The sequence below is a fragment of the Pezoporus occidentalis genome, unplaced genomic scaffold (genome assembly GCF_034315485.1).
Source record: "Pezoporus occidentalis ecotype Australia unplaced genomic scaffold, CSIRO_AGI_Poc_V1 ctg99, whole genome shotgun sequence".
Classification (NCBI taxonomy): Eukaryota; Metazoa; Chordata; class Aves; order Psittaciformes; family Psittacidae; genus Pezoporus; species Pezoporus occidentalis.
In genome coordinates this window covers 3,895,665-4,141,863 of record NW_026916358.1, presented here as the reverse complement: position 1 = coordinate 4,141,863, position 246,199 = coordinate 3,895,665, and the positions used below count along the sequence as shown (strand labels likewise).

Below are 246,199 nucleotides of genomic sequence, written 5' to 3'. Positions count from 1 at the left end.
TGAGAAATCAATCAGTACATTTTGTTGGGGTTTTTGGGGGGGTTGGGGTGGTTTTTTTTCTTGCGTATTGTTTATGTCTACTAGCTGACCTACCAGGGGTGAAATGACATCTGTGCAAAGATTTACTTATTTTTCCTTCCTTTGAGATCTGAATAATGCCACTGAACAGGCATTACCTTGAACTGATCAGTTTACTGTGAACAGAGATCTTCAGAGTCATAGCTATCTTTCAAACTCGAGCTTAAAATAAATCCTTTGGCAGAATTCAGAAAGTACAAAAGATTATACCTGGTTGTGTCCCGAGATCTTGAGCAGCATCTAAACCAAAACAGGGCTGCAACCACCTTCTCCTTGAATATAATGCTTTGACATTATAGAAAACTCTGTGTCCTTCACAAGCTGCTCACTTTAACATAAATGCACATAAGGAAGAGGAAGGCTCCTCTCCTATGTGCCTATGGCAAGTGAACTCTTTAGTGCATGAAAACCCAGTTCAGCAAAGCATGTCAGCATGTGTGTGACTGCTTCATTTCAGCAAAGCATTTAAGAATCTGCTTAACTTTAAATATGTACTTAGCTGAATTGTTTTGCTGAGTGGGGATTGATGACTGAATTAAAGCATTAAACATTAATGACAGAGCTGGGAAACGCAAAACAGTATGTAAATTGGGATGTGTTGGGACTAGAATGAACTGATTCAAACAATGCAATCATTGCATGATTAAGATGTCTTGAAAGATATGAAGCCATTAGAAAGTCTTAGGGTCTGGTGACTTGAGACAGGGGGACAATCACTGACAATGGCTCCAGTACTTACACGTTCTCAAATTGCCTGGTTTTGGAGTATCTGGTGGGTAGACTGGTGGACTCTTCTGTACAGTAACTGAAACATGTAAGACTCAGTACAACATTAATCCTAGATGTTGCCCAGGGCAGTGTTGGTTATTGATCTGCTTTTGACCAGGATGAAGAATGAGGGTACCATGACAGCATTTCCAGGTGTCTTCATGTTCTTTGTCTGCTTTTGGTCCTGCCTTGAGTGCTACCAGGTTCTGTCTGAGGAGCTCTGTCCCTCTTATCCTGAGGGTCTACAAGTGCAAACACTTCTCACAGGGCTCTGCCAGTAGACCTCTGTGCTCCCAGTATATGCAAGGCCCCTAGAAGGATGACTGTGGAGCTGAGGACTGCGTTTTCTACCATGTGCTGATGACACCAGCTCTTGATATTTCTCCCTCTTTAGACCTGCTCAGGGCAGCCAAACAATTTATATGGTGACTCATGAAGTTGGAGATAGAGATAAAAGCCTATCTGTCCAGAAGTGGCTGAGGTAATGCTTTCAGGAGAAAGCAACTGCTTCATTTCTGCTTGGCAGAAGATGCTGTGTTTGCTCCTCAAAGTTTAAATAGCATTTTATTGTGCTTCTCCCATTCATTCCTTTTGTGCTTTTTGTTTTGTTTTCTGCATCATGGATACATACTGGAGTTAGCTTTCTATTTAATAGGGCAATCTATTATTAACAGCTGTGTTATAAACTCTGAAATGGTGACGATGGTTTGTGTGTTACAGAATTTGAATAGAAACAAAATATTTTTTTCTTTACAATAAAAGCAGTGGTGAGTCATACAGATAAAGCTCAATCTATCTCGGAGGCTATTGGATCAAACAGGAGCTCTGCCATTAGCTCCTGTGCCTGATTTGCAAACACATGCAGACAGCCCTTGACTGTATTTGTGCATCAGGAATGTTTACTCAGTGAATCAATTAGTTTTGGAGGAATGGCATTAAGGGTAGCTTTGAAATATGTTCAAGGGCAGCTACACGAGTTTTGAAAAGACAGAAAACATCTCCCTCCTCCACCAGAATAAATAGAGACTTTACTGTGAAAAGAGATTTTTGTATTTTAGTTGAAAACGACAGGTAAAAGTGTTTCCCTTAGTTAGATTAAGCAGTAATTTTCCTGAAAGTATTTGTTGAAAGCCTCAGCATAATATGTTTGACATAAATGACGATGGAGTTAACAGTTAATCTCTGAGAGTGACTTTTATTATAACAAATAAAAATCCTGCCTCAATAGTTCTTTGAAGGCAAAGCATGGATTATATGACTGATGTAGTTTTACCTTCCTGCCTTTTGAATGTCTTAGACCAAAGTGGCATATCAAAGAAACATTGTGTGCCTGTGGTGTCAGAGGTGATATGGTTAAAACTGTATAAAGCTGTATAACTGCTATCAAATTTAATATTTGCAAGCCCTGTATTCCTATTATTCTGTTACAACTCTCGTTTTATCCTTCAGACTAGAATATATAGCAGGATATAACATGGTTTATGCCTTGCTTATAGTTACATAATTGATATTTTTATTTAATGCTTGTGTCTGAGACTGCCAATAAATTCAAAAGAAAAAACACCCTAACAGACTTTAGCGTTGCCAAATAACCACTGTAGGAACAAAGAAGCCTGAATGTCCCAGGATAAATCCAAGTTGCCCAGATCCACCAGAACCCCACTCTGAGGAGGGAGGTGGACTAGACAACCTCCAGATATCTCTGGCAACCTAGTTTATACCATGATTGCTGCACGGTCTCTTTAATTGCCTCTGAAGCATTTGTGACTTGTCTATGTTTGGCTTTTGTTCAAATAAGCAGAATGTTCATTTACATTGCTAGCAGTAGCATTGCTGTAGCTGCAGCAGTGTAAAGATATAGCCATGACAAACTTATAAGGAGAAATAGTATATTTTTCTTAGGCCAGTTGATGAAGCTAGAGTAGATATAGGTATTGTGTTGGATCTGAAGCAAGGAGCACACATGAATCTGAATAAAGGTTGGGAACAATTGCTCTGATAGAATAAGTGTGTTTTTCTTTTTCTCAATTTAGCAAATTAGATTATACTGATATGGTTTATTAGGATGAGAAGATGTCGTCTATATTAACTTATATTCTCTGTTTCCACTGGAATAAATTACAAAATCAACCTCTGTGAAACAAAATCTCTCTTTGAGCAGCTTGTGCGTTTATACTCTGACCCCAAAGCTTTGCATTGGCATGAAAGTGCTTGGGCGGGGGAGGCTGGAGTATGAGCAGCCTTGATGGGTTTCTGGACCAGTCAGCATCCTTGATTTATGGTCCTAGTTTGTGATCTTGATTTTGAACCACACTCCATCATTCCTGACACTTATAAACACATTCCTTACTACTAAGCTTTCCTCAGATGGCTTACATTAAACATTCCCACCACTGAGAACATTTTATTTCACCTGTGTGCTATTTGTAACATGGGTCTGACTCTCTGGTTGGTACTGTTGGAGTTTAGCATGAGTAACGACCAGAGTTGGGTGAATAGGTACTCTAAATATTCATTTGCATTCAAAAGGTAACTTCTATTTAACTGTGGTTGTAATCCTTTCATATTTATTTTCTATGAATATGTGATCATGCAAGCTTTACTAACATAATACTTGCCTGTGAGAATTCCCATGTGACTTACTCATGGGAAACAAATGTTTAATTCAAATGTCAGGTCACCAAAAGGCAGTTAAGGATTTTCTATTGACTTTGTTTTGATTACTTCTTCAAATTAAATGTTATGATCCTTGGGGATAAAGCAAAACAAAACTGGGCAATACTGTAGTCAGTGGGACAATTAACTTTCACATTCTATTTGTCAGTTTATAAAACTTCACCAGTATGGATCAAAATATGTATGAGGCATAAATTAATATTACTTGTTTTATTGCAGAAGACACATCCCCAGTTGAAAAATTCAATCTGGATTACAAAATTAATAAATAAGATGATCTGCAGACCTACAATTATTCACTGAAGTAATTAATTTACAGTTTTATAACAAGTACATTTCAGACATGAACTGCAGATCTACAGGTGATTTGAGGTAAAATTTGCCAAAGAAAATCCTCTGGTAAGATCAGTACATGTGAGTTAGGGATGCAGGATGTGGTTGCTTAGTTACTAAGCAGGAGTCCACCTGGAGAGCACAGTGCCTCTGCACTTCAGAGTGTGGAGATGGGTTTTGCTCTTTACTTTTGAATGACATTACCGATGAATTGTTAAAATCTGAAACGTGGAACCAGGCAGCTTTAATGAACAGTCACTCTGCTCTTGTAGCCTCATTGCAGCTGCAGCCAGTGGAAGTGTGATAATCCTTCCACCACAGGAGATAGAACCATGGGCAAAATAATAGACAAAACTTCATTTAAAAAGGTGTTTTAGAGAATGTACCTCATCTTTTTCTTGCAAAGGGACTCCTACTGCCCCCAGACAGACAGTTCACGGTGTTTTGTTGTTTAGTATATTCAATGTATCCTTGGATTATTTTTTTAATAAATTTGTTAACTTTTTAAAATGAAAAATTATGAAGTTATTATCCTGTAGTAGTTGAAGTTAATTTTCCTTTGCAGCTCAGCCTTAACAGAAATGGTATTTAAAAAGTTTCTGCAATTTGACAGAATTGGTTTATAAAAGAAAATATACTTTCTACTGCTGCTTTTGAGTTCAGACCAGGCTTAGTAACTTCCAGAAGATGTGAAAAATGGAAAAAAGCTTGGATGTGAGGATGCGATGAGGATGATAAAATCTTTCTGGAAATGTGAGATGGCTCTTCAAAATATCTCAGTCCACTGTATTCCTCACGCAGATGACAGAAGGTCAGCCTTGAAGCATGTTTCAGACCTGCAGTAATGCTTACTGTTTCCCCAAAAGGTAGCTTTTTTCATCTGAGAAAATAACACGTTTGCTGAAATAAAAATATGGAGTTAAATATTCAAGAACAAAAGCATATCACTGATGATTTATTTTGTGTTTTGCCATAATAAGTTTTTATACAACTATACTCATGGTCAAATATTTGCTCTTGTTACTTGCTGTAATTTACGTTTTTCCAGAAGAAATAAATGTTGTAAACTTCAATCCATACAAAATAACTTAGTTTATGGATTTAAAACTTTTAAAATTTTGAAACTTTAAGAACTGATTATAAAAATGTTTTTAGAGTACAGTGCAAGACAAGTCATGCCTCTTCATCATCCTTATCTTTGTCAATTTTAACAAGCTTAAAATTGCAACTGTATCCTAACCTGCTGTACAAAAAAAAAAAAAAAAAAATTCTTTTTCCAAATATGCTGTATAAAAAAGAAAACTGAGTGAACATTTAAAGATTTTTTTTCACTTTTAAGGTATAGAGGTACCCAGGCTTAGGATCTTGCACTTGGCATGGTTAAACTTCATGAGGTTGGCATCAGCCCACCTCACAAGCGTGTCGTGGTCCCTCTGGATGGCATCAGTTCCCTCCAGCGTATCAACCGAACCACACAGCTTGGTGTCATCGGCAAACTTGCTGAGGGCACACTCAATCCCACTGTCCATGTCACCGACAAAGATTTTAAACAGTGCCTACACCTGAAGAACACCTCTCATCACTGGTTTCCACTTGGACATTGAGCTGTTGAATGCAACTCTTTGAGTGTGACCATCCAACGAATTCCTTATCCTCCCAGTGGTCCATCTATCAAATCTGTGCATCTCCAGTTTATAGACAAGGATGTCATGCAGGACAGTTTCAAATGCTTTGTACAAGTCCAGGTAGATGGTGTCAACTGGTCTTCCCTTATGCTGTAGCCCCATCACAGAAAGCCACCAAATTTGTCAGACACTATTTGCCCTCAGTGAAGTCATATTGGGTGTCACCAATCACCTCCTATTTTCCATGTGTCTTAGCATAGTTTCCAGGAGGACCTGCTCCACAATCTTGCCAGGCACCCAGTGAGACTGACTGGCCTGTAGTTCCCAGGCCTTTTTTTTTCCCTGTTTTTAAAAATGGGTCTTATTTTTCCCCTTTTCCAGTCAGTGGGAACTTCACTGGACTGCCACAAGTTCTGAAATAGGATGTATAGTGGCTTAGCTATTTCATCTGCCAGTTCCCCCATAGATAAATCTCATCAGGTCATAAATAATCTTCAGATCATCTTATGGCACAATTTTTAATGCTTCTGCAGCTGTCATCTTGTCTTTTTCTAATTTTTTTATTTCTTAGCTACAAAACAGATTTCAAACATTTTGTAGAAGTTATCCTGGAATTATTTTATCACTCACACCATTTATATGCATCGGTGTGTTTAAGGATTCAAGTAGTTAAGAAAGCTCTGCGTAAACTGCAGTAAGTGTTGTATTGATCTACGCACAAAAATACACAAATAGATCACAAATATGATCCATTTCTGAACAAATTCTAGAAATTACAGAACAGCTTCTTTTTAGAATTCGTATCTTAATGGCAGTTTGCCATCACAATTATGGCCACAGTCTATGTAGAAATGTAGCTTGACCAAGCAAGAATACATAAATGATACACAAAGCCAACATTACTGTGGGATTACTTACCTATGTGTTGTGGTTTAAGCCCTGTTGGCAAGTCAGCCACGCAGTCTCTCTCTCACACCCCCCACACCCCCTCTTCTTGCCCTCCCCCTGCTCCTGGAGGGATGGGGAGGAGAAACAAAAGAATGCAACTCCCATGGGTTGAGATAAGAACAGTCCAGTGACTAAGGTATAACACAAATCACTACTGCTACCACCAATAATAATAATGATAAGAGAAATAACAAGGGAAGAGAACACGATATCACCCTCCGAAAACAAGCCCGACATCCTGGGCATGACAAGCTGTGGTATGGAATACTTCTTTGGTCAGTTTGGGTCAGGTGTCCTGTCTCTGCTTCCTCCCAGCTTCCCCTCCTCCCTGGCAGAGCATGAAGCTCACAAAGTACTTGGTCACAGTAAACATTTGAGCAGTAACTACAAACATCGGTGTTATCAGCCCTGTTCCCAGGCCGAAAGTCAAAAACACAGCACTGCACCAGCTACTAAGAAGGAGAAAAAATGACTGCTACTGCTGAACCCAGGACTCTATGCAACACCGATTTCATACCTAAAATGCAGATGCTGTTTTCCATACAGTTAACATTTACCCATGTAAAATGCATGGGAAGGACCTCCAGCCATAATCTGACTCTGCTGGAACGAGATGTGGTGGGATGTATCAGCATCCCCTTGTTTTCTTCCCCCCTCCTTCTCTTACGGAGACTTCCTTCAGCTGCCCTCCATCATGAACAGTTCCTAGCACACAAGCAGTGTAATACAACAAAACCATATCAAGATAAAGCCTACTTTCCCACAGAGGCTGAAGTCTGTCTGGGCCTCAAGAACCAAGAAGCTCCAGTAAGAGATCTCCTGAGCATCAGTGAGCTACCCTGCTCAGTCGAGACATTGAAACATCACATTAAAACACACCAGAAGCCATTGGCAAAGTTTTGTAGTGTTATTCCTTGTACCTCATCTCCTTAGCTCAGTTAAAAGTGTACAGGCAACGGCTGGAATTATGTCATATTTTAACAGGCAAAAGCAAAGCCACATCTGCAGCTCTTACTTCAGGTGAGCAATTTAGCACAGCTTCAAAACTACGTAAAAAGACAAATTGTTTTTTTTAAAGCTGTGATTAATTATTATTGTAATGCTAACTTTCTTTGGGCTGAATTCTACTTTGAAAATGAGATTTAATCAAGATTTACTGTGCTGAATGTTGCTCTGCACAGGTTTGATTGATCAATTCAGTTTTCTTCCTGCTCATGTAAAAATGAATGCAGTAAGACATGACTTTTAAATTAAAGAGTGGATTATCACCTTCAGGGAGAAATCAAAGGAATTAGGAAGAACTTCAAATAAGTGATGCATGAACATGTTAATGACAGAGGGGTTAGTATTCACTCTCTGCTAGTTTGAAAGAAAGAAAGATCATTTGACAAAGCTTTTCAGTCTTCTGAAGCCAAATTTGTTAACCATTAGTGCATGCTAAAAATCCTTAGCCCTTTGATAAAAGGTTGAGAAATACGATGTACATGGTTAAATTTAAAGTAATTTTTCATTATTAGTAGCATTATTAAAGGTGATATTTTGCCCTGCCTGCCTTTGTTGGGTAGGTAGCCACTAGCCACTCATGTTCTGCCAGTTAATCCTGTTCTTTTGTGTTTTAATTACAAAACACCTAATAACGTGGGTGACTGCTTCTAATAAATTAAAAATATCTGGATAAATAGAGAGGTGGAATTGTGTATTAGGTGCAATATCCAGGTTTGGTTAGAAACAGGAAAGTCTGCTTGAGCTCTTAAAGTAGAAAAACTTTTCCGCAGCTTAACACAGATGTAAAAGACATGCTCTAAACTTTAGCAGAGATGCCTGAACCAAACAAAACCTGGGAGGTTTTGTTCAGGGGCAGAAATAACTAGCACACAGAACATCAGATGTTGACTGTTCAGCCCTCATAAATACTGTTGCTGATTCTACATGTGACAGTGAAAAGCATTTTCAGGCTTGTGAGATTTTCACATTTTCAGCTCAGTGTGGTTTAACCACAAGCTTTGTACTCTGAGAAAAACAACCTATTTGTGCATTTCCCCAAAAGCAACGGCTCATATGCCTCTGAAGCAGAGGATAAAGTGCCTATGCTGTGGCCAGTCTCAGTGCTTGCCCCATTAGTGGTGGTGGTGGTCATCCTGCAAAGACAATGCAGCTCTTAGTCACAGCTGCTTATACTAAGTTCTGATAGTCTGAAACAACTGGGACTTGCCCTGGTGTTTTTAATCAGGCGCTTATAGTTGTCCTTTTGCTCTTACACAGAACCCAGTAACCCTTAGAGACTGGGTTTAGCCAGGGGGTCTGGGTGAGGTCTCAGCAAAACTTGGTTTGTTTGGTGTATGAGCCACATGAAAACTGAGCTCTTTGGAAAGCCTCATCATCATTATCTAAGTGTGGCTTTATCATTCTGCATCAGGTAACCTTTCTGGGGACACAATCACGGGTGAAAGTACTGAGCTGAGGAGAAAAAGGGATCAGGAGAAAATACACTACAGTAACCCTTTATTAATGAATGAATGCATACTCATGCATACTTCAGCTATCTGCTTTGATATCCAAGCACAATGGAGCTATAGACTACGCTCAGAATTTGACCTTCACTATCTTACTGCCAGGGCATTTATTCCTCAACTGGTTTCTTTAGTCTTAGGTTGTTTTCCTAATCTGTGCTAAGTAGTGAAGAAGTCTGGTAACCCCTGCTGTGCTGGAGGAGACTGGGTCTATCCAGTGCTGGTGGCTTAAGACTGGAAAACTTGAGTCCTATATTTCCTGACAATCCTTCTTCATCAACAGAAGTTAAGCTTTACTAAAGAGCTTTGGTGATGGGATAATGTTTACTTCTGTCTGTCAAGACCTCTCTTCAATGGAAGTACAGGAGTGATTTGAATAAAATATAGTCCCTCTTAGCCATGAAATATGCTGTGAAGCACAGATTGTCTTTTGAGACCGTGGAGGAAAAATACAGAATAAAAACACAAAATCAAGGAGCATGAAGTATTTTTTCCTTTGATCAAATAGTATGCTGAGCTCTATTCCTTTGCTACATATTGAAAGCCCATGCACCTGTAGAACATGATACTGCAGCTTTGAGTAGGGGAAATTAATTCAGTAAACATGAGGCCCTGATGACTACAAACAACTCTCAGAATTTCCCCTTTAATACTAGGGATAACATGAAGATGTATTTTGGGAAACTCTATAGGTCTGAGACAGATGTCCAGGGTTTTAGAAAGAGAAAAGACCACTTCCCTTTTAGGAAGGGTAGTTACAGCCCTTCCCATAGGAAAGGATGCACTCAGAGCTGATTAAGCTACTATGTGCTTGAAGGGCAAAGGCAAGATTTCTTCTCCAATACTGCATTGCCAATCCCAGTTGTTAGGAATACCAGTTCTCCTTCAGCCAGGGGAAAAAGAGACAGGGAGAAGGACCAAAGCTTTGCAAAATTATCAATCAGTCAGGCTTCACTATTGCTTCCAGTGGGGCTGGTGGCATGCAAGGCTGGCCAGAATCTGTACCGATAGCTCCAGTACCCCAAGAAACAGGGGAAAAGGTGGCCCTAAAAACCAGTCACACAAAGAAAACAAATCAGTTGGAGCCACACAATGCCTGCTGCTATGGAGTGAAAGACAACTTCAGCAGGCTTCTTGTGCCTGGAGGCCATTCTTGAGGAAAAAAATGCATTCACACATAATATTGGATGTTTTCAAGCTGGATTTGTCACTACACCCATGAAGAGGCACTACTTGTCTAACATGTCCCTCCACTTCCCTGCAGATAAGAAATATAACGGACAATCAAAACTCACGCAGCATACAGAAAAATGCATTAGTTAAACTGTGCTTTCTGAAGGAATCAAATGAACATGTGGTTACCACTCAAGGATGTAATCACAGGGGTACAATGATGTTACTACAATATAGCCATCTTCAAAGAGAGCTTTTTTGGCTGGTATTTCAACCTCAGTCTCAACATGTTATTTCTTTGCAAAAGGGATGACAACTAGTAGCAGCACTGCAGGATGCTGAGTGATCTCCTGTGACCATCAGATGACATTATTTTTTCTAACAGCTATCATAAATTTATATTTACTATTAAAATACATGACAGAAACGCTATTACATTTTTTTGTTCTGCTCTGAAAGAAATGCATTTCTATAATTCATTATCAAATCTGGCTAAAAGACTCTGGAATGGAGCTTTTTTTTTTTTTGCTGTAAATTGGAAGAGAAAAAAGAAAAGGTACCTCTTTGTCAAGGGGATTTAAAGTTGCCACAATCAAAAATTAAAACTTCCACGTAAACTGAAATGACCAAGAACATTTTTTAAATCCCACTGTCTTTGGTTTGACCAGCAGGTCTCCATCCATGCCTGTCTTTTGCCTTCTTTTCCTGATTTTTTACAGGTGGGGATAAAGAGCTCTTGCGCTCTATGGAAAGCATCTTTAAAGATCTGCCAGCTCTTTTCTGCTCCCTTGTCCCTGTGGGCAGTTTCCCAGGGGGTCCTACTGACTAACTCCTTGGAAGAGCTGGAATTGCTCTTTCCTAGAATTTAGGGTCCTGACGGAGAGGCAACATCTCCCTCCCTCCTTCCTCACCTGTCCCTTCTGAATAGCCTGTAGCCATCATAGCCACACTCCAGTCATGGAATTCATCCCACCAAGTTTCAGTAACAGCAACTATGGTGGCTTCCAACTCCTGTTTGTTGCCCATGCTGTGCATATTGGTGTAGAGGCACCTTCTAGTTGGAACACCCCTTAATTCCTTTGAAGCATTTAACTGGTGTTCCCTTGTTGGCTCCTACTACCTCAGAAGCCTTTGGCTGCTCTCTGTAAGATGTTAAGTGTGTGCAGTGTAGCCAGCATGTCTCAAGGCAACAGGCTGAGGGCCCCCTCTAGCACCCCATCCCTCTAACCTTGGTGCATCATCCCACAGCTTGTCATGGGCAAGGCTGATATTACCCCATTCTCCCTTCAAGTCTAGTTTAAAGCTCTATCAATAATCCCTGTTAGCTTGTACGCAAAGACCCTCTTCCCCCGTAATTAAGGGGGGAAAAATGTAAGGCCTAAATTTGGTCACTCTTGAGCATCAGGATGAATTTCACCTTCAGCCATTGAATGCAATTGAAATGGAAGCTCCAAAATAATTGAGTTTGGGGCTGAAAAAGGATTTTATGGGCAGAATTTCTGAATAATTTTGATGTGGTACAGCCATCTTAGTTAATACTGCTTTTAGCAATGAAACTGCTATGCTTTGGGTAGAACTCAGAACTTCTCTGATTTCTTAGAAAACAGAATTGTGCTGATTTGTATTTTTTCCTTATGCAGGCTGCATTTGTTTGCACACAAGACATGAGTAATGAAGGAGTCTACAAAATTCAGTTGGCAAAATTCTATCAGAGTTTGCAAGAAACAAAACAAACACAAAAACCAGCCCATCAAGTAAAAATGGCTGATCGATGCAAAAGGCAACACAGATGGAGGTAATGGGGTTTCAAAAGAGGAATTAGAGAAGATGTGCCACAATTCAGCTTTGCCAAGAACTGCAGTGGGAAATCCTCATTATGGGAGATACCTCTATGCTGTAGTCACCCATGGGAGCTTTGCTAAGGCAACCACAAGGAAAGCATGATCTAGTGGTGACTGCAAGACCCAGCAATCAGCATTCCTGAGCCCTGCCAGGCAGTGCTGCTGACTCATGCAGCAGCCTTGAGTTAGTCACTCATTGCCAGGTGCTTTGACCTGACCTTGTCAAGGTGCCGCAAACAAGGAAGCAAAACAGACTTAGCTTTGGCAACTCCGGCAAACAAGTTTTATCATGTTTCAGCTTCCCCCATGCCACCAGACAAGCAGCATGGCCAAGGAAGAAGCTCTGAGCCATGACAGGGGGGCTGAGGGCTTTTGCCTTGGCGTGATAGAGGCACTAAGGAGTTGTTTGTAGCAGAGGTGGAGAAGGGAGGCTCGGCTGTTGCAAAAGAAACATGAAGAATGGTTCAGCTCAGCCGAAGGACTTGTCTCCCTTTAAACAGAGGCTCACTTTAGGTCTTCCACCAAGTGGGAAGGTCACTGGTCCCAACAGTGGGCTGATGAATCTGGGAGGGCTGCAAATCTGGGGATTGGCCTGGTTTATTTCACCAGTTTCTCACCAGAGGAGGGCATATCGCATTGCTAGCCTGGGAAGGGCTGTCCGTGGTGTGACAGTCTGTCTCAAGAAAATTGTTGTGTCATCCTTTCTCTGCTATGGGATCAGATGTGAGGAGACTGATCTGTGTTTGAAAAAGATCATCAGCAGTTTCTGAGATACTTTCACTTGGGGCTCGGTTTTTCGTGAGGTTTTTCGTGCACTACTCTCTGTAGTGCAAAAAGAGTTGAGACCTGAGCGGTGCTTGGTCAGACCTGCAAACCCAGGGGAGATGGAGCTGTATTTGCTCTGTCAGAGCTTCAGGTCTCCTCACTTCCCAGTGCTGGCTCTGGACCAAACTTTCCTGTTTCATGACAGGAGATAACTTTGTCATTAATCACATTGCTGCATCCACTACTTATACGTAGAAAATTCAACCTGTATTCCAGAATATTGAAAATCCCTACCACATACCCATGGAGGGTTTTGGCTGCAGCTGCCCGGATCCCATTACTGGTAAGGATCCTTACCTGTCAGCTCGAGGGGAGTTTTTCAAGGAAGCGTAAATGAGAGGCTACAGTGCAGAGCTGTAATCTGGAGTTTGGAGTCAGCTCACATATACAAGAACCATATGCGAGTGCCACTAAAGTCAGTCAAGGAGCTCCTGCTGCAATAGGCAGGTTAGACAAACACAGGCGACAGAATGCGCCCTGAGCCCTTTTCCATGGGTTCTCGCAGGCTCTGTGAGGGCTGTGAAATGCTGGAGGGTTTGTGAAGGGTTTCAGCTCTGCTCTTCTGGGCTGAGGTGGATAAACTGTTGTAAGCCATATGGTCCCTATTTTCTGTTGCTATAACCCTTCAGTGACGCCCAAAACACTTCAAGGAGTAATTCATAAAACTACATTTAAAACACGTTAGCTGCACTAATGGGGTTGTAGGAAGAGGTGGCTAGAAATCTTCATAGATGTGGGCTAAGCCCAGCTGCATACCAAAGGCAACACAGAAAGCTGTCCTGAACTGTTTGTACTAACCCACAAGTCAGGTTTTATTTTAGGAGGTAGGTCTCTACCAGACTGCAGAGCCTCCTCAGCACTCCAGCAGTCGCCCAAGGAGGTGGTGGACATCCCCTTACGTGAGGTTTCACCCTAACACCATGAAGCACTGTGTAAGGAGCAAGCTGCATTCAGACAGGGAGAGATCTCAACGCAGTAAGTGCCTCTCTTGTTTCTGCTCTGTGACTCTGTTGGACCAGGCTAGTGAAACACGTTTGCCAATTTGAATCCCTGGATAGCACCGTAAAGCCTTATGTCCTTTGTGACGCTTCCAGCTACAGCATTGCTTTCCTAAACATATTAAGTGTTAGGATTTTTGTACTCTCTTGGCACAAACAGATAAAAGTAACACTTATGCTGGAGCTGGCCCATTTGAGCTAGTGAAAAGTTGAAAACTCACAGTTGTCTTTGAATAGATACATTTCAAAGTATTGCCCAAACGCTTTGGAACAATATTCAAACTCCTTTTTTCCTCTTTTTTTTTTTGTGAAATATTTTATTTGATGTTTGCAAAATATTTGATATCTGCAAGCTATTGGATTCGACTCTCAGCTCATGTTGAGTGCTAAGCAACGTGCTTTATGGCTGCAGGACTAAAGCTTCCCTCCTGACAATGAGTGGCTTGCACACCACTCTGCTTCTTTTTTTGGGTTTTCTTCAGGTAATTCATGCTGAATTCATGAAGCATTTGCAGGATGGCTTCTAATCACCAGTAATTAAACCATTATGTTGTCTCAGAAGCTGCAGTAAATGAAATTATGCAGGTTTTATTTGCTGTGCACCTAAATGTTTTATTTACTCTTTGAAAAGAGCTATAAATTCCTCTTTCTGAAACTATTAATGGGCATATTTTCTGTCACAGTTGGAGTTGCATATGTATTATGTGACAAGCTGTCTTCTTAAATTCCTTTGAGCAGATCTTCATTTAGTACCACACGTGCAAATTATTCTGGAGCCAGTAGGAGCAGCGAGTGTGAACCTGAGAGCTGCGTTTTGTCTGTTGAATCAAATGGCCCAGCCCATCAGATGACCAAAAGGGGATGAGGAGAAAGATGCGAGCCATAGATTGAGGTACCATTAATGCACTGGTACGCTGGAAGGATATAGAGGGACATGCCTTTCTGGGCACATAACCACTTCCCAGTGATGAGGAAAGATGGGGAAAGTGGGGACATTTGAGAAGCTGGGAAAGAGATGTAGCAACTGAAGTTAGTGGGAGAGCATGACTGTACCCACTGTCAGAGTTTCAGTGCACCAAAGCCAGGGTGCCTCACCCCATAATGACACAGCTAAATGGAAAGATTTTGTTTCTTTTGTGTCTCCACCCAGTTAGATAAAGGTACAGCTAAGGAAAGCCAAGTCACACCTGTCTGCCTACTGGCACCTTTTACTCTCTCATTACGTGTGTTACCTTCACAGACAGATTTATCTCACAACAGAGATAAAGGGGGTTCTTTCTGTTTGTTTTCTGTTTTCCTTTTAATTTTAGAGGAAGTGTCTCACACCTGGAAGGTGCAGATTACAGCTGATTTTACTTTCTCTACGATTAACTCTGGTGGCAGAATGGGAACTGCTGTATCTGTTATGCTGATCCACTAAAGAATAAAATATATATCCTTCCAGTAAATAAAAAGTTGGGGCTGCAGAGATTATAGCCCTTTGACAATAGTCAACTAAAATCCACGAAATAAAACTAGGGATATCTTAAGCCATCTCATGGAAAGAAAAAAAATTATGATTTTCACATACATTTTTACCTTTTTTAATATAATGATTTGAGTCACCTCAAAATACTTGCTAACGCAATGGAAATGCTTCACTCTAGTATAGCTGGTTCTAGACCAGCGTCTTTCATCAATACCTTCTCAAAGGAAACCCTTGTTATTTCTATCAGACAACCCAAATCAGGATAACAGAACTCAACCTACGATGCATTAGGGATGCAGACATGGCTTGGCTGAGAAAGCACAAGTTTCAGTTAATCATGGAATTATCTGTCCTGAAGCAAAAATCCTTCTTGAATAGAATATTTTTTTTCAGCTTGAAGCCTCTAGCAGAATGAAAAACTCCTCATGTTGAAACTTTTACAGGTGCTTCATGCAACACTGAGTAAATTACTCTGGAGTGAGTTTGGCTGGCGAGAAGTGACAGTACTTTTATTTATTACACAAGCACCTCAGTCAGTCTGTCTGCTCAGGTTTCTGGAAACCTCTGTGGTCTGATTCACTATTTCCTTACTGTTTGTTCTGGGACTGGGAGTAACTATGCAAACACGATGTTGATGCAATGTTCTAGGGAGTATCTAGGCTAATCCCTACATTCAACTTCTGAACATGTTTGTCGAGAGCAAGGGGTTGGATTCCTTACTGTCTCCTATCCTGTAGTGTTGGTAAGCCTGTGGAGCTATAGCCACACACAGAGAGAGTTTTACACTTATTTTCCAACTGTAAATCACCATGCACAAGCCAGTGAAAGACATAATTTCTAGCATACAGTGGACACATTCTGACAGTTGGCATAAGGACATAGCTAGCACAAGAAATGTATTATCACATTTAAAACATTTTTACAAGTTGTCAGTTTCTGAGAAATCATCTTTGTCTTCAAAATCGTCTAAGGTAGTCAAGCTAACGCCTTGGTTTTGGTATTGATGGCTAAGCACTTCCAGGGAAGAAGAATCACAATTTGCTTCCCTCCAGATTTGCTTTAATAAGTCCACAGATTTAACTGTTCTACCAGGACTCTTCAGAGTTTAGCTGGAGGGCCAGTATAGGCCAGGGACATACTTTTAGAGATCTGAGCCACTTTTTAATATGCATTTCAGACAGTATCCATCTCAACTAACACTGAGCATCTTCAGCGTAGACATCTACACCTGAGCTGGTCCTGTATGTCCCGCTCCAGTAACTGTGAGAAACATCTGACCTGGTTTAGATATTTACCTTATGAGGAAAGAAAGGTATGAAAGCCAGCCTGCTTCCCTCCATCAGCTGTGAAGGGATCTGTGCAGTGCGCTCAGATGCGGCAGTCTACAGCCAGCTGGGCCACAGGACATCCCACCCTTGCAGCTGAGCAAGAAGCAGGATTTGATCCAAGAAGTAGCTTATTTACAGTAGCAGAAAGTGTGAAGAAAGAAAACCCAGACCTGCTTTCCAGTTCCTGGTTCTGCAGGGAGTGTTGTGTTGGTTTTGGAGGCATTTATGAGGGAGGAAGATTTAACTTTACCTTTAAGGACTACAAAGCTTTTAAGAGCATGGTGGATAGTGGTTACAAGCCTTTTCAGGAAAGATCAACCTCTGTTCCTCTGCAGACACTACCACTTTTAGTTGCAAAGCAGCGGTATGGAGATCAGAAAGGCTTTCTGTTTAATCTCCCATTCAGAACTATAAAGATACAAACAATTCTCAAGAAGAACAGTTAGAGGATTGCATTTCCTGGCACTGGCTATGTAAAATTGAATTGTAGGTGGATGTGATGTTTTGATATTGGGAACTTTACATGGCCTGCAGATAGGCAGGACAGAAGTCTGTGGTACTTGGGGTGCATCCAAGGGTGCTGAGGGAGACAGCTATGGCTTTCTGCCATCTTCGAAAGGTTATGGTCATTGGGGAAGGTCTCAAATGACTGGAAAACTCGGTCACATCTGAAGGGTGAGGAAGGATCCAAGGAACTGCAGACTGGTTGGCCTAACCTGGAAAGATTGTGAGCATATCTCTGCAAGCTGTGACCAGACAGGCAGGTAACTGGGAACAACCAGCATGGGCTTAGCAAGGACAAATCAAGCCTGAACACCCTACCTGCCTTCTGCGCTGGCTCTGTGAACAAGGGGAGAGCAATGCTCATTAACAAAGATGTTAAACAGTACTGGTCCCAGTGCTTACCTCTGAGGGAGGCCACCAGCAACCAGCTGACAGTGGGACTTTGTACCGCTGACCATGAGCTTTTAAGCACAGCGATCCAGCCAGCTTTCCACCCACTATACAGTCTACTCATCCGTTCCAGCAGTTTGGCTCCAAGAATGCAATGAGAGGTTACAGTAAAGGCCAAGGTCAAGTCAAGACTCAACCAGCACAGGCTGCGACAAAGGAAACCCTGATCAGATAAAAGGAAAACCCAGCCTCGCAGTGGGTTGGGTGCCTGGTGAGACTCTGGAACACCTTGTCCTTGGAGATGCCCACAACACAGCGACCCAAGCAAGGCCCTGAGCAACCTGATCTGCGAGAGCCCTGTCCCAGTGAAGGGATGGATAAGATGGATGGGAGGTACCCAGATGGGTTCCTTCCAAACTGAATTATTCTATGATCTGTTCTGTGGTGTATGTGTTAATACGTAGGTGTGCAGGAGGCTTTGAGCACCATCTCTGGCCTTGTGTGGGAGGCTGTTTTGTACCTTAACTCAAAACAGTCATGTCTAGCTTTCTCTGAGAGCAGAAACAACCTTCTGAGAGCTGATGTTTTTGTTCCCACATCTGGATCACCAAAGTTACCACTGTGTGCAGGCCAAATTACTACCTATTTCAGAACAGGAATATGGGGCTGTATTGCCCTCTTACCAAGTTGAGTGTGGAAGCTGTTTGAGCAATGGGAGGGAGCCTGTGCTACCCAACAGAGCAGGGGCTCCAGGGCAGAGCTGTCAGTCTACTGTTTATCACCTCCAATACACACCTCCATTTTGTGTGCAAGTTTGTCATTTGCTCCCCTTGCCCCTGATCTAACATTGAAGATATCAGAAGTCTGTAACAATATTTCAAGATGGCCTTGCCAAGCCAAGGCAACTAAAAAGAATTAACAGCAAGGATGGATCCCTAGGGAACAGCTCTGAGTACATACCTTCCCTGTCCTCTGGATGGGAAACGGAATAATCTTTAAGGGCTCAGCCAACAGTAAACACTTTCATTACATCATCAGTATTTAATCTAAGAAATTTATGTTAATATTGCATCCATTATCATGATAGAGGCAATGCCTGTGAATGGATAGGAAGGCTCCAAAATATGGGGCTGCATCACTCTTGGTACAGTCAGTAAGGATCTAGACCATATAGTTAGCATAGTCTGGAAAGCAATTTGGATGACCAAATGCTGGGGTCTGCCTCAGAAGAAGGAAGGTAGCTTGCTAGGGTCCACTAAGTGGGCTCAGTCTTCCTTGGCTGCCATGGGAATTTAGGCTGTATCTCACATCCAGGCACTATAATTTAGGCAATCTAAATCCCACCCATGGTGACCAAAAAGAGAAGAAATAAATACATTTATGAGACAAATATGAAAATGATCACTTTGTGTTAAACATTGTGATTTTCATCCAATAAGTATAGAAAGGCAAACGCTTTGAGGATATTTAAGGTTCAGTTGCTATGTCTGAACATGCAATCACGCACTCCCAGTATATTATATTATATGATATACACTCTCACAAAACATATCCTTTGTTTATAGTCACATGGATTTACAAACACCCCCTGGAAGAACAAGAATACACTCATTGTATACAATATACTTTTGCTTCTGTAAACTATAAATGTGGAACTATAAATAATAGTTTGGGATATTTTGCATATGGTTTCCTGCATTTTGTGATACAATCTCTACAAGGAGTAAATGAAAATATTGGTAGTATATAACAATGATCTCTTTTTGCCCAGTCTCCTCTGCTCTTCTACAGTATTATTATATCCTCCTCTGTTGCCATAGAAATGATTGATATGTCCAATCCCAGCATTCTTGCCATACCCTTGCCTCTACATATTATGTATCTTGATCTTTAAACCAGATTCTCACTTGGCTTCTTGATCTTTTGGGTTACGTTCTAAAATAAAATAAAATAAAATAAAATGAATCTTTGGCTTTCAGAAAGCTGAAATTAATCCAAAAGACAAAGTTGCATACACTAATATTGTGAACCTCTGTGATTTTACTGTAGCCCTGTGACATTTGGTATTTTATTAACCCCTGACTCTGGCAAGTGATGACTTTGAAGAATCTTAGCATCTTCTCATGCAAAGCAAGCGTATGCATTGTTTGAAGCTTCCCAGCTATGGAACTTGAAAACACAAAAGCAAAGTTAAAGAGCTGCCTTTTGGGGGGTGTGCTGATTTCAGGGGGAATGAATTATGATTTTTGCAGATTTGGGTTTCCCTCTTGAGAAAGCAGGAAAGAAAAACAACTCCTCAAGCTACTCTCTGACAGAACACAATGAGTAGCGGTCAGATTAACCAGTTTAATTTTGCTTCACATGTTTCAATACTTAGCAATGCAGGCTGGCTACTTCCAGACAGGGATGTCCATTCCACAGCAGTTTATCACCCTAAGAAATAGCCTGGGGTTGCTTGGGCTTCCTTTCTGCTGACTTCCCCTTTCCCCCCAGCAGTGCCTGGAGGGATATGGCACCAGATGAACCTTTCCTTCCCCTGCCTCTGGACAACAAGACTTTTTTTTAACTATTATTATTATTCTCATTCCTTTGCCCAGAGCTGCATGAGGGCCTCTACGGCGTCCCACATACATCCCCTATACAGGAGAGAGGGCTTTCTGTTCATCCAAGGCAATTGCAACACGTGCTTTCAGCTTGGAGGAAAAGAAACCAGTGCAGAGGAAACCAACACAAGCCAGATCAGGAAACCAACAGAAGCTGAGTCTTGGGAAAGGGCATAGCTTTGCACCCCCTGCTACCTCCCATCGAGACACTGCATTTTGTCCATGCCCCACAGGATCCTTTAGGTGCAGGGTGACCCAGCCAGCAACAAAAAGAGCTTTCAGCGCAACTTAGGCAAGGCATGGATGGACCATAAAGCTGCCACTAAACCTCTTTCTCGGTCTCCTTCCTTTTCTGGGGGACTCTGTAGCCTGATGCTGCTTGTGATACCGATTTCTAGCCAATGCCACTAGGTGGCTCAAGATTGAACATGCTGTAGGCAGCAGCTTTCAGGGGGATGTGCGTGTGTGTGTGGGAGGAATTTGGGAATCATCCTTGGGCGGTGAGCACCACCCTCATCGCTTCTGTAATTTTCAGATCTTGGTTGTAGATGGGAGATGTAGAGGAGGGAAAGGGGCATCCCAGCAAACCCGCTGAAATGGGAACGAGCTCGTTCTTATTTCTCGTGTGAAATGAAACACCGTCAGTTTTCTTTTGATTTATTCCCTGAGAATCGGGACAAATGATAGCCTGGAGCCTAGTAGTCCTCCCTGGAATACCAGTCATGCTTGCCCCCCCCCCCCCCCAAAGAAAAATGTGTGTTATTCTTCTAAGCTTTATGAAAGGCGATCGTTACTATCATCAAGGGCTTACTTTGACCTGAGTTTGCCTTGAGAACACACCATGCATGGGAAGTCTGAGTCCAATGTACTGGAGGAGAGGAGGGCTTTCACATGCTCAGCACATGACAAGGGTGGTCTCCACAAGGATCACTTTTATGACTGCCCCTTTCTAACCTCTTCCACAGGAGTGCTCTGAAGGAATTGATTACTCCCCACTTCTCATTTCTCTCCACACCAAAGCTCTGTGTTTTCTGCCCATTTCTATTCACTCTTACTCCAGGGTGCTCCTTGAGTTGCCTATCTCTCCATGCATGGGGCTTTGTGTGTTTTCCTGTAGCAGGAGTTCAGCGGGCATCTCCTTCCCTCCTCTCCCACAGAGTGGAATTCCACATCCCGGGAGGACTCTGTGTCGTTCCCCCCCCCTTCCTCATTGATAATTTGTCCAGGCATCAAACCTGAGGGTTTCTTTGCACACCCCCTGTGATGGTGGTGGTGGCATCTCCCACTGTTCTGTCCTACCTGCCATCCCGAGCTTCTCCACCTGCCCCGGGGGAGGTGTGAGAGGATGCTGTGGGGAACGGCTGGGAGGTGCAGGGAAGCCGGGATGCAGAGCTCAGCCTTCCCTGGAAAATCTCTCCCTGCTCCCTGGGGAGGCCAGGGCTGAGCTTGTCAGGGTGTCAACACCTCAAAGGCAAGGAGGAGGAGGGGGAATGAGGAGATAGAGGCGTTGTTGAGCAAGAAGGTGCAAGTGGGTGCCATCAGCCAGTTGTTTGAACTATAAACAATTGCAGAGATGCTGGAAGCTGTAGCTATGCTAAGCAGTCGCCCCATCCCCCTCCTGTGGTGTTTTCATTCCCCTTTCCCTCTCTCCCCCACAGTCAACAAGGTTTTGGCCAGAGATACCTTCCCTGACATTTCAGATTTGATTAGAAAGCAGCATATATCCTATGACAGGCAGGCAGGCGAGCACAGAAACGCCATCAAGTCAAGCATGTGGTCTCACAAGCCCTGACAGCAAGTCAAATATCTCCCCTCAACCCGCCTAAATTCCTCATTTAGAGCCTGAGACAGCAAAGGTGAGCAACACCAAAGAGCTTTGCGGTGGAGCGTGGGGAAGATTTCATTTGGGTTCTGCACGGCAACTACTGGAGCTCCCGCTAACCATTGACAAATTAGGTGCTTGTTTCAAAGTGTAAAAATATACTTCTGCTGAACTTTGCTTTTATTGAGAGAAAAGGGATGGAAAATGAATTCATAAGCCTCACCTAAAGACTCTTCCTCAAAGTTGGCTCAGCCTCAGCTCCTCTCCCCACAAACACTACCTACCTACCTCCCCCCAGAGGGCTCCTCCTGTCTTCCTCGTTTTTAGGGTGGAGGCTAATAAGCCTCCCCAGCCCTGGTAAGTCAGGATTAATTAACCCGCAGATCCCTGCAGGCTTCCAACACCTGCTAGCTGAGAGAATCCAGCCAGGCTCTCACGGTGCACACAGTGAGCTTTAGCACCTGGAATAAGAGAAAGTTGCAAGCCCTGGCTTTGCCTGGGTGCTTTACAATGGAGAGGGCAAAAAGAAAGGGAAAAAGAAGAAGACGAAGAAGAAGGGAAAAAAAAAGAAGATAATATTTTGTGGGGTCTTTGCTCTTTCTTTCTTTTTTTCCTTTTATTTTTAGGCCAGCAAGCTCTTTTGCATGGGAGGGGCATATGTTAGCAAGCAGCTCTGTTTCATGCCATTACCACCTTTCTGAGGCTGGGGGAGGCACTCTTAGCTGAGTTCGGCTGCTCTGCTAATGGGCACCCCTCTCTCCTGGCTGGTGGCTGCCATCTGTGGCAACCGCTGCAGAGCGGGTAGTCAGTCACTGCGGTATCCAGCTATCTGATGCAACGGCTCTTCAGGGACTGATTTAGGACCACTACAGTAAGGACAGTTGAAGCTAATTGGATTCCTCCCCGCCCCACAACCTGTGTTTCCAGATGTGACAGGGCAGCATTGCTTTATTAACCCAGCTGCATTCACCCATGCTCCCTGTTACAGAGGAAAGGATCTTTTTTTCCCCTCTTAGTGTTGAATCACAGCTTAGTGGGGGTTGTTTCCTGCCGGTTCCTGAACAAGAGCCAAGCGGCCTTGCTTGCCTGCTGGAATTTTACAGTACGCACTGAGCAGGGGTGCCACCCTGCTGAATGCTGGCATTTTTTATTGCAGTGAACACTTCTTGTTACCTCCGCTAGTAACTGACTCATGTCAGTGCACTGGGCAAACCAGGAACAGAAGAAAAAAATTCCCAGCAGCGTTCTTCAGTGACTCATTCAGGTGGATAAAGCTGTCACAAATGCCCCCTCATAGCTAACAGGGCACTGGCAAAAAGCTTATGTGCAGAAGAATTAACACGGTGTTTTGCTGAGGTTCTTCAGCAAGAGCCTTGGGTACTCCATGTGTGAGTTGCCACCACTCAGCCCTTCCCTGCCCAGGCCCTTGGCTCTGCCTTGGTGCCAGCTTTGGTGCTCCCCACATACTCCTGCAGCCATTTCATCGCTATGACTGGGTGGAAGCATAGAGCTGTTTTCTGCTAGTGCTTTGGCCCAACACTTACCAGGCCATGAGGGAGGAGATAGGTCCATCTGGTTGGAAGGTGCTAGATCAGCATCGAGAAGCAGCAGCCTGGGCTCATGTGCCAGTGCCAACCAGCCACACGTTCTCTTTCACAGCACCATTTTGAGAGAAATAAGAAATAGAGGCCCAAAGGGAGATGAAATCACCTGCTAAAGGTCATAGTACAACAAACCTAACCTCTCTCACAAGTTTTGCTAGTGCATTGTACCAAAACACCAAAAAATTACTTGTATGCTATATTTGTTTAGGTAATCCTATGCTTTAGATAATGGACAGCTTGGCCCTTCTGCACTGTGATCCACTCATAGGGCAAAGGAGTGTGTTTCAGCGAGTGGAGATTGTTTTCTGTCATGGCCATTGATCCTTTGTTTTCTGCATTTTTTCCCTGAGGATCCTTGACAGAATAAGTGCTCTGTCTTTATCTGTCCTAAAGGTCTTCAAGAGAGGCTGAAGGCTTGCTAGTTAGTACTGTGCGTAGTACTACTTCAAAGCCAGAATGGAGAACACCCTTCAAAACATGGTAAATTTTTGTTCCTAACAGTCCTGGGAAGATGCCTTCCAACACAAGTGGCTCTGTCAAGACCCTGTGCTTGAAAGGACAGTCCATCCACCTGCAAAGAGGCATGGCAATAGCCTTGAGAAATAATAGTTCTGGGGCAAGAAGGACTACATGCAAGCCATCTTTACAAATGTCAGAGGTTTCATTCCCTTGGATACTCTATACCTGTGGACACATCTGCTTGCGTCTGGCCACCACTTTCTCCTCTCTTCACACCTAACCTCTCTTCTTTTTTTCTTTCACACCATCTGCCAGCAAGAGGGCAAATCTCCTTTTGTATGAAGGCTGGTACCAGAACAGTGGTTGTCCCTACAAACTCCCTACCTGCCCTCCCCACATACAGTTTCCCTACGAAGCATCCTCCCTAACACACTGTGCTTGGCTTGCCTAAAGGCTGCCACCCTTTAACTAGAAGACAGGCTTCTGGCATTCTTGGGAAGCAAAACTACAGTCATGCTGGCAGCTGCTCTCTGCCCCTGTCTATTGAACTAGCTCAAGATGAAACCAGCAGCCTCTACGCTGCATTAGGAAAAGGCTTGCCAGTGGTCGAGGGAGATGATTACTCGCATCTGTTCAGCACTGGTAAATGTATCAGGGGTGCTGGGTCTACTTCTGGGCTCCCCAGTACAACACAGACAGGAACTTTCTGCAGCAAGTAAGTGAAGGACCATGAAAATGACAAAGGGACTGGAGTATCTGACACATAAGGAAAGGCTGAAAGCTGGGATTGTTCAGCCCAGAGAAGGCTTCAGGGGGAACTGATCCAGGTGTATGAATACCCAATGGGACAGCTACAGAAGATGAAGTCTCTAACTGGTGGCCAGTAAAAGGTCAAGAGGCAATTGGCATGAATGGAAATACAAGAATATAATTTCAACATAAACCACCCCCATACTTCTCGACTAAAAGGATGACCACCCAGACAGGATGTGGAGTCTCCATCCTTGGAGATACTCAAAATCCAATGGTATTGTGACCCTGAGCAACCTGCACTAGCTGGCCCTGCTCTGAGCAGGGGTTAGACTAGACAATTACCAGCCTCAACCATTCTGTGATTCTGCTTGCTGACCCTCATGTCCTGCAGTCAAGTCCCACTACCCTTACTTGTATTTTCCCTCAACCACCTTGGTGGAGTAATATTTGACACTCCTGGGTGAAGGGACAAATTAGCTCTTCTGCAGCAGATACTCAGAGACACCTGACCAGCTGACATATGCATACCTAATAGAGCAGTAGATGAGGAAAAAAGTCTTTCTATATGGTGTTAAGTCCAGACAAGCATGTGGGATTCATCCCATCTAAACCTAGACATTTGCAGTGTAATCATTTATGCCTGAGTTACATATCTAGGCTCCCTTTTGAGTCAATACAGAGAAATAGCCATTTCTAGAAAGTGATTCATGTGACCTGTTTTACATGAGATGAATCATGCCCAAAACCTGCTTTCTTTCTCTGCTGACTATTATGATGAGAAAGAGATGTGAAGAGGTCAGGTTTGGACTTCAACACTGCAGACATCTTATGGCATTTAGAATGATTCCCACCCTGATACTTGCGCAGAAGTCTATCTGTTATTGACTGGAGTAAATTTTTACACACCATAAAATGCAGTCAAAATTGATGTATGTCTCTTCACCTACAAATAGGACTAAACAGACAACCAAAAAGGACAGGCAAACCCCAGTGCGCTGCAGATTAAAAATTCATATAAGGAATCTAGGGGCAGGCTGGAATCCTGCTTTATTCTTCCAAGAATGAGTATTTTAGGGGTACAGCTCAAGGGGATTTTGAGTAATGGGACCTCATCTACTACATTATGCCAAAGTCAAGGTCCCCAAAGACAATCCTAGGGATTCCTTGTGTGGCTGGGCTCCTCAGCCTTGAGTCCAGGGGAGCCTAGAGAACTGGTTACTTGATCAGTCCATGTTATCATATCTGGGGAGAATAGAGGAGAAATGTGGACATGATGGCTCAGTAAAGAGATACCTTAGAGCCTCCTTTGCAATTGTTAGTCCAGATTCCTTTGCATACATCCATCAAGAGACTCTTACTGGGGCAGAAGATCTTCACCTTGTCATGCTACTGATTGAACTTTCTTACTCATAAACTACACTTGGTCTGCAATGACAAGCAGCAAAGAGGTAACGTACATCCTTGGCATGACAGGCCCTATGTTGGAGCATCAAATGCTTGAAGGGCACTGCAAGATGACACAACCTGTTTTGTTTTTTGAAATATGATGAGGCAATGTAGCATAAAACTGTTGTCCCTTTCTGCATTGGCTGGCATGCTTCTAGACAGCATCTGGACAGTATCTGTACAGAAGACTAGTCAAACTTGGCAGAGGTGGTTTGGCTATGCAGAATGATGCCTGCACATGCTATAGGAAGCCAGACTGCATAAACACACTATGGTGGTATGGGTGCTGGGGTGCAGTGTGGTCCTGGGTGCCTTAGATAATCAGCTTAGAAGCTCAATCTTAATGTTGTTGCAAGGGTTCTGTGAAAAGGCAATATAGCTCCAGGTTTCATCAGGCAGATAATTTTTGGGCAAGATGCTTAGCCCAGGGATTTTTCAAGGCAAGCCACAACTTTTAGAGATCTGCATACTTTTCTGGGATGTTAGAATTGTAGAAAAATAAAGGATTGAGAAAGAGTATATAAAGTCAACTAAGAAGAATGACATGCAAAATGTGAATGAAAATAGTTCATCTCTGCTGTGTGATGCAGGGATAAGGTTGATACACCTTACCAGTTTAAAATTTCACCATCAAAAAAATCATAAAGTGTTCCTATCCTATGTTCCTTTCATAGTGAAAGTGACTAACTTACAAAATGCTTGGAATACCTGACACTAATGTAACTGGCCCTTATTTAAAACTCAGTAATTTCACCCACTTGATATTGCATTTCCAATGGTATGAAAATATATTTAGATGTTATCTCACAGCAGAGCTGGGTGCACAACACCAAGACAGGGCCTTTTTTTCTCCTGCTCCACAAGCGTCCACCTTGTTGGAAATACATGATCTCCACCACTCCTTGCACCGGTACGATTCCATGGAGGTCAAGAACATTTCGGCTGCAGAGCTTTTTACCCCCCAACCTTTTCAAGATTAAAATGAGAGGAGAATCAATTTTGGTGAGCTCACATTCATCCTCAATGAGCAGAATTTCAGCTCCTGACACAGTGTAAAGTTAGTCTTTCTCTCCTGGAGGAAATCAAGGACTTGATCAGAAAGGGAACTGCAAGCAGTGTTTGAGTACATCTGTCAATGTCCTGGGGAACTCTGCAAAGTGCTTTTGCAAAGTACTTAGGATCTGATCTGGGGGAACGCCCTTATTCAGAAGCACACATTTGCATGCCATTAACATCCCACCACTTTCAGTACTTAAGCTGTCTTCTGAACTGGGACTTCCTCCTGTGGTGTATGCCTTCATCTCATCACTTGTCCCTATGTGTTTACACCTAGCTCAAGTAACGGCTCCAGTCTGGGCTTGTGAGAGGAGGGAACAATAATGATCAAAGCAGCAGCATAAGTTTTCAAGTGCTGTTGGGAAATCATGTGCTGTTTTTCTATTCTTTGTCTAAATTTTCCTGATTTTTCTATTTCAGAGCTAATTGAGCTAGGGGCAAATTGCCTATTCACCACAGCCTAAAAACACATTGTTTCTGATGATGATTGCTTATAGTAAGTACACCAGTCTTAAATGGGTGGAGTTGGTCAACAGAGCATCCCTGCAGTTTCACAAGAAGGGCTATGCTAATTCACAGCAGTTAAATATCTGTCCCCTTGACTTCACTTTGCTAGTCAAATGGGTAAATAGCTTCCAAAATACACAGGACTGCACAGCTGAAAATCTTAAAAGTTAGCATGGCATGAAAGAGCATTGACCAGCTGTATGGGATTCATCGCACCAGCCTCAGATGTCTTGTGCATCCAAACTCACCATGCCTTCTTCAAAGACAGTGCTAAGATACCATTTCTCTGAGTTACTTTATCTGTCTGTTTCAGGATGAGATGAACTGTACCTTGGAGCTGCTTACTTCTTTCAGTCAACTGTTAAAGGAAGCTTAGGTGATCATCTTAGACATAGCCATGCAAAATGGAAAGGTGAATCCCATGTGTTTTGCCTGGAGATGCTAGCCCTCTGTAGAACCTCTTTATTCAGAGTTTCTTTTATGTCCAGAAGACCCCTAAAAGCCTTCACATTCCAGAAGATAAAATAATCCTGTTCATTAGGAAGTTCTTCACTAACAGTTACACTGAGGACCTTTATCAAACTGCTGTGTCACAGAAGCCCTGAGATTTGGTTTACTTAAAATCAGATCTTCAAGCCAAACTGTAGCTAAAATACTTTGCCTCGCATCAAAACCCAGCAATGCCCCGTAACATTCAACCTTTTACTATGTTTTAATGACAATGTTTTGTTTAAAAAAGCCCAAAACAACAAAACCAACAGTACCTGGAGGATTATGTTGTGTCAGTCACTGGCCCAAGGATGACTAATACTTTTCATTTCAACCATCTATTATGACCAGTGGGTGTCTTTTGTTAAATTATATACTTCATGGTGATGCCTAAAGGCTTTGTCTCTTCCCACGGACCTTTCCCTGGCACTTCTATTGACATGTCAGCAGCAGTTCCATGAAATCTTGGCTTTGCTGTTGGAGCTAACTTAAGAGGTTGCCAATGCGATTTCACCATTTCAGTCTCCCAAATGCCCCTCTTTGCTGTCATGGCCTTCTCGGTGATGCCGCTGCCAGAAATCAGAACCGATTCACTTCTTCTGAGACAGTGTTATTCTTGCTGTTCAGCCCTGCAAAGTCTGTTTCTGGAAACAGGAGCTGTCCACAGAGAGGGCAGTGCTCTGCGGTGTGAAGACAGGTACGAGGTGCTGGGGAAGGGAGGAGAGGGAACATTTTAAATTAGCTTCACTAATAAAGCCAGAGTTTCCTGAAATTATGGCTTCTGCAGACCTCATGCTGTATAAAATGAAAGGGAAACTCAAACCAATTAAGCCTGTGTATTAATTGTGGAAATCCTTACATTTCCTTCAACAGCTCTGGGTTTTTATTTTTTCATTTGAAAGGACAGTTAATTTTCACCTCTGCGTTTTTTCTCCCTTGTTTTGCATTTTGGTGATAATTCACTCCTCGTTTTTAGAATGTCTTTTGAAACATAACTCCCTACTCAGTGTAAAATATAACACAAAATGAAAATCCCTTCAATATTCAAATAAAAGTCACTCGGAAACTGAAGAAGAAAGCTTTCAAAGGGCAGACTTCAGTAGCCTTAATGTTTGTTTAAAATATATGCTTTACACTTTAATTTTGATTTCTATAATTTACCTCGCTTAAGCCACAGTCCTCAGAGATTTATGAATTCTCAGGGAGTTTGCACAATGCATGAAGTTCAACGCGAGGATAAATGTGCAGGATTGAAGGCGGCTGTAGTCAAACCAGGGCACTGTGAGAATTTATGCTCTCACAGCCTTCTTGCAGAAGCCCACTGTTGGAAGAAGTGCATTGGCTTCATTCTGACAATGTGGTAACTTCTGTACCAGCTGTGGCCATGGTTACAGGTCGGTTATTACCGGACCTGTTGGCTTTTGGGGATCAGCTTGCTCTGGATCAGATATAAGCACACAATAATCTTCTTTCTGTTCAGATAGCCCAAGTATACAGAAATATTTCTGCGCCAGCTTTATGCTTTTATACCAGGTTTAAGCTGGCTACAGTACCCGCTCCATCAGATGTTCTGGGGTAAAATGACTCCTTCAGAAGTTTTTGAACCCATGTGAATTGACAGAGTAACTCTATACAGGTTCAGTGCTTTGCATCGTGGTGTTGTGGTATATCTGACTCAGTAAGTGGCACATCAAGACTATGTTCAGGGCCACGTCAAAACCGGGCTGAAGTTCTTGAGACGTAATCCCCACCAATCCCCTCAGGAGCCTGTTAGGCTTGCAGACTCAACTTGAACTGTGTTTATACACAGTGGTTGCCTATGAAACAGCAACCCAGCCACCTCCATGCTCACTTCTTCGCTTGTTTCTGCTCTTTCCCCACACTGTGAGCACAACTGAGCTGGATAAAACAAAATCCGAAAGCAAGGGTTATTTCCAATGACGTGTTTGATCACATGGCTGTACAAGTAAATGCACTGGCACAACAAGGGCAGTGCCACAACAGGAACAAAAGAGCAGGAGGAAAAGCACAGGATACGTGCCCATGTGCTTGGTGGAGAAGGCTTGGGAAATCCTGCACTGCCTCTAGAGAAATGCCAACAGAGCCCCAGCCACCATCACGCTGGTAGAGCAGCTTTTCTTACGCAAGGGCACAAATGTGAAATGAGCGGGTTGTCTCCCTGCCTTGTTCATCGTCCTGAAGCACGGATCTCAAAACTCTGGGTGAGCATCCCCAGGTGCCCCTGGGTGAGATAAGGCACATCAAGATGAACATGAGGAGGGCTAACACGCCCAGAGGAGTTCTGGTGCAGACAGGGAGGAAAAAAGTTTGCTCACAGCAGCTACAGATATGGCTCAGGGCCCTGTATAAGAGGTGAAATAAGTGTCACAGTTGGGTCACGAGAAGATAAATACAAGCCAGCTTAGCTACAAGCAGAGATAGCTTGTGACAGCCAGCCACACTTGGTAATTGCATGCTTTTGTGTGATAGATAGCAGGACCAGAAACAGCTAACTTACTAAAACTTAGGGCATGGGCAGTGTCCAAAAATATACCCAGGATTACAAGGATACCCTTGTAATCACCAATTACCCCAAGCATGCACCAGTATTTTTATGTGGGGTTTATGCACTTTTTTTATGCCAGCTTTAAGCCTGTCTGCAGGACTGACAATTCCCAGTGTGATGTGAAGTGTGAGGTCCTGCGCTGCGCTGTGAATTCAGTCTGGGTAGATCTATTAGGGGTGTGGAGTCACAGAAAGACTGTGGCAGCATGAAATCACCCCTCCTTGTCCTGTTCTGTTCCAGGGACGGGAGCAGCTTCCTTGCGGAGGCTGTGGCTCTGCAGATGTAAATTCTGTGCGGGCGTGTTCAGAACCAGATTCAAAATGCCCCAGCTAGGTGATGCAAACTGCTGAACTTCGCTGGTTTGGATTTGTTCACAGATTTTCCTGGGAGCACATTGTCCTGGCAAACCTCATACCATTTCAGCTATCAGCTCCTCACATCCGTAGGCTTTTGATGGACCAGGTACCATGTGTCTTCACCACACTCAGTGTAAAAGCATAAGGAAGATATAAACACCCTATCACATTATTTTCATAAGAACACTGTCATATGCTCACTTCAGATCTGAATCGAGTTAGAACTGCTGGGTGTTCCACTACTGCACAGGTGTGATAGAATGCGACTAACATTAACTTGTCTCCCTAGGCCATACTGCAATGCCACTTGAGGTAACTCACCCCAATGAGTAATGACTTTTAGGACATAATTTTGTGGTACCTACATCTCTGTGCAACAATTTGAGGAATTCCTGCTTTCACATTACTGCCCACCACTCCTTCAAAGCAGGATGTTAATAAGAGGTAAAGCAAAGCCTGCAAAAAATGGAGAAAACAGGTGTTTTCTTTTTTGCTAGGTTAAGCCCAGGTACCTGACCATATCACAGGTGAGCTGTACTGGCACAGCTGAAAGAACAGCACAGATGTGGAGCCTGGCAGGGGATGGGGAAAGGTGGGTACCTCAGAATTGCTGACAGTGCTGACAGTGCTGTGCCTTCCTGCCCAGCACTGAGCAGCCGTGGGAAGTGCAGTGCCTCGCTTTGCCACTCTTCCCGTGCTAGCAGGAGTGCTATATTTAGGCAGCCCCTGTGTTCCAGGAGTCCTGTCAATCCAGTCCCTGAAATGCTAACAGAGGAAGCCAGGGGGTGGACAGGAAGCTGGTGGATGGCCCCAAAGCATACAGCTGGTGGAAAGCTGCTCCTTTTGGGCCCTGTGCAGCTCGGTGTCACCTATAGTGTAATCTACATGTGCTTCCCTCTCCTTGGGTCCAGCTACGGGCCTGAGCCTTGCCTGCATGCCAGTATGAGGGTATCAGTCTGGGAGGCAGGGAAGTACTGTGGGGGTGAGGGAAGCAGCAGGATGTCAGCAGCAGCAGTGAGGGCACAACTGGGCAACCTAGCTGCAGGGACATGTCCCACGTCCGTATGACATTCAGATGTAGCATGTAAGAACCTGGGTGTGCCAGCAGTGCTCACACAGAGCAGCCCACACATGGAGGTGTGAGATAGTGGTGGTGGAAGCAGCAGAGGAGCATAAGATGGAGGAAGGCTGATTGTGTGGCACCCTTCTGTATGTGCTCTGGTCCCTGTGTGCCTTGTAATCACAAGCACGGGGAGAACTCACCCAGCATGAGGAGAACAAGCAGTCTTTAAAGCCTCCTAACCTCCCTCTGGTCTCGGGAGCCCACTCACAGCAGGAGAGCTGCATTGTGCAAAGCCTCATCCATCCCTGGTTGCTAATCTGTCCTCTGCTATTCCTCACCCTAGCCTGAGACTTCCTCATGGACTTCCCTAGCCAATGTGAGAACCATTTCCCTAGACAGTACAATGGGGCACATGTCTAACACTTCACAGTATCAAGGAGGTCAAAGTCACTCCCATTTTCCACACAGGGAAAAGGAGTGGAGGCAGGAAATGAGATGCCCCAAGGCTACGGGATGAATCAGTAGCAGAAGCAAAATGAAAACTCAGAACTTCCTGTCTCTTTACTCATCTCCTTGAACACTGTTGATGATTAAGCTCTTAAAAAGTTAATGCAGTTGATGACCTCTACATCTCTGGTCAGTGATTAGGGCCCCAGTGTATTAAATGTGGAAAAGAATAAGCACAGTTTCAAAGAACTGGGAGGAAAAAAACACAGAGAACAAGGAATTTCTTTTGTGGCTACAACATAAACGTTGGGTTCCCATTATTCCCACAGTGCCTCTTCCAGTAAGGAAGGAAGTTGCTCTAGTTCTACCCCTGTGGGTCCACTGAGATTTGAAATTGGCTTAAGCCACAGCTACCACCAACAGGCAATGCTATGGTTACACTTCCTCCCCTGCACATAGTTTCTGCCCCCCCCTTCCCTCTCACCAACACAACCACTCCAGCAGGCATACGAGGAACCAGCCCAGGGAACTGATCAATTGAAACATCAAAAAGTCTTTTCCTTTCTCCTGGGCTATCACTGCACAGCTGTACGAAAGCCTATGCTGACACAAGGGATGAGGTGCCAGATGAGAGGAACAAAAGGCTGAAGAAAGGGAGCTTCAGCCTCCCTCCTTCAGGGATACTGAACCTGCTCAGGGAAGTTCCTCTCCTCTGTTCCATCGGCTGCTGCAAGCCCAGGGAGCAGGAACGGGTGCGACTGTGTCCAAGGGTGACAGAAAGCAGCACAATGACCCTGCAGCTTTCTCTTGCTTTGTTCCCAAACAGATGGAGCTGACTCAGATTTTTTGATGCTTCTACTTAGTTTGTCATTAGAAGACCGAGTCATTTACTGCTCTGTCTGTGGGGTGACTATCCACAGGGCTGAAATTGCCTATCCTTGCATTTCATCTGCATTATGATTTTCAATGGATGTCTCACTCTGTCCCCTTCAGGGGTGCTGGTTTCACTCCATGAGGAAGCCTAAACAGACCGCTCATCTTCTTTCCCGTGGTTTTAGGTTTGGGCTTTTAACCTTTAGATTTTCCAAACTTGGGTAAGTATGCTGTGCTGGTGAAGAGCATGATGAACATGTGAACAGAGTGGTTTTGGCCGCAGCCAGAGAGACTTCTTCCTGGAGAAAGCAACCCTTTCATCCCTCTGCTTGTGTAGGAAGGAAAAGGAAGGTGAGGTAGTGCGGTGTTTCACCTCAGGAACTAGCAGGAAGCTAGTGTGGCATTTACTGCTTTATGAAAACTGGTTTTTTTTTTTTTCCCTTAAAGTTAGGGGATGCACCAATTTTCAAGGATTCACAATCTTGTTAGCACTTTTGCTTCTTTAGTGGTCTTCTAGATTCTTTCAGTATCTGATATGATACTAAAACAAACCAAAGAATAAAACTCACTGTAGTAAAATATAAGCTCAAAGATGAGCTGGGACACTGTGGTGGAGCCACATCAGAGCTATAATGGTGAAAATGTGTATTTGGGCTTAGACCCTCAGCTCTAAAAAAACTCGAGACTGTATTTACAGGGGCACAAGAAAGGTGTTACATGCTGAGTATGGACAACTTGAGTCCAGAGCCTGGGCTTGAAAATTCTTGTTTCATCCTGAATGACACCGCAACAGTCTCTGAGGTAGTATGAAAAGGGATTGTGGCATTATAACAGACAAGTTCCATAGGAATGTCATTTTTATACCCAACAACAGTGAAAAAAGGGAGTACCAGGAGAGGACTGGAAACCAGGACATCACCATGATGCTGCATGGGGAACCCATCATGAAAATGATATGGAAAATTCTTCCCTTGTATTAAAAAAGAAGGCATCAGAACTAGAAAGGGTCCAATGAAGGGCAAGTATGGAATGGCTTCCATTCATGGTATCACTAAAAAGACCAGAACTTGCTAGCTGGCAAAAAACTAGGGGGAACACAACAGAAGTCTATTTTAAAAAAAAAAATGGAAAAAATGAGTAGGAAATGACTGTTGTCCCATCCGACACAAGAGCCAGTCATGGATCCTTTCAATCTAGCAAATGATGGTTCAAAGCCAATGAACAAAGGTGGTCTCCACAAGCAGCTAGTTCATCTTTGGAACTCCCTGCCAGAGGACACTTTAAGAGCCAGAATCATGTATGAATCTGCAAAGTAAATGGGCAGTCTAATGGAAGGCAAAAATCATCAAAGACTATGAAACACGGTGACACCAAACACTGCCGAAGAACTCCCTGGGCTGCAGAGAACTGGGAGGATGTCCTAGGGAAGTATCACTGGATGGTTAACATATCCCTCAGCATCCACCACAGGCTACTTCTGGAGACGGTAGGACGCTGGGCTAGACAGGCAATGGGGCTGACCTAGCAAGGCTGCTCTCATGCATAAGAAGACAGAGTTAAATCAGCCATGTATTGCAAACCAGGCCGATGGTAACAAACCTTTGTGGAAATCCACTTTTCAACACTTACTGCATCTCTAGACCTGATCCTACTACTGTGTGTGTGCACTCAGATGGACCCAGCACTGAGTCCATTGCAAATCAGTTGCCGCCTTATGTTTATGGGTTGCTGTACAGAGGAAAACAGTTGCCTGGTCTGGCCCTGGGTTTCCTTTCTTTGTAGCTGCAGTTTAAGTGAAAATGAAGTACACCATGTTATGGTAATTTATCCTTACATTTTCTGCTCAACAGGGTTGCTTTGTTTTGAAAGTATGTTTCTGTGATACTTATAGCTATGTATATGTAAGTTTGTGGTTAAAGTAGAAGAGACAGGAAAACCTTGGTTCCCACAGGAAACGTAACTCGACCTCTTGCAAGCAGGTAACACTTTTGCCATATCGGTGTGATAAAGAACTTCAATGAGAGACAAATCCTGCCAAGGTTTACACCTGCTTGCAACTGCCTGATGTGACTAGCTTCAGAGTGGTTAATGAGACTTTTCCATGATTCAGATGCTGCTGGAAGATGCTTTTGGGTGGGAATGGGGCCTAAGACAATTCTGGCTGCCAGTAAATGGTGTGTTAAAATCACAGCACCATCTTAGCAGTGCTGGACCTGGTTCTGGAGCCTAGGGTTTGCCTCTGTGTCTGCGAGGTCTCTTGATGGGGCAGGAACTTTCCTCCTGTAGGCCTAGAGTCTTGGGGTGGGGGCCACAAAATGAGAGATACAGCTTTGTGTGTGGGGAGGAAGAGGTGGGAATGGAAAATACCCCCACGCCCCACCCCAAGGGCAATGCCTGTCGCGACAGCCTAACATTGACCCTGCTGTCCCCCTCCAAAACCGCCGGGGGCCGGTTGGCACACGGGCCCCTTCCTTGCCCAGGCCTCGGGGCAGCGACAGGCTTGGGGGGGCCACAGCAGCCGGCCCGGCTGAGCCCGTCCCTCCCCGTCCTGCCGCCTCGGCCACGGCCCTGCCGCGGACACGCGTGGGCTCCGCCACACACCCCCATCCGCCCCACCGGGGCTATTGTTGGACTGCGGACAGCGGCGGGGGCAGGCGCACCGCTGCCACGGCCGCTCCCCTCCCCGTCCTTCTCTCTTTCTCTCCCCGCGAGTTTACCCAGCAGTGCTCTGGTGCGGGCGCGTTTCCGCCGGTTTTTCCTGTTGAAGGGAAGGGGGAGCTGTTTTCTTTCTCTCCCTCCCTCCCCGCTCGCAGTATATTTTGTATCCCTTTTCTCCTCCTCCTCCTCTTCCTCCTCCCTCTTCTCCTCCTCCTCCCCAGCTATCTTTGTCTGGCTCGCAGCACCCCACTCCATCCGCGCGCCCGTGCCCCGCCGCCGGGACGCGCAGCCGCTGCCCGTCGGTGCCCGACACCGTTTCATGCGAGGGCAGCGCCGCGGGAAGGGCTCGGAGGCGGCGGGGGCTCCGCCGCGACGTTGGGCGTGAGCTCTCCCCAACCCCCCTTCATGCAAGAGCGGGGCCGCGGCTGCCGGCTCCCGGCGTGAGCGCCGCCGCCCCGGCCGGGCCGAGCCGAGCCGAGCCGTGCCATGCCCGGGCAAAGGGTGCACCGTGAAGCTACCAGAGGCTGCCGGCCCCGGCGCCGCTCCTGCCGCCGCCGCCGCGACATGGTGTGAGCCCGCTGCCGCCGGGCACGCACCGACCGACACACCGAGCGAGCGACCGGCCCGGGCACCGCGGCCCGCCTCGGAGGGACCCAGCCCCGCAGTGCACCGCGGGGAGACAGACGGACCGCAGCACCCCCTCTCCTTCCTTCCTTCCTTCTCCCTCCCTCCTTCCCTTCCTTCACCTCCCTCTCCCCCCTCCTCCTCCCACCATCCATCTATCTATCCATCATCCCCCCCGCCAACCCCTCCCAATGCTGAAGAGTTTCAACCCGGCGGGGCTGGAGTAAAGAAGGGAAGGGCGGAAGGGAGGAGAGGAGCTCCGTGCAATTCACAGCTGCTCCGGGGAGGGGTGAGCGGAGGCCTCGCTATTATTTAACAGAGAAGAAAAAAATAACAAGGAAAAAAAAATACATATATAAAGGAAGAGACGGGAAAATGGCGAACGATTCTCCTGCAAAAAGTCTGGTGGATATCGACCTTTCCTCCCTGCGGGTGAGTGCAGGGGTGGGGATTCCCCCGAGGCCGGCGCTCCCCTGGCCGGAGCTGCCGGGCCGGCGGTGGTGGTGGGAGCGGCCGGGTCCGGGGCTGGGTGCGGGTCCGGTGTCGGGGCGCGGGGGGCCGGCGGCTGTGGCGGCGTGCGGGGAGCCCCGCGGGGGGAGCGCGGCCCTGGGCTGCTTTTCCTTTGTTTGCATGTATTGGCATGTGCGTGGAAAAACAGGGCGCAACAGCTGCACGCCGCCAGCAGCCATCGCCTGACAAAGTGTAACCCCGCTTCTCTTCTCCCCCCCTCACCCCCACCCCTCTCTGCCCCTTCTGCTCCCCAGGACCCCGCTGGGATATTTGAGCTGGTGGAAGTGGTTGGCAATGGCACGTACGGGCAAGTCTACAAGGTTTGTGGCAGCGTTTCTTCTCCTTTTATTATTGCCGTTTGTCGAGAGGGTACCCGGTGGCTGTGCCGGGATGACCGCTCGCGGAAGGCGAGCCGCCCGCTGTCGTTGGGGGTGATAAAAATGTTGTCATTGTTACTGCCCGTGACAAGTTTGGCAGCCTCTCGGCTTCGGCGTTTACAGCGGGGCAGGAATTACTCTCCCGAGCACACATCCTGAAATGGTGAAATAGTCCTTTATTGTCCTTATTCCCCCTGCCTTCTCCCCAAAGAAATAACCGAACGGGGTGGACACTGTCCGAGTGTGTTGTGGCTGTACAAATAGGTCCATGGGCTTATTAAAATTGCTGCTGTAAGTCCTCATGGAAGTTGCTGCTGCTGCGGTGACTTTAGACAAAGGCATTGGCCTTCGTTAAGATTGTCACCTGGTTTCCTTGTTGGAAAACCTTCAGAGTGCTGAAGGTGTGAAGTCGGGAGTGAGTGGTGCCACATCCAGCCCTGCATGGTTTTGGAGGGTCAGGGTGACAATGATAAGCAGTCGAAGCAGGGAAGCTTATTTTGTGAAAATCAGAATTCCCAGAATAACCTGTTTGACAAGTGTATGACTTTAAAAAAAAGAAGGGTGCCCATATGGGTGTGAAAAGAGCCTGCTTTTTTTTTTCTTCCCCTCCAGTGTGCAGTCAGTGGAACAAACAAATCTTGAGATTCTGTGACTTTGCAGTGAGTGCTGCCTACCAGGATGACTAATTATTCACACAGTCCTAATACTTGGCAAAAGGCTGAAGGCTCCGGCCTTAAGCTGTGCAGAAATGAAAGGCACATTTGCAGGGGGAAGGAGAGGTAACTGGAGGTGACCGATAGTGCCTATCTGCTTTGGTTTTATTTCATTTTCTATTATATTTATTTATTATTTTGCTTGTAAACAAAGCAGAATAATTGGTGAGTTTCCCTGATGGGGAGATACTGCTGGTTGCAGCTCCAGTAACTAAATAAAGCACTTTCGTGCCTCTTCGGCAAACAAAACACATGTCAGTTTGTTTTGAGGGCGTGAACCTCAGCCTCAGTACTGATGGAGAGGTAGTCTGCCTGCGGTGCACGAGTTGCATGTGAAGAGTGGAGGTGGAATAACCAGGCTGCTGCTGTTGGCAGAAGGCTGGGGAAAAGGATGTGGCTCAGAGGGCCAGAGAGGAAGGGGGAGATGAGTGAGAAGCTGCACTTCATAGAATCATAGAATGGTTTGGGTTGGAAGGGACCTTAAAGCTCATCTAGTTCTACCCCCCACCGCCACAGGCAGGGACACCTTCCACTAGACCAGGTTGCTCAAAACTGACCATTTTCCCCCCCCCTAGCATTTAATTTCTGACAAATGAAATGGCACCGTTTGTGTATTTTCTGTAGTCCTTCTGCTCCCAGAGCTTGCATCACCTGAGCCCTTCTTACATAAAGAAAAAAAAAAGTAGGGCGTGAATGTGTGACTTGAAGCTCTCCTGTTAATTATTGCAATTTGGTGCATTGTTTCTTGGCTTACTTGTTAATACTTTGACTTAATGAGCGAAGTCCTGGGTGGTTTAACAGCCTTGACAATAGGGATCTTAAATTTCATTTTCCTAGGTATGCTAGAGCCCTCCTGGAATAGTCAGCATTATAAATGAAACTCAGCATATGCATTTAGTGACTTGGAAGAGTGAATGACACCTAAGGTCTGAGGGGCATCTGTGTCGCTCTGATAACAGGGGAAGCAGGAGGCTGTTTCTGTCAGGGCATTAGTTTAAATGTGTGTCTGATGTGAGGTTTCCCCTGCCCTTCCTCATGGTTACCTCTTGCCTGGTGACTGAGGGCATGGTGCTTTGGGTGCCAGGGATAAAAGAAGTAGGTGAATACTGCTTTGCTATGGAGCCTGTTGGACAGTAATGGATTGTCAGCTGTGTAAATTTGGATTGGCACTGCTGCTTCTCTGTGTACAGAGGCTTGACATGTGGACACCTAACAGGGTTGTATGTAAACAAAAAACACCAAAACAACAAACTTCTTTGTTGTGATTAAACCTGGGCTTTATTCTTAAAATAATGCAGTTATATAAAAAAAAACCCATAGATCAGTGCAGTAGGATTTAGCTTTTCTCAGCCACTCTTTTGTTAGGAAAAATGCTCCAGGGACAGGTAGAGACGAAACTGTGTGTGTATGTGGTGAGGGCTTTCGGAGGAACTGCATAACCGAGGGAAAAACGTGGTTACGCTGTGTTTGCTTGTTGCCTTCCGCTTTCCTCCTACCCAGCAACCTCTCCTCGGAATCCCTCTTCCCAGATGGTCTTATTTCCCTTTCCAGCAGGCTGTCATCCCAAGGGACAGACGGGGGGTGGGGGAGAAGGGATAGGTAGGTTGTCTGTGGAGGTGTGTGTGCCCCCAGATGTGCGGGGCAGTGTTACTTTGATGTACTTCCACGCTGGTGTATCGGCATCGGCGATGATGTCACCCGGGAGCGGGATTGGCTGGCTACCTGCCACTGCGGGAGGACGGAGGGAGCGGGAGAGGGCATGACGTTATCTCTTTGTCTAGCTCATACACCCTGGCGATGATACCGAAGGTCGTGTGCCGTGCTGGGGAGTCTGCTTTCCAGCCCGGGTGGGAAGGGCACTGCACCGACCTGTTGAAAGGCAGAGAATAGTCCTGTTCTCCTCTTTGCCTCAGCTGGGCTTGCTGGAAATAGCTCAGCTCTGCCAAGCTAAAGATATTTCTATACATAGTTCTACCATAGCTATTTATTTAGCTATATATAGGTGTATTGATGTATATTGGAACATGAAATACAAGGACAGCCCTTGTTTGTTTGGCATCTAAATGCAAGTGGAGTTACACCCTGTCATGGAGTAGTGTGGATCCTCGTGGGATTTTATGCCATTAAATGGGTTGGCTTATGTGGAGTGTACTGTAGGCCTGGGACCTTGGTGGTGAGGTTTTAAAAATACTAAGTTTTCAGCTGCTGTGTTGAAGTCTATAGAGTTTGTTATTTTCATCTTCATAACCTGGCTTACGCTTCTGCTGTGTGAAGGAACCTTGTGTTTCAAGAGGAGCTTGTTATGCAGCACTGAATGGGGCAAGCCCGAGTTCCCCAGGCCTGGGTACCCAAAAGACTTGGGTTGTTCTGGGGAAGTCTTTGTGCAGGGGAAGGGGCTGCGGCAGGAGTGTTTTATTCATTTTAGGGCAAAGCAGAGCTCATCCAAAATCCTGGGGAATGAAAAGCCAGCCTGGAAGTTGTTTGCCCTTCTGTAGTCAGCTCAAAATCTGAGAATAATGGCACAGAAGAAAGAAGGAAGCTTCTGCAAATTGCATCACTTGTAAGTTAGAAAGCAAAGGTTTAAACGTTGCAGAGCAGAGTTCCTTCTGAAAACACCGGCTGCACAGCCCCCTGAGTCCTTGAACACTTTTAAGGAGCCCCACGCCTCTGCTGGAGTTTGGAGAGGAGAAATTGCCCTGCAACAGGTTGGTATCAGCTGATGGGAGCGAGAGGCATGTGCGGGCTTGTCCCTGCCTGCCTGCCTGCAGCAGGCAGAGCTGGCATTGGAGCTCACCTGCCTGGGGCTGGAGCCCCTGAGCCCTCTTTTAACCAGCAGAATAGTGATGTGCCACCTTTAAGCAGTGAGGTGCAAGCAGGGGATGATGCCAGCGCACACAGAATTCAGAAAAACCATAATAGTCTGTAGCTGCTTTTGTGTGCATGCTGCAGTCCTGTGGGGTGGCTGTGCCTCCAGTCCCTGTCCCTCCTGAGCTCTGTGCTGCTTCACCTGAGCTCCTCGGTGTAGTTGGAACTTGCAGCCAGCTTACCGAATGATCAGTTGCCTTCAGGACTTTATATCTGATCTTTTTCAAATCGTGCAGAAGCATTTTTAGCATTGCTGTGGTCAGATTTTAGTATTTCACATCCAGCAGTAAGCTTCATTTGAAATTTGGCTCTCACAAAATGAAAACACTCCTGAAATTTCCCTTGAGATAAGATTCAAACTAGGTATTTGCTTCCCTTCTATTTTTTTCTAAATGCAGAAATGACCTGTGAGCTAAAGGGATTGGTTAATATTTTGCACATATTAAAATCTCTATCATCTGATTGTTCGTGGAGGCACAAGTATTCTGTTACTGAGACTGAACTGTGTGAAGCTGCTGAGTCAATTTATTTCGGGGTGTGCATATGTGTTTTTAAAGACAGTTAACACATTGAAATAGCTGTTGTGAGTGTGCTGTTACATCTTGCAGATAGACATCCTAATTCTCTTGTGGCAGCGATGACTGGGGGGATGGCTGGTTTTGTGTGAGTTCTGAGGCATCACAGGAGTGCACCAGGGAGAGGAGAATTAGGGATGATATTCCTAATTGCCCTCAGCACAGGCTGGTGTGGCTTTAGAACAGCCTTGTAATAGTTAACTCATAGTGAAGGCTTCTTTTGTTGATTTATGTTGCAGCCTTCCAAAACTGCATGTAAATGATGTGTATTGTCTAACTGCTGGCTCGTAAAAGGAAATGATGTAAGATGTGATCGTTTAAATGCTGATTTGAAAAGAAATTAAAACTTGGATAAATGTTTTCCCACGCTAAGGATACTCTATTTTTGTCTTAATGGACTTTCTATCTTAGAAGGTGACTGTGTTGGGGGGTAGGGAAAGAGGACAGTGCTTGGTATTCTCTACTAACTCAGTTGGATTTATTTTTTAGCCCTCCCCTCCTTTTCCTTCTTTCACTGCTAAAGGGACATCATTGTGGATTCAGATGATTTTGTTAACACGAATACAGTTCCAGTCTTATCTCTATAAAGACAAACTGTGCTGAGGATCAGTGAGGTCACTGGCTTTCAGGAACTGGTTCAGACCAGCTCTCTTAAGTATGAACTGCCCTTCTTGCTTTCCTCCTCGGACTTTTTGTGGGTTGTATTGCAATGGGAGAGTTTGCTGTTGGAGAAACCAGGAAGGACCAGGCAGCGGCTGGAGAATGCTGGCATTTCTCTGGGTCCTGCAGCTAGGTGTTTGTGCCCCTGTTCTCCCCCAAATTGGCTGAACTTTTGAGCAGTTCTCCATCACCCAAATCCTTCTTAATTAAATATACAAAAGCTAGGCAGGTGGCCAGTGGGGATTACTGATATTTATTTTTATTGAAAAAGAAAAAAAGAAAGCAACCTGCTAGTTGTGGGTAGCTGCGTGTCCCTCTTGTTCTTCCTCCCCCGGTCCATCTGTCTGTTTGTCAAAACATCTTTTCTTTTGTATCTTGTCTTAAATCAGATTGCAGACTCCTGGGCAGGGACTTCTTATTCCTGGAGTAATCGTAAGAGGCACTCTGGGACCTGGCTTTGTGCAGTGATTTGGGGTGGTGGATATGACAGAACACAGCCTTATGCTGACTCCTAGGAAATTTTCTCAGCTTTCTGTAGGGAGATTTTTTCTGTTGAAGAGGATAAAATTTCAGTTGAAATAGTCCTGTACTCTCTCCTTGCTTTTTATGTGTGTGTGTGCTCACTCCCTGTTGGCAATGGTAGGGGTCATTTCCCCAGGTCTGCAAAGGTGGATGGTTTTAGCCATAAGGCTCTCTGCACCTCGCTCTGGGCATGGAGAGGTGAGCTTTGTTCGTGAAGGCCGAGGGTTAGGGGTTGTTTTTAGTTTAGGTGTACTGAAGAAAGAAGGGGAGGAAGAACAGAATGTACAGCTTCTGTGCCTTGCTTTAGTTTTGCTCTCTCCTGGTAATGGAAATTTTGGTGATGTGTCAACTTCTAGGTACCAGAGCATCAGCGGTAGCGTGCAGAAGTGCTTTTTCTGGCCTCTGTGATGATGGCAGGTCTGCGCCTCCCACCCTAGGGGGTTGTATAGAGGAATGTCCCCAAAGTGAATCCAGCATTACAAGAGGTGTTCACCCTTTGCATTTTCCTGCCTTCAGCATATACATTTTTTAGTATAAGTTTTTGAACTAGAATGCCAGCTGACTTTTCTCCTGTGGCCTAGCATGTGTTTTTGTATACACATTATGTTCTAGTCATCCTCTTTTCAGGTGGTGCTTTCTGTTGCAGGAGTGATTTCAGCTGAGTAGGTTTATGTACCGCCCTTCTTGAGATCTGTTTTCCTTGGAGGAAAGTGGTATTTTTGTTTTTCCCATTTTAAATTTCTGACTGCACACTGGCTCCACCAGAAGTGTTTCTCTCTGCCTTTCGATGACGTTCATATTTAAGCTCAATAGCATTGACTTGCACAATGTGAGCTTGACTGTAGTCAAAAGTTACAGTCAGATCCTTATCTGTGGCGTTATTTTAGGTCCCAGTCCAAAGAAAGTGGTGGAAAGAATTTGGCTTGCTTGAACGAGAGGTGGATTTGGGAGGGGATCTCATAGCTTTGCACAAGAGTTTTGTTATCAAATACCTTATGCTTGTAGCATTATGGGTCCGTGATTGTTTCTCAGGCCAGCACAGGCTCAAGGAAAGATACTGTTGGCTCTAAAGTCAGGCTGCTATGGGAAGGGAGAGGAAAAAACCCACAACTGTGCATGCTTCTTGGGAACTTTGAGGTAGCTTTGAATGTAGAGGGCTTGGAGATCTTGACGTTACATCTCTGTTACTTCCAAAGTGTGTTTTCCGCCTTGGATGCGGTGTGAAACACTTGCACAGAGCTACAAAATACAACACTGATTACAAACTGCAGAGTGCTGCCAAATGGTCAATACACTGTTGGGAAGTTCATGATGCCTCTATGCAGCCCTCATTCCTAGTCCCTTCTCCTGTCCTGAGCAAGGCTTGCTGTGTCTCCTCCTGGGTGGCCAAGGGCTCAGCAGTCCTAACTTCTGCGGTATTGATTTCAGTGTTAGAGAAAGAGCAGGGCAGCTTTCTGAAGGAGAAACGAGTACAGACAGGAGACACGATAGTCCTGCAGGCAAAGCAGTCCTTTGCTCTCCTGGGCTTTGCTGTCCTGCAGCAGAGTGAAATCTGCTGCTCCGAATGTAATGAATAACTACAATTTGACCTCAGTGGTGTTGGTTTTAATTTGCTGCTGAAGAAGGATGAAATCACAGAGACTGGGGACTGCAGATGCTCACCCTTGCAGGGCACTTGCACTTCTGAAGCACATGGGGAACAAACAGATGTATGGATAGAGTAGGCTTTTGTCCACTTCATTTGGAAATTGGTGCAGCTAACTCCTGTCTCGAGTACCCTGTAGCAGGCATGAAGGGTGTTGACACCTTCCTGGGGTTCTCCTATGTCCTCCTCTTGCTTGATCTTGCATCATATTCATAAGTGAAGGAGCAACTCTGGGAAAAGGTGGAGTTAGGAAGAGATAGTAGGACAGCTCAGAGAGGATCAGCCTACTGAAGGTAAATTTACAGAGGAAAGAAGAGGGAGCAGAAGGAGAAGCTGGCTTAAATAGTAAGAGTGACTTGATGGACTATTCATAGTTGAGGGAAATAAAAAGTGTGGAGTCAGGGGAGTGCTTAATACAAGAAAAAGTGAGGGACAGCTTAACTGTCAGTAATAACCACATTAGCATATATAATTCCATGTTAAAACCCATATATGTTATGAAAGAGATTAGCTTTTACCCGTGGCAGGTCACTAACCACCAGGCTTTGGGCTTATGCAGACCAGGGGAATGTTTATTGACGCAGGTTTTTGTGCTGATTTCAGCATGGCCCAGGCTGAGGATACCTCCCTCAGCCCACCTAGCGGTGTTGTGACCATGTGCCGGAATAATTGATGTCTTCTGGGGGAGATTGTTCAACACTCCTGGCAAAATCTGTCTTTCCCACCAAAGCTGCACCTCTCTGGACTGCTCTGCTGCTGTAGCTGTCATTACTGCTGTACAAACAGGACACTGCAAGTGCCAGCAGGTCTTGATCAGCCTGTCTAGTAATAAAACAGCTAATGTGGTAAAACTCCTAACATGGATGCAGTTATACTGGTATTGTAGTGCTTATCTGGTATGTCTCCGTCACCTCCCTTTGGAGCTGTCCCATGGCGTGTTGATAATCCCTGCTCTGTGTGCAGGGATCACAGTGAGTCATGGTACCTGCGGCTGAAGGAGCTGCATGGGCTGTAGGCACACGCTTCCTGGAGCAAGGCAGCCCTGCCCCTGGAGAAGGTGTGCTGTGGGCTGGGGTCAGCAACATGGCTACTGGGGCTGTTGGTGGTGCATTGTGGCTGTTTGTCAGCTTCTTCCTCTGCCCATCTGTGCCTCCAGTGCCCCAATATCTCCCTGGCTCCAGGCTGCTGGGGTGGCACACTAACCAGGCTCTTTCCACCACCCTGGCCAGGGAAGTCCTAAAAAATCCAGGTTGGACGGGGCTTTGAGCAGCCTGGTCTAGCAGAAGGTGTCCCTGCTCATGGTTGATGATCTTTAATGTCCCTTCCAACCCAAACCATTCTACAGTCCCTTTGGGAATCTTGCGTTTGCAGCTTTGGAGTCATGGGTGCTGCCCTGCTCTCCACCTGCCTCTGAAAGCTTTCCTTCTTCTAGTGCCACTCTCCACATGTAAATGCTGGTTTTCGTGTTCACACATAACACCCGTCTGCTTGGTCTTTGGCTCTGACTCTGTAATGTACTATCCCCAAATGTGGCTTTGGATTTCAGTATGCTTCTGGAGTCCCCTTCACTTCACTGGACATTTTAGGGCTCTCAAATTTGGGCTGGTTTAAGTTTGAATGTTTGAGTTACCATCTTTTTATGTTGTACCAGGCCATGGTATGGACTTGTTGGCTCTGGTTCCTGCTCCTGGCAGCTTCATCAGGGGACAGAGTTGAAATGGGAGGACTTTACTCAGGCAGGTAAAGGAACGGCAGCAGCTTAAAATACTCAGTTGCACCAAATCTGAGTTTTACTGACTTCCAGAGGACTACCAAGGCAATAGTTCACTCCTGCTGGTTTACCTCAAAACTGATGTGCTTTGTTTGGGATTTTTTTGCAACAGTTAAAAGTTACTTTAAGTCTTAAAACCACAACAGTTAATTTCAGTTAAGCTCTGGTAGGTTTCAATGGTTTCTTCCCAGGATTTTGTGAAAGTAGCTGTAGGGGATGACAGTGAGCAAGAGTTCATGATTCTAATTTAAACAGTAAGCTCAAACCAAAATAAACTTGTCTCAAAACTTGCCCCCTGCACTTCAAGCTATCTAATGGTATTGGGTTGTTTTGTTTTCAAACCCAGGAAATAAAAGCTTCATGTCAATGGTCCTTAATGTGTTACAGCAAAGTATACTATGGTGTATTTGGATTTATGTGTCTTAAAGTCCAGGACCTCCCAGCATTATTGCAGTTGATCATTTTTCTTCATTTTTGTGCTTCACAAGGAAGATTCAGTAGAATAGCTAAAAGGAAGCACAGCTGTACCCATTTTGCAAGGCTGTTGTCAAGAGGGAATACTTGTGCACCAGTTCCCTCAAGAATTATTATGACTATTGCAGTAGCACTTGTTAGTGGACTACAGCTTAGGGGCCATCAGCATTTCGATTTTCTTTATGCACCCCTTACCTGCGAGGGTTTATAACTTGGGTACAAGTATTCTTTGCATTTTGTAGTGAGAGCTGCAGATAGAACATGTGGTCAGTAGTTTACAGCTTGTTTCTGTGCACTGGACTTGGTCGGTACTTTTGAAAGGTGCTTAAATAGGGTCTGCTATAGGCCTATTGCCCCTCTGCTGTCTAAATCTGAGCTGGATGGAGAGAAAGAGGACAGGGGAATGGCCTCTGGAGATAGCTGCCCTGAGGATGAGCTCAGTTGCTCTTTACCAGAGTCTTAATTCTAATGGAACCTTGTGATGAACGTCTCAGTTGTATATCTTCCAGATGTCTAAGGCTGGCAGGTTGACATCCCCCTTCTTCCCCCCATACCATGCATGTAGTAGTTTCTACTGTCTGTTATCTTTGTGAAATATATAGTAGGAGTGAAGGTGCCTCTATACATGAATATGCAAAAGTGCGTAGCCTCTAAAACCCCTCTTGCCCATCACTGGGAAGAGAAGCATCCCTTTACCCAGAAGACTCATAAATAAGTGACTGGCTTTTGCATGCATTTACGAAAAGGTGAATGTTCTTTCCCTCAGTATCTCTGCACATTTATATGAAGGCTGGGAACTTAAATATAGATGGGTTTATTTCTGCAGAACTTCTGAGGGATCCAGTTGAGAAGAGCTATCAGTGTGAGAAGTCAGTGCCTTGTGTCTCCTCTCTTGTGCTCACTGCAAGATGTGCTGAGGTCTTCCCTGTTAAAATAAACTATACGTCTACAGAAAATTCATTTATTCTGGGTTACTGTTTTTCAGGAGAGAATTACTTTTTAATAGAAAAAGTGATGATCTTGATAGGGGTCGTAATGAAGCATCTAACGTTCAAGCTGTTTTTTTCAAAGGTGTGCTTCTCTACAAGGTATCTTTTCCCAGCAAACCTGTGTGGGGTTTTGTTATTTATTTTTCCCCAGCCATGTCATCGTATTGCTTCTCTGTAGCTGTGAGCTCAGATAATAAATCCAGTCAGGTTGGGATCTTGGTTTTAAATTTCAACCTGTTGTAAATACAACCCTAATTTTTCTCTAATTAACACTTGGGGCTTTTTTAAGGCAATATAATGTGTGTTCCTTCAGGCGCTAGAGTGGACATTCCTGAAGTACTTGAAGTTTCATATTCCGCGCCAGTTGTTAAACCGAACTATCAGTTGCATGGTAATCTCCCGTGTAAACACAGAAAGGAGTGGAGCTCTTTTGTGCTTCTCTGATGCTCCAGTTATCCACTTTGCTTTACACCCTCCTTGGGTGAGGATGTGTGAGGGAAGTACAGTGGGGAACTGATGTAATTTATTCCCAGCCAACCAGGAAATATATGACAGAGGTACAATCCAAATCTCTGGATGCAAAGTACTGTGCTTTGACGAGAAGAGATCCCTTTGTTGCCTTAGTGATAGGTGGGATCAGTTTTCACGCTTACCCATGCCAAAGAGAGGGAACACTTTGCACGTTGACCCTCTGGTCTTGTAAGAGCTGCTCAGAGGAAGGGACTGAATGTTCTTGGGCAGCTGAGCGAGCCTCCTGGTGCCCCTGCTTGTTTTACTTGTGTTTGTGGTGGAATTGTTATGTGCCATGTTGCAGTTGGTGAGGCTTCTGTTTATAAATGGGTTTTGCAGAAAGGCCTGAACTGTTGCTCACATTGAACTGTATTGGTGTCTTTAACAGAGGTGAGGCGGGTATTAGGATATTTTACTATGACCAAACAGCAGCGTTAATACCTTTAAAATTGGTATATTGATGTTGCGAGCAGATACCACGTTACAGCGGTAGCTTCAGGGGCCTTCTGCTGTGTACAAGAGCTCTTGGTTGGTTTAGAAAGCAAATAAATAAAATACAAAAAGCCACCCTAACACAATGGAGCACGTTAAACCGAAAATGCAGAGTGATGCTATATCCTTAGCTTATCCTGCAATCCGCTGTTATTTCAGCAGATTAGGTTAATGATGCACTGTTGCAGGAGAAGGAACAAAAGGCGCAGCGTTGAGAGCTGTGGGGAAGTCTCGCATGTGAAGGGCCCCCCTGATTTCATGGCATGTGTTCTGTACACCGGCACCATACCTCACACATGATGCTCTTGCCCCGGGGCAAGTTTAGAGGAGACCCTGCGCCGCAGGGATTGGGGCTTTGTCAGGGTGGCGCACCTCCAGGCTCCCTTAAATTGTCACCTTTGCCTGTGTTTCTGGTGTGGTCTTGCGGGGGAAGAAAGAATGTCAGGCTATTAATAGTGACGGCACAGGCTTTCTCCTCTTCATCTGTTAAAAATCACTGGAATGCTTTGAATAACAAATTACCAAAAATCCATTTTTTTTTTTGGTTTCTCAATCTGAACGATGGGAGGTGTGCTTTGCTCCTTACTTTCCCCCATGTGAAGCGCAACGAAATCCTCTGATCTGACTTGTCCTCGGGCGCTATGGAAAATGCTTTACACGGCTCCCTCTGTGTATTTTAGGTTCTCGCCAAGAGTTAAATTCTGGAGTGATGACAAGTGAATATGGAGAAAATGTTTCAAGTCATGTGAAAGAAATGTTACTTGCTAAGTAACTTGAGTGTTAAAAGAAGGGATGGGAAAAGCTTTTCCTAGGCTTTATGGAAGTCTTATATGGCAAGGAATGAAAATCTTTAATATTGACCTAATTTTATTTGTATTTAAGATCAAAGAGCTCTTGTGAATGAGTTGCTTGTCTTATATGTCACTGGCTTTATGGTTTTCTGAATGACTTGAGGCAGTAAATCAGTCCTGAGCAATGCTACCTTTCCTTATGTTTCCTCTGTGGTAATGGAAGCCCTCTCTGGTTTCCTCTTCAGGAATAAAAATATATTTGCTACTGAGCAGACTTCTTTCTGGTTCAGTTGCTGAGTTTGGAGGTGCCTCCGCATGGGTCAAGTGTTGTGGCAGTGCTTGCATTGGGTTTTGGGAGAGGAAGAGACATGGGCAATGAAACCACTGTCATTGACACTGCCACTTCGGTCGTAGATCAAGTCCCTGCTGTGATTGTGATTTGACTTTGGAGCATCCCCTTCTGCTGCTGCTCTGCCCCTCTTAGGTTTTTAATAACAAAGCATGTAGTCAGTGTGTGCTGTTGTGAGGCAGTATGTTTTGTATACATATGGTGTGTTTGCACTGGGCTGTGTGGGAAAAGGGGAAGGTTTTCTTTTGTACTCCCCACCAGTAGGATTTCCTATTGCGGAAAGGAGAGGGGAAGGTGAAGCAGACATCTGAAACACCCTGGGTGGTATCTTGTTACTTTATTCCAGCAGGGAGAGGAATCCCACTTGCTGGCATGGTACAGAGCTGTGCTAAAGGTGCTGGGTCTTGGAGATATCTCATTCTTAGTGGAGAATATACTGACCCAGTAGCACATAATGTGGGTTTTAATCTTTCTCTGTAACTCAGGAGAAGATGGGAAAAGGGAATGTGGACAGCATTTCAGATCTGCAGAGATGGCAACAACTTAGTTTGTAGATCCTTGGGAGTTTGGAAACAAAGCTAGTAGGCTTGGGTATTAAAGTGTCACGTTACTGTTAATACCCATTCGCCCTGCAGGGTCAATACGCTTCAGAGAAGAGATGAAATCTCTGTGGGTGCCGTTGTCTGAACCATTGACAGATGTGAAATAGCACGTGTACATGAAAACCCACTGAAGAGGTGTGGGTGGTACAGTGCTGCTGAGGTGGGGATTTGGCCTGCTGAGCTTTGACTGCTAGTGGGTCTGTGTCAGTGGTGGTGGGTGGTGCTGACATGGCTGAGACTCATCTCTGCTTGGAGCCGGTGTTCCTTGTGAGAGTGAGAGGTGCCCAATAAATGGGGTTTCTCATAAAGCCACTTGTGTTGCTGAGCTTTACCATACCTGGCTTTTTGTCAAGGTTAGCTGGAAAGTTGGGAGTGCATTTTTCTTCCAACAACTCTTGGTTTAAAGTGCCATTAATTGTATGTCAGTTACCATATGTGTTACGATAATAACCAAGAGTGGAAAGGACTAGATTTATTTCAGTAAACATTTCACCTAGTAAAAATTTAATAGCTTGTCCGCCTTCAAAGGCCATTCGTTTTTTATCCTTTGCAGACTGCGCACCCAGCAGCAGTACAGAGTGTTTCCCGGAGAGCTGTGTTTATAACCTGACCTTGAGATGCTGCTCTTCCCAAGGGACGGGGCTGTTCAAGGATGCTCAGTCCTGAGTTTCTTTGCAAGGCGCAGATTGGGTTTGCCTTTGCTGTGCTGAATTCTGTGGATTTCTTTTAATAGTGACTACGGACAGCTTTGAAAGGTGATAAAACCAGCATGCTGAAATGACTAGGGACTTGCGTCTGAATCACAGCCGTCAGCAAAACCACCTAGTTTCAGGAACTGCTCTGCGTGACGGCAGAAAGTCTTGTGGGCACCCGAGCCAAAGTTCTCTTCAACAAATGTGTGGTTTCGTGATTTGAATGTTTTGAGGGGAAAGTTTTTGAATGTCTCTGCTGTCTTAGGGCAGCAGTAATAATATCCTTTATGGATCATGCAGACTACCTGTGTATTTATAATTCAAGAGGCATCAATGTTGCTTGAGAGAAAAAGAAGTGTGTTGGAATAAGAGCATGGTAGAGGTATTCTTTCTTCCGCAGTGTTCATGTGTATATTGGTTTAGTTCAGATTGCTTTTCTAAAGCTATAAGTACTTCGGCTGTCCAGGGTCAGGCCCTATCTGCTGAAGTCAGTGGAACTATACTGGGTATCAGCCTCATTGCAGCTTGGGGTTAGAGCTGTGTGGGCAGAGGCTTGCACGTTTTGGTTTGAAACAATGTTCCCTCATCAGGCTTGAGAGAAAAAGGTATTTTTTCTAGAAACTGTTTTGGAACATGAGGCATTTTTGAAAAGTGCCTCATGACTGAAACGTCTTTGACTTATTCTTTGATCTTTTCCCATAGAATAAATTTTCTATTTTTGCCCTTTTTTTAGCAGTGGCAGGTTTCTTCCCCTTTCTGTGGTTTGTTTTGTCCTTCTTGCTCTCTTCCCTCATACTCATCTGATGTGGGTGAATTTCTCCCGCTGCTCTCCCTTCCTCTAAACTCGACACTCATCATCCTTTGCATTTCTTCCTCTAGGCTTGTCTGTGGCTTTTTTTTTTTTTTTTTTTTTTGGTACAAAAGTAAGTAGCAAATAGAAAGGATATGGTTAAATCCACATGACCTCTGGTATTGGCTGTCGTTCTGCCAAGATGAGTGAGGTTTGTTTGTATTTTCATTAATGTGTTTCTCCACATGCATTCTGTACGTTCTTTAGATCTTTTTTTTTTTTTTTTTCTGTGGTCTCTTTTTACCCTGGCCTGCCAAAGAAATGAGGCTCCATCCGTTTCAGCCTCTCCTCAGCACTTTTTCAACCTCAGGGCTGACTTAGCTGTATTTTGGTTTGGGGTACGGGTCTCATCTAAAATCCTCCCAAGTTTCATGAAAAATAAATGACTAGGTTGATGGGAGCAAGAGAGCCTGTTCTCTCTTCTCCTACCTGCTGCTTCCCTGTGGAGAAAGCCTATTAGCCTCCCTTTTTATTTGGCACTGGGAAGATGCGTGCCTGAGATGAAGGCTTCAGGTTTATCTCTGCTCGCAGCACTGGCTGTTTGCTGAGGGGTCACAGTTGTTACCTGTTGGCTGAGCAAAAACAGAGAAGGAAAAGGTCTCGGGTCTGTCTTCTGCTCCGCTGGGTTAATTTATTGTTTCCCCTCCCATTATCTTTCGGACAAAACTGTGGTGCCATCTCCTGAAGTTAGGGGGGTCCCTGCCGATGGAGGTGGCAGTCGGAGGCACTCTGGGGGGATGCTCTCTCCCAAGAGCTCCTCTCTCTGCCGGGATTGAAGGTGTGAGGTTTGTATATGCTAACTAAAGTGCATTGAAAGTCTTTGTCTAGACAAGGCATGCTGCCCTTGACACATGCTAAGTCTGTGAAGTTAAAGCCTCAGGTACTTAGTGTGTATGCTAACCTCGGGTGGTAAATCCAGGGCTAGACAAGCCCCCTGAGGAGGTGGTGGACAAGGTGGGGATTTCTTTGCATTAGCCTTTGCTTCAATCTCAGCCGGTGCCTGAATGCAGGACTGCTAATAAACAGTTGTAAACCCTGGATGCTTTTGCTCTTGTCAGCTCCTGTCTGAATAGGTTTTTTTTCATGGCAAATACTTGTTTGCTCATGTTTCTCTTTTAAGGAAAGCAGTTAAACTAGGCAATAACCACCAGTAATTCAGTGCTCTGTTAAGCATGTAATAAACCAAGCCCCAGATCCCTTGCTCTCAAGCCATTAGAGACTGCTGCCCTTTGTTTCTCCCTGTGGGGGGAGGAGGGAATAAATGGGCCACAGCAGACTTGTTTGATACGGGAAGGACAAAAGGGTGGCTAGAGAGGGGAGCAGTGTGATGCATTACGATCCTTCCCCAAAAACACTGGATAAAAACCCGGTCTTTGCTCTGTGCCTGTGATGGCAAATTTGTTTAAGGAAGGGGTTGCAGCTCCTCATAGCTGGGGATGGATGAAGCACCGGGTCTCAGCTCACCCCCCTGGGCAAAGCTTTTTGATGCCAGTGTGGGTGCAGAGTGGAAACAAAGCGAAGGTTTTAACCGGTGTGTGGATGTGTTTAGGACAAGGGTCTCACAGAGTTCTGGGAAACAAAATTAAGTGCCTTCTTACCTCTGAATTGCCCTTTTAAGCCTCAAACCCAACCTCTGCAAATCAATTTGCTCTTTTACAAGGACAGTGGTTTCATGCCATTTCTCCACATGATTTTGGAAATTGCATTTCCAGAGAGGAGCTTTCTTACACATACGCAGAACAAATTTTGGCAGAATGCTTCACTTCCTTCTAGCTTCAGACTTAGGAAAATGAACTGCTTCATGACTTTTCAAAGTGTGGGTTTAAGCAAAAGCTCTCAAGGCATTTTAGTGCTGCTTCTGATGCAGCTGTTACTTTAAGGAATCTCTTTTTAAACTGGAGGTGGCTGGTAAATATATTCAAGATGGGAAAATGCAGCATTGGTCTGGATAAACTGTAGTTTAGCTGATACTCTGAGGCTGGTGGCAGATAAAAAGGACATTCTGTCAGAAAGATAAAAGGAGAAGGACTAGTTTAAATTTAGATACATCTAATTTTTAACAACCTTTGCTGAAATTTTCTGCTTCTGCAACTTATTTTAACAGCGTTGCCATCCAGGAGAGAACCATCGCTCCCTGCCACCCCACTTCAACTGCTTTGTTGTAACGCTTCTGGCTATTCAAAATTTGATGTGACTTTTAGTGCAATTCACCGCATTTAGTATACATGAATTCTGTTTCCTGGTCTTTTAGGTATAAGGAGGTGCCCAGTGGCTGTGTAAATGCTGAATGGCAGTGTGTAAGACTGTGTGCATGAGGCAACTGGTAGGGAGGGGACAGGGGAGTTGAGGGAGGAGAGCAGGTCATCCCCAAGGGTCTGAGTTCATCTTGTTGGCTTGCAGCTTCCATGTGGACTGCCACCGCATCCCATCTCCAGTTCTGCGGGTTATCCAATGTGATCATCCCCCTGAGACTGTGTGGGCATCACGGCCTTCAGAAATGGTTCATTTAATTCATCAGGATGCTAATAACATTTGATGGGGGAAGCTTTAAATGTGGAGTGGCTGCTCTTGAAACCTGGAGCTTAGTCACTGTTTTCCTTGCTGGTTGTGCTTCTCCTTCCTGAATGTGGCTGCCTGTGCTGGAGTGATGCTCTGCCCTTGGGAGCTGCCTGCCCCTCTGCTTTGATTCAGGCTGTACTGCCCAGGAACCGCTTTCTGAAGAAGTGGAGTGTGTGGGAGAGCTGTGGGACATGCCAGGCTTATTATACCCACAGTTTCTCAGGCTTCCATGTTCACCAGGTGAAGTAAAATTGATTCTCTATTCAGATTTTTCTCCCCTTGTGAATGAATTGAGGCATGTGTAAGGGTGTCTGTGGCCTTGTGCCATATTGTGAGCAGTGGGGGATGAAGAAGCTGATGTACATCTCCTCTCCAGCGTTATGCGTGCTGGTTGCTGCTGTATCCTTATTCAGTCTTTCAGGTGCTGGGTAATAATGCAGTGGTCCCTCTGGTAGCAGCAGGCAACAAATTCTAAAGATTAAAACTCTCCCACTCAGCTGCAATTTTGAATGTACTCACATAGCCTCTTTTTTTTTCCCCCAGGAAAACCATGATCACATCTATTGCTCAAGCTGTTTTTTAAGGTTCACTCCTCCCCTCCCACCCCTTGATCTGCAAGGAGGTGACAGTTGTGGGAGGATTGAGCCAAGTCTGTTTTTTAGGTATTAGGAGGTACTTAGAGGAGTTTCTGTTGAGCCCACCATCTGGCCAGAGACTTGTTTGCTGAGGAGCTGCACTGGTTCCAGGGGAAAACTGTTCCGATACAGTGTGTATGGTACTAGCAGGCTGAAAAGGCAGTAAGGAGAAGGTATGGGCTGCTGTATGGTTACTTGAGGACAGTTTCTTAAAGATTTAACTGAGTAATAAATAGCAGGTAGGCCAGAAAAGTGGGCATATCTATTTCTTGAAGGGATTGGTCCTGACCTCTCTAGTGCACTGGGTGGGCAAAAAGCTCTAGTCATTGCTTCTATATGGCAAATTCAATAACAGTGTAGATGCCTGAGTACTTAGGAATCGCTTACTTCCCTCCATTGATCTAGGCCCATCCCATGCAGGAATTACTGAAACCAGATTATGTTCTTGGTAAGAGTTTAAATGGCAGCGGATTTCCAGCTTGACCCCTTGAAGTGTTTGGATTGCTAGAACAAACTCAGGAGAAAGACGCTCTTGCCCTCAGACACAGATCCTGTTTGTCCTGCTCTGCTGAATTTAACCTGCTGCCTTTCATGCTCCCCGTGCTGGAACGGATTGGAGATTAGAGCCAGGGGGACACTACACACACGTTCCACTCTGGGGTGGGGGGGGTGGGGTGGTCATGTTTAGGCACCAGAAGGATGAAAGGGTGCACTTTGAAAAGATAGTCCTTCATCCTACTGATAAGTGGCACTGAACAGGCACAGGGACAGGAGGTTAATGCCCCTTTTACCCAGGTCTGTTTAAAGAAAGGCAGTGGTTTAGCTGAAATACACATCCACAGTTCATTTGTTTTTAAACTGAAATTACTGAGTAAAGAAATGCATCATGGGAACAGATTAAGCCATATGTTAGGAAAGGAGCACATTTCTCTCAAGCTGAGTTGACAGCAGCACGCTTAAGGGTTTTCTGTATTAAATATTTGATAAATCTCTACTAGACTTGAATTCTGTGTGGTTTTAATTACTTTTGATTTCTAAGCCTGTGGGATTCTGACATTTTTCTTCATTGTTACCCTGTTTCATCGTGGAATCAGCACTTGGGTATAATTGGCCATAGCCACGTCCTGGTGATGGGCAGAGCCATCCCTGCAGAGCTGTCCATAAAGCTACATTTCCGGCTCTTGGATATCCAAAAAGCTCTGGTCCTGAAATTTGTTGCTTTGGAAATACTTGATTAACTTCACTGGTTTATTGTGAAGTTGGGCTTATTGCTACTTGCTATACGTTATTAAAAATCTGTTATTAAAAGTGCAGGCATGTATGTTTGCTGCTAAGGAACCCTTCCTTTCTGTGCTATTGGCAGCAATTTGCTATAGTGTTGTTAGCAGCCAGTGCTTCCAGGGATGGTGGAGTGGGGAGGAAGGAGTGGTAGGGAGGCATTCACTTCTCCTGTTTTCTTTGAGATTTTTATTTTATTTTATATAAAAATATTTAGTTTTTTGTTTGCTTTGTTTTTTGTTGTTTTTTTTTTTAGGCTGGAGAGGGGCTGTTTCTCCCTGTTTATTTTAAAGCAGAGTTCTGGATCTTCCTATCCCATTGAGTTGTATTTGGAGGATATTTGCCTGTCTGTGGGCCGTAAGCATGTTGGTGCCACTGGCAGCTTTGCCTGTTTGCTTTCTTCCCCCCACTCTGAGCTGAGCAAAGGTTGGACCTTTCACCTGCTCCCCTCTTTGCATTGCCAGTATTTGGATAAACTTGTCTTGCTAGGGAGCCACAGGCACAGGCATTTCTGCAGGGCAGATGCACCCACGTTATCTCCTGGTGTGATTTACGCTAGGTAGTATGGTGGTGTTCTCAAAACACTGAATGCACATGGAGGTCAAGGGGAAAAGAAATCCAACCAAAACTTGGCATAAGCAGTTGCTTGTAGCTGTTTCAGACAGTGTATTCTTGCTGCTGCTTTATCACTCACGTGTTTTGGGCTGGCAGACTCTGGACTGCAGAGGGTAAGGACATAATAAATAGAGCCACTCTAGAGAGAACTTGGTTTGCTTAGTCACAGTACGGGTATCTTTCTTAGCAAGAGCATCAATTTTAAAGGGAAAAGCACTGGTCCCATGTGAGTGATGTTTTGTTGTGAGGAGTCAACACATTCCTGTGCAATGCAGAGCTGTTAAAAATACTTTCACCCGGCTAGGGGTACAGGTTGGGGGTTGACAGTCTCCCCGTTTCTCCTTGTTTTGACCAGGTCTGCAGCTGTTTGTGTCTTGAGAAGCCCTTTCTGGAGATGTTTCTTGTGATCCCCCCCATGCTATCTTCTTGGTCTCTCACTTTCCATCCTTCAGAATATTACAGATTTGGGAAATTAATCTTTCTTTGGTATGTTTTCAAGAAGGTTGTAGGTATTAAGGAAATGCTGGAGACAGCTAAAACAAAACACCTTCCCAGACAAAAAATATAATACAAGCCATCTTAAGAACTTGGTCTTTTCCATCCTTCTGCAAGCAACCCTCCTATTCCCTCAGCCTCAAGGCCTCCGTGGAGTCACTCCCCTCCGGATTTGCCAAGTGCTCAGTTGCATGTTAATCACCAGTAATAAAAAGCGTGCTTAAGATCAGACGAGTGTCTAAAGATACTTGTCCAGGCTACGTGTCTCCTCTGTCTCTGCAGCTCTTTCCAGCAGTGTGTGGATGGAGTGATTCATCCCCCTCAGCTGCAGAGCTCACTTGCGGCAACTGGCTTATCCATTTCCCTCTTACCTCCTGACAGGTATCAGTGGAATCCATGTTTCTCAGGAAAAAACTGGCAGGTTGTGTATGATTAGGTAGAGGATGTGTTTGCTGTGTGCTGGTGAAACTTCAGCTGAAGGGCTCTGGCTCATTCCACTCCTTACTCTGAGACCACGTGTTCTAACAGGACTCTGCTGCTGTGGACACCCATGGTAAAGATGCTACTAGCATGGGTATGGTCACAGGGGCATGGTCAAATAACTGATTAGGGTGGATCTGCATCGGGGCTTATGTTAGCCCTGGGTGACCCTCTGGCTGACTGCAGATTTGAAAGCTTAAGCTCAGGTGGGAGAGCCTGGTGGTGCCGTCTTTTCCTCCATCACCTGTCTCTGCCAGTGCGTGTCAGCACCTTGGCATTGCCCAATGCCGGTTTAACTCCTTGTCAATTCATCTGTTATACAAGTCATCTGCTGACAAAACAAAGATCTGGGTCACTGCTCTTAAAATAGATGCAGCATTGGGCAAATTGTTCAAGCAAGTTCTCCTTTCCTCTGAGAAGGCAATGTCAACCCAACCTCATAGGTATACCCCTAACAAGCACAGCATCCTTCTGCAGAGGCCCCATCAATTTAGCAACACTTGCTTAATGCCCTTCTAAAATTCAGTGTCCAGCTGTTTGCACATTGTCTGACTTGTACTTGGAGTAAGTTGGGTTTTTTCTTTATATTAACACAGATATATGCATCAATATGAACTGCTTTTTTTGAGATGGTCTTTGCAAATCTTTGTGCTTTGGTGCCTGCAAGTGTGGTGTAGTTAACTTTAATGCAGGAAAGCAGTGATAAATGATACCTGTACAAGCTGATTGCTGCCCTTGCTTAGAGGCTGAGTTTACTGGTGCCAGTTTCATCTTGATAATAGTCACCCAGTAACTGCTTTGAACACCTTGTGCCAAGCCCATGTGCAGGTGTGCAACTAGTCAAGGTTAATTTACTCATGAAATCCAGTTTTAAGGTCACAGCTGGGTCTCTGCAGACTCTGATACTGAGTTTATAGGAGTTCCTGCACAATGTGCCTTTCTGCCAAAGTCCTGCAAGCTTCCTGGACCTGGGCTGCAAAACGTGCTGCCTGGTTGGTTTATTCTGCTCGTCTAGGGGATTTCTACTCTGAAGAGGGCTGCTGTCACTGGGAGTGGGGCTGGAAAACACACCGATTGAAAAAGGGGAACTGGAAAGTAGGATGTTGTTTCTTTTTGCTCATCAGAGTCTACCTCTGTCTGTGTGTACTGACTTCGCTGTGGGCATGGAAAGCACAGTAGCCAGTGATTTGATAAATTGGGAAGTCTGGGTGGCATTTCCAGTTGTGAGGCAAATGGAGTGAAGTATGGTTTGGTGTCCCATGAATGGGTTCCCTGCTTGACCCTATCCCAGCCTGGACTGGGAGTAGCAGAAAAGTCCATCTAATGGTAGGGGAGGTGTCGGTTTTCCACTAATTACGGAGTCATAGAGTCATTGTGGTTGGAAAAGACCTTTGAGTTCAACTGTTAACGTAGCACTGCCAAATCATGACATAGAAAACATGGTATGTTTTTTGGGTTCAGTGATTTGGCAGCATAAGCCCTCATAATTCTTTCCCTGCCCTTTTCCTATTGTTACATTTGTAATATCTGCTTTGTGTTTGGGTTATACCCCAAGGAGACTAGAAAAGATTGTGAACAGGGTCTTGCTGTCATGTGAAATCGTCAGCACAAATTATGCACCCCCTCAAGGCTCTGGGGGAGCAGATGCCGTAAAGATGGATCTAAGAAAACCAGACTACTGACCAGAGAGCCATGTATGCAGGCAGTGAAAGTACTGGTGAGAGTTGTGTGCACAGAATTGTAACTGGAGTTTAAGATGTACCTTCTGGCAACAGGAAAACACTCTCTGTGAGGAGTCTGTAGCCATGAAAACAGGAACATGACCACCTGTGTCACAAAATATAGGGAATGCTGGTGGTGTTTCTGTAATGTATTAGTAATAGCACTTGCCTAGCTAGGACCTGGGATTCAAGCTCTTTCTCTGGGATGTCATGCCTTACTTCCTACCCCCAAAGGCTAATCCAGCTGCTGTGCTGTAAGAAAGTCTTGGTAGAATTGATCCATCTCTCTTATTGAAATTGTTACACTTTGCAAGAATAAATGATTGGTTTGGGAAGGAGATGATACGATTCAGGTGGCTCTGTGTCATGTGTCTTCACATACAGTGTTTTGAGTCCCAGATCTGCATGTCTAAAAGTACTGGAATACTGTGTGGGTGAAAAAACAGCATGCCCCTTCCCCATGATATATTTGCAGGAAAAAAAGAGTGCGTCAGCACTGCTGAGGGTGAGAGGGGAGGCCAGGCTGAACTGAGGAGTTGCTGTTGATAGGTACCAGTTTTACCACCAAGGAACAGAGGAAGTTGAATACCTCTGTAGATACTGCCCTCAATGGGAACAGAAAGCTCCCTCCTTTATCAGGCCTGTATGTCCCCAGTGGTTTGCGACTCCAAGCCATCTCTTGCCTATCAGCTAAGAACAAACCATTTCCTTTCACAGACTAGACAAAAAAACAAGGAACAGTGTGGTAACTATTAATAATGTTTCTCTACTTTCCTGCGATAAAGTGTTGGCTTTGTTTCTTTTTCCCTTGATGATGAAAAAGCAGAAGTGCCAGGCAGTGATTTTAAACTGCCTGCTCCAAAGAACACTGCTATTTTGGAAATTAACTCCTTCCCCTTGCCATGCTGCCATTGGGGTTAATCCTGACCTGGAGCGTAGCATTTGCTTTTTCATTTTGGATTCTTCCCACTCCCAAATCACAAATCTAATCAACTTAAACAGAAATTAAAGATGCTAACTGGGAGAAGGCTTTGTAACTGCTTTCCTAAGGAGGCTGATGCTTGTCCTGGTGTAGCTTTTTGTCAGTGATGCATTGGGAGCACAAAACTGCTAGTTGTTGTCTGGCTGAGATCATTGTCAGGAAGATGGATTGAATGAGGATCAAAAATTGTTTCAGGTGATTGTCACCCTTTTTATTTCAGCTCTTTTTCAAGGTTTGCTTTACTGAGCCCAGCTCTAAACCAATATGACCTTCAGCTGCTGCTGAACCTTTATTTGGGAGCCAAGCTCTGGGCTTGAATCTTTGGTTCAGAAAGGTTGAGGACTGGGACAGAGAAAGATCTAATGGCATGTGAGTGTATTTATGAGATCAGGCCCAAAGTAATTCACTTGACAATACTGAAGTACCTCAGTGCACAAAGTAGCATTTTTCAGGGCGATGCTGTACACTTCAGTTCCTTGCTGTATCTTTAGAAAATAGTTCTCTCTCTCTCTGTTCAGTATTCCTTTTAAAAAATTAAATTGGCCTTAGAATGGTTTCTTTTTAGGTCTGTGGTGAAGTAGGCTACGAAAAAATTAAAAAGGAAATAGAAGCTTGCTGGAATGCTCTTGTTGCTTATACTCTGCTTTTAGCTTCTCTTTGCTGGCAACATTGAGCTCAACCTTAAACAGGGCTTGACGGTGAAATCACATGAAGTGCTAATTTTGACTCAAAAGGTAAGATGCCGAAAGGAAGATGACTAGAAGGGTGGATGTAATGCAAAGAGGTTGAATTAGTATATTGAGTTAAAGCCATGTGTGGAATATTCTTACTCAAGCGTTTCATGCAACTTCTGACCAAGAGCTCCCACTGCTGTGTTGTTTCTTGGTCACCTCTGTGTCGCTAACCATGAATTTTTCAGTGTATGAGAGAACTGTGTGTGTACTGCACATCAGAATAGTATAAATCATGCATGTTAACATACTAAAGAGATAACGCTAACTGTTCTAGTTGGCTGCTAGTGTCTTGAAAACCAGCACTTCTGGATCAATGCCCTCCCCTCAATGTATGGAGCTGTGACAGCTGTCCCTTGGACATATGTTTATGTAATTTTTAGTTCTTATATCAGTTAGTAGCTTTATGCAAGTCTTGATTGGGTTGATAAAAGGCAGAAGAGAATCCTGTCTCATACAGCTTATGGTGAAAGTGGCACTCTTAAGTTCCTCCTGCATGAACAGCAGTCCCGTGATGCATCAGGGAGACCTGATTATACAACAGGACTAATCAGCTCTGGATGCTGCCATGAATTATGGGTTGGCTTAAGTGCTGTGATACACATTTCTGCCTTAAATTGACTGCAGAAGCAAAACAGAAAACCAGAACAGAAAGCCCAAATGTCGACAAGGCTTATCTTCTTTACATCTCTATCAGGGTTGAAGAAGTGGTTTCCTAATGTAATTATAACCTGTCTCTTCGATGCAGGCTAGCAAGAATAAACCAGGTTATATTGAAACTTTACTGCATAGTGTTACACAACTGTGCTTATTTAAGTGGCTGTTTTCATGATATGCACTGAGCCTGATGTGAACCATGGATAAAGAGTGTTGACCCACTGAAACATAGCTGAATAGAGGAACAGTGTTTGTAGAAGTCACAGTGAAATTTGGAAATTTTCCAGTGTGTTTGCACTTAGGGCAGAAAGAAAGGGAAAAATAATGAATGTTGGGAGGAAAAATATCCTATCTGCCTGGTGTTATTTGTAGTTTATCTTGGTTGCATCTATGGCTGAGAGAGGACTAGGTGCTTCCAGGTGATTCATCTGACCTATCTTGAGACCCTGACTAGCTGAAACTAGCAGAAAGGTGCCCTGAATTAGGACAGATGTGTTCCCTCCCTGTATCTCCATAATTTCCCAAACTCAGATTGCTTGTGAGGATGAGGAGGGTGGCTTTGGTTTACCCCTAGTAATTCCCGAACCAAGTGCACAGCTATTAGGTGGGTTTGGAGGGGAACTGTGCTTGGGAGGTGATAGTTCAGACCAAATGGCTTTTGGAAGTATGGTACAGTGCTGGCTCTCGAGTACTCAGATGTTTCTTAGATATGCAAATCTGCTCCCTCTTATTTGGCTGGGAGAGCTGGGTGTCTGCATCTCCTCATGATGAGATTGTTTGTTTGTTTATCTGTATGGGGTTTTCAACATTATAAATTCCCAGTACAATTACAATAATAGATGGCATGGTTATTTCACAAACAGTGTGCCCTCTGCCGCGATCAGCTGCTCCACTCGGGAGCCTACGTGCCGTCCACAGCTTCCTGCCCTCTTGCCATCTTTGTATTCCAGTTGTTCCAGCTTTCCCCTCCTTGGAAACAGCAGAAGTTTTCACACATATAAAAAATGATAATAAAGGGACGCGCAGAACGTGATCTAGTGAGGAGGAAATTATTAACGCATTCGTAAGAAGCAGCGCTCTGTTGCCTGGTGTCTGGGAGCACTGGGTGACACAGCCCCATGACGTGCGAGGTGTGTCTGTGGAGGAGAGCTGGCACTTACCTTGCAAATAATTACAGCCTAAGCAAGCTTAGAGAAGGGGCGGAGTGCAGGGAATAATTCAGTTTGAGGATTTATTGTACAAAGATGTTGGCTTTACTTGCTCTCTTTTCTTCCAGGGTTTTACCCTTGCAGGCTTCAAGTCACAAAGTAAGGGGACACTGCCACCCTTACACTATTCTTGGGATGGGACTCTCTTTAACCCCCAGAATTTAAACGTGGCTGTTTCTCAGGCATTCCCTTGAGCAGAAGCATCAGCTGGGAGAGCTGGGCTCTCCACCGCTGCCATGCTGGTACTCACTAGGGCTCTGGGTCAGCTGGAAACTGTTAGCTTTGGAGTTGGAAGCCTCAGAAACACACAGAACCTGGATTAAAAATGTCAGGGTGGAGCCCTGAAGGGAGGTCCTTCAAGTCACACCTGCACTGTGAAGACAATCATGTAGGTCTCTTTCCTCAGAGTACAACTTGGCCCGAATGAATGGTTGTAATATTGCTGATCACAAACACCCCACAGCTTCTTGTTTCCCTTGAACAGGCCCACAGGGCTACGCTTACAGATGCTTGCAGCTTTGTCTTGAGAAGTTCCAGTTCTATGCTACTGCTCTTGAAGAAACACTGCAAAAAGCTATAGGAAAACCTGTGCCCTTTCTCTTCCCTCCTCCTCCCAGCCCCTGCTTCTGTGGGAAAACAGGTGTACTGGCCAGTGCAATACCAAATTCACTTTTGGTTATTGTTGTTGTTTCTTGATGGGAGGTCAAATCAAGATGCAAAAGCCCCACATCAGAAAACTGATAACTCATTTACCCAGAGGCTGTAGTAAAGGTGTGCAAATTTCTTGATAGGTTTTCCCCTGAGATTACATTTTGGCTGTGCAGCCCTTTTATTTGTTTGAACCAGGGATGCTCTTTCTTTATGTTTGCTCTTTCTTACCTTTGCAAGCCGAACATCCCTCAGGTGTGCAGCTGAGCCAGCCTTGGGTGGGTGGGACAGAAGGCAAGAGGAGGACAAGTGTATGCAGGAAAAGACATATTCTAGATTCCTGCTGTGGAGATGAGTAATCGCTGGAGGATAAAGCAAAACAGGAGAGTTACAGACACAGTTTTAGCTCGTATCCCTTTTCACCTCCCAAGAGCTGCATGCCTTTTTGTTATTAAGGTCTAAAGAGCTGAGCCACAAGGTTGCAGAAGAAGTTGTGGGCTGTTTTTTGATGGTGTTGGAAAAAACTTTGCAAACTACCCTACAATTTTTCTTTTTGGAAAGGTGATGTGTAGCCAAATGGCAAATACGGGATTGTCTGTGAAAAGTGATTGTATAATCATTGTACAGGAGGTGAGGGTACTTGTGTACTGTCTGGGTATGATGATATCAAAAAATCATAATGTGGTCTTGTAGGTCTAAGTTTGAGTACGTAGTGCTTTGGGAACACAAGGCAGAACTGGAGACTGCCGGCAGTCACCCAGCCTGGCAATGTTAAAGGTTTTGTGTATGAGGCCATGAACAATGCCTCTAAATGTGATGCTATTGATTTTCTTCCCTGCAGTGTTTCATAAATACTGTGCAGTTTAACTCAGCTTTTAACCTTGCATGCAGGTTGAAGTATGAGGCTTCTCCCCTTTCATCAGGTTGCTCACTCAGTGGAAAAAAAGCCAACAAAAATCAAAACCCAACTGCTCTACAGCCCAAATCCCATCGGTACATGAAAACATGCTCATTCTGCTGTCAAAAGGGGTAGAAACCCTCCAGGGTGGTCAGTGTGAGGTCTTCCACCATACCATGCTGCCTGGACCCTCAGGCTGCAATCTTAGATGGCTTCGTTTCTCACCAGAATCAGTATAGCATCTGTTTGGACCCAGAAGGGCTTTGTAGTACAGCCTAGCTCTGTTAGTTGAGTTCTAGACTGCATGAGGTACTCGACGCTCGCCTTGAAAGGTGGCTGTAGAATGCTCTGAATAGAAATCTTACAACTAACTAAGACTTGTTTTCCACCACAAGGTTACTATTTCACTGAATATTGCATTGCATATTCATTAAAGAAACATAAAGTCCAGTGTGGGAGGTACATACATTCTCCATACTTTTGTAATGTTCTGATTTTTCTGGGCGTGCAGGTGTCTCATTTACATTCCTAGAAACACAGCCTTCATGTTTTCTTTAAAGTCAGGGTTTCTGATCTGTTGTACTTAGTTAGCTTAAGGCAGCCTTGGCACCACTCAGGAACACCTTTGAGAGGGGATTGTTTCACAACACAGGAGCTGATGTCATGGCAGTACGAGCAAAAGGAAAACCATCAGAAGTGTCACCGTGTGAGCTGGGTTTCTCCTGTGCTGTGTCATTGTGAGTGTGGTTTTTTTGTATGTTGAGTTTCTGTCCCTGCGTGTCTTGACTTGTATCCACGTGTTATACTGTGCCTCTTGCACAGCCGACCTCTTGCACAGGTTATTGTGCAGTTTCTGCTCCCAGTTGCACAGATCTGGATTTGGTTGGTGCTACACTCCCCTATCTGACATTAATTGCTGTTTCATACGGACCAGCAAATACTGAGGAGCATCCTGGCTGCTTCTTACCTGTGCCTTGCCTTCTTAGCCATCTGGCTAAGGTATTGTGTGTAATTAGAAGTATCCCAGAATGGTACACCTCAAAGTGTAATTGGTGTCTGTGTAGGGAGCGGTTGGGACATGTGAGACCTGTGCTGTCTGCAGATTGATCCACATAAAACAGAACTACAAAAGAAATCCTCAATGTGCAAGTTTCTGTCTTTGTATTTTACACCTCTGCATGCTTGTACTTCTGCTTAAGATCAAGTTATCAGCACAGGTGTCTAATTGGAAGCATTGCTGAAAGATTCTAATATTGAATGTGACTTTCTAATGCTCTAATACTGAAGTTGAGCTCCTCCAAGAACCAAATTCTTTCATTTTGTGATGGAAAGATTTTAAACAAGTGCAAGCGCTGGGTATGTTTGTGTCTTTTTTTATATTTTTAGGAAACATTAAAAAAAAATAAAGTAGTTCTATGTAAGTTAAGTGAAAATTAGTTCTATGTAAGTCAGTTGTAGCAGTTAGGATGCTGGTAGGTTGCTCTGTGCTTCCAGACAGCGTAGCCATGGTCCAGCCATTGCACTTGAATTCTTTGCATTCTGGCAGCACTTGCAGTTTAGCTGTTGGGATCCTTTGGTGTGCAGAAATCCATGTGGTGGGAAGGCATGAACGTGGGTTCTCTGCTTAAAAATCATTCGATTGAGCCTTCCCTCTTCCGCCCCATCCTGCTGTGGAGAAGTACAAACGTGCACTTGTAGTGGCTGTTTGTTTGCCTTGCAGAGGTTTGACTGCAAAACCCACTCTGAAATTATGTTCCTTGAAAGCCTTCTGGAGAATGGTGTGCTCAAGCCAGAAAGGTCTTGTTTTAAAGCCCTGCTTCCATGGAAGAAATTGAAGGATATTAAAAAATACAGCTTAAATGCCTCAGATATTTATTTTGCCCTTTCATTACACAAGCTTGCCCTCCCTCCTTTGGCTGGGAGGTCAGGGCATGTTTGTGTGTGTGTGTGGCTGTGCTTTAGGGGCGAAGCCTGCTGCACAGGCACTTGTGGGCCTCCTCTGGCCCCTTTATTGTTTTAACGATTAATCTTTCACCATTTATAATGGTGAAATAATATGTATTAATGTAATGTACAATATAATTAATGTACAATAATAAATACACCCTCCTCTCTTCCCTTCCTTTTTCCCCTCCAGATTCTCAGGAATCTCTGCTTGATTACTTATCTCCAAGCTTGCACAAATAAGTTCTCCAGTGGTGTCTGGCCAAATGAAACCTTGGAGGGATGTGTTTGACCTTGGTTTGTGCAGTCACACTGTACCTTACCCGCTTGTCCTGAAGACAGAAAAGAATGTTGACATTTGCAATGTGAAAATAAATATTTGAAGATAGGTTTTAGTCTGTCAGCATAAACAAAATCCTTCTCTTGTTTGCATTTTCAGGGTGTGTATTGTAGCCTTTGCAATGCTAGCCTGTATCATCGAAATCCTTTCATAGGACACATTTTAAGTTTCAACCAGAAAACAAACCAGAAGTGAAACTCCTCTGCTCCTATAATTGCTTATATTTCTTTCTTGCTCCTAAATTCCACATATATTTTTTTTTTCTTTTATGTTTTTGCACATCCCCACAATGAGTGGGATGTTTGCTGTCCCACTGGGTAGCTCAAACCCATCCTCCAGCCCTTGCTTTCTTGGGAAGCTTTAGTTTGAAGTAAAATTTGAGAACTCCAGTAGACTGCTAAGGGGGAACTGGAAGGCTTCCTTCATGTTAGACTTCCCACCTTCCTTCTTAGCTGTGGAAATAAATGGAAGACTTGTTTTGGTGACCTGGTGTGTTTGCCTGAATGCCTGCCTTTTCACTGATGGATGGAGGGACAGGCTTGTAGCTCTGTGTTAACAGTGGGCCATGGGAACACTAGCTCCCCGAGCAGGACTTGTAACAGCAGGAAAGGAGTAGAAGCCAAAATATCTACTTTTTATTCCGTGTGTGTGCATCTCCTCCAGGAAGCTTCAACATGGGAAAAATCTGAGATTCAAGGGTACTGAGTTGATAGCTTTGTTCTTGCATGTTTCTAGGTACTGTTCAGCTTTCCCTCTCCTTTCTTTCTCTGCCTTGTTGAAAGAGTGTAAGCCCTTGTCTTAGACCATTCACCAACCATTATAACTACCAAAGAAAGTAAGAAATGACATGGTGAATTTGGACTGGTCTGGATTTGTTTGCCTGAGGTTGAACAGGGAATCATGTGGTGGGCTCTCGGGGAGAAACCTCTTGCAAAGAAAATGGTTCCTCAAGAGGTGGTGCTAATTTCTCTGAGTGCAGTTTGCTCCAGACGAGGATGTCTGTGCCAGTGAGGTGCAATGTCTCCCAGGCACCCAGGAGAGGCGTGCCAGTGGGAATGGGCTTTTATGGATAGAGATGTCAGAGTGGCTCACACAGCTCTCCAACTAATAGTGCAAAGCTTCTTCTGGAGTTTAGCTTTAAAGACTGGAGAGGACCAGAAACATTTGGCATTGGGTGAAAATGTTGAGATTATTGTTCTGCTTGCTGTGCTTTTATTTTATTTCTAAAGCCAAGGTGAGATTGGTACTGATCCATAGTATGTTTTTGGTTGTTTTCTATGTCCTTCTGATGCTACTGTACCTGCCAGTACTGTTGCAGACCATCAGGATTCTGTTTGCTCCAGAGAAGACTATAAAGGAGCAATTGTTGGTATTGATTTGTGCACTGAGAGTTCTCTGTCAGTGTGTGTTGCATGCAACGACCAGATCTGGTTTTGATCTGATTAGCTTGATTATAGCTTGAGGTGGAAGAGCTGAAAGCTGTCTGGAAGCCTCTTTGCCGTTCTTTGTTTTCCTTGATTGCTTCAAAATACTGTTGCTTTTTCTTGGAGTTTATTGGGCACCCTTTCCCTGCCCCCTTTAGAAAGAGACGTGTTTGGTGCAGTGTTGGTAGAAAATCTAAGGCTGACAGGCAGTAATAAATTTAAACAACTTTCCTTGAAACCTCTTTGTCATTGTTGGCCTTCCTGGCAGGCTGATTGTATTCTGCAGAGCAGAGGCCTGGAGTCAGATTTCATGTTTTGGTTAATTTGCAGGTCATTTAGAGCTAAGGGTATTGCAAGGAGAAGACAGCAAAACTGTGTGAAAAACAGGGGCTTCAATCGCTTGAGGTTTGTTTTTTTGCTTATCTGGAGGATTCCTGCCTTTCCTGCCTTTTCAGTTCATGCCCTAAAAATCCCTGAACTCTCAATGGAGATGTAAACGTGAAGTCAACAGATTGGATTCCTTGGTAGTGTTTGTTTGAAAGAAGGTTTTAACTTTTGAAGGTTTTAACTTTTAAAGGTTTAAGAGGTGAAAGTGTAACCAGTCCTCTCCAATGGTACTTCTACCTCCTCACTGGTGGCCTGTGCCCCGTGGTGTCCTACCTAGAGGTGGTCACCTGATGGGACTAAGACCCTGGCTGTGGTCCTTAAGATGAAGAACACTCCATGTAGGGCTCCATATGCACTATAGCTTTGCTCTAGTCTCTGTTCTAGCTCTGTTCTGCCAGTAGTAAATAATTAGGGTGATTCTTCATGGTGTGGGAGGCCAAAGAAGACACCAGCTACTTCCTGTTCAGATTACAGATCACCTAACTCCTGATGCATATGCACTTTGAAATGTTAGCACCTCAAACTCACACCCTGTCCTTTTTGCTTATTCTGCTCACTATAAAGGTGGAAGCAAGGCATAAAAAGTAAGCGCCAAGTAAAGTTAAGAGTTGTGATTCAGGGAGGTTCTCTGTTCCTTCCAGTGCAGTATTAACCTTGTAATGGTCTTTTGGATAAACAGTTGCTGGGAACGGTTCAGGAGTCTGATCACTTTAGCCAAATCCATGGTTGGAAAGAATGACAGACAAGAGGACAGAGCTGGGGTTTGCTAAACTGCTTTGGTTTCCTGGAGAACGATGCCTGGTTAATCCATCACTGCTGTGGGGTGCCTGGGTGTCCCCCAGGACGGGATACAGAGAGTTTTCATGGATCGCCAGGCAGCAGGGCTAGAGCAGAATGGGTCTGAAGCAGGAAAGCCTCTCCTCTGAAACAGTGACATCAGGGTGGCAGTGCATGGTCAGGGCTGCATCAATATCTCACTGATGTAGAACATGCTCCCTTTGAGAAGAGGCAAGGGAAGGCTTATGTGACAGCATTAGAGGCAGCAGTTAGGAAGGAAAGACTGACAAGTTTGCCTTTAGTCAGCCAGAGCCGGGAAAAGCCATCATTAACTATTAGAGAAGCAACTGGTTCTGAGCTGCATCCATGGCATGTAGACCTTTTCTCAGGTACTGGCAGCTCAGCCTGCTGGCACTGGGGGATTGCGTCTCACTGATGGGGTGCAATCCATTTTCCTGTTGCTCTCGGGTTTTTCTGTATTGGGGTAAGGGGCAGAACCTGGGGTAAGTAGAAAACCGGTTGTTGGCCTGTGAGATCTTGCTGGTGCCATGTGTGCTTGTGGCTTTTGTCTGCATGGGTTTTGGGGCTCTGGTATGACCTAGGGAAGACAAATTGAATCAGCCTGTGTGCTCCTTAAAGCGCTTCCGTGTGTGGTTGTAATTTGTGTTTCCAAAAGAGTAAGTGTTGATCCATTTCAGCCTGCTAATTGTTTTTCCTTTTAGTATGGTGACAGCCCAAGTTTTTCAGAACTAGTCCACTGAGAGGAAAAAAAAACGGAAGCGTTTAGGCAAATGAAGGCTTCAGCAGCTTAGTGCTTGTCTACATGGGGAAGTTAGTGCGCAGTAAGCTAGGGTGTGAATTTACAGCACGCTAGCTGCTCTGCACTAACTCCCCCTGTGGATGCTGAGTGTGCACTAAGCGCGCCTGTTGCGCAGGTTAATTTAGTCCACTGAGAGAAAGTGTGCTGAAAATTCACACTGTCGCTTCCTCCACCCTGACTTTCCCATGTAGACAAGCCCTTAGTAAGTGTAGGCTAAGATGTCCTTGTTCAGAGGTGTGGTTTGAATTCTTTTTCCTTTCCCCCCTTATTTCTTTCTTTCTTTCTTCCTCTCCTCCCTTTTTCTTTCTTCTCTTTTCTCTCATCAGTGCAGATTAAATGTTACTGGGGCTTTGTCATCCTGGTGAAGGCTCTCTGTACGTATAAATTTGGGGGAAGGAGGGAATGACTTCAGAGGGAGGCCTGAAGGGGTATCACATGCAAGTGTAAGCTGTTTCTGGACCAGATGCTGAAAGGGGCATGTCCTCCAAAGCATAAGGTAGGTTTGACTCAGCCAAAACAGCGTAACCAAAAGCTAGAAAGCATCATGATTTGGAGGAATGTACTTCCCCTTGCTTAGAAGATGAGTAGCTATTTATGCATGAAACTGTAGGTTTTGTAGATTTATTGTTAAACATGTTTAATCTTCAGCAGTTAGAGATCCCATAAAAAAATTCTTAAACAAGTAGAGGCAGTAATTCTCTTACTGATTCCTGAGATACCGGGGTAGATTAGTGTTGTGGAAACAAATAAATTTTTTATAGGTTGTACTCACTGATGGCTATTTCCCTCATCACATCTCACTGCCTATTATCTCAGTTCATTTCCTCTTGGGAGGCAGGAAACATGAGAAGGAAAATTGTATGATCTGGTACAAAATACAAAGCCCTCAGTCGTTTTGGTTTTCAGGTACAGGGTAGCATATGAAATTGTGGCTGTGTCTTACTGATCTTTTTCAGTCTAGGTTTAGGAGAAATAGGTGGTTCTGATTTTGGTGACCTAATCGATGGAATGAAAATTGGCATTTCTTCCTCTTAGTTGGGAGGGCGAGAAGGCATGGTTACACACGTGTGTGAAAACAAGCCACTCCTTTTCAACTCATCTCACTGTGCTAAAATAAGCCCGGTGAAATGGGTCAGGTACAGTGTTATGCCGTACTGGTTCTTGGGATGTGTATCCTGGTTCATGGTGGAGTTTCCCAGAAAACTCTTCCAGCTTGTTTGCCCCAGCCCTGATGAGGAGGGAAGGTACAGGCTCTTCCCTTTTCAATCTCTCCAGTACATGAACACTCACGTACAATTCATGCACGTTGTCGTACTGGGTACAACCCCTTTCATCCAGTGTTCCCAAATGTGAAGGAGAATGAGCAATTGGGAGTTGAAAGAGAAAGCCAGGGCTGTCTTGGTTAGGAGATGTTGTTTTAAGGATGTGCGCAAACACTCAATGAGCTATAGAAAACAGGCTAGGTTTGGGGCTGGATTGTGTGTTGCAGATTCTCCCCACAGGTACCATAGATGCTGTCTTATGATTGTAATAGCCTACAGGCACCGCTACAGGGGATGAAGGATGTGTGTTGCTGATCTTCCCCATCCCTCTTGGTGCAGTGCTTAAAATCAAAGCAATTATATCAACCTCTTTACAATGGATCCTGTGTTGTTATTGATGTAGTTTGTCTTTAAAGCACAGAAATTTCAGTGGTGGTTTCTGCTTGGTGCCCTGGCTGATGCAGCCCAGAGTTTCTGAAGCTTGCTTTGGCCTCCTGTAGCAGAGATCATGAGCTGTAAATGTGAGTATGCCACCACTTTGGGGTGTTTTGACTAAATTCTCCCTGGCACTGATTCTTGTCTGCTACAGTATATCAGCTGGTGGTTTGTCAGCCTGTAAACATGTATTTCTTTATTTTATAGTGAGTTTATAAAACACCGGAAAAAATTCCTGTTGGGTTCAGGAAGAATAAACCAGTCCTCAACAAATCTCTGCAAAGGAGCAGGAGTTGTGGCTTATATTGTAATTGTAGCATATTGTTGATGGATTTTATTTAAGCAATAAAAAAAACCCAACCCCCAAACCAACAAAAAAAAAAAACCATTGCAAGCTGGTAGGTCCTTCAATTTCCCTTCCAAATTGAACTGATCTATGCCCTTTTCTCTTGCCTGATGTAACCTTGCTTAAATTGCTTTGAGCAATTTTTTCTTTTTTTAAATCTGTCTGGTCATTTCCTTTCTTTTCTGGCATCTGCGGTGGGAATATGTCTCTGTTTAGCCCCTCCTCCCCTCCTTTCCATTTTTGGGAGACCCTTCTCCTATAAGTGTTCCCAGTGCTGGCTTCCCTGGGCCGCCGCTCATGGCCGTGCCAAACAGTGAACAAAGCTGAACTTCAGCAGTCTCTTGGCTTTCCAGTCGCCTGCCAGCTTCCGAATAGTGGCTGGGGAGACTGACGAGGCACTGTTCACCTCCCTCCTGCCTTGCTGCTCTTTGGCAAGGCAAGGCCGCCCACTGGGACTGTGCCCTCCTGGGCTTATAAAGACATTACTTGCCTTCTTTTAGCCTGGGTTTGGATTTGAGTGACTCCCTTTATAGCTGGTGGGGCACAGCGGTGGGATTGTGCTGTGGCTGAAAGCTCAGGCTCTGCTGAGGTTGGGGTGCTTGCACTGGGGTCCTCTCACTGGGGTCCTCCTTGTTTTTTATGGGTGGGAAGAGTTACTCAGAGCATCACCTCTTCCCTTTGAGCATCAAACACCTGAACCCAAGTAAGCAGGACAAGAGAAGGAAAATGGAGCCCTCCGCATATAGCTTGGAGGTGCAGGAGATGTGGAGCAGCAGGAGGCGTGGCAAAGCCTCACTGTGTGGGGGACGGGAAGCTCTGCATGGAGGGAGGACTCGAAGGTGACAGAGATAAGGCTTGGATCCTAGTAACCCGACTAATAAAGGACTTATTCCAGACTTAATAAGCTCCTTGGACAGATGGATTCTGTTGGACAGATGGATTTAATCTGGGAAAATGATTACATGGCTTTTGTACTCATTAGTATTTCTGGTCTTGATATTTATGCATTAATATTCTTGCAGTACGTTGATGAAAATAGGGTTGTGTAAACCTGAACTGCTTTCTGCTTGCAGCAGTGGGGCAAGATGCTTTTGTGCTCCCTTCCCTACCCAGTACATGGTGAATCTGTGCGCTTCTCAGTACAGACTCTGTGTATTTCTGGGATTCTTGCATGACTGAGGTGCACACTCTTATTTTGATGTAGCTGTAAAACCCTGTGTCCCCTGAAGGTGCAGCTGTAAGTGATTTTTTCCAAGCAGGAATATTCTGTCCGGATCTCGTGTGCAGCCACCTTTGTGAAGGGGACTTAGCAGATCCTCAAGGTAGTGAGGGAGATCAAAGTTGGAACTGTTGGGTTGTCCTTATATTCCCAGTAACATCATAGGCAGCAGGGTGGACCAGAGGGTAGCTAAATTGCTTCACAGGGTTCATGTAATAGAGGAAGGCATTTGCACCAAAGTGGGTGTGTAATAGGAGAATAATTAATGTTAGGACAGAGGGTGCTAATAAGCATCAATCTCTCCCTAAGTTTCATTGAAAGTAAGAAGCTATAGAAGCACAGAGTGAGAAAGAACATGCCAGACTTTTGGGACTTCTTGTTTTCATTGCCCTGAGTGAGAGGTACTTAATTTTAAGTACTCAATTTTCCCATTATGCATGGGTGTCATTTGCAGCTCTGGACTGGCTGGGGATGTTTGAAATAGCTGGGGCATGATGAAATTTTAAGTGAAGGCAGAAACCAAAACTTACAGTGGAAACATTCTTCATATATTTCATTTCTTACCTCCAGAGCCAGTGGAAAAGGGCTGGGGGCAGAGGGAAAGGGAGGAAGAATGATTTTCATGGATTGTTCAGTGAGTGCGTGAGTGGGTGTTTTAATGGGAAAAAAACAAACAAAAAAGTTTATTTCACAAGGTTTATAAACCCACTCTGCTATAAACCCCAGTGGTGTTTGCCAAATATTTATTTTCTTCCTCCTCAGCACTTCATTTTCCTTTAAGTGCTTTACCAATGCTACCTCTTGCAGAGGATTAGCTCTCAGGGGTTGTGATCCCAGTTTTGCAGGCTTTGCAGGAACAGCCATTCTTTGCGGGAGGCAGTGGTGTGACCTGCTGTGGAAGTCTGGGCTGAGTTGCTGGCAGTGTGGGCATGATGTGGGGCTGGGTGATGCCCACCCTGCCACCTCCCTGATGCAGGGTTACCCTATGGGATGGGCAGCGTCCTGCTTCTGTGACTGCCAAGGAAGGATCCCTTTCGAAATACCTCTTTTCTTGTGAAGGTGTCTAGACTTTTGGTTTACATAGGGAGCGTGTTAAGGCTAAAGTATTAGTGTTTAAAATGTTTTGGTGCTTTTTCAGATGTAGCGTGTCCCTTCTCTTTTTCCCACGAGTAGGCAGGAATAGGTGAGCACAGGGTCTAGGTTGTGCTGGTGCTAGCGTGGCTTCCCGTGCCTCTCCTTGCCGTACTGCAGCAGGGTAGTATTAAAATAACACAGACTTTTGTGTGGAAGGTGTGCGTATTCAATGTTCTGATTTATTTTTTTGGGTGTCTCTCATGACTTGTTCAGTACTTATATGTCTAGACTTTCTTGATGCTGGAAAAAAACCCAGAGTAAAAGACTCCAGAAATTGCATGCTCTTGTTTCAGGGACCTCAGGGCTGTTGTGGTGAGATGCTCAAGACCTGGTTGCTTTGAAAGGGGAATGGGGTTGTCAGGCAAAGAGCAATTAAAGAATTCTTCAGGGAGCAGATGATCCCAGTTGTGCAATTAAAAATAGTGGGCCTGCTGCTGTCAGTGATGTTGGGTTTGCCATTAGAAGCAGAGCTGAGAAGGGCAGCAGGCTGCTGCCCTTTCCAAAGCCCAGCTGCGGGATGCAGAGGCCTGGCTGCTCAGTAGTTCTTTCCTCTGGTACCCTCTTTCCACCCTGCTTTCCAAGCATATCCTCAGGAAAGCTCCTGCTCAGGGGCACGAAGGCTGGTCCAAGTTGCTTGGCACATGCTGGGATGCTTGTTTCTGAGCAGCCTGCTTCAAAGCACCAGGCATCCCAGTGCATAGAAAACCTGTTCTCTTCATGTTTGACTGGGTGCTTCGTGGGTTTCTCTAAAATAAGGAAAAAAGAGCTAACACAAGTGTTTAGTTACAAACAAACGACTAAAACAAGGGCTGTGAAGCAGAATCATTTATACTGGCTGGCAATGGGTCTCAGAAATTGATTTTCCCCAAGTTGTGGAGTTTACTTTTCTTTTTTGCCTTTTTTGTTCACTGCTGTGGGACTGTCCACCATGCAAATGGTTTTCCAGTGTAGTGTACTGCATTTAATTACTTGGAAGTGTTGGATGGGGCTTTGAGCAACCTGGCCTAGTGCAAGGTGTCCCTGCCTGTGGCAGGGGGTTGGAACTAGATGAGCTTTAAGGTTCCTTCCAACCCAAACCATTCTGTGATTATAAATTACATTAATAAAGCAGCTCCTTAATAAATCCCTTTTTTTAGGGAACTCAGCTTCTCTCTTTTATCTTTCTAATGATGGTTTCACTCTGCTTTCTGTCTGGTGCCATGAATCATGTGGGTGTTAATAGCTCTCTGTCAAGGTCTGCTTGCTTACAGAATTCAGAAGGGGAACAAATGATTAGATGCCTCATAGATGGAGAACTGCTGTAGCTGTATTACAGGCTGAAAAACAAACAAAAAACCCTCTTAAACCTGCTAGCATGAAGTTATTTTTCTGTGAGGAAATATGATTGAAAAGACAATGGGAAAGCAAGTCAGCATAACCATGACCCTCCAGTTCTTTGTCTTGTCCGCATATATAAAGGAATGCAGATGGCACTGGCCTTTTTGGCCAATCTTTTCTTTGTTTGCCTGTCTTTGACGTTCTTTAAGGATATTTGCATCCTTTGCCTGCAGCAAACCAGAATTTGCTTTTTTTCTGGTGAGATTTGAATGATACAACGGAATTTCTGCGATAGTTTTATTTAAATTCAAAACACCTCCTGATTAATTGCGTGAAGAGGGATCATGTGGCCCGTATGCTCTGTTTTGGTAGGAAAACTCATGTGCTTCCCATATTCAATATGAAACAAGCAGTTGCTGGTGTGCTGAGCTGCTGGTGGTTGATTGTGATGGCTGGTCCAGGGTTGCAGGATAAAGACGTTTGGACCCCTGACTAAATTCCTGTGCTCAAGTCATTGGCAAAGCAACTAACTGAGCTAGCATTTGTGATTGCCTTTTTAATTCACTTAAATGCACAAGCTAACTGAGGTATGAGGGGACAGCCAGGCACCTCCATGAGTGCTTTCAGGTAGGCTGTGAGCAGGCACCTGGGACAAAGCAGACCTTCAGCTACCACAGAACAACCAGCCAGAGCTCATCTGTTTTGGCTCCATTAATAACTGTGTTTGGGTCACGTTGACAGAAATGCGATGTTATCCTCCATCCCCCAAAAATACACAAACCACAAGTTACTACGTTGAGTATCTTTGCACAGGAGTAATAAATTGGTAGATGCACAGCTATTCTTGCAGCAGCTTCTTTCTGACATCCCTGCTTTGTGTACTTAAAACATGCACGAGCGGAGTGTGATGGTACTTTATCACAATGCCAGTTTGTAGGGATTAAAGAATAGTCTCAGAGGGCCTAGAAATTGCATCTGAATATCGGGTAGCTCCAGCACAAAGAAAAAGGTTTCTGCCATAGGTTTAGGGGAAGGGATGGTAAAGGTTTTTCATTTTTCAGCAATTGTAAATCTGTCTGGTTTTGGCACTCCTTAAAAAGTACTGTTTTTTTCACAATGTAGCTGTCATATGCTTCAGTTTTCTTCTGGGTCTTTTAGAAAGAATAATTTTCAGGCTAATCTTGCTCTCTGAAGGATAGGTATGCATTTACTATCCAACTCTGCTCTGGGTTCTACTGGCCAAATCCTAAATAATTCCCAGATTGAATGAGATCAGAATCCCAGCCCTGGGATTCAGCAGTGGGTTACAGGTCATGTGTAAACGTGCCATATATTGGATGGAGCTGGAAGCTGCTCTTTTTGAGATGCTTGTGCTTTGCTTAATGTCGGTAAGCTCTTTGCCCCCTCCCCGACCCCTGCTCGCTGTTTTGGAGATTGTACATTATTGCTCTCTTTGGAGATTATTTATAGCAGTTTAAGCTGTTCTGATTGCCACAAGTTAAGGCTGTCAGTAAAGTGTATTATTTGGGGTGCCTTTGTAGCTTAAAAATAAATAAAAATAAATATTTTTATCCCAGCCTGTATTCTTGGGAACTGCATGCACACATTAACCAGTCTTTGGAAACACCTTCTTGTGGCAGGCACTACTCAGTAAATACTATAATCTCCGTTAAAAAGTGGCAATTTTCGTCTCTTATTCCTTCTCCCTTATATTTCTCCTCCCAATGTTTGTTCAGCTTGATTGCTTGGAAGCATGCCTTTACACTCGTGTATGTAGAAGGCTGCTATATATAAAGTTATCTTTAATTTTGGATGGATGTGCTAGGGCATTGATGCTGTGGAAAACACTGATGTGGTGTCAAGTTCAGGTTCACAAATAATTTCATTGACTAGGGGCCTAAAGGGGCAAATTATTCCAATATATTCATTAAATTTTTGTAATCCTGGATTTGAAAAGTTTCCTGTTTGGATTAGGTTTGTCACAAATGGGAAAAACCTGCATCTAGTTTATTTTACTTATCGAAGAACTAGAAGCGGTTGGGTTTGGATTAATTAGAGCTAACAGTTTTACCCGTAGCTCTCGGACTTCGTCTCGAAGAGCAGATTCGTCACTGTGATTGAAGGTGACATAAAACTGAGTCATATACTCAGCCCCATCCAAAACTGGCATATAATACATTTTAATTACTTTTAAATTTGGAATAAAAGTCCATCTCATGAAGATCTTTATTTTTATGCTAAGAGCGTGTTTTCTGGTTTCATGGCAAGACTGCATTTTGGCTGATTGCTGTGTGGCATTTTAGGATGCTTTTTAATGAGGAATTTTTTCTATGAAGCTTTGCTCTATACTTTTACAAAAACCAAATAGAATCTTGTATTTGCAGTCTAATCTAAGAAATAATAAACTGAGAGATAATTTGCCTTGTCTTTTTTCATGCGGCGTTCTTATGCCCTACCTCAGTTTTGAACAAGGTTGCCTTTGGGTACGTGATGAAGTTGATGACGGGTTGATGAAGTATGACGGCAAAGCCAGGCTTAATTTTAGTGTATTTTATACTCGGAAATTCCGCTAAGTTCTTTTTTACAGTCTGACTTAAATGCATCTGTTAGTTGCTTAACCCGTGTTTGAAGTGGAAGGAGAAACTTCTGCGCGGGGCAGAACGCGTAATCATGGCAAGTGAATAACAGCTTGTGATTATGGAATTGAAACTACTGGTGAGAATTTTTATAGTGGCATGTAGTTTATATAACTAGCCGAATTAAAATTTAACCATATGTGAATGTCTTTCCTCTTACGGAATATGTTTACTTAAAAAAAAACCCAAGAAAATAAAACCCAGAGGAATCCAGCAGTTACACAGAGGCATTGCATTTGATCTCCTACCAGTCTTTTGCTAATAGTATTTTAAAATACGTATTTAGTCTTAATGCATACATAATTCTTTCCTATTTCTACTTGTTTGATTTGGACTCTGAGAACAGACCAGCAGCTGATGTCCATGTTTATCAGTACCCTCTTCCACACCACTGCCTCCTCGGGGGAGAGCTTTTGCTTTCAGAGCAGTGTTTCAAAATTGCTTCTCTAAGCTCTGCTCCCAGGCTGGCTGGTCCTGAGGGAAGCAGAGGACCATTTTAATTTACCTGCTGCTTCTTCCATAAGGAAGAAGATACCCAAAAAAATGGAGAGTAGGGGAAAAGAAACCGTCTGCTTTTCCCATTGAGCTGTACAGCTCCACTTAGCCAACTTGATATTAAATCCCGATAAAGAGAAAACAGGAGCTTTCTCCTTCGCTTATAGCTTAATGTCAGCATTACCTCTCCTCGGCTGCACTTAGTGCTGGATCCTACTTCTTGAGATGTCAGTGAACTGCCACTCTTGATGTAAAAGCCTGTTTCCAAGAACTTAAGCTTTTTCTACACAAAAATCTAAGTATATTTGGACTAGCCTAAGAGCTTCCATGTGGGATCAGACTACAGGTCTGTAATGTGTGAGCTGCTGTCTCTAATACTTGCCAGTGATGGAGGAAAGGATTAAAAATACCTACACAGAGAAGGAGAGAGAACTCTCATAGGCTGTGTGAACCTTTGGCAGCTGATGGTGGGGGTGCGGGGTGGGTGCTTTCTTTGTTTTCTGACCAAGGTTGCACCCAGTTCATCCATGCTTAATAGCCTTTATGGTATAAACCATGTTTCCACCTTTGGCTTCAGTGGCATCCTGTGGGAAGGATTCCGGCTGTGTAAAAAAGTACTGGTTGAACTCGCTGCTGTATAAACAGTGGTAGAAGTGTGGTGGCATGGCTCGTCGGGGTGGATTTCTCCGCCTAGGGAGGAGCACCCAAGAGCCGTCTGCAGCTGGCACAGCCTCATCCTTCTGCTGTTCATCTCCCCTCATTGTGAGATAGCGGAATTACACCTACACCTCGGCAGCTTGATGACCTGTGGGTTGCATTGCAGGCGCACACAGCCCGCTTCCATCTGCCAGGCGTTATTAATGATATGTGTGTGTCTGTCTATTAGAGTATCAGGCTTGTGTAAACAGTCCTTTTTCCTTTGGAAACACGGCTGCTCAAAAGCATGCTATCGCCAAATTGTTTTTTTTTATTTTAATCTACAAGTGGGAAAAATATCTTTTTCTGATTTATTAGGCTGTCAGGAGGGCTCCATAAGTAAGGCCCGGAGCCTGCAGTCTCCTGCAATCTCAGCTGGGACTCCCTTCCAAAACTGCTACAAATCCCATTTTTGCTGAAACACTTAGATGTGTTCTGCAGTTAGATGAAGAGCACTTCAGATGAAAATTTGTCTGTTAACAGTGAATTTGAGACTTAAATAAAGAAGTTATTTCAGCTTTGAAAATGTTCCTTTTAGCTGTGAAAGAGATCTTGTTCCTGAATTTCTGCAGTTCCTTTCACACTTCTCAACAACGTACAGGAGGAGTTTTATGAAGACTCAAAGCAAGTTTTAGGCATTGCTTGCCACATGGTGTTTGTTGGCTGTAGTTTCTCAGCTGTAGGGTTTATCTGCTGTAATTTTCTAATTTGGCTTTCCAGCCTGTGTTCTAAATTTATGGATTTACTCATAGATACACATGAAAATGTTCATGTATGGAGTTTGGTCCTTTAAACTGTTCCTAACCTTTGCGTTACACATAGAAAGAGGAAAGAACAAAGCAAAACCTGCATAAATAAACATTTCATGGTATATTCTTATGTTCACAAACTCAGATGTTCATCACATCAGTAGGGAGCAGGACTTTTCCAGTCATGGTGTCCCTTGAGAAATAGCTCAGCAGATTTGAGTAGCCTAGGAAGACAGGAACAAAAGGATGTGACTCATGAAGTATATGTCTTCCAGAGAGACCAATGAAAATGTGAAGAAAGACTGAAATTTTGTGTACATTGTTTTTGGCATCTGTTTGGACCTGCAAAACCATCCCATTTTTATGACGAAAAATGCTTTGGGGTATCTGCTTCTGTCTCCTAAATATTTTCAGCAGCCTCAGAAACCAGCATTTTGCTGAGAAAAGTTTGGATTATGAATTCTTTGTTAGCAAAGAGTGAGAATTATTATGTTTTACTGTAATAAATATTTTCAGGATGTAATAATCTGAAATGAAGTATGGGATGCATTGAAGGTTTCCCAAAATATGGAATACATTTTTCGTATTTTTCAGAGAGTATGTAATATTTTTTTTTCCAGGATGGAGATTATTAAAGAAAGGCTTTTTTTTTTTCCACACCAGCAGTTGGTGACATAGTTTGCCGAGCATGCAGTATATAAACAGATGAAAGCTATTTTTGATGTGTCATTGTCTCAGCAAGATGGGAATTGGCAGCACCGATGAAATGACAAGTACTTGGCGATGTCAGCTTCACCACATGGCTGTCAGTCTAGCGATTAAAAAGAACTGGCAGGCAAGGATTGCTGTGGTTGAAGCAGAGGAGCTGATTTCTTTTATGTTGGAGCCTGATTCTGCACATTTTGACTCATTTTGTAGTTCTGAAATCAGGTGACTTGGCTCAAGTGAGGCAGGGGTTGATTGAGCATCTTGCAAGCTTTTGCTCCTCAGGACCAGGTTGGCTCCTGTACAGACCCTCCTGTTGTGCTGCAGGGCTTGCTAGCACACATGGATGCACGGACACACAGATAGACATGCATGATCTCCATCATGCATTTTGAGCCAGAAGGGTTCAGGCCTTGTAATGATCCTTGGGCAAAAGTCCTCCATGCACCTCTTGACTCTGAACTCTGGGCTGAGGTTGTACTTGCCTTTAGAACATTGCTTCTGGTTAGCATTGGGCTGAGGAGAATAAGTTGTTTTTCACTGCAGTGGGTATCTAAAATAACTAACTGTCCTCTTCCAGGTACCATGCAGGAGAGATTTCACCCCTTAAGTTAACAAGTTAGCTGAACGCTTGGAAAAATGAAGATTTTGATCTTCATATGGATGGATACAGGGGGTCAGACAGCATGCCTAAATTGAGGAATTTTCTCCCCAGGCGGTTGAGGGTGCATGTGCCCCAGCCATGTCACTTTGTGTGGCATGGTGAAGGGGTAACATTGTTGTATGAAAGGTTGTTTTTTTGTGTTTTTTTTTTTTTTTTTTACTTTAGTGTCACAGTTTAAAGGCTAATTGGAAGGATACTTGTCGGCTGTGCAGAAATGCTTAAAGGGCTCCTTGTGGATAGCCCAGCAAAGGGCCTTTGTTCAGTGTGCAGGCTCACGTGATGGCAGCGAAGGGATAAATAATGACAAGACATGTGCAAAGCAAAGGCTTTACTTATCTTTATAGCCCCCACCCTCCCCATCTCCATCCTCAACCCTGCTGCAGGCCCTTGGCTGATTTTTGTTGTTGAGCATGATCCAATTCTCTCTTGTGCAGTTAAATAGAGAAGGGGGAAATCTCCATCCGAGTTAAGACGAAGTTGCCAATGACTTAGTGCTGCAGAAAGGGCAGTTCTCCAGACGTCTTTAGGGTTTTAATGAGCATAGCTGATGGTTTGGCTGGGGCTTTTCTTTCCTTTTATTTTGGGCAGATTGCTGATACCCATCCAGGAAACCCAGATGCAATAATCATTCGTGGCCGTACTGTTGTCATTGTCCTCTGTCTCCCCAGGTCCAGCTGTGCTCACTGGGGCTGTAGGTATTGGTTGATGGGACCTGGCTTTTCTGTCCTGACAAGATGCTACACACCAGTCCTGCTGATAGCCCTGCTTGCTGCTGATGCGGACCTACCCGTGCCAGCAGATACCTGGGTGATTGATGCTGGTGCCTGTGTTTCAGAGGAGCGTGCTTTACCAACGCTCCACGTGAGCCATCTGTCTTTAATGACCTCTCCAGCGGGGTTGGGGTTTTTGTGTGGTTTTTCCCTTCTCGTCAGACAGGAAAATTTTCTGTATTGTGCCTGTTGGTTTCACATTACAAATCCTCTCAGCTGGTTTCTCCTTTTATTGGCCTTTTTTCTGACCACCTTGTGCCGGCTGTAAGGAATGGAGTGAAGCCGCTCTCCCGGGCTAAGGCTCAACTGCTGCCTCTGCAGTTTTAGGCTTTCCTGCTTCTCCTTCTGTTTTTCAAGCTCACTTTTAAGTCCCAGGTGCCAAATGCATGACACAAGGTGGATGGACCTATTCAAACCTGAGCTCACTCTAGCATTTTAAACTTAGCAGAACTGTTTTTAAGGGATGTAAAGCCACATGGCCATTTCAGAAGTGCAGCAGGTATTAATTCTCCGAGCCCCATCATTAATCTTTACAGAAGGAGCTGGACAACTGCACATTTTTGACCTTTGTTCCCTGTGTCTGAAGAAAGGAAGAGGATGTAAAATACAACTTAACTGTTGTTTAGTGCAGGCCTCTTTGCTTTGTGGAGACATCAGGAAAGAAATGGGGGGTGACAGAGTTACCTGTTACTCTTTTGAAGGTTGGAATAATACTTACACAAAGGGAATGTGAATTCTTGGCATTGCTAGTCTCAGGCTGGTGATTGGCAGAGCTTAGGGCAGTTTCAAACAGCTACAGGAACACATGCTTTAGGTTATGCATGGGGTTTTTTTAATCCTTTTTCTGGGAGATTAGGACATGTCTTTGCTTTGTTTTAAGGAAAAAATGAGCAGGCATCTGTGATTAGTCTTTCCTGTCTTGCGTACTTAAGCAGCTATTATGTAAAGCTCCTGTTACTGTCCTTTTTACTCAAATGTGAGATTCAGCCTCTCCTACCCCTGGCCTATGAGTTTTCCAGGCATTTGAAAGGTAGCACTGTTTCAGGTACGAGTTGAACTTAACTGCTGTGCTCCCTCGTGGAGTATTGTTATTTTGCTCAGTGCATCCATCTCCTTCTCCAGGTGATTGGGCTTCAGGGAGATGCTGAGCTCACACAGCTCTTGGGGATCCTCACAACCCATGGGTTTTGAAGAAAATGGGCCACTTCCACAGCTTTATATACTGCAGTTTAGCCAGAACTGCTCGCAACTTAGCCTTTCAAAGCTTTTAGTTCTTATGGGAAGGTTTTTTGTGTTTTGGGGAAGAAAGCAGGCAGCCACCCCTCAATGTTTTATGAGTGCCATCAGAATATCCTCTATGTAATCATTAGCACCTGCCAGTTGTTACAAATACTGCACATTATTATCTCTTGCCAGATAATAAACCTTACCTCGGTTTGGAGGGGTGTGGAGGAGACAGACAGAAGGAAGGGGTTTTCTGTGTGTGCATGTGGCTTGGACAAGAAATCTTTGAGTCTCTCACACAGGTTTCTAAATGAATTCCTGGGAGGTGTAGGTCCCACAGCTTGAACTTTCACACGTGAGAAACGTGACTATTCACGTGCCCTCATTTTTTGGGATGGGTTAAAGAAACTTGCATTTTGCAGTGTGCACTGTATCCGTCTTCCAAAAATCACTGGCTGCTTCTTGTTCCTTGTTTAGTTTATTTTATTTAAGTTCTTATTTTATAAGTCCCATTGCTACTACTCAGTCTTCCTCAGTGCTGATGCTAATGAAACGCCATTGCTATTATACCATTTGTACTGTTGTTCACAAAGACAGTGAGGTGTTGGGGGGTGCTCGAGGTGAGGGCAGCAGCTTGCTGTCTCGGCTTCCCACTGTGCTCTTGCTCGGGCACATGGCTTGTCCTTCTGGACTTTATCCCTCCTGCCGGCGCAGAGGCCCCTTTGTTGTAGGTCCTTAAGAAGGTGGCAGAGGTTTTGGGATGCCCTTGAGGGAAGCAGAAGCCTGGAGGGGTAGGTAGCCCAAAGCAGACACACAGGGTTTGCTCCTGAGTGCCTGCCTGGTAGTCACAGGGCCCTGGAGCCCCATGGTGCTCTGGCATTGCCCCCAGCAAGGTTACTGATGGTGCTTGTGGAATCAACAGGTCTCCCATTGTACTCCGAAGTCACAGCTCCTTCTTGAAAATACCAGACTTCCTCTCCTGACTTGAGCAAATGTCAGGCCTTGTTCCTAATCAGTTTTTTCTTCTTTTTTTCTCCTCCTGCTCTTCCTGTGAGAAGTCCCTGTGCTAGCCTTAAGAAGTAGATCAGCGCTTGAATTCTCATTCCTGTAAACATGGTACTCCCATGCACTGGCTTAGAAATCCCATTGAAGCTCCTTATGCTGTTATTTGGTTTTGAAATATTTCAGATAGGCTCTCATTGTCTGTGGCAGCATGTTTATTTACTTTCTTACTTATCCAGGGTGCCCTTTGGCCGGCTGAAGGGCTTCAGTCTTTTTTGGCCGCACTTTGGTAGGTCTTTCAAGTGTGGGTAGCAAGCATGCTTAAGCACGGTTTAAAATTCTTACGGCTGAGCAAAATTACAGCGTGCTCCTGCCAGCATGGTGGTGGGAGCCAACTGGTGTCGGGGCTGTCTGAATAAACATGCTTCGAGATGAGGGAGAGCTGTGGCAGAGACAGGGACGCTTGGCCCGACTGACCTGTGTTACAACATGGGTTGGCCGCAGCCACTTGTGAACCTCTCTTCAGCCTGCTGGGCTCCTGCACCACTGAAGGCTGCCAAGGGATGCCCTGCCTCCCTCTGGGGAGAAGGAGGCTTTGGAGATGAGGCATGAGCTGATGGAGAAGAGGCAGGAGGAGGGAGAAGAGGGGCTTCAGCATTGCAGGGTGGAGTGATTCACAGTGCTGGGTGCAAGCCGGGGCAGGAATAATCTGTATTCATCTGTGTCATCCCGCGCTTTCAGCAGGCACTTTCCGTAAGTGTTTTTTGTAATAGCAGGTTAACCTTCCTGAGGGAAAAAAAATCGCCTCGTGGTTTAAGAGTAAAAGTCTGGCTATTGCAAAAGAAAATATGTTTGTAGCACAAATGGGTAGTTATCTCCCAGAGTGTGGTCTTATCTGTGCTCTAGTCTCAAAAGGATCGATGATACCATCTCAGTGGCATTTCCTCAGGAAAGTTGGTAGCTCAGATCCCTGACGCCACCCTGGCCCTGCTGGTAAAGAAAGCCCCGGGCCTCCACTGGGAAGGGGGAAAAGGAAGCGCAAAACAGGCATGTTTTTGGAGGGAGGCAAAACAGGATTCGTTGCCCCCTTTGCTTCCACGTCTCTCTGGAGTGCCCCATGGAACCCGTCAGGCATAGTAGGATATAAGGGAGGTTTGAGCGCATGTCCCCCTGGCGCCTTTGCCTGGGCAGCACGAGATGTCGTGTCCATGCGTATGCAGCGTGCTAATCTAATGCATGTGATCCCATCTCCTTTCGGTGTCTGGCCTAAGTTACTTAACAACCAGCAGATTAACCTTAGGAAGATTTCCTTAGGCTTGAGGGGGAAGCCTGTTCTTTTCTCCCTGAACAGGGGCTCAAGCCTTACGTAAGAGACCAAAGGTGTTGGTTGACCTCAGTCCTTGGATATGGGATGCCTGGCACTGTCTTGTGTCGCTGGTTTTTTTTTAAAGTGTGAATCATTTGAAGGGGTTTTGGGCTGTTTTCCTTTTCTTCCCAGGCAAGATCAGTCACAGCTGCAAACTGTATTAAGGGAAGTAAGTGTCACATCTTCCCATGCCCCCAGATCAATAATTTATATGTACATGTTTAGGTATATTGTGGAATAATAGAATGGTTTGGGTTGGAAGAGACTTTAAATCTCATCTAATTCCAGCCCCCTGCCATGGACAGGAACACCTTCACTAGACCAGGTTGCTCAAAGCCCTGTCCAGCCTGGCCTTGAACACTGCCAGGGATGGTATGTATATATATACACACGCATACATACATATATACGTGTATGTATATATGTACACATATATGCAAGTATAGATACATAATCCATTCACATAATTCATTCATATAGAAGAGTCTCAAAGAGTTTACCCAGTCCTGTGTCCCAAGACTGGATCACTTTCGTCTGTTATGCTGTTCCTGATGGGTACTTTGTGTAGCCTGTAGTATCATGGAGCAGCATTCTTAGACAACCTTTTTCTGTGTTCCACTAGTTCTCATTGGTGATGGTTTTCCTATTGCCAAACTTGTATCTCTCCTGGTCGGTCCCTGATTTCTGGAGTTACCTGTTGTCAGCAAGGAGGACCCTGTAGCCTGCAGAAGCAGGCCCCCCAGTTTCCAGCTGATAAGTGAAAATCAGTAGCAGTTTGTGTCTTATCCTCAGAAGAGGCACTGTTTTTGGTAGAAAATGCCACCCTCTTTTCAGAAAGCCCTGCCCTCTTGCTTGCTGACAGCAGGCGATCAGCCTCCCAGCGCAGCAGCACCAGTTTTGCCTCTGAGCAATGCTCCTGGCAGCAGCAGCTCACCCAAACCATATCCCCAAATCAGACACACAGGCATCTGCTCACGTCTCTGCTGAGTGAGGTGTTAACCGTGGCGCATTGGTGGTGGGGTGAAATCCAGGTATAAGCTGTGGCTTGCAGCAGTATGGTCTGCCCAAGGTACCTGGGCTTATTCTGACAGCCAGGGACTCACAAAGTATTGGTGCACATACGTGGGCTTCCTGACGCCGCTGCTTCCACAGCCTGCTTTCTACTTGAATTCTCACATGCTTTCTTACTGTTGGCTTTTGCCCATTTTTTGCCTGTTCCCTCTTGCTCATGTAGCTGCTTCCCTGCTTTGCCTCCTTTACCTCCAAACAAGGATGGGAACGAACTTCATGCAGCTTAGCTGAAGCTGCAAACAAAACAGCTTTCTCCTGAACATCTGCTTTATTTATTTTTTTTTTTTTTTCTTTTTGTTGGGCAGGCAGTAAACCTCTTTGAAAGAGCATTTTCACCACTTCTGCTTTCCTCTCTGGGGATCGATATCTCTTTTTCCAAATCTGCTTTGGTTAAGTACTGAAAGTGATCAAATCACCCATGACTTTTTGCAAGTGATCCTGTACATTTAGAGCTGTAACTCCTGGCAAACTGGACCTTTTGGTTTCCTTATGCATTAAAAAGAGGTGACTTGCTCTTCCTATAAACAGAAACTAACCTTTCTATTTCCCCGGCTTTAGCTGAAAGGATGAAGTCAAGCTAGGAAAAATAGTCCTGCATTCATCTGGCTGGTGCAGGAGAGCCTGCTTTCATAGAGGCATGTTTTGAAAAGGCTTAAGTTACTCTTATGTTGTCCTCAGAAAACAGAATTTGTTTTCATAGCTGAGGACAGAATAAATGGTTTTCTTTAAATGACAGTATTTTTAGTAAGAATGTGGGGAGTAGAGTAGTAATAAAATTGTCTGCAGCTGAGATAACATTTTATTTTATTGTCTGTTTTTTTTACTGGTTGAGAGGTAGCATAAGGCATTGTCATTGCATGAGCACAGCAAAGAAGCGAAGTGCATGTTGCGTGTTCTCTAAGAAAGGGACAAGAGCTGGAGGAGCTCCACTTCGCTGATGAGCTTGTGGTCTTTATTAGCAGCCTGTGTGTGCTCACTCATCTTGGTGACATGGTTTTCTTCTTCCTCACCATGTTACAAGATCATCCATCCATCCATCCATCCATCCATCCATCCATCCAGACTTATCTCTTCCCACTGCAGACTTACCTCTTCCTACTTTCTTTGCAGAATTAGCTCTCTGGTTCCTTGGTCCTCCTAACTGAGTTCACCTTGAATTCCAGTCCGTCCGTCCATCCATCCATCCATCCATCTTTGAAGTCTGCAGATGTAGTAACAAAAGTAATGGGATCAGGAGTCTGCCTCAGCCTTTCCAAATTACTTCTCAGTTCTTTGACACCTTAATGAATAATCCCTAAGATATGGCTGGGAAAAGGTAGCTGTTTTTCTCCTTCTGATAGGGTTCATCACAGCTCCAGTCACACAGCACAGTGGTATTGTGGAGCTGTGCTGAAAGTGATGTTCTTGGCAGCAGTGAGTTTTTCTTGTTGAACTCTGGCATGGAAGTGGCTTTCAGCAATCAGTTCTTATGATCCTACTTCCTTAATTTATAAATATTAAATTAGATGAATTAAATGTCTTCTGATTTTAGTCTTTAAGCTAATGAAAGTGAAGTAAATCATGGCTATGGATAAACTGCTATGTAAACTTGCTGCTGTAAAATACCCTGCCAGATACAACTCTATAACAAAGTAAATCCTATAAGCCCAAAGCTTAATTATTGATTTGATTTAGGCATATGTACAAATGCTAAGAAAATACTATAAATTCAGGGTCTAGTGTAAGTTGTAATTCAAGTTGTAAAACAGTTTCCATTATAAGCCTCGGATCGGAGACCCTCTAACTGATTTGTTTCTTTTCTTTCCTGTTTTGGCTGAAAGTTTGCATCTGGCTTGTTCTCCCTAGAGATTGCTTTGGATGTTTGTGCTCTAGTTTTGTATTGGCCTTGGAAATCCAAAGGGTGATGGGAGGAATTAGTTCCCTTCATCTGATTAAATTCTAACCTTTCTTTTAAAGTGAACTATAGCAGATGTTTTAAACTAGAGAAGTTGGCATTAGGGAGATTTCAGTGGCTCTTGAGATACGGAAATGTTCTGAATTCGTAGAGCAGTCCTTCAGTGGAAGAGTGCCCTGAGAAACTGCCTCCAACAGGTCTTTCCAATATTTTCTTAAAACCAAGAGTGTAAATAGTATCACAGACCCTATAGGTTAGAACTATGGTAATTCACATTTACAGGGAGACATTTCATAGTTGATAAACACAGCCAAATTTGGGCACAGAAAACCTCCTTTAAACAAACTTCAAGGTAAATGCAGGTTGAGTTGTTTCAATTTTGATCAAGAAATTTCTGTGCAAGAAGTGAATTTTTGGGGGAGCTTGTTATACTTTGGGTGTGTGTATTTTGTGGGTTTTAATGTTCTTTTTAATTGCATGTCCTCTCTTTGAATACCATGGCTGCATTTTGACCACTTTAGAGAACTTTTTAGAAATCCTCAGCAGCACCCCAGGGTTTTCCCTTCCATCTTACAAGGATCTGGGATCTTGGAGGGCCTGAGCGTTGGACACAGCACAGCCAGGCAAAAGAGCTCAATTTGCTGCACAGTTGGCTTGGGCCAGGCCTTTTCCAGACTGGCGTTTCTGCCATAACTGGGACAGGATTAAACTCTTGGAGTATTTGCTCTCTGGGATAGCTTGGGTACATATGTTTTCCTGAATGAGGACATTGGCTTGTGAGCCATTTGGGTTAAGCACTTTGCTGATGTGGGTGGTTGAACAGTATCTAACACAATGCTGCTTTGGTCATGATTTGAGGCTAGTGAGTGGTACTGCAGTATAAATAAGAAATAAATTGTCACTGAGCCGCACTCCCACGCTGAGCCTGGATAAATCCATTCAGTCCCAAGAGGCTGTTGTTCCAACTTTAATTAGCATTTGGCATGAGCTTTCCCCAGTACTCAGACCATGTCAGTGGCTGGTGGAGAGGCTGCAGACTTATCTCTTCCCACTTTCTTTGCAGAATTAGCTCTCCAGTTCCTTGGTCCTCCTAATTGAAGACTTCCCCTTGAGTTCCATTGTGCTTGGTCCTTATGTGCTACCCCTGCAACGCATCAGTGTGTGTCTGCCTGAGCTCTGGGGATGCCACGAGCTCCTTTAATCTGCCTGGATAATGGCTCCTTAGGGAAGGGCTTCGTCTTCCTGTGCTTCATGCTAGGTTGGGTCCTCAGGACATGGCTGGTGAGGAAGTTGTGTGGGCTGCAGGCTTCTTTCTTCCCCGCTGCCTGGATAACACTGTCACTGTCTGGTTTTGGCTGTGTCCCCTTGGGAGTTGCTGGTATCATGTGTGATGCAGAAAAACTGCCTGGCAAACCCATCCTCGTTCATTTATTCCCGCGGACAGCTTGTACCTTGGAAATAACCTGCAGAACATCTGCGTGCAGGGGTGTATTTACTCATGGTTGAGACACCAGCTATGAAGTTTCTCCCATCTGTGTCTCTGCCTAGACAGCTTAATTTAATTGTTTTAAATAGCTTTATTTTGCCATGAATTTCCCCCTCGCTCTGCTTTAACTGTTGGTGTTTGGATGCACTAACATCAAACAGATGACTGGGGGGGGGCGCTATAAAATAGGTATTTATAAATACTGCACGCGCAACTTGAGCATTCCCCACAACATCTTGCTGTGAGCTTGGCCTTCAAATGCAGGAAAACCTACTAGCTTAAGAGAAATGGGATAAAGCTGGTTGTTGGTATCAAACCCAGTTTCGGAAAGAGATGAGAGGAGGAGCATGGGGAGAAATCACACTTCACATTTGCCTGTGATGAGAGGTCAGGTATGCATTTGCGGTGGATGGTGCTTTGGTGACCTTTGTCGTTGTCTTAAATGACTAATCAAATAGATAGTTAAATGCCTTCCAGTCTAACTTGTTAGTCCTCCTATTCCAACAAAGAGAAGAATAACACAATTTTAGCCCACTGTGCTGCTCCCTACTGTGCTATAGTGTTGGCCTCGCAGAGGGCTTTATTTGAAACTTGGCATAAGGAGAAGATAATTGGACTGTTGCTCTTTTTTTTTTTTTTTTTTTACTGTTCTGTTAAATTCATAATGCACTTCTCTCTAACTGATGCTCATTATATGTAATCTTGTAAACTGCCCTGCTAAAGCTGCTAGCAGCATGATTATCTCCAACTGGACCTTAGTAATATTCTAATGAATTAGAGGCACACAAAAGCACCAGGCAGAGGGTGAATTTAGGGCTAATTAATGATGAACTGAATGTCTGCCTCCCCTAGAGGAGGTGGGTGACAAGTCCTCAGTGTTGGATGTGTGGTGCAGCTTTAAATAGCTGTAACTCCTACATCTGAGCGAGGAAGGAGGATGAGGATGCGTTCCTACTGAGGGGTCATGGGAGTTGTCAGCTACACCAAGGTGCTTGGTGCTCCTCCATCACAATAACTAATAAATCGTGACCTAGGGGGTTGAGGATCTTTTGCTTTTGAGGAGTTCCTTGGGGGTGCCACCTTGCCATGCAAAAACTGCCATTTAAGGAGTGGGGGTTGGGGGTGGGATTAAGCCAGCAGTGAAAACTGGGTGGGTTGTGGGACGCAGGAGAGGGTCCCTGTGGGTGGAGGGTGCTGCACGGCCCTGGGCTGCTCCTCCTTTCTGGAGCCTTCTTCCTTGGATTTGCAGAATTTTAACATAATTTGGCATAGAGTGAGCCATCAGTTGAGAAGTGTGGGAGGAGTTGGCCTGCATTAAAGGCAGTCTTTTCTCACCACCCCTGAAACACAGAGCCTTTGGAGGATCCAGTGACTTTAATTTCGGAAACAAGAGCACCTTAGATTTGAAAGTACACCAGCAGCTCTGAGACGGGCAAGGTGCAGAAGTGACAGCACTGAAGCGGTGGAGTTTTGTCCTGAAGGACAAAATGTCTTACAGGGAGGGAATTCAGAAATTTATTACATTTTGCTTTGCTTTGCTTTAAGGCTTATAGATAAAGATCTGCAATTCCTCTACATCAGCAGATCTTGGGTTTACAGCCTCTCAAAGATATCCAAATGATGCTGTTAATGTTTGTTCAACAGATCTTTCTGTAATAGAATAGCTACTTCTTCAAGACACTGCCTTAACCTGCTCAATCCCTTTTGCTGTACTGAAGTGCAGTGAAAGAATTAAGAATAATCCTTCCCATAACCCCTTTCTTCCTTTCCAAATTTAACATGGAAAGCTTCTAATACTCAGAAGCTGAAAGTTACAATGCATATACTGCGTGGCATACACAACCTTTTCAGGAATAGCCTTTTTGAATATGCACTCCTCTTTTTCCCATCCTGCCTGCACTGTTTGCATCATGCCTGTTTGGGCAGGCTGGGAAGCTGTGCCTGCTGTTAAGCTGCTCACGTATGCTTTGTTCCAGCCATGCTGAGGCACTTCCTCAAAGTCAGAGGGGTTCATCCCACTTCCAGGGGCCACAATCCCAGGTACCTTCAAAACTTGGGACAAGGGGTAGTGGTTTTAAACTAAAAGAGGAGAGATTCAGGCTGGATGTGAGGAAGAAATATTTTACAATGAGAGTGGTAAAACACTGGCAAAGGTTGCCCAGAGAGGTGGTGGATGCACCATCCCTGGAGACATTGAAGGCCAGGTTGGATGTGGTTCTGGGCAACCTGATCTAGTTGAAGATGCCCCTGCTCATTGCATGGGGGGTTAGATGAGGTGACCTTTGAAGGTCCCTTCCAACCCAGACTGTTCTGTGACTGTGACATAGATCTCTCATAGGTCTCTTGCTGTGTTCTGCCTGCCCTGGGGTGTCCCCCAAGGCATGAATCACCCATATTGAGACTGTACAAATGGAGCCTCAGGATGCCGGCAGTCCGGGCTCAGCTGCTTGCTGGAGGAAGGGGAAGTCTGACTCTGTTTCCTCAGTTTTCCCTCAGCACCCATGAGCTTGTTGCTTTGCTTTTATGGTGTCGGCTGCTCTCCTCCGGATCTGGCGAAGCACTGAATGTGCCAGGCGCTTCTGCTGGAAGTGTCGGCTTGCTGTTTCCTGGTCTCAGATGGCTGCTCGGTACAGAGGAACTGCATATACTTGTGTAAGGCACCAGTCCTGGTGATATTTAGCTCTTCTTTAATATGTGATCTATCTGTATCAGCTTTTAGTGAGGAACATCAAACCACTTTTAAAAATAAACATTAATGGGTTATGCCTGACAACACAGCTATAAAGTTAGTTAGTATTTCTATGGATTTAAAAAAAACCAAACCAAACAAAACCCAGGGGAAATAGAGTTACACATTCAAAATTGCACAGGAGGTCTGTGGCTTGAGTGGAAATGTGTTATCTCCTTCCAGACATCTCTTCCTGACATGTGTTTTCCCATCTCACACCATCTCGTGGTAACAAATGCTTCAGATTTGTGTGTGTTCATGAGTCTCCTTCAGTGTGCCTCAAGTTGCTCAAGATAATAATCTCCTCGTGAACTTAATTTTGAAGCTTCAGTAGTTTTCATGGCAAAGCTGGAAAACTAGAGCTGGGTAAATTGGGGGCTCAGCGTCTGGAGTTTATCCTGGGAACTGGCTCTTTCTTGAATCCTGGCATGTTTCCATCTCCGCACTGTTTTCCAGCCCCTAACCCATTGTCAGTATGAGAACCTTCCTCATATTTCCGTGTCCTCCTGTAAACAGACGGTTAGAGCTATGTACTGGGTTTAACAGGAAGAAAAGATGGTTAGGACGTTTTTATCTTTCAGAACAAAGACAAAGATGCAAGTGCATGCTCTTTATCTCCTGAGTGCTAAGGCTGTTTCCTCTGAGGAAGTGGGATGTGGGAAAAGAAAATCATTGCTTACTTTCTGTAGCAGTAGACTTTGCAGGATGTGGCTTGAAAAGGGTAGAAAGAAACATTTGCAATGTGAGAAGATTTGGGGAAGTGTTCGTAAGGTTAGAAATACAAGTGCTGTTTGGGTCAGGCTGTCACTGCATGCATGAATTGAAGGGAAAAGGGTAGCAATGCTAACATCTAAACGCATATAGAAGTTTCTTCACAAATAATTTGTATTGAGTTCCTCAGGCACAGCTGCTCGTTTCAGAAATGCTCTGGCTGAGAGTTTATGGCCTGCTAGAGAGTTTTACGGAAACATTTAAGAGGTACTTGTTTTGTAAGTTTTAGAATTTATGTTATTCTACCTTTTCATTTCAGGGGTCTTAACTGTCTTGGTTTTGTGGATTTGGGAAGCACCTTGCATGTTTTGGCTGTTGCAGCAGACAGACAATACAGGATGTTGGTGTTTTTTTCTTCTTTTTCCTGTCTTTGCACATCAGGCCATTTTTTTTTTTCACCCATGTGAAATTGAGGTACCTGTATTTGAATATTGACTTTTTAGCCACCACTGAAGTGGTGGGAAGGACAAGTAGAGTCCAGGCCTGGAAGTGCCTGCCTCTAGCTGTGGTGAAAAAAAACATCGTTAACTCTCATTAACAGCATCATTAAATGGATAAGCCTTTTTTAAATCTACCTTGGAGGAACCAAAGTCTCTTAATCTTGTATTGGCAATAAATCACTGACACTGTTCAGGGATTTTATTTTTTTTTTTTTTCCTTTAGGAATGAAATTTGGCGCTCTGAAGGGAAACTCCTGTGTGAAGAGCATATGGGCAGGTTGTGGTGGTGGTAGCTGGGATTACTAAATGCTGGAATTCCCTCATCTTTATAATCTCTTGTGTGCACACTTGTTTCCTGGGCTTGTCTGCTCTAATGGCTTGCCATCACGAGTTATCTTCCTAGTAATGGGTAGGCAGGGATCCTTTGTGAGGCTAATGGTGCTGGAAGCAGCCCCTTTCTCTTCCTTCCCCTTACTTTTTCTCTTCTTTCCATCTGTCTGGAGTGAGTGCCACCTCTTTATGTCATGGTATATCCATGAGACAGGTTTCTCTGCCTGAGTTTGGATGTGTAAAGCAAGTGGAGATATTAGGAAAGAAGCTCTGTTGTTGTTCTGTCCCTGTCCTGTCTCCCTTGCCCCCAGCTGATTTTTGATTGCTTGTCTCTTTTGCCTGGGCATTGCCATTTGTGTCATATGTGATCCAATATCAAGTAATCTTGATTGAAGAAAGAAAGGCTTTGCTTGTCATTCATGAGGTGATTCTACCTGGGGGAAATTAAATCCTAACAATACTTGAATTTATTAGGTATTCTCCCTTTGAGATCCTGTTCTTTGAGATGAATGGAATCATCATCCCTGGGAGTGCTGAAGATCTGATGAGGAGGAAGAGATGAAAGATAAGGCTGTACTTGCACCTACATGCCATATCTTCAGCTCCCTTGCCATTGAGCCATCCAGTAAAAATACTCTTTCTTATTTGTTTGGTGTTGTTAACTCCTGTCTCCCAGGGCTCTGCTAAAGCTGTAGCATGGCATGGTTCCCCAGGGTGGCTGTGCCAAGCTGGACATGCAGCCCCTCGCTGGGGCTCTCTGCCTGCTCTTGGGTCTCTTCCATAGGGCAGCCTGGAGAAATGTAGCCCCAAGGCCCTCCTTTTTAAACGGGTTTCCTTGAAGAAATCAGACTTGATTTAAGCATATCATGTATCTTCTACTTTGTTTGCTTGGAACATAGTGGCACAGACTCGCCTATGCTTTGAATGATTTCTATCTCTAGGCAGAGCTAAAGCTTGTGTTAGTAAGTGTGTACTTATCATTGAGTGTGTGACACATTCATGGGAGTCGTAAAGGTAAAACAAATGAACTTCTGCCTGCAATGAACATGAAAACAAAGACTGAAAGGCTGGGGTGAGCTACTTTGAATTCACACTAGTAGGATTTCCTGATAATTTCCAATTGCTTTTAGCGAGACTAAGGTTGACTCTTGAGGTTTTCAATGAAGTAGTCAACTTGACTGTTTCTTGCTTTTTCTCGCTTGCCACTTCTTGTTGAATTTCACCCACTGATTTCAATGCTAACTGTAAATGCAAGTAGCAAACAGTATAATTAAGTAGATTAAATCTCTCTTAGCTACAGGCTTATTCACATAATGGAGAAAGTTGGTTTTCTTTTTTTTTCCTTTTGCTCTGGAACAGTGTCTCCTGAAATTCTTAAAGCAATGAACAGACTAAATGGAAGCTGTGCATTACCCATTCTTCAATGTGTACAGAGGATGGCTTGTAAGCAGTAGTTAAAAAAATAAAAAGCAGAGTAATCAAAATCAATTAAAATAAAATCAGGTACTTGCTAATTTTGCTAAAGTGGAGTGCTGCCAGTAACCTGCATTTGCTTGTTTGCTCTGCCCCAACCACTGAGTTACCTATTGAGGAACCTTTGCTCTGTGCTTCCTGCAGAAACATGGATGTTTCAGCTCCTCAGGTTTAATTTTCCAGATCTTGGATGATTTAAACTCTGATCCTCTTAGCTCTGCTTCTTTCTTGGTTGCACATAGGGTTTGTGGCAAAAGTCAGAAAAGGAAGCCCTTGTAGCTTTCCACTGGTGGCAGGTATGAACTCCTTCCCTTCTTTCTCCTGTACTGGTCATCTTTCACACTTCCAGCTTTGAATTCTTGTGTGCATTTGAACTCAAGCCCAGTGTAACATCAAGTTAAGCTTTTGGGGTTTTCTTGATGTTTCAGATGAAATTCATTGGAGGCTTTGAGCCTGGTTTTGTTTATTTTCTTGCCTGGCATCTCCTGGCATCATGTGCTGTAGCTAGACAAGAAGAGAAGCTCAAGAGGCCTGTGTTTTTCACTTGGTTTTGACTAAAGCATTTGCCCAGGCCCTGGTAGAATAAGACCTTTGGGACAGACCTGTGTTTCTATAAGGATCTGATTGCCCTCCATCAGCTTGTCTGTATCTGCAGTTGTACCTTTGGGAGGATCAGAAAGTCCTCAGCTTACCCATGGAAAGAGCCAAGCATAGAGACCTACCTCCCTGCCATAGGCAGAGGTGAGTGCCAATGGAAAATGTTTTTTGGGGTATATGCGTGTGTATCTGTGTGATTTTCACCTTTGGTGATAGTGGAGCAACATTTCAGCACACTGTTGCCAATGTTAGGGCTGCACTTTGGTGGCTGCCCTTGACTGTCCTTCCTTTGATGTCCTGTAGTTTCTAAATGTGGGTAACTCCCCTGGGTGATGAGGAACCCTTGATTACTGGGCTGGTGGCTGGGATGGGATTCTGACTTCTGTTAGGGTTTTGTCACCCAGGGTAGGTGATACGTGTGGTGGAGTGGTTATTAGTGATCAGATTTAGAGCGTGGTGCCATAGCCAGCCCTTAGTTCAGTCATGTATTTGATGGGGCTGCCTCACACTTGGCATAAATACGAATCTGTGCTTGTGCGTGTCTTCAAACATGGCCCATAATTGACAGCACGTTGCACTAAATCTTGTCTTACATGTGCTTCTCCTGGTGATCCATTTGTTCAGTGAAATTGCATCAAGTGTTAAGCATTACTCTTGCTCGTGTTTTGAAAGACAAGCCCTTGGACTTGTTATGAATTCTACTTTGACAGTGGTTGCAATAGCTGTGCATTGTATAATTGAGCAATCAATTCCAGCGTACTATCTTGATGTTTTCAGTGCAGACACATGATTATAAGAAATTGTACTGCTCTTTCAGTAATTAGACAAGTGGTTGTAAATTTAAAAGGCAAACTTTAAAAGTGTTGGGACTTTCAGAAATCCAGTTTTATTACAATTTAAAAAATAATTACTTTGTTTTAGCTCTCCTTAGAGTGCTGTAATTTGGGACAGGCACAGCTGGTGTATGCAGACCCCTCCCCAGCATCTTGGAAATCCAGTCCTGCTGGTGATACAGCATTCAGACTGGTGGAAAGGATTTTGTTTTCTTTCCCTGATGTGGAGAGAAAGATGTAGTAGGGCAGCATCACAGCTGATTTAATTTTGTTTTCAGTGCATGACGCTTAATTGGAAGATTGCTTAATTCTGGGAACTGTTGTTCTGCACCACCATACCGCATCATGTATTTAGGTCATGGCTGTAGCGTTTGGTCAGAGTACCTGATTGTGTTTAACGTGACTGTTTTCCAGATTCAAACGGTGATTTGTGTAAGTGGTAGGTAGCTTCTGAGGCAGCGTTGCTCAAACTTTCCTCTGTAGATAGGTTTGCATACATCCTAGGAAAGTGTGACTGAGAAAATACCTTAGAACAGGTATAAGGCGTCTACTTCTTTAAAAATTTATTTACAGCTCCCCTCTCCACTCCTCTTAGTAAGGTTGGAAGTAGTGGAAAGGGATGGTAAGGGATTAAATTTGGGTACAGCTTTAGCATTATGTATATCTGTGTTTGCAGACTACAAATTTTGAAGTTTAAATTCTGTGTGGGATTAAGTGGTGTTTTCATTTGTGAATCCTTGGCCAGAAACTGTTCCCTCTCACTGGGGTTTCTGGGTAGTTCCCCACCTGGGTCTGTCTCTGAGCCACAGCGACTGAGGCAACCAGTTATTTTGCAGACTCACACGGCAGGAGGCGGTGTGCTGGCTCCAGCTGTGCTGCCATCCAGATGTGGCTGGGTGCATCCCTCACAGTCAGCAGTGTCTGTTCTTGGATACACCAGAGTATGGGCAGATACGTGGGATCTTTCACAACTGCCTCTTTGGAAACCACCCAGCCGAGGATAGAAACTTTGGGTGTGTAGGACACTCCTGAGCTGGGGCCGAATGACTGCTTTTTTGGTTTGCCAGGCGCTGGGACTTCAGTCCAAAATGTTTACAAGGCTCTCATTTCCATATCTGTATTTAGGGCAGATGAGCTGATAGGCCAGGAGATGGTCAGCCTGCTGTAGTCATTGGCAGGGCTGGCCTATTGCCTGCTTCCTTTATGTTGTGCATCTGCCCTCAGTGAGACAGGACCCTGCCCAGGCTCGTGCCGTATCCCTGCTGTCTCTTTCCTCCATGTCTGCATGGCTGCCATAATGCTTGCAGGGCCAAAGGGATGCCTTGCTGCTTGTACTGGGGGATTGTTTGGGGTTGAAGCACTTTACCACCCCCTTATTTCTTCCCCTTTGCTGCCTGGGAAGCTGTGCAGTATTGGGGAGGTTTCATGGGTGGTGATGCTGTGATTAGCTGCCTGGCTGTAAGTGATTACAAAAACCTATTAGTGGTCCTCCAAAGCTGAATTTTGGTCCTTGCTCGTTTTCTGCAGTCCTGGAGCATACTAAGTTGTCTTATTTGTTCCAGTTTGCTGAATGATTTACAACCAAAAGCTTGGCCTTTCCAACTAACAATTTTTATATTGTGTCTAATGACAGTTGTGCTCCAGAGTCGTGACTTGCGGTCTGCAGGACTAACTGGTGTTGGATCATAAGCAGGATAATAATACTTTCGTGTAGTGTCATGAGAAAATAGTGTGGGGTTTTGTTTTGTTTTCCCCAAGTGCAGTTGTTAGTAGAAAGCCTAAAAAAAAAGTCTACAGTGTATACCCTACCTACAGTTACAGAAGGTGTGTACTGGGGACTAAGGTCATAGAATCAAGCGAATTGTTAAGGCTGGAAAAGACCTTTAAGATCACTGTGTCCAACCATTCACCTAGCACTGCCACCACTAAACCATGTCCCTAAGTGCCACATCTACAGGTCTTTTAAATACCTCCAGAAGCAGTTTTTCCACCACTTCCCTGGGCAGCCTGTTTCAATCCAGCCTGTTCACCCTCTCTATGAAGAAATCTTTCCTAATATCCAACCTAAACCTCCCATGGTGCACCCCAAGGCCTTTACCTCTTGTTCTATGGCTTGTTACCTGGGGGAAGAGACCAACCCCCACCTCACTACAACCTCCTTTCAGGTAGCTGTAGAGAGCGATAAGGTCCCCCCTGAGCCTTCTCTTCTCCAGACTGAACAACCCCAGTTCCCCCAGCCATTCCTCACAGGGCTTGTGCCCTAGGCCCTTCACCAGCTTTGTTGCCTTTCTTTGGACCTGCTCCAGCAGCTTAATGCCCCTCCTTCCAAAGGTCATAAACTCTCTTCTTTTTCCCTGGGTTCCAGCCCAAGCTCTCTGTTCAGCCAGGCCAGTCTTCCCCACCGGCTCATCTTTCTGCACATGGGGACAGTGACAGCCTGCTCCTGTGCCTTCGAGATTTCCTTCTTGAATGTCCATCTGGCCTGGACTCCTCTGCCCTTCAGGACTGCTTCCCAAAGGACTCTGTCAACCAGGATCCTCAGCAGGCCAAAAGCTGCCCTCTGGAAGCCCAAAGCAGCAGTTCTGCTGACCCTCTTGTCTCCAAGAATTAAGAACTCTTATCATTTTGTGATCTCCATGCCTCCAGTCTTCACATCACCCACAAGTGCTTCTCAGTTCACAAACAGCGGGTCCAGTGGGTGCCTCCCCTAGTTGGCTCCCACACCAGCTGCTTCAGGGAGTTATCTCACACACACTCCAGGAGCCTCCTGGACTGTTTCACCTCTGCTGTGTTGTATTTCCAGAAGTCCCACCATGAGAACAAGGGCTAGTGGTTGTGAGACTTCTCCTAACTGCTCATGGAATATTTCATCTGCCTCTTCATCCTGGTTGGGTGGTCTGTAACAGACTCCCACCATGATGTCTGTCTTGTTGGCCTTCCCTCTGATTCTTACGTACAAGCACTCAACCCTGTCATCACCATCATTAAGCTCTAGACACTCAAAACAGTCCCTACCATACATGGCTACCTCACTGTCTCTCCCTCCTTGCCTGTCCCTTCTGAAGAGTTCATAGCCATCCATTGCAGCACTCCAGCTGTACAAGTTATCCCACCATGTTTCTGTGATGGCATCTACACCCTAGTTTTCCACAGCTGCGCAATGACTTCCAGCTCCTCCTGTTTGTTGTCCATGCTGTGTGCATTGGTGTAGATGTACTTCATTTGGTGCGAGAAAACTGTAATTCCCATGTGACTGTTCTCGGGTGCTTCCGTGGTTTCTGATGCATCAATAACCCTTGTGTCTTTGCTGTCACATTGCTCTCCATCCCCTACCTCCATGGAGACAGCAGTCCAAAGGACCTTGTTAGTGCATTGTCCCTCAAACATTGGTGTGGTGCCCCCAGGCTTATCTCTAGTGAGCCTGTTTTTATCCCTTTCCTCCTTCAAATCCAGTTTAAAGCTCTTTCTGTGAGCCCTGCAAACTCTTGTTTAGCGATCATGTCCCCCCTTTGAGGTGGGTGTACCCGATCCTTTAACATTAGGCCTGTTGTTGTGTAAATTGACCCATGATCAAAACCTCAAAATTCTGCCTGTGACACCAGGCCTGTAGCCAGGTATTGATCTGATGGCTCTTCCTGTAGAAAGATACCTGACAGATCCTTTGCACCAAAATAACTTTTGCTTAATCTACATTATATCTGTACACTGAGCACACAGCAGGGCAGGTGGGGACTGGCAGCAATGGCAGCAGCACCATGGGTCTGCTTTACAGGTCCTCCAAAGGAATTTCTTTCCTTTTTTTTGTTTGCCACAGCTAGGTCTGTGAAGGCCCATGGTGTGTTATTTAAGACGGGTGAACGTGTTTTGACTGGCTTGTACGAGGTACTTGGTGTGTTCTTGAGCGCTCGGTAAAAAGTAATAATCAGAGAACGCACAGGCTCCATTTCCTTAATGAATGCCGTCCTTCTCCATGGATTAACCTGCGAGTCGAGTACGTTGCATAATGGCTTTTCCGTCGTGTGGCCCTTTCATATAATAAACACATTGGCTACAGGGTTTGGGAGCACAGCTTAAATACTACCCAGGTAGCAACTGAGAGGAAACTGTTCAGCTTGGACCTTTTTCTGCTAAGTAAAAAAACAAAGGGCCCAGCAACCTCTGAGGTTGGGGTTTTGTTGCTGGCGACTCTGGTACAGAAAGGGTTGTTAGTATGGGCTTGGATTTCTGAGTCAGGCTCCTGTGCTGACGAAGCAGAAATGGTTTGAGGTCTGAAAATAATGCCTGAGCATTTGAAAATAGTTTTGTGTGGACACAAAGCTGTTTACGGATCACTCGCTGGCCACGTGCCAGTTTCTCAAGGACAAGGTGGGTTTTTCTTTCTTTGGAATCACAGATGTACTTGGCAGGGTATCAGAAGATAAAAATGCTGGAAAGAGTCTCCTGGTGCAAGCTCTCGTTTAATTGAAATACACACAACTCCAGGCTAAATGTGTGTTTTGCATCTTGCAAACAAGTTGGTAAAGTATTTCTTAATTTGCTCTTACAGACAGGTCACAGTATAAAACATGGTCCCCATTCTTTGTAAGAGTGCCTCCTCTTGTAGCACCCTCTCAGCATATCTGGTGCCCCAGAAGTTGCGTTTTAATTTCAGCAGTTGCTGCCTTGTAAATTATAGCTCCCTAGTCCATAATGGCGAGATGATGTGACTAGCTGGAAGTGGCGCTGCTCATGTTTGTAAGGAAAGAGGCTGTCAGTCAGTGTCTGCCCTCAGCAGGAAAAGCAGAAAGGCATAAACCACACTGTTCCAGCCCTTCTTTGTTGCGTGTTGTAGCACTGGAGGAGTACTGACAGTTGGACTGGAATTTATATATTTTTATATATACACACACATATATAAAATGTATGTTTAACGCTTCCTTAACTTCTCTTTACTCCCGATGTTCTGTAATTTTTTAAAGGTTGTGGATGTGAAATCTTCGATTTTAACCATGTTGAAATAAAACTCATTGCGCAGCCTGCCTTCCCTGCTCAGCTTGGCTGTATTGTTCTGGTGGAATGGTGTACAAATGAAAATAGCTCTCCTTCCCTTTGCCCCTCATTAATGTGAAGCAGTCCAATGATAGCTTCAGGTCCTTCCCACACAGTAGGTTTGTTAGTGTCTCATGGTGCAGCTAGACAAAAGGCGAGACTGGGTCAACTAAATGCAGTTGTGTGTGTGTTGGGCTCTTCCTTGTCCAGTGGGTTGAATCAACAACAGCAAACCCCAAAAGATATTAAAAAGGGAAATAAAAGCAGTGGAACCAATTTTTCTCCCATTTCCCTTCCCCTCCCACCAGGTCTTTTACATTTACAATAAGGTTAGTTCCCCTGTTGGTTTAGTGTACTTGAAGTTAAAGAAGTTGTTGATTTCTATTTAATACCCCTCCTGGTGCCCTCTGGGAGGCTGGTGGACATTTTGGGATGGTACCTATTGTAGCCATTCCTTGAAGCAGTGTAGCTGAATGCATGCTGTCTGTACCTGCTGGATGCCACCTGGTGATGGGTACTGTTCCCTTGCTGCCTTGGGGTGGATATTGCCTGTGTTTCAGAGCCGTGCTTTTTGGCAGTAGATTGAATGCAACAAGACTGGTAGGGTGTGTGTGGGCTTGGTTTTCCTTCTCTTGTGGTATATAACTTCTTGACAGTGTCTTCCAGAAGAGTGCAAGCTGCTTACAACAGCATTTGTGCATGGAGAGGCAGGGACTAACTATGGTTTTGATTTTCTTTTCCCCAAAGAGAAGTATGTCTTGTGGTGCTTCTATATGCCCAATGCTTAAATACTTAAATTTGCCAGGGAAAACTCCCCTTCTCTTTCAGAAAACACTGAGGTGGTTTCTCAGCAGCTTCTTGGTGGTGGCCTGAGTGAAATGGGTCCAGGCTTGCCTGGGTTTGCAAAGGGCCTTGGCCACAAGCTGTAAATTGCTCCTTTCGGTCAGAGAGCTCAGATTTGCACATCCAGGGATGATGAGTTAAATGTCTGTACGAATTCATTTAAAAAGCAAACAAAAGAGAAGCAGCACTGAGCTTCTTTTATCCAGGTTTATTTCAATGTCACTCTGGTGAAGTGATCATGAGACTCTGCCCTTTATCTGCTGTCTCTCCCAGCTAAGGAGGCACCTGTGTTGTTTCAAAGCCCTTATCATCCATGGCAGGTCAGTTTGGACCATACTTGGTCTGAGGTAGAAGCATCTGAAGTGGCACTATGTGGTTGTGGTGGTAGCTTGGTGGCCCTTGCAGCCTGATAAATACCAGGACTTGCTATGGCTGTGCCACCAAACCAGACCTGCCTCTCCTTCAGTTGGTGGCTGAGATCCGACAGAGGGTATTTGGTGATGAAAGTGGCTTCTGAGGTGTACAGTAATAAGTCATCTGTATCTGTAGTCATTTTGTATCCGCAAGTATATGTTTAATCATTTTGGTCTAAATTCTTCTCTTCATGTTCTCCATCTGGCTTGTTTTTATTTATAGTTGCCAGAAAGAAATGGTTCTGCATAAGAGACCACTGCAGGAGGTCCAGAGAGACAAATCAGTGTCAGGAGGGGTGGATTTAGTGACTGGTAAAGCCATTATGGTAGGGTGAAGAACTGATGTGAAAGAGAGCTGGACACAGCAGATTTTAGCTGACGTGTACAGAGGAAGCCAAATGTAGTCTGAGCCAACTGTGTCCATGTGGGAGGTGTGCCTCTACTCTGCTTTTATTCTTTTATTTTTGTTTTAGTTTGGGTTTTTTTGGTGTCTTTCCATAGTGTCCCAACTAAATTTTGTATGTATGTTTGAAAGCAGAAAAAAAGCAATAATAAGGTTAGAGGCCCTTCTCCGCTTGGAGAGGGCTCAGGGTCGGGACTCTTTTATAAGGGAAAATGAGTGACTATGTGTTTAGTAAAAAGCACTAAATGTGGGCATAGCCTGGTGGTGGCTGAAAGGATGGGTCTTGAAGAGGGTGTTTTCCAGGCTGGGGACTCAAGCTGGTTAGCTTGAGTGTCCTTGTAGAAGCAGCACTGAATCTGGGGCAGGAAGCTCTTGGTGGCTGCTTGCAGAGCAACAAAGCTTGATGCAGCAGCCAGGTGATGGCTAGGGTGTCTGATGGAGGGGCAGAGCTGTGTGCCATTGCAGTTCTCTTCCTGTCCTCTCCTGTTAGGCAAAAACATCTGTTAATTGGTGGGGTGAGGTGGACTGCTGGTCAGGGTGCTGGGAGTTGGCGGCAGATATGCCTCCTCACTCTTGTTCTGCCATTGACCTGTTGTGATCCTGGGAAACTTACATTGTGGCTTTCTGCCATGGTTTTCCCCACCATCCTTTTCTTTTTTTCTTTTTTTTTTTCTCTTCCTTTCCTTTTTCCTATTTAGGCAATGAGCTCTTTGAGAGAAGGAAATGCCTCTGATAATGTATATCCAGCATCTTTCGGAGTGGGAAGGCTACCACAAAACTAGCAATTGAAGTAAAAAAATCAGTGCATGGAACTCTTTGTCCTTACTAGCGGGTAACATCTTTTCACTCTGTCCCTGGAAGTACAGGAGTGATAATAACTGCGTCTTTCATACTTCACAGAATGCAGTACTATGCATGAATAAATTGTCATTATTATTTCTTCAGTAGACAGCTAGTGAGCTTGTGGATATCTAAAGCAGGATAAGAGAGTATGTTGTTTTCTGTTCTGCTTTCCAGGCATTTGATGTCAAGAGTTAGACAGAGGGAAAACACGGAATCCTGTCCTTTGTCTTAAACAGTGGGAGTCTTCAATAGCTTCTGGTTGGTTTGGGTTTAGAAATCACCTAACAGGAAGAAAGAACATTAATGTTGACCTTTTTTTCTTCTCGTGTTTCTGTGGTGATTTGCTAGGCTTTTGTTTTGAGGTTTTTTTGCTGATTTTTATTCTAGAAGGAGCTTCCATGCCAGATGAACATTATCCCTCTTTTTACAAATTTATCTCCATCGCTGGAGCCTATGGTTTAGCTTACAGAATGCTGTATCAGTGGGAGCAGCATTATTTTGGCTACAAATGCAACTAGGTGAAAATGTCTAAAATACAAATTTTATATTTTGTTATTTGTTTTTAACTGGGGAGGTTGCTCTCACTTCGTGCCGTTCCTTCTTTTTGCCTGTCAAAAAGGCATGTTCTGTTTCCTCCACAAGCACTACTCCTTGTTTTTCATAGGGTAGACCTACTCTTTCTGGGGAGTTGGAAGAAATGTCTTGTAGATTCCAAGTGTTCACAGTGCAGAGTTGGTTGGTCTGCAGCTTTCTGTGTTGGCGAGTGACGAAAAGAGCTGATGGTAAACATGCATTGGAATAATAAGGTATCATTTATTGCACTGGTGTGTGCAGCTTAATAGCAGAGTGTTGCTCCATGGCCTATTGCCTTAGGCTGGTAAGAGTTCAGAGTCAACTAAATAAGATGGAAACTGAGAAGTTAATTTTGGCATAGGGCATTGTGCAGCACTACTAAGTGGTGTTACCATGGTGAGTTTTCACACCATAGTATGTTTAAATGTAGCCTGCTGCTTCTTTGTATGTTGTAGAAACTGAAATGTGACTTTGTAGATTATTTTTTCAACTTAGTTGCTCTTCCTTCCACAACTGTCAGCATAGGATTTTAGGAGGTTGGAGTATTTTTCCAAAGACTTAATTGTGTACAGTGCACAGGGTAATCCAAGCTTGCAAGTCCATGAGTCATACAGGCTGCCTTCCCTCCTTAATGTGTGATGTTGCCCCATGTTCTGCTTCCATGGCATTTAGCTGGAGAGCAAGCTTCCAGGAACAGTCCCCCAGAAGGCACGTTAATACACAGGCCGGAAACTGTGCCGGTAGGAGAACTACATTACTGTGGAATACGTATCTTGGGTAATCAGGGGGGTAGGAGGTAAATGAGCTGATAGGATTTCTTTTGCACTTAATTTGCATAGTTCTTTGATAACATTAAGGCATCTTAAGGGGAAAAAAACCACTGTGAAAAACAGCACATAACACTGCTTGCTTTTGAACCTTTCCAAAGCAAAAATTTTACAGTAATAACGTGTGCAGAGAAAGAAAGAGGCAAGAAGTAGGTGTATTAACTGAATTGGAGAGTGTGGGTAGGTTTGAAATCTATAATGTTCTGCAGATCTTGGCAGTCTACCAAGGATTCCCCTTGTCCCTCTGCTTTTCAACATGCTTAAAGCCCACTGAGATGAGAAATAAACAGCGTATTGCTATCAGACATGACTGGGAATATGCTTAAGTAGTGCATTCAGTTTAAGATCCAGTGAAATGCTGCAGTGTTGCTGTGTTGATGAGAATAGCTGTATTTTAAACCGCTCCATATGTACGTAAACTTTCTGTCATCCTCATGAGAAGAAACAGGACAAGGTTTGGGGTCAGCGGGCTCAAATATGTTGACATGCTCACCTCAACAGGCTATTTAAAAATAGAATGTTGCAATAGCAGTCTTAAATATTCTTATGTTGCTTCCTTAGGAGATTATCAAGTGCTTTAATATGAATAGATTAACGAAAAGAGGGAAAGAAAAGCAGGGAGGATGCAAAAGAAACTACAAGTAGTTTGGAAATCTTGATTGATAGAATCTTAACGTGGTCTAAATGAAGGGAATGTGTTGGTGGCCTCTTTTTCATGGTGGTGTGAGCCAGGCTTAGGTGACAGTAGCAATAGTTTGTTGTGGCTCCTACCCTGAGACTTGGTAAAGGGCAGACTCTCGCTCTCTGGATGACATAACCTTTACTACTTGTTGCTGTTACTATGCAGCACAACCTCTGCAGCCTCCTCAGGCCATTTGCTCTGGAAGCAGTCATCTTATGCTTAACAAGATGCATCTAGGTTGCTCTCAACTTCATTGAATATTTCATATCCACATTTAACTTTCTGGCCAGGGGACACTTACCCTGTGATCCCCAGCCTCTGGTATTTGGTATCTAGCAGTATTTTAAGAAGCTGCTGTTTTCAGTTAGCATGGGTCGTGGTTTGCAGTCTGGTGGTGACATTGTTCAGATATGCCAGAAACACAGCTTCAAGAATCTCTGCTGTGCCCTGGGGATAAGTGAGCCCGGGACACCCCAAGGGGCCACAACTCCAGACAGTGCTAAAGCAAAGGCTTCATTCTGCAAGAAAAATGCTGTCCTGCTGCAGCGTTAGCCAGTGGTGTTGCTGAGATGGTGTTTGGATGAGGCCTTAATGGTTACCACATTTATGAAGTGTCCTGGGAGTTAGACTTCAATAAATTTTTATCCCAGGAGGCTGAATTTGGAGGGTTTCTCCTATCTACAACTCCTGTAGTTCCTTTGTCGCATTCAACCACTTTGTGATTTTGTTATTGTTCTTAATGCAGGCAGATTTTTCCAAGGCAAAAGCTGGCTATGAAAATCTGAAGATCAGTTTCCGAAATGGGAATGCTTAGCCATTTCATGTTGCAAGCAAAATTATAGCAGCATGCTAATAGTTTGACAAGTCTGTTCTTGAGCTGTTAAGCAGATAAACAAACAAAGTCTCTGCTCATGCTTATATGTTGTGCTTGTGATGTTTGCTTTCTCCTTCCCTCTAAAAACATTTTTAATGAAAAGAATGTGGTTTCAAAATGTCCTCTTACTTCTCTCATATAAATGAATGTCATGCAACCCCCCACATATGTGTTGTAGATGCTTAGAGTATGAATGCTCCATACATTATGAAAAGGGTATTTGGAGTAATTTTAAAGAATATTCTGAAATGACTGGGGTTTAAATTTGGCCTGGGATACTGAGCAGCCCACACTTCCCACAGTCTGCAGTTCCCTTTCTTTCCAGTCCCTTAGGAGGCTTATGGAGAACCTTTTCCCATCCCTGCTGCAGAAACAGCAAAGTGAAACATGAGCAATCGCTGCGCTGTGCTGTAGCTGTCATGGCCCAGGTTTTCGTAGGGTCTAGTGGAGGCACCAGCAGGATCTTGTAAAGCTGCAGGGGAAGGATGGCTGGGCTGGTGCATGTTAGTCATCCTGAGTGGGCCAGTCTCACAGGGAGGAACATAGTCTTGAGAATAGCTGTGAAGCTGAGCCCTGGAAAGCTTGAGGCTTCTCTCTGGAAATAACAAGCCCACCAGTAGTTTGTAGATTTAAAAAGACAAATAGAGCAAACTTTCCATAAGATATGTGGCATCCTGTGGATGTCTTGCTGCTTCGTTCTCTGTGTCCCTTTCTCTGATAGGCGTATGTTCTATCACTGTTTTGGCGCCCCCGCTTTGCTGCAGAATTAATGGTGAACCATATTTCACTGTTTTTTTTTAAATGTTTCTTCTTCCTCAGTGTTCTTCCTCATCAGTGTTGTGAGTTTTTATCCTCTGAGAGGTCCTTGTTCTTCTCTTATCTTTAGCATATTCCTCTTGTACCTCAGACTGTGCTTCCCCATCTCCTTGGGCCTTTTAGTTCCTTCCACGGGGCTGTGGAAAATAGGAGCAGTGCTGAGAGAAGGCGTTCTTCCACCTCAGTGTAAAACATTTCCCTCTCTTCCCTTGGTGGGATGTTAAATCCTGAGGAGAAGACCACAGGCTTTTGTCATTAGGCAGAGATCCAGGGTGGGAAATTGGAGTTGCATCTCTCCTGGGCTTGCTGAAAGGCTTTGGTTCAAGAAGTAGTAAGGTCAAGGTGAGGTCAGTCTTGGCTACTGCACATGTTACGACCCTAACTTTGTTTTAGAATCGAAACCAGCTTGAGATCAAGCTGTAAAAAGAAATGCATGCAATAAAGGGAGTTTACAGAGCCGGCAGAAGCCTGAGTACAGTGATTTATTTATAGAAAGCATGTGGATTGGTTAATAAGGGGAGAGAGAAGCGCAATGAGAGTTGTGAAAGAAAGCGGAGGCTGTGAATTCTGCAGTATTCCATCCTTTCTACTGCACCAGCAGTATGCCTGGCCATTGGCTTTGTGGAGAGGTCAGGATTTCTCCAAAGAGGCTGGTGGTTTGGGGTGCTTCAGTTCTGGGGTGCCAGTCTTGAAAGAATCTGTAAAGAGATAAAGCATTCAGTCCAAGAAAAAAATATACTGTTGCTGTCCATCAGCTATACTGGATGCTGTTTCCGCCTAGGAAACTTAAAAATTGGTCAGAGGAAAGGTAAAGGAACTGTGACTTTAATGCAGTGTTTTGTTGTGGTTTTTTATCATAAGTTGTGATAAAAGTGAAGAAGTGTAGTGGGCACACCTCTTCCTGTCAAGCATGACTGATTCAGGCAGGAGCCTTTGAGGACGATGGTGTTGCGAGACCAGGCTGTTTGTCTGGAAGTCTCAGGGCAGCCTGCTGGGTGTTACGTGGAGAGCTGGGTAACACCAATCCTAGGGCCGTTTCTGAGTGCGCGTTTGGAATAAAAATACAGCACAGCTAATTGGTACGGCCCCACCTTGTGTAAAAATATACAGGAGAAAGAAGGGGTTTTGTCAGAGTCAGCTGAGGCCAGTTAGAGCCCAACCATGGCTGGAGCTGGAGGGGCCCGTGGTGCTGCTTGCCTCCCAGCCGTGCAGTCCGCCTCCTGCCAGCTCTGGCTCTGCTCTGACTGCAGAGCAAACCAGTTTAATTTCCTGATCTGCAGTCCCCTGCCCCACCCTGCAGTTTGCTTTTTCTGTGTTAACTTTCTACCATTTCAGTGATCTCAATCAGCTTATCATATGATCTGATGAGTGCCAGAAGGAGCTCAGTGCTCCCAGGAGAAATATGTGACAGGAGGCTGGAGGGAGGCAGGGGAAGGAAGGGTTGGAGCTCCCTGCTGCAGGAGCTGGGATCTATTAATTCAGCTCCAGCTGTACTGAGAAACCATACCCTTATGGTGGCGTAGCTGAAGGGAGACAACGTCTTGTTCTTGTCTAGCTATTGTGAGACAGGCGAAGAGAGCTGTTGCAGGTCTGATGCATCACTTGAAGAAAACTCACTTTCTTTCATTGGTGAAGACCAAAACAAAGAGAAATGTCCTTTTTGCAACCCCCTAAGCATGCTTGAATTTACCTAGTAATATGTCACCCAGGTACTAGGTGCTGGTGCATGGAAATAAAGCATGCAATATGGCGAGTTTAACTATTCTAGCATGTTAATAAACTATCATTACCGAGTATGAGCTTTGCTAAAGTAAACAGAAGGGAAGCTGTGAATGTAATCTGTCTGCACTTAATCTTGGTAATCATCCTTTTAATGTGGAGACAAAGAAATGGGTTCTAAGATTTGTATAAGAACATTTAAAAAAAAACTTTTTTTAATCCTTCCAGAGTGTTGTTTTTCATATGAAATATCAGGAGGGTCCAGTGCAGCTGGGGAAAAAACAGTGTCTGGACCTGTTGTCTGAATGTTTTGCTCTGTGCATGCTGAAGGGATGGGTGAGATGCTGGCACTGACTTTTCTCTCTCTTATTCAGGGTCGACATGTCAAGACAGGTCAGCTGGCAGCCATCAAAGTCATGGACGTTACAGAGGTGAGCAGAATAACAATTACTTTATTAACAATATGGGTAAAATTTAATAATAAGAGATGGTATATGGCTTACCTCGTATTTATTTTGAAGGGCATAGTCCTTGCACATGGATGTTTGCTTTCTGTTTGCCGGACCTAACCTCTCCAGCCTATCTGCCCTTTATGAGATGTCTGTTCAGGGCCCTCTGGTCTTCTTCACAGATTGCTTTGGCTGCTCCCAGGACATACGAGCAGACATAGCACTCCCTTTACAGACACTTCTCAGAAGAGGGGAAAAAAGTCAGATTCCCCGCTTCCTACCTTTTTCTCTTTAATGTAGCGTCTTGCTTGTACCAAAAAAGGTGAGGAGGCTGCTTGACTTAGGGGACGGTAGTTTCACTGCTACATTTGCAGCCTACAAAGGGTATATATTTATTCATAGGAGTGGGTCCAATGAAGTTCCAAGAAGTCTGAAAGCAGAAACATCTGCAGGAATGATGAGCAGATTGCTGGCAGAATTCAGCAGTGTAAAGTAGTAGTTGTAACTGACCTGGGGGATTTACTGTGGAGCTTTAGATGGGAAAGACGGGAAATTAACCCAGCCAAAGAAATAAAAAATATATGCCTATACTTGAATCCTTAGATGTCTTGCAGTTTATGCTGTTCAAAAAGCAATCAGTTTAAATTATGTCTTCAAAACAGATCAGGAAAAGCATGGGTTTTCCCCTGTTGATTCCATTCGTGTTTTCTGGAGTTACATCCACAAATTAACAACAGCTTCAGATTTAAAATCAAATGGGATCCTCCTGTGTGATATCTGCAACGCTTGACTGATACCACACTTCTGAAGAGAGGTTGTGCCTCTTCAAACCAAGCGTCTTATTTTTCTGAACTCTTCAATCTTTTATAGGTATTAGGGGAAAAATTATGTTAATGCATGTGCATTGTCCAGGGCAGGAGGGCTTTGGAAAGCTCATTATATTAAGCAAAACTGCTACAAGGGTTTTGATGCAAAATGTGTGTTATAGTTCGGTGTGTGCATAGGTGCCAGCAAGTAAAAATGGCTGCAGAAGGACACAAGCTCCTAGGTGAGTGCCTGGGGAGTACTGGCTAAACAGGTAAGGAAACAAGAAGGCAGGGTTAGGTCAACTGGTAGGACTTAAGTCGTATCTCTGAATCTGCTTGTGATCGATGGGCAGTGTGACTGCCCCTCTCTAACTTAAGCTATTGTGTCTGCCAAGAGCTAGACATTCTTGCTTTGTAAGATGACCTGATAAAAATCAGTTTTCAGCTGGAGATTTTCATGGCTGTCTTCATGAGGAGGCAGTGTTCTTTTGCTGCAGTTAACAAGCAGGCAAACCAGAGAAGAATGAAGGTGTGTTGACACACAGTGAATGTTCACTGCACAGCAAATGTTTCCATTTGTGCAGTGGTTTTACACAGGGCAGCTTGCTGGACGGTGCACAGCGAAGGCTTCTTCCATAAGATTGGCTGTACTGTACACTCCCTCTGTTTTTAATAGCTTATCTTAATCACAAACAGTTGTAATGGAGAGGTTGCACAGCCAAAGGAAAACAATTGAAAAATGCTGTCTGTAGTATGGCTGAGCTCATGTTGTGGGAGATGGCTTATGTTTTGAAACTCTTAATTTTTGGCTGTTTTTGAAAAGCCAGTTGTATATTGGCATTGTCTGACTTTCATCTCAGAAGCTCATGCTTTTTCAGGGGCTAAAGGGCAATCAGAGGGAGGAGTTTGGAGATGTTAGCCGCATGCAGCTTGAAAGTGTTGTCGTTCCTACCAGTGGAGCTCATGTGTTTTTGCTTCTAAGCAGTGAGCCTGCGGAGGCTAAAAATGTGGTGTAAATTCTCCCAAGTCATGTAAAGTCAGCTCCAGTTTTTAACACCAGGCACGGATGATACTGTTCCTAACACCAAGCATGAGTGATACCATTGCATGTACTATTTTCTCAGTGGCAGATGTGGCCATAGGATATTCCTGTCCACTCTTTCTTGCTGGTTCCTTGTTTAAAATACCCTCGCTCTTCTTTTTCCACTGGTTATTTATAACCTGCATTGGTTTGCTGATCTAGCACATGACATTGCAAACAGTTGTGCTGTCGCTATGAAGAAGGTGGTGTGAGACTGGAAAAGAGCTGTTGCCAGGCATGGTAGAGAAGGGGCAGTAGCTCAGATTGACATTGCTGACAGAGATGTCCATGTCATGAAGTTTCATCATCAGTTCCTCAAGGGATGGTGTCATGAAGACCTCCTTTTGCTGCCAGACTGCGCATCTCCATCCTGGAGATGGAGGCTTATGGATGGTAGAGAGAGCATGTGGGACAGAAAGGGCAGTGACTGCCACTGTCAGCACTGCCCTGAAAGAAATGCTTAAGGGACCACAGCCTCAGATATACTTTCTCCACCTGCTTCAGGAGCTACAATTAGGTGAACTGCTCTTGTAGGCCAGTGATAACACTGTATCTGTGTCCATGGGGAAAGATGCTTCAGTGGAAACTTCTATAAAACTGAAATTGTGATTTTTTTTTTTTGTTTGTTTGTTTGTTTTGGTTTTTTTTTGTTTTCTGTTGAGCATCTATGGAACCTCTAGGTGATTTTTGCCTCTGTGCATGTGTCACTGGCAGTGTTAATGCCTTTCTGCTTAAATACAGGCAGTTCCATGGAAGGTTATCAGATTGTTTTGTCTAACCTGCATTGAGAACAGATCCAAGATTTTCTTCTGGGATACCTCTGATCTAGTACTTGCTTTGCCAAACACTTGACAAATTAGCAAGCTTAATGTGTTGGCACGCTTTGTGGGCACACCCCAAATTTTCAGCTTTCAAAGCCCCAGTTCTGCAATTCACACATTGCTCAGGATCAGCGAGGTTACATCAGTTCTGGGCTGTACAGCTTTGATCACCCGCATGGGAGGGATGTCAAAATCAGAGTGATGGCTTTCCTGAAAAAGTTTTGGTTGGCATGAAGAAAACAAGGTGGTATAACCTCCGACTAGAGACATTGGAAGAAACATCACAGCTCTGTAACTTACATGGTGCTGTGGAAATGCTGTTCATCCTTCCCAGCTTTTCTTGTGGTTTTCTCTTCAGATTTTAATTTTGAAAAGAATGGTGGTAAGGATGAGAAAAGAAGAGGTGGGCTGAAGATATCAGCTTGATCTTTGAATATATTATGACTAGTTAGTACTGCTGCCTGAAACGTTAGGGGGGTGTTGATGTGCATAAAACTTTCCTGTCTCTTCCACTTTCCTCCTCTCTAAACAAATTAAGAAAAGGCTTAGAAGATTGTGTGGATCTTTATAGATCTTTACATCTGCAGCACTAAAGCAGAGGCACTAAAGGATCTGTAAGATCTAAAGATCTGTAAGTCTTCCTACAGAATGGTGCATATGTAGGTCCTATTTTCACTTTCTGAGGGTGAAGCTGGAGAGCATGTGGGGTGAAAAAAAATTTCACTGGAGCGTAGAACAAATAAAACCCCCACGAGTCCTCATCGATTTGAAAGCTATTCTGCTGTTGGAATGAGCCCAATGACCGTAAAAGGGGAACAATATGAACTATCAGTGTATACATGCTTCAGAAATTATTCTCTGAGATGTGCATATATGTAGGGCAAAGCTCAGGCTGCATGCATGTTATGGAGGGAGGCATCATTTGAGAGATTGCTGTCGTCTGTCTTTAATCCTTTTACTGTCTCTGTTCCTTTTGGGGCATTCTTTTGGAGAAGGCGGTGTTCAGTCTGTGTTGACCCCTTCCACTCGCTTGCCCATGAGGTCCTTGCGGTCTACTGGTGTGCAGCCCTGTAGCACACCAGCTGGGCCGTGACCGATGTTATCAGATGCAACGCAAGTACACTGCGAGATTTGGCAGTCACTGTTTAGTTAGAAGAATCCATTTTCTTGTGAAATAAATAACATTTAAAACCTTAGCAAAGCTTACTTGGCAAATCTGACTGCATCTAAGCTGTTAACTTGCATTACACCCTAAACAGGCGGCTCGACTCTGCTTAACTCTTTTGGAGGCTTTCTGTGCAGGTGCACAGTTGGTTTCCAGTGTCACTCCTGTGTTTCCCTTCCAGCGATGCTTTTTTCTTTGAAAGGTTTAGTAACTGATTTTGGGGGAAAAACACAACCTCTTCTTTTCTGTTCGTTATAACCCCTGACGCTGCTGCTTCTTCCTCCTACCTCTTCCCACACACACGCTTGGCATCCCTTGGGAAAGTTTTCCACATGCCTTTTTTAATAGCAGCATTTCTCAGCTCTTGTGCCCAGTGTTTCATGACTTGTCCAGTCTAGTCTGTGTAAAATTATGCTAAGTAAACAACTGGATACCGTATCCTGCTGATTTATGAAAGACAGACAAGCTTTTAGTGCTTGCCTGTCTTGCCCTTTCTGTATGTGCTCTGCACAAAAATTAACAACCCCGAACCAAAACCTCCAGGCCTGCAGAGAAACGTGGCACATCTCCCATACCTAGACAGGAAAGGTTACCCGAATTATTCATTGCTGTCTTCCCGACTCTGCTGACTGCTTTTTTTTTCTGTTGCAGTAGGCAAGTCACTTTGATTCTTATGAGTCTGTATCTTATGGCCTGCGTGGTGTTATAAACTGCGATCATGTGGATGATCTATCCATAGTCTGTAACATATCCAATACCAATCTGCAGAAAGACTGCAGATAAATAAAAATGTGTGTGTTCCCACACATGCAGGCAGACAAAATGAGGGGAAAACAAAAATGATAACTACCAAAAGTTTACCATAACATTTGTTTATATGTATATGCATATGTATATTTATATTTATTTACCATGAGAACCTGGAGACAGTCTTGTATATTTTGATCTTAATGAAAACATTAAGAAGTTGATGCTTCATGTGAAAAGACTGGGAAATGCAGATCCTCACAGCACTGTATAACAGAACTGGGTTAAGCCAGTCCAGAGAAACTGAATATGGGCTGGCCCTCTATTGTGGAGACATGAATGTACTGCTTTACCTGGCTTAGTGCAGCTACCTGATAAAGTACTTATACAGCAGCCCATGCCTGTGCTTATTGCAAAGCTAGCCAAAACAAACCTGAAGCCAGTAGAATACCAAAAGCCCTTGCCATATCCTTTCCTCTTGATATGAATTGGGGAGAATGGATCAGGGTACTAAAAATCCAGATTGTTCCCATGGGGAGTACTGGCACCCTGCTTGCTTGTTGCAGTTCAGAGGAAAACAGAGCTGGGCAGAGTGGTCCCTTAAGCTGTAACATCTGGTTTGGGAGGTCAAAAAGAGCTACAGGAGTCTAGCAGCCAGCGGGGCAGCCTTTTTTGAGTTGCAGAGCATTTGTATAATTGACTGTTTCCCCTCTTAATTTGAGCTCCCACTAGTACTTCTGCTGCATGCCCTTGCCCAGGAACTTGGCACGGTTCTTCCCATGCATTATCATGACCCTGATGGAGGGAGGCTCAGCCCTGTGGTGCTGGCTGATGTCCTTTTGGAACCAGGCTCTCCTGCATTCACATCAGGTCCACGCTGCCTGGGTTGGGCAGAACGGGTCCAGTCCATCTTCATGGTGAGGGCTCTGCACAGCGGGGGGAGCTCATGGCATCAGACATGTCACAACATCCATGTCCTTGGGTGGCAGGGCAGTGCTTAGCCTTACTGCTCATAGTCCTGACAGAGCAGAGTGACATTTAACTCTGGGGAGCCTTTTGTCCTTACAGTCATACTTTATCTCACAGCAAGGCAAATACATCTAACACCCAGCTTGAGTCTGATCTACGGTTTTTGGATGTGATACAGTAAACTTTCCTGGAGCAGTGCTAGCACCAGTTTGGGTAAAGAGCAGACTTCCACTCTCTTCATCCGAGTCCTGGGGTGGTTAGCAAGACTACCAGTGGAAGAGCTTATTTGGGAAGGGGAGGATGTCAGGTTTAATGCAGCTGCAAGAGGGAGGTTGACTAGGGAGCTCTGCATGCAGTTTGAGTCAGGGCAGAACACTGTGGTTATTACCAAGCACAGCAGCTTGGGATATGATACACAACATGGATTGACTGGAGAGAGCTGGTGCCGAGCACCAAGGCTCTGCATTACTGAGTCCCAGTGAAGAGCAACTTCACACTGATGCTGTGGTTGGTGGGAAAAAAATGGCTATGGGAAAAGAAAAATACCTGCTTGTTTCTATATTTGCTTTTTTTTATCATACAGTTTCTTCTCAGTGCAAGATTTTTACCCAAGTGGAAGACTGACTGCATTGCATGCACTGCCTATTGTCAGTTGTCCTTGCAGGTATACTGCTCTATACATTTTAACATGCCTGTTTTGGAACCTGAGTGTTTCAAGGCTAGGAGAAACAAATGTTTTCCTTTTGCCTTTAAGATCCGTGAGTGCATCATTGCTACCACACCAGCATCTATTACCTGTCAACAGCAGAAGAGCTTTGGCTGTGGCAGCTTCATGGTGCTTTTTTAGCACAACTCCTGTTGTATGGCTTTTTAGCTGAGGCCAGGAGATGGCTTCATACTCAAGCTTGATCATGGATCATTGTGTTATGAAAGTGCAAAGAAAGCTGTGTTGCCTCTGCCTTCTCCTCATCTGTGTGGTTATGCCAGGTCTGACGTGCAAGGTTTTTGTCCTGTCTAGCAGAAAAAATGCTTTGCCAATGCTCTGCAAGTTATAATGTAGTTTAGATTACTCAAACTGAATTTATGGCCACATAAAGGGAACTTTACTGTAGTTTGGAGTGCAGAAGTATCTCCTTGTTTTAAGGAGACAGCCTTAAAATTTTGCCTACCTGGCTGTCAGAGAACCAGATAGCAATGCTGTAGCACAACAGATGATGCTCAGGTTATACTGCGCAGCTCTGGCACTGGAATCTGTTACTGCTCATCACTTTGTGAGAGCACATGTTTAGTACTGGAACATAATGGAAACTAGGAGGCTGTGTAGGCTGCAGCTGACTTCCATTAGTGAGAGGGCAGGATTGTGTATTAAGAAGATTTCCCTGCAAGCCTTGAGCTCTTTGGACAAGTCTGGACTTTTTCTGTAAAAACTTCTTTGCTTTGGTCTGATGGTGCAACTGCATTGACACACTCAAAGGAAAGGATAAGTCATCTAGGTGAGCTACTGACGTCTGTTACTATCCATATAATGAGTAGGACAAGTGCTTGAATTCCAGCTTTTGGGCACTGTTTATCAGTCCAAGTGGGCAATATTCATACATTTAACTGTAATCCTATGCCTGTTTTCTTTTAGTCATAAGCTTAGTACCTGCAGTGAGCATTGACAATGAAGTCACTAATGACAATGTGATTTCGTATGTATATGAATGACTGCTAGCATATGTCTTTGTTAGGGAATTCTGGACCCTAATACTGTCAGTGGTGAAGGCTCAGTGTGGGTAGTGTGAGGATGCTTTCACAATTGTGATATTTAATCTACAGGTCATACCTACACTGATACGAATTTGAGCAATAGTAGCCTGCGCAAGTTCTAGTGATGGAGCATATCTTCTGAGCTGAGGGGAGCGTTCATGCAGGTGGCCTCAAGACAGGCAATTTACTGTTGCTTTCCCGACCACTGAGCTCTGTTTGTCTGAGCTGTCTGAGGAGATTCCAGTTCTGATGGGAAGCAGAAATGTTTTGTGTGCAGATAATAGCAAGAAGTACAGGGCCTCGTTTTGTATCATTTCTGTCAGACAAACAGCACAGCTTAATTTACCCCTGGTGAATCAGACATGTTGTCTACTCAAGGGAAACAAGGCAACCCTCTCAATACGGCGCTAGAGCATGTGTGCTCTTGCCAGTTTGGGTAGAGTAAAACCAATGAGGATTATGACAGAGGATTGTGCTTTGATTTTAGCAAGTATCTAGGCCGAACTTTTGTCTGCGGTGTGTTCCTCCTGCCTGTGAATAGGCAAGCAAGAGATCCCTGGCCCAGCATGAACTGCTGTCTTGCAGAAGTGCACTTTAAAATGTGGCTTGGGCATTAAGATCAAAGACAGGAGAATTGGTTTTCTGTTTATGTTAAAAGGGATATATCTGCTTGAAATATAATCTTTCTTGATTGTGTTTAACTATAGTTTCATAAACTGCACCTGCCTGTGGGCTCCTCCTGTTTTTGCTGCAACATTCCACGTTTTTATCTTGACTTCCTAAGGAAATGAGGCGTCTTGGCAATAGTGATGTGTGTCCTGCCTTCTTTTTCACCAAATATCTTTTGGATCTGCTGGCCAGCTTCAGCCAAGTTTAATGAGGAGGGGAGGAAAAATTCCAAAGATACAAAGTCCCAACAAGTTATGTGAAAGCTGGCAGACTGTGTGGAGAAGGGAGAGGCTGAAATTTATAGTGTCTGCTTTGGGAATGGTAGGCAGACCTTAGCCACTGTCCATTATCAGTCAGCTGGCCACTGTTCTGCAGTAAATCAGGAGGCGGAAGTAGATGTTTGAGGTTGTTTTTTTTTAAAGAAGATGTTCTGATGCTTGACTTTCAAGTGAGTGATGCAGCACTAGGAATGTGTGCAGGGTAGCACATGCAAACTACTTCTGAGCATCTTAAAGTCTCCCTTTGGGTCTTTCTTCAGCTTACCGGCCCACAAATTGTACTGTGTATTTGAGATTATCCTGTGTGAGCTCTGTCTTTCTCTTTCTTAACATGTGTATGTGTAGATATAAATGTAAAATAGCAGTGTTACTCTCCAACATTTAATGAGACAAAAAAATGTTTGGTCTAAGTCTCTTGACAGTGCTCCTTTTGCAGGATGCAGTTTGAGTGATTATGTAGGGAGTTGGCTACAGCACAGTCTTAAAGCTTAGCTCCTAAATCTAGAGATAAAGGCAGCAAGGGCTAATGCTGAAGGACCTGGGAATTCGTTGTACTCTAAGCTGACTTGTAACCATGATAAACGCTCCCCTTGTGCCTAACAGGAAAGTATTCTTCTTCCCCTGTGCTCTATCTCTTGAATATGCAATGGGAAGCACACTGCTGAGCCAAGTGTTAAAAGAGCCTTGAAGATGCTGTGCAAAGCAGTTCAATTGATCAGTGCAGAAGATGCTGTTTTTCTGCTGACCCTAGAAGCATTGCAAGTCTTTTGGACAAGGGGCCTGTGAACATTCCTCTAGGTAGGTTTAATCCAAAAGAGATTAAAGCCACTGACTCTGCTTTGTGTATCCCCGCTGGCAGAGAACATTTTCTATTGATAAATAAAAGTGCAAAGATGTTGTTATTAAATTGCAAAGGTTTGTGCTTCATAAAAAGTACAAGTTTTAGTTTTGCTCTCCTGTCCTTGCTGTCTCTTCTTAGTAAGACCTGCTTCAAGCATGATTAGACCAATGGGGGTCTAGCCAAGGAGGCGTCTTTTTGTTCTGATGATTCCCTGCTGACTTTTTTTGTGTCAGGCTTTTATTTCTCAAGCGTTTGGATCTGGAAGGTGTGCCTTTGAGAAGCGAGTGAGTTTAGCAGCAGAAACAGCTGCTGTTCCTGCGTGGAGAGAAAGCACATTGGTGGTGTGTTTTGCCTCACATCCACCTGGTAAAACAGTAGTTTCTTTACCCAGCACATCACTGGTGCAAAAGACGTGATGAGAGTTCAGCAGCTTGCTCTCTTTTGCACCTACATCTGCAGCATGGGGGTATTTACAAGTGTTCCTCTCTGTTTAGTGGAGGAGTCTGTTCCAGAAATGAACTTCCAGGGTTTTTTTTTGTGTGTCATTTGGTGTATGAGGTGTTTCTGCAGTGTTTCACTAGGGCAAGGATATTTTCCAGTGTAGCTCCTCCTTCATGAACTGAACTGGATGTTAGTGTTTCATTCTAGAGCTGGTAAGAACTAAGTGGAAATCCTAGTGTAAATGCAGCAGCCCACAGACCTTCAGATAACTGTTACTGGCCTGGCAAAACACCTTAGTTCTGTATCCAAGATCAAGAAAGGAGAGTGTCTGTAATTCCTGAAAACCATGTTATTAATGTGGAATATTCTACCGAATGGAAATGTAATTGAGTAAAGAGACCAGAGGCAGCAGGGAGATGCAGCATCCCTGTGGCTGGCTGCTGGGCTCCCCCCAGCACTAACCTGTCCTCACAGCCACGGCTGCGGGTGGCCAGGCAGCTGTGAGTCACTGCTGTGGAAATACTGATGCAAAGGCAGCACCATTAGGGAGGATTTTATTTGTCTCTTGCGTATTTTACCTCAGCAGCCTTTTCTGTAGCATTTATTCGTGTTTCCTCTCCTTGAGCCTGTAAGGCAAACCCATTATTTATAAATTAGATAGTTTTTCACTCTGAATTTTTATTTCCTTCTCTCACTATATCCCTTCCCAACAGTTTGTTTAAATGTAAAGCCTTGAGTCAATTACAAAATGATAGAGGTACACTGATTTATAGATCAGAGGGGCTGCATCATCAGACAAAGTCTCCACTCAGATTTGAGGCCCTGAGGGTGATGTCGGTTCCTATTTCAGAATTGCTGCTGCTCCTCAATTCTCATTAAAAGAGTTTGGGGAAATATACCTAACCTTGTCTTCATTTGCAACACAAATTGTTAGAGTTTGCAGCGTTCTTGCAAAAATGGATAGACCAGCTTGAAGATGCAAACTCATTCTCTTTCCTGGGCTTACAAATGGAAACAAACAAACACCCATGTAAATTCAGGAAAGGATTTCTTCCCCTGGCATGAAAGAAAGGAGGATCAATTGCATTTTCCATTTGTAAATGTTCAGACAGCATCCTGTTGTGATAGCAGTGCTTTCTCATTACGTAGGTGTCTATGGGTTTTCCCCATTTTCTACTTACTTCTTCAAGATGTGATTTTACAATACAGCAAAGCCAATTTGATGTCTGGCTGCTACTTCAGGGGCAACCCTGCCTCTCTTCCTCCCCTTTCCCAGCTCCCCTAGGACCACTGTCTATCTGCTTCCATCATTCAGAGAGATCCACTGGCAATAAAGTGTGTATGTGTGTATATTTATTTATATATATATATATAGTGTACGTATATACACACTTTTATTAATATATCTATAAATATATATATTATTACAGATTAGATTTCTGTTGTTTTCACCCCAGTAAAAGCTAGTCAGGGGCTGGGCAAGAGGGGCCAGGCTGGGCAGGGAGTGGGAGAGGCAATGTCTTGGGAGCTGGCTCACAGCAGCATGAGCATCTCCTTAGAGTTACAGCTGTGATGCTGCCTGGGGAACACTAGCCCCAAAGCTATCTCTTTGCAGCGTCAGTCTGAGAGGGAAGCCAGCTGTGATGCATTTCTGACAGCCTGGGTGCTCAGGGAGTGTTTGTAGTGCTCCACACCTGTGGATTTAGGAATAAAGTATGGAGTGTAAAAGTCTTCTGCAGGGATTCCCCCACCTTCTGATTCTTTCCACTGTGCAACAGACTATTTTTAGTCCACTTGCTTGCCTCAGAAATTACTTCGCTTTGGACCATTTCCATAACATTTGTTGTGATTCTGAATTCCAGCCTTCAGGATAATGTCAGAGCAAAGAATTGCTGGGTGGCAAGCTCAGTTCTAGTGGTGTGTACAAAAAAACCTATGCTGAGGAAGCCTGATCTGGTGACCCGTGGGAGACTGGCTTAGGTGAACCACTTTTTGGACCTTGCTTTATATTTGCAGGCAAAGAACCGTGTTAATTATGAGTTTAATAGTGCTTTGGCTAGTGAATGGCTAAAGAAAACGAGCTTTGAGTGGGCTAATCCAGGTAGCCAAAGTAGATCTACCTCTGAAAGACATCTGTTTGCTTAAAGTGAAGTCTGGAATCAAAAGTCCAGCCTGCCCTTGCTGTATATGCTTGTGTGGTAGCATTGCTAATTCACTGGATACCACTCTTTCTTCCTCCAGATACTAGATAGGTATGATTTTAAATCCACAGTTTCTTTGGCAATAAAGTGATCCTAATATAAATAAGGTGTTAGAGCAGACTTCATTGCGGGAAACAGTGTTCATTTTAACGTTGTTGCATATGAGGGATCTAATGATTTGCCATTCTGAGATACAAAAATATATAGCTGGTTCTGTAATAGGTGAATTTCATACAGCTGTTGACAAAGCTGAAGAATGCAAACAAGCGGGTTTGGGCAGTGTGTTGTAGTTTCATAGGGAAGACCTGCTGACACGGTAGCATCCCTGTCTCAGTGCTGGATCCGGAGAGGGATGTAGACTGGCTGGCAGTTAATAGGAATTTTTCTTAGGAAAAAAAAAAAAAAAGAAAAGTTGTTTCTTCTACTGATCTCTGCAGCTCAGTAATGCATGGAATGAATATAGTTGTGAAACCTCAAGTGTTCAGGAGCTGTATATTCAGTGAAGAACAGAAATTACATCTATTGCAGAGGCACAATACAGATTAAAAGTTGGATCATTTGGGATAGGAATAAAAAAAAGAAAAAAACCGACATTTAGTATCATGCCTACGTTCTTGTGAATTTTCCACATAGAATCATAGAATGGTTTGGGTTGGAAAGGGCCTTAATATCATCTAATTCCAACCCCGCTGCCATGGGTCTTAATTAAGAATCATGATGGATTGATGCTGGTTTTGGATTAGGGTCTAATCCATTATTGTTCACAAAATATCCATATTCATCAGCCTTTGGAGAACAAATAGCTACTTAGAATGTGGATAAATGGTCACAAACACTCTGCTTAGCATGGCTCTGGGCTTTTATGTGCTCCTTGAGACATGGCCATCTTGACCTGGTGTGGCTGGTGATTTCTTGTGCAAGTGTTTGTCTACGTTTTATCTCCTGGTTGCGCTCAAAGTGAGTACTTGTGTGACTGCTGCACCTTTGGCCATCACTAGAGGGCTTCGAAGAGAGAAACCTGCTTGCCTTCCACATGAAGTCAAGAGCCAGAAGATTGTTCTGGAACCTGATACACAGCAGCAACATAGCAGAGACCTTTGAGTTAAGATAGTAGGAGCTTATTGGTGTTCAGTGTTTTTTCAGCATCTTCCACTCAGAGAACTTGTTTCATCATTATTTTTTTCTTCTTTAGCCTTCTCTTTTAAACCTCTTTACAAGAGCTATGGTAAAAGAGGAGCTCCAGGTGTGAGGCAAGAAGGGCTCGTGGACCACTAGCAGCAGATAATGGGTTTTGGGGTGTTCAGTGCTTCTCTGAAGGAAAGAGGTGGGAAATGCAATTTGTTGGTGTACATGAGCGTGTGCCTGATTTCCAGGCCAAAACTGGGTTGTGGCTGTGTGCACTATGGCTCCTGGGGAAAAATGTCTGCTCATGAACCAAAGGCGCGAGGGAATAAGGGCTCTATTGTACGAAAGACAACCTTAGCTGGATGTCTTGCTTTGAAAAGATTTCCCAGTGAGTTAGAGAGCTGCCTTCAGCCAAGCCCGCTTTCAGTGGAGAAGTTTTATAGGTCATGAAAAGCAGCAATGTCCGTTTCTTCCACCGTGCCTTGCCTTTATATGCAGCAGTGCACATGCACTGCTGTCATCCCTTGCCCTTTGGATCAGCAGCTCGGCGTTAGCCCAAGGAGAATTGTGAGCGCCTCCAGTTTCTCTCCATGGTGTGGGAACGCTGGAGCGCATAATGGCTGCGATTCAAAGACAAATGCTAACTCTTTGCTACTGATCACTTTGGCAGAAACCCCCAGAATCTCAGAGACTACAGGTGGAGCTGCTTTGGGGTGACTTCTAAGAAAGAAAAAGCACCCGCAACCTTAGAACTTGCCTTTTTTTTTTAATTATTCTGTTTGCTATCTGTATAATAGCCTCCCTGTTCTTCTTTTTCCTATTCTGCATCCACCGCCCCTCGCTTTTTAATTCATGCCAGCCAGAGTACAGCCAAAGGCTTTTCCTAGCAGAGCGTCATTTGTTAATAAAGCAGCAAAGACAAGCTTAGCCAATTTAACCAGCAATTTCTGAGGCTTTCCTTTTTGACTGGGCTTTGGGATTTCTCCATGTGCTTGTTGGAGGGGTGAGGCTGCAGGAAACCGCAGGAGAGGAGCCTCCAGCCGTGATGGGCTTTGTTCAGATGCCTGTAGTCTGGCAGAAGCTGACCTCCGCAACACATGGTCTTTCACTTAGCTGCCTCTCTCCAGCTATTGGAGAAGTCCGATTTGCTGTGTGTGGGATTTCTGCTGCTTCCATGCTGCTTAGTAATGTTTCCAAACCAACCAGCGGGTCCTTGCCTTGGTGGTGGAGCTGTAGCTGGCAGGGTTTCTGCAGCCTGTCCCTTTGTGTATGGCTTCATTGTCACACAGCTCTGCTCTAAGCAAATCCTTAAACCGCATCCCCCTGAATTTTGGAGTTCTCCAAACAATCCAGGTTTCTTCCTTCAGATATAAATGCCTCCCCTTCCCTTCAGCCCCCATGCTTTGGCAGGGCTAATTGCTCTTTGTTTAGTTTCAAATCAGTGTGATTAAGAGAAGATTTTTTTCAGCCTGTCACTTCATCATGTTATGGGACTAACATAGTAAAAACTTGTAGTATCTGTTTGGATGAATACCCCAAGCACAGAATTACAGGCCTTTTCCTGCTCATGAATCATCTTCCTTTGAGACCTTGTAGTGATAGCATTACTTTTGTTTTAAGGGAGAAGTCCCTGAGAAGGCAACCATTTATTTATCTGGACAAGAGAGGCCATCTGGTCTTTTTTAAAACATGTAACTGTAGAATTTATCCTTGAAGACACTGCTCCGGGTGTTCAAGGTGGGCACAGCTCCCATGCAGATGTTGGCTGGTGGGTGTTTTGAGGTGGGCTGGGGCCATGTTTGGGACAGGAGATGGGGTGGTAACTGGTGGCTGGGAAACCAAAATGATGCCTGTTGTGAGGGAGATGAGATTATTCCTATATAGGAGGATTTCAGTGGAACGCTTTATGACTGTGTTTATTTTACAGTCAAATTGCCGAGTGTTGGTTTTTAACAGCTGCTTGCAGTACAGGAGTAGGCTGTGCCTGTCTGAGAAAAGAGCCCCTGAAGCAGTTCCAGAAAGCTCACAACACACATACATGTCCTCTTTCTGCCACGTTTCGCTTTGACCACATGCAATGCCCAGCGAGTGGAATAAGCAAAACGTGACCCCCTCACCACAAACGTGAAGGAGTGGCATTGCCCTTCGCGGCCCTGGAGAGGTTGGACAGGGCTTTGAGCATCCTGGTCTAGCAGAAGGTGTCCCTTCCCATGGTGGGGGTGTTGGAACGAGGTGATCTTTAAGGTTCCTTCCAGTCCAAACGGTTCTGTGATTTATTATTTCTACCCTGTAGCCCCGTGGGATCCCTCTGCTGGTCATGGTGCAGCTGGGGAAGGCAAGGCAAAGCCTGGCAGGTTAGGGTTGGCTAGGGCCCCTGCTTTGCAGCATGGAGGCATCAGGACAAAGAGCAGCTGAGACCGACCAGGAGCTGGTGTTGGGGTTGGGAATTGGATTTACGGCCCTAAAATCCTGCCAGTGCTCTCAGGGTTTCAGTTTAAAGAGTGAGAGACTTGTACTGGGATCTGAGCTGTTATTCTTTAACTGGAGAGTGAGATGCCATGACACTGTGATTTTTGAGGTGAAATGCTGTTTAATAAATGCAAGCCTGTTCACAGCCCAGCAGTGAAAGCAAACACATACTGTACTATTAGGACCATTTAGATTTTTTTCCAGTCCTATTTTCTTGGCTGTTAATCATGGTGTCTTTGTCACCTGCCCTGCTAGGGTGCATGTAGCTGGGGTGTAATATTTTCTGTAAGTATTTGTTGCTTTTCTTTATCCTGATGGGGGCAGAAGGCCTTTTCTTCTCAGGCAGGTAAATAATTAGCTGGCTATCAGCAGCTTCCTTGCTCAGAGAGGGGAAGAATGGAGAGAGGGGACTGTGACGCCCCTATCTGATAGATGGACACGAGCATCTTGTGGCTCTGTTCATTGTTAATTCACTCCTTCAGCACTGCTCAGCTGTGAGGTTTCCAGGCGTGCTTGGCAGCGCCGGCAACAAAAACATCTGGTCCAAGAATATAGTTCCCTTCTGCTGGCAGCTGCATGAAAATGATTTTGTACATAGTGGCATAATGCCAAGTGCACTTACTTGTACACTAAAGTGCACAGCCTTTATAAAGCTTTGGCAGTGCAGGACTATTTTAAATGCTGTGCATAAGTCAGCATTAATCTACCAAAGAAAATCAAAATCTCAGCAACTGATTTGATGAAGAACTTGCTTATCACAGGTGCCCAGATGTGGCCGTACCCTTGTACCTGTGTAACAGCTGTTCCTGTCTGAAAGCAAAGGAAAAGCCTTTTTGGTTGCAGCCCTGGTTGTCATCTGTCCTCCGGAAGGGTTTGGCACAAACACAAAGGGAAATTTGCCCCTCGCAGACATCCCTGAATTCCTCTCGTCAGCAGCTGTGTTTGTCTGTTACTGATAGAGGCTGTCTGTCTCCCCTCTTGTTTTAAGAAAGACCTAGTGTGTGCTGAAGAAAATGTTAGCTGTGAATCAAATAGTTTGTGTGTCTGCTGGTAAATTGTAATTGGAGTGATTGGACCTGATAATTACAGTCATCATCATCATCTTGTCAGTCAGTTGTAAATCACTCCATAATGGATTTCCCTTTTAAAAAAGAGCTGTATTTCTGAGTGCCAGTGTATTTTATTTTAGAGGTAAAATACAGTATCTGTATTCCATTTCTGCTTTGAAAATCCTTAGAGTTACAAGTGTGGAACTCATGTGAACAAGTAAGTTTAAGAGAGGTCTGTGCTCCAGCAAAGCTCCTCTCAGTCCATATATTTCAAGTTATTTCTTTTCTGTTTATTCCCACAGAGTAGCTGAGGTTGGTGGCACTTATTCACCCTCAAAGCTGCTGTTGGGTTGTAGGTTTCAGGAGTGCTGCAGAAGAGCACGGAGGAGCCTGGGTCTGATCTGGCATCCGTCATGGGCCTAGGTTTGCCCTTTGCAGAAGGAGCTCATTCCTCCCCAGGAAGAAGCAGGTGGTTGGAGGGCTTGAACAGGGTTATGTCAGTGGGGGTGCGTAGGGCTGACTGTCTCACATCTGCCAACCTGATGTTAATCCTCTCCTCTGTTGCTGCTGGGAGGAGCAGTTCTCACCAAGCCAGAGAGAGAAGGAGGAGAAGGTGAAGATGGTGGCAAAGGGGGAAGGAGCAAGCCTCCTCTTGCTTGCTTTTGAGACAGTGTTTACTTGTGATGCCAGTGAAGAAAAATGAAGGTATTTTGGGGGGTATTTTTACAGTTGAAAATGGAATATTATGAGCCTGGAGGGTTGGTCAGATCTCTTCTGCTCACCCCAGCCATCCACAGTCTGCGCAGACAGTATATATTCAGCCTGCTTCCCGAAGACATGACAGTGGGCTGGTATTGCAGCTTTATTTGCAATCCCTTCCACCCCTCATCTGGTGAGAGAAAAGGGCCTTTGAACCTCTTGGGTCCTCCCTGTTCATGCCCAGTGTTTTGCATTTGCAGTACTTTCTCTGCGTAAGGCGGGGGGAAGGTTGCAGCTTACCGGCAGAGGTTGAGCAATGACTAATATTGGACCAGAGAAGCTAAAGTGTTTAACCTTTAGGCAAAGATTATCTGAAATTAAAACTTGTAAGGACTTGTGCACTCGCACTGTGTCATTCAGTCGTGTTTGTAAGACACATGTACAGATCGGACGATTCCTTTTATTCCTGGGTAATTTACATATTTTGGCTGCTGCACAAAAGAAACCTTGTGTTGAATAAGTCAGATCATGATCTCACACTAGTCCTTGCTTACAAGGAGGTTTTTTTGGAGGCTGTAACACAGCCCCAAATTTGAAGTTTTCCTTTTGTGGGTGTTAAACAGAGCGTAGGTTATGGGCAGCATGTACAAGGAGTGTTAAACATGGGTATTAGCTCATAAGCCAGCATATTACCTTCCATGTTTGGGGGTGTGATGGCTGTTTGTTAGATGTCGTTTCATCTGGCAGGTGTACCTCAGACAGGCGCACACCACAAAGAAAGTGTTAAGTCTGTTTCTTCTTAGTAATGGGCTGTGTGAAATATGTCACCTTATAGAAGTGGATTGGTGGGCTGCAAAAGAAAATGAAGTGATTTTGTTTTCAGGGCTTTCTTGGTACTCATTTTCTGACAAAATGCAGGGCTTTGTTAGTGTTGCAGACGGAGTTTTAAATATTTGGAAAGAAAAACTGCAGCAATCACAGCATCTTAATGAGGAGGGTTTGCTTAATTAAAGCCTGGAAGATTTAGGGAATGTGGACAGCTGAGGGAGTAGCAATGTATTACAAAGTTGTTCTTCCACCTACCAGTGGATTTGGGTTCAGAAGCCAAAGTCCGTAGTAAAACTTGTAGTCTTCCACTGGTTGCTCGCTGGCCTTAACTGTTGATGCTCCCGGTGCCCAAAGCCCGAATTCATTCTGCTTAGTCACATGTCGGTAGTGCTGAGGCCTGGAGTGTAGCTGCCCTGGGCACCCACAATTTCTGTTGGGGGAAATGTTCACAAAGGGCTGGAGCATCTCTCACTGAGAGAGTTGGGATTGTTCAGCCTGGAGAAGGGAAGGCTCTGGGGCGACCTTAAAACAATCTTCCAGTACCTAAAAGGGGCCTGTAAGAAATCTGAGAGGGGCTTTTTGCAAGGGCTTGTAGTGACAGGACAAGGGGGAATGGCTTTGAACTGACAGAGGGAGATTTAGATTAAATGTTAGGAAGAAATTCTTCACTGTGCACTCTGAGGGGGGTGAGGCACTGGCACAGGTCGCCCAGAGAAGCTGTGGCTGCCCCATCCCTGGCAGTGTTCAAGGCCAGGCTGGATGGGGCTTTGAGCAATCTGCTCTGGTGGAAAGTGTCCCTGCCCATGGCAGGGGGGGTTGGAACTGGATGAGCCTTAAGGTCCCTTCCAACCCAAACCATTCTGTGATTCTGTGAAAGATGTCCATAAGGGAACAGGCCTGAGGTGGGTCTTTTCCCATAGAAAGGTAAAGGTCACTGGTGGGCCTGTGCCTGCCGGAAGTGTGAGGTACTTGCTTTGTGGCTGCCAGCTGCTGAGTGCTGGTAACTGTGGTGGTGCTCATTTGTGTTCCGCCATATTTTTGTTTTTAATTTGATTTTTAATATATGATTAGTTTTGGAGCACCACTGCCAGTCTGCTCGCTCTGGTTCACAAATCTGTGTGTTTGCTTTTGGCCCAAATAATATTACAAATGAAGACGTGCCAAGCTCTCCGTCACTGTCAGGTGAAGAAATGGCAGCATGTTATGGAGCTTCTGATTTTCGTTCGTCAGCTACTTCTCCAGCCCCATCTCTTTTTAATAAAGGATCCTATATGAAACAGCCCTGAGGAAATGCCAAAGTGGGGTTATCTTTCCTTCCTTTCCTTTGTTCTGTTCCTGTTTGGGTGTTTGTGGTTACAGCATTTGGGTTCGTGATCATGAAGTATTGGGGTATTTGACTTGATTTTTAGCGTTTGGGTTTCATTCAATGCACAAAATGTAAGAGGGATTCTTCATTTACAGTCTTGTTGGTCACTGTGGCTGTGAGGCTGTCTACTGAATCTGCCCTTTAAGGGAATCAGTGTTTTTGTGTGATCGTAGGTTTTAATGATGTGCATAGTAGAACATTCATGTTATGCCCGAACTGCTGTTTTTTAATGTATTTTACCTTCCTGGCTTAAATTTCTGCTAACATACCTTTTGTGTGGCATTTGGTAGATAGGAAATCCACTTTTAGTCATTCCAGCCTTTTGTTTTCTCTCCTGTCTCAGATGCTTGCTTTCTGCCTCACCCTGCTCAAAGACAAAGCTTAGTTTCAAACTAGAACTGTAGTTTCTTGTTGAATCTCTCCAGCTGCATCAAACCTGCAGGACTCAGGATCCTTTTCCGTCTCCCAGGTGCAAACTGCGTCCCAGCAGTGTCTGGACTACGCATGCGGGGAGGGACCCGTTTTGAGGAGATCTGCCCTCCAGGTGGGAATGGCAGAGCTTCATGCTGCCTGGGGAGAGCAGGGGCCAAGCAATGGGCAAACACCTCCCCTGGCTCTGTTGCCCCCAGAGGTGCTGTTTTCCTTGGCATCAAATGCACAGTGAGATTGGAAGTAGAAAAGATGTGCAACTTGCTGCATTTGTGCTTAGAGCCTGCTTTCTCCCCAGCATCTACATCTCCTCTTGTTTGAGCATGGAGCTTTCCGTAAAGGAAATTGTTTTAATTTCTTTTTGTTCACACACAGGCTTATTTTTCATTTCTGCTAGCAAGGGCTTGTTCTGATCACAAAAAAAAAGGCCCTGACACTGGATATAGAATTATGTATAACAACAGGCAGTTTTAGTATGAATAATAGTAATGGAAGCAGGGTACTAAACTTTTCCTCTTTTATGAGAGCTCTGAAGATGTCAGTACAAGGCTAGCTTGTTGCATAACTTTTAAGTAATTGAGGCTTGATGAGGATGGACAGTTGAATTGTATAGCTAGGATAAACATGCAGTCTGAGCAGGAACCTCTTTGAAGTAATCATGACCAGAATCAAGGGGCTAGCCTTGGAGACAGTTGAAGGGATTTACCCTCAGGTTTGTCTCTTGGTTGTCTTAGGAAAAGCCCATGGCATCCTGGGGTTTTACTGGGGGAGGTCAGCAGCAGTGCAGGCTCTGTGCCTTCAGTGCAGCTCATTCAGTGACTAGCGAAGGCACCGGGAGCAGGTCAGGCTAGAAAGAAAATACTGTTGTCGAAGTGATTGGCACAGGAGGTGGTTTGGGGGAAGACAACAGAGAAGTATTGTCTGCGCATAGTTTTTGGCTTCTTCCTGCCTGCACGTGATTCCATCTTCTGTGCTTGCACAATGGTGCTACACAGGCTCCTTCAGGCAGCGCTGGGACCCTGCTTAAGAGCTAAGCCATCCGTCTTCCTTTTTAGTCTTGCTTTTTAGTCTGCTCTAATTTGATTGTTGCTTTATGGCTGCAGTCTCAGAGATGGCACTGTTGCGAACAATTTGGCTCGTTTTCTCTCTTGTTTCAGATGGTGCCTTTAGCATGTAGTAGAGAGGGTGTTGTGCCAGTGAGAAATAAAGCAGCCTCTGTTCTTCGCGTGTGTTGGGGAGTGTGTTTCTAACCTGCTTGATGAAATCTTGCCACTGAAGGTAACCAAACGTGGTCATAAGGGCAGCACTGTTCTGCCAGCCAGTTCTCATGAAACTAGGGTTTTTTTGTGACCATTGAAAAAGCGTCACAGCCATGTTCTGCAATCAGTGCAGCACTGCCAGTCTGCTGCTTCTGGCAGCGTGGCTCTGTGCCGGCAGCGGAAGCGGCTTGGAGGCTGTTGGGCAGCTTGCAGTGATGAGGTGGGCTCCAGAAAGCTTGCAGATGGTAAAGCCCATGAAGAGCTTGCTCTGCATGGGTAGACAAGGGGCAAAGTCTGAGAGGCATCCACATGGAGTGATGGTGGGCCAGTGCTCACCACACATGCTGCTGCTTGATGGATGTTTAGTGCTCCTTCATTGGCACTGAGTGTGTGGCATGATGGATGCATTTTCTTGAGGGAGAACAATCCAGAAGCCTTCTTCAGAAGTGCGAGTTTGGAAAGGACTTGACAGACGGTGCAGAGAAATGACCATGTTGATGGGTGGGAATAGTCTTGTGTGTAAGGGGTCTGTGAAAGAGAGACCTTGCACATGATGTGAACAGGGCAAGTGAGTGCTGGTGGCGAGATGGTAATGGAGGAGAGAGACAGAAGGGAAATAAAGTTGAATGAGGTCTTTAGCTTCAGGGTAACAAAGCTCAAAGGCTTCATAAAAGACTCTGAAGAAAGACGGGATGTAATAAGAAAGTTGGAGGCCTTGTATGTTAAGATTTAGGAGGGACTGTATAAGGACTTGTTAAATGTTTACTGCACGCCTTGATTAAAGTCTTTTTAAACAGTTTTTTTCCCTCCCAAGAAGCCTGAGTTTGCTATTATTTTTTAAGAAATATTTTATGCCATATTCCCAATTCCAGTACTCCACTGTAACACTGGAGAGGATCGCATTTCTCCACACTGATCTCTCTGTTCTTCAAGCTGCTCTGCTTTACACCAGCTTCCTACCTTGGCAGTCACTGGCAAGGACTTGCCTGGTGCTTAGTGTCTCATTGCTGATGTGGTTAGGTTCCTCCCAAAACTAAAATCTCTTTCCTGGTTTGGAAGCAGCACCACAGCTCCCAGTTCTGTGTGCAGTACTGCCCCAGCTCTTCTCGCCAAAACATCTCCCTCGTGTGTGAGAACTTTATTAACGAGTGTATATATTATGGATTCCAGCACCAGAAAAGGTCACCTATTGTGCTAGGCACTATTCAGACTTTCCGTGGCCTAGACATATTCTGCTCTGAATGGATGCCAGCCAGGTCTGGGCTGCAGGAGGGGGGAGAAGGGAGGATGTGACACACAAGCAGAGTGGTGGTTTGTAAATGTTGGTGTCATGATTTACCCGGGGAGATTTTTTGGTTGTGTTCCGTGCCATTTAGGATGTTTTTTTTTTTTTCTAAATGTAGGTGGAGAACAGAAATTGAAAGTGAGAGGGAGCAGAAAGGAAAATGAGCTGGATTTCTTGTGGGTTTCTCCTGTTTTTCTTAAGCTTGCATGTCAGGGGGAGACAGTGAAAGAAGGGCCAAGTCATCATCATTTTGCTGCCTCTGAAGGCAAACTTAATTTCCACCACTCTGGGTATCTGTGGGTTAGTAGTCCCCTTCCCTTCCCAGCAGTGGGCTGAGGCTGTTGCCTGCCCCTCCTCATAAATTTCAACTCTCCCATGATTTAAAGATCCTGAATTCCATTAGCCATCACTGGAGCTTGTGATCCTCAGCAGCTCAGCTTACTCTGAGACCCCAGACACAGCAGTGCCAGCTGCTGTTCTCCAGGCAGTGCAGCTCCCTGGGTACTAGGCCGGCAGAACTTTGTGAGCAGCATTTGGAAAGCAAAGGAAAGGAGACTTGGAGGCTTTCCTTTCTTCATCTCCCTTTGCCTGTGTGTTTGGCTTTTCACTGTTGGGGAGTGGTGTTAATTCTGAAGGCACTTGGTTGTAGCTTAAAATGACTGGATGTGTTTGTGGAGGGACAGCTGAGATTTGTCACCATTTCATTTCTTAAATCAAATAGGGAAGTTGCTGAAAGGACCAATTTGTGTGCTTATACAGACTGATATAGGGCAGCATAGAAATCGTCTGGTGGGATAGGTAAAATTGCTCTTACCTTCATCATGGAACATTGTCTTGCTTTATCCTTGCTTGGTTGTCTTTTCTCATTCATGTTTCCCATCATCATAGTACTAGGTAAATAGAAGCTTCTGAAATGGTTCTGAGTTTCTCCTCCCTGAGCTGTGCCGTCCCTTGAGGGATTATTTTTATTTATTTGTTTATTTTGAATTTACCTCCTCAAATAATTTCCTTGTGCTATAAAGCTTGGGGAAACAGTGTTATTCCCTCTCTTACTCCCCATGTGTGTTTCTGAGAGCCAGATTCTTGTTGGGGTCTCATACCAGTTGCAGTGCTGCGGCAGGTCAGGACTCTTTTGCTTGGTCTTCTGAGGCACTAGACAATAATATTTGGGGAAGTAGATTAAGGGCAGGCATGAAGTAATTTTTCTTTTCCTTTGGTTGTGTCTTCCCTGCTTCTGGCACTTCTGATGCTATAGTTCCCTTCTTCTTCCTCCCTACCACCAGCAGAAGTCCTTCTGAATTCCTCATCTTCTAAGAATTTGTACAAGCAAGCAGGATTTTCTTGCAATAATGATGCAGGGGGGTTATCTTTGGAAAACGGCCTGACATATTATCATTGAGTTGTTCAGATTAATATTCCTTACATGGATCCACTCTAGTAGCTTTTCTTTGGGAGTTCCTCCAGTGGCAATAATGGTCAGATATTTAAATCATTCAGATACTTAAATCATTGCAGTTTTTTAAATGGTGATGTAATGGAAATGACAGATCATTGAGTTGCCATCTACATGCAGGAAAAATAATCCGATATTTAGCGTGCAGCGATGAATGGAAGAGCAAGAGGAGCTGGGATTTTGTGCTATAGCCGTAAGTGAGCTGATGGGGTGCCGCTCGGTGGCAAGCTGAGAGGTAACATGCCTGGTTTTATTTTTAATGTGCTAATTCAAATGGTTAGAAACAATCTCCGTGTACACAGGCTGGTTTCTGTGCGGGCTTTGTGTGCAGTTTTTAGTCTTACAGGCAAAGTTGTTTTGATAAACAGCATTGCGGTTAGAAATCCCTAGAGATGCTGACAAATCCATTTAGTCTCTGAAGGGAAAGGCATGGAATGGGAGAGGAAAGCCGCTTGAAGCTGGATTTAACTATGTGAGTCTTGCAAAAGTATAGCTTACTGCAGAAATTACTGGTAATCAGACGTGCTGTCACAAACAGACAGTGAATGTATAAGCATGAAACGCTTACACCAGCCCCATCACAGGCCAGACAAAGAAGGTTTCAGTGGGAGTTTGTATCCACAGATAATGGCTTAAAGTGGTAATTGATGCCAGCTGCATAAAATCACTAGGAAGGGCTCACCAGCTGCCTCTCTCCTCCAAGAAGAAAGGATGTACTTTTGTATTACTTCATGAGAATGACAGTCTCTCGCCTCAGTCGGTTTTAATTTTCTCCTTTTGTGATCCTGGCACCTCTGCAAAAGGAGGGACTGTTAATGGTAGTGCAGGGTGTGTGTTGTCAGGAGATGGTGAGGGACCTTCTGTCTCTGATGCTGGCTCACATGCCCAAGTCCCAGGATGGCCACCAACACATCTCCCTCCTGCACAGTAGGATTCCTGCACAGTAGGATCCCTGCTACATACAGGCTGCAGCCTGTCCTCGAAGCGGCACATGTGTCCATAAGGAGACCTGTGCGGAAATGGTCTTATCTGGTGAGATTTTTGGGTGGGATTCATCTCACCCTGTGTGAGACATCTGCAGGATTGGTGTCTGGATCTTGGCTAATGACCTCATCCTCCTTTTGTAGTTAGTGGGGGAGAAATAAACGCCGGTAGGGCAAGCATTGTTTGGTGTCTTTCAGATGTCCGCATCAGGATGAAATCAGTTGGATCCTGGAAAAAAAGCTGTTCCTGAATCTGTAACAGAACAATTTTTGGTCTGGTCACCTTTATTTTATTTTTTTTTATTTCTTTTCTTTTCTTTTAATTTTACACCAGTTGTTGTACCTCAGTGGTACTGCAGACTTTCTCCATGCTGATTAATCCTCATGATAGTTCCTGTCGCCAGAAAGTCTTCAGGACTCAGTGCCAGGGAGATATCGATCCACACTAAGTAAGTGGCATCCTCCAAAGGCCTGGCAAGAATTACTGAGTCCATTTATTTTTGTAACCTGGAATTTGGACTGGCTTGAACTGTAGGTGAAATGCTGTTTGTGTTGTGGACAAATGCTCAATGACAGCTGAAATAGGAGTTTGGAGCCATTATTAGCCTTAGTTAAGGGAGATTCTTGGGGTTGCTGCAGGCCACTGAGCGGGTGCTTTGACACAGTAACAAGGAGAAACTGGAAGAGCAGTAACTGCCTGCAGTCTTCTGGGTCTGTGTGCACCTTTTTTTGTTGTTGTTTGGGTTTTTTGGGGGGAGTGCTTGTTTTATTATCTTATTTTTCAGAAATAGATCCTGTCTAAGCATTGCCATTTTGACTGTTACTACAATACGTAAACATGAAGAACCTTTAGGACATCCTGCCCATTGTATTGTAAATGCTATTGTGTTCATGTGCTGAGGGTAGGAAGTCATTTTCATATGAAAATCTCAGTACAAAGTAGCAGATTAATCCAATTATCCCTATTAACCCATCAGCAATTAGGTCTCAAACCAGTAAGTTTAATAAAGCTTCCCTTACAGTTGTTGGTTTGTTTTTGTTTTTGTTTTTTGCCTAAATTCAGAGTTCAGCGTGGTAGTTTTGAGCATAAGCATGTATTAATATGGTCTAAATAAATAACAGAATCCCACAAAAACAAGGACACCAGAAGCAGCTGAGGAAGCACTGAGTTAGCTTTTGGCTCAAAAAGCTGTTCTGATTAACGCTTTCTCCCAGGGCTGCTGTTCACTGGGAACTTTGTTTTACAAGACTATTTTACTATTTTGTTCAGTGTTCCAGAAATACACCGTATTTTACTTAAAGGTGCGTCGTGAGAAGATTTAAGAATAGGTCATCCCTGGTGCATTTTGGGAATTCTCTCATAATAATTTATGAGTAAGCACTGCATCCCACTGTTAGTGTATGTGAAATAACTGTTTGCTTTTTAGCATAGCGTTTTTTCTTCTGATAAAGCCAGGGCTACTAGTGTATATAAATAGTTAACATGTACTTAGTATTAACATCTACATAAGTCATGAATAGGATATTTGATTGCTAGCGTGGTAACAAATTGCAAGGAAGTTTAAGGCTTAAAATTTTCTCATGTAATCAGCTTTGACATTACAGGATAATCAAAATATTGATGCTACCCTTTCCATCAGCCAGCAACCCTAGGGAACAGGGGTGTCGGTTTCTTCCTGGAATCAGTTTAAGTTAGACATTTTTCCCCTGGATATCCAAGGCTAGAAAACTGTGGAGCGAATAAAGATTGTGCCTGAAGGGGTAACCCCAGCTGCCTTTTCATTCATTGCCTTAAGAGGTGCTAGGTGAAGGCTCCCGCTGTCTAAGTGTGGTGAGAGCACTGAGGGTACAATGGCGTTGACTTATTTGGTATCCACTGGCAGCCTGTTTAGACATCACCTCAAAGCATTTGTGGATCCTTCCATGCAACACATCCTACCGTCACTTCAAAACTGGCTTGTTTTGGGTGTTTTTAAGGAGCGGTTGCATAGTGTTGCCCATTTCAGCTCTTTGAAGGGGTGACCTCCTTTCACCCAAGCTGCTCTCTGCTTGGCACCTCTCTGAGGTGGGGGGAGCCTGGGGAAATACTTCCTCTGCCTTTGTGTCCCAGCATCCTGTTTACTGCCCTGGCTCCTGGCCCTCTCTTCCTGATGCACTTGCTCTTCCTCCATGGAGGCAGATTCAGGAGGAGGAAACTTGTGCACGAGGCGAATGCCTTGTCCACGCAGGGAGGGGAATTCCTGATCTCCACCTCTGCTTTCCTGTGTCAGCCTCATGTGGGCACCAAGGGGGCACCCTGCGGTCCCCACCGTGGGGGGATTCTACTCAGAGGGCGTGCTTTGGTGTCCAGCTGCATTAAGGCACTGTTCTGGCTTTTAAATAGAAGTGGTTGCAATTTTAAAAATCCAAGGAGAAAAAAATGAGGAAGATGCAAATAATGCTCCTCTATCGTAAATTCACAGATTTTTCCGGTTTCCTAGTTCTCTGGGTTACGTAGAATAAAAGCCTGATAGCTATATATTTGCTTAAGGTATTACAAGCACAGGGGTTTTAAACAGATCCTGTCTTGCTCCATTATTGTATGAACTCTAGTGCATCCTTCATTGCTTTTTTTTCACTATTAAAAACTTGGGAAAGTAAAGGTCTGTTTTAGACCATCTCAATAAACAGGATTTTGATCAATGTCTGCTGAGCATGATGCTGGTATAAACTGAACTTTAAAAAAATCTGCTTTTGTGAAAGAAAAGAGGAAATAAATAATGCATGTGGTGTGTTAAACATGTTTTTTGTGGTTTATTCTTTTTCTCCCAAAGGACGAAGAAGAAGAAATCAAACTGGAGATTAATATGCTAAAGAAATATTCTCATCATAGAAATATTGCAACTTACTATGGTGCTTTCATTAAGAAGAGTCCTCCAGGACATGATGACCAACTGTGGGTAAGCAGATATTTCTCAAGCATGTTCATAATTTTTTCCCTTTTGGATATAGTTTGAGGATGACAGATATATCACATTATGGAAAGACAAACTAACAGAATTTGGTGCTTGCCTGACCGCATAGATAGCTGAATCACATAGGCTAATCATGCATCCTTAAGAGGGTGGCTGAACCAAGATTCATTGCTATTAGCAATGGATTTGCTCTTTAAGTAACTTTCCCCCCTGTTTCAAAGATGGATAGTAATGTGTTTCTTGGGAGCAAGGCAGATGAACTGAGCAGTAAGAATGTGTGGCTGTTAAAAAAAAAGGCTGCACTTGAGAATTGTACCCATTACATTTCTCATCCCACTTCATCTACACCCTCTAGAGTATTGAAGTTTGGGCTTGAAATGGCAGGGTATAGACATCAGTGTATGTTCTTCCATAAATAAATGTGAGTTAAAGAATAAGATGTGTTGCAATGGTGTGATCAGTTTTATTCCTTCAGCATTGGATGTGCTCTTACTGCTGTTGCTGCTAATTCATTTTGCATAGCTGAGCAAATCCAGATTCCCAGCATTAAATTACAGTGATTAAATCAGTCCTTGAAAATGTGGTAACTAATGTGAGACATATTCCATATATGTCTGACACACACTGGAGACATGGGTTTGAATCTGTTTTCCAGGCAGAGAGGTAAAATAAATGATACTCGCTGCTTCATGAGGGTTTCCCAAATCAGTGGTGCAACCTGATCATTTTGCTTCACTAGACAGCTGGGAACTGTGTTTAATGTTGATTGCATGCTGATGTTTGTTTTGCAGCTTGTTATGGAGTTTTGTGGGGCAGGCTCTATCACAGACCTTGTGAAGAACACGAAAGGGAATACTCTGAAAGAAGACTGGATAGCATATATCTCCAGAGAGATTCTCCGGGTAAGGAAAATAATCTGCTCCACTTGAAAACACAGAAACACTCTTACAGAGATGTAGCCTAGCTTGAGGTTCTGAAGAAGCTGTTTCTGATCAATCCCGTTAGCTGGGAGAGTACTGGGGAGCAGATAGATGTCTGCTCCACATCCTTTAACTCTGTGTGAGTTGTACTATATTGTAACAGCAGCCTTGCAAAAAATAGCAATTTTTAGTCAAGAGGGATCAAGGGGAAGAACCAGTGACCTTACCTATTGTAGAAGCTGTGAAACAGCTGCCATAAGACGCTGGTTTTGGGAAGCTTAAGGTTGTAACAGCATCGTAAGACAATAGGATGTGGAATGGTCTTTTCCAAATGTGCTTTCAGACATAAATCACTGCTCCTAATCAAGTCTGTGGAGGAAGGGGGTTGTTGGCCCAGGCCAGCAGTCAGGGTTTCTGTACTGTCATGAGCTCTCATACTGTGGATTCCTGCAGTCTATCTAGGGCAAGTAGCTACATTGTACATGGCTGTGCACTGTATAGTGCTAGCAGACGGCACTGTAAAAGTTTCTCAGGAAGAGGGTTGCCACTTACCAGTTTTTTATAACTGAAGCTTTAACTGATTACTCTTCGCATTTGATTTCCAGTTGGTAGACTTTTAAGTGCTTTTTGAATTGTCATTTGTTTGCTGCACTAAGTAAATCTAGTATGGTTGTCCTCATGCTTCTTTGTAAAACAAATTGCCTCCTACCCAGACCACTACACAGTATGTTTGTTCAGTTGCCTCATCATAAATGAAGTTCTGAAGAGCTTTATGTTAAAGGAAACTGCCACTGGCTCTTGCATAAATCAGTGTTGCTGTGGTCTGTGTTGCACGTTTGCTCTGCCTTGGCAATTTCTAAGATGGTGAGGGAGGGAGATGGATGATTCTGGTCTCTTGCTCCAATTCCAAATGCTAGGAGGGTCCAGCTGGTGTTCAGGCTGGTTGTTTTTGAGGGAGAAAGAAGAGTTGAATACCTACTGATGGTTATATTTAAAATCAAATAGATAGCATGCTTTAATACAAGGAAAGCTAACTTCTGCAGGACTGCTCTTATGCTTAATTTGAGAACTGTGTCACCTTGGAGGTATTGCATGCTATGTTGCATTCATCCTGGGTTCTCCTTATGTAAAGTAGTTAACGATCACTAAGAGGAAAAAATTATTTACCTCAGAGAAGAGTTAGGTGAAAGCAATTTTCTCATTCCTGTGAGAGATTAGCAAAAGGAGCCTTCATTGCTTGCCAGAAGAAACTGGAATATCTGGAAAGAAGGAATGTTAAACTCACATTGCTATGAGACATTGCAAAACCTGAATTGACACTGAATTTGTCATAGAGGAGACAGGTTGTGTAACAGAAAGTTAAAATGAGCTGAAGTGCCAAGGATCAGTGCAGGTAAAGAGAGAGGTGAGGGTCGACCCGGTTGGAGGGGCCTGGGGGCTGCAGGAGTACAGAGACATGCTCCTCTGTCTCCTGCCAGCGCTTTGCAAACACATATGTGTTTTTTCAGTAAGGCTAGATGGTACTCTGGAGAGAGCAGATGATTATCTCTCTGGCTGGGCCAGTGAAGCACAAGGCTTTAAAAAGTATCCTGAGTGAAGCTGTGGAAAAGCCTGCATTACTGTGAAAAATAAGACGACGCTTAACATTAGCAGCCAGCAAAGGGTCTTGGGGACATGAGCCGTTCACTTGATCTGCTTGTGACATGTGTGGGGAGGAGCTGAGCATGGTGGGGTTTTTTGTCACGCTCATTAACTCTTTTAAAAAAAGAAAATAGCCCAATGGTTATGTAGGCAAACTGGTAAATGATCATTTAATGAAGAACATGTGTTAGGAAATATTTCTCTACAGCAACCACTACTCTTTAACCTCTTGCAGCTGTAAAGGTTCTATTTCTTTATTTTTCATAAAACATTAAAAGCCTATGAGGGCAACACAAACAGGCAAGACGATCCCACCAGAGACTACAATTTTCCGAGCAGAGAGCTGAGGAGAAACCAAAATACAGGCAGTTGCTAAGAGGGTTGCCTGTTCTCCCAATTACATTAGAGAGTAAAATGCAACATATGTCTTCCTCAGCCCTCCCTCCACATGGCTAGCGCTCTGGGGCATGCATCCAGGTGCTGTCTCAACAAAAAGCACCGTATGCCAGGAGGTTTTGTTTCCTTTGGAAAGTAGAAAGCTCATAGGTTGTTTTTTTTTATTCCTTTTGCATGTGTTTTGGAACAGTTATCAGGCTTCATGGCCAGAACTGCAGCTTTGCAGCCGAGCTTTTGTTTGTCATCAGTTATCCCTTGTCCTCGAGCATAACTGCCAGTCCATCACCCCTCCACACCCTTCTTGGGGGTGCATATATGCATGTTAATGCTGCCTCCTTTCTTTCTTCACTCCCCTTCCCTGGACTAAATTCTGGGTGACCCTGTGTGTGCCAGATGTCGGTGACGTACGCTGACACTGATGCCATTTACAGTGTCAGTGTGTTTCTGGAAGCTGAACTTTTCTTCACGTGGCAGCTGAGAGGTGTTTGCACAGTGCAGATATTGGGCTGTGTTTAGGTACAGCTTGTGTGTGACCTGGGGCCTCTGTCTCTGCTCCATTACCAAAAGCTATGCGGGTGGTGTGCTACTACAAAGGTTCCCGTGGGTCCCATTGCATCCAACCACTGAGCAAGAGCCTAAGACCCCCATTTGGGGGTGCTGGGAATAGGTAGCTTGTTGCTAAACAAAAAACCAAATTCTGAACATCCTCTCCTTCCTTTCTTCTCTTTAATTCAGGGGTTGGCACATCTTCATGCCCATCATGTGATACACAGGGATATCAAAGGGCAAAATGTGTTGTTAACAGAGAATGCAGAAGTGAAACTCGGTAAGTACACATGCATGTCCACTTCCTCATTCGTTCAGTCTTTGCTTTTATCATGTTTCTAAATCAAGTTCATCTTTTAAAAGCCCTGCGACATGTTCTGTAGCATGAGTGCTCTGTCACTGCTCCTATGAGGCCCTGCATGTATTTCCTCCTGCTTCAGGAAGATGGAATGCAGGTTGCTGTATTTCATTAGGTGAGATTGGCTTTCATGCCAGAATCAGTGTGGGGATCATTTTATTTCCCCCACCAAGCTGTGCATGACTCATGTTCATTCTGATTACCTTTATTCTGGACTTGGGAAGTCACTGGAGTGTCTGTTCTATTTGGCTTTAATAGCACCTACTGTTCAGGTTCTAGACACAAAAATATGATCAGGACAGCACTCTCAAGGGGCATCAAACTTAAAACACAGCTCCAGCTCTGACATGCCTGCCGAAAACCACGCTCATCCCTGGCCTCCTCCTCTTTCCCTTCCAAGTGGACATACTCTTTTTTTCTTCCTCCGTAATCTGTCTCTTCCAGTCACTGCACACTTTAACCTTCTGAGTTTGTATCACACAGCACTAGCCACCTTTTTTTGGTTAAATATAGAGCCATGCTGAAGCCCTCCTACCCAGCCCACATCCCTTCTGTTTTGTATTACACCTTCCTGCAGCACAAGGCATGGGAAGATGTCCTGGCTGCTGGAGGAGGAAGCTCTCAGGAGAGCTTTTCTCCTTTTGGTCCAAAGCGGAGCACAGTAGCTCCCAAACTGTTGCTCTCAATGAACTCATCTACACAAGTTTGTCGGTGTCACCCAGCTGATGGATGCAGTGAAGCTGAGACAGCCCTCGTAGAGCATAAGCAGTTGTTGTTATAGAAAGACGTATATCACTGTGGTTGTGAATAGGAAGAAAACACCCTCGTAATGTAATCGCCTTGTAGTGAAATGGGCATCTGTTCTGCAACCTGTGTGTGTATGTGTGTGTGGTTAAAGTTAGCACCTCTTGAATAAGCCTCACCTTCTGCTCTGTGCATTAGAACAGAGAGCAATTCCCTGAGCAATAGATTATTTTTGCTGTCCAGTTTCAGAGCAGAAAAGGTGGACAGCCAAAAGGGATGTATGTTCATGCATATCGTTTTCTCATAGCATGAGAGGTACCTCTGGGAAGAAGCTCCGTCTGTATAGGTGAAGGTGCTTGGCTTCACCATTTGGGAAGGGACTAGCACTTCCTCAGCCGCCCAGGCAGTATTTTTGCAGCTCTATGCTGCCTTCTGCACAGGGAGGCTGGTGAGAAGTGCAGGAGAGGTGGTCATATGCTGCTGTGTCCCTTGATGCTTGTGGTCCAGGCACATTGCATGTGAACCACAAGGGCTTGGTTGCCTCAATACTAGTCGTCATATTTCTCCTCAGCATGGTTCTCCCATGTGGGTTTTATTTCCACAGGGTTTTATTTCCAACTCACCTTGCAGAAGTAATCATTGCATTATTTTTCCCTTCTTATTTTATTTTATTTTACTCTTTTCCCACCCGCAGTGGATTTCGGTGTGAGCGCTCAGCTGGACAGGACAGTTGGCAGGAGAAACACTTTTATTGGAACTCCATACTGGATGGCTCCAGAAGTTATTGCCTGTGATGAAAATCCAGATGCTACGTATGATTACAGAGTAAGAGAGTCCTGTTCACAGGAAAAAAACAAACTAACATACAAAAACTATGCAGTTGCAGTATGAACATCCTTGAATGATAGCAGTTTTTGAGACTTCTTATGCTTGGTAGGAGTAACACTGTTTTGTGTAGATACATTCTTACTACAGGAGTACAAGGTATGGGTACTGTCAAATTGTCACCTTTTAACAGTTGCTGTAACTTGTATTATCATAGCATTGAGACATAAGGAGTATAGGACTTCAGTGTGCTGTAGGTGCTCAGAGAAGGCAAAAAAGAGTTTAACTGGAAACGCTCATGTTCTCAATTTGTATAATGATTGTACCTTAAATTGTGTTAGACCGTGTCCCAGTTATTGCAGTAACCCAGAAGAATGCGTTTTAGGTGTTGCCTTAAATAGAACCACCGTCTGGAGAGCCAGTGAAGTACAGAAGGACCTCTTTAAACTGTGCCTATTCCTCATTTCAAAGTACATATATATGTTGATGAAAAATTATCCATCGCAACATTTCTCAGCAAATAATTTTTAATGTAGTTTGCTGCAAACAAAAGATTCAATTACAGCAAAGCCCGTAATTGGCTTGATGGTGTATGTGCCACCATTAGGAATGTTATGTATGTGTATTTGAAGTTAAATTTCTCTAGTGAAAGCATATTGTAATCTTAAAAATTCTTCTCAGGTAGGTTTAATGAAAGCACAAGGGAAAAAGAAATGTGAAAATACACTTCCGAAAAAGATCCTGGACTAATGCAGTTGTTCCAGCTTCTAACCAAGGGCAGCTAAGATACCAGCCTGTGATTAAGGCCTTACAATGACTTTTAGAGCTGAATATCAATTAAAGGAATTTGCTGAGATTGATAGTGCTGTTAGCTATCTGTATGTTTGTGTATGTCTATTTAAAAAAGCCAGATTATTTGAATTGGTGTGTTTGTACCTTTTGACTGAAATTGATCAGATTCATCCTATTTCTCTTGATTTAATCACTTTTTACATCCATCAGGACATTGTACTAAAGATAATGCTTTATATCTTTGCAGATGGAGTTATTAGGTAGGAAGGGTGGCTATTAAATTATCTAGTAAAGGAGAAGAACTTTCTTCAGCATTTGTTAATGCAGTAGTGATGTGAAAAATAACTTCCTGTGCCTCTTGAAGGCGCCTGTTTATTGTTTCTGGTAGGGCCTGTAGGGCTCTCTCCCGCAAAAACCTCATGGTTGAAAGATTTTGTAAGATCATGAGTCTGTGCAGCTTAGCTTAAATGGCTGGATTGGACCAAGACGAAAGTGCCTTGCTGGATTGGAAAAGGAAGAATACTTCTCTGCTTGTAGTAAAAGAGCTTATTTGCTCATTAGTTCTGAGTAATTTTTTAAAACATCACTATTATGACCAGAAATGAAGACTGTTCTGCTCAACAACAGCTCTCTTTCAGAAAGCAGCAGCTTTCTTGGGGAAATTATTCCAATGGCTGACTGATCTCATTGTGAAAAATTTTCCTCTTGTGTCTAGTTGGAATCTCCCCCAGAGTAACTTGTGCCCATTACCCCTTGTCATGTTCCATGTGACTCTTGTAAAAAGGAGTCTTTAAATACTGGAACTTGGTGCTAAGGTCTCCCTAAGCCTTCTTTTCTCAAGACTGAACAAACTGAGCTCGTTCAGTCTTTTCTCATACAGCAAGCTCCCAGACCTTTGGTCATTTTTGTGGTCCTTCTTTGAATCCGTCGTCAGCCTGTCCACATCTAAATTTATATAGCAGGGACCAAAACTGAATGCGATATTCCAGGTGTGGCCTGACAAACACCGAGTAGAGTGGGATAAAGACTTCTTTATCTCTGCTGGTGATGCCTTTTTTTGATGTCACCCAGCACCCTGTTGGCTTTCTTTGCCAAAGCAGCACACTGTTCACGTATATAGAGCTTATTGTCCACCAAGACCCCAAGGTCCCTTTCCAAAGAGCTGCTCCCCAGCCAGGGAGATCACAGGCTGTGCTGCAATTCTGGATTGTGTATATCCAGGTGCAAGACCTTATATTTGTCCTTCTTGAACTTCATAAGGTTCTTGTTAGCCCACTCTTCCAGCCTATCCAGGTCAACCTGCAGAGTGGCTCTCCCTCTCAAAGTGTCCACTTCCCTACTCAGTTGGTATTATTGGCAAACTTCATCGGGGTGCACTTGATCCCATAATGCAGGTCACTTATGAAGGTACCAGACACCGCTGGGCTCAGTAATGATCCCTGGGAGACCTCACTGGTGATGGACTGCAAGCTGGGAAAGGAGCTATTCACCACCACGTTCTTGATGCAGCCTGGCAGCCAGTTCATCACTAACCGCACTGACCGCTTGTCAGGACCGTAATGTGTCAATTTCTCTAGTAGGAGGTTGTGGGAAACCGGATAGAAAGCCTTGGAGAAATGCAGGTAGACAGTGTCCACCATTTGCCCCACATCAACTGAGCAGGTTACTTTGTCATAGAAGGCAGTCAGGTTTCTCAAGCGTGATTTGCCCCTGGTGTATCCATGCTGGCTTTTCCTAATCATGTGCTTCATTTGACTTGTAATAGCCCCTAGGAGGTTCTTCTCCATCACTTTCCTGAAGTAAGACTGATGGACCTATGATTTCGTGGATCCTCCTTTAAGCTCTTCTGGTAGATGGGGGTGACATTTGCTTTCCTCCAGTTTTCTGGGATGATCTCCAATCTCCACAACTTCTCAAGGATTATGGGAGAGTGGCCTTGCAACGACATGAGCCAGCTCTTTTAACACTCTTGGACAGGCACTGTCAGAGCCCACCTGTGTGTAGGGGTCAAGCTCCAGCAATAGCTCATATACCAACTCTTCCTTCACTGATGGTGGATCTGTGTTTGCATCAGCCTGGAGTTTAGTTCCCAAGGCCTGGGGCCCAACAGTGCTGATAAACACAGAGGTGAAGAAAGTACTGAGAACCTCTGCCTTTAAAGTGTTATTAGTGACTGATTCACCTTGCCTGTTCAACAGTGGGCCAGTATTTTCCTTCTGCTTGTTATTTATGTACCTGAATCATAGAATCAGCTAGGTTGGAAAAGATATTGAAGCTCATCAAATCCAACATTTATTGTAGTTTTTGACATCTCTGGCCAATTTCAATTCTAGTTGAGCTTGTGCTTTTCAAACTGCATCTCTTGCACATGCTGACAATGCCCTTGTCCAGTCCTTTGTAAGCAAAGGAATATTGAAAAATCTGTTGTCTCATAGAGTTAGATTTCAGGCAAATATATTTTTCATTGTCATAATGTGAAAGTATTTTCATGTGTTATTTGAAAGGGTTGTTTGCATACTCTGTACAGATATGCATGGGCATTTCTGCATATATATATATGTATTATATGAGAAGTATAATGCTGTTACAAGAAAAATGTAGCTTGTATTGTTTAAATAGCTGTGGTATTTGGTTTCGGTCTCACCTACAGGGCCTCTGTAAATAGTACTGTCTGAATGGGTAAATCCACCTACTAACATATGGTGTCTCTCTTTTTATGCAGAGTGACCTTTGGTCATGCGGCATTACAGCCATAGAGATGGCAGAAGGAGCTCCCCGTAAGTGATACATATGCTGCTCCAGTGGGCTGATTAAGACTGAAACGTATACTTGGGAGATGCTGGTTGTAATCTAAGCCTAGTTTTGAGGTTTCCAAAAGTATCCTCATTTTATTTCTGTTCTCTTTGGTTTTGCCTGCCATATAAAAATAAAACCCCATAAATAGCAATGCTTTCGATAAAGATAGGATTGTGTTTAAGCACTTACAGTGCAGACTGGAGTAATTTAATTTCTATAGCAGGAATATTGGAAGCTAATCGAGTGTCAGACTTCCTTCCTATGGGTAGTATATTGTGTTTTGGAGTTGTGTCCCAATTTTTGTATGACCTGGCCTGGGATGCTGAAACCTTAGCCAGGGAGAGGGGCAGTGGGGCCTCGAGAAAACTGACCTTAATGGAAAAAGCATCTGTAGCAATTGTTTCTGTGTCGGCTTTCTGTCGGTCTGGGTAATGCTAACATTGCTTCTCCTTTTGTTTCCACTCGTCAGTGGGTGGTGTTGATCTTCAGTGACATGACTCAAACTATAAATCCGCCTTCAACACAAAGTGTTGAACTTAATGTTCCCTGCTTGAGAGTCCTTTTCTGTTCTTAGGGGTATTTTTGAGAGAGAAACCTGGAAACCAAAAATGCACGATTTCTAATAGCTTATTTTCTGAATAATAGTGCTTATTCTTTCTGAATGTGAAGGCAGACAGCAGATAGGAGGGCAGAAAGATTTTAAAAGAAATTAGGCATGTTGTTTTGACGTTTAATGATAATTTTTATGGAAGTCCTTACTGAACCGTTGCTACCCTCACTTGCAGCCGGAGCTCTGTATTTAAAAATAACAGCCTAAGGAACCTAAGATTGAGTTAATTAATTTTTTCTACACATAAGCAACTACCACCACCACACAACAGCCTAGCTTGAAACCTTTGTCTTTGAAATAATCAAGTTGAAATGAAGTATTGATATTTTCCTAGCTAAAACATGGACATTTCATTACAGCTGCTGCCTGATCTTTTTGTTGTTGTTGTTAATGTGAAATTTATAAATCCAATCACAGTGCTCTTGTTCTGATTCATGTTTTAGGAGGTGTAATGGTTTTGTTTGTTTTTTTTTAATTCCTAATTGCACATTTGCATGAATGCCCATGTGAGAGCTGCTCCCTAGACACCTCAGCCAGCGCTGTATTAATAATGTTTGAGCTACCACTTGACCTCCTTTTTGCCATACCTTTTTGTTCAGTGCATTGGGTTACCTGAATGGCTTTCAATTAGAAGCTGTGTCCATAGGTTTTGTAAGCCTGGAATTGAACAATAATATTTTTTAATTTCCAAACCAAAGCAGAGCTTGGGCCCAATTTGTTTAAAAGCACAAGAGGGGCATTTGAGAAGTAAGCAGGGATCCAGTGTGAATTCTGAACAGCTCTTGCCTTGTTCTGTCCTCTGGCTTGTGGGCTCTCCCTCCTTCTCCCATGACAGCTGAAGAGTCCATCTCTAAGCTTGGTGGTCTGATGGGATCGACAGGCATCCAAGGGACTTTTCTGCCAAGGCTGTGATCCCTTATTTCTGAATCCAGAATCCTCTTCACATCAGTCTGTTTCTCCTGAATTTCTCTTGTGTGGAAAACGTTACCTCTTTCTCCAGTGATTTTTCAGGCTGAGACTTGTGCTGAAAGAGGTCAAGCATAGGAAGATGGTGAAAGCCAGAGGATTCACTTCTAGTGACTTTTCTTGGGCAGCCTCTTCCTCCTCTCGTTTCCCTGTGTTGGCTCTGCCATAGTGCTTTGCTGTGGAGCAGAACAATCCATAAGGCAGAGAACCCAGACTCCCACTAAGTGTCTACTGAAACAAATGTGACTTAACTTTGACAAAAGGAATGCGTTTACATTTCAGTTCTGTGGGGAATCCTTATTTTGATATAAACCCTCCCATGCTTCAAAACTGTCAGGCCTCAGTGAAGAAAATCTTCAAGTCTGGATAGTAAAAATGAGGCATTGTCCATAATGGGAGAGAAGGGAAGTTTGTATGAAACAGTAACTGTGTCATTCTTTCCTTCTGCCATCATCATCTCCCAATATTTTATTGACTGTAAGTTAGATGACTTGGGGCTTGGAGGAGGGCCATGCACAGATGTTCCCATCATGGTTGATTCTGAAGGTTAATCCATGCCTCAATCCCTTTCTCTTTTTGAGACCACCCTTGGCACATTGAGCTGTGGAATTGTCATTTTGGGCTAATTCCATTTAGCTGTGTTGCTCTCTGTGTCTGCTGCATGTGTGGTCAGGATAGTGGGAATGGTTGCGGAAGCTAAAGCCATGGTATTGAAAGAGCAGCTAAGCCAACATCTGTATATTCTGTTTGGTTTTGTTTTCTTTCCTTCAGCTCTTTGTGACATGCATCCCATGAGGGCACTCTTTCTCATACCCAGGAACCCTCCGCCACGGTTAAAATCCAAGAAATGGTATGTGTTAGTCTATATCTTGTTTGTGGCCCTTTTTTTAGCATGATGTGTTTTTGTGTCTCATTGCATGCTGTTTTGTTCCCACTTCCAGAGAACCATAAAGCAATTTAAGTTATCAAAAATCACTCTGTTACCTTCTGTGCCGCTGAATCAAAGCATGAAATAAAAAGCATACATTGTTTATGTAGTTCTGTTTGTCCCAGCGAAATTTTGTCTTGAATTGTGTGAAAATAAAAAACAAGCTTTTTTTCTTGACAAAGCAGCATCTCTATTAAAGTGACAAATGGATCCATATTTTAAAAGATAAACTCCCGCAGCACTCTTAATATGCAGTATGTTTTCTCAGATGTATTGTAACACAGAAACAGAACGGTACTATAGTGTTCTAGTTGCTAAGTTGAAAGGAGCTATTAAAACTAATGAAGGCTTTTACTATAATTATTGTAAACTAGGGGAATTAAGTGTGTGCTTCTTGCCAGCTGAGAAAAATCCATTAGTACCGGAGGATTTCGTCCCAGTTATTGGTTACACTGGCACATACGAAACAGCAGTACTCCCTAGAAGGAGGTTTCATATAGATTGAATATGATCACAGGATGCTGTGACCCTGTCAAAATAATGAAGTGATTTGACTGCCTATTCAATAGCAACATAATATAAACTTGATTGCTTGCTGGGCTTGGTTTTTGCTCAGATTGACTTATTTATGCGCTTGTACTGTCAAGGCATCCCTCTCCCTCTCTCATACTTGCTTTCTGCATATGTTAAAATAATAGAGATGCGTATACAGTATTTGCATAAGCCTTTCATTAACCTTTTTATTCAGAATAATAACACTTAAAGTGTGAGGAATAAAAGAAAACAAAACAAACAACAAAGTTACCTTGAATCCAGCCTCTTAGATTCCAGTAGGAAGGTGAAGTGATGGATGGAAACTCTTGTTTTTACACTTAACCATGGTAGTGGAAGTGTTTGCTGCCTAAGCACAGGAGCAGGTTGGGAGCACCTAGCAATCAAAAAGTGACTCTTGAGTCAGTGCTGCACTCACTCAACTATTGTGGTAGTGTGCTCATGGCAGGTTATGAGAAAATAGGCCCAATGATGAAAAATGTGGGTTTGAGTATTTCCATTATTGGCATTTTGCAAGGTGACTTGTTTGGTGACTTCTGTCAGGAGGTCCTCTTTCAAGCGCTCAGATGAAGTGCAAATTTAGGAAGGTGGTACTTCAGCTTAGCTAATTCCCATGCCCTGTCACTTTATGTGGCGTGCAGTTCAGGTCAGTTCATGCCCTTAAATTGTGTCAGTGAAAATTTGTCCCCAAGTGCCTGTGTTGAGCAGACAACGCTGTTCAACACCTGCCTATAGTTCTATGATGATTTTATGCATGGCTCTTTGGATAAAAAATAAAATAATCTAAAATGCTTGTAGTCCTATCTCAGTGAATCCAAGTGTGTACAAAAGCAGTGCAGTGCTGCTTGAGTCAGGGGAAATGTTGGATGCAGTTCTTGTGGCTTTCGGTATGGCTGCTCTGAAGCAGACGTGCCCTTAGATAGCATGGGCAGGTGAAGACACACCAGAGCTGCCCTGCCTGTGCTCCGAGCAAGCTGGATGCTACCCAGCAGAGCTGGGTTTGCATGATTTGCCTTTGCTTAATAGATCCTGCCTTTCAGGAAAATTATGCCTGTGAAAGAAGGCACATCACTGTGAGGCTGTGCCTAAGTACTGCAGGTATGTTGGCATCACCCTGTGTCCATCCAGCCCAGTGCTCAGCTGGAGCACGCTCAGCTCTGTTTGGAGGCACACTTGTGGACAGCACTTGTACCATCCTCTGGGACACAGTGCTTTTTGAGGGAAGGAATTAGACTTCGAGAAAGAACAGAAAAAAAATCTTTGAGCTGAGTTTTACCTCTGACCTTGCTTTGCTTTGTTTTGTTTTCTTTCCTGCATTCTCAGGTCTAAAAAGTTTTTCAGCTTTATAGAAGGTTGTCTAGTGAAGAATTACATGCAGCGACCTTCTACAGAACAACTCTTGAAGCACCCATTTATACGTGACCAACCAAATGAAAGGCAAGTCCGAATCCAGCTTAAGGACCATATAGACAGAACCAGGAAGAAGAGAGGAGAGAAAGGTATGCAGCTTCTAAAAATTAAGTATTGTGCTTGTTAAAAATGTGTGGTTTTGTTCGACTTTGCATTCTAAATTCCCACCACTAGAAAAGCAGCAAATAACCCAAACCCTTGAAAGGTTCCTTTTTAATTCATGTTTTGACTATCAGCAAACTTTTAGTTTTTGTTCTGTCCTCTATAGAGGAAAATCAATTCAAGTGTCTTATTTTCAGATAAGTTAAATTTACTCATTTCTGAGCCTCTTCCATACGATCTTTAAGCAGTATTTAGGAGGATATTGGCATATATGGCCTTTTTATCTATGGTAGGTTCGTCCCTGAAATGGTGCCATAAATCGGACTAGCAGGAAATAACCCATCACAAGAGCTATGAAGCAAATGTTTAGCCTGTTCGCTTTATTCAGGTGGTGCCGAGGTTCTCCAGGTGTCTTGTCTTACATATACAACCTGGTGTCATTCAGGGAATTTGCTGAAAGTCTGCCACAAAGCACTATGCTGCTCTACAGGTGTGGGAGGATGGGCTCGTATATGTAGAATAAGTTCTAGGGTCTGCAGTAGATCTCCTTATTGAAGAGCATGGGAACTGACTGGTTCACTAAGGCGCACTACTGCAACTCCCTGCTGTCGTAAAACTAAAGCACTATAGGCCCTTGTTTCTTTCTCGGTAGATGAGACAGAGTATGAATATAGTGGAAGTGAGGAAGAAGAGGAGGAAGTGCCTGAACAAGAAGGAGAGCCAAGGTAATAATTGCTTTTGGGAGGGCTCTGAGCAGACATGCCAAGTAAGTCTAAAGGTCTGTGACTATAAATCAGGAGCATGCTAAATTTCTGTCTCTTATTAAATGCACACATAAGCCACACAAACCACCCAGAGGGTTTGAATACCCATTCTGTGATGCTCAAGGTTTTAAAGCTCCCCTTTACATGGCTTAGAGCCAGTGAGCTCTGGATGGAGGGAGATTTATGGCAAATATGATTGGTCAGGGGGTCCACAGTGACAGAATTGGTCCTTATTTTGCTTGGCCTCATTTCACGCCTTCCACTGAGAGCGTGTATTTGACATGCATCCAGTGTCTTTGCTCCGAAAGAAATGAGATTAAAATTTAACATCATGCTATATTTTATTTATGTTCCCCTGCCTTTGAAAAAGGTATTTAATGGCCCATCAGGCTTTATTGTACAGGAGCCTTTAACTTCCTCTTGTTGCAGTTCCATTGTCAATGTGCCTGGAGAATCAACCCTCCGACGTGATTTCCTGAGACTGCAGCAGGAAAACAAGGAACGGTCTGAGGCCCTTCGGAGACAGCAGCTGCTGCAGGAGCAGCAGCTCCGCGAGCAGGAGGAGTACAAGAGGCAGCTGTTGGCAGAGAGGCAGAAGCGCATTGAGCAGCAGAAGGAGCAAAGGAGACGGCTGGAAGAGGTAGAGACAGGAGGCTGGTGTGCAGAAGCCCTGCTTCCACTTAGTTTCCTATTCCCATGCCCATTTGTAAAGAATTCCCTGTAGCCCCAGCACATCTCGGGAGAGGAAGCAACATGTGCAAATCCAGTGGCAAATGTAGAGCAAAGCACTTAAATCCATATCTGGCTACTTGAGTGAAAACCACCTTCCAGAGAATTTGAATATCCAGCAGCTCCTATGGAGGCAACAGGAGCAAGGGCTGAGTTGTTTGAAGGTATTTGGGGGGAGGCTCTGTCTTGGTCTCTGTTCCAGAGATGAGGCAACATGTCTAGACTTCAGGTAGCTGTAGAGAAGGGGAGACATTAATTATTCCCAGCTGTATTTTTCTCAAGATTACTTTTTTTTAGGGGCCCATGACATGCTTTAAATTTCCCTTTAAAGATTTCTCCAACATCTGTGTTTGGCACTCATTCATGGGTAGGTAGAAGCCTAATTTTTAATGTATTATTCTCTCATGCATAGTAGCATGTGACTGTAAAAGCCACCTAGATTTCTAAGTATCATATATATATAAATCAGTGTTAAAATTATAATTCTGCAAAAATTACAAATATGTAAATGATACTTCTGTGATAAGTATGCCATTTGCATACACTGCTGGAAGATAAAATGAATCTACATGTCCAATATTGTTCTATCATACTTTTCACCTCCTCAGATCTTGTGTGTGTTTATATATATGTAGATGGAATATGCAGTGTGAGCTTCAGAGGTAGGAGGATTTGAAAACAGTTCTTCAGGCCAGAGCTGGGTATGACACAGAGCTGAAGTGAAACCAATCCTCTAGCTTCTCAGGAAGTGCAGGGTCACATTCCAGTTGTCCTTAAATGACCTCTTGCTTGGGTCTCTGTTTTGGCTCTTCACTTAGCAATGATGGAAAAGCTGCACCCAGTCTAGTTTCCCAAATCCTGGTAATGTTTAGTGAGGATGCAGCCAGGACGAAATGTTGATTTGCATCCTGTGATATGTTTACATAACAAATGATAAAAAGGTCTAAATAGCTTTCCAGCTCACATCATGCTCCTTATACCTCTTTTTCAGTATGCATGAAGGTTTAGTGCTGCTGTAAGGAGGTGCTGGTAGCAAAGCCTCAGCCACACGTGAAGCCAGGAGGAGCAACAAGGGGGAGGCACATAACTCCATTTCTCTTCTGTTTCTTCCCCACCCTTCTGAGATTGCCAAGATAAAAATCATAGTGCTTCCAACTGTTTTTTGGCTCTGACTCTGTAGCGATTTGGGGTGGGGGGGGTGGGAGGAGGGGCAAGAGCATATAATAAAAAGAGGCTATGAAAATATGAAAATGAAGCATTGATATTGTCAAAGGTGGGCAAAAGTTGACATACTTCTGGCCTGTGAATTTTTTTCTTAGTATGAGAGTCAGTGATTTATTTTAAATGCCCCTTTAATCTCTGAGGTTCTGCCGGCAGTACTTTTTTAGTGAGGAAGGGGATTACAGTTAAATTATCTATGTCATTGACTTTAATATAAAGTGCAACACTTAAAATCTGGAATTTCTTTTTAAAATAAAGGAGGTGCTGCTGCTGGCAGTGGAAACAAAGCAATGTACCTTCTGCTGCCCAGGGTTGAACTTTTTGAGATGTTGCAGAGATCATGATTTAATGAACAATTAAAAAGAAAGTTCAGTTACCTGAAAGTTGTTTAAATAGTCCCGCTTTTGAAAATACAGAACAAAACTTGCACAACCACAAGACGGCATGTGATGTAGGTTGATGCATTACTGAATAAGATTGCACAGTGAACCATGTGAAGTTTGTAAGAGAAAAGCCTTTACCTTTTATTGGGTCTGTAACCTCAGCCTGGTTCCCTTGGAGACATAAATATGAATGATGAGCTATAAAGTTTTCCTTTTGCAGGTGGTGGGGCAGTCTTATTGTTCTTAAAGTGAATTAAATAAAGGCTTGCATTTAGCTTTCAAAAAGCCCTTCTTAATTCACTGGATCTTGTGTTGGAAAAAATGTATGATCCCAAGTGATTTTTAACAAAACAGCCAAAACGAGCTCTTTAATGTGGGGGAAGGGTGGTAGACACATATTTAGATAAACATCAGTGTTGTGACACAATTGAAGGCCAAAATATTGAAATGTTGTCACTTTGTCCTTAACTCACCCCCCACCCCCGTTTTGATGAAGCCAGTAAACAATGAAGAGCTTGGTAATGTGAATTAAGATTAGTGTCATGCACTGAATCTCTGGGTTTCCATCACTTTGTTGATATTTTTAGAAAGCCTTGCTTTCTTGTAATGTTTTCTTGTGTTAAGTGTATGTTTGGATATACCTGTTTAATGTTCTTTGGGAAGAATTTTATGCATTAGATAATCTCCCTGGACAAGTTGCTTATACTTCCCTCCCTTCTTCCCCACCTCCCCCACCACTTCCTAAATTAAAATCGAGGGCTTGTTCTTACAATGCTGGCACAGAGCCTAGACAGTTTTGACCGAGACTGCAACAGGAACGGTGTTTAGGACATCTGCCAAAATCTGTAATTCTCAGCAGTATTAGAGAAAAGATTATTTTTTAAAAGACATAGAGGTGACTTCTAAAACTCATTGTTACAGGAATCTTAGAATTTGTGTATTACTGAGGAGGTGGAAATGATACATGGTCAAAGTATAGAAAATGACCTGAAACATTTCAGGAAGGGGATTATTTATCCTCCCTCTGACCGCCCTCCCCCCCCCCCCCCCTTTGAAAATCAAACAAAGACTAGTTGCATAAATATCAGCCATATGGCATATAAGTGTTTAGGTTAAGAAATCTGGCTGTTCTAAGATGTGTCTATGTTTCTGTTCAGCAACATGGAGACACCAGTTCTCAGTGTGACTGGTATTGAAAGGCGTTTGAGTTTGTACTTTGCAAACCTGAACCTGGTTATGGAGAAATTCAGAATGAGCTGTGGTGGAATCCCATTCTGTGTGGACCCCCACAGTTTGGGATAACTCCATTAAATGGTGTGTCTCCCTGGTTATGAGAACCTAAGATGGATGTTTTTGAAGTGGTAGGTTATAGCTCCATTGGCGCAAGTAGTACAGTTCTGTAGAAGCAGATTTGTGGGGCACAGTAATTAAAGTGCTGAGTACCTAAGGACTTCACTCCACATGTTTAAAGACAGGAGGAGTTCCTTTGGACTAGCTGAAGCCTAGACTGTGTGCCTGCGTGTGGTTGGAGTGCATCTGCCTTTTTAATTTCATCCAGAAGGAGTGGTTGGCACACCAAGACATTTTCAGAATATGAAACAAAACTGAGTAAGTGGAGATGATTGGATGAGTCACTTCAAAAGAGCAATCCTGATCTGAACCTAGGTGGTAATGTAGGTGTACCCACAGGTGATTTTTTACCAGGGCTTTGTTTCTTTTACAGAAGAGGAGATTATTCATATCTACTTCATTTGAATTGCTTGCAGTTTGCATTGGTACTGAGTAAGAAGTTCTGCTTCCGGTTTATCTGTAGTGTGGGCAAAGCAGAAGTGTCTTTACTAATCTTTCCAATCCTCTTCACAAGCTGATACCAGCTTACCTAATTCTTTGTGAAAGAAATAATTAATATATCTATTTATCAACCTTCATCTGGATATAAAACGGAGTAATAAAATTTTATTAATACAAAATTAGAGGATCTGTTTTATCTTCGTCATTTCACTGTATGGTCCTGAATTTGTTGGTGTATACCAACTGCATGTGTAGTTGCATTGCCCCCTCCTGGTAAATCATGTTCTACTGCATGGTCTTCCAAGTGGAGATGTTGGATTCCATTATGAGATCATCATTAATGCACCCTAAAACAAGACAAAGAGCTAGTGTATTGACACTGTTTTTTCTGTATGGGTTTTTGGTTGTTGGCATAGTAAATGCCAATTTTGCGAAACGCAGCAGTTTGAGGCAGTTTGGGCTCTGTCAGAACTCTGGTTTGGCAGCTCTGAAATTTCCTTGAAGAGTTCCTGCCCTCACCTTCTGGTTAACAGCTGCTTGAAAATAAGCTTTTCATCTGACATGTAAAAGAAAATTGGTAATACCAGATCCAACAAAAGAAAATGTGGATATGCGTCCATCATTTCAGTGAATCCAGATCCATACCTGCTGTCTATTGGGCAGCAGTGGTTTATATCAGGCCTTTTTTCTAGTGTATGATAAAAATTATAGTATCTAACAATCACACTTATTAAATGCAGAAGCCCAAGTTTTACAAACAGAACTGACGTTCATTTTAACTAATGGTTTTCCCTGTCCTGCTCCCCTCCTTTGGGCAAGCCTAAGGAACATGGTGACCAGGGCTTTGGTGTGTTCTTGTGGAAGACTTGCTAGAGCAGTCAGGAAGGCAACTTTGTGCCAAAAGAAAGATGGTAGGAAGTCAGCTAAAGGGCTGCTTCTAAAGCCAGCTTAGGTCAGCGTCAGCTTGCCACCTACCAGTTTTTCCATTGCTTTGACAAGATGTAGACAAGGACCCAAGAGATGCTTCTCGCTGTAGGTTTACTTTCCCTGGGCTTGTTAATTTAAATTCCACTTTGTTCGCAGCCAGTAGTTCAACACTTAGGTTTCAAAGGCCACGTGCAGAGGAAGCGAAACCTTTCTGTTATGGCTGGGGCTGGAATAAGTGGATTGTATGGGGTGTATGTGCAGGCTTCTGTAATGCCAAGTGCCTCTCTTCCCACCTGCTTGGCGAGGGGTTAAGGTGGTGTCTGACAGGAAGGCAGAAGCAGTGCTGAGAAACCCCATCTCGCTGTGTACTTTGGTGCATAGACAATAGCACATTTGTGCTTTGGGGATTTCACTTAAATGCACACTGGTGGCAGAGAATCCTTTTTTTTTTTTTTTAGTTTCTTTCGTTGGGTGATAAATATTTACTGTTGGTGCTGAGCTGGCAGTCTGGCTCAAGGTTTGCTTAAAAATCTTATCTTTTAACAACTGATTTTGTTTATTTCATGATGGCATGGGAAATTGGCTCTCTTGGTCAATTTATAACTTTCTTTTCTCATATTAAGTCAGTTATAATTATTACTGGATACTTCTGTGTTGATTCAAAAAAAACAATGAACTTTTTTCATCCAAAAGACCTAAATTTTGCCCATCTTCCTTATAATGAGAATGATGCCATCCCAAGATCTGCAATATATCCACTTAACAATGTCATCACAATATTGTTAAACAGACAGGCTTCATATGTTTAAGAAGCATTAGAGTTGATAAATGTTCATATTAACCAGTCAGCAGTGTGCTGTCTCTTGCATCCTCAAGGCAACAGAATTACTGTACTTCATATCTTAGTTTTTCATAAACAAAGAGCCTGTCAGACTTGATTAGCCAAGAAGCACCTGAATATATTGACTTAAATATAGAAATTGTTAGACATAGATGTGTATATTCAGAAATAAAAGTGCCTACTTAATCCTTTTATGGTGCTTTAGAAATGAAGGAGAGAAACCCATGAAATGCACTGCATGCCGTAGCTGCCTTGCAGCACTCTTACTATTTTTGTATCTACATTCATTGAAGAGAGCTTGTTTAAGCAAGAGAGAAAAGGCTGGTAGATGGATTTGGGTGGGAAAGAAGGCACAAGAGCAAGGGAGCTGTGTTTCTGAGAAGATACAGAAAATGTGGTGCAGCTAATTAAACAGAATCGGAAAGCAGCCTGTTTTATTTAAGTACTACTAATTCTTAACCATCTTTATCCCCCCCCCCACCCCCCGTGTTTCTTTTCCACTGTCGTGTCAATATTGATTCCAGAAGATGGAAAAGGCTGTTGAGCTTTCAGTTACTTCATAGTCATGCAGGGTCATGTGCTGAGCAGAGAAAACTTGTGTTGTGAAGTAACACAGGGAGTGTAGATTGGCCTTTGCTTGTTCAGCTGAGCACAACTATGAAATGGACACTAGTAACTGGATTTGTGAACCCAAATAAAAGCTTAGTTTGAGTGCTCTTGCAAGCCTCCTTGGAGTGCCTTAAGACTGACAAACCTGTGGCAGTTTTTCTTCAACAGAAATTGATGGTAGTATTAACCTTAACCTGAATGGGAAAAGGAATAACTAATGTAAATTTGCATTTTCTTGGGATTAAATTTGGGTATGCTTCTTTTTGTTTAAATTCCGTCTATGATATTTTAGCATATTATAGAAATCTATCATGGAAGTAAATATTCCCAGTAGATGGTTGAACGGGAGACAGCTGGGTCTTTTGACACTTAGGCAGTTGTGGGAGGCTGCCTGGAATTTCAAGGTAGGTGGAGTAACTGGATGTTTCTGTAGAAGTGCAGGAAGAGTTGGTCACGACTCTATGGGCATTTAAAATGTCTCCTCTGAAGTCATTTGTGGTGCTTTGTAGATATAAATGAGTTGGTTCATGGTTTCTAGAGCTGTTCTCCAGGTTCTTTTCAGACTTGATTAGACTTATCAGCACCAGTTGGTATTTGGGTCATGCATGGAAGCTTATCTGTGTGAGTGTAAAACCTACCTCAGCTGTTTTTTCTCTTTTACGTATAGGTGCTTTTGATGTCTGGGGAGGGCCTGAGGTGCTGCTGGTCAGCGCTCGTCTTCTCTTAGTCAAAGTTTTGGGCAGTGCATTAAATTGAGCTTGGTTGTTGAGCCAACACCATTAAATTCTTACCAGACCATGGGTTGTGTTAAGAGAGAAGAGCCCTATCAGAAGCTCAGTTGTCATTTGAGTTTTAGCTGATTTAGTGGGACTGATGATTCCCTTTTGGCAACATTTAGATAATGTGTTGAAGTCAAGAAAATTGTCACTCTGATTAAGATTTGAGTTCAACAGTTGATCAAAGATTGAGATTTCAGTATGAGCCTCTCTTGAAGAGCAGCAGTGAACTTCCACACCTTGGTTGTCAGGAATATGGTACGTGACTTTGTGTGTGTGCGTGAAGAAACCAGAAAAAAATAAGTGAGGCTGCATTTAGGGACAGTTGTGTGCTGGGTATGAGTTAGTTTCCTGGTGGAACGCTTGCATGTACTGTTTTGTCACTCAGTTGCAGAGCTTGCCAGTCCTGGTAAATCCCTCTCTTCACAGTACAAAACAACCCCACCTCTTTCTTTGATAACAACAAAAGTAAAACTTTGTGGTTTCTTTTCCCCTTTGTAGCAACAAAGAAGAGAACGGGAAGCTCGAAGGCAACAAGAGCGTGAGCAAAGGCGGAGAGAACAGGAGGAAAAAAGACGTCTGGAAGAAATGGAGAGGAGGCGTAAGGAAGAGGAAGAGAGAAGAAGAGCAGAGGAGGAAAAGAGGAGAGTAGAAAGGGAGCAGGTGAGTCCATGATACAGATATATGTGTAATAGGTTTGTTTCTTCTAAATTCTAATTTGATTTTTTAAAAACTAGTAAGCCTAAATCAGCTTGGGCAACCTAATGCTGACCCTGTCATCTTTGTTGTCTCTGACAGCAGATGCACTAACATAGATCATAGAGCTTCGTGGAAAATTCTGGCAGCCTCAATATTCCTTCAAAAAAAGAAGTCTTGTTGCAGTACTCATTCTAAATTCAGCTCCTGCCCCTGGGCTTGGCTAAAACCATCAGAATTGGTGAAATCATCACTGGGGCTGAAAATTGTTTCTAGGCTTGTCTTGCTGGATCAGTGCTTCTTGCAGGACATGCCCCTGTTTAAAAGGCCTCCCAGAGAATGGCAACTCTGTTGTGTGTCAGCGTCTGGCACCCAGAATTGGTCAGAGGCACGTCATAAACTTCTGAATATTCTGAATTTGAGGTGGGAGCTTTGAGCTGCCAAGGGTTTTCTTCCTAAAACTTAGTATGCAGTCTCCCTCTCTTGCTCTATTTAAAATCAGCTCTAATAATATATGCCAGTTCAGGCAGCAAATATATCTTAAGTTGTGTCAGTATATCTTTAAGTTGTGTCTTTAACACAGAGAGAGTACAGGTGAGAAACCTTTTACACTGTGAAATTCAGTTGCTATATTTATGCATGAAATCTGCATGTTTTAAAATCCTTTAAAAACTTGAATCAGGGTGATAATCAGAGTAATAATTACTGTGCATGTACCGCAAAATGCTGATGCCAAATAAAGGGCCAAAACTACTTGCAGATTTCCTATTAACTTAAGGAATGCTGGTTTTGGACTGATACACCTTAATTTTATTCCGACATAAAGTACCTGTATTTTTGATCATTGGTGGTTGTGTTACTGGGGAGTTTTATTGTGTTTGTATATATTAAAAAAAAAAAGTTGGAGTCAAAAGGAGAGAAGACTAACCAATGGGAATAAATGTATGGAAAATCTCTAATTACAGCACAGCAATTTGCTTTTGGGCAGACACCGGGTATTCCCCCAGCTGCTTTTTAAACTGTTGAAATGCTAATTACGCACAGTGCCAGTAATGACAAATGGTTAATTGATGTGGCCAAGCTGAACCACTCTGGATTTTCAAATTTGTTTATTTTTCAGAAGAAAAGACATGCCCCTCTTAGAATTTTTGTTAACCCAAACTATGGCACAGCCAATGTGCGTAACAACAGTATAGTGTATCTCATCAGTCTGTCACAAGACTTTCTATAGCTCCCATCACTGTATCACTGATCCATTAATTTCTTTATGCATACACTGTAAATGTGTGTGTGCGTGTGTGTGCTTGTGTGTGTGCGCATGCACATGTTACATACTTCCATTAATTGCATGATAGGATGTTATCAGCTTGGGTTTGGTGCTTCAGAGTTTGAGTTCTCCAGGGGTCAGGAGAAGCAGTGGGTAAACCTCTCAACCTGTTGAGGCTGCAGGTGAAGAGATGGCTAGATCTCAAGTTTGGTCTAATATCTGTTTCCTGGTGGATGTTTGTTTGTGTCATAACCATCGCATAATTCAGCAAGGCTGGCAGTGTCTGCTCAGGACAAGCTTCTGGTGAGGGCAGCAGGGGAGATGGCAGGGCAGGTCCCAACTGCACTTGGCAGAGCCCCTCTTGGGGAGCTTGCTCCAAGTCTGCCTACACTATGCCTGGCTCTAGCTGTTGCTAACAGTTCATCGCACCAGTGCAACAAACTAATGTTTAATACAACTTGCATGTGACTTCGTATTGGCTGTGTTGAGTCAAGACTCGCTGTGTTTTAACTTTCCAAAACCTTCAAGTGCATTTTGCTGCTTCTTGAAACCACTTCCAAAATATGGAAACGAGCTCTGGCCCATGCTGGCAACATTTGCAGGAGTGCAAATTTCAGAACAGAAGGAGCCGACAGCCGATGCTCAGGAGGCAGGGCTTCCTAAATTGTTCTGCAGGCACTAATCCATCCTGAAGTGCATTTCTTGTTAAAGCTGAACTGGGGAAGTAGCGTGTGGTGTTCCACCCAGGGGGTTCTGATGCATTCCTTTTGAATAAATTTATTGCTGGGTAATTTCTATGTGACAGGAGTATATCAGGCGACAGCTAGAAGAGGAGCAGCGGCACTTGGAAATTCTACAGCAGCAGCTGCTCCAGGAGCAGGCCATGTTACTGGTAAAGCACTGTATCTGTTTTGTTCAGTAGCTATAGGATCCATTTATCTGGCCAGTCCTAGGCTTCCCTCAGTCGGGCACAGCTGCACTGACAGTATGACAACAAAGGAGCTTGATTAAAAGGCCATTTATGCTAGCGTCGTGGGCTGACAGGCACATATGAGAAGTGCTGTATGGTCACACTGCTTTCTGGGCTGTAAGAGGAGGCTTTATGTTAAAGTAGAACGGCTCTGGTGTGGTGGTCGAGTTTCTGAACAGACCTTGGCATTCCATGAAGAACTAGAGTGCTTATGTTGCAGATCAAAAGCACACATGATATGCAAATCCACCCCAGGATACAATGGCCTTGTGTTGGCCTAAATCGTTGTTTGATGAGCTTTACACTGGATTTAGTATAAATAACTTTTTTTTTTTTTTTTTTTTTACTTTAGTAAATATCAGTTTTGGCATAACTCTCCAATCATGTCAAGCTTAGCAGTACACACTCAACTTTCCCAACATGAGACACATGCCATATTGGTCTAACTTAGCTTTTGGGTATACATTAACAATGATATAAACAAAAAAAAAGAAAACAAGAAAAAAAGGCAACAACAACCAGAAAGGTGCATTTTTATCGGGATGGATAGGGACATGTCCACTGTATGGTCAATGTCATGTCTTGAATTACACGTTTTTTCAAAGGAATACAGATGGCGAGAGATGGAGGAACACCGACAGGCTGAGCGACTCCAGCGCCAGCTGCAGCAGGAGCAAGCCTACCTCCTGTCACTGCAGCATGATCACAGGCGGCAGCAGCAGCAGCAGCAGCAACAACAGCAGCAGCAACAGCAGCAGCAGCAGCAAGAAAGAAATAAACAAAGTTATCATACCCCTGAGCCAAAATCCCACTATGAGCCTCCGGAAAGAGCGCGTGAGGTAAGTCCTGTTTGTGGGCAGGAATCTGCTGCCTGCTCCTCTGCCCCTGCCTGTTGCCATCATTGCGACTGCAGTTCTGCTGTAGTACAGTTGGAGGCCAAAGCATCACTCATAAGGGGCAGGGTATTTTAAAATGTAGCCCCCTGGTTTCTAGACCTGAGGGCTACTTCTGAGTACTTCTGCTGTGATCACTGGAGTTCAGAGTTTTGAGGGTGGAAAGAAATTCTGGAAGGCTGCAGTCTGAGGGGACCTGGTTTTGGAAGCATCGCATCAGGAATTTAATTTCATCTGCACTTCATCAGGCATTTTTTCATAGGAAGCATTGGTGCAGTTGGCAGTCTGTGTCTCTGGGAAGTACTGGCAATTGGAAACTGGGAAGCAGTTGGAAAGCACGAACCTATGAGGGATGCTTGCACATAGTAGTGCCTGTTTACACATTTCGTGCTTTAGCTCATGTTCTTGGAAATTTCCTTCTCATGAACATAAACCTGAATTTCATCCGTTTCATTTTGAAATGTGAAGTATTCTCTTCTGAGATCACATCTTGCTCTTACGAAAGTCGGTGGTGTTGCCTTCTTGACTTTGGGCACTAACAAGTAGATCTGAGATCATCAGAGTGCTGTTTGTTTCAGTGAGTGGTCTCCTGTTTTCACTGGTCCACGGTTAACTTTGTTAAGCAAGTAGTTGCCTCTTTGATGCACCCTTGGCTCTCTTTCAGCGGTCTTATTCTTATGTTTCCCTTGAGCACCATAGTGCCCACAAACCACGAGACTGGGCAATACTGGTGAAAGCTGTTAATGGCATTCATCACTAGCATGTGGGAACTGGGTAAATACATTTTGGAACAAGAACAAAAAATATCCTTGGGACTGTTGAACATGATAACATAGCTTTTAGTCCACCTTTGTCCAGTAGCACTTTATTGCCTTTGAAGTATTGCTGGTCGGGCTTGGTTAGCACAAACTCATTTTCTTGTAGATACTGTTGTCCAAGTTCTTTGTAAACCATGTTTATGCTATCTCATTCATTCTGCTTGGTGGTTGAAGTATCTGCTACGTCTCTCTCTCTCTTGGAAGGAGTTCAGACTTGTCCGGTATGTGGTGGTGCAGGCATGGAACCAGCCCTGCTGTCCTTGTTTCACATTCCTGGCCCACCTCAGTGAAAGCATAGTGCCAGTCCAGTGCTCCTGTCCAGCCTGAAGGCTGGCTTTGGAGGGATACAGAAATGTATCTACTGCTTGCCTCCCATTTTCTTTTCATAGTTGAAAAGGAGAGAAACACCCAAAGAGTCAAAGTGTTACATCCTTCAGCAGAATTACTGGTTCAGCTGTTTTTTGTCAGTTTCTTTCTTTTGTGATTGCTCTAGCTAGGAGGAGTAAAGTGAAAGTGCAGAAATACTGTGTTAATAGTCAGATCTTCCCAGAGATTGCTGTGGATTGCAGAGAATATTCTTCTTAAAAACTGTGGTAAAAGCATAGCCATAGTATCTATTTTTTTTTTCCCCATTGCAGTAGCAGTGGTGGTTTAAGGAAGAGGAAGGACTTCCATGATTGGCTCTGGGAAACAGCAAGGAGCTTAGAGCAAGGTGTGAGGCTTAATGCCGTTTTCTAGTCTGAACAGTCAGATGACTGGATCAGGGCCTGTTTTTATCCAGGCATGTGCTCACTGTCTCCTTCCCACTTCTTGCCTGGTTCTCAGGACATGTGGTTCGTGCGGTTTCTGTGCTTTGTGGAAGAAACCTATCATCCACAGCTAGCACCGTGAAAGCCTGTTCCTTCAGACAGAAGGACTTGGGGCTTTTCCTTGTTCTTTTCATAACAAGGAGTCTGGCCTGTTTTTTAAAGGATGGTTCTGTGAAGTTGAACACCGTAGTGAAAATGATTGTGTACTGAAGATGTGTGCCTCCATTATTGTCCCAAGACATGGTGTAGTTTGTGTAGACCTGGCAGAAGCTTGTCTGCTTGTACCCATAGGCAAACTATTAACTGTCCTCAAATTTTGTAAAGCAGAGGCAGGTTGGGTTTATGAAGCAGCCCAGCTGAGGAGTCTTGAAAACTTGTCCTTGTCTTCTGATGTGGCTGTATGAGAAATGGGTCTCTCCAGACCATCAGTGCAAGGAAAATTGATTAGGGAACCACCCCAGTACTGGGTTTGCGCTCCAGGCACAAGGGTTAAAGCAAATATTGTGAGCAGAATTTCATCAAATGAAGTCAGCCCAAGCTGCTAGTATGATTTTTCTTTGATGATGTGATAAAGTGCTGGGAGTTTATGTTCGTCAGAGGCAGCTGCTCTAGCAGAAATGTGCACACTGCCCTGTTTCCAGCAACAGACCATCTTGGGAAATAGGAGGGTATTTCCTTTTTGCCTGGAGCCTTCCTCCACCTCTTGCTGTTCTTACTTCTCACTTTGTTCACAATGTTGCAGTCTTGGGAACGGCAACGTTTCTGCATGGGGACCTCACTTGATGTTCTGTCAAGAACTGAGCATGTTCCAACTTAGTCTTCTGCTTGACTAACTTTCACAGTCCATGTACAATCAATTCTACACCTCCTTGAGAACAAGAAACAAGATGCTGGGGCTGTTCTCTGCATTGTGAGGTTGCGTTGTGACTGTCTGATAAGAGCAGGATGACCAGCTCTACAATTCCATACCTAAAACTGAACAGCCTCCAGTATTACTGAGTAGAGAAGCATATTCTATCTCTTCTTGTGTTGCTAAAGAAACAAGCACAAGAAAGCAGGTATCAGATACCATTGATTGAAGCAGGTAACTACAGTAAGGGAAACACACTTTTATATTGAAAAGTTGTTTCTATTTTCACCTATCCTTTTTATTGTCTGTGAGGAAAAATACCAATGGATAATAACTAGTCTAGGCAGAAAGAAGCTCCATAATGGTCTTTAATCATATCACTTCACATCTTACTGTGTGCTGTATCCACTCTTCCTATTATTCCCTATTGGAATACTTGCCATTTTGGTGTAGTTCACTAGCTGTTTTACAGTTATGGTGAAAGGGAAAAAATCCTGCCAAATGTATTTGGTTTCTTCATGGTAAACTAGAAGTTTAGGTGAGTACCACTCACCTTCATATTTCTACTGTAATTGGTTTTATTGACTCCAGGCTTAACCTCCATTTATTTTGGTTTAGGTGGAGGAGAGATTTAGAAAAACTAATCAGGGCTCCCCTGAAGCACAGTCTAAACAGATGGGCAAAGTGTTGGAGCCACCAGTGCCTTCAAGATCAGAGTCTTTTTCTAATGGAAACTCAGAACCTGCTCAGCCTGCCCTTCAGAGGCCAATGGAGCCTCAGGTAAGTGTCCAAGAAAATCTTGGTGAGCCTGGAGGAAATGCAGAAGTCCCAACATGTTTCTTTCATATTTGCAGATCTTGGCACTTAATCTTATGTAAAGGGTAGCACTGTAACACAAAGCAGCTTATTCAGTACATTTGCTCCTTGTCTGTTTTTGCTTATTGATAAACTGATGGATTTGTGGGTTTGGTGGTGTTTTTTTTTTTTCTTTTTTAGTTTGAGTTTGGGTTTTGTTTTTTTTTGTGTTTTTTTTTTTTTTTTGTATAATGTTACAGCTAGATTTAGAACCGTTGCATTCCATTACTATCTGTGCAACAGCAGAGTGGTGGGCTAAACCCTGGCAAAAGTTGCAGTACGCTTTTTACAATACAGAATTTGATCTGTGCAAAATATTTACTACCACAAAGGGTGCTCCTGAAAGAACTGAGCTTGCTTTGTTTTTCCAGTTCTTGCAGAAAAAGCTAACTAAACAAGTGGGTTTTAATAGTATAAGCACTGCTTCAGAGAGATTTACAAAACATGACTAAGAAAAGCAGGTTTGTTGTCAGTAGGCCTACAGTTGCTAAATAGAGCTCTGTACATCCCTGGAAAAATCAAAAAGAGGTTGAAAACCACTGAGCTGTGTGGCTGCTGTCGTTCTGTTGTTTTCTAATGAAAAACCTCCAGATCTTGTTATCTGCATTTCATAGGAATTGCGGCATGAATTTATAAAGTAACCTATGTATAAAACTTCGATATAGCCCATAAATTCAGGGGGATCTGGATATGCTAAATTAAACTGTGTAGTTCTGCATTCAGTTCCTCTGTTTCTGTGCAGAATTTTCTTCTCCCAAATTAAATCTGCTGATGACAGTGCAAGCTAAACCCATCCCTCAGTGTGACTAGGTATTGCAACTCTTTTAGGCAACAGGAGAATTTGAACAGACTGAAGAGTGGGAGAAATCAGGACAGAACTTCATCTCTTACTCATTAATTCCTGGCTTTTATTCAAACCTCTATGACTATTTCAAAATATTGGACTTGTATCTTCATGCTCTCCGTGCCAGTTACTTTCAAAGTCTGGGTCTTCCACTTACATTAAGGATAATCAGGCTCTTCAACAGCTGTGTGTATTAAAATCGAGGAAATAATAATCACATAAAAACAAATACAACCAGCCTACTGAAACTGGGATTGAAAGCAAAGTTTTGCTTACTTATGAAGTGTGAAAAGTATGTTCCTCAGTTATGACCTTTTCTTCTCCTTAGTTTCAGAAATTAACTCTTGAAACACAGGTTTTTCCACAAGGAGGGAGTTAGGCTGAAGGATCAATATGGATTTCAGTGGAAATCCCAATAGGGTTTTTACTCTGGAGTCACTGTTCTGCCTTCTTAGTCTGTGTAACTGAATACGTGTTCGTGTACATGTGTTCTTAGTTTTCATATAAATACGTATATATGTACAGTATATGGTACATGCATGGTGTAAGTATAATATACATTGTACATATGTATACTATCTACAGTATATATTATGGGGTTTTTTGTATATATTTCAATGACTGTAAAGGAATAAAGGCTTTTGCATTATGGTCTTTGTCTGAAAGTTTGGAACTGTATCTAGTTCCTAAATTTATTAGGTAATGTAAATGTCTGTCAGTTTGCACATTTTACAGCATTCTTTAATTTTGTACATTTCTTCAATTGGATATGTGCTTCAAATTTCCCAGCCTACCAGTGCTGCCATGAGACCTGACCAAAGCCCACTGAAGACCAAGGAATGGAAGGCAGCTTCTGTCTTGAGTGGCCTTTGGACTCAGGCTCAGGGTGCAGATATTAGGTCCCCTTTTCTTCCGGGCACCAGTGTATGTGTATGTGGAGAGCATACCTCACCAAAAAATGCGTATGTGCTGTATTTTCAGTCTGTTACGTTCTTTGGGCGCTTGCCTTGCTTTTAAATGCATTGATTCCACCCCATGCTTACCTAATGCCATAACCAATTTGTCTCTGCCCCCCCCACCTGCCTTTATTCTGTGTTAATTGGAAAGCCAGTTATACTGAGCGCATTGAATGTTTTATGTTTTGTTTTCTTGTAAGGTACAGTGGTCCCATCTGGCATCTCTCAAGAACAATGTTTCCCCTGTCTCGCGATCCCATTCCTTCAGTGACCCTTCTCCCAAATTTGCTCATCACCATCTTCGTTCCCAGGACCCATATCCACCTTCACGCAGTGAAGTGCTAAATCAGAGTTCTGACTCTAAGTCGGAGGTACCCGACCCCACCCAAAAGGCTTGGGCTAGATCAGACAGTGACGAGGTGCCTCCAAGGGTAAGGAGTAGAAAGACAGATGTATGCTATTTTTCTTTATTATTAATTATTATTTTCTTAAGGATGTGATACCCTGGGCACTGGGAAGACTGTGCCCTTGTGCCAGCATTGGTAACAGTATTTTGGAAGGCAGATCATAACATAGGTATTTAGTCAATGGGTTAATGATAATCAGCCTTAAGCACAATATTGAAGCTTCATATAAAATTGGCAATTATTTATAGAATGCGCTATTTCAGAGACAATTTATTATGCAAAGTTAACAAATAATTACCATACTCAGGAAAGAATTTAAAATATCCCTGAGGTTATTGCTCAGAGTTAATTTTCCTCTTCATCTGTTAGCAACCCAAACTATGAATCATCCACGTATTTGAAATTGAGATGGAGCTGAACAAAAAGGAAACATTCAATATATTTCCTCCTCCTCTCCTTCTCCCAACCCCCCCTCCCATCCACTGGGATTTGCTTCTGAGTATATTCTTGCTCCCCCCAACAGTCTTTGCCTTCTGCTTATCCATTCCCAGGCATTTGTTTGGTTCCCCTGAGCTTATTCTCCTAATTCTCATGCTGTTTCAGCAAATTGCTGTGTGCTTTCCCTGCTTCAGTCAGAGTGCCATATTCTTTTAGAATGTCTCAGTAGTTGGAGAGTAGTGGGGCGTCTGTGTGTTCGTGTGATAACTATTAAATACTGCTTAATGTTAAGACTAAACTTTTGAGTTCTCTTCCAAATCTGAACAGCAGTCCAGCTAAGGTCCTTGGTTTTGTGGGTGTTTGTTCATTGCTTTTGGTCATTGATGCTAGCTTGGACTTAGAATTGTTGTTAAAATCTTAAGAATATGTTCTGTAGCAGGAGAGGTTTAATCTTCCTCTTCTCTCTCTCCTCTTCATGGATTTAACACAAGCTTTTTTTCCCCAAGGTACCTGTGAGAACAACATCCCGATCACCAGTCCTGTCCCGCCGTGATTCTCCACTGCAGGGCAGTGGGCAGCAAAATAACCAAGCAGGTCAAAGAAACTCCACGAGGTTTGTAAGCCAACATGTCATTGCCTTTCTTGAGTTGGAAGGGAAAGGCTCATGGGAAGCCAGGCGTTTCCAGAGAGCTTCTGGCATTGTGTGCTGAATGTAAAAGGAAGATGAATTTGGATCCCTTTTCAGTAATGATTAATATTAATTTCCCTTGGTGCCGCACGTGTGCCAACAGGCACTGGCAGAATTTCTTCTTTCTTCTCCTTCAAGTAGCCTGCCCTGTAACTTTAGCAACAATTTCAAAATATCCTTAATATTTCTGAAATAATGTGGCCATTCATGAACATCTTGCCTTTTGATACAACAGGTCATCTTGAGCGTACTGTGGGGATTACTGGCAGCAAAAGTGTTTGTAACATCTGAAGTGAAACAACCTCAGAAACTTTCTGGCCTCTCAGCCAGAACCAGACTTTAAGGCACGAAATGTCTATGAGCTGTGACACAGCATCTGAGGTCAGGGAGAGGATGGAAGGGGCTTCCTCCAGAGCTCAGCAGAGCAGCATGGATAGGCCACCCTGGAACTGGCTCACTGATACTGGCTCACAGAGGTGAGGGTATTCTGAGAGGGACAGGAAGTTACTGGCCTATGCTTGGCTGGCCAGGGCACTTCTGAGCCAATTTTAAACCTGCTGCAGGCAGGGTGAGAGAACTTTAGGTTCACTTTAGATTAGATAGGTAAGAATGGCAGGTAGCCAGTTTCACATAAAAAGAATGGCTTACACACAACTTTTTTTTCTTTCCATCCTAAATAAATAGGATGATAAATAAATAAATAAATAAAATAAATAAATATCCTAAAAAAAGGGTAAGTATTTCAAAGGAAGCCACTGCCTGGGTTGTGAAGCATTACTGATGCTCTCAGCTCAGCATTAAGTGCTCTTTCAGATAAGTTATTAGCAAAACACTGGGGAAGACAGATATTTGAGTTTAGGAATGGGAATCTGAAACTGAAATGTGTGTCTTTCCTTCCATGATACAGCAATATAGAGCCTCGTCTGCTGTGGGAAAGGGTGGAGAAGCTTGTACCAAGGCCAGGCAGTGGCAGTTCTTCAGGTTCAAGCAACTCAGGCTCACAGCCTGGCTCCCACCCCGGCTCTCAGAGTGGGTCTGGAGAGCGGTTCCGGATGAGATGTAAGTCCTTTCCTCGCCCTCTTTAACACTGTGTTTCTAAATTTGTGAAGTTGTGAAACAATCAATAATGAAGGTTGAAAATCCTCATTGGGAAAGACCTTTGAGCATGCAGTACCAAAGCTGGGTTAGCTTCCAGTACCCCCACTTGACAGTATGTCCTTACTTGGGGAAGATGGTAGGCGCAGAAGTCGTTGTGGAAATGTTTCATTGTTTTTTGATTCGCATTCAGTCACTGCTGCATTTTCCTGTATGCAAACAGTACAGTCTCGATGCTGTCACAGCTCCCTTCCTTGTGTGCAGGGGCACATGATGCTTGCTGCTGGTCACCTTGGTGGTGGCTGATGGGATGCAGACTGCTATGGACACGTCTCAGCTGGGTTATGTTGGATGCTGATGCAGGTTCTCCAGTTTGTGGCTAAATTCCAGTTATTCTCTTCGATCTACAGCTGTGTGACAGTTTACTTCATCTTCAGTCATAGACCAGCTGCACCTATACAGATCACAGCTTATGATGGCTTTTTACGTAGTCCTTCAGGAACAATGTAGTAGTGAACCAGTGAAACTTAGGTCTTCCTGTCAGGCACAGCCTGATAACTTTCTCATCTCTCTTCCTCACTACAAAGTGAAGTAAGAAAATATACTTTAGCTCCCTGCTTAATCTGTTTTGTTCTGTGTTCTTTCTGGGGCCTTGCCGCATGCAGCATCGTCCAAATCAGAGGGTTCTCCATCACAGCGTCATGAAAGTGCACCTAAAAAGCCTGAAGAGAAAAAGGAAGTCTTCAGACCTATCAAGCCTGCTGTAAGTTGCATCCATTTTCCCTTGTCTTCCCTCTCTTTGAGGCAGGCCCACAAAATGTACAGTGTGAGCTTACATTCATGATGCCGTTGAGGGTGAACTTCAGCTGGAGTTGAAGTTTCTGTCGTGCAGGCCTAGCAGCATGTTCTGGGCTCTGCCATTGCCTCCACACATCACAGTACTTGAAACATTAGAATTTGCTCTGCTTCTGGAATTGATTTCTGCTCTCTAGTCTTCTTCCTTCCTAATCTTTTTCTTTCTCTCTTTCAATCCTGTGCTTCCTTCCCGGGGCTGGACCAATGGTGGTGCTTTTGACCTGAATGTGCCAATGCTGGGCTGAATGGTGCAGGGAGAAGTGGTAAGACCTTAAACTGCTGCTATTTTCTGTGAAAGATTTCTGATATTTTCTTTATCTGGCTGCTGTTACAGTTTGATTACAGCTCAATGTCCAGTTGTATCTGGGGGATCACGGTATTTCCAACTTTCCTTATAACTTTTTTGCTCTTGACATTATGATACTGCACTAGCATCCAAATCTATCCGTTAAAGCTGCTTTCTTAGAGAAACATAGAGCTTGGTCCTCCACTTCAGACAGTACAATGTGTGAAGTATTGGCTGAATTTGTATTCAACTAAGTAAAGCATTGCTACATGATTGAGAGCAGACTGCACTGACTGTAAACTTGGTTTACCCACACTCCAAGCAGCAGACAGCAGAGCAGCTTATGTCTCTTACTGACACCTGCGTGTGACTGAGTGGGTGTTACTGAACCTGACTTCTCAGGTGAACTCCTTAGTGTGGATCCATGCAACTGGAAATGGATCAAAAGGTTTCAAGGAAATCAGCTCTCTGTGACTCTGCCTTGGGTGGCTCAGTAAGCCTTAGGATCTTCCTGCTACCTTGCTGCCTGGATTTCTTGTGGTCATTGCTGTTAACCTGCAGAGTTTAGGGAAATGACCTGTGACAGTCAACCACTGGGCAAGAGTGGGTCCAGCTGCTTGTATATGTCCTTCAGATGGTATCATGGGTTAAACTGAAGTCATAATCAGGATAGCTGGGATTTAGAGTATACATTTTTCTGTAATATGGCAAGGCCTCCTTAGGTTGACTTTCTTGATGCTTTAATTTATCAGAAAGTGAGCTTTAGTAACTCACTATCAAGAATGAGTAAATCAAAAGAAACGATACTGCTGGGGCTATGGAAATGAACAATGTTGAGCAATGAACAAGTGAGCAAATTGGGTACTGATTCTGTGGGTTTGTCTTGCAAACTCTTCCTTACAACATCAGTTTTTTCCTCCCTCTCCCATCAGGATTTAACTGCATTGGCAAAGGAATTGCGAGCGGTAGAGGATGTGCGACCTCCACATAAAGTAACAGATTATTCATCCTCAAGTGAGGAGTCAGGGACAACGGATGAGGAAGATGATGATATGGAACAAGAAGGAGCAGATGAATCTACTTCTGGACCAGATGATGTCCGAGCAGTGTTAGTTCTTCTAACAGTGTTCTGTTTTCCCTCTTGAGGGGTTGAAGAGAAAGGATGTTGGGTATTTTGACTTGTATGTTAGTTCCTTCAGCTTAGAACAACCTATGAGCAAGACAAAGTAGTATGTTCACATTTTCAAACTTAAGGGTTATCTTTTCAAAAAGTAGGCTTCTGTATATTATGCCTTTGCCTCTTCTCCCTTTATTTGTTATAAAGCAAGAAGTGGTGTTTAACAAACTCCTGACTCGTTTCCTTTTAAATAGAGAAGCTTTCCTAGGCAGATTATGTAAATACTCCACTCTGAGCACAATATAAATTAATTTTGAGTGTGCCTTGTTGTGGGGCAGTGAAAGCTAGGGAATAAATGCTGTTATCTCACTCAAGTTATTTCTTGTCCGGCAAATAGGTCAACGTTGAACTTGAGCAATGGTGAAACAGAGTCAGTGAAAACCATGATCGTCCATGACGATGTGGAGAGTGAACCTGCCTTGACTCCTTCTAAGGAGGGCACCTTAATTGTCCGACAGGTATTGCTTTTCCTTCCCTGTGCAGTTCTGCACTTTTTCTGTGCTCATTAACCCACTCGCTCATTCACCCATGCTGTTTCTACATTATATTTGTTGTTCGTATTATCAAGACGCAGCTGTAGTGAATTCCAGATGAGCAAGATGTTTGATGCATGCAAAGAGGAGAGTAGCCCTTCACCCCTTGCTTCTGTTTTGCATGCTTTCCAGTGACACCATGGCAGTACCATGCAGAATTCCTCAAAGTCTGTGGGAGAGAAGGGTAGAAAAGCTGCAGGTGTTTGGAGCAAGTACCTGGAGCAAGAACTTAGTTTGGTTTTACCATAGAACCAAGCATAGCTCTCAGGAGTGGGGCTGGGAAGAGGCTGGGGGGAGCATTCAGGGATTTTTTAAATAGTTCTGAACCTGCAGCTGAGGGCATACAGACCACCTAGATAACATAAACACACCCATACATACAAATTCATGCAGCAGTTACTGTGGGGGAATGGAGAAGCAAAGTAGGTGTCAAGGTAGAGAACATGGACAGAGCTAGAGTGCTGTGTTGTTGCCTTTGATTCTGAAAATACTGCATTCTTGTGCCTCTGAAAGATAATGATTCCCTGCTTTCAAACGAGCTCGTGTGTTAATGAGCGTGCTAGCTTATAGGAGTTTCCTCAGTAATCACATTCCTGAATTTTGCAACTGAATGCCAGTTTCTTAATTGAGCCCTCTGGTTTGAAAATTAAGATTTCATGCTTATTGTTTTAGTTAGCTGAAAGCATTTGCCAGACAGTCCAAGCTTGTATCTGTATAGGATTTAAGTTAGTTTTAAACAAAACAACAGGGAAAGAAATCCTCCCTCCACCCCCAAAATGTGCTTGTCCGTGTGTTGTGGTGGAGGACTTTCGAGCACACTCTTCTGTTAGTGGAGCTGGCTGTGCAAGTCAGCCACAAGAACTAAGCTTTTGCCTGCTAGAAGAGGTGGGAATTTGCCGAATTCTAGTAGCTCTGCCCACTTCCCCTTTCCATCCAGGCATCAAGGCATGGATTATCAGCTTATTTAAAAAAAATAAAAAAAAATTAATGTGAAAAGGTAGAAAGTGAGGGAGAGAAGGAGAGAGGTTGTTAGGGCTATAGACCTTTAAGCAGCACTTGAGCAAGACAAGTGTGCCTGTTTTTTCTACAGAGTACAGTTGACAAAAAGCGTGCCAGCCATCATGAGAGCAATGGCTTTGCCGGTCGCATTCACCTCTTGCCAGATCTCTTACAGCAAAGCCATTCCTCCTCCACTTCCTCCACCTCCTCCTCCCCATCCTCCAGCCAGCCGACACCCACCATGTCCCCACAGACACCCCAGGACAAGCTAACTACTAATGAGGTATGTCTTACACCACAGCTGGCTGCTTTCGTAGGGTTATAGCAGCATTGCCTAGTAGCTAGTTTGCAAAGGAACTCCAGCCAGTCTCCCCTGCTTTATTTTTCCTGTCACCTTTGTTCCCACCCCCCAAATAACACATTTCAGTTCTGTGTAAGAAGCCCTTAACTCTAGAGCAGTCTCACGCCAAACTTGCCAGTTTACTATTTTTGCTTCCTCTTAGTCAGTCATTAATTGCATGGCATTCATTTTAAACTAAACTTGACTACTGCATTTCCAAGCCAATACTATTATATTTTTATTGTTTTATTCTGGGAGCAGGCTAATTGCAAGCAGTATGCCTCTTGAAATTAGCAGTTAATTTTGGCTTTGTCAGTAAAGGTTTGAGCTGGTAACTCTGCACGTATGAGGAGCTGCTTGTGGAAACTCACCCTTTGGGAGAGGAAGCAGCTGTGGAGGAATTTTGCTCTTTAAAGCTTGCCACATGGGCTGGGTGAACAAATCAGGTTATTACCCAGGAGGGTTGTAAAAGCCTGGGGTATTGTTGTTTTGGAATAATGAATTGGGGAGAATCTTTGGGTTTTTTCCAAGTATGTGTGTACTCTGAAAAGCAGCTGTGTAAAAATGACTGTTCTCCACCAGTGCTGCTTGTGTCCAGGCGGAGAAGCAAGGCATTGCTGCAGGGCAAGCTCCCTCTTGCTGTCCTGGGCTGATCCTGGGCTGATGCCTTCCCTTACCAAGTGCTGGTGGGCAAGCCTGGTCCTTCACATGTGTGTAACCCCTTCAGCAGAGGAGATGCACACATGTGAATGATAGGCATCATTCACCCCTTACCAACCCTAGCAGTTGTGGTGGTTCCACTCACAGCTGGGTGGCCAGCTTGGCTTTTGGGGAGAACTTTCTGTGTGCAAGTAGTGGTGGTACAGGGGAAGCAAAACTTGGTGAAAATAAGCTGCTGCTTCTTAGGGTAGAGCTGTACTGCCACGTAGGCATGCAAGTGCTATGACGAGGGAAGGTTGCAGTGAGTTGGGTAGGCTTATGGCAATGCACGTGTTCACCACAGGATCAAAAAGGCTTCTGAACCACATAGCAGTAGGGTGGGTGGGAGGATTTCCTCCTGGAAATTTGGTTAGCATAATATTAATTTTCAGCTATGCTTCACCGGTCTTTGATCTTTCTGAAAGCACACTCTTGTAGGTTATAGAGATCAGTTGATTGATCCAGAGATATGACTGCTCATTACTTTGATCTAAGCAATAAATAAGCAGGGTTCAGTTAACTCAGCTTGGGAAGCGGAGGCTGTGGCGGTGGCTGGTGGCGAAGGAGCCTTTTGGTATTGAGCTGTGCAGGGGAGTGATACGCTCCTAAGACCCATTGCTATTTTTTTCTGCAGATAGAGGCTTAGAAAGGTAGAGGCTGAAGATCAGTTGATGATAAAGAAGTGCCTCTGTGTTCGCATAAAGCTGAGCAAAATCTCAGTACTGCTTGATATACCTTACCCACATGCACACCTTTTACATATTTTTTTTTTCACTTGTCCCATTCTGCTTCAGTATTCAATGTTGTCACTTTAATACTAAACTGGCAAGGGTTTTTAAGTTGTTCCATTTCCACTTTTAACAGTCCATTGTTTCACTTGTCTTCTTTCTTTCTTTATGTTTTTTCATGTTTAGACCACATAACTCAGCAAGCACCAGTGATTTTATCCACTACATATTCATAGCTTCATGTTACCGTTTGCTACACCTTCCATACTAATGAGCCCCTTTGTTCAATACAGGTTTAATATGTTGCTTTGTCAGATAAAGGTGGAAGAACCTGCTGCAGCTTTCTGGCAAGAGGCTCAGGTTAAACAAAATAGGGAGAAAGAACAGTAGTGGACATTGAAAGAAACGTAATCCATCATAGAAGTGAATGCTTGATCCCAGATGGTTCTAATTTTGTTGCACAAGCCAAGAGATCAAACTTCATAATTTATTAAACTAGCTCACTTTAGTAGATGCTTCATAAATTCAGAAGTCATACATAGGTAGTGGACAGCTTGCAGATCAGATAGTGTACGTACATTTAAGCAGATTTTTTAAAAAGTAGACATTCCCTCGCTTTCTGCCTGATTGTAGGGGCCAGTCCTATAAATCTTCACTATCAGCTGAGGTGACAGGGATGACGATTTAGCTGATTACATCTTGCTGTAACATGTGCAGTGTGCATATGTATATAGTTCAGATGTGGTGCCTGCAGTGCTTTGTATATATATAAAGGGAGTATAAAAGCTTGGGGAGGCTCTGTAGCGTAATTCTGTAGTGACTTAAATATGTTGGTTGTTGTTATCTGTGCTTTTTATTGTCATTAATATTAATAAAGTTGAAATTTACATTGCAGACTCAGTCCGCTAGTAACACACTCCAGAAACACAAATCTTCCTCCTCCTTTACACCTTTTATAGACCCCAGATTACTACAGATTTCTCCATCTAGTGGGACAACTGTGACTTCTGTGGGTAAGTAAAGTAGCTGGAGATGACAATTGAAAAAAGGTTCAGTGACTTCAGTGGCTCTTTAACATACTACAGATGTTGCCATCATGCTTTTTATTTTATTTGCAATGAAGTGCATAATTTTATTTCTTTTTCCATTTACATTTCTTACAAAGAGAAAGACTTGCTCAGTTTTCTCAGTTACTGATTTGGGTAGTATGGTGTAAAGAATTTATGGCCAGAATTTAGCACTTGAGGGGTATTACATGTGCTTTACTTTTCTTTTTTTCCAGTAGGATTTTCTAGTGAAGCAATGAGATCAGAGGCAATAAGGCAAGACCCTACGCGGAAAGGATCAGTTGTCAATGTGAATCCCACAAATACACGGCCACAGAGTGATACCCCAGAGATTCGCAAATACAAGAAGAGATTCAATTCTGAGATACTGTGTGCTGCCTTATGGGGTAATGCAATCCTGTTCCTCCCTTGCCTCCTGCAGTTCTGAAGTGCAGACTTGCTAGTATGAGCTTACAGGCTTTGAGAATGCGTCTCTGAATCTTTAGCTGTTTCTCTGCATTTATTCAATGCTTGTTCGCCTCTTTTTGTTGCAGGAGCTGCTTATTACTATGTTTTTCACAGTATGTTGCTTCTGCTTTGATATAATTTCCTGCTGCTGGATATATGCTTCTGATGGCACAATTTAAACTTCATTCAGCTGATCATGATGTGCTTTTCAGCTCTCTCTAACCCCTCCTAGTACATCTCTTGCAGCTTTTCAGAGCTTGTAGTCATCTTTGCATTGTGCGCCTGGTACACATGGGTATTTCTTTTGAAAAATAATCATCTTCTTGAGCCTCTTGCTAAGTATTGTTTCAGAGCTTTATTAAAATGTGTTTTGTAAGGTAACTTTCCATCTCAGTCATCGGCTTATGTAGGAAGGAAGGAGGAAGAGAGCAGGGTAAGAGTGTAATTTTCCAGTGTGAGGCTTTGGCTTGGTTTCGTTAAGAGTGGTTAGTGCAGAGAGAAGCTGGGCATGGGGTGTCAGCTGACCAAGTGTGTCTGGCCGCCTTGTCACAAGTGATAATTTATGTCAGTGTCAGACAGTTAGGATCCTACATGGGTGAAAGAGCAGTGCTTGTTGCCTGCTACAGTGTGGAATCACTGCTGCAACACCCAGCAAAAGGCTTTCTCTGCTGTGTCATTTCTTTCTTGGCCAGAACCCATGGGGCCACTTGATCTATTTTTCATTATCTAGATGTTAATGTATATTACATACATACTGCATGTATTACATACATATTTATCTAGTATACCTAAACTTAATAGACTGTAAATGCACATGAGTGTCGTCTTAAAAACTGTGAAGAAGAGGGTTGGCCATTCCCCTGAGTCACACAATGATTGCATGGGTAACGCACTGCACTGCTCTTGTCTGCATTTTCACAGCTCTTTCCAAGGCTGTAGCTGTCTTTTGGGCTTATTTCCAGTATTTCTTGTTTCTCAGAGCAGCACTGTTGCCCTGTCCTTCTGGGCTGCAAAACCATGTCAGTTAAACCATGTTGGCTCTCCCAACACCTTATCTTCCTATCTGCTGCTTTCTTTATTTTCAGAATTTACTGGTAAGAATTTTTAGCCCAGTGCTATTTCTGCCTGTGTTCATATGAATAAATTCTCTGATAAAATCAAGATTTGTGCAATGTAAACTTTCAGGTTGAGAGAGGGAGAAGGCAAAGAGAAATCATACAGGATCAGTAAAGATGACTCATAATTTCTCTGATCTGCCTTGTTTTGCCAGTAGCAATTTGTGTTAATGGCTTTATATTTCTTTCATATATGTATTTGGCTGTTACAGTGATTTAAACTACAGGTGTAAAATCCTAGAGGTGTTTCACAGCTGTAACAAAGCATTTCCTTGTTGAAACTTTAAGGCTAACCTGATGGTGATGCAAGCTGGTACACATGCTTATTTCATGATAAGGTTTACCTTCCTTTACCCTTAAGTAAATTAAGGCTTTTCATGATGATATTTCTTATTCAAAAAGAGTGGGACTTGCTTTCCTTTGTTTTGCCTTGCCTTTACAAGTGGTAGTGCCATAGTATCTGGCAGGTTGATGATTGCATTAGGTCTGTGATGCTGTTTCTTCTAGTTCTGAGGGGTGAAAGTCAATGTCATGGGTTCAGTAGAGTAGATTTGTACACCCAGCCTTCATAGAGAGCCCATACTTTCTCTGGAAGCATTTCCATTTGTTTGAAGAACCAGAACTGGTTAATTGTAGGGTGGTGGCAGAAGAGCTCTGCTGGCCATGAACAACGATAGTGCTTGCACTGCTTGCCACCAGCATAGTACCTCATTAGTTTAATCTCAGAATGCATATAGCTAAGGGAAGAGGTCATGGACGGGTGCACATGCAAACTTGAAGCAGAAACAACTGCACCACAAAGGCAGCAGAGGAAGAGATGAGGGTTAAGGTGAGAGCGATTGAGCCCTGATCTGCAGACAGGGGAAGGGACCCATAGGAAACAGTTTGCATGTGGCTTGCCTTGAATTGTAGTCATACATGTTGAAGCTGAATCACTTACAGCTTTAGTCAGTGGGTCCTGGAGCTGCAGGAAGGAGACCAACTGCTGGGCACTTCCTTGGCTGGTTTGGTGGTGCTGCAGCCTGCGTTGATCCCAGAGCATGTGCTTTGCTCTCCCCGCTTCCTTTTGCTGCTTCCCATTTTAAGGACGCCTCCCATTAAGAAAGACAGTAGGTGTGAAATGCCCCTGGGCCTGTGGGATGGGATCCAGCAAGTACTGACCCAGTGCAAGGTGCAGAGGCAGGAGGAGGGCACAAAGGGGGATGGAGGGGGTGTCAGCAGCTGAAGAAGAGCATGGGAGTGTGGCAGGACCTCTCCCAAGGCAAGTGCTGTGGCTGCCACCATCCATGTGCTCTACTGCCTGGAGGAGGCAGAGGAGGAGCAGAGCAGCAAATCTGAGCAAAGGATGTGATGGTTTCTGGGAACTACTGAGGCCTCTTAAGTTTCCTTACTGAAAAGGCAAGAAAGAGGAAACTGAAGATGTGTGATAGTTTCCAGCCTTTCCATAGGCTACATCTGCTGTTTTATCCAACCAGAGGCTTTTCAGAGTGCCCCAGCACCAGTAGCTCAGGCCCCTTCTCCATCATTACCTCCTTCTGGCTGCCACTTATGCTTAAAGCTGACAAGTTTTGCATTGTGATTGCAACACAGGAGTTCAATAAAGCGAGTCATACATTTGCTTTGATTTCCATTCCCTATATCTGACCTGTCTCTGGACAATTTGTAAGCTCCTGAACTGAACACTATTGCAAAAAAATAGTTAAGAAATTTAAGAGTGACGGTATATTAGTAGAGCTTTAAAATCCAGTCTCATACATAGATACTCACACATTTATTTCTAAAAAAAAATTGATTTTAAATACTAAGGTTTTGGGGACTCTTGGAAAGTGTCCAAGTGCATATTTGGACCTCTGTATAAAGAAAAGGGCCTACTGACGTTTCTCATCTGCAGTTGCTTATCTTTAGGAGGAATCTGTGGAAATACAAGATTACTGTAACTCCTCTGGTTATAACATTCAGGTGGAAAAGATTGTTGGGAAGCAGAGGACCCACCCTGGGTCTATCCATTTACAGGAGGGCTGCACTACAGTCTGTTTCTCCAGTGGGGACCAGGCTCCTACCACTGCTTTTTTGCAAGTGGCTCTTGTCAAGAGCTGCCTGTTACCACCCCCATTACTGACAGTTAATACATCTTTGGAATACATAAGCTTGGGTACCACTTTGTGCCGTCCCCCCTCCTCCAACATTAATGTGCCATTTTGTTTGGGAACTGGTCCTCTACAAAGCTCTTACTCTCTTGAACACTGCAATTTGGTGGCAGTAGTGACTGTGGCAGGTAATATATATAGAAAGCCTCTATATCATGAGATCTTTTAGGCTGCAGGCAGCTGAGACCCAACTGGCAGTGGTTAGACCTGCTTGAAACAGGACAGTTGATATACCAATCATCAGTTCATCAGAATATGTGGAAAATCTGCCTACTAACTTGGATCTTTGGTTTTGTTTCTTCTAGGAGTGAACTTGTTAGTGGGCACTGAAAGTGGTCTGATGCTGCTAGACAGAAGTGGTCAGGGGAAGGTTTATCCTCTCATCAATCGAAGAAGATTCCAGCAAATGGATGTACTTGAAGGGCTGAATGTCTTGGTGACAATTTCTGGTAAGGTTAACTGTTCAACATGACTTTTTTCCCCCACCTAGTATAGCATGGCAGAAAGCTTTTCTTAGCAGCCTGTGTGCTGAGGGGAAGTCCTGACTTGATTGAAGTCAGTGGGTTTTCCATCATTTCACCTCTCTGAGTCTGTAGTTTGTTTCTGCAAATGAATCATTTTCTACGCTACACCCTGTGCCTGCTTGCCCCCGTTCTTCCTCCTGTGGGGTGGCCTTTAAAAATCCTGCATGGGGTTAGGGGAAACGTCAAGATTTATTAGTTTGTTCAGTGTGTGGGAGCTAGAAGTTACTGCTTTGTGAACTTTGTAGAAATGGCATTCTTTCCCTCTGTCATGATTACTTTCAGCCTGGCCTCTTTCTAACCAAAACATGATTTGCCACTTGGGTTTACAGCCATCTTGCATGTTGAAAAGTGTAGGGGGGAAATGCTTTCATGAAGTCAGGAAATAAGAATGATACGCAATGAGCGTGTATGTGTTGGTGAGAGGGGAGTACAGTGTGTACGTGATGTGGAAATTACCAGTGTGCGAAGGCAGATCGGTGCATCGTTTGGCTTTACTCTCACTGGGTACAACTGTAGATGCAAAGCAATGAGAGATGAAGGGTGATGGTGATTGTTGTGTTTGTTTTGTGTGCACTGATGGAAAAATGTGTTTTATGAAGCTGGAGATTCCAGACTCTTTGGCTCCAGACTGTTATTGCATAAGGTTATCCTGCTGTTAAGCAACCTCATGTGGTATGCTGTTAATCTTTCTTCACAGGTATCATTCAGCCATTTACCTTCCTTTTATTTTGAATTGTTTGTGAAATCAGCTTTTGCTATGCTGCATATGTGTGACAGGGAGAGAGTATAAATGAGGTTTCTCACAGTGGTCCCTGTGGGGCTGTTCAGAGCCACCCAAATTTTGGTGAGTCTCCAGAACCCCTCAGTGGAGTAGCTCTCTGGCTCTCCCAACCCTTGTGCAAAAGGTTGCACACCTAGACAATTTAATGCAATTTAATGCATTAATGGTATTATGCTACTACAGGCTCAAAGAACTGTGCCCATGCTGGTTTTGTCAACAGAGGGCTTTGTTTCTGTCTAGAGCAAGTGTATTTTATTGGCTTGTTGCTTGCTGCATTCTCAGCTACTGTTATGCTGTGAAATCTTTAAAAAGAAAGGATGAATCAGGGAGGATTAAAAAACCCCCACAACCTGCTGTGTGTCCTTTTGATGTTTAGTGCTGTATGTTAAAATATAAGCTTTTTGTAAAGCACCATTTGATACACAGGTTATTCTATAGTAGACCTTGTAAACAGAAATACCGTATAATCCAATTGGTGTAAAATCTGTTGGTTTGAAGCAGACCTTACGCAGACAAGCATCTGTGGTTTAATCTTGGTTCAGTTGTTTTAAGTTTATTTACTTTTGTGTCAGCCACAATCTGAGTACTGACACATCCATTTTCTTTTCTTCCTTCAAAACTATTGCTTCCTCTGTAGAGGCACGCTACATTAACCCTCAAGAGTCAGCTGATCTTTGGCTGGATTATGCCTTCATCTCTGTCCCATCTCCTGTGTCTTACGGGAGGTTGCTGGAGTACAAGGCAGGAAAGAGGTATCCCAGCCCACTAAGAGGCAGGGCTGGTGGAGCATACTTGGTGAAACTGTGATGCTGTTATGCCCAGGCTCCCCCTTATATCCTTCTTTTGGCTTCTGCACTGCAGTTCTTAATGGAAGCTTCCCTCATGCTGGGCTTCCCTTGGTGACTTTTTATTTGCAATGAGTTGCTCCATCTCTTCAGGCAAACTAGGAACCCTGAAATGAGATTGCATATGGTCTATTCTGGCAGACTGGTTATGGAGCTGCCCCTGAGCTTTGTCCCAGGACTGCTACTGCTTATCTGGGAGAGGTGTTCAGCTCCCTACGGTGCACTCGGCTGTATGGGTGTTTTGGGGAGTGATGTGCTGATGCTGGTAAGTTTTGAAAGGTGTCACCACCTGGTAGAAGGAAGTTGCAGTGTGTTAGGAATTTGAGGGGTTTGTCACATAAAATTGTTTTTAATATACACTCCTGAGTCTGAAAACCTGAAATCAAGTATTTCCCCAATTTATATGTGAATTACAAAACTTTCTGACAACAAAGCTTGTGATACTGAGATAGTGAGCTGCTATGAGAAAGCTTTGCAGGTCAAAGAGAGTAGTTAATCAGTTCTTCAGTGCATACAGTTGAGAGGCTAACACAGTTCTGGCTGCTCAGGTAATGATACAGTGCTGAAAGTCACAAAAATGCAGAAGGAGAGAGCAGCAGCATGTATACAGAACATGCTCCACTTGTGGCTCGCTGAGGATTTTGCTAGCCCAACGGGCTGATGGTGGCACTTGGGAGGGTAGGAGGGGACGACAGAGTGGAAGAACTGGTTGGAATCTGCCTGCTTAATAAGTAAAAAACACAGTGACAATAAAAGCCAAAACTCAATATGGGAAAAGGGACTTTGCATTCAAAATAATGTCTATGGGAGAATCAGAACCGGGAGTTCTCATAGAAATCACTGGCTGATAAGTTCATTTGATGGCTGGACCAGATTTTTGTTTCCTATTTCATAAAAAATACCATAAAAATTAGACAAAGATAAAGAAAATAAAAACCAGAAAATTCCCACAAAACAAAAGAGAAAAACAACACCCAGATTTTTGAGAGCTATTTAAACTGGCTAGCAGAGATTTACAAGCAGAAGGCTCTAATCCCCCCACTCCCAATACGAACATTAACAGCAGCAGAACTTGTTTATGTCACTATATAGTGATGTAAAGATGTCCATCGCATAGCCATCTTTATATCACTAACTGGTCCTTCTCTTTTCATGCCAGGCTGCTGAAAGGCAGAGGGATTTCCTGTCTTGGACTTTCCTTGTGGTATAGACACTAAAACACAATGGGAACACACGTGAGATGTTTCGCTGTTGTTGTTTTGAAAATGTTTCTGATTGGAGAGAAGTACCCTGGTGCACATGATATGAACCAAAAAAATACCCAACCAACAACTTAGCCACGTGCTGGGAAATTCCTGTGTGTATTGTTTGTTTCGAGTCTTCAAGTTTGACTAAACTAATGAGAGAGATAAAGCCATGGAGATATCTGAGAGGCAGTTTGTTTCCCAGTGGACAGGGACTCGTCATGCCTTTAAAAAACATTTGGTGCATTGTACTGACCTGGAGCCCTCTGAGCTCTTCTTTTCCCAAAACTGCAGTGCCTTCTGGTCTGGACTGTGTTCCCTGTTTTTCAGTGTTTCTAAAAGGGCCCTTGTGGCTATTGTTCCCAGTATGTTCAGGGGAGGACCTTTCCTTGGTCAGATGTGGGGCTCCTGGGAATATTGTTTCCTGCTTTAGTCCTTTTTCCACATCTTCAGAAAGCTGCAGGATTGGTGGGGCTTTATTCCTTTATGAAACATGGCTTAATAAATATGACGTCAGGCAATAAATCAGGGTGCTCATTTACTGCCAAATCTGCTGTCGCTTTTATAGTGGGGATAAACACAGGACAGCACAATGTTACTTCACATTTAATTTAGTGCCATGAGAACAGAGGGGCTTTTAAAATTAAATAGCAGGTCCAGTAGTTGGAAATGGGTCTCTAATTCCACTTTAAATTCAAGCTCAGTGAACAGATTTTTGACTTCAGAAGTGCCTCCTCTTTTCATCCTGCCCTTCCCCATCCAAGTAATCATTAAAAAGATCTTTCAGACTGTGCATCTTTGTAATGGAATGGTTTGTAGCACTGGAGACCGTGGAGCCAGCCTGTTTGCAAGCTATGCTTCCCCATGTGCTGCCCCTGTGGCTGCTTTTCCCAAGGATCCCAGCTCTGTTAGGGGATCTTCTGCCATCAGGGCAGGGACTCTGTGCCAGCTCCAGGACCCCGGTGTGGAGCTGTTTGGGCACAGCAGGATGGTTTCAATGCTTGGGCTTCGTCTCCTGCTTCAGCGGCATCCCCAGACACTGTGCGCCCATCCCTGAGATGAGCAGCCAGCTGTGAACTGATCCATCAACAGGCGTCATGGAAAACTTAAAAGACAAAGACATCAGTTAAAATCTATACCTGGATTGGGCTGGAAGGCTGCTGGGTGGAACATCCTGACAGCTCATGGCTTTCTGCAGCATAGAAAGTACAGTGTCACTTGGCCAGCCCAGCACTCACTGCTGTACAGGTCAGCTCTCTTCCTCTCAGCTCTAAGGGCTGCAAGATACTGTACACATTCACCTTGTTGCCTCATCATGGCTGGAGAAGCAGTAGCATGGAGCTACTCCACTGACAATTTGGGTCCCTGACAGCACCTCCTGTTCCATAGAATCATAGAATGGTTTGGGTTGAAAGTGACCTTAAGGCTCATCCAGTTCCGCCCCCATGCCATGGGCAGGGACACCTTTCACTAGACCAGGTTGCTCCAAGCCCTGTCCCGCCTGGCCTTGAACACTGCCAGGGATGGGGCAGCCACAGCTTCTCTGTGCAGCCTGTGCAGCGCCTCACCACTCTCATAGTGAAGACCTTCTTACTAATGCCTAATATAAACCTACCCTTTCAATTTAAAGCCATTCCCCCTTTTCCTATCCCTACATGCCCTCATAAAAAGTCCCTTTCCAGATTTACTGTAGGCCCCTTTAGGTACTGGAAGGCTGATATAAGGTCTCCCTGGAGCCTTCTCTTCTCCAGGATGAACTAGCCAGATTTTCTCAGCCTGTCTTCACAGCCCTCTGACCATCTCCATGGCACTCCTGGACTCACTCGAGCAGGTTCACGTCCCTCTTGTGTTGGGGGCCCCTTCTCTTCCATGTGCAGAAACCTCATGCAGCCTTATGAAATGGCTCCTAGTCTAAGCAGGGATGATACCTCTTCCTTGCCTCTAGCTTCATCTGTGACACTGTAATGGCTTCAGGCAGCAAAGCATCTGGAGAAAGGAGGATGCAAGCTTTGAGTATGTGCATGTAAAGCCACCCTCTTGCTAGTTCAGCAAATGCTTTGTAGGCCATTAGTTGTTAAAGAATCACTGATAAAGTTTATCCTGAACCTTGCTCTGCATTCAAAGAGCACTTCTCATATTAAGAGTTAAGAGTGCGAGCTATATTTTGATGACTGTGGCAGATGCATTGTCGCTTGAAGATAGGGCAGCCTGGGCAAGTAGAGTTTCTTATATGTCGAGAAGAAACACCTCTTGCAGTTCCTGTGTGCATCCTGATAAGTATTACACCCCTTGCAGCACAAGGGAAGGGCTGCTGATGAAGCAGGCATCAGCTTTTAGCGAGCGGGTGAAGTTTGCATGGGCTGTGTGAAATTCTCTCACTGCTTTTTCAGATATTGTATGTTTTTCCTTACAACAGAACTGGTGTAAAGTGGTTCGGTGATGAAATATTTAGTGCTGCTGTTAGGAAATCCACAATTCCACCGGGAAAACAGTGACTAATTTTAATGAAACTTGACCAGTTTGTGTTAGGATGATAGATGAAATGGAAATGTCCTGGTCACTAACTGGGAAGAATTTGTAAAATCCATTTTATTTCCATATTCTTTTTCACTTTTGCTTCGTCCCTTCCAACCCATTCTATTCTCCTCTCATAGCAGTGTACATAATTTCGGGCCCTAAATTCTATCGTGCTGCTCTCCTACAGTTTTGTGTGAAAAAGAGCCATTCTGACTCAGCTATATGTATTTTTTTAACCTCAGTGCATGACTCTCTGGTGCTTTTGGTGTGGGAGTATTTACCCTTTCTGATAGAAGTTTTTTGGGTCATAAGAACCAGACAACTGATTAGCTGTTCCCTTGAGTTTGCCATTTTATGTTCGTGTGGCATTGCCATGTGTTTCTGTCATTGATCATAAGGAAAGTGTGTGCTTGGGTGGAGTCTGGAGTAAAGGTGTTGTGGATGTAAAAACTGAAGGATATCTCTGTGGTTACAACAGTTTCTCCTTCAGTGTTATTTTGGTTTGCTCTTCAGGGCTTTCTGTTTGCTTGGGCAGGGTTTTTTGTGCTTCTCTTCCTATGGAGATAAACCAGTCTTTTTCATTTTGTGGCCAGGTAAGAAGAACAAGTTGCGAGTTTACTATTTGTCCTGGTTAAGAAATAAAATCCTTCACAACGACCCTGAAGTAGAAAAAAAACAGGGCTGGACAACGGTGGGTGACTTGGAAGGCTGTGTGCACTATAAAGTTGGTGAGTAGTGAATGTACTAATCAAATTGTTGGGATTAAAGCTGGCTGGAAAGGGAACTGCAGTGTGTGTAGCTGCTGGGTTTAAGGTTTGGTTTTATTTCTAGCTGTGTTCCCTATCCCTCGGGGCGAACTTTTCTGGCAAAGCACCAGCATAGATGGCAGGTTATTGGGTTAAAATGAATATAGAAGAGTTTTCACAGTGGGATGCTGGGCTGTGAACTGGAGCAGGTGCAAATCCCCATCTGTCTCTTTTCTGTAGTGGATGCAGCTTCCAGGAGAGTGCTAATATGGGCAGTGAGGGCAGTAATGTTTCACCACCTCTGTTAGACCTTTTAGGTAACAGAGGGACTCTTGTCAACCAGCAGCTGTTCTCTCTACCAGCAGTTTTCCCTTTTCACAGTTTTACCATGATGAAGTCACATGCTGGCATGGAGTGAAAAAATTCTTTCTTTTAATGTATATTTTAAATATTGAGGGGGAGAGGGGAGAAGAGAAAAGGGAAAAAAAGAGGGAGGAGAAAGCAAACCCAGCTAGTGCATGAGCTTTGGGGAGGCATCTGGGAAAAGAAACATATGTTTAACTTCAAGATGATTCATTGATTCCCCGTAGCTCACAGAATTTCCTAATGCCATCTCAGATCCACTGCAGTACACTTATGGGATGAAGTGTGCTTTCATTAAGCAGGTGGCTTTTGAGTAATTTTAAGTAATTTAAATGGATTTGACTGTAGAAACTTCCACCAAAACTAGTGAAAGACATGTAGCGTTCAGTCAGCAGAATATGCAGTGAGCCTGCTGCCCTGCAGGTGGGGATGTGAACCAAGAGCTCTTTCTCCTCCTTCTCTTTCATGATGCATATTAATGGACAGTGGATGTTGCCTTTGATTTGGTTTTCTTCTAAGAGCCAGCTCAGTTCCTTTCCAGCTGTGTCAGTCAATGTGGGGCAGCAGCAATCGAGCTGAGCTCCTCCTGTCATACATGTGCTCTTGGAAAAACCTGCTAGTGGGGTGTAATCAATAATGATGGCAGTAAGTGACTGCTGAACCAGGAGCTTGACCCTGAAAACAATTAATAATGCACTCCTCTGGTCTCCCACCCCAGGCTGTCAGCAGCATAATGAAGTGGCCTGTTAACAATACATTAACAGCTGTTGAAAGGAGGCTTTCCAGCAGGGAAGCATCTGAAACAAAGAGCATTCTCTTCTAGATGAAGAGGGGTTTGTTACCCTGGGCTGCAGCCTGGCACTGAACTTCCCTCTGAACCACAGATGTACAGTAGACTTCTTCAGGTAGTGAGAGGCCTCTTTGACAGCTGCACTGCAGTTCCCAAGAAGGATGAGCTGCCAATGTTTGGACTTGTGGTCTGGAGGCTGCCGCCGAGGCAGCTGGCACTGATCACTTCCTTGTCTCTTTGATGCAATGGGGGTCTTGGACGTCAGGGTGAAGTGGTATTTATGGGTCTCAGTTGCTTCAGGCAACTTTTGGCTCCTCTAAATGATAAATTGCTCCTTTGAAACTTCAGATTTGGGTGACTTCCCAGATAGCACCCAGCACAAAGAATGAGGATTATCAAAGGTCTTTTTTTCACAGAGAAGGTGGTTTTGTTCGACACCCCCTCTTCCCTGAGAAAAAATTCCAAGAAGTCTTGTAAAGTAGACAAGACTGAACAAAAACTCTGTTTTTTAGTCACTACAGCTGTGGAGGATGAGAGGCTTTTCTTTGTCTGTTGAAAGAGTGTCAAGTCCTTTAATGCTTATAGTTCTGTGGTCTTGCCTTCTTGCAGAGTAGAAGGAGAGCAAGTAGCAGCTTTGTTTCCCTGAAACAACAACTGCAGGCTTGTACAGTAGTAAGATATCTAAAAGACATTAAAATAGTATTTATTAAAGAAGTCTTCTTCTCACAAGTCTGAGATCGTCACTTCTGCCATGTTTTAAAATCAGGTTTGGAGATACAATGGTCAGAAGGTGAAAATGCACAGAGTTATTGTTTTGGAAAAGTGGCATATTCCCCCAAGACTCGGGGTAAAGAGGTTTCAGAAACCTCCAGAGGTTTCTCAGTGTCATCTAAATGCTTTTTATTTTCCTCCCCCTAAAATAGTGCTAGAAATAGGTTAACAAACCCCAACATTTGGAAGTCCCATGATCTGCTCCTTCCCAAATCCAGATGGCAGCTGAAAATACAGATCCAGCAATGCTTCTGGAATGGCCATTTCTAGATTTCATTGGTCCCCTCCTGAAAGCAATAGCTTTTTCTGATGTTTGATTTAGCCAGCTGTTTGAATGTGGCAACAGAGACACAGTTGAGCATTTGTGGATCAGCTGTGTAATGACACTTTATTTCTGATAAATTCTGTGGACTTTGGTGTTCTGTTTTCAGATGAGTTATCTCAGGCTTTAAGAACAAAGAAAAGTGCTCTGCTATAAAATTTGCCTTTTGCTTTTGAAATGGACTTGGTTTTTAACTTTTTATTTCAGTTCCCTTTTTTCCTCCTTCCCTGGAGAATTTTACCATCAGCTCAAAATGCCACTGCCAGTGTTGTGGCTGAAACTGTCAATACACTCTGCCACAGTCATAGCCTTTTTTTATTGGAAATGTCCCTGTCTGAAAACTGATTTTCTTGTCATGATGAGTAAGCACTGTCTAATGTGGAAAAAAAACAAGTGTAAGTAAGTGTATACCGACTAGGTAATTTGAAACATGGTGACAGGTTCAGTTACTAGTAAGGGTTTTTTGGTGGCATAAATGTGTCAAAAATACTTAACTACAAAGAATTAGCAATCCTAAAATGCAGTATTACTAAACCCAAATGTATGCAAGTATGGAGAAACATTGTAATTTTCTGCTTTCCTGAAGTAATTGGCATGACTTTGGAATAACTGCTGAATTCTCTTTTGTTCTGTTTAATTCCAGTAAAATATGAAAGAATCAAGTTCTTGGTAATTGCATTGAAGAGTTCTGTGGAAGTCTATGCATGGGCACCAAAGCCATACCATAAATTTATGGCCTTTAAGGTAACAATATATTTCAGCTATACATAGGATTTTCTCATAGCCACTTGCAGTTACACCTTTACAAAAATGTTCTGTCATTCTGTCATAGCCATATTACAAGTTATTCAGTAAATCTCCACAAACCTTATATTATATTTTAATTTAGGAGGGTTTTTAGCTCTAGAGGCAGTATACTTAAAGTTCTAAATTGTAACTGAGCATAAACTAATAATCAAAATGACACAATATCACAGCTGTTTCTTTCGTCTCTCTATAAATAAAACACGAGGCAGAGAGAAGTGAACTGAATCCAAACATCTTCATCTGAGCACACCAAGGCTTTAAGTGGTACTTGGCATTGATATTTTTTTTTTTGAACACTGCAAGAATGAAGTTATCCGGCTTGGTATAATTGCCAGACTGATTTACAGACAATCAGTTATTGTTGGTTGTGCAGATTTAAGTGAACACTAGTGGCAAATTGCCCTGAACTTTGGGGAAAACAATTCTTAATAAAAACCCAAACAGACCAACTTAAAGGAAACCCCACAGAAAATAGCTTACAGTGTTATGTGATTGAGATGCAAGAGGTTGCAGAGTAGTCTGTCCTTGTGCATGAGAGACATGTGAGCTTCAGTAGTCTGGTGGATGGGGGGCCGAAGGGATGTGTGGGAGGAATAAACCCATAATATTATGTGCATTAGAGCATGTTTTCATAATACCTACTGTGGTTCTAAGCAGTAAAGTAAATCTCACTCATGGTTGTCTCACAGTCATTTGGAGAATTGGTACATAAGCCATTGCTGGTGGATCTCACTGTAGAAGAGGGTCAGAGACTAAAAGTGATCTATGGCTCCTGTGCTGGCTTCCATGCTGTTGATGTGGATTCAGGATCGGTCTATGATATATATCTACCAACACATGTAAGAGCTACTGCTGGGGTTGGGGTTTTTCTTTCTTTCTGGTTCCCTATGCCCTCTCCTGCCCCTTCTTCCCCTCAGATAACCAACATGTCAGGCTGTCCCTGTGGATCACTGCCAGATGCTGGCAGTGGTCAGTTGGGTGGAGGGGTCCAAGCAGATGAGGCCACTTGTGCTTAGGGGCTTGTGCCTCTGTCGTCTCCTTGTGGTATGTCTCCATGACTGGGAGGTGCCTGTTCAGATCTGTTTCAGGGGAAGCAGTTGAGTGGATTGCATTGCAGCTGCCTGGTAGAAGCTGCAGGGAAGGTGGAAGTACAAAAATGACACAACAGCCCCCGATGAGATTCAACAGAGTTAGCAAATGCCAAGGTGGCCTTAGATACCAAGGTTTCCGTTCTTCATTGTACACAGAGGTACTGTTCACTGCAGTGCAGGTTTCTGAGGTCTACATCTGGGCTGCTTGCCCCAGGCTCCCTTCTTGCCCATAGAAAGAAATGGGCACTCCTACAGAGAAGCTAATCTTTCCTGGTTTTAGATGTCTGCCTTAAAACAAGAAGATTTGTGCCCCAAGGGTTTACAGGTCTTTGTTGTCACTGTGTATCATGTGTAGCTTGTGGGGGAGCAGAGCTAGCACTTCTAAAATGAGTGAATCCCCACTCTGCTGTCAGCCAAAATCAAAAATCACCCAGCCCTGTCTCCCAGCAGAGACTCTGTCACATTAAAACAAAAGGCTTCCTCTTCTCTTTTTCCTTTGTAGATCCAGAGCAGTATCCAACCTCATGCAATCATCATTCTCCCAAACACGGATGGGATGGAGCTATTGGTCTGCTACGAGGATGAAGGAGTTTACGTCAACACGTATGGAAGGATAACCAAGGATGTGGTTCTGCAGTGGGGAGAAATGCCAACTTCAGTTGGTAAGTGCCTCTGGTGAATCATACGTAGCGTGCCGTTAGGAAACATGAGTGTGTGCACGTGGACAGGAGGGACGCACATGGGGTGTAACCTCATATTCAGAAGCAGCGATGCTTTAGTATTCCTCAAAAACAGCTGTGCAAAGTAGAGAGTAATCATATGGATCTGTTTTGTGCTAAATTTTTAAGAACCAAATCCAAACAATCAAGATGTGAAGTTCAGAAGTGTAGGTTGCTGCAAAATATTTGCTAGACAGCCACAAAGTTGTGGAAACCTTTCAGTATAAAGTCATTACCTGGGGTACTGTGTCCAGCTCTGGAGTCCTCAGTACAGGAAAAACAGGGACCTGTTGGAGAGAGTCCAGAGGAGGGCCACAAAACTGATCAGAGGGACGGAGCAGCTCTCCTAAGAGGAAAGTCTGAGAGAGTTGAGGTTATTCAGCCTGGAGAAGACTCCAAGGAGGCCTTGTTGCAGCCTTTTGATACTTAAAGGGACATAGTAAGAAAGATAGAACAGACTTTTCAGCAGTGCTTGTTGTGATAGCACACAGGGTAATGGTTTTAAAATAAAGGTAAATTTAGACTAAGTGTAAGGAAGAGACTTCTTACAGTCAGGGTGATTAAACACTGGCACAGGTTGCCCAGAGAGGTGTTAGATGTGCCATCCCTTGAGACATTCAAGGCCAAGCTGGATGTGGTTCTGGGCAACCTGATCTAGTTGAAGATATCTCTGCTTGTTGCAGGGGGGTTGGACTAGAGGACATTCAGAGGTCCCTTCCAACCCCAGCTATTCTGTGATTCTATGTAAGGTGTCAGATGGTAAGATATTATTGTGGGCATTTCTATATAGTTAACAATGTATCATTTCATGCGTTTAAACTCACCTGCAGATTGCATGTCTGTCCTAGGATGATAATTCTCCCACATTTTCCCCCTTTCAAAATAAGGCACTTCTGAAAGTGGGAGAAACGAGTGTACTAAAATGGGCACAGATTTGTTACGGACACAGGTACACCCTGGGAAACCTCTTGCCACCTGACCTGCCGTATTTCAGTGCTGAGCATAGAATGGGCTGCAGTCACACCTTCCTTTAGTTGGGCCAAGCACATTGCATGGTATGTGCTTTGGAATGGACACATGTATCAGGAGGTGACTGCTGATACCTGTTTGAGCAATGCAGACAATAATGGAAGAGGAAATTTAAAGAAGTCTCATGCACAGCTTGTTCGCTCCTGTGGAGACTAAGTTTTGACTAGATCTAAAAGCAAGCAGGGTTTATCAGCTGGCAAATGGCAGAGCCTTTTGGGTCTGGAGTGCCTGTGAAGTAAATGGCACTGAGGCAGCTGACATCATCTGAACATCTCATCTGACAATTTTTAGAAGCTATTAGGCCCAGTTACCACTAGTGGCATTTTTAAAAATAAATAAATTTCCAGTATGATGGCACATGCTATGTTGTAGGTGTATGTTGTACTGCAGTAGATCATTTGATTTAATTTCACAGAAATTTAATAGGGAAAAAAATCTATAAAAAGGAAGTATTACAAAATTAAATATGTTTTAATTTTGCTTGCTAAAAGCCGTTCCTCTTCTTTTTATTTTTATTTTTATGTTAAGTATGCATGCAAATCAGAGGCAACAGCTTATTCTTCACTAAGGTCCCATATGTTATTTCTGGCAGCATTCCTAAGACTATCCATCAAAATGCTTTTTTTGAATATACCTTTTCATAATGCTGGTGACTCTCCCCTTTATTTGATTTTTTTACTGCTATCAAGAACAGATTCTTTTTCTCATGCTACTACTAATCTGTTTCTCCTCAGTGACACTCTAAGGAAAAATGCCTGATTTTTTGCTTTATTTGTGCACAAAGGAAAGCATTATGATGAATAATAGTATTTCCACTTGGAGAGCTTAACAAGAATCTCTTTTGAGATGTACAGAATACTTTTCAGACCAGTAGGCTTTCTCAAGGAGATTAGGTTTTTGAAGTATTACTTCTGTTAAAGGAGGCTAGCTCATTTTTTACTTTCCCTCTCTTCTTTCTCTGTTTTTTGCTGACAAGCTCCTTCAAGGAAGGGAAGTAACACCGTAAGACGCAGAGCTAGTGCTGGTGACATACTGGAGTGGTTTGGCTTAGTGTATTTAAATCTTGAGTCTGCTTTCTCCTTGTCAGCGCCTAATTAGCTTGTCTTTTTGCCAGACTCGATGTTCCTTCCATTTAATTGAAGGCTGTGAAGTTCCCTTTGTGTCATGAATGCTCAGGGAAGAAGTATATAACTAACAAAGAAAAGCCACAGGGATTTTTTTCTAGAAGAGGAGGTATTTTTAGGCATCATGAAGGTGCTGAGGACAGAAATAGCACTCTGAACATATGTGTACTTGTAATATGCACATGCATACTTTTAACTAGAATGTGTCAGGATATTCCTCTGCTTTTTCAGTTCCTCCATGTTACCCTCTGCCTGTCCTAATGGATTGTGTTTTCTTTCCAAAGCGTACATCCGATCCAACCAAATTATGGGCTGGGGAGAAAAAGCTATTGAAATACGATCTGTGGAAACCGGACACTTGGATGGTGTGTTCATGCACAAAAGGGCACAAAGACTCAAGTTCTTGTGTGAACGCAATGACAAGGTATAATTCCCCCTTCCCCACCTCCCCCCAGTTTGTTGCTAAGATGATGAACGTGTACTTCACCTGGTTACGTGGGTTGGGTTAATCCTGACCAGCAGCCAAACACCCACCCATCCTCTCTCTCTTATTTCCCTTTCCATGGGATGAGGAGAAAATAAAAGGAAGGTGAAAAGCCTCATAGATTAAGATAAAACGGTTTAATAAGGTCAGCAAAAGTTGTGCATGTAAGCCAAGCAAAATAAGAAATTCATTCACAACCTCCCCTTGGCAGGCAGATGTCCAGCTGCTTCCCAGGGTGCAGTACTTCTACGCATGTGACCCTTGCTTGGGAAGACAGAACTCGTCACCACAATGATCCCCCTGTCCTCTCCTTTTCCCTGAGCTTTTACTGCTGAGCATGATAATTAATATATGTCATGGGGCATCCCTTTGGTCAGTTTGGGTCAGCTGTCTCAGCCTCTTAACCATTCTCAGCCCGCTGGCCTTTGAGGGGTGTGGGGCTGGAGAGACAGCCTTCATGCTGTGCAGGCGTTGTTCAGCAGTGACCAGAACAGTGGTGTGTTGACCGCACTGTTTAGCCACATACAGGCTGCTATGCAGAACATCAACTCTGCCCCCACCTGAACCAGCACAGCACTGCAACTGCGCTGTAAATATCAGGGACAGCGAAGGCAAATCAGAACCACTGCTTTTCTACCTGTTGAATTTACCAGTGTCTCTTCTTCGCAGGTTTTCTTTGCCTCCGTACGGTCGGGTGGAAGCAGTCAAGTCTATTTCATGACCCTTGGCAGGACTTCTCTTCTGAGCTGGTAGAAGCAGTGGGATTTGGCGAGGAATTGCTGACATCCAGAGTCTGAGATCTTCATAACTCGGAATTACTTTCAACTGGAGTACAGACCTGCACTAGTGCAGCACTCTGTGTAAATGTGTGTGCAGGCATCACTGGTGTTAGGTTTCTTTTTGTTTTTCAACTGAGGCTGCGAGGCAGCTGGTGCTGTAAAGATATTGCCATCAGGTGCTACAATGTCTTTGAGATTTGGGGTCACGCTAGAAAGCTATAGATCTTCTTTTCCCTTCAGCTCCAGGATTCCTAGGCTTTGAAGGACTCTGTCTGTTAGTGTTGAAACAGAAAGGGGGGGAAATAAAAGGAGAATAAAACAGACTACCATGAACATGCTGTTGAGTGGGCAGGAGGCAGGCAAGAGAAGGTGAGAAGTGGTGTAGAGTCAGACTGGCTGAAACAGAGGGCAGATCTAGTCTAGTAATGTTAACAGTGTATTTAATTGACATTTCTTTTTTGTAATGTGACAATATGTGGTCAAAGAGGAAGGTGCAGGTTTTAAGAAGTTAATATTTATAAAATGTGAAAGACAGTGACTAGGATAACTTCTTCTTGGGACAGGGAGGGTGGGAAGGGGCTCGGGGTGGAATTCTTGGTTTTTTTTTTGTTTCTGCAGTTTTATTTTGGCCTGGCCAATAACTTTAGTCATTTTCTGTGTACCAGGTATTGCCTGAAACATGTGCAGATGATTAAAAAAAAAAAAGAAAAAAAAATGAAAAAAGAAAAAAAGTTAAAAAATAATTCATTTTCTATAATGATTCTGTGTTAGGCCAGAACTTGGTTATGTCACAGTATTAGCACTGCCTCAGTTAAAGGTTTAATTTTTGTTTAAACCTAGAAGTGCAACAACAACAGTTTTACCACAGTCTGCACTCGCAGAACTAAAAAAAAAAAAAAAAAAAAAAAGGAAAAAAATAGAAATAAAATCCAAACTACATATGTTTATTTTTTGTGCCTACCTCATTGTTTTTAATGCATAAAATAAAAAGAGGTGGTTTAGTTTATACGTTTTTAGATGAAAACCATTAATGTCTAATTTAATCTTAATACCAAAACTACCAGATTGAAAGGTTTCCGACTGTTATTGCATAGCAAGTTTCAGCAGGAGGAGGGAGCGGTCCGTCGGGGCAATAGTGGTAGCGGTATGGCAGTGAGACACTGATTAATGTAATTTGCTTACAAAATTTGATGAAGCAAGCATTTTTTAAAACAGTTTCATCCTTAATAGAAATCTGAATTTAGCCTAAAACCAGAGGCTTCACTCTGCTAACACATGGGCTTAGTAACAGGCAGGTAAAAATAACTAGGCTAGTTCTATAAACTGTTAAATGTTGTAGGAAACATTTTGGGGCGGTGATGTTTTTCTTTTTAAGAATGCAATGCACTAAAACTCTTTTAAGAATGTAGTTAATACTGCTTATTCATAAGGACAGCGTATACCTGTGTTTAGATGTAAGATCCCAGCTCTGGCTTTTTTTTTTTCTTTCCTTTTTTTTTTTTTAAGTCAGTTTTATTTTATGAATAAGTTTCTGACATTTGTAATAAATGTCTTGAGAGTAATAATTTGTTTAATGGCTACATGTTCATTACTTGAGAAACCCTGAGTGTATAATAATCTGTTGGTGTTGTAATAATGCACAGTGTCACAATTCAGCCACTTTCCTTCTTTTTTTCACTTTTATTTTTAATTCCTTTAATTCAAAATTCAGCCACTTTCCTTTTTGTTTTCACTCCTTTTTTGCTTTGTTTTAATTCCTTTGGTAGGGTACTTTGTTGACAGCTGCCTTAAGCTGTTCATTCAGTGAACAGGCTCTCAGTGTTTTCATGGGCTTTGTCTTCTGCTGCGGTTAACTTTCCTTCACGGCATGACAGGTAGGGCTTTTTAAACACGTGTTCTTCAATTCAGTCAAGCCGATGGCTCGAGCGACTGGTCACACAATCAGTTTAAGAGCCACGAGCACCCAGTGTGCAAAGCTCAGACTCGACAGACCCTTCTTTTGGTGTCAAATCTGACTGCTGTAAATCCTTCAACCCCAATCAGCGTTGCTGCTGAAGACTCTCCTTCGAACATCGTAGATGGTTGAAAAGTGAGTGGTAAATGTGCACCGCCAGCGCGTATGTGTGTGCACACAACACCCTATCCCACCCCCCAAAAAAGAATCACAACTCAAGGAAGCCTTACATTTGCTGGCGGAGGAATGCCTAGAACTATTTTTTTTTTTAACTGTATGACTTTTGGATAGCGTTCAAGGTGAAGGATGTGTTCTTTTCGGGCCCGGTGCGGTCAGCCAGAAGAACGATCGGCCTTTTGTACTATAATGAACTAAAGGGGACTCAGAGATGCAACGTGACAGTAGACATGGGTGTAATCACACAGCTGCCCTGTAGTGTAGTTTGCCAAAGCTGATTCGATCGAATGTCAGTCTGCGTGATTTAAATCTTCCAGCGCTATGTGGTCAAAATTTAATCTAGTCCTTGAAAGCTGATGCTATTCACCTAGAAGATGCTCCAGTACCGTAGGGATGCCCAGGTCATGGATATGTGCTGTTGAAGTTTTGAGGCTCCAGGGAGGAAAAATCTCCTTCCTATAATGGGCTACCTGCCTGGCAGCTTCTGCCTCCGCAGAAGTGCCAGCATGGCAAGGTAAAAACAGTATTACAAAACCACTACGTATACCAACACCGAACTCTTCAAACAGTGCTTCTGTAAGCAAAGAAGAAAAGAAAAGCTCCTAGGTTTAGTTTTAAGCTTTAATAAGTAATAATTTTCTGTATCTTTAAGTCAAAGTAACCCTAACTTGTATGACTGCAGTGTTTTTATTTTTTATCTTATGCACATGTTATGTTGGAGAAAATGTTTACAAAAATGGTTTTGTTACACTAATGTGCATCACATATTTATGGTTTATTTGAAAGTGATTTTTGTGGGTTTTTTAGTTTTTCATAGTAGTAGTAGTACACTTTTTGTGATTTATAACCCCAAACTCTGCTGATTATAAAGATGCTAAACAATAATACAAAATGACAAACTGCATTAAAATTACTAATCGTAGAGCTGCAAAGCAGACTGGTGACAAGTAAAACACTCAGCCTTTTTTTTGCAGTGCTATCTAACTTGTCTTCTGTGTATTATGGAAATTACTGTTTTTTCCCCGTTTTTCCTTAAATAAAGTCAAATTGACACCTATTGTATGTGGAAAGTATTTTGAATATCCCCTGGCTGCAGAAATTGAGCTGCATGTTGCCTAATTGCATGTATCACAAGAGGAAAAGCCTTATTGTCAAATCTCGTAATTCTAGAGACTTCGACAATAAACATGGGCTTTTGAGGGCTTTTGTTGATTTCTTTTTTTTTTTTTTTTCTTTTTTTTTGCCTTAAAGCCCTGTCTCCTGGTTCATTTGGTTTTTGAGAATTACAGTTTTCCCCTTAAAGAGAAATAAGTGAAAAGCTTAGAAACATTAGTGAGCATTACAGTAGTGGTGGTTCGGAAAGAAGTTGCGCAAAGAAGAGCTTGGGTGCGTTGTGAACGTGCCCTCCCGCCACACTGGTTTGAGGCATGTGGTTTTTGAGAGGTGGCATTTCTTATTGCTAAGAGAGTTTGATGAATGGGATCCTGAGCCAGATTCTTGCATGGCATAAAAGCATGGCTCAGAAAACCCCAGGCTTTCCAAGTCATAAGCTGTGAGTACTCAGCAGGTTTGATGCAGAACTGCTGTTTGTGCACCCCAGGTTCTTGTTGGCCTTTGCCTGTGTTTTTCCACCATGGGCTGTGTCTGTTTTCTGAAACTGAGATAAGCAGTAGACATTTCCTTCCGACCAGGCTGGTCTCTGCAAGAGGAAGAGGAAGTCTGCATTCCTGGGCTCCTGCCTTTCCTCGCACTTGTATCTGCAGAAGGCATGGGATGTGGTGTAAGTTGAAAAACGTTTCAGGGCTTCACTTGCTTCCTATCTGAAATCCTTGAGCCCTGCAGCTTTTCCACTTCTGCAAGTGTAAATACTAACCTTAAACTAGCAGCCAACTGCTGGTCGGGCTCCTGCTGGCTCCACTCCCATTTCCTGCTCCAGAGCAGTTCATTTTCTTCAGTCATTCTGGACTGGTTGAAGATTTCCCTCAGTTAAATGTATGTAGCATAGTTGAGCACATTAGCTAGTCATGAAGACAGAAATCAAGCTGTTGCTCATTATGGTATGCAGTAACTAAAGGCAGCAACCCGAGGTCTGTGCTTCATGGTGAGTGCTGGCAGAGGCAATGCAGAACCTTCACACTCCTGCGAAGAAAGACACAACTGCAGTGGTTCACAGGAAGAAGGAAATAAGAGAGCATTGAAAACTGAGCAGCATCTCTTACTGCTCTATGGGACTTCTGCAGGTAGCAGTAAGAAAGGACCAGATTTGTACCTTGTGTGAGGGTAGGAGGGATGTGTGCAAGACAGAAGAGAACAAATAGTGCAGCAAAAGAACATGCGCACCGTCAAAATTACCAACTACAATTGATCAGGTAATCAAACAAGAGAAAGAAATAAACATCAAAAGGAGCATTTGAAACTTTTTTTTTCAAACCTTTTAAAAACTCAAATATTAGTGGTAAGACCCATGGTATTAAAGTAAAAACCCCGCAAATTAGGAAAGGTTCAAGTGCCAGCCCTTTTCAGGGGGTTGCTTTGCTGGAAAGGATATGCTACAACATTAGGGTTGTGTCGGACCTTATGAATGAATAAAAGTCTAATTTTGAGGGCTGCCACCTTTTTTGCAGAGAGCTTGTTAATTCTACTTTTATCTATATTGTGGTCTGGGATGAGGACTGTAATATTGCTAAAAAGAGACAGAAGTTGTTGCAGGAAACAGCTTCAAATGCAAGAAGAGAGCCTGTGGTGGAGAGGGGACTTGGTGTGGTGTGTTCGTCACAGGACTCCGGTGCTTCAAAATGGCCCAAGGCAATAGGTTTGCTAATATTACTGTGAATGCATTTCCATCTCAGTGTCTGTTCCCCACGTGCGAGCTCCAGCATCTCATCCAAAGCTCTTTCTGTCTTCTTCCAGCATCACTGAAAACATGCCTCCACAGAGTTGTGCCATGTTGCTTGTGCAGTATTCCATACGCACTTGTCATGGCTGGCCTGGTTCACTGGCTGCTAGCTTTTACTTTACCCTTAAATCCCAAGCATAAAGCAGGGAAGCAGTTCTGAGAAGTTAACTCTGAGAAAACTTCTTTTCCCCAGGGAGGAGCATGCTTTATGGCCAGGATTTCAGCTGCACAGGAAGGGTGTCCCTTTGGGTGCATGCAAGGGGTGCAAGTCTAAGGAGCCGTGCACCCATCAGCTGTTAAAATGTTGGCTTCAGCTCCCTTCCAGTATGAGCAAATTCACTGCTGAGCTCCAGCGCCCAGATGTTGGCTTATTCCCAACCCATTAATGGTGGAAAGGCTGGCAACAACTGTGTTCCTTTGACTTTTCCTCCCTTTTTAAGAGGTTTTTTAAACACACTGTGGTGTTGGTACTGCTCGGGGGGGTGTGGAAAGGCAGGGTCAGGCACAGATATTGCTGTGTGGGCTGCTTGGAAGTTACTGGTTGTGGGAATTACAGGAGAACATCAGGTAACTGCAGTCAGTTTTCAGTCTGTGGTCATGTGGCTCCACACAGCATATGGTCCAATAAAGGGTAAAAGCTTGCTCTAGAAATAGCTGACCCTCTTACTCCTTCTCCTTGTCTCTGGTTTATCCCAGTCTTCTAAACAATAATAAACTATGGGAGAAGGAGGGAGGAAGGTGTTTTGTTGTTTAAGAAAATAAACCCCTGACTCAAAAGAAGTGTGCCCATTCCAGCTGAGGAAATGACAGGGGGTTTTCCTTTGTTAAATTATGACAGGAAATTCACTTTAATGTTTCATTCTCAGGCGCTTGTGGTTCTGTGGTATAAATATGTAGCATGGGAAAGTCAGATAAAATTGTTCCAACTGTTCAAATTTTACTTACCTTCTGCGTGAAATTTTTATTGCACAACTTCATATTTGTCATTCAGCATAATTTGTTCATTAAAAGGCATTGCCACACTTCCACTTTGATATTTGCATCTCCTAAGCAATTTTGCCCATGCCATGTTATCCATGGAAAAAATGCTTTTTTGGCTGTGAAACAAGCATTGGAATGAAGGGATTATAAAATGCTGTTTGCTTTGGCTCTTGCCAGAGGGACATGACAGACAGTTTTTGGTGGAGTCTTGTTGATACGGTCAGGAAAGCTCTAGTCTTACAAATGAGCAATGCTGAACGAGAGAATAGTGTAACTTATGTGTTTGGGAGCTTTTGCTGAGTCAGAGAGATAGTGAAGAAACAGGGCTTAGTTTGAGATCTTTCACCTCAAGCATTAAACCATCTTCGCCACTTGGGGTACTGGTGTCTCTCTTGGTTGTGATGAAGGCATCATCATGTCTGATGGAGTGTAACTCATACAGTCACTTTTCCTGGGCCATATACTGATACTTGTTAACCTTTAGCAGTCTGGACAGAAAGCTGTTGACAACACTAGACCTGTGAGAATGCAAAGCGCAGGGGGAATTCATGCTTTCTTCTTCTGTTCTGTTGCAATGATTTTACCAGATTTTCAGCCAGTGCCAAGCATACATGTGCATGTAGCTGGCAGAGAGCGTGCTTACTTGCAGCAAGGAGGGGTCCTGGCTTTTGGCAGCCCTGTGTCTCCTACTGGTGGTGCCGTAAGGAAGAAAGTGGACCTGGGTGCTCCCAGAAGAGCCTTGTTGATCCCACTGCATTTGTTTTAACTTCAAATATAACATAGACTTAGTCTAACCTACATTATCCAAAACACTTAGTTGTGTCCTAAGCTCCACCTAATGCTTAATGTAGTCCCAAACCTGAAGGCTGACTCCCTATCCTATGGCTCCTACCATGATGCAAACTACACGGTGCAGCTGGCAGAACCAGACTTGTGTGCCCATACAGAAGCTCTGGCCTAAGAACTGCCTCCCTGGGCTTTATTAAGTCCAAAACCAACCCCAATCAAATCACAAGAACTTCTGGAAAATTCATATGGAAATTTTCTTGATGTTTCGGTAATGAAATTAATGAAAGATAAGAAGAGAGCACAAGCTGGCATAGAATGTGAAAATGCAAAGTATGTAATTATCGACTCACAGTTGTAATGACTCTAATGGATATCAGAGACAAGTATAAAAGGAGAATAAATTATTTCAGGACATAAAGAATCAGTTATGGGTAATTAAGCTGCAATTATCATTACTGTGCTGCTGTGATAGGTTTTTTTAAACTAATTTTTTGCAAATGGATTAATGCAAGTTCAGCTTGAGTTCATCTGTTATCTTCCATTCAGATAAAAACATTTTTCTAGTGCTTTTCAAAATGTGCCAGTGAGGCAGATCTCAGTTGTACCCTAGGGAAAACACCAGGGATTTTTATGAAGTGATTTATTTCACATTCATGTTCAGTGAAGTGCATAAACCCATGCCTACTGCCAGTCACATAAGACAGCAATTGGGTTCAACAGAGTTCTTCACATGTTCAAGATGAGGTGATTTGGTAAGTTGGTAATCCAGGGCTCACATTCAGAGCAAGAATGGCACAGTTTGCAGTGGCCAAGTGCGTTCTTGGTTCAATCCACAGTGTTGAGCTGGCTGAACCTGGAAACCAGCTGTTGAAAAGTTTCAGTTTACAATATTGAGATGAACAGTCAGTGGTGTCACCTTGCCTTGAAAGGGCCCTTGTAAAATGCATCAGGGAGCAGCTGATCCATGATCAGGTGTGGTGTGTGAAGGACCAGTAGTAGTTCTGCTCATGAAATCAGAGACAGGAGATGGCGGTGGTATTACAAACAGTGAGCCAGAAAGGCAATGGGACACCTTTGCATTTTGAGGCACTGAAGACTACTATTGGAGAATAACTCCTTACTGGTACCAATGGAGCTGGAACTTAGATGTTAGAAGGGACAACATAAAATTCAGACAGAGGCTAGCTTTGCCACTACTGCATGGTAACCCACACAAAGGAGCAAGGAAATGGATTCTGCGTTTGCTCCTAGCACTGCCGCTGTATGGATGACCCAAGGTAGTTAGGGGCACTTGCAGAGGGATTATTCCAAGTCTTTAGAACCTTGATGTCCTTCGGTATCCTGGCTGGCTTCCAGAAGTGTTGGGGTTCCCGGGGCAATGGGGGTGTCTCAGATACCATGGACATCTGGAAGGGAACTGCATGCTTTGGTTTAGGTGCCTAAATCTCATCAGAGGTTTTCACACGTTTGTCATGACGCTGAACTCCTCAGTGTAGGGCTTGTCATCCATTGCGTGTGTTTGTGTACTGCCTTGCGTAACTTAACCGAAGCAAACCTTCGGAAAAAGGATAAAAAAAAAATGCTGAAAAACTGGAAAATGCCAGGGTTTAATGTTTCTAACTTAAACTTCACCCAGACACCTCTTACTACTGCTCAGCATTTAATTACATTTATAGACTTCTCTTGAAGTGCTGTATTCCTACAACAGATGGTCCTCATGGGAGTGTTCAGAAACTCTCTTTAGCCTCATTAATTAGTTCTGAGCCTTATGTATATCTTGCTTGGTGTCATCCAAAGTGCTCGTTTTCTCATAAATTATAACAACTTAGCACGGTTCACAAATACTAATGAACTTCTCCACATTCCTGTAAAGTGAGGGAGGGTTACATTAGAAGCAATCTTTTTTTCCTGCAATCCTAACTTGAAGCAAGGAACAAAAAGTTGGACTTTTTTAATGAAGAGAATTTAAAAAGCATTTAGTTTCAGAAAAGTCAAAATGAAACATTGCAGTATTTGATCAAAACTAATTCCTTCACTTCTATTAACTGTAATATTTTGCTTGCTGTAACAACCACCAAGATATTAACTGTAATTTGAAATTTAAAGGTATTTTCATGTTGCTGCCTATATCCATCATCCCTATACGTGGTGCTTTTTGAACAGACAACTTCCTTCATGTTCCGGCTCACACAGTTTGTCTCCAAAGGAAGTGGGTTGCATCAGGTTACATTTATGTTTTTTGAGGGGTTGGATATATCTGTAAAAGCACATGTGCTGAGTGAGAGAAGGTGCTGACAGATAAATGCTGTATAAAACTTATGGCATTGATGAAGTATTTCAGAGTGTATCAATTAAACTAAGTACTCTGCCTTCACGCCACAGCACCCACAGGTCTCATCAGCAGACTCATGGACAAACAAGTGCCAGTTGCACATATTTTGGGTAGGTGCCTCAGAGTGATAGTTTTTGTTAAGATTTGGGGTGGAAGCAACAGCAACTCGGAGACTCTGCCAAGCACACAAACCCTTCCTCGAGTGCACTGAACACAAGTGGAGAACACACCCTTTGAGTTCAACCAGCCATGTTTCTAACTCACTGAGGAGACAGGGAGCTTATGGTAGGTGACTATCAATTAGAGAGGAGACAAGCTGGTTGTTTCCTAAGGGGAAACATGTGCCTAGAAGAACAAAGGGAGGTTTAGGCTGAAAAGGTGGAAAAAGGGGTGACTGCACTGTACTATAAAACCAGTGTCTACATTGGGGCCCTGATTTCTGGTGCTTGTTTCTCAAGCTTCTCTTTGGAAGATGATTTATTCACTGCCTGTAAAGATGTATTTTCTGTCTAGAAGGGCAAGGTGCATGCCTTGACCTTTTTTGTGAAGGAAGTGCAAAATAGCTTTTTCCACCTATTCTGCTTGGGGGCTTTTAAAGAGCCATTCATTGCAGCTACTTCCAAACCCATCTGGGAGCTCCTCTATTCACCTAGGCAAGGCAGCAGACAACCCCAGAGGCATCCCTGGCTGGCTGTAGTGACCTGTTCCCCCTGGCAGCTCTGCCACAGACAGTAGGAAGAAGAGCAAGAGGTCAAGAAAATAAACAAAGTGAAACTGCTGATCTCTTTTTGCCCCACTTCTAAAAATAGAACCAACCGTTTTGGCTTTGGTTTTATTTCTAGTCATGGAGAGTGTTGTGTTCTCGTTTCCGTTGTTGAAATGGCTAAAATGGCTCCTAGGTCTTCTTTCTTCCCATTCCTTTGTGATAACAGCACTTTGTGGAGAAAGACGTGATTTCCCACTGTCTGGAGATGTTCGCATGGTGAGGGCAAATATGCAACAGCTCAAGTTGCTATCTCAATATCCCAGGGAGGGGGAGCAGAGACACCAGGGACTGCATGTCAGTGGGGCTGGAGTTGGACGCTGCCCACAGCTGTGCCCCATCACTGTATAGTCTGGGGAAGCTGGTAAAGGTTTACACCCAGCTCTGCACCCTTGCCAAGCTGGGTGCCACTAGCTGAGCGAAGCTCCCGGCAGCCGGTCCCACTGCTCAGTTAGACCTGTCCTTTAGGATCATCCCACACCGGGTTGTATCTGCTGCAGAAGCAGCTTTCTTCCCCCCTGGCAACCATGCCCTTAGGGCCATTAAGTTTGAGAGCCTTGTTTTGCATTGCAGCTTTAAATTCTTATTTGGATATGTATTATGGTGCTATTCTTGCCTCCTTTTCTCTGCTCCTTTTTTCTGCTCTTTGTCCTTCCTTTCTTTCCTATGTAGCTGTCATACGTTTGTTTCTGCCCAAACCAACGTTTCTCTTACAATGTAATGGCTTGAAGCAACACCCTGGAGATTTTTAAAGTGGATTTCAGCAACTGTTGTTACTTACAGTGAAGATGTGACTGTGTAGTATCGCTTTTCTGCACTGCAGTGTGTAACTACTGTTACTAACTGCATACACAGTTAGTAGTAACTAATGCGCATGCATCCCAGTACAAACTGTCCCAAGATGGGAAGACACTCTACCTTTTAATCACACAGTTTTGGGCTAATATGGAAATCTGTGCAGATAATAGAGTATTTTCACACAGGGGTGAAGCTGTAGAATGTGTTTCCCACTCTCTAGGAGTTTTGTTGTTACTCTCTAGATTAAGTATCAGCCTGCTTTCAAACCTGTCCTCTTAGGAATGTATTTTTTGCAAGAAGCAGACATGAATGGACTAGATAATACAAATAAGGATGTAGTTGGTTTTACATGGATTGATGACTTTCACATTGTGGTCACTCTTCCAAATCCAGGTCAAAGACATACCTGCTGGAGGCTGAATGTTTACATGCAGCGCTGTCTTGGCAGGCACCTTGCAGATGCCAGCAGGCATTAAGTGTTGCAGAAACAGGAGGACCCCTCCAACAGAACTGTAGCTGGAGCATTTGCTCAGCATTAGACATCTAGATGTGGTGATTAGGGACATGGTTTAGTGCTGGACTTGGCACTATGAGGCTTACAGTTGAACTTGATGCTCTTAAGGGTCTTTTCCACTCTAAATGGTTCCATGATTCTAAGAGGTTTTGAATCCAAATCTTGCTTCTAAATTGGCCATCTGTTTGCAAAATGTATATCAGCAAATGCTATAATTTCACGTACGTGACTTGGTTTCAAGTTGACTGTGGTAACTCTGAGGCTTGACTAATGAGGTTTTGTAATAGCTGTCTTCACTACTTACTCTGGAAAGTGTTGTTGGTGCCAACATTTCTCTAACACCAAATGCAAAGGCCTAGAACTTCCTTTGGATTTGAAATACAGTGCTATTAAGCAAGCTCATTTTGCAAGTTCTAATCTCACTCCAGGAAACACCATTCTCAAGAAGAGGTGACCATCAGAAAAGTGTGTGAAGTTGCCTTTCAGTAAGATCTGTGTTGAACTCCTATCACTCAGCACAGATGCTGAGTGCTTGCTGGAGCACAGGGTAGGTTCTTGTGGAAGTTTTGTGCAATGAGAATAAGTTGGAAGATGCTCAAAAATCTGAAGTTTGCAGAAGCAGTGGCAGTAAATATTATTTTTGAGGTTGTAATGGGTCAGAGATAAAACCCCTAAAAAGCCTGACTCTTTGTCAGGTGTGTAACATTGATGCTGTGCATGTAAATACTTCTAATCATGATACGTAAATACTGCTTCTTGCAGGATCTTGACCTCTCTGCCTGTTGCAAATATTTCACTTTTTTTTTTTTTCACTTTTTTTGATTGTTTTCGATGGGCACATCACAACAGCCAACTTCAAGCCACAGCCTAGAGAGGTTCACATCTCAGGTAAAGAAGGTTCCATTGCTATTTCACATTAAGAGTTTTCACACAGGCTGTAGAGACTTGAAAGCTACTTGGGGCTGGTGGCTTTGTTATCAGTTTGTATGGTGTTCATAGCATGCAGGTATGAAGAGGCTGTGAATCTCATCTTGGAAGGTTTTTATGTTGATTTTATTTATTCTCAGATTCATAAAACTTGAACATTTAAGCCTACTCTAAAAAGGCCTCTGAGAAAAACAAAATTTCATCTACCCTCAGTTAAAAAGGAGTTCAATTAACTCTAGAACTTGGCTTTTGTGTTGTGGTTTTCCTGAAGTAGGAAGGGTTTTCCTGGAAGGACCTTTGAGATCACTGCTGCTTTGATGATTAGTTCAGGTAAACTCCTACTAATGGATAGAAGGCAACAATCCTTTTCCAGTAGAAATACAGTACATTTTAAATGTTCAGTCTTAGCCCCTTAGGTGGAATGTGGTCAGCTCCTTACTGTATGTTTTTAAGATGCATCATGGCAGAAAATTTCAAGAGAGAGAGCTGTTAACCATGCAAACTCACTTGTGGCTCCTTGTTGTTTTCCCCTTCATGCTTATCTGAAATTGGTGGGTTAATACTGCCTGCATAAACAGGTGGGGAACAGCCTCTAAAAACAGACATTGGGTGAGACTGGAGAGATCCTATTAATTGCTCCTTTAGCTCTTCTTTCTGTCTCTTCAGAAAAAAAAACAACAAAGATTTTGTCCAAGTGCTATCATTTAAATGTGTTAGGAACCTATTTTGGTGTCTTCATCTGTGAAGAGAATAAAATTCTCACTTCAATATACTTAGAAGCTTCATCCTCCTTCAGCTGAGTACAATTTGAGCTTCATATCCATCCAGTTGGGAAAGGCATGGTGCCTGATTTTGCTGAGAAGAGCAGGCAAGCTCTTGACGTATTGACTTGATGTGCTATTCACAGCATACTATGGCACCCAAACACTGGCTAACCCTTTCTGCTTCCTGCAGGATGCATTGGTAGTTGGATTTCTTCATGATTTGAAGCAGATTGTTTGTAGTCCATTTTGCTGTCGTTTACCAGAAGGGTCCGCTTGAGCTAGAATGATCTTGTTTTGTTGCCTATTGAGTCGTTGATCTCTAGGTGGAGTAATCAGCACGACATTTCTCAACAAATGTAAAAATGTGAGTGTATAATTTCATAAGTTAATCTAAAATAGCACAAGTGTAAATGTCATGTAGTATTTTTTATATAGCTTACTTATGATATTTAAAAGATATTGCAGGGAAGAGAAAGTGCTGCCAAAATAAACCCTGTCTAGAGACCTAGACTCTTCCTCATTGAGAGAATGAGTGTGAATTGTTTAGGCTGCACAACAACAGATGGACTTGAACAAACCCGTTTGGCCATGGTTGACTGAGATTTCCCCCTTTTACTGGTGCAATACTGAGACAGTGAGTCCTAAGCCAGGGTCAGGTTCAGATTTTGTCAGTCCTCAGGTTTGAGGTCGTTTAAGGAAAATGTTCCCACTTGGGTCATGTCTATTTAACAGGGTTTTTTTTTGCAGAAGGTTGTGTGAATGTATGGTTACATGAATGGATGTATTTTTGCCCCCAAATCTGTGCTGTTGTGTTGGGACTTAATTAAACTGATGGACTGAAAGTTAGTTATTTCTTCACTGATGGGAATCATTTTTAAAAAGTGATGTATTTGAGACATATTTAAAGAAAGTATGGCATCCTTGAAGTGAACAGTGTGTGATGTGTGAAAGGAGAGGAGGAAACAAGCAGCTAAAAACAGAGCTACTTAAGTTAGCAGTGTAAGTGCCATTGTGTATAGACAGATGGGTACCAGCTGTCTTTTTGGTAGATACCAAGATATTCTGTATGAACTGAGAGAGAAGAACATACTTTAACTGAGCACTGCTGAACTTGTAGAATAAAAATAGATCAGTGAAAACCTTTACAAAACCTGGATTTTTTTGTTGTTGTTGTTGTTTTTTCTGAAACAGCTAGCGCCATGTTTGGTGTAAAGTGTATGTTTTTTCTTTAATATTCAAATGGGAAAATATTTCAAGTTGTTTCAGTCTCTAGTGCTGTTGTGAAACCTCTGGATACATGATAAAATGAATATTTACTGTGCATCACAGATGGGGAAGGCAACCGTTATTTTTGGGCCCAGGCAAAAATTATACATGTTTTTTTTTTTTCTGAAATGTTGATTAAATCTTTCACTAAAAGAAAACTGGCAGTGGACCAAAAAGGTACAAAACCACACATTACAAAACGTTAATTTTGTATCACATATTCAAACTTGACAAAGTAGAGGGAACAGTCCATTTAAAAAATTGCAAAAAACCAGTTCTTGTTTTGGAAGAGTGAAGAGCCAGGGCTGAAAGGAGAGGTAGGTGAAATACTGACGTGACAAATTGCACTGTGTGTCCACTTCTGCATCTGCCTTCCCTGCTGTACCGGCGTTCATAAAGTCAGTATAACAGATGCGGTATTCACTGATACAATATTCACAACCTTACCAAAAGGAGTCACAGAATATTATATTCCTTCAACTCCAGTTGCTGGAAGGAAATGTTATATAGGAAAATCACTGTATAATTTTTGTTAAAGCCTACAGCTTTCGGCCTTGATGCCTTGTTCTGTTGAGCAGGTTATGCTATCCACCAGCCTAGCTAACAAGAGGTCTGGGTCATGTTTAGGACAATATTGATGCACCTGCCATTCACATTAACTCTGTGTCATAGCTCTCAGTACTTCGGTGTAGAGAGCAGTGATAACTAAGGCCATCAAAAGAAAACACTTCCCACATCCAACAAAACTGGAGAAATGTATCTTGGGAGCATCCCACAATGTGGAACAAACTCCTTGACATATTTGTTAGGAATAAAACATGCAGGTAATGTTAGTCACAACTGATGTCCTGCAGGTCACATCAACAGGCCACATTAAACTTTAAGACTTCATTATGTGATTATGATGGCCATTTGGCTTGGTATGTTCCAGGACATATATCCAGAAGTGAATTCTGCTTGTTCCCGTGTGCCTTCCTCTCATCTGGTTCCCCAGCACTGCTGACTTGCTCCAGGTTAAAACTGCACTAGCTCAACCAGGGTGAGCTTTTTGTTGTCAAGTGAGCAGCAAACTTATCAAAATCAAATTCATAAAGAGGAAGCAAGATGAAGCCTCTCGATGTGTGGCAATTCTTCCGGAACAGGCAGGCCACACGCAATGTGGGACAGCCCCCGAGGACAGCAGATCAATGAACACTTGCACGGAGATGTTGCTTAAGTAAACACAGTCACAGGGTCTTATTACACAAGCACGTCTTCCTATTACTTGAGTAGTAATAGGTTGCTTTTTGTACAGTTGCCTCTGGGTATCTTACGGCGACCTTGTGCACCTAGAAAACCTGAGATCTACACCTTCATGGGTCACAGTGCAAAGCATGAGGCTCAGCATGAAATGGTTGCAAGAGCTGAATTGTCTTCAAACATGTGGTTGACCTCAGGGACATATCTACATTTTCAGCATCACATTTGTGCTGGAGCTCCATATGGTTGCGTGGTAGTGCATGTACAGTACATTTTGTTCTGCAGTCAGTGTCCATAGGTTTCATTTCACTATGTCGCACACAAGCACAGATTGCCGATAACTGCGGTTTGTTCTGGTCAGCCATCCCATCAAGCGTCGCTCCAATGCCATCCCAGAAGTTTTCAGGAAAGCTTTACATGTTCTGCACAGTGCCCTAGAAAATGCAGGATATCTTGGGTCCTCCAGTGTCATTCCTGCAAATCCACTGCTCCTGCAAATAGCTGCCTTTATAGAACTCTGCCTCCTTGCATGGAGAGAGCCTTGATGTACTTGTAGTCTTTACAGTCAGGCATATAAACAAGGGACTGGTGAGTAGCTGAATCTGAAGTTAATGAGGAATATGTAAACCATCAGCTAGTCCTATCTCTGGAAACGGGTCAAAAGAAAGCAGGCACAAGGATGAAGTGCTGGGGGTCAGAGGGATGGGGTGGCAGGTAAAGACCTCCATTATATCAAAAGGCACTTGCCTTGGGCTTGTGGAAAGAGCTTGCTGCAATGGCCTGCCAACATGAGAACTCCTGCATGTAGACTTTGCCCTTAGCAAATTTGCTGTCCATTGTTTGCTAACCCATTTGATAGATGGTGATGGTGCATGACAGGGGAATGTGTAATGCCACCATAAGGCACCTCTGCCCAGCGCTAAATCTAAGTGGCAAATGGGAAGTTGGTCAAGACTAGACATGTCTGGACTTCTGGGTCTGCATGGTGCTGGATTCAATTGGTAGGAAGAGACTATAGGGCACAACAGATAATGTTGTTACAGAACTTTTGAAGTTCAGATTACACATGTGTGTAGTTCTGGCTCTCCTACCTCAAGTGGGGTATAAAATTACATACACGCATGGGCAGCAAGAGTGCCAGTTTCTGGAGCTGTGTCCCCTACAGCAAGGTTAGATACTTGATAGGTCAGAGAAGAGTTGGCAGTTGGAGGATATAATCAGGGCTAGAGGCTGGAGGTATTTCAGGTTCATGGAAGCCAGGTGTTGTGGGATCAATCCTTTCTGGAGGCTCTGAAAGACCTTAATTGCTGGTTGTCAGAAAATACAAGGGAGAAAAGTAACACTACATGTGCCATGTTCTTACTTCTCCTTAGGCATTGGCTGCAGGTTACTGTCAAGATCAGGTCTGTGGCTATGGGGCCTTTCAGTCTGCCCTACTGTGACTGCTCTGACATTCTTGTGGTTTCAGATTCCCTAGCTGTCATGCATATTTCTCTGTGATGCTGCAAGCCCTGATCCCCAGCTGTGGTGGTCTGTGAGGTTTCAGTGTCTTTAGACCCATTACTCTGTTTATTAAGAAACTTTTTCCCATATGTATATGTGTTGGGTTTCTCCTTTGTCTCTCCTTTTTCTCCTGATGTCCCAAAGGTCCAGAACATCTTTTGCTCTTGGCTTAGATAGTGTTTTAGAGCAAAAGAATTAACTATTTCCTGAGTAAGCTGCAGTGTGTACATAGGTGTATGTGTGCATGCAATAAAGCATACATTTGCAGGACAGAAAAGTAAAGAGAGGGTCTTGTGATCGAGGCTGAACATTGTGAGAAACGTCTTCATATCATGAGAGATGCTGGGTGTGATGTGGGCAGCCTTCACGAATGAGCCAGGTACCAGGCCTCTCTACAGTGGTGCAGTTCTTGTGACAACAGCCTCTCCTGCATTTGTGCCACTGGGCACTGTTTGTCTTCTGTGTTTTGGCCCTACTTCTGCTCATGATTCACCTTTTTCTGTGGCTGTGTAAGTAGGTCACTTACCTCTGTACAAAATAAAGCTCCTTTCAGTAGGAAAGGATGATAAAGTCCCCCATCTAAATATGTGAGCTGGTTATAACGGCCTGGGGATGACTGATAAAGGGTGCTGGGAGGACAGAGGCCTACAGATTGGTGAGAATTATGGAGGAGGGCAGCTTAAGAGTTGGACAAGAACACACGTCAGAGGCACAGCAGAGCTTGGCTCAGTGTGCAGATGAATTTATATCCACTTTGCTGCAGGTAGGGGCTTGATAATGTGCGTAAGATACTATAGGGTTTGCAAACCCTGCATCTTGTTTATTGAACATGAAACAGCTGAACCCAAAGCAGCTTGAATTTACTCATCCTGAGTCAGGCTTAAGCCCTGTTGAAAGCGCAGCCTGTTTAGTTCATTATTCCTCCTGTTCACCAACTTCTGATGAAAACCCCCTCTTAGAAAAACATCCAACATGGCACGTTCATAGAATCCTTTCCTCAAGGTGCTGTTTCTTCGTCTTCTCAGAAAGCACAGCATCAAGGAGCAGTTCTGCCAGGCACTTTTCTTCATTACAACATCACAAGGTTTTGAAACACTCATATAAGAGGAGTATTAAAACCGGTGGCTGTTTACATTATTAAGCAAACACTGCATATCTCCCTTTAGCAGACTACAGTGCCAGAAAATTTCAGGCTCTGTTCCGCCAAGCCTGCAGACATAAGAATAATTGAGGACATAATAGAAAATCATTCTCTTCTATTACAGCTGTGATTCTGGAAAGTGAAGAAGTAAATTTATCTAAAATGAAGAGACAAATGGTCTGAGAAAGGACTGGAGTGTGGCATCCTAGCTCTGATGGCTCTGTGAACGCCTAGCTGCAGGGTCCCTGCAAGAGGCTGTCAGCCTCTAATAAACATGGTATCGCCAGCAAATTCATTAATGGATTTTGACTTAAAATGACAAACCACTGCTGCTACTGAGTGTTTTAATGTTGTAGAACTATATAAAGTAAATACTTCTTAATTCAGTTCTTGGGTTCTCACTATATATGTAAACTTCACTAAAACTCTATTAGCTGTGTTATTAATAACCTTTTCTGGCTGGTGTCTTGCTGTAAAATAGTTTTGAGTTTCCACAAACATTTGCCAGCTTACACTCAACAGTTTTGGCCAGATTACACTCATGTCCCCTGGCGAGCACAGCCAGCATCCTGCAGCTATTCTGTTTTGCATGGAGCAATGAAAACCAGCTAGCAGAGCAGGAATGGAAACCCTGCAAAGCTTTCATTTCCACCCTTCTTCTGGAGGCTTTTGCAGTTGGAATACAACTCTTGCCTCCCAGCAGGTGGGAGCCTCTATATTTCTCCATGTATGGATACATACATGTCTCTTATTTTCTTTTCTCTTTCTCTTTGTCTCAGTTGACATTGCTAAAGAGAGTTTCTAATGAGTCTAAAAATTACCACTGGAATGTGGTAATTTTTAGGAGTATGTGCCTTCTTACGTATCTCCAGGATTATTCTTGGATATTTAAAACCCAGCAAAAGATCCTGTGACTTCTGCATGGAACATGTAATTACAACCCTCTCATCTCAGGCCAGTTTCACAAACACATCATGAAACAGGCAGCAGTTCTGAACCACTGAACAGCAGCAAGACACCCTACTGCTGATTGCCATGTCCTTGAAGTGCAGAGATGGCCAGTTGCAACTTCAAGGCAGTCAACGATGGTTAAAGGTTCCAGACAATGCTGCCATATCATTATGGTATTAAATGGTTAAATTCAGTTCCCCATTTTTTCTTTTGTTCCCGTAACTATGGTATCAAGCCAAGAGCAGTATCAATTATTCATACATCCTGCCGAAAACACTCTCCCCGGGAAGCCTATTCACCAGAACTTGTACATTAATCAAAATAGCAACTTGTAAAGGTCTTGAGATCTTTCAGCTTTCTGTGAAGAAAAGGGGAATGGCTCAGAACTTAAGAGAAGATCAAGTTCCATGAGCTGTCCTTATAAGAAGATCAAGTTTGATGAGCTGCTTTCATCCCAGCAGGGCTCTGCTGGGTCCCCAGTGAAATAAATGCTCCTGAGATAACAGATTCTGGAAGCTACAGCCGGAAAGACCAGCAGGGATCTCAGTTGTTGGGAAGAAACCTCTTAATCCAGGGATGTTTTTAAGGAGAAAAAAAAACACTACTTTCCTCCAATGTTCCATTAAAGTTACCCAAATTTTCCTGCAAATGGTAAACCCTCATTTTGGGTTCTCTCTGCTTAATGCTCTTCCAGCTTGTGATTAAGGGAAATGTGCACAGTAAGGCAATACTGTTGTTCAAATACCTTGTTTTCTTTCAAAATAGAAATGATAACAATGATTTAAACAAAAACCATTAGATATTGCCTTGACTTCCCATCATGTGTAAAATCCTCCCAAAGTCTTTAAAAACCACTTACTGAAATTATGAGTTCCCTTTTCAGCTTGTACAGAACATCATGTGTTGGAGAAAGGCTTTACTCAGGGCACTTGAAATCTGAAATACTCCCAAAATTAAATTTTGCTGCTCCAAGTGTATCTGTATGCCCATTAGGTGGTCAGCCATTATGAATATAACAGAACCCTCCAAGCTCAGCTGATGGTAACTGATGCTTACGTGTTCATTAACCAGAATGAACAGTACAAAAGCATACTTTCTTCAGTTCTTCACAGTGTATGTGCACCAACTGAACAGATAAATTGAAGATAAAAAGACAGACTAAGCCTACCTGTTCTTCACTGCAAGCAACTGTGATATTACAGCATTGCTTTATGTTGCTCTTGCATTCTTCTTTCAGAAGAGAGTTGTGATGATGGGATTGGCTCTTTTTCTCCTGAACTGACTTGATTTCTCCTAATTCCTGTTTGCAAATGCCCTGATTATCCCCACCATCACTAAGAAGCAGTATTTGTTGCATCTTTTCATTTGTTATTCATTTATTTGTAACCCCCTTCCATTACATCACTGATCCAGAACAAGTCTATCTTGTCTTTTTTTTTTCTCTAGCAACTCTTTATGCCAGTTGGAATTGCTGACCATCGTGTCACTAAAGACAGGACAACTACTAAGGAAGAATGCCAAATACAACTGAAAGTTTGGTGTCTTGATTTCTCTGCCGCTTTTACTTGTTTTGCACTGTGTCCTTCTCCCCAGTCCCCCCTCTCCCCAACTCCTGTGATAATGAATTACACATCAAGGTAATGGAGTAGGAAAAATACCATGGGTAACTCTATCTACTAAGTGTATTTCATACTCTTGCTTCTTAAAACAATTGCGTGAAATATACTTGTGTGTCAGAAGGACAGTAAAACCAAGATAAAAGAGGAGACCTACAGCCTGCATTAAACAAATGACTTCATTTTCTTGGTGAGACAAAAACTTCATTCAGGAACATGTAATAAAAAATGAATGGTTAATATTACAGTACACCTGCAGTAATGTATGATCTGTACCAGCTCCATTTTCCCCTAATCATATAACATATATTTGTCACTGTTTTTCATAGCTATGAGATTACTTATTGCCAATTAATTTTAAGTTCACCTAACAAAAAAGCAGTTGTGAACAAAAATCTTCATCATGTGTTTTACTCTTTGCTTCTGGAATGCCTGTTTGATGGGTTGGCTGCTGAAGCCAAGCACCATAACTGATTTAGAAATCTTACATTGTCCCTGTTGTTTTGGCTCATGTAACTCTATACAACTTCATGCTCCTCAACTGCACACACTTCCTCCCCTGCCTACTGTTATCATGGGCTTTTTGTAATCACTGCTGTGTTTTCAAATCCCACTACGCTTTTCACATGCAAAACCACAGAGCACACTGTGTTACTTCATATATAAGAAGACTGATCGTGATTGCAAGCAAACACTGCAATTTTGGAAGTGGAGAAAAGCTACTCAGCAATCTCAGGTTCACTTTTTTCCTAGCATGTCCCTAGTGCCAGAACTGACTCACTGCCTGCAGTCTGAGAACATGCCATAGCTGTGGGAAATGTCTGCTCGCTGTTCTCCCTGACATCCTTAGCTTCCCATTAGCCTTGACACGGTGAGTGACCATGGCCATGCTGCAGCTTTGTCTAAAGCCCTGCCCTGAGGCATGGTAGAACATATGCTGCAGGCTTACTCCATACAAGCAGTAGGGATGGCTGGTAGCTTGGGGAAGGGCTCAAGCTGAGCTGCAAGTTGTGGTCCACCTACTTTGCCAGATCATCTGCAGATCTGCAGAGAAGTACACACAGGATGTAATGGTATCAGCATCTGAGACTTTATGCTGGTGAAGCCACTGCTTGCACACCATGAAGAAAATTCAGTATTTCTATACATAATTTTATCCATTTGAGAAAAAGGGCAGTAAGACATCTTTTTTCATTTTTATTTTAATTTTAGAGAGGATGGTAAGACTGTCACTATTTAGCAATTTAGATTACCCTCTCCAGTTCAGTGTATAGGGACAGAGATATCATTTTACCTCTACAGCTTTCAACAAACTTAGCTTTGCAACAGTCCTCTTTCACTGCTTGTGAACATTGCATCACATCATGTACACTGTGCCCAAGAATGATTTTCTCTCTTAAATAAAAACATTTTAGAAACAATTCCTTTATTTCATCAGTCTATGGCTGCATGTCTGCACACATACTATTTCATCTGTTGCTGGCTGGCTGTGTGCAGCATTAGTGGGTAAGATAAAGACCTTCCAGTGTCCCAGGCAGGTAATGCAAACCTGGGTGTGATATTTACATTAAGGATGACCGATAAAGGGAGAGTACCTTTGGTCAACACAAATGCCATTTGTGGTGAGGGCTAGTGAGGCACTTTTTGTTGCTTGAAGTAATTCTGGCCTCATTGCTGCTGGATCTGGGCCTTTTGGCCATTACTTTGTCCCTTGCAGCCTGTTGACTTCCACAGTGAGGCTCTCCTCTTCCCTGCCCCTTCCAGCTCTTAACAGTGTAATTGCTTTTCACAGCCTGCCTGGTTTCTGGTGCACTGAAAGGGTCTGTGGAAATCCCAGGAGCATGTAGCAGGGAGGCAATCTGTAATCAAGCTGTTACTACTCTGGCCAAACGAGCACTCCCTGACAAAGTGTATATCTCTTGGCCCATCTCCTCCTGTTTCTCCAAGTCAGTCATGTGCAACTGCTATATGACAGCATTACTTCTCTGGATAAGCATGCAAATTACTGTATTCTTGACATCTGTTGTGCATTGGGCTAATTCCTCTGTTTAGTCTTTCTGTCCCATCTCTTCAGTGATTCTCAGAGATGGGTAGCTTCTTTTCTTCCCTCTCCATCTTTATGCTCCCCAAGAGACCATGTGGGAACTGTGCACAAGGACATTATAAATTATTAAAACCAGGTTTGCCTATATCAGTAAGCCCAAGAACATGTGTTGGTGCAATAGTTGTGGTTTGCTTTGCATCTGCTTGCCAGTTAGCTTTCAACATTCAATATTTCTTAATGTCTCACCACCTTATTCTGATATGAACCAGAAAAATTTTCTCCTATTTTTAATCGCATGAAGCTGGCTCAGCCAAACAGAGTCATAGAATAATAACAGCAAAGTCCATGTAAGTGCAGTTCCTGGATGCCAAACATCATCAGCCACAAAGCCACTTTGGTGAGTTCCTCCAGGACAGACAGCAGAACCTGGGAGCTGCTGAAAAAGCCGGTATCTTAACTGTCCCTTATAGAATGATCTTATCCCCACTCCATGATGCCTGAATTTCTATTTCCGCTTCCATGGACTAGAGATAATGAACAGACACACCTTGCTTGTAGAGGCTTTTTGGAAGCTTCTGTTGAAAGGAACTACCAGGATGCTAAACACTACTTAAGATTTTGGTTATTTTATTGGGATGTCCTAAGAGAGCAAAATCCACCTGAATGTGGCAAGGAAGCTGCATGTAGCCCTGGTGCGGGAAATAGCGATCTAGTGAGATGGGCAAAGAGTGACACATGTGGGGAATAGCCTGGTCTTCAAGTTAGGAATTTCACAGCCTAGCTCCGGTATCTTGAGCTGTATAAATGAATCATCAGCACAGCGAAACCACAGAATGATACCAGCTTCCCTTAAAAATTCTTCCTATACATACAGTTGCTAGACTTGCATATTTCTGTTTATAAATACCCAGTTATAAATGACCACAAAGTGACATGTCCTTCTCAGCAGACAGCTCCTAAAAAGATACAATACTTGTTCTGTCTTTCATTTCTTCCAGAGTTATTTTAAACCAAACTTTTGTACCTTCAGACACACTATTTTAACTTGAAGTCCTGGTACTAGTGCATGTTTTCTGAGTAAAAAAATATCATCTAGAACAGAGCTCTTCTCAAGAAAGGTTATTGAAAATGTCGATCTTATTAGGTATATCTGAGGACATTTTCCTATCTGGGAACTGCACTGCTACTCTGTAGATATTTGGGTTTAGTTTATTTGACTAAGGCAGGTCAGCATATGATATTGGACTATAAACTGACTTTAATCCCTTTAGCCTGCTCCAGCTGCATTTTCCAAGGGGCTGTGTTTTCAAAGAGTCTGGAGTTGTAGTAGTGTGAGGAAAACTGGTCGCTGCTATTGTGTATGAATGGGAAACCCAAAGCATTGCCTCAAAGAGGAGAAAGGCAGAGCCCAGTCCTTACATGTGCTGATGGGCAATGACAAGCTGACCAGTTATCACAGATGTAGTTGTGAGCAAGCCTAAGGATGTGCTACACCTGGCCTAGACAAACTAGTCACGGGCGAGGTGGGAGCAGTGGGTGTTATCTGGGGGGAGCATGATAGGGAAAGGCCACGAGGGGAGAGCTGAGGTGGCTGCAGTGGAGGGGTGTATGTGTGTCAGGGCATGGGGCACGAATCTGCAGGAGAGCAGGTGATGCTAGCTCTGATGCTCACTGAACAGCTTGCTGTTGGATGGCTTTACTCAGTGAACGCAACGAATGTATTTGCAGCAGCTGGTAGGTACAATTTTTCCAAAGACATCAATACCCATTTCCTGAAGTTTTACTCTTTTTGAGTCTGGTAAGCCTGTGAGTTAGTTGCTGGGCCTGGCTCTTGTGACCAGCGTTACCATTAAACACTCCCACCTCTATTGCATAAGTCACTTACATACTAATAGCCTGAACTTAGACATACTATAACAGAGGTCACTCAGTCTGACAGCCCTTCTGTCTGGTGTCATATAGTGAACTGGAAAATAAAGGACTGAAGTAAGTCTATAATCCATGAGGTCAGTTTCTTAGAAGACCAGCGGTTTCATAGCCCAAATGTGAGAGTTTAGCATCAATGGAGACGAGTTCTTTCTTTTCATTGAGAGGATGGAGTGCTCCCAGGCAGTAACTAACTTCAGTCGCATTATCAGCCTTTTAGGACTGTGGGTAACAGAACAATTTAAGGAAAACCGGACAGCCTTGTGTGGGGCTGATAACTGTAGAGACCCTTACAATGACTGCATTGATCGGGATATAGAAACTGTAGAGATCATTGCACATTGAAACATTATGTTTTGTGACTTTCTTCTTTTTACTTATTTACTGAAGTTGCTGTAATATGGCAGATACTGCTTGCACAAAGGAATATGTGCAACCCAAGCACATAGCCCCAGCTTTCTCAGCCTGGCTTCATATGGGAGGTGCTCCAGTCCCCTGATCATCCTCATGGCCCTCCTCTGGACTTGTTCCAACAGTTCCATGGCCTTTTTATGCTGAGGACACCAGAACTGCACACAATACTCCAGGTGAGGTCTCACAAGAGCAGAGCAGAGGGGCAGGATCACCTCCTTCGACCTGCTGGTCACACTCCTTTTGATGCAGCCCAGGATACGGTTGGCTTTCTGGACTGTGAGCACACACTGAAGCTGCCTCATGTTCAATTTCTTATCGACCAACACCCCACCAACATTCTTTATACTCCATTGCAAAGAGAGCATTAATGTAAGCTGTGACACTAAGATGAGTGGAAGGAAGGGGGAATCAACCCATTTGTGATTCATGAGTGATCTGGGAAATCACGAAAGATATATGTTGTCCATGAAGAACTTGCTAAACCACATTATGTAAGGACTGCAATTATTTAGCTGCTGACTATGCTGCAGGACACCTTTTGTTACCCATGAGATTTTTTTATTTGAGGCAGAGCACGAAATAGTCATGTGAAGACATGAGTGTATGTGAACTACCATTCGTCAGAAAAAGGGAAATTTAGTCATATATTTGGCATTCATTTCCCCTCTTTTTTGGGAAATCCAAACACATATTTTCTCTCTCTCTCTCCCATCCTCACTCTACGGAAGGAAAAAAAGGTGGGTCTAAAATGTCGTTTGCTTCTGACACAAATCTGATTGGGCAATGAGAGAGAAATTTCCGCTGTGTGTTGAGTTAAACCCTATATAAGGTCCTCACTAGCACTTTTCAGTCTTGCATCTTTTCGTGAGAAGCTAATGGCTGAAAGGCTTCTGAAGCACAGGTAAGAGAGTCTGATGGTAACTTGGGAATGAAACCTTTCTAAACCCTCAGGTTTAGAGGAGACTGACAGATACTAAAACAAAGGGACCAGAAAGCTCTGAACAAAATATCCCAGTATTTTCATTAGGCAAAGATCTAATGAGAGAGAAACTTCCCTGTTACAAGGTATTACATATAAACTAAGGGACTTGTTAACGCCGCAGATGGAGCCTAGTCCATGCATAGCCAAGAGGGGCTACAGCTCCATGCCAGTGCCCTTAAAACTCTTGCAGATCCAGCAGTAAGGGAGAAGACCCATAGTTATGAAACAGTGTTATTGAGCAAGAGGTTGGCTTTGTGGTGTGGTAGAGATGATAATAAGCTAGAAATAGTATGTTATAGTCAGACTATCAGATGTCAGATAAATATAGCTACTAGAACAGGAAGAAATTTGGATTAAAACCACATTATAAATATGAGCATGATGGGATACACAGAAGATGCCTGAAGGTGAGTACCCAAAAATATGACTGCATTATATTAGTTGAAATATGTTTTTTTTTTGTTTTGGATACAATTTGAAGTAGTTGTGCAGTCATTTATTGTTCATCCCATGGGAAAATCACAGTGTTAGGCTAACACTGAATGCAGGCGATTTACATTTCTCTCTGTAAAATGGAAATAGTATGTATCACATGCATATGTGTACTGTATAGCACATAAATACCTTACATAGAACATACACTGATGCCTGTACAAAGTGTGTTTTATCTATTATTGCTTGCAATACACTGAGATAGCACATAATCTATCAACTGAGTAGCAGCAACTGAAACCTCAGGGCAGACCAGAAAGCATTCAGTCATGTATGTAGAAGCTGTCTTGACTGTGCCAGGCCAATACAGATGACAATCAATCAATGTATGACTGGCAGTGGGTAGTTTTGTTTTCCCTTAGTGTCACTGCCTCTGATTTTTAGGACAAGTTCAGGTGTTTCCTCACGTTTCTTAGCAGAGACGGTAAAAGAGTGTACATGTTGAAAACTCACTTGTGCACCAATAGGAAGATGGGTGTGCATGCCATGGGAGTCAAAGTTTTGTCCCAAGAGAAACATTTGTTGGAGACTTTGAAAGCTTGGCTCTGCCTAGAGCAGAGTTTGCCTGCAGTCTCATCTATGCTAGGTGGCCTACTTTGGTAGCCGCAGAGGAGAACACAAAGAGACACAGGATTTAATGAGGGCAATAGAACACCTGAAGTGACTGCTTAAAAGAGCTAAAGTCTATTCCACTGCATCTTTGCTCCTGTGTTCACTCAAGCTACTACACTACACCTGACTTGAAGTAGCTGACCTGTGCCTCAGTCACATCTTACTGCAAAATAAGCAGTGCTATATTTTTCCACCTGTAGCTGCTGCACTGAAAAGCTTTGAGGATAGCAGCATCTTGTGGTATGTTGTTTGCATCTCCCAAAATGAAAGGGACAAGTGATGCGTTCTTGCCAAGCCAGATGCTCTTGTTCCACAAGTCAGCCCCCATAAACTAGAGATGAAGAAGCCTTTCTGCTCTTCAAAGGTGAACCAAAGCTCACCATGTCTGGAGGGAGGAAAAGAGCAGATGACTCTTAAGTTAATGTTTAGTATTTTCGTTGTATATTCTGTCTTATCACAAACTTCCCTGTAGATTTCAAAACACTTTTCCTCGATCTTCTCCTTCTGATTTCCTCTGGGAAAAAATGTATGGGCTCTTCTTTGTCCTGGTGATGTGCACAGTGGGTGCCTCTGCTTTCAGACTCCAGCAAGTCAAAAGCACAGGTAAGGGCATGCTTTTATTTTTTAACCTTCTGTCTCCCTCTCCCTTCTTTTAATGTGCCTGGCTGATAGTAATTTCAAAATATCTCTGATTTGTACAGAAAACTGCCCACATCACACCGTGTATTTCAAACACTATTATGAACTGCATGAAGAACCTGTGGTTCTGAAATGCCCTTCCCCCAGACACAAACATTGGGATTTTTCTGCCTTGACCCCTAATATCACATGGTATAAAAATGGTTCAAAAACCATGATATCAGGAAGAGATGAAGATCCAAGAATATGGGCAAAAGGAGACGCACTCTGGTTTTTACCAGCAATGCTAGAAGACTCAGGAGTATATATCTGCACCAGAAGGTGGGTATTTAAAAGAAAATCCAATGTACTGACAAGATGACTATGTCAAAACCACATTAACTGGATTCTAAACTCCACTTATGTTCAGGGTATGCCTGGATAAGATTAGAGAAACAAAAGTGGAAAGTCAGAACTCTTCAATGCACTGTGTGTCTCCTATAGATATATATACTGAAATTGAGATAATTGTGGCACAATATTGCCGCTCTGGTTACCATCTCATGTATTTACTACACTGGTACCAGACTTGTGACATTGCAGTGGGTTGAGACTGGAGCCATGGCTTTTTTCAGTCATCCTTTTCTGAGTGTTTACAATCTGACAGCCCTCTATATAGTTTCAAAAGAGGTACCAGGGTCTGCATCTGCGGGGATCTGAGGAAGGCAAAAAACACCCATCACCTCTGGAGCCTGAACTCCAGGTGTTCTAGGTCCTTGTCCCCAGCTCCTCCATCCAGTCATCTTCACAGAACTTCTCTGGCAACTGGAACCTTGCTCTGGGGTCTACAGAATTAAACATACCTCTATATTCCTGGATCTGCTTGTGTAGGGTGCAGTTTTCTTGCTGGCAAGGCACCCCTCGTGAGTGACATGTCAGCAGTGGAAGAGATGGACAGGCAGAAGCTAATAAATCATACTCAGCAGGTTGTCCTTTCCACATGTCGAGGCAGAGATTGCAGAAACAGAGCTGAAAAGAAGACTTTGATAGTGAGGCCAGAATAACAAAAGGTTGCAAATATTGTCCTAGAGCACAGAGTAGTTGCCTGAGACTTTCAAGGGTGTTTTTAAACCCCCTTTTTGGACTATACTGCATCAGTTCCTCAACCTACAACACTATGGCAGTATTACTGAGAGCTATAGTAAAATGCTGTGAAACCTGTCTGAGAAAAATATGCAAGAGCCACGTACATAGCTTCATTGCTTGCATTATTACGAGATTGATAAAGTACAAGTTGCCTTTCCTTTGCAAATCATCCCACAGGGAAGCCGCCACATTTTTTTCAACACTCTGTAACATGACAGTAGAAGCAAACTATCACAGATCTCTGCTTCTGCAAAGCAAGTGCTTTGGATTTTGGCATCTGACCTGTAGGTGATGGCAGGTCCCAGAGCCCTAGCAGTAGTGTGAGTCCATCTGCTTACAGCACTCCAGGGGCACCAGTGATTTTCCAGGATCCCTCCTGGTAGGATTTCAGTCTTGGCCTCTTAGAAACTGCTGAGGAGGGCAATGGAGCCAGGAGGAAACTCAAGGGTGTCACTCAAGTTCCCCTTGCCACTGGTGGGTGCTCACCTCTCCCCACTCTATCTACAGGAACTTCTCCTACTGCACTGAGGTCTCCATCCACCTTACTGTCATGGAGAAAACAGCTGCTCAGGAGATTGCCTATCTCCAGGTCCTTTCCACTTTCACCTCTGGAAAGATTGTTTGCCCTGACCTATGGGATTTTACACCAAACAGGACAAGCCTGGAGCTCAAATGGTACAAGGTACAACTTTCACCTCCTCTTTGTGCAAAGCCTATGCCCAACCTGTTTGTAAAGTTACATACATCTCCGCTTTCTTTCTCTCCTGAACATCATGTTGTTAAAGTCATGAGCACAGCAGAATATCCTGGGAATCTGGGGGCAGATATATATATTTTAAGAAAGTTTCTCTGGGGTGGGCTTAGCACTGGGTGAAGGGGTCCATATGTTATATCCTCTCACAGGCAGTGTAACTGTTTTAAAGGCTAGATTACCTATCCTGACTCTAGGGTTTGCTACTTCAGATCGGGCCCTTCTCTTCGGCACTATGCTTCTTTTTGTGGCCTCTCTAGTGAATCCCAGAAAGTAGGACCTCCCAGTGATGCTTCCCAAGTGCTCAGGTGGGGTAACTTTCATTAATCAACTGGAATACAGCATTTGGGAGTACAAGATTCATCACACGATGCTTCTAGTGTTCCTTGCCTAACGTTGATAGTCCCTGGCTTTTCAAGTAGGCAAGCTTGGCTTTGCCTGCAAGGTCAAATATGCTTCACTTGGTCATCCTCAGCTGCACAATCTCACACTGGACAGCATGGGATTCTTCTGGTATTTTTGTAATACCTTGCTTTAGCTTTTCTTTGCACTCCCGCTATGAGCATATGCTCTGCCTCATGTAGCTGTCATTCTTGCCATAGGACAAAATAACTAGGCAGGCTTCATCCATGGCAGGAGGGTTGGAACTAGATGGTTTTCCAACCCAAGCCATTCTGTGGTCATATGTAGAGTAAGCAATAGTTTTGTGAAAACCTTCATGATTACTAGTATTTGTCTTCAAATAATGTCTTCTTAGAATATTACTCTTAAGAGGTCACGTATGGAAAGTAATAGTGTTGTGAAAACCATCATGGTTACCATCATGGTTTTGTCTTAGAAGAATGTCTAAGATGATTAAGAGGAATCATGAAAGAGCTAGTTATATCTTTTTCACCTTAAGATATGCACCTTGTTGAAAAGCTGTACACACACGTTGTAGATGATAGATCAAAATAGTGATTTTTCTCACTCCATATAGTGCCTCAGAGCATTTTAGAGATGGATGTACATTTGAAGATCTTTCCCTTTGGTGGGAAAGTGGGACTGCTCACATTTCCTAGTGATTAAAAGAACTTTTAATACCAGAGAGACAAGAATCAGTGATTTTGTCTGGAAGTTACACGGGGTGTAACCACACCTGTCTGAGCCGTAACACCAATTCCTGTCCTTCCTCCAGGATTCTCTACCTTTGGAAGCTGACAGTGGAAAATTCATAATTCTGAAAGGTTCGACTTCTCTGATCATGAATTCTGTGCTGCCAGCAGACTCTGGCTATTACACCTGCAAGATGTCATTTCCATTTGAAGGTGTGATGTATGAGATCACAAGAACAATTCACCTCCAGACTGTTGGTAAATATCAACCCCTTCAAACACTACAGTGCTGAACAAAATCTTTTGTTAATGCAACAGTGGGGAGGAGCTCGTACCCTAGCCTCTCAGCACTGTCAAGGGAAGGGGGATGCCAGGGGTGCCTGCTTTGGCACTGGGGGCTGTCCCAGAACCCCCATCAGGGCTGGGTCACCTCTTCAAGGGAGATTTAGGTTGGATATTAGGAAAAAAATCCTTCACTGAAAGGGTGCTCAGTCATTTGAACAGGCTGCCCAGGGCAGTGATGGAGTCACTGTCCCTGGACGTGTTCAAAGACCATGCAGATGAGGCCCTTATGACATGGTTTAGTGGTGGACTTGGCAGTCCTGGGGCAGTGGTTGGACTTGATGACCTTAAAGGTCTTTTCCAGCATACTTGATTCTATGATTTGGCTGACTTGGCGCTGGTTTGCGGAAAGCAGAACTCCATATTGCAAGTTTGTGTGGTTGTAAAACCCAGTAATTTATGTCTCCGGGGGGGTGTCACTGCCGGTACCCCCGGAGGGCTCAGGAAATGAACACCGAACACCCCCAGGACGGGACAAAGCCGCGATTCCGCAAACGGGGGAAACCCGCTCCACCCTCCGGGCGCGCTTGCGACGAGCGGCCAGCAGGGGACGGGCGTGCCTTGGCGCTCACAGCGCCGCCCCGCCCCTCGCCCCGCCCCTTCACAACGTCACACCAATAACCACGCCCCTCACCACGCCGGGCGAGCGCTGCGGGGCGGCTCTGGCAGGTGGTAGAGGCGAGGGTGCTGCTTCCCTCGGCTGGGTCCTAGTGCCCGTCGGTAGGAGTGCGGAAGACGTGGTCTTCGTTCATGTGCACATCCGTTCTCAGCTTAAGCGTGTGGCTTTTCTGGTTTTGCAAGTGTGAAATGGGTGTGCAGGGATCTCGGTGCTGACTGCTCACCGAGCTTAGTGCCTGACCTTACTCTTGATTCCCAAAAGATGCTCGCTTCTCTGCCAGAAATTCCTCCCAGTGCGGCTTTCAGGATCAAGCTGTGGGCTTAATCCTGTCTTAATTCCATGAACACAGATCTCTGGGCTTGCAATTGGCATGTCTCCGTTTGCCAGTGGCTTAATAATGAAATGGTTTCCTGAGAGGTGAGAGATACTGAGCAAAGTGGCATGGTTGTATCACTATATGGCGATATAGCTCTGGGGCAGTGCCCACATACTCTCTTCTGCTAGCACTGACTCTCTGTTCTCTTTCTCTCTCCAGAAAAAGAAAAGATAATTACTCCAATAATTGTGTATCCAACACAAAAGACAACATCAGCTGCTCTGGGTAAGGCCCAACATTATTTTTGGAAATATCTAATCAGAGAAAAATCAGACTAGGTCCACTTCTGCTGTAATTTATTGGCATAAATTGTTGCAGCTCTTTTGATCTCTTTTATACTGGCTGAGGGGTGGTGCCAGGGTAGTCTCTGCTTCTTACTGTCTACAACTAGATGTGATCTGTCGTGTAGGAGAAGCTGCAGAGCTGCTGTAGACTTTAGCCACTAACAAGGCGATAAAAGCATGTTTGCACCATTAGATCAGTTGTCCAGAGCTCTGTCTTCACTAAGAACTTTCCTTTTGCAGTGTTTCCTCAAATTGGTCTAGGTTACCTGGTGACTTTGAATGAGCCATCCAGCTTTTTTGGGAGGAGACATTTATTGCTTTTTACTGTTTGAATGGGGCAATTGATAGTTAGAAAATACCTTGATAGGGTCTCAATTTTTCTGTGAAGATTATATTATGACAACAAATTTATGTGGCATTTCCTTTCTGCTGAAAATGCCAGGTATGTTTTACATTCAGCTTTCTTACCTTAGGTACTATACACACAGCTGTGGCCTGTGATGTCTTAGTTTTCCCTGCCACTTTTCTTCCCATCAGCGTAGAATACCAAGTGATTTTATTTTTTTGCTTATTGACCTCTGTGGAGTGTTTTATATCCCTTGTATCACCATCTGCACCAATACAATAATAAGATTGTATGCATTATTGAGCCTGTGTAATATAGATACTTACCAACCTGAAGGCTCTTTGTCCTTGGCTCTGAGTTGCAATAATTACAGCAAAAGTTCTGAACTTTTGCAAGATCACTTTATCCTTGGAGGTCCAACTTTGAGTTTAATGCCCCTGCCCACAGCATCTCTTAGTGAAGCTCTACTGCTGGCTAATGCAGCTGCTCCAGAGTGGTAAATCACATCATGCCATTTAGGCTGCAGTACATCAGAAGGAGCAAGGCCACAGAAGCAAAGCTTTGCCTCCTGAGGAATGTGTCTAGTGCAAGACTAGCTAATTGTTGCAATGGGAAAATAACTTAGTTGGCAGTGGGAAGGACTGCCAAACTGAAGGGTCTTGCTGCCAAGAGTAGGGAATCAAAAGCAACCTGGAGCTTGACTTCAGAGTTGAATGTAGTGGTGCCTGACGTGCACGGGAACTTGATCTCCTAGAGGGGAGGTTGGTTTTCACCAAGACAATGACTAGTTCTTCATAGTATCCAAACAGGGTTTTACCCATTTTCTTTTATCAACAGGCTCCAAGATGATTCTCCCATGCAAAGTGTTTGTTGGACTGAGTGGCCACGTCCATACTGATGTGGAATGGCTAGCGAATGACACCACCATTGACGTGATTTACAAGCAAAGCAGGGTTACAGAGGGCGAGCGACAGTAAGTTTGGCTTAAAGTGTTTCCTTGTTCCAGGGGCTCTCAGTGCAGCTGAATGCCAGGTAGTGAAATGGGATGTGGACAGATTTGAAGTGAAGGTGAGAGCTGAGAAAAAATGGAGGCAAGCAAAAAAAAAAAATAAACCCATACCCAACCAAGGCACAGGGTGAAATCAGTTCTTTGTCTCTGTTTCTTGTTCATGGTACGAGCCAGCTGCAAGGCTTAAACTTGAAGCACATTTTCATGGGCAGCTGAGCTGATGGAAGAGCTGGCTGCAGTGAAAAGCAATGGGACTTGGTCCTTCCCAGTGCTTCTCTTATCTCTCACCAGCAAAACGGCAACATCTGGTACCTGAGATTAATGAGGCTCTCTGAACACACTAAGACAACAGAAAACTACTCAGTGGTTTGGGTTTTGTTATTGTTGTTTTAACGTCATTGTTTTTCCCCTTAGGCTTGTTCTTTTCCAAATTAGTGAGCTAAGTTGACTCACAGAGATGCCCAGTGAGTGCTAGAGCTGGCGCCAGGGAAACACTAGGGGGAATGCTGCTGGGAGGGAGAGGGAGGATGTGGCACATCCTTTTGCCCTGATCCGTTGTCTCTCTCGGTCTTGAGCCTTCTTTCAGCTGCCTCATAGCCATATGCCTCAAGGATTTTCCAGCTAGGAAAGGAGGAAAAAGATCTGCTTTCTGTACCTGTGACATACTACCTGAGAGGCAATAATGCTTTGCAAATGTGGGGTAAACCTACTGACTGAAATCTCTTCACTGAGGTCCAAGTCAGCAAGTGTATCTCTCATTTGATAAAGCTGAGCATGTCCATGAGAACATCACCCTCACTCGGGCCACAGTGGCTTTGCTTGTAATGATGGACAGAGCCCAGAAGGTTCCTGGTTCTGGGATGCCTCTGTTCGTTATGGTTAAACTGGTCACTCACCAGCTAACAACTTCCCAAAATTGCTCCTGGCTATTGATTAAGATTTAGCATGGGGTAGGAGCTGTTGCCAACAGAGTTTGGGGATGTAGCATCCCTATTATGAGGGACAGTTATGGTTAGCTGGTTTTGGCCATTTGTATCTATCAGTGCCACATAACAACCTGGCCATGCTTAGTTTATTGAGCAGCCAGAGGTAACATGGCAACTCAGCTGTATGCCCAAGCCCTTCAGTGTTTTCACATTCCCCACAGCATCATTAAGACCATTAATTTATAATGTTTACATGAAAAGTGACAGTGCTTTAAACCTGTGGTCATGAGCTATAAAATTTACTGTTGCTGTAGTCTCTGCAGGCTTTACAATAGAGCAGCACATGTACTTTCTTACTTGGACTTTAAAAAATATTTTTATGATTGCTATCAATATCATTATTACTGTTACCTGTTATTATACAATTGCATTAGGATAGATACCATGAGAGCTAAGGCTCATGCGGAGCCCACAGTGTGTGAGACGCCCCAGTTCTGCTGGAAGAAAGGCAAAACAGCTCAAATGCCACTGGGAAGTCAGATTCCCTGCAGAAATCTCTGGCAAAGCACCCACTGCAGTGTTGCTTCCTTCCTGCAGTACAGTCGCAGGAGGAGTGCACAGGGAACAACATTGCCACAGTGCATAGCAGACTCATGATCAGATCATTAAAGAGCATCTGGACAGCTGCTCCAGCAATGACTAAAACGTATCAGCAGACAATGTCTGACTGCAGCTAGAAAACCACTTACAAATAGTTGGACTGATGAAACAATCAATCAGGTTGAAATAAGCTGGAAACTTCCTAGACAAGTTTCTTGTACTAAGCGCTTGGCTTTGGCTGTGTGATAGACAGGGATGGTGGTTCAGTTTGCTGAGTGAGCATTTGCAGGGTTGTGTTCTCCATATGTTCTCTTCCAGCTCATAGCAGGAATTAATCTCAGAAATGAATAGGTGGTCAGAGAATTAGGTAATGCCACATTGCTGTGTAGAGAGTGCAAAGGTACACAGAATTCTGCTTGCCTTTCTTGTCTCCCTTTTCTTCAGTTTTTGAAAGACAAATCCAGATTTATTTTTTTTCCTGGAGAAGTCAACAAGTGCAGGATGGGTACTGACTGCTGAAACTCAAACAGTTGGCACAACTGGTTTGGAAGACACAGTTGTCCTCTAATGCTGAGGGGCTAGTTTAGAAATGAGCAAATAGCTAATGCAATTTCTTGCAATGTGCCAGTAGAATGAACACATCAAATGGCAAAAAAGCCAGCTTATAAAAGGATTTATCGTTAAATTTTATTTTTCTTCCAGAGAAATGGTAGAAAATGGTGAAAACTTCATCGAAGTGTCACTGATTTTTGATTCTGTCGAAGAAGTGGATTTTTACACAGATTTTACATGTCTGGCCCAGAACAGATGTGGATACCAAGTACTGCCAACAAGGGTCAAGCAGGAAGGTAACTAGTTTGACTGCTTATTTGGGATAATTATTATCATTATTCTAATGCTAAATTATCATACAAACCTTTTATACTGTCAGACCTAGTATCAAAATGAATTACTGCCTGGGGAAAACCTCAGGAAAACCTGCCTCCTTCACCTGTGGACTTTGAAATAACCTGTTCACAAAATACAGTTTTTGTGGGTCATTCAGTGACATTTTCTGCAGGGATAAGGATCTGTGCAGGTATATCTGTTCACTGGAGAGGGCTCCAGTTTAGATACACTCTGTGCAGTGATGGCTCCAGTGAGACTACTGGCAGACTCCCACTGGATGCAGCAGAGCCAAATCCTGTCCAGTTCCTCAACAAGTAGGAAAAAAAGACAATAGCAGAATAAAGATCGGAGTGTTCCTTCTCCTCATGCACAGACTGCCACCAAAATAACAAGAAGTGTAAATGATGATTGGTGGTGTTATTTTGGCTCCTGGTGATGGGAAGAGAAGCCTTAAGCTCAGTGCAATTAATGCTGCAGTGTGATAGACTGCTGGCCAAGAACCAGCTGTAAAAACAATGTGAAGCAATACTAATTGTTTCTTTGCATGACGTTGATGAATCACCCAAGCTTGTTCACTGTCTTAGAAAGGAGCATGAACATTTACAGTCTTCATTATGAGTTATAACTCATGACTCACTTCAGCACCCTTTGATGAGCAATTTGGACTCACTTTGCTAAATGATGTGCTGCTCTTGTCTTCCATGAGTTACACAGGAATTACTACAGAGGAGGCAATCCATGAACCAATATAGGCTGGAATAATCCAAAACGGTCTGGATGAACACTGGTGTTGGAAATTAGCTGCATTTTGGGAAAAAGCTCAGAGTCCTAGCTTGGTCATTAGTAATTTATAAGCCAGTCTATATGAGAAAATTAATCACGCAGCTTGAGGGTGGACCAGGTGGTGCTTTTATGTCCTGCTTGGAGTGTCTCTCCTTTCACCAAATAAAGAGAAAGCTCACAGCAGCTCTGGGTAAGGGGTGGGAAGAGCCATGTGTATGCAAAAAACCTGAACTTTAAATTCTCACCCTCTGTTATTTTCCAGTTCTTTCTCCCATCTTCATAAAAAACTATTTACCGGAGCACTCAATCAATAGACCTCTTCCTTTCACTTCTTTTCCTGATCAGGGTGATCAGCCCTGCTGGAAGGTTAATGTGCAGACATCCTCTTTATTGTGATTTCTCCTCCTCCTCCTTGAACTTAGAGAACTATGTTCCTGGGAGGGTTATTTTTTGAAAATACTCCATTTCTTTACTTTTCCAGCTGTTGGCTTGTCCTGGTACGTTGCAATGATTCCCATCGCATTGGCCTGCGTGATTGTGGTGGGGATATGCATACACAAGTGCTGGAAGCGAAGAGCTAATAAGGGATACACAACAGCAAAGGTTTAAAATTTGCTTTATGCTCCAGCCACCAACAGAGCAAGAAATCATCCTGGCTATCCTTCACATGGGACACAGAGAGACATTTCAGACTGCTTTCTCAACAGATGGGTATATATCAGCTCGTTTCCTCTTCTCCGTCTTCTATGATCAGATGAAGTTTTTAAGCTTTCATTTAATGCTGCCTAGACACAAAATACCCATAATTTGCATGGGACACAAATTACCACAGAATGTGCCCTGGATATTGGAAGGGTAGGGAAAGGGAGGTGCTCTCACCCTTTGTAATTCCAGCAGTCTTAATTTTTAAAAGGATCTAAAAACAGAAGATAAGAAAGCTTGCTGCAGAAGACCAATTCCACACTAAAGTGAAAACACAGTTTTCTTGTGCATCCAAACTTATTTTATTTTCCTTCAGTCTAAAAAGAGTATTTTTTTCCTCTTTTCCAAAGCCAAATACGGTTGTCATGGCAACTGTAGATCTATGAACTTTTCCACAGAAAATGTCATAGTTTTTTTTTTTGTTTTTTTTTGTAGCAGTTGTATTATTCTCTGCTTAAATGGACTATCTCAGAATATCCCTCCCCAGAGATAACTTCATCAACATAACAGATAATTGTACACTGAAGAATTCAGTTCTGTTTATCTACCAGTATCTGATAGCTAGGGATTCATAGGCAGCTGTGATGTGTTGTTATCTCTGCCAAGAAAAGAATTTGGAGGGATGTTTTAGTGTTTTGAGAGTTATTTGAATAGTCTAAAGTTTTATTCCTGGAAGCAATTGGACAGATTGCCAGTAATAACATACTTGCCCTTCTGTGACTCTTAAGTTTTTCATGGCAGGCCTGATTCTCCACTCTGATATGAGTATAAAAGTCTGGCATGGATTCCCATAAACAATGAGTCTGCACCAGTCTGAAGCTGGTGCAGCTTCAGGAACCTTCTGTGTTTTAACTGAAGCATGCAAATCACTTACTCATGATGTAAAATGCTGCCTGTTAGGTTAATCTAACTGGATTCCACTCTTGACGTAGATCAGAAGGGAGCAATAATCAGTGACCGTGCTGTACTTTGAGGATCAGAATAAGTAGAATGACTTAGTTACTTCCTCTTCCAAGAGAAAAGACTTATGATAGCTGAGAAATCATATATAATGTGTATTTATCTCCATCTGTATGGTAGGGGAAGAGATTCAGCCATAAGGTCTACTTACAGACCCTTAACTGACACCTCTCACAGATACCAAAGATAAAGTTTTTATTAGGTAAATCAGAGACTTTTCTAACTCTGTAGATATTAAAAAAAAAAATAAAATACTGGCTCCAAAGAAGCAAGTTATAACATAAGAATGTTAGGACTACACGTGGTTCCACAAACTAGGGACATGAGCAACTTGCACCCATCTGGGACTGACCATAATCTAATTCCTTTCCACCACAACTTACACCTGCTTCAAAGGTTAGCCCAATAAATATCTGGAAGGATTTTAAATGCTAGGATGAGGCTTGAATTAAGAAACCCTTCAATCTGTTAGCAAGAACCTTCACAGTTTGTGAGATTTAAGCCAAAGTTTTCCTTTAAATGTTCTAAATGTTTTCTGTGAAGATACAGGTACACATATTAGATTTCTGACACAGTCTGAGTCAAAGGCAGCCAAAGACCACTGGACTTACTCCTTCCAAGTGCAGGAAGAGGATGATAAACAATGCATATATTTTATGGACAGATGGGAAAAAGGTGGCCACAAGTGTGGAAAGCAGCCAATCCACTTGAATATCTATTCTTTGAAGGAAGAAAACTATAGATTAACTGATCACTGCTGGAAGAAGCATCAAAAATGGTATAGGTACATCAAGAATGCTCATTTTTGTGAAGAAATTGCTAGTTAAGGAAGAAATTAGGTTTGCCAGTAACTGTAACCTTTCCAAATGTGATTTGTTCTTCCTATCCATATGTATCCCCCAAGAGTAATGTGGTGACACATCTGGCTTTAGGTGCGGGGTTGGATTTCACTCAGTTGTGGAAAAGAAGCAGAACTTTTGGTATATGGAGTATCAGTGCCATAAGGAAGTTAAATACCTCAGATGCTCCTCCAAACTAGAAAAGGAGAAAGAAATTAGGCATACAGAGAATGGATGTTACATATTCAGGGCATCTTGAATACAAGGGCAATGTAAAGGAACAAAGGTTCATCTTTTATGAAGTGATAGCTGCTTCTCTGACTACAGGCATAGTAATATTCCACAGGCTTTCACCATAGGAAGACTCGTTCAAGCAAACTACATAGTGTAAATGTTTTACAGGTAGTCTTGAACAAGAGACCTACACAATGTAAACGTTTTACATAGATTTGGTTTGTTATAAACAAGGGTATCATGGTCTGTATTGGTTTTGAAAATGTTACGTGAAAAACAGACAAAAAAAGTAAAACCCAAAGTGCTGGTGTGTGAGTTGGGTGGGGAGGAAGCTGTGAGATGGCTCTTTGGGGGTGTCAGCTCTTCCCAGGAGAGGTTGGATTTTGCCCTCACTCTGCTGCAGAGGGACTTGTCCACTGGGGCCCAAGAGACCCTGGCTCTGTGGGGCTGCGGGGTGCGCTCTGTCCTTCAGTCCTTCCGCTGTTTCTGCTCTCACCCTATGGCACTGCCTTGTCACATCAGAGGGGGACCGAATCCTGATGGGCCAAGCTCCCTTCCTGACTGCCACCACGCTCATGGCTGTCCTTGCTCTGCAGTTCCCTGGGCGTCTGGGCTCACTCTGGGCACCTGGTATCATTCTGTGACTACCAGCTGTTGAAGAAGTATTGTGTTCCTTCACTGACTTCTATGGCGAGACTTCTGCAACGGGAAGTTAACACAGATCATCACTGTGGGGATGTGAATTGGGCATGTGCTCCCCAGGTGGGGAGATCTGTCTTGTTCACCTTCCCAAAGGCAAAATTTTTGTCTCTTCCTTTTTTTCAGTCAAAATTGGAGAACACCAGTGGTCACTTCACTTTAAGTAGGTCTATCCCACTAAGTTCAGTCACTGACCTCAATGCATTTTGAGGGGAGAATGTCCTGAATCTCAAGGCAAATTGACACTGAGGACTTACTTGTACTGGTTTATAATCAGACCTGAAAAGAAATACAGTATCAGGGAACACCACCTCACATCAAAGATTCAGGGCTCTACACCACAATGTTTCTATTGAGAAAAGGAGGATGAGGCCACTGCCTTCCTAGGTCTGTGTGGGTTTATAGCTTTTGCCAGAGAGCTCATCTGTCTGCAACAACTTCAGAGGCACACCTACAGAGGGGAAGAGGATGGTGTCCCATGGTCTTGGCATGAATTAGCATCCCGGACAGAGGCTGCTCCTGCAGAAGTAGTTCTTTTCCAGCAACACAGAATCATAGAATCACAGAATGGTTTGCGTTGGAAGGGACCTTACAGCTCATCCAGTTCCAACCCCCCTGCCACAGGCAGGGACACCTCACACTAAACCAGGTTGTTCAAAACCCCATCCAACCTGGCCTTGAACACTGCCAGGGATGGGGCAACCACAGCTTTTTGGGACAATATAAGTTCAGTTAACAACTATTTTCTTGTTTTACTCAGCATGTGTGACCTTGATGTCAGCTGTTCATCCAAATAGGCAGTGTAATTAATATTTGATGAGAGTAGCACCTAAAAAAAAGGGAACATGGAATTTGGAGAGCACCAAATAATTAGATCTACTGGCTCCCAAATAAAACTCTTAAATAAACGTGGGAGAAAATGGGAATAAGAACTGGATCCACACACAGGGCTGGTTGTGGCAGATCAAGATAAGAAGTTACTTTTAAAAGCTTACTTTATTCTAGTAGCTGGGGAGGACAGGTGTGTGTGCAGGAGGACAAGAAACATGTGGAATACCATTGCCAGGAATAATGCTTTAAGTATGAGAATAGCTGATGAAAGCGTTTGATGATTATTCTGACTCAAATCTCCAAAGCAAAAGGCCCAGAACAGCAAAACAAAGTAAGGAATAGGTCTTCAGTTTTGGAACTGAGAACTCCCTGTCCACTCGTAACCTCAGAGCTGCTAAACATAGCCTAGGGTGGGGTACATCTCATCCAGCCTTCACACTGCCAAAAAGAGTGCAGCCGGCCCAAGAGAGCCATTGATGTTTCCTCTCCACTCGGTGGAAAAAGAGTTATCTCCAGTGCCTAACTAAATGGGATGGATTTCCCTCTAGAGTTGCCTGTCTTTTTCCACCAGTTTAAGACAAAGTGAGACTAATCCATGCTGAGTTACAGGAACAGTTGTTTGTGGACCACTGGATTTCAGGTTTTCAGAGAGGTTATAAAAAGAAACAGACTGAAGACCACAGAAATCCTTTTCATAGCTGAAGCTGCTGGGTTTTCTTGGGAAATGGCTCTAATGCTGGCAGTTCCTTGGGCAGAGCAAGGACACAGGCTCATGCTAAGTTAAAGTACTGTAAGATTGGGAGGCAGGTACAAAGGTATGTATTATGAAATCCAACAAATGAGGCAGGCTGAAAATATCTGGTTGATGCCTAAGAAAAACATTTGTGGCCCATGGACCATGTGGCCGTGAAGTGCCAGAGCTACTACAGGAAGAAAAAAAGAGCTGCTGTATGTGTGCAGCTGAAGTACATAGAGCTGATACCTGGGAATAGAGGGTTAACATTGTGCCTGCTTGCTTAAGCAGTCACTGTGCTTGATGAAGCAGAACCGTAGGAGTCAAAGTTGCTAGAGTGGTGAAGAAGAATTGTAGGAGTTACAGCTGCTAGGCTGAATTGTAGTAGATAAGATTCATAACTTAACATTTAAGACATTCTTGTTTAAATAGTATCCATAGAAAGAAAAGCAACAAAAGATAACCAGAGTAACAAAATTTGCAAACTTGACAAGTTTCTGCTTTAAGATACATAAAACTGGCTTGTACTGAACCTGAGGTTTGGATAGGAGCCGAAACCCTATTGAGTCTGCGTGAAAGCAAGAGGTTACTCACGGTGATGAAGAGGAACTACAGGCCTTCATCCTCACGACCCCCTAACGACTACCACCAGGAGGCACTGCGCAAGCACATCAATGGGACGAATGCCAGAAAACTAACTATAATACTAGATGGGAATAGGTTTTGCATATGTATTAGGCGTGAAGCAATCTTATGTATACGTAATCATATGTAATATAAACAAACTGAATGACAAAGGAAAGGTGCGCATAGTTTTGGAGGAGTGATCCCTCATGTGCCTCAGCGCTGGATAAAAGCATACCTACTTTACAACTTTAACAAGTTGTGGAGTCTACCCGTGTATCAGAGCCTTCCCAGGACCAGGAGGAAGTCTGTGAGCTGAGGGGTCTCAGACATGCATGGGGCAGGGGAGGCTGCCAGACCTTTCACAGCGCTCAGTCAGCTTAGCTTCCACTGCATCCACTGCCTGCCTGCTCTTACCAGGCACTATTAGGCAACAGAAGTGGAAAGGAAATACTGCTTTGTGCAAATGAAATATCGTTAACACCAGCCTGCTGCCAGTGGACAAACAGGCTGTTGATAAGAAACCACTAAAATTATATATAGCTCGTTAGTCTGCTTTAGTGTGTTCATTGCACTGGAAATTATAGTCTGTCTCAGCTTATACATTAGCTAGTTTATACAATGTAAAGAGCTTAATAAAGCAGATGAAATATAGCACCAGTCAATTTTTCAAGAAGTCAGTATCTTCCATGCACCTAATAATAACAGGGAAGCTTTTAAAAACTCACATAGATCCAAGCTCGCTTTTAGAACCTGGGAAATTCATACATTACTGAATCTTCAATTGCAAAGTATTGTTTGGCTCTCATAGCTGTGTGTCTCTCCTGGCAGTTTTAGGTTTCTGCACCAGTCTAAATTGTCTCAGAATCTGATGACAGGTACAGGTGTGCACAGCAAACTCCTTTGTGGTGTGTTGAAACAGTAGGTGCCTCAGTCCTGACGCAAAGCGAAGGTTCTCTCTTTTTCACTCTCTTTAATGGTTTGTCATCTGTTGATCAATGCCACAGGCACATCACTTGTATGTACTTTAATTTCACAGATATGCATCCATTTCTCTGTGGATAATGAGGCATTAGCAGTGTTTCTGTCTCACAGGGCTTGAATGCTACTATTTGTTTAAAAACTTAGATGTCCTGTTTTGCCTTGCTTATAGAGGATTTATCTGTCTGCTAAGCTGTGGGATGAATGAATCATCCTGTTTGCTTGTTTTGGCTCCCAAATATGCTTCGTCATAAGTGCTAGAGAGGCCAGACTGTGACTGGAAATAGTTGATACTGTGTGTGTTTACTTGCAGAAAAATACTCTCGAACTAACTTGTGGCTTTCAAGTTGTGGACGCAGCTGAACTAAATAATTAGAGGGTATTATTATTATTACATGTACCCTCATTATGTTGCTACCACTCTTTTGCTTTTTACTGGAACTTGCAATACCTGGTCTCCAGCTTATTTGAGAACTCTCCAGAGGAGATTGGAAACAAGCCACAATGGTTTCTCAGCTCTTGTCATCATAACCTGGAGAGCAACCTGGATAGCTTGTGGATGCTAGAGAGTAGGGTTTCCTCTTGTGAGCAGAGAATAGCTACCAGCTCAGAGGAGAAACAGATGCCCTGCCTTTGATCACAGCTGGTGATAGTTTACCTGCTGAATCTAAGCCAGCAAAACTCAGGAGGAAGCACAGTAAAGATCAGAGCTTCATGTCTCCACCTAAGAGTGGCAGAGCTGTATAGCTGATCGCTCCTGGCTAAGAAAGAATGTCTTTTTTTTTATTACTGCACGGATGTAGTGCCATTAAGACAACATGAATTGTGCAGAAGAATGTAAGGATGAGTGCAAGAGGGTGGCTTCTCATAGGCCAAGCTGTGAAGTGCTGCAAGAACACCTGGAGAATAGAGAACTTGTGAGAATAGGCACTATGAGCTTATCTTCTGCCTGGAAAGGAAGGGGCAGGCCTTTGTAACTGCGCGTGAGCACATACAGTAGGAAAGTGTAAAAGAAAGCGCATGTAGTTATTTCCACTTATAAAGGAGATTGGGGTGAAAAATGCATAACCAAAATAAAGTTGGCCACTAATTGCAGCAGTGAGGTCCTGAAAGAGTTTCTTAGCAGGACTAATGGGTAGGAAAAGAAATCACTTTTAACCTGGAGCTGGGTACAGCTATGAAAGGCATTTGATGTGTGTGACAGCAGGGGGTCTTCCTGCAAGGCTGCATCATGTCCTCTGGCTTTGTGCTTTTTATTTCCAATGAAAAAGGGCTGGACAGCTGAAGATAAAAAAATGCCATCTAAGAGTTTAATTATTGTGTTATTATTATTTCCTCAGTTAAATCTCCAGTGTCCGTGTTTACAGCCCTTTCAAGCATGTAAGGGCTGGAAGATCAAAAGAATTAAACACTGAACACAATTGCTGGATATGGCTTTGTAGACATGTCCAAAGTCCTAATCTGCTTTCAACTCTACCGGGAGATGCCAGTTACCCCTGGAAAATAGCCCTTAATGAGACAGCTTTCCTCATGGAGAGAGTGATCCAGTCTGTAAACACAAGTGTGTTGTAAGAGATGGTTAGGTCTTTGTATGACCCAAGTGCCTGTGTTATGCAGCGAAGAGGAGAAGGCGGCCCTTAAATGCTGCTCTGTTCTTTTTAACCTACAATGTTGCAGGAGGGAGGTCTCTGTTGGGAATGTCAGGTCACGAGAAACAAGGAGCAAAGAGCACAGTAATGACAAGTGGCAGTGGTACTCTTCCCAGCTCCAGAAGAGTGCCTTAGGACATAGAAACCATCTGCTGAAACACGACTGGAGGCTTGACAGAAATACTTTAGAGTTTATAGGATCACGTTTCAGGGTTATTGCCTGTGCCTGGATGTTGTGGGTTTTTAACTTTAATTATAAAAGCAGAATGCTGATTTACCAAAGTGCACTCCCCTCACCCCCCGTTAATCAGTAACTTTAGTTTTTCATCAGTATGGGACACACTGGTTATGCAGAGGCAGAGTATATACACTGAGTATATGTCAGCAACCAATTTGTAGTTTTGATTTAGTGCTTGTAAAATTTAGCATTCTCATCCATTCTATTTGGTTTTGATTAAGAAAACTAATTAAATCCTGCTTTTACAGTGATTTTTAAAAGTGGATCATGGGACTTCAGTCTTGTTATTCTGAAAACTGAATTATGATGATGCAATGCTTTTGAACATGCCACAGCTTGTTTGCACAGGCAAAACATAATTTACAAAGATTATCCTTGGTCCTAGGTCTCTCCAGCCAGTTGGTCCAGTTTCAGTACTTCCTGTTTTTCCGTCTTCATTTCATTTGTTATGCTTGTAGCATATATTTCAGCAAAGGGACCACCTGTACAATGAGCTTACTCGGGTTGGTGGGATGGGTTCGTTTTATTCAGCCGTGCATCTTCACCAGTGTTACAAATCCATGCATGGGGGTGAGGAAGCCTCACTCTCTGCATCCATTATCCCCATTTAACCACCTTCCACTGAGGAACAACCATTCAGAAAACCACCAGAAGCAGGCAGAACTCTTCTCTCCTGCTTAGGGGGTGTTTCAGTAGGGAGATGGTGACAAAGAGCAAAGAGACCAGTTCCAGTGCAGCTCACCTGTGAGCAGTAGTCCTTCTGCTTCCTCTCTTCACAGGACATCTTGTTGATGGAAGGATCAAGATGGAAGAAGGGGAGAAAGAAACCTCCACTGCATCTTCTCACATCTTTTCCTTCCTTCTGCTCTGTCAGAGCAGGGGGGGTGGGGGGCTGTGTGTGGGGCACATTGTGGGACCCAACCTCCTGCATGGGGAATAAAACCAAACAGTGCAACCTGCACAGTGAAGGGGTAGAGACTTGAGTGGAGACATTGAGTCTTGATGTTTTGGTGTGGTGCAGACAGGACCTCATACCTCAAGCCCTGGCAGTGTTGCAGGCTCTCTCTTCAGCTCTTTGGAGCCCGTGGGTTTCTGGGTACTCAATTTTTCTCATCAAAACAAACCATTTTGCTCAATCATTGAAAGAATTGCCAGAGAGGGAGAAAAAGGATTAAAAACAAGTGGCCTGCTGACATAGGCACGTTGTACCATAATGTCACTGTAGCCTGAAACAAATAGGCTTTAATTCTGGGAGAAACACAACTCCCCCACCTTCCATTCTCCTAAATTCTACTCCTCACAGTGGCCAGGGCGCCCGGCCTGGCCTCCAGGCCCCATCCCTTGTACTACTTCCTGTGAGGAACGGGAAAGCCCTGTTACTCCAGTGGCACATCTCTACCTCCGTGGCTCAGCCCTATCCATTTAAGACCATTTTCTCTGGTCAGCCAAAGTCTCAGGTGATGTCAAGCCTGGCTGTTCCTCTTCCTGTAGGGGTGTTTGGATGCAGTAACTTTGATTTCAGTTCCTAATGTAAGGATGTTTTCCTTAGGGCTGGGGCAGTTCAGATTAGCTCATGAGATGGGAGCCTTTGACTCCTCACTATGTATCTAACATGAAATTGGGGGACATAAATAACTTTTTAGATACCAACCAAAATATGTCACGAACTCGTTCAGCCTTTCCATGTGAGCCAGGTAAAGCTTTGATGCATAACATCAGAGACCATAAAGTGTTAAAATAAAATAATATGAGCTGAGGCATTTTAATGTTAGTTTGGGGTGGGTTTTTTGTTTTTTTTTTTTTAAATGCAGATGTTGATAGTATTGTATTCTCGAACTTCTGCATTTCTCATGTCATTTAAACATTGCAAGAGTGATGTCTCCAGGTTGATGTGAGAGAGAGAAATTTAGGTCATGAAATAAATGTCAGGTTCCTAATGCAACACAGTAGATTGTTAAGAAGTGACTAATGTAGTTGAAGCTGTTTTGACTTGGTCTGAACTTGTGCTTTTAGGACAACTAGTCAATGTGTGCATGTTTTGGCTGAAGAGAGGGGCAATTTTAAAGTTAGCAGAGCTTATTTTGCTGCATGTGATTTGTTTGCTCACTTTTAGACCTTTTTTGCATTCAAAATTCATTGACATTGCTTACATTTATGTTTACGAACATAGCAGGATAGACTAAACCCAGCACTAAAGCTTGGATATTATAGTTTGGCGTGCCATTAGGCTGAGGGACATATGCTTCCTTCTGAAGTAGTTTAGACCTTTGCAACTTACTATTCAATAGCTTAATACATTCTTTAAAAAAGAACAACTAATGAAGTTGTTTGTTGTGCTCTCACAGGCTCCAGAGAGCATTCCAGAACATTACAAATGCCTATGTTTCTTGAACCCACTACCTGGACCTCGTGGCTCTCCATAGATTAAAGCAGGGTCTCAGATGCTATTTTTCAGATCTATGTTTGCTCTGTGGGTTTGTGGAACTACTTCCTGTACCTCTCAGGGAATGCACACAAGTGCAGGATGAAAGGAAAGAAAGGTGTCCAACAGTTCTAATGGTCAGATAGATGAAACTTATGAAAGCTTTTCTGTGTGTTTTGGGCTTGGTTTTTTTTGTTGACACCACAGTAGCTCTGATTATATACTGCTGCATAACAATAAAGAAAAGAAAACCACAGGAAAGCTTTCTTAATGTACTCAAAACTATTGCTTATCTGCAATTACTTTATGTTTATCAGGGACATTA

General features: G+C 43.5%; 2 protein-coding genes across 11 annotated transcripts; both read left to right on the top strand.

The window, feature by feature from the left end:
- The first annotated feature begins 36,272 nt into the window (after window positions 1-36,272).
- Window positions 36,273-201,289, top strand: MAP4K4 (mitogen-activated protein kinase kinase kinase kinase 4). 9 transcript variants are annotated; one of them, XM_062606927.1, is made up of 32 exons: window positions 36,273-37,223; window positions 37,556-37,621; window positions 111,816-111,872; window positions 139,417-139,542; window positions 140,349-140,459; window positions 143,250-143,340; window positions 144,857-144,987; window positions 148,502-148,556; window positions 150,923-151,001; window positions 152,955-153,130; window positions 153,796-153,868; window positions 154,337-154,547; window positions 161,686-161,847; window positions 163,953-164,039; window positions 164,723-164,956; window positions 168,106-168,267; window positions 170,343-170,573; window positions 171,494-171,600; window positions 172,583-172,734; window positions 173,436-173,533; window positions 174,844-175,019; window positions 175,426-175,546; window positions 176,712-176,903; window positions 179,283-179,400; window positions 179,673-179,840; window positions 183,469-183,617; window positions 189,673-189,802; window positions 192,710-192,810; window positions 193,563-193,712; window positions 194,467-194,626; window positions 197,121-197,260; window positions 197,990-201,289. In XM_062606927.1, exons 1-32 carry the CDS (start codon window positions 37,167-37,169, stop codon window positions 198,071-198,073), a joined length of 4,155 nt encoding a protein of 1,384 aa, XP_062462911.1. In that variant the 5' UTR covers window positions 36,273-37,166; the 3' UTR covers window positions 198,074-201,289. The 9 variants fall into 9 exon arrangements, with proteins under 9 accessions (XP_062462911.1, XP_062462915.1, XP_062462912.1 ...); XM_062606928.1 differs by having other exon boundaries at window positions 36,274-37,223; window positions 170,349-170,573; window positions 179,670-179,840; XM_062606926.1 differs by having other exon boundaries at window positions 36,274-37,223; window positions 179,670-179,840.
- A 22,585-nt stretch (window positions 201,290-223,874) lies between these two features.
- Window positions 223,875-236,874, top strand: IL1R2 (interleukin 1 receptor type 2). Of its 2 annotated transcripts, XR_009962424.1 has the most exons (10): window positions 223,875-223,995; window positions 225,653-225,783; window positions 225,882-226,140; window positions 227,452-227,626; window positions 228,873-229,047; window positions 230,286-230,351; window positions 231,594-231,729; window positions 233,994-234,139; window positions 235,444-235,858; window positions 235,889-236,874. XR_009962424.1 is itself a non-coding variant. In XM_062606936.1 (9 exons), the coding sequence occupies exons 1-9, from the start codon at window positions 223,970-223,972 to the stop codon at window positions 235,569-235,571; spliced, it is 1,242 nt and encodes a 413-aa protein (XP_062462920.1). In that variant the 5' UTR covers window positions 223,875-223,969; the 3' UTR covers window positions 235,572-236,874. The 2 variants fall into 2 exon arrangements, 1 of the variants encoding a protein (XP_062462920.1); XM_062606936.1 differs by having other exon boundaries at window positions 235,444-236,874.
- Window positions 236,875-246,199: the final 9,325 nt, after the last annotated feature.

Bases quoted from the DNA above. Each gene is read 5' to 3' on its own strand.
- IL1R2 (XM_062606936.1), top strand. From the start codon at position 223,970: ATGGCTGAAAGGCTTCTGAAGCACAG. The intron at 225,784-225,881 runs GTAAGGGCATGC...TGATTTGTACAG, and splicing joins CCAGCAAGTCAAAAGCACAG to AAAACTGCCCACATCACACC. The intron at 234,140-235,443 runs GTAACTAGTTTG...TTACTTTTCCAG, and splicing joins AACAAGGGTCAAGCAGGAAG to CTGTTGGCTTGTCCTGGTAC.
- MAP4K4 (XM_062606926.1), top strand. From the start codon at position 37,167: ATGGCGAACGATTCTCCTGCAAAAAGTCTGGTGGATATCGACCTTTCC. The intron at 148,557-150,922 runs GTAAGTGATACA...TCTTTCCTTCAG, and splicing joins GATGGCAGAAGGAGCTCCCC to CTCTTTGTGACATGCATCCC. The intron at 176,904-179,282 runs GTATGTCTTACA...TTTACATTGCAG, and splicing joins ACAAGCTAACTACTAATGAG to ACTCAGTCCGCTAGTAACAC.